This window comes from Brachypodium distachyon, chromosome 3, assembly GCF_000005505.3.
Source record: "Brachypodium distachyon strain Bd21 chromosome 3, Brachypodium_distachyon_v3.0, whole genome shotgun sequence".
Classification (NCBI taxonomy): domain Eukaryota; kingdom Viridiplantae; phylum Streptophyta; class Magnoliopsida; order Poales; family Poaceae; genus Brachypodium; species Brachypodium distachyon.
The window spans coordinates 55,409,567-55,622,713 of record NC_016133.3 but is presented as its reverse complement, the minus strand read 5'-3'; the positions used below and the strand labels follow the sequence as shown (position 1 = coordinate 55,622,713).

The window sequence follows — 213,147 nt, the reverse complement described above, 5'->3', positions numbered from 1 at the left end:
TAATTGCACCCATTGGTAATTGCCTTTAGTTGTTAACTAATCGTGTGACTAAACGACTCGCTGACCGCAAGTCTTAAATTTCACAAAAGCACTTCAACTCTATACGATACAGCTGAATTATTCCTTCGATTTGGGTTTGTCCCCGAAGACACAGGGCACGTGTCGACTTCACAGCCACCCAAACAAAGAACTGAAACCAAACCCCAAAATAACCGAACTGGAGACATTTTATAGCAGTAGTAAGCCTTCCAAGCACACAAGCTAGCGCTAGTTACTAGTATCATACATATAGCATGAGTGCATGACATTGAGATTGACAACAGAGTTGACTCCATGTTCTGTAATTACATCAACAGGCAAAAAGAAGGCAAGTAAGGCAAGGGTTGTAATCCATACACAGTGCAGAATTAGCAACAACCAGATCAGCATAGTTTGCTTTACGTCTTGCGAGATTAAGTATATACAACAATGTGGATAGACCGGCGTGACCATTGCTGCATGTTCTTGAGTACCCCCACTCCACATATATAGCTCTAGGACAGAATCCAAACCCAGGGATCACCTTGTCAGGTAGTATACTAGCATAAAAAGCGCGACGAAAGATGCTATGAGGGTTCCCATCCTCCTGCTTGATTTGGTCTCGAACACCTATGTCATGCAGACATGAATTGTCTCAGGAGAATGCGAGGAGAAGATACACATCAAATTGTTAATCCGGCTGCTTACCGTCTTGAATTTGTCCACTGTTCCTGAGAGAAAACCCCTGGATGTATCCATGTCATTCCCCTGAATGAGGCATGATGATAAGATAACAGAATAGTAGATTCAGGTCGTTGAAGAAGAAAGGTTAACATCATGAATATAAAATACCATTCTGTCCAGCATACGGTTATGAGCTTCCACCTCTTCATTGATATCACCTGACAACTGCAAACCAGTAAACAACTTCAGTAGTCATCACTACAAAATTATTCGGAGATCCCTCCAAATTGATAAGCAGGGCAAAAGATTCCCACAGCTGGAACATGCACATCAAAATAGTTGGAGCCTTGGAGGGGCTGCTGGCAGCCCGAAGATACATAAATTTTAGCAAAATTACGTGAACAATCGAAGCAACTGCTATTGACCTCTAGTATTTAAACTTAGTGAGGCCTAAATGCCTACAGAAAGTCTCACAAACAAAACTCAGCCTGAGAAGGCCAGTTAGACAAGAATCATCTTATGTTCTGGGCATTCCTAACACCGTCTATTTTGCAGGCTACCCCCAATGCCCAAGCTCATCGAACTCAAAAGGGTCCTTCACGGCTCACTTATTCACTGTCAAGTACTATGAACTTTAGAACCAAATGTATTCCCACATGCAAAAGGAGTTGATACAATCGATATTACATGAAAAAACCAGTCAAATGCCATGAGTTCAACCAAATAGTATATGGAGTATCATATTTCACAGGGCCCGTAAGATTAGTCAGATTCCTTCTCATCTAGCAAATTAAATGGGAAAATTCATGCCAACAACCTATGGTTAAATCCTCACCGATTTTTCAAACTATGGTCCAGGAAATCACATGGTTAACAGAGATCCCATCTCTAGATTAGTACCGTCGATAAAGTTGCAATCCCTAAAGTTGTTTTTTCTTTTTTGCAAGAGTAAGAAGTTTCCTTTTAGAAACCATACAAGCACAACTACAAAAATACCTCCTCACGAATCACAATCTTACCAAAGTGTTACAGCTTAAAGATAACCAATATATGTTAGTACACTAAGTATTTACATAAACAAATAAACAAAGATAGAAAATTCAGATGTTCAATCATTCATGGCACTTACTCGCTTGAGAATGCTGACTCGATCTTGCAATCCATCAATAGCTCGCTCATTCTCATGCTCATCTATCTCATGTGAAGAATAAGCTGATGCTCGGATTCCACCTTCTTCAATGCCATCGAAGAGAGCGGTCCTAGTGCTTCGGTAGCTGGAGAAGTACAGAAAATAGTCATATAAGAATCCATACAGAGTTCGAAAAGTGCATAGAGAAACATATAACATGCAAAAAAAAGGCACAGAAAATACATGTGCAAACTAAATTACCATGCATACGAAAGGACTATTATCTATAAATTTCCAAGTTTACAAATGAATAATTATAAATACACCCTCATCTACACACATGTATCGAAGGGGTGGAGAGGGGAAATGTACATTTTGCATCAGATAAAGAAACTGAGCATACTCTGTTCTTAAAATCAACCCACTACGTCAAACTTTGACAGTCTACAAATATATGTACACACTATCGGCATCACAATGAGCCACACTCCTATTTATGAAGTATAGATCTACTCACAAAGCTGGCTCACGGTAGAGATGTTGCTATATACCAGCACAATGACCGTGTGTTGCTACAAACTAAAAAATATACATACACACTACATAATTAAAGAGAATGTTGTAGTTGTACTACTATCTTAGATCATATATAATCCATATTTGTTCTCATTTGTGCCAAATCAACAAGAAGTGGTGAACCTAAAGGTGTGACGGATTGCCGCCAGCAATTGAGTCTTTTATAAGAGTAAAGATACTTGGCATTGACACAACTTGTTATGTCAGCAGAGTCTTACTTGTTAGGGCATCCGCAATATATGGTGCCACGTCAGGCTGGACGCAGATTTACTCCGTCGCACAATGTTTAGCACCTAGTTCATGCTTCACAGCTAAATAAAATATCGCCCACCCTAATTTCGCTCCCGTCGTCTGCATTTGTTTTCAGCCATTCACTACTTCGTGTCATTCAGTCAATCAAGATGTGGGCCTCCTTGGTACCCACTTTGGACCAACACTAGGATACCCTCAACATGTGTAGAAAAATGCAACAGTTTTTGGCAGAGAGTTACTGGCACCATTCACCATGTCAGTAAGAATCACTTCAACATAGGAGCATATAGATGTTGCTGGTTGTTGTACATGTCATCTACAAAACCTAATGTCAGCATTAAATGGAAGTAAGCTTTTCTTTCAATAGGTCTTTTGCTCCTTTATGTTTCTCAGCTTCCTTGTACATGTCCATGTCCAGTGTTTAACACAACTAAAATGAAGAGCTTGAGCAACAATAACAAGATTTTTGTGATTGCGATCATGCATAAGGTTGAGTGTACCATGCCTTTTGTTCTCCACATATTCATTTCTACAAGGAGATGCCATTTAAAATATCTTCCGTTTTTCCAACAAGACTAAGTGAGTAATGGCATGTTATCTTCATACAGTATCGTAACAGTTTGCAGTAAGTATGCAATGCAAGAATGTACACGATACAAAAATTCTACCACTTGCGTCACAGGCTTTATGTTGCTATAACCTATAAGTATCATTTTACTCAGTAGGCGAAATGGAAATTGAAATAATGTTAGTCTTAGTTCACTGATCTGATGGGAGGGTTTGTAACTAATCCCATGTCAGTATGTCACCAATGTCTACTAATTCTAATTGCAGATTTAGTGGAACTGTCCTCTGTGCTCCTCTCATGCAAAATGGTTTCAAAATCTTCAACAGGAGCTCATTTGCAAAGCTACCTTCAGCATATCAATCTTTTAACTCAAAGAAATATTTGAAGACATGGACCAAAGCTGGTTAGCGAAAACACATAGATCTGGTTCCAACAATTCAACAAAAGTTGTCGCCTATGGATGCATTTCAGATCAAAATAAATACAGGCACAACTAGGACATTGAGCTGCTAGTGGTAACTAGTCAGTCGGCAAGAGTATCACCAGGAACCCCATCGAATTCACGCCGTACCACCGTATCCAGTGATCTAACAAATTACCGGAACCTAAACCCTCAAACAGCACGAGGCTCAATAACAACGAATCACCATAATCCTAAGCTCCCAACGAACATTATGTATCGCTGAAACAATTCCACAAACTGCATGGGAATTCTATCTCACGGCACAGCATTAACACAAGTGATCACCAGCTTTTTTTTTCTTCTAAAGTCAAGTGATCACCGGAGTTAGTCAAATCAAGTCAGAAACGGCCTCACCCCAACAACACATCTCGCACGCACCCGTGAACCCTAACCCCCCTTCACCAGCGCCCAAATTGCAGAGCTCAGTACATGCAGCAAAGCAGTGCACAGAATCTTACCCCCTCGCGTTCATGGCGGTCGCCGTCGCGACTCAAATCCACGGCCGCCCTGCCCTGCACGAACCCCGATCAGAAACCAAGCAACACAGACGTCAAAAACACCAGGACAAATCACACACGCACAAAAAAGGAACAGAGAGATGCGGATTGATCCGCGGTGGATCTGGGGGCGATTCTACCTTTCGATTTCTCGTCGGATCCGCGGGAATTTGTGGTGGTGGGGGTGGCTCGCTTCGCTTCGCGCTGGCTTGTGCGGGATTCTTCGCGAGAGGGGGAAGAATGGCAGGGAGGAGAAGCAGATTTACAAGCAGCAGTAGTATGCAACTGCCACGTAGGCCCAGGCCCTCGGTCAGGGCCCACTGACAGTGAGAGTCAGTAACTCTCTTCCTCTGGATCTGGAGACATGGAGAGGAGCGTGACGTGTCTTTCCCGGATCGGACGGCTGAGATTGCGCGGGAACCGTGATGTGGCGTCGAGTTAACGCGCACTTCCTTTTCTTCTCCTTCTCTTCACAGCCGCCGCCGGGAGCAGCAGCGCGAGCATCGCCATGCCATCCGATTCGACGGAGTCGCCGGCGGCGATGGAGGCAGCTCCTGGCGCGTTCCAGTCGTCCCCGGAGATGGAGCGGTTCCTCTGCGAGCGGCTGCTGGACGCAGCGCAGCCCATCGCCGAGCGATTCCGCACGCTCTTCTCCCTCCGCAACCTCCGCGGGGACGCCCCTCGCTGCGCCCTCCTCCAAGGTATCATCGATTCGCCCCCTGTTTATTGACGGTTGCTACGCTCCTGTGGTTAGTGGCTTTCTTCCTTAGGTTCTGCTGCAGGGAAGTAGTAAAGTTTCAGTAGCTTTCATGCTTAGTTTCAGCGAGAAAAAATTCGGGATCTCCAGTATCGCCTGGAACTAATTAAGTACAGATCGTGGCTATAATTCTGTAGTTCACTAATTTTATGCTAGAAGTACTGACACTTGCTCAACATGGTTGCCTTGTTTTTTTTTTGTTTTTTTTTTACAAGAGTTGCCTTGTTTTTTGCCCAGTTGAGTGCTATTTAGTTTTGGACCTCAGCTGTTGGTTGTGCTGAACTTCAATCTTTTAGTTGCTTGCTTAGTATTGAACTTAATCTGTTAGTAGCTCCATAGTGAACTTTATCTGTTCATAGCTTCTTCCCGCCGATTGGTTATAGATGTGGTGAGCCTGTGTTAGTTGATTCTGTGCTAATATAGGTTGTTTTGGATCATCCTCCATGAAATTTGGTACTCCAGTTCATTTGACTAGTTGATATTTTTTTTGAAAGAATTCATGTTTCCATTAATTTAGTTATATGAAGCTTCTGACAATGTTGTGTGGTGCTAATTTTGGTTGGCCCTATTTATTAAGTTTAGACCTGGGAGGTTCTGCTTGTTAATTTCCTGGGGCTAGCACATGCCTTTTTAATGAATCACTGATCCTAGGCTGTTGCCTGTCCTTAGATTTTGTCTAGCTTTCTATCTCTAGGTTATTTATCTATTGCCATGTATACATGATGATTTGCTCAAGGTTCCATGTAGTACGTTGGGGTTTACTCGATCATTTTGCTTAATTGTTAGATTATTATAATTTACTTCAGGTTTCTTTTAGAACCAGCTGGTCCGACGAAGCTCCTAGCTCTAATCGTGTATTAATGTTTTGTTAATCTATTACTGACAAATCTGTACTGGAAAAAAGGGCTTAAGAAAATCTGACTTATTTTCCTCAATGCTCAGCTGCAAGGGATTCTTCTAACTTGCTTGCCCATGAGGCTGCATTTGCACTTGGACAAATGCAGGATGCTGAGGCTATCCCTGCACTAGAGGCAGTTCTCAAAGATCTTTCACTGCATCCAATTGTTCGCCATGAGGTAGTTACGGTCGCATAATTTAATGTTACCTGTTGTCTCTATTGGTTTACTATCTATTTGAGAAGCTGTATATGTTTATTAATCAGGCTGCTGAAGCCCTTGGAGCTATTGGCCTGGAGAAGAGCATTTCCCTGTTGAAAGAGAGTCTAGCATCTGATCCTGCTGTTGAGGTGCAAGAAACATGCGAATTGGCTCTTAGACGGATTAAAGAGCAGACAAGTGCTAGTGGCGCCGAAAGCACAACAATTTCGCCTTATCTATCAGTTGATCCAGCAATGCCTGCCAAGGAAGGACTTTCAGTAGAACAACTAAGGTATGTCTTGCAAGACAGTTCTCTATGTGTTCATTGCCTTCAGTATGGATCGTCTTAATATTACTGGCATGGTGGATTTTTCAGGGAGCTTCTCCTCAACGAGCAAGAAAACATGTATGAACGTTATGCAGCTCTTTTTGCGCTTAGGAATGATGGTGGTGATTATGCTGTTTCTACTATTGTTGAAGCTTTAGGTGTCAAAAGTGCTCTTCTACGCCATGAGGTTTGATTGAACTTTAACCAACGAATATATGTTTTGCGGTTTTCCCACAAGCATATATTATGTTAAGATGGAATCTTATAAATTAATAATGCCTATCTTGCTAAAGTACAGAGATGAATAGAGCAAAACTATTCCTGTGCATCTTCTCAATTTTGTAGTAACAATGATCACAAAGAAATTCTTTTCTGTAACATAACCATTTAATGTCTTTGGTGCCCATGGTTTTCTCCAGTATAATACAATTTTTTCTTCTATTGTATTGCAGGTCGCTTATGTGCTTGGTCAGCTGCAAAAGAAAGCTGCGTCAGATGCACTTTCAGGAGTTCTGAAGAATGTTGACGAGCACCCAATGGTCAGGCATGAAGCTGCCGAGGCCCTTGGTTCAATTGCAGGTAACTAATACCACATGTTCTGCCAGAATGTATTTAATTCTCCAGTCCATGGACATATATGGTTCAGTGTCCCCTGAGATTATGGTCTCTTGCTGTAGATCAAGAAAGCATTGCACTTCTGGAGGAATTTGCCAAGGACCCCGAGCCCATAGTCTCCCAGAGCTGTGAAGTAGCTCTTAGCATGCTTGAGTACGAGAGATCAGGGAAGTCATTCGAGGTAACGCACCTGGCCCGGATAAACAAAAGTAAATTTTATGAAGATCGTTCATTTTCAAGAAAATATTAACCTGTGTAGTTTTGCAATGCAGTTTCTTTTCCTCCAGACTCCTCAGGTGCACCAGGAATCCTGAGCCCAGCTAAAGATTGGCAACATCTACTGCCAAACTGACCTACACACACTGTCATTCATTTTGTTAGAGAATGTTACTGTTCCATGCTGTCATTTTATTAACACATCTCAGACCAGCATGAAGAACTCATCTATCTATCCCTAATCCCTATCCCTAATAATAAAAATAGGAAGGTTTCCTTCGTCGTCGTCCGCCATGCATCAATTTCCATGCCTATCCTGATTTTCGTGTCTCCTTGCACTCCATCGAATCTTTTCTTTGCCTAAAAGCCAGAAGATTTTCTTCGTCGTCGTCCGTCATGCATCAATTTCCATGTCTGTCCTGATTTTCCGTGTCTCCTTACACTCCATCGAATCTTCCTTTTTCTATTCCCACAACGCTGCATTCCCGGGCCGCCACCGCTGACTCAACTGCCCGTGCAGCACCTCCCTGCGGTGACCGCTCTGGATAAGCGTCGGCGCTGGATTAGATTCCCGTGCAAGAGACGAGCAAAGGGGTCCAGGGCTGACCGGCGCTATCCACCGCCGCGCGGTTTCTCGTGCACTGCGCCACCATGTGCTCCGTGATCTTCTTCTGACGCCAGCCACAGCCGGCGGGCGGCTTGGACTGGGTGCCATGTTCGTGGCCACGGCTGCTAGGCCCCGAGATCATTTTGATTGAATGTCCAATTATATTGTCATGTTTTGTATAAACATGAATTTTCGCGTACACATGTTTAAGAGGTCGTGGCAACGCACGGTCACTGTACTAGTAAATTACATATAGCGATGAGTTGCTCTGCTCCATTTTACAGTGGAGTGGAAATGTATGAACGGATGAAACCTGAAGTGGCGAAGGACTTAAATTATCGGCTGAGCTGTAACCAGTGTGATGGTGATGCCTCTTTCCATTAATGATTGTACTAAACTGCCCTTTCCTATATATGCAATTTTCTGATCGTCATTACAACCTCTTTTTTTTTTAAACAGTTCTGTCAAACCACAGAAATTCAAGCTTAGTTTCCTAGCCAGATTAAAGGGAAATATGTAAATAGGAGTATTATTATTTTCGCAAGTTTCTTATCCAACTAATAGTAATGTAGTAGCATGCTGGGTTCAAATTAGTGTTCACTGGTTGACCGTGTAGCTACGGAGAGTGGAGATGCAACGAGAAAAATGTTCAGTTTGGACAATCTAGGAGCAAAGGATACTAGAATTGTAATTGAGAAAGCAATTGCAGTCAGTTTCAAGCTAAGCATCCGCCATTAACAAAAAAAGGCTTCGATTACTTTAAGAAAGAAAACTGAAACCAAAAGTGGGACTATATCTGTTTCAAGTTTAAAAATGGTGCTACGTACGTAAAGAAAATTTTATTATTTTGAGCATAAAAAATGTTTTAAATTATTTTAGAACAAAAAATGTTTTAAAATGATAACAAGTTTTTTTCCTCCTGGAAATCTATCCTCCATGAGTCCATGCAATGGTTTGTGGGCTCACACATCTGCTACCTGCTGGGCCGGGCTACAATTCGCAAATTCGTTCCCTGCCGAGTTTTTATCTTATTTAACGGCCCAAAAAAAGCCGAAGAATCAAATTGAGAAGACCATCCCCCTCGAGAGAGAAAAGACAATTCCATGGCGTCCAACGACCTCTTCGAAGGCCTGCCTCCGCCAGCCACCGCCGCGGCGGCGGCCGCCGGCGAAGACCGTGCGGCCTCCCCAACGTCGCCTCCGCCTCCTCCTGCGCCGCCGGTGCCCAGGCCTTCCGCGCTGAAGAGCGCCCTCAAGCGTGACAAGCCCTCTTCCTCGTCGGACGCTACCTCCTCACCCGCCGTCACAGCCGCACCCGCCGATGCCGCAGACGAAGGCCGCGGTGAGATCTCTATCTCCGCCGCCTGCTCTCCTTTCCACTTGCTTGCTTGCTTCCACCTGCTTGGGAGTCTGGGGCCCTGCTCGAGATGCGAGTTTTGTCAATAGGAGGCGATTTCTAGGTCGGGACTAGGGTTTCCTGTTTCTAATTTACCACAGTACCAGAATGAGTTCAGGAGAGAAAAAAATGTGTTTGAATTAGTGACCGCACCGGCTAGAACAGATTAGTTCAGCAAATTTCTTGAACCTGTCGCAGAGCTAGACTGAAAACCGATGCAACTACTGTAGGAATTATGGGAGACTCAGATGGTTGTAGTAGCTTGTTTTGCCAGGCTAATAACCTGACGTCTTATGTACGCTGTAGGTTTAACAGTAGAGGCAAACTTGGAACACACCGCAAGCTGGCATGTAAGAGATGCTTAATTAGTTCACTGGCAAAAAAGGATAGGAATCTGAACATGATTTAGAACTTTAGATGAGTTGTGGAGGTCCGAGTCTTTTAAGCATGATTTAGCTTCTTTTTTTTTTGCTTGCTTCCAGTATTTGCTATTTCTTGAAGTAACTCAATTGGGGCTATTGTGGATCTTGGTAAAGATAATGCCATGTACCAATTGCGAACCTTGTTCACTGGATTTTTCTGTGTGTTGTTTGCTAGACTTATGGAGTAGTAAAGGTCCATTTTTCACTAGGTTAGTTAAAGCTGATATATTCTGAATTGGATGACACTTCTAACCAGTGATTCCAATGTCTAGCAGCTACAAAAAGTGAAACCGTAAGAACTTGGCCTTCTTATATTCTTGTCTTACATCAAAGTTGTGCAGCAGTGCTAGCATTGAATGTCTAGCTCTGTGCCTGTGGCAAGATACCACTTGCCTGAAAGTTCTAGTCCATCCAGCTGTTTTCCACATGTTTTGTTGATAGTTTACAAGTAACCTGTCCTTTTGTTATGGTCTTTTCTATCCGAATTTGCCAGAAACAACAGTTACTTGCTACGTTGTCATGTGCTAGCATCTATATTTTCTTGCAGTTCCTGAGAAACGCCTACGATTCAGAACTACTGTGGATGCATCAGAAATGCAAATCATTGAAGCTATGCAGAAGATAACTTCACACATTGGGAATCCTTCAAAATTCAGCAAGGCATCAAAGCTAGCTCTACAGCTTATTGAGGCTGGAAGTGTCAAGCCAGAGACAATCGGACACTTCTTTGCTATATTAGAGGCCGCAATGTCAAAACCGGGAGCCTGTAATGAACCTTCTGTACGTGCTGATTACCAGGCATTGTTTAATGCTGCTCAGGGTGTAAGGGAGGTGAAGTTTCTACTATTTTTTAAACAAATTGTGGCAAAGTCATAGCTTTCGGCCTTTCTGTGTAGTTCTGTTCAGCCATTATAGAATGTACTTACAACTTGTTAATGTGCAGTGTTTCAACCAACAGCAGAAGAATCACTTTGATATATGGGTGTTTCACGCGGTGGTGGCTAATGATCTTTGTACTGATGACAGTTTTGTTGTAAGTGTGCTGTGTGAGACGACGATATTGCTTATTTTGTCAACTCAAGTATCAAATATGTATATGTTCATATCCTGATTGTTCCTTGAGAAATCTCATTTACCAGAAGGTCTTATGCAATGCTGACTAATGTACTTGTGGTTTTCTGTAGTTCTCAAAGGCTGTAGGAAAGATCAAGGATGCCATCTCAGCCCTGCCAGTAGCGACAATGGATGACGATACTGATGAAGCAGCAGCACTTTCAGTTGCTGAAAGCCAATCCGGCACCATGGAGAATAAAGCAGATGATAATAAGGTGCAAAGTGTGGTTTCAACCTCTCTGCCAGATGATAGCAGCACACATGCTGCAGCGTTCAACTCAGTAGAAGAATCATCTGATCCTTTTGGTCTAGATGATCTCCTTGAGCACAAGTCGAAGAAATCCGAGAGGGCTCGAGAGAAGGCGGTTGAAGCTCTGAACAGGAAAGCAGACGAGGAGTCAAAGAGTTTTCTGAGGTCACAGCGGGAAGCCCTCTTGAAATGTCTAGAAATAGCTGCACGGCGCTACAGGATACCATGGTGAGCTCTTTGACATATGCCACATCCATGCACTAATCGTTTCATTCGCTTTTCTAACTTCTCTCTGGCTTGTCAGGACGCAGACCACCATCGACATCCTTGGCAGGCACGCGTACGACAACACGGGCCGGTTCACGAGGCGTCAGAGGGACGCCGTGGAGAAGCTGTGGAACTCGATCAAGGAGCAGCAGATCCGGCGGAAGCAGGGCAAGTCGGCAAGCGGGAAGCTGGACGTGAACGCCTTCGAGCGCCTCCAGGAGAAGTACTCCCATGAGAAGATCAGCATCCGCCGCGCCGTTGGTGGCGCGGGCGACCGTCGAGCGACGCAGTGGCTCGGGTAAGTTGGCATGCCACCCCCACGAACCACGGTATGACGGCGACGACTCATTGTTCGTCCACCTGGAGAGATAGAGAAAACCGGACTGTTCTGCCACCTTCCTGGAGAGGACAACTTATTTTCCACAACGACGGCATTCACCTGAAGTCTTCTTGGCTGGCGTCCACGCATTCATGTGAGTGGTTGACTGATGAAGACGATGCAACGGCAAGCGTGTGGTTTATACGTTGACATTGGCATTCCTGTATGATCTCCATTCGTGTGATCTCACCTGGCTCGCAATCTTTTGCACGGAGTTCTTGGGTGCCCGTGCGTGCGTGCGTGCGTGCGTGCGACTTTGCTGTGTGAATGCGGTTGGTGTTTTTGGTTGCTGCTGACTGAGATAATACTAGTAATAAATGTTGCGTGTTCTCGTCTCATCGGTGTCTCGTTCTCAGAGAAGATGACCAGGATGGACTGGAGGAAGCCAAGGTGTCCATTGCAGAAAACGAGATGGCTGATCGGCCTCTGAGTCTGAAACCGAAGGACAGGAAACAGAGCAATGCAATGCAAGAGACAAACGAAAAGAAGCGTGACCCAATGTTGTTTCGTTATCTTTTTTTAACGCATTTACACATGAATAAAACTCTTCTGTTAAGAGCTTATAATTAGTTGGTACTACTAGTACAAGTTGTTTAGCATCAGTCTGGGACATTTTTTGATCTACCGGATAAATCCATACATATATAGAGGTGTGGAGGAGGACAGAGGGAGGCGATTGTGGAGTATAGTGGCGTTCACGGATGGACCATGCAAAGTGCGGCCGTTGGTTCGTTCGGCGCGAAATGCTTTGTTTAAGCCACCCCAGTCCAACACAACACGTAGGTACGTGCCACAAACACTCCCCTGAATTTACAAATACGAAAGTGCTTTTTTTTCAAATGCAAGATTGACCAGAGATAGATCGATGACCCCTTTGTTGTTCCACCGTGCATTTCATATTAGCCTTCAACTGACAAACCAGATATGAAAAACATTATACAGAAGCACATCACATGGACGGACATGGCAAGCATGCACATTTTACCCATTTCATAAGCTAATTAGTTTAAGGTAATTTGACACAATCCGGCTGGCCGGCCGTGTCCCTGTACTATTCAACACAGCACTAACACGTTTGCTCCCTTCTTCTTCTTTTTTGCCACCATCCTTTGCATATGCTCCCTTTGAACCAGACAAACCCTGCCCTACTTGTCCATCATAACTCTCCTCCCTTCTTCTTCCTCATCTTCTCCTCCTTCACCATCATATCCCTCTATAAATACCCATTCCATCTCACCCCGCACCCGCCCTGCACACACAAGCTAGCTACGCAATCAGAGCTAGTGCAGCAGAGCAACACAGCTTCTTCTTCCTCGTCAGTGTGCAAGCAGCTAGCTAGCTCGATATCATGGCTGCGGGTGCCGGCGGCGTGGGGGCGGCGGGAGCGGGGTCGCCGTGTGGGGCGTGCAAGTTCCTGCGGCGGCGGTGCGTGGCGGAGTGTGTCTTCGCGCCCTACTTCAGCTCGGAGCACGGCGCGTCGCGGTTCGCGGCGATCCACAAGGTGTTCGGCGCCAGCAACGCCGCCAAGCTCCTGGCGCACCTCCCCGCCGCCGAGCGCTGCGAGGCCGTCGTCACCATCACCTTCGAGGCCCAGTCCCGCCTCCGCGACCCCGTATACGGCTGCGTCGCCCAGATCTTCGCCCTCCAGCAACAGGTACATACATGATACAACCAATTCTTCTTCATCATCATCGATCAAGATCAATCCGACATTGACACGCGCATGCGTGCTCTCTTGTTGATTTCTTTTGCTGATTTTGCTTTGTGCCTTATCGTGCAGGTGGCGATCCTGCAGGCGCAGCTGATGCAGGCCAAGGCGCAGCTGGCGTGCGGCATCCAGAGCACCTCACCGGCCGCGAGCCTGATCAGCCAGCAGCACCACCACCACCACCAGTGGCCGGACAGCGCCAGCAGCATCAGCGCGCTGCTCCGGCAGCAGGAAGGCAGCGGCTTCGGAGGTGCCGCAACTCTGCCGGAGCTCATGGGCGGCGACGGCGTCACACCCATGTCGTCCATGCAGCAGCATTGCAGCAAGGTCGATGGTGGGGAGCTCCAGTACCTGGCCCAGGCCATGATGAGAAGCCCGAACTACTCCGGCTTCTAGAAGGACGGATCAAACTGGCATGCTTCGATGAGCGATCGACCGATCTCGGGGCTCGGGCTACTAGCTGCTAATGGAATCGATCAATCGCCGCGAGATATCAGGCTAGAATGGAAATGAAGGGGATGGAATTAATTAACTTGTACTGAAAGTTTTTATCAGTGTTAATTCTGATCCTACAAGTTATATATATGTTAGAGTATGTACTAGTGCTAAATAATAATATTACTAGTAGCAGGTTTCGAGCAATAGAACTCTATCCTCTAAGTGTAATCTTGATGCTGACCAGCCTAGTGGACTCAATCTTGTGGAATGATCAATTGATCAGGCACAAAGTCTGAGAGATTTAGGTTGCAGCAAGACGTACGTCTGAAAGAAACTGAGTTTTCAGATGGAGTAAAAAGTGTAAACCACACTAGAAACTTCTGTACTGTTGCCGAGCTGCTCTTGCGAACAGATTATTATATCCTAATCTTCTGTGCAAGCATGTCTTCGATGAAGATCATGCGATTTGAATTTCTCCTCATTTGATGCATAAGTTAATTAATGGTGGCCTTGTCCCTCACAGGGTAGCAGGATAAATAGTTCTATCTGAATCTGTCATGATTTGGGGAATATTGTCAGCAGTCAGCACACATTTGAAAATAGTTTGGATTTCTGTTGGAGTACAAGTTGATAATGCATCCCAAAAAGCTGAAGGAAGAGTTATTACCAGTAATAGGATTAGTACACAACTTTGTGTTGCCAACAAGTTTCCCCTCTCTAGAGACCCTAAAATCACTTGTATATATTCATAGCTAGGCTTCTATAAATTCATAGACTAGCTGCTGATAATCCTAGTTTTTCATGCTATGAACAAGACTGTCCCCCTGTTGAAGGACAGGTTTGAACTCCTCAGCCGCTCAGCAACACGTTTACTTTTGGTCCCATTCACTTGATGTTCTGCACAAATGTTGACCTTAACCACTCATGCATGCAGGAATGCACACAAACAGAAACACGGTGTGAGAGGTCACTGATCCCAATGCACGGTTGATTAATTTCTTGGTAGAATTGACTGTAGCTGGGTGATTGACCAAGTTAACCACTGATAGTAATTAATTTGCTCCTGCTAGTAGCAGTAGCAGTACAGTTTTGTTGTTATCCCAAAGGAAACTAAGTAGTGTAGATAGCACTCCAAATAGAACAATGCTACCACATTGAGCTAGAGCACTAAAGAAATAGTACAGTTACTAGTTAGTACAACTCCATGGGAATGGTTAGACATTCTACTGGCAATAATTGAGATAGATATGCCAAATACGACTGACATCTGCAATAATTTAGTTTAGTCATCAGATAAGAACAGTGCTACTGCTACAAATAGGTTCTGCAGAACTAGCATCTTGGGATTATGCAAATTCATCTCCATCCATTACAAAAGGCTAATTAACTATTACATGTTCGAAGCTAATAGCTACTAAGGGCATCTTCAGCAAGGGGTACTGAGCCATTACTAGTCCTATATGGAGGAGAGATGGATAGAAAAAGACAGTACTAGTTGCTTGCGGAAGTAACAGCTCATGCACGGGTACCAAAAATGAAAAAAAAATGACATGTGGTCCCATTAGTAAAAAGAAGAGAATAAAAAAAATGAGAGAAATGAGAATTAGTATCAGCTTGCCATTGAAAATGGCCTAAGAGCAAAACTTCTAGCCAATGAGCAGCTAACTACTGTTGCAGGTCATCAAAAGCTGCTGCAGTCAAGCAAGCAAGAACCTGCACATGAGCTCACTGTTTACTTAATTCAGAAGCAGAGGTTGCTACAAAATCTGGAGTCTGCTTGCAAGCAAGCCGAAGCACAGCTGATTTAACAATCTGCATAGGGCAGTGACTTTTGTGATCCCTCCTCTTTATCGATTGGAGCAAAGCTGTAGATTTAACGCGTGATTAATGTGGGTTAGAGTAAGGTGATACACTACACACATGGTTAGGTGGCCTAGGAGGCTAGGATGCTTAGTCACTAGTGATTAGGTGGTCCTAATTAACAGTACTGGCTGAAGTTTTGTCCTTACCAGTATCTGAAGATGAAGAGGTAACTAGCAACTTCTATTTTTGTGGACCTGAAGAAGAAAGTTAAGGAGAGTTTCCAGTGTGTTAGCCACCTTCAAGAAGTTTATATCAGTCAATGTACTGAATAACAAAAATTGAAGAATACAAAGGGATTGTCTCTTAAAGTTGAAGCCAATTTCATTAGTTTTGTTTGCTTTGTCCCTTTGTGTTTTGTAAGTACTAGTAGTATTATCAAATAATAGGGAATATGTTTGGATTCAACTGGTCAAGAAGCTGGTCATTGGTCAAACAATGGTATGCACGAAAGGCATACCTATTATGGCACTTGAGAGTAATTAGACCCCACTAATCACAGACAACTTTAGCACTAATCCCTAACCATACAGAAGTGATGGGAAAAGGAAATTGAAACTGGCACCTTTTTCTGTGAGTGTGCAGTTGCTTTGGTGCAGTCTTGGACCAAAAGAAGCTAAGAAGGCTTTTCCAAGAGTTATAATTGGAGGAAATGATAATAAAAACAATACTATTGTTCCAAGCAGAAAAGGTTGGAAGAAAAGATGACAAGTGAGAAGGGATATGATGAACAGATGCCTTGGAAATTGTGCATGTGGCCCCTCACCATCATTTCAGCTCAAGAGCTTGCTTGGTCACTGCTGTAGTGTTGCTTACCATATTGTTGATATCAAATCATTTTTATAAGAAAAATCATATAGCATAAAGAAAAAGAACCTTATTTCTTGAACATATTTTTTGAACATATTTTTAAAAATAAAGACATACTATTTGGTCCATGGAACTAAGTACATTTACTTTGTTTATAAATCTCTGTAAATTGGTGTCTGTTTATTGAAAACACGACGCTCCTAGGAATCCCCGGCTCCCCTAGCCTCTATCCACCCCCTTGGCGCCTGGAGGTGGGGGAGTCCTATGTCTTGTAGCTGTGTTTAGAATTCTGTAGTAGCATGTTCTTTTAAGAAAAGGATTGTGCTATGTGGCAGCCGTATGGCCGTTAGCGTAGCAGCGGTACGCTCCGTCCAGATTGATCCCGCGAGCCGAGTGCGCGGAAGCGCATGAGGCGAGCCCATTCCGTTTCTAGCGATCCATTTAAAATGTTCTGGTTTCGACGTGAGCCCGAGCGAGCCGCACAACAGAAACCCCTTGCATGCATGCAAGAAAACAACAAGAATGAGATGCTCCTGTCAGTCAAGATTCTTTCTATATCCGAAAATTTAAAATGTGTTATCTCTCAGATGGCACAACGGATTTACGATCCATTTTCACCGTTGAGTTCGTCATAACGAGGGCTTCAAAATTAGATCTCACTTGGGTATGTTTCGACAACTTTTTTTCGAACTCAAAAGCTACCAAGGACCAACACGTGAGTTACCAAACCTTGGCACAAGTAGTTACCCCGCTTCAAAAACTATATCACTTGAACACCAAGGTAACTTGGATATCTTGATAATTACAACAGTGCCATGGTCATGAACAGTAACATGAACATCATATTAACTACAGGAGTGCCATAGTGAGTAACTACATGAATACCACATTAGTAACAATCCATTAGTAATTGTAACACAAAACCTAGTTAACTATATCAGTGCATGATGCAAGCGGTAACTTTCACCCAAGAACCTGGATAACTATTTTAGTGATATGGTGGTAACTGAAACCTAGATAGCTGGATAGCTATATCACCGACAAGATGATAACTATAAGCTAAGCGGCTAGATAACCACATGAGTGTCACGATGGTAAAATGTAACCTAAACGACTGGATAACTAATGTGTATCATGATGATAACTGTAACCTAAACGACTAGATAACTACATGAGTGTCAAGATGGTAACTCTAACCTAAGCGACTGGTTAACTACATGAAAGTCATGATGATAAATGTAACTTAAACGACTGGATAATTACCTGAGTGTCGTGATGGTAACTGTAACCTAAACGGTTCGATAACTAAATGAGTGTCGTGATGGTAATTGTAACTTAAACGGTTGGATGACTACATGAGTTTCATGATGGTAACTGTAACCTAAATGAATGGAGAATTCATTTTGATATGGTTGCACGCCACTTTATTCAAGTTCAAATATTATCGACCCATAAGTGATCGAGTTAACTAACCATTCACACTTATTCATTGGCTGAAAATTGGATGATTCGGCGAATTCATTTGAGATCATAAATTACCAACTGATAACCAGATTATTCACAAGTACATACAATATGTTTGGCTCAATTTTTTCAAACCCAGAAGTTACCAACAGGCAAATATAGCAGTTACCAAGCTTTTTCAAGTGTAGTTACTGGGTTCAAAACACTAGATCTCTCACTTGGTAACTACATCGGTGCAATAGTGATAACTGTAACATGAACAATTTTGTGGTAACTGTATAGGTACCACGCTGGTAACTATAATGTTTGGCAACTAAATCATTTTTGTGATGATAGGTGGTAACTTTGAACCAAACAACGGGTAACTTCATAAGTAATATGACTACTGTACCCTTAAATGTTGGGTAACTACATTTGCGAAATGATGGTAGCTCTATCATGGACACTGGATAACTACATACATACCATGCTGATAACTATAATGTTTGGCAAATATATCATTTTTATGATGGCAGGTGGTAACTTTGACACAAACACCTGGTACCTCCATAAGTAATATGATGGTAACTATACCTTTAAGTGTTGGGTAACTACATTAGCGAAATGGTGGTTACTCTAATCTGGAGAGCTGGGTAACTGTATATGCTTTAATGCGGTAACTGCATAAGCCGCCAAGAAGCTAGCTACACCCATCCCACACGCGATGTAGCAGTTGCCGATGTTGTGCCGGTCCCTAGAGTGTGTGGATGAAGAGTTGTTGCTTGACACAGAGCTACATGCCTACCCAGGGAACTTCTGTTGGTGCATCCGGCTGTGGCACCTCTCCGTCGATGTTGCGCCGGACGCCACGGCGTGCGGCGTTGTATGGCGAGTCACTGATCGATCATTAAGGAAAGAATGGATGATCGATGATCATGGGCACTAGAAACCTCCGGGGACACTCTTGCCGCAGTAGTTGACTAGGAGAGAGAGGTCGACGGGCATGTGGAGAACTTGAGATTGATGCACAGGATGTATGCGCGTAGCACCGGATGGATGCCCAGGATGTGTGCGCGCAACGCCGTGCAGAGGCACATGACGGCCTCCATGTCCAGCAGGCCCTGTATGAGCGCGCAACAGGTCTTCTTGGTCGGCGTCTCCAGCTCTAGGTTTATCAGCCCGTTCACCACGCGCGCGCACACCCCCAACTTCAGCGCGTCGATCGGGCACTGACCTCCTCTGCCTCCTCCTCCTAGCCGGCCGTCGTCGCTGGATCCTCCTCTGCCCGATCCGCCGTTTTGCTGCCGCCGCAACCTCCGCTTGGCCCGCCGCCGCAACCTCCTCCTCCTCCGCCACCGGGCCTAGGGCAGGAGCCATCACAGTGGCAGCCACATGCGTCGGAGAAGGTGAAGAAGAAGACAACGTTCAGGACCAACGCGTGGCGATCCCCGCACGGCTGCGCCTCTCCTCGCCATGGCGCCTGGGGAGGTTAAGGCGAGAGGAGGTGTGGGGAAGGTGGCTGTAGAGACGGGAGAAAGGAAGAAACTCGCGAGCGAGATTTGAGATAGAAGGAGATGAAGGAAAAAAGAAACAGGAAAGTGGATATTCGTCCGCTGCGGATCGGACGTCACGGAGCGCGTCCGCGCGCAAGGCAGTTCTCCAGCCTGCTGGAAAATAGATTTCCCGTTAAGAAAAATCTGCAAGGTATTTTGTTAACAGATCAAATATTGAGCAGGCCCTTTTATTGAGGAGAGGGAAGGCCCTTGTTCAGAGAAAGAGAAAAGGAGGAATAAAGTTTTGTGGCGGAATAAAGGCCTTATGGCGCAGGAAGGCCCGAAAACTGGAAAAAGGCAACACATGGGCTTCCAAAGGGTAGCCCATATAGAAAGCCCATCTCAACTCTGCAGCCAAACGAGAGCTGCGACATGGTCGAAGGCTGGAGGTCTCTTCTCCGGCACCGGGAAGGCCCTCCTCGCCTCTTCCGTCTGGCGCTCCTGCTCTCCACGCGGCACCAGAGAACGCTAAGCCCTCACCGCACACTCCCTCCACCCGGAGCTCGATCGCCGGCCCCATTTCAGTGGCGAGGTCTCCCCCCGTCTCGACGCGAGTCCAATTCAGAACCCAATCCTCTGCTTGCCTCCATGATCCATCCTGGTGATCTCCCGCTAATTTGTTTCCGTGATCTTCCGACATGTACTCCTTGTGATTCGTCCCGATTTGCTTCGCTCATGTGAACAGTCACTATTTTTGCAGTAACCGGACGCAGTTATCCTCTGCTTCCAACCTGCTAATCTATGCCCTTTATTTTTTGCAGTAACTGAAATATCGCTATTACTGACTGATGATGGCATTTTGCATGTGGAAAGTTCTCTGATATTACCGGAAGCGAAGTGCTCTCCTGTGAACAGTGATGATAACTAGATTTAAAGCGCTTACAGCCCTTTCCTAACCAAAAAAGAGGTATCACAGGCCCAATTTAGTTTGAAATGAAACCACCAGTACAAGTGTTCTGGGTTGATATCAACATAAATCATAAATGAAGCTTGGTATGGGCTTGGAGTTCTGTGCGTAGCTGTTTACTGACTTCTGAATTTTATGCCTGATTTCTGTTATTCTGAATATCGTTTTAGATGAAATAGTTCTGAATATCATATTGTATATAGTTCTGAATATTCTGATGATTTTGTATGTCAGGTTACAGTTTTTTATTTAGTGCCAACAAATACAGCTTTATGTTAGGTTAATTATCTTGGCTCAGAAACTAAAATTTTGTAGTTTCATAAAATTTCCAGTTACAGGTGAGGGAAATCACTAGGAAGAAGGTAAGCCTTTTTTTTGTTTGCTGTTGTTTTTCTTGAATGGTTTCTCTGTTGTTGTAAAGCGGTGAGATACGTCCTTGCAATCTGAGCTTTGATTTGAGACAGTAGTGCTACAGTTGTCTTTGTTTTAGAGAACTTCCGGTTAGTCAGTTGCCTATTTCCATGAACGAAGTCCTGGAAATGTAAGAGACAAGACTCAGTGCCAGCTATCCTCTATCTAATGCAGGATGAAAAATCAGTATTTTGAGGTTATTGGCATATTATCTCTGCTTTAACCTTTTGCCATCCTGATCTGCTACGAATTTTCTATCGAGCAGTTATTGACTAACTGTTGCATACTTGCATCTTCTCAATTACAGTACCACCTCCTACAATTAAATTAAACAAGCATTTCACCCATTTTTTTCCTTTCTCTGTCCTCTTAAATCAGATAGCTGCTGGCTGGTAGTTCATCTCTTCCCATCAAAGCAACTTCCTTTTTGTTGCTGGACAGTGATACAACCAACTGAGTGTGGTACTAGCACTAGCAGCACTGCATTTGGTGCATCTGAAAGCCCTATTTCCTTAACCAATCCTCTTTTTCAGTTGCTAAAGTCACTGTGGTGGTCCTGAATCTCTCAAGGTGTGGCTTGTGTTAAATGATGTGATTGCCAGATGAAGTGAAGTGCATGATCTAGATGAGAGAATCAAACCTGAAAGTCAAACACAACCTCCTTGATGGTAACCTGCAGTAACTCAAACATATTATCAATTTTTTGAGGGGTATTTTATCAACTTTTTTAACAAGAGCACGGATCTAGCCCTGAACAGGTTAATTGACAATGTTGTCATTGATTGCCAGATGCCAAACTGTATATATCCATCTGATGAGCTCAACACAAACACTACAGTCTGTCTGTTTACTGCTGTGCTGTACTTGCTGCTGCGTGTGGTGTCTGTTTATTCTCTGTGCAGAAGTTTCTCTACTGCTACTGCAACAGTCCGACAACCTCTTCTCTTCTCCTTGGACTAGGAGGAACCTTCTTCACCTTCTCAGAAAGCAGAGAAGGCCAGCCAAAGCCATCAGCAGCCATGACAGCAATAAAGAATGGAAACAGACACACACAAGAGGGAAGAGAGAGGGAGACAGTGACATAGTGGGAGAGAGAGAGAAAGTTGGAGAATTCGGGCACATTGCCAACCACCAGCAATCAGCTAGAAGTTCGGTATAGTGCTTGTGTTCGGTGGATCTGAATCTCTTTTTTCTTTCCCTCCCCATTAGAAGAAGCACGGCAAGGGGAAGCAGGTCAGGGATCTCGATCGAGCTCGAGTTCGAGTTCTCAGATCATGGCCACCACCAGGGTCCTCGACAGGCTCGCGGTGTCGGCGGCGGAGCACGGCGGCGGCGCGCTCCCGCTGACCTTCTTCGACGTGCCATGGGTCTTCACGGGCCCGGTGGAGCGCGTCTTCTTCTACGCCTACCCGCACCCCGTCGAGCACTTCAAGGCCACCCTCCTCCCCTCCCTCGTCTCCTCCCTCTCCGCCGCGCTCGCCGCCTTCTACCCCCTTCTCGGCCGCGTCCGCCCCTGCCCGGGCGGCGGCGGAGGGTTCGAGTTCTGGTCCGAGGCCGGGGACAGCGTGGAGTTCACCGTCGCCGAGAGCGACGACGACTTCGACGAGCTCTCCGGGGACGCGCCCAGGGACGTCGGCCGGCTCTACTCGCTGGTGCCGCGGCTCCCGGCGCGGAACACGGAGGATGGGGGATTCTCTCTGGCAGCGGTGCAGGTGACGGTGTTCCCCGGGCAAGGGCTCGCCGTCGGCGTGTCGATCCACCACGTGGCCTGCGACGACTCCAGCTACATGCACTTCATGAAGACCTGGGCCGGCCACTGCCGCGCGGCCGCCGGAGGGGAGGAAGACGCGGTGCCGCCGCCGCCGTTCCTGGACCGTGCCGTCGTCAAGGACCCCGATGGCCTTGCCGCCAGGACGCTCGACGAAATGCGTCAACTGGCTTCCTCCAACGGGCCACCTCCGCCCGCGCCGCCACCGCTACCGAAGCTGGTCATCGCGTCGTTCACGCTCGGCCGGGACAGCATCGACAAGCTCAAGCAGCGCGTGGCCGGCGCCGCCAATGGCGCCGGCGCCGTCCACTGCTCGGCGTTCACGGTGGCGTGCGCGTTCGCGTGGGCATGCCTTGCTCGCTCCTCCGCCCCCAACGGCTGCTCCTCCGACCGCGCGCACCTGCTATTCTCGGTGGAGTGCCGCCGGCGCCTGGCCCCGCCGATCCCGCACGAGTACCTCGGCAACTGCCTCCGGCCCTGCTTCGTGGATGTCCCCACGGCGGACCTGCTGCTCCCGTCCGCCTCCCCCGACGGCGTGGCGTCCGCGGCGGCGGCCATCGGCGCGGCCATCAGGGCGCTGGACGGCGGGGTGCTGGCCGGCGCGGAGGGCTGGTTCCACAGGATCCTGTCGCTGGTGCCGCGGCGGCCCATGTCCGTGGGCGGCTCGCCGCGGTACGGGGTTTACGAGACGGACTTCGGGCCCGGGATGGGCCGGCCCAGGAAGGTGGAGCTGGTGTCCATCGTCAAGACCCCGGGGACCGTGTCCATGTCCGAGGCCGGCGACGGGCTCGGCGGGATCGAGGTCGGCGTCGTGCTGCCGGAGCCCGACATGGCCCGCTTCGCCTCCTGCTTCTCCCAAGGCCTCGACCAGCTATGAGATGAGGATGACGAAGAAGAAGATCGAGAGTGTTGATGTCGTTGTTCATATTGCAAAATTGCAATTGTTATTGTTGTTGGTATACAAGATCGAGAGCGTGTGTATATCTCGGAGATGAATATACTGAATAAATTGTCAGACGCGAGCGTTGTGAATGGGTTCCCGTGGCATGAGTGAATATATAATGAGTGGTCATAAGAGCGCGAATTAGCGATGAGATCGACCATTAACCACAAGGGCATACTATACGATCGTGTGCATGTTTCATATTTGTATGTTAGTCATGCTATAAGCTCAGCTGGCACATCATTTTCTAGGGTACGAAATGAAGTGGCAAAACTGACAGGAATTAGTTGGAAAAAGAGGTTTCCCAATCATGTTCGTTGCGTGTATCACGAAATGAGCTTTCAGCGGTGCACCCCAGCTAAGCAATCTTCTACGGATATGCTCTCTTGTCGGCAGCAAAAGCCAAATAGTGTCTCTCGAAACAAAGAAAAATTAAAGAAGAGAAAGCAAATGGGCTTGCTGGTGAAATGCCCAGCGAACGGCCCACACTAACATGCGGACCAGTCCAGACCGCACGCAGTTCCGAGTTAGGAGCAATGGAAGCTTACAAGCCCAAGCCCATTCCCCCACTTTCGAGAGTTCCACCCTTCCCCCATTCACCGCCGGCTACCAGCCGCCGCCGGGAACCCGATCGCCGTTCGCCATGGCGCTACGGAGAGCAGTCTCCCTCCTCCTGAGACAACGCCCGCGGACCACCATCGTCCCGACCTTGGTGCCCAAAGCCCTAAACCCCCCGCTGCTCCCCTACCCACGCCGCCACTTCTCCCCGCGTCCGCCGCCGCCCCTCCCGGCTTCGGCCGCGGCCGTCGCGGACGCCGCAGAGGAGGCGTTCGAGGCGGCCTCCTCCACCAACGACCTCTTCGCCGCCTTCTCCCGCCTCGAGGCCGCGGTCCCGCCGTCCGACAAGCGCCTCGCGCTCGCCTGCCTCAAGCTCGGCCAGCACCTCGACTCCTCCGCATCCGGTGACCCCTCCCGCGTCCTCAAGCTCGCCCTCCGCTCCGTCGGGATCCTCGAGTCCGGCTCCAGGTCCTCCGACTCCGACGCCGTCTCGCTCGCCATGGCGCTCCACCTCGCCGGCTCCGCTTCCCTTGACCTCACCCGCTTCCACGACGCGCTCTCCTTCCTCTCCCGCTCCCTCCGCCTCCTCTCCCCGCTCCTCCCTTCTAAAGTAGAAGAAGGCTCCTCCTCCGCCTCTGGGGACGACTCCCAAGGGTTCGACGTGAGGCCCGTGGCGCACGCGGTGCGGCTGCAGCTGGCCAACGTGAAGACGGCGCTGGGGAGGCGGGAGGAGGCGCTCGTGGACCTGAGGGCCAGCCTGGACCTCAAGGAGGCCATCCTACCGCCGGGCAGCCGGGAGCTCGGTGCCGCGTACCGGGACCTGGCCGAGGCGCATGCCGGCGTGCTCGACTTCAAGCAGGCGCTGCCGCTGTGCCAGAGGGCGATGGAGCTACACGAGTCCACGCTGGGCAAGAACTCTGTGGAGCTCGCGCACGACAGGCGGCTGCTCGGCGTGATATACACCGGTCTGGAGCAGCACGAGCAGGCGCTGGAGCAGAATGAGATGTCGCGCAAGGTGATGAAGAATTGGGGCGTGGCTGACGCGGAGCTCCTGCATGCCGAGATCGATGCGGCCAACATCAAGATTGCGTTGGGGAAGTTTGACGAGGCTGTAAGCGTGTTGAAAGATGTCGCCAAGAAGGTGGAGAAGGATAGCGAGGTGCGAGCTTTAGTTTTCATATCGATGGCAAAGGCACTTGCCAACCAGGAGAAGGTCGGGGACACGAAGAGGTGCTTGGAGATTGCTTGTGACATTCTAGAGAAGAAGGAATTGTCTGCACCCGACATGGTGGCCGAAGGGTATGTGGAGGTATCCTCGCTATACGAGATGGTGAATGAATTTGACAAGGCAATATCTTTGATGAAGAGGAGCTTGGGGATGCTCGAGAGGAGCCCTCAGGCACAACACTTGGAGGGGAATGTTGCCGCTAGGATTGGGTGGCTATTGCTTCTGACAGGGAAGGTGACTGAGGCCGTCCCATATTTGGAGGATGCAGTGGAGAGGATGAAAGAAAACTTTGGGCCGAAGCATTATGGGGTAGGGTATGTGTATAACAACCTCGGGGCCGCGTATATGGAGATGGACCGTCCCCAGTCTGCTGCACAGATGTTTGCACTCGCAAAAGAAGTCATGGATGTTTCCTTAGGGCCTCACCATTCAGATACAATTGAGACCTGCCAGAGCCTCGCTAATGCATACAATGCAATGGAAAGGTACAATTTCTGTTTTCTTTCAAAGGCTTATTCATCCAGATAGATACAAACATGATTTCTGTCCATCCCAAATCTGATATAACCTTGCAGAAAGTTGATGTGCTAAGATAATTTGCATCTTAGTCTGCGAGCCAGTTTGTTTTTGCAAATTCTTGCTCTTTAGCTAGTTTAGATGGGTAATGATAGATATATGATTCATGTTACGATTGCAAAACATTCTAAGATAGAAGATGGTCATCAGAGAAGTTGCCAGTGTCTTATAATCAAGGTGCTCAAGCACTCAAGCAGCATAGTTTCCGGCGCATCTTATAAGTATGCATATCATATTTGCTTCGCCAAAGTATATTGGATTCTTAACTTCTAATGTGGTCAACTACAGAAACAAAGCGGACCTGTTTTGTCCTTGTTGCTGTGATATGTGAAGTCTTGTTTCTCGCTTGCTGGAACATAGACGCTAATTGAGCAATGATGCTCCACTTTAATTACAGGAAACCTTTTTGTCTTTGAACGCTGGTTTGACCATTAACATCCCTTTGTAATGCAGCTATGCCCTAGCTATGGAGTTCCAAAAGCGAGTGGTTGATTCATGGCGAAGTCATGGTCCCAGTGCTAGGGATGAGCTCAAGGAAGCTGTTCGCCTCTATGAGCAGATCAAGATGAAGGCTCTAGCATTCCTATCACCTGAGGATTCAGCAATTGCGTTGCCCGAACCTCGAGAGCAGGAAGTCAGTTCTGATTCGGCCAAAGTTGCACAACAGTAATTTCAAATTTTCATGCCTTGTACTCTTACTTTTTTTCTACTTCTATCTCATTTTGGTGTTCGGTGGTAGAAGAAACTTTGAGACTATAATGTAGCTACTTTATGATCCTGGCTGCCCAGTAAGTAGCATTTTGTACCATCTAGAAGCCTTAACATTCTATCAAAAGTAGTCAAAACTTTAGTACATACATCATGACAAAGAGTAGGAACTCCATGGAACTATTTACTGTGGGTTATCATTCTACATAAAGCAGTACAAAGATCTTTGGTTAACATGAATCAATGTTTGGTTTCTTCCCAAAAAAAGAATCAATGTTTGGTGGACTAACAATTTCCTGCAACAAGGGAAACCCTGATGGGTCAAACTATGATGTAATCTAAGACAGGAATTTCAACTTAATTGGTGTTGTAGGGTGGTTTTGGTGAGACTTTCTGATTTGTGTTAAGATTAGGAGAACACATTAAATTCAAAAGGGCTACTACCTTTTCCTGTTGCACTCCACGTCTTTCCTTTGGTTTGCCTAGTTTCAGCTTTTGTATGCTGAGGGCCTGAGGCGCCACTGTTCTTTACTTCTGCCATCAGCTGACTTTATTTATGTTGTACTTTTCACCAAATACACATGACTCTTCATGTTACAACAAAGAAAATAGCATCACTCTCTTAAATTTGAAAATAGGTTTTCATCTTCTTTTTTGAACAGAAAATAGGTTTTCATCTTTGTTCCATTTTTGTTAGTACCATAGGAAGCAGAAGCTCATATTTATCTGAAAGAACGTCCCAGAGAAAAGAAGAAAGCTTGCCGTATTGGAGCAAGAACTGGGTACACGTCAGAACCAACCATCGTTAACAAATAGGGGTAACGATTTCCATATATTCTGCTGCTTACATATCTTGCAATCTGCAAAAGGAAAATAAGTAAATGGAAAACAATGCCATATAACGATGTTCACTAGAATGTGTGAGCAGCCTGCCAAGTTATCAAACTAAAACCACTTCCTTCCTACAATGTGCCTACACCGCCGCCGCTGTCATCTAGCTGCTGTGCCTTCGTCTACAGCACTGTCTGTGGCGACCTGCATCTGAATAACTACCTCCTCTGGTCTCTGGAGCCGATCGACACCCACCGACGGAAGCTGGTTGGCAATGGCGGCCCTGCAGAGCGGGCAGTTTGCGTTGCCCTGGAGCCAGGTGTCGATGCAATCCACATGGAAGACATGTAGGCAATTCGGCAGCAGCCTCACCGTCTCTTCCTCCATGAACTCACCAAGGCACACCGCGCACTCGCTAGCGTCGTTGCTTTTGGTGGCCTTGTTGTACCTGAACACCGGCAGTGCCTGGATGACCTGCTCGCGGAGCCCACAAGGCGGAGGCGCCACCACCACTGGAAGGTGACCGTTGTCGCTGCCTCTGCTGCGGCGGCGGCGAGAGATGGAGATGGAGATGAGTCCACCGGAGCTGGAGCCTGAGTCGGAGTCAGAGGTGGCGTGGAAGGTGAGGCAGCAGCGGATGACGAAGACGTAGTAGGTGAGGAGGAGGGCGGAGGTGGTGAGGATGCCAAGCACCGTCAGCACCAGGATCGGCAAGCTCGTCGTGACCATCGACGATGCGTGCCGAGATGACACCGACGGCAAAGATGATGATGCGAGAGAAGAGGAGTACGGTGTCAATGGTGACGGGAAGACGGAGTCCCTGCCTCTGCCTCCTGCATCCATGGACGAAGCTACTCCAGGGTCCAAAGTTGTACACTAGCTAGCGAGCTGTACCATTATGCCTTCATCAGCTCTTGGAAAGTTTTTACAGATGAACGAATGGAAGGGCTTGATATGATGTCGATGCAACATATGTAGACTAATGAGGAGGATTGGTGCTGAGGTGGGCAGGCAGGTGGCTAGAAAGGAAGAACAGGCAGGAAAAATAAAATTGGAGTGAAGTGGTGAAAGAGACAAGGGTTGATTTGACCCAACAACTAGTCTAGAAGCAATTGCTCCTTGATCGAAAGCAACCATTAATCGGAAGGGCTTCTATTCTTGTCCTTGCCCCAATTTCCTTTTGGTCTTTTCTGTTGTCTGCCTCACGGTCGGTCAGCACATTTCGTCGCTAGTCTGATGCTTCCTTGTGGTCTTTTCTTTTCTCATTTTTCTTCTCTTTTCTGAAACTATTTTCTTTACAGAAGAGAAACAAGCAGGAAATCATACAGTTAAATTTTTTAACTGTATCCAATAGAGGTCCTTATAACTTATAAGTACTACTATTGCACGAGCACAAAGGAAAAATAGTACACTTGCAAGAAAATATTGAGTAGATCATGTATGATTTACATAAGACTTCAGTTAGGACCGGAAGTGAATCGCAGCAGGACGAGAAGCCTTGGCCAACCCCAACCCTTGGGTAATCTTCTCCCTCGACGAATCCTTCTCCTCGTTCGTCCCTGGATATCTGGACGGACGAACCTTGTTGCCGTCCTTGGCGCAAAGCCTGCACGCTTTCCTGTCATGCAGAGACACTTCCTTGAGGTTCACGGCGGCTCGCATGACGCATCTGATGTATCCGGTGAAGTTGTCGTTGGACTGGAAGCCATAGATCGTCAGCTTGGCCAGACTCTTGTGCTTCAACTCAGCAGCTGGTTCCCACTCCACATTCGTTTTCTGGCTGTAGCCCTGGCGCCGCACCCTTCCGCACCAATGATCCCATACTGTGATGCAAAGCTCCTCCAGGGATGGTGCAGCTTCGAGCAAGAACAATGTCCAAGCGATGTCTCATTCTTCCGGAAGATTGTCCAGATTCACAAGCCGCAGTCTGCCGAGCAATGGCGCAGCCGCGAGCACTTTCGGGCGTTCAGGTAGAACCCGAATCTGCCACAGAAAACAACAAGTTATTCATGAGTGCAGAATTTCTACACCTTCCTTGATTGGAGTGAGTGATGAGTACCTTTTCACTTGCAAAATCCAGATGCAGATCGCTCATGGAGGGGGCATTAGCAAGCAGCTGGCTAAGCTTGAACGTGGCATGCCGCCCGGAGTGCTTATGAGGCTTAGGCTTAGCCTGGAAAGCTTGGGGACAAGCCAAGAAACAAGGGGTTCCTGGCATAGAGCAAGCTACTATAGGTCATCCGTTGGAGCTTGGGCAGGCAGTTGAGCTCCACCTTCATGAACCTCCCAAGGGCGATCCGGAGGTCGACGAGTTCAGCATGTTCTACCCGCAGCACCGAAAGGATCCTGCAGGTGTCGCACTGGATGAGACTCAACGACTAGAGCCGCTTGCAGGTGCCAAGGATGTTGGGGATGTCCGATTCCTGGCGAAACCACAGGTTCTGAAGTCTAAGCCGTGTCAGGCCAGCGAACGCATCCGGACAGCTGCAGAGGAACTTGTTGAACTGCTTCGCGAAGTAGAGGAGATCGGCGCGGGTGTGCCTGGTGATGTTCTCTGTCAGGATCTCAAACTCGACGATGGCGCTTCCGGGTCACCATGGCGTCTTCGATGGCTTTGCCGATGAAGAGGCCATAGAAGCCGGGATCGCGGGTCGGTGCCGCGTCCCGCGACCCGGAGTCGGTCGATCCAATTTGGGATCGGGGTCGCACAGGTCAATCCACCAAGGTAGTTCTTCTTCAGTTTGTCCCAGAGGTAGCGAACCCCGACCCGCGACCTCGTTCCTCGACCCGAGCGATCCGGGTTCTTGGCAACTATGGGAGAGGCACCAGTGCAGCTTCAGTAGGAACCTGAGCTTGACTTGCCGAACGGCGATCACGGTGTGCGGAGGCGGAGGCCTCGAGCAAAGGATCTTGTTCGCCGCGTCTGCCACGGCGTTGTTGGCTCGGAGCAGTCCGATGTGCGTGGTCAGAGCATTGCGAGGGGATGGCGATAATGGGGAGAGGCCGATGTCGATCCGGGTGAGCATGGCCGGGAGGTGCAGCATTTGCTTGGAGAGGATGCAGGTTCTGATGGCGTCCAGCGTGCCCAGCCTCTCCAGGATGTTGAGCAGCACGTCGTCGGGGAGGTTGCTTAGCCTGTCCCGGTTTGCTTCTGCTTCTGCCGCTGCTTTCAGCAACTGCATTTTCCAAGGCGATACATTGAGCTAACTGAACTGAATTTTCAGAGGAACGAAGGACATAGGAAGAAGAAGAGGAGGAGGATGACTTAACGTCACGCCGGCGCCGGCGAACCCTGTTGAGCTTCATGGTGATCGGAGCTCTGAGAAAATTGATCGATCTCTCTGTAGAGTTGTGTTGGGAAATACGCCAGTAATGTTCCAAGGCGGCCGGGTAATTAATCCAGGAGGAGAGACCGAGAGGCCGAGTTGGAATAGTACTACAACAGAATACCAAGTTCATCACCGATCGAGTAGTTGTAATGAGTTACATCCATGCATGTTTAAGCTTAGTCACGTCTCCAATCAAGCTCTTCAACTTCAAGCCCACGCGTCGGTTTAGACACAAACTATGAGTAGTACCGAGTAGTATTAATTAGGTAGTCTTGAGGTTGTGTATATAGATAGGAGTATATGCGCACACGCGAATATACGTTGGCCTTACCTTGTATAATTAGTCGTGTTGTGAGAAGTAATTAAGAGTCTTTTGCTGTCAAAAAAAGTAATTAAGAGTCTTTCACTTTTTATTCTCACTGAGAAAGTTTATATGACATATTTTACTCCTTTTAGCCAAAAATTCATACACTTTATCCTGCTTAAGAAACTTTTGACAGGAGCGTATCTCCTCGATACACTTCTGGCCAAGGTTAAAATTTCGGCAATCCTGAAATTTTGAAGGTCACCGAATTTCCAAAAATCATTTTGTTATTATTTGGATGAAAAATCACTGAATTTAGATGAATTTTGACCAAACTTTAATTTCAGAATTTAAATACAGAGTGACCCCAAATGTACGTGGTGGCGTGGTGCCACCTAGTAAACATTGGTTTATTAAAAGACACCCAAAAAGTTTGCAACATTTTAGACATGCTCGTGCAGCAAACAACTATGCGAAACATCCATCTAGAAAAAAGATCGCAACATATGCCGAATAAAAACCAAAGTTTTCTACTTTTACTCATAATAATGTATAAAGCAACCAAGAGAATGTACATTTGTAACATCGAAAGGATCCCTCCCAACACATGCAGAATCATCAATAATATGTCTGCATGTAGGTATCGAAACACCATTTGCAGCATCAGAAATTCCAATTTCACCGACCTTCCATTAGCACGCGTCAAGACTTTAGTTAGGACCGGAAGTGAATCGCAACAGGACGAGAAGCCTTCGCCGACCCCAACCCTTGGGTAATCTTCACCCTCGACAAATCCTTCTCCTCATTCGTCCCTGGATATCTCGACGGACGACGAACCTTGTCGCCATCCTCGGCGCAATGCTCGCACGCCTTCCTGTCGTGCAGAGAAACCTCCTCGATGTTCGCCGCGGCTCGCATGACGCGCCTGACGTACCCGGTGAAGTTGTCGTCGGACTGGAAGCCATAGATCGTCAGCTTGGCCAGACTCTTGTGCTTCAAATCGGCAGCCGGTTCCCACTCCACATTCGTTTTCTCGCTGTAGCCCTGGCGTTTCGCCCTTCCACACCAATGGTCAGGAGGAACCTGAGCTTGAGCTGGCGGACGGCGATCATGGTGTGAGGCTGAGGCATCGTGCTTAGGATCTTGTTGGCGGCGTCGGCCATGGCGTTGTTGGCTAGGAACAGACGGCCGCGCGTGGTCGGAGACGACGGTGGAGGCCAGATGTCGATGTCGATCCGGGTGAGCATGGCCGGGAGGTGCAGCATTTGCTTGGATAGGAAGCAGGTTCTGAGGGCGTCCAGCGTGTCCAGCCTCTCCAGGATGTTGAGAAGCACGTCGCCGGGGAGGTTAGAAGAAGAAGACTTAACGTCACGGCGGCGGCGGCGAACCCTGTTGAGCTTCATGGTGATCGGAGCTCTCAGAAAATCGGTCGACCTCTCTGTGTTGGGAAATAGTAATGTCCCAAGGCGGCTGGGTAAATAATCCAGGAGTAGAGATCGAGTTGGAATAGTAGGAATACAAGTTCATCACCCGAGTAGTTGTAATGATCATGAGTTCCATCCATGCATGCATGTTAAAGGTTTAGTCACGTTTCCAATCTCTTCCAACTTCAAGCCCGCCCCGCCCGGTTTAGACACAAACTCTGAGCAGTATTAATTAGGTATACTAGTATTGAGCTTGTGTATATAGGAGCATATACTCCCTCCGTACAACAAAAGATGTCTCAAGTTTGACTAAATTTAAATGCATCTATACACAAAGTAATGTCTGCATACATCCAAATTTTGATAAACTTGAGACATCTTTTGTTGGACGGACAGAGTATGACATACGCGAATATACATACGTTGCGTTGTATGATTAGGTCGTGTTATGATAAGTATTCATGAGTGAATTTTCACTTTTTACCATCACTAAGAAAGTTTATGATAGATTTTATTCCATTTAGCGAAAAATTCATACTCTATCCTATTTAAGAAACTTTTGACATGTGCCAACCAGGGTTCAAAATTTCAGGGTTGCTGAAATTTTGAAGGTCACCGAAATTTTCCAAAATTGGCATGCTTGTTGTCCTTTATTTAGCATTTTATTTCTAATTACATGCTCAAAGGTGTGCTCTCCAAGATGATGGCGATGGTGCCATCAATGATTCATCATTCCCCGCAAAAAAAAAGACTCATTATTGGTTTGCATAAAACTTTTATTAGGACCGGAAGTGAATCACAGGAGGAGAACCCATCACAATCCCCTCCAAAATCTTCTTCCTGGACGAATCCTTCTCCTCGCTGGTTCGTGGATAACTCGACGGACGAACCTTGATTCCATCTTCAGCACAAAACTCGCACTGCTTCCTGTCATGGAGACACACCTCCTTGATGTTCACCGCTGCTGCCATGATACGCTTCACATATCCGGTGAAGTTGTTGTCAGGCTGGAAGCCATAGATCGTTAGCGTGGCCAGCTTCTTGTGCTTTAAATCAGCAGCAGATGGCTCCCACTTAACATCCCTTTTCTTGTAGAAACTGTCTTGTGACTCCATTTGGCACTTATGATCCCACACTGTGATGCAAAGCTCCTCTAGGGATGGTGCAGCTTCAAGGAAGAACATTGTCCAAGTGATGTCGCATTCTTCCGGAAGATTGTCCAGATTCACATGCCGTAGTTTGTCTAGCACAGGAGCAAGCACTTTTGGGCATTCTAGTTGAACCCAAATCTGCGACAAATAAAGCAAATTAGTAACGAAACTCACTTATACAAGTTACTAATGTTACACAGACCATCAATTAGTGATGAGTACCTTTTCACTTTCAAAATTCAGATGCAGATCGTTTATGGAAAGGGGCATTGGCAAGCAACTGGCTTAGCTTGAGGGTCTTGTCCGAACCACTTGTATTAATGAGGCTTAGCTTGGAAAGCTGAGGGACAAAACCAAGAACCAAGTGATTTTCATCACAGGGCCAATAATCATAGGTCATCCGTTGGAGATTTGGTAGACAGCTGAGCTCTACTATTTTGAATTCCCCCAAGGTAATCTCGAGCTCAACTAGTCCAGCATGTTCTACTTGGAGCGTCGAATGGATCCCTGCGTCACACTCATACAAACACAACGACTCCAGCCGGTTGCAAGTGCTAAGGATGTTGGGTATGTCGAATTCACAAAACCGCATATTTTGCAGATACAACCGTGTGAGACCAGCAAATGCATCTGGACAATCACTAAGAAAAGCATTGAACTGCTTTGCATAGAGCAGGAGATCGGCAGTAGTGCAGTCTTTGGATTCCTTCTCCGTCAAGATCTTGAACTCGGCACCGTCCAACTTCTGGGTTGACATGGCACGTGCAACGGATTTGCCAATGGAGAGACAGTCGTGCCGTCTCAGAATGAATCTGAGCTTCAGTTCGCGGATGGTGATCTGTGGAGACCTTGTACCCAGGATCTTCTCTGTCACATCAACCACACAACTATTCATTCGAACATTACCGCACGAGGTGTTGAGAACAAGGTATTCGTTGTCGATGACTATCCTCGAGAGCTTGGCAGGAAGGTTCAACATTTGCTTCGAGAGGATGCATGTTCTTACAGCATCAAGCGTATCCACCCTCTCCAGGATGTTGAGTAACACGTCATTGGGCAGCTTGCTTAGCCTGTCTCCATTGCCAGCTGCTGCTTTCTGCATTTAGCCAGGGTGGGGTTAGTATGTCTTATTCCATGATACATTGACTTGCATCAGAGAATAACAAGAAATACTCCGATTGAACACAAGCAACGACTTACAGCGCGGCTGCGGCGACGCCTATTGAACTTCATTGTGTGACACGATCTCAAACAAGACCAAATTCAGTCGACAAATTGCGCCGATAACAAAAGTTGCAATCAAAATTTATTCTTCTGGAAAAGAAGCTCCTTCCTTGGTGCGACAATTGTCGACGACTGGCTGAGCTTATTATAGCCTCCTATAGTCTCCTCCGACTCGATCTCCGAAAAGCAAAAGGAGTAGAAGGCTTCCAAATCCGAATCAAGCTCGTGTACAATTCGTAAATCGCCTGATTTACTATTATTTCACGAGATGCGGAGATATAAAAATTGCTCCTTTTTTAAATACAAACCGAAATTGAGCCTTTTCTTCTACTAATCCGAGTACAGAACGAAATCGGGGCCTCTCTTGGGCTTCCTTCTCTTGAGATCCCTTCACCTACACCCGGACCGGACGTGGTTCAAACGAATAGAACGGGGAGGGGGGGGGGGGCGGGTGACGGCGGCCGCCGGGGGGGGCAGGTGGGGTGGGGACTGGGGGTTGGGAAGGAGGGAGGGACGACTTTTAGGGCAGACGACGCACGAAGTAGGAGTATACCTTTTTTTTGGAGAGAGTAACCTGTAATTTTATTCAAACTCGAAAATCATTACAGGTATAATGCTTTGGATCATAGACATTAGAAACTACAAGGTAACTCTTATAATTAAGAATTACAATGAAAACTCTAAAAGCCATCTTCTCCTTGGTATCATTCTTTGCACCATGAAAAGCTGCCGAGGCTTCAACATGAAGACTGCAATTAAACTGAAATAGCAACCTTGCCACTCGTATCCCTGCACGATCTTGACTACCTTCGAAGGTTTCGAAAAGCCCCTTGAGTCGCTCATCCAAAAAGATGAGAAGCCGTGAGCGTTGAACGTACTTGGGCCGGGGATGATCCCCTAAAAGTACAGATCGTTGAACTGCAAGATCTTCACCAGAACACCATAAGAGGATCCCAGAGATACAAAAGATAAACCAACAAAATCACCATGACACGCTAAGAAAAACTCAACAGATACGTATAAACGGATTTGCGAGTACACAAACCCAAGATCTGCAAGATCAGGTACACTGAATCTATGATGACTAAAACTCTCTGGCTTCGTGGCAACGCCCTTTGAGACAACACCACAACAAAAAAAAAACCAGAGTACCTTTATTTGCGATGGCATCGCAACCTCCGCCATTACGTTGCCGATCAGAACCAAACAATTGCTATAAGCAAATACTTCTGAACACTCTTATGAAAAATCGAGATTTTTTTCACCTCGCAGCGTCAAGATGGCGGCCGAAAGCAAGGAGAACCGTGAGCCTTTGACGACCACGGCTAGGGCAGTGCGCTCAAGTAGGAGTATACCTCTGTCCTGTTGTAGTGGACCTAGACCTAGTAAGATTTGGGTTTGGGCTGATCTATGAATTTGGGCCCAGTAGTTTAACACGAGCATGGAAGAGGGAAATACTGCACCACGCCAAAGGTGGCAGTCAGGTTTAGTCGAGTGCATCACTACTGTATCCATATAGAACATGTGTATTATCCATTCACGACCTTGTCCACGGCTTTATAATTGTACTCGTGACCATACCCACAAAAGTGATTGTGCATTAACATGAGAGCATAATACACACAAAGGAATTGACATATTATAGTGATTATGCATCAATAGAAGATTATAATTTACATGAAAAATGATTATGCATTTCCATAATCATTTCTTGCCCACGAGTAATTTGCTAACGAGGGGCATCAACCGTGGGAAATTATGTTTTCTGAAATTGTATAATTTTTAAACCGAAAATTGGAAAAAAAAATCAAAAGCTCGAACAAAGCAAATGTTAATGTTAAAGCCCAAAAGTTAGAAAAGTGAAAGCGGAGATAATGAAAAAAGAGCAGGACAAACAAGCCAGACAAAAATTGAAAAATTCTTCAGACAGCCTAAAAATGGTTGTCAGAATCGACCGTGCGAAGCTTATCTTATGGTGCTCTGTCAACTAGGTGTCCCCAAAAAACTCTTCCTATAGTCTTTGTTTCGGCGTTTAATTTCTATTTACTTTCTGTAACTATTGATATATTATTTGGAGAAAAGGATATTTCATCGATCAAACAAAGGTTACATCAGTTTTTGTTAAGAAAAAAAAACAAAGGTTACATCAGCGGAATCCATGTCCGGCCAAGGCACTACTCCTCAAACTGCATATGCCGTGTGCTGGCTAGACCTTGCATAAAGTGCCAAGTCGTGACTGATCTTGTTTTTTTTGACGAGTTTTTAATCTCCCTCTCTGTGGCGCGAGCAAACACTTGTCTCCTCAATAATACCTCGATCTACCCCGTCCCTCGGCTAGGATCATTTTCCCTAAAGAGCAAGGGCCAGACGCTCCGTGCGGACAAAAATCCTATGTGACACTAACAACAAACTAGTTGCTCATTCCGATCAGGAATCCCATCGGGTACCTAGCTTTTCTTCTTCGCGGAGCAACGTGGATTGGTCCCTTCTGCGAATAAGAGCCAGAAACCATTAACCACCTGCTCCTCGGTTGTTCTTTTGCTAGGGAGCTTTGGTATCTTATTTTTGTTACCTGGGGGAAAGAAGAATGGATGCCAACAGCGGCCTCGTCCATGACAGAATGGTGGTCTCTCATTCAGCTTGAAGGCAGAGCAAGGAAAGATCTGGCCACCATTGTTACCCTCTTCAGCTGGACGCTCTGGAAACACAGAAACGGCATTGTTTTCGACAAGAAAGTTCCTAATCATGCTAGGGGTCTTGCGGAGGTGGTTGCTGAATGGAAGATTTTGGCCCTAGCTAAACTGTTTAGTGAGAACAATGTTTTCAATCTTCCATTAGATGTTGTTAGTGGGGAAATGTGGAGAGATATGGGATAATCAACCTTGTAAACATCTAATACTGCTTCTTTGCAGCTTCTTTCTATAAACAATGATACGTCATTCTCGACGAATTCTAGAAAAAAAAGATTTTGTTAAAATTCTATTGAGCTACCCAGTGCATGCTAGAAAGCTACAGGTAGTACTGGTGTTGCGACATACATCCTGAATCCTATTTTTTCAGATTAAAGAAACATAGCCGTATTTGTAAAGAATCAACTCAGATTCAAACCATCAACTGAAAATTACTAAAGAACTCAACTTGTGCATTAGGATATCATCAATACACAATTAAGAATGCTAGCTAGGTAGTGGCGAAGAGATTCAGTAAGTGAATACTATGGTCTGTCAGAATTCAAGTAGAAAAGAATGGTACATGGACAGCTTAATTACAACAAGAATATCTGGTGAACTTATGTCGTATTACCCAGTCTAAACTACAAACATATAATTAAGTTATTTGCTACCCCAAGTTATCCTCCCCACAAAACATAAAGAGAAGAGCTATATTCTCTAGCTCTGTTAATCTGCATATTGATTGACACCTTCACCGTGCAGATTTCTTTACCCTTTCTATATATACAGCAATATCCAAAGGTCCATCCACAATAATATTTGGTGCAAAAGAGTAACCATTTCAAATAAAACAAATGAGAGAGTTACAATTCCAAATGCAGAAAAAGAGCGTAATATGAATATTTATCAATGGAAAGCAAATTGCACGCCCAAGACTTGCATGAAAATGGCCTAAACAGTTAGCACATATGGAAGCAAATAGATTAACTGACTGACCGGGTTCATCTAATTCGTGTATAACTGATCAAACAAGTTCCTTACAAATTCTCCACAGCTAACTAGCATTGTTCACAGCCACAGAAAGGTATGTACACAAACACCAACAGATAGGAGAAGTGGACAATACATAAGAGTAGTGACATATCAAAGCCAGTGTATCGAAACCAGGAGATTAAGCCCATACCCAAGAACTGATTTTCATAGAGGCACCACTGACTCTATATGAAGCTGCGCTGACTTTTAGTTACAACCACCTGATGACCATTCTGCAAAACAAGGAGTATACGGTACACCCCACCAGAGTTCTTCAGCCGTGCACATCACCTGCACTTCTTGACTATCCATAATCAGTAATGTAAATCAAATTACGGTCTGGATGAATTGCAAACGCCCTAAAGGACTCTTCATCGTTGTAACACTCCCTCCCAAACAGTTCCAGAATGTTGGTAGCAGTATGCTTTAGGGTCCACCTCCGACTTGCAATATCCTCAAGGACCCAAACATAGAGTTGGACTTGGGAGGAACCATTGTCCTTATATGTTAGCCAAGCATGCAAGATGCCCAGAGACTGCCCAATGGTAACAATCTCAGTTCTGTGCGCCATGTCCACTAACCACTCGATTTCCCTCCAAGTCTTCCTCTCGATATCGACCATGATTATCCGACAATCAAGGCTACTCAAATACATGATGCCATTCAGGAATACACACGGTGGCTCACGAAGAAGAACAATCTCCTGCGCCAACTTGTTCTGCATTGCAGTCCATCGTCCGGTTTCCAGGTGGAATCTTCTGCAAGACGAGACAATACACCACTTGTTTTTTGAGTGTCCGATGGCGCGTTTAGTTTGGAGAACTGTCTTTGTGACTTTTAATCTCCCACCCCCCTCTTGTATCGCGAACATGTTTGGACGCTGGCTTAATGGGATGGGAAAATCCTTAAATCGCTCATACTTGTCGGTTCTTGTGCGACTTGTTGGTCCATTTGGAATTGTCGTAATGATTTGGTGTTTAACAAAAAGAAAGCTTCCAATTTCTTGCAGGTTATTTTTCGGGCAACACACTGGCTCCGTATCTGGTCCCTACTGCTTCCGATGGTGGCCAGAGAGTCTATGAAATTTGGGTGCAGCCGTATGGAGATGGTAGCACGGGAGTTTTATAGCCAGTTTGGGTGGCGCGCCAGGCTTAGACTTGAGGCTGGCTGATTTCTTGGTCTCTTGTTTTATTTTTGAGATGTAACTTTGGATGATGATTTTGTATTGAACTTTAATAATATGATGGCTGTGTGCATCGATTGATGCAGAGGCCGGGGGTTTTCCTCCTTTTCCGAAAAGAAAAAAAAACACGTCCTCCAGCAGAATTCCTCAGGCATGCAAACACCGCGAATCGGGAAGGAGTGGCCATGTCGAAACGCAAGAACAGATCGTACTCAAGGACGTCCGGTGACAATACGAGAGGCAGCACCCTCCACTCCTCGGTGGCAGGGTTGCACACGACGTACTGGTATTCGTGCCTACGATTCCCAGCATTTCAGGAGGTGGATACGACGCGTGAAAGGGAGCGCCGGGTCAATCAGAGGGGCGCCGCCTCTGGACAGGTTGCGGAAGCTGAGGCCGCGGTGGTCGTTGAAGAAGAAGCCCGACAGGGTCTGCGGCGACAGCTTGCGGATGGCAGGGTCGGAGCAGAGGGCCAGCCATGGCTTGGACACGCACCTGAAGCGGCAGAGCGACTTGTAGGGCACCCGCGACAGGATCTCGAATAGGGCATTCTCTGGGAGGTACTCCTCCTCCTCCTCCAGCTTCTTCTTCTTCGAAATCTACGAAGGGAAGAGAGGGTTCGTTGATTTGGGCTCCCTTGATTGTTGGATTTTAGGTTCGGGTGAAGAAGGAGAAGAAGAGGGGAAAAAAATTTACCTCGAACGCTTCCTCGGTAGGGGCGGGGAACAACGGCTGGGGGTGGGGCGGGGCGTCATCGTCGCGGCCGCTCGCCGGCGGGTGGTGGTGCTCCGTGCGGCCATGGTCGCCTCCTCCTGGCGGCATTGTCTCCTCGGGGCGGCTCGCTGGGAGTCTGGGACGAGCTAGGGGTTTCGGAAGGGGAACGAAGAGGGCGGCGGTTCGGTTGCTTTCCTCGCCAACGGCCCAATGCGTTCGCTACTTCGCTGGCCTCACTCACACAGTCACACAGCTGCATCTGCCAAGTTTTTTTATTTTTATTTTATTTTATTTAGAAAAGGCTGCATCTGCCAAGTATGTAGCTCAAAGTGTTCAGGTATTGATATATGGTTCAGTGTGTCACCATGTCACAAATACAAGGTTCAGACCGAAAAGAAATCTTATTATTACTTCTATTTTATTGTTCGTATGATCTAAGAATTTCTAATGTTCATGCGTGCCGCATGCAATATAGACATTGCTTAAACTAGTGTTAGCTTAGAGTCCTATAGACTAATGGCACATCTAACATCTCTCGCTGATACCATCAACCGTACATTCCAAGCAAAGACTGACAGATAGGTAGCCGACGACTTAATTTCTCACGACCTGGTTTAAGCTCTCAATTAATTCGATGACGGATGTCGATCATGTGCCACAACACACAAATCTATCTCAGAGCACCAATGATAAGTGCGCCGGCCATTTCGGACGGAAGATCTTTTTTTCCACGGCATGGATCATCCTCGTGTCCAAAGATTCAAAGCGCATATGTATAGCTAGGATGACCAAGATGGAGGGAGGAAAACCACTCACCACCCATTCCCATGAACCAAATCATCAAAAGTTTGCATCCATGCACAATCTCCCCCTCTCTCTTTTTTCTCTGTCCCGTCACATTCTTTTTTTAAAGCACAGTACAAACGAAGATGCTCACAACACGCGCACAATCTTTCTTCCATCTCTTATCTTCTATTCTACCCTATTGTTAGTGTGCTAGTGGTTGTGAAATGCTTGCATTCTAGGCAGTCATGGCGAGACGTTGACCATAAGGTTTAAGAGTGGCCAGAGGATTTTACTTGGTAAAATTCAGTAGTAGGATAAGTCCTCACAAATTAGTAGTCAAAATATTTAACTGGTTGTGCATGCATTTCTTAATACAAAGTCGATACATCAATCATGTAGTCTCTTTTAAGCATACATTCGAATTGTCATCTTGGATACACCGTCTGATGCATGTTTTCACGTCGTTTGCTCTATTAAAGACGAGAAAAACATTCAGCAACATCGATGCTCTAAGAAGTGTAATATATAATTTTCTACTTTTGCTAAAAAATCATAAATGCGACAAATGTGAAAGAGAAATATTTTATGTGACTTACTAAAAATGAAAGAAAACTCATGCGGCAAACTCTACAACTTTTTTTACACTAACACTGTCAGACTAGCATAATCTTAACAGTTAGTTCAGGGCAAAACGTTGGCTTGCTCCACCATGCGGTTGAGGGAGCACGTGCAGTCACCTAGACCGGCATGTCTATGATGAACCGTTCCTCGTGCAGACATTGCCGCCGGGCATATGGGATCCCCCATGTCTCGCCGGTTCACAGTTGCGGAAAACACCTTTTCATCTGCGGGAAAAAGAAAACGTCTTTTCCGAGCGAAAATGTGTGTGACGTGGCCTCTTATGTATTGGCTTTGTTGAGACACGAAAGATCACAATCTTGTTGATCCGAATACTCTGGTATGTCTTTTCATCTAGAAATGAAACACAAGACGTGTAACCGAATAAATCATGTGCCTTATTCAGAACAAAAACAGTTTTTAATCACTTATCGGCAAATAAAAAAGCTAACTCTGTTGACCAGAGTCTCCAGGGTCAGTTCAGGACGAGGTGTTGTACAGGCAGCAACTAACTCATTTAGCAGAAAATATTGCGCCTTATTTAGTCCATACAGTTGCACTCACAATTGAATGCCAAATGTGGGGTTATGGGATACAAAGGAAAAATACAAAAGGAGAAGAAAAGGTCTTGCTCGGCTCATAAATAATTGCAGCCATTTTTGTACAAACATCAGCATTACACCGACTCTGGCCGTCTTCCATCCTTCCAAAAACATCACTCGCATAGTTGCATGCAAACCAACAAAAACCTGGCTAGGAAATGTCAAATGAAAAGGAGACGGGGACAAAAGAAAGAGCAAAAATAACCCCCCCAAAATATTCTTGTAATCTCCAACCAAGCACCTAAACAGAATAAGAAATTACCCAGGGGGCTTAACCGCAAAGGCTAGAAGCTTTTATTCCAAAGTCCAACACTGGTCTTTGGGGAATCGGCACAGGAGAGAGAGAAAGGGAGAGTTAGAGAGAGAAGGGAGGGGGAGAGGAGAGGGAGACCCAATATCCATGCAAAGAACAAGAAATCAGAGAGGCAAGGCAAAATTCCAGTCCAAATCCCCTCCAAAAACCCACCAAACCAGCTCCCCCATCTCCAAGAACAAGAACAAGAAAGCATCCTTGAGCACAAGGGAATAAAGGAGCCCGGAAAGGCGAAGACAAAAGGTACTATCTTTGAACCATTTCAATATACTGATCGCAAGCCAGGAGCCGCCTCCTCCCCAAATCCCTCAAAAGAGCAAAGCAAACAAGATTTATCCGATCTGTGCTTTCAGTTTTTTGACCGCAAAGTTCTCGTTTCCTTTTCTGTAACCGTTGCTGCTCTTGCGTTCTTGAGAAGTTTCAAGGAGAGCTCGGAGAAGGGGATGGATCCGGCGCTGCTCGACAACATCATTGGGAGGCTGCTCGAGGTAAAGAGCCTGAAGCCCGGGAAGAACGCGCAGCTGTCGGAGTCGGAGATTAAGCACCTATGCGCCGCCTCCAAGGAGATCTTCCTCTCGCAGCCCAACCTCCTGGAGCTCGAGGCCCCCATCAAAATCTGCGGTAATCTTTCTGATTTCTGTGACGCCTGAGCCATTTCTTGATGTCGGCCGCCTCGAAATGCCATATTGGGGATCGGTTTCGTTGGTCAACGGGTAGCAGCTGAGTGGTTTGTGCTTTTTGAGCGGTTCCAAATCTGATCTTTTGATTTATTGTCATCCATTGCCCTGTTTATTGAGGTGTTCCATCGTTTGATGGACCAATTCTCGACTGTAATGGAGATTTATCATGTGCAGTAGCTGTTCCTAGTGATTTGGTATAATTGGATTATATATTCCCTTTGCTATTATTCACTGGTAGGTAGTGGCTAGTTCTCAAAGGGATGGTACTAATTTGGAAGTTAATGGATGTGTACTGGGTGATTTTTTGGTCAATCATTGTAGCATAGATGTCCTTTACGATGAATCAACCATACCTGTTATGTTTTTAGGCACTCCAAATTTCCAAAATCTGGCATTTTGTCAGATCTCTTAGGGTTCTGTACTTCTATTGATAATGGAAAGTTGTCATTGTTTTTGTTGAGGAATGATGACTCCATTCCATTCAGCCATTCGGTACACTTCAGGCAAGGTTGAATGGTTAGTCTCTCACCTAGCTTATTATCAAAGTGTGCAGTTTAAAATAAACAACCGATAATTGGAATGTTCTGATTTACGGACAAAGAACCAGCATTTTAGTTCTCTTAATGTTTTTCCCATGTTTGTACACTTCAGGCAAATGATATATAGTACAGGTCTATATGTCATTCTAGCTAGCTTTGTTGAGTGCTATGTTTACTGAAAATAGCTCTGAGCGCCTGAGCTAATGCTAGCTGGGAATCACGCCCGCCGATTGTGCATGGGGATCGCGGTCAATTGGCCCCAACGCGTTTGTATTTCTGCGGCCCAGTTGGTATTCTGCCATATTTCCGGTCGCAGCTACAGCTCTCTGGCCCATCAATCGGCTGGGCGGCACACCTCTGTACATTTTCATCAAACGCGTCCTGCTCGGCGACCCCTCATAAGATTGATTTTCATCTCAGCCTGTGTACATTTCTTTGGACTGCTCGCATTTTATTTGGCCCAATTTTTTAACCTTGGAGTACTGCTCGGCACAACATCAAATCGGCCCATGATTAAAATCCCGGGCCATTTCAAACGCGACGACCTGTGCCAACTCGGAGCCATGTTGTTTTGGTCCATCTCCAGACGAGCAAAACGATTCGTCTGACTGGGGTCCTATACCGCATACCGGGCCAACATTTACATCGCCCGGGTCCATATTCCTCAATTAAATAGATTTCTCTCCCATGATTTGGCCCACCAAGATGCCAACCAACTGCCTGGATAATCGGGCCTGATAACAGGACCGAAGTAGCTCGAGACTCAAAAATCTGCGTCCTATGTTTACTCTATTTTATATTGGACTACAATCTTCCAGTTAGTACATGTTTTGTGATAAATTATTATATCAACAACTTATGTAAGTTATGTTTTGGAAAACCCTTCTGAATTTGAGTATTAATTTAGAGAAGCTTGAGTAACCTTCACAACACTAAAATGTTAATTTTGCATAAATTATTCTTGTCAGGTGATGTCCATGGTCAATATTCTGATCTCCTGAGGCTCTTTGATTATGGTGGATATCCTCCTGAATCCAACTATCTTTTCTTGGGGGATTATGTGGACCGGGGAAAACAAAGCCTTGAGACAATATGCCTTCTTTTGGCTTATAAAGTCAAGTACCCTGAGAACTTTTTTCTTCTAAGAGGCAATCATGAATGTGCATCAGTAAACCGCATCTATGGGTTTTATGATGAGTGCAAGCGCAGATTCAGTGTAAAACTCTGGAAAACATTTACAGACTGTTTTAACTGCTTGCCAGTATCAGCATTGATAGATGAAAAGATTCTATGCATGCATGGTGGTCTTTCTCCTGAATTGAACAAGCTGGATCAAATACTCAACCTCAATCGCCCCACAGATGTACCAGATACTGGATTACTGTGTGACCTTCTTTGGTCAGATCCTTCCAATGAAGCGCAAGGGTGGGCTATGAATGATCGAGGTGTTTCATATACATTTGGTCCTGATAAAGTGGCTGAGTTTCTTGAGAAGCATGATTTAGACCTCATCTGCCGAGCTCATCAGGTGCGCTATGCTCAGAAAGTACCCATCATATTTATTTTTTCCCTTGTCGAGTGGCTTGATTGGTAATTTATTTTCTTGTTGGATTGTAGGTTGTTGAAGATGGATATGAGTTCTTTGCTGATCGTCAGCTTGTAACAATATTTTCTGCGCCTAATTACTGTGGAGAATTCGATAATGCTGGTGCCATGATGAGTGTTGATGAGACGCTAATGTGCTCCTTCCAAATACTGAAACCTGCGAGGAAAGTGTTGAGTGGTTCAACTAATACCAAGTCTGGCTTCAAGGTATGCATAACTAACATGAGAACACTTACATACATACAGCAGGGTGCAATAAAACTGCAAGACTGTTAGAGCCTCCTGCTAAATTGACGTCACTTCTGTACAGTTATTTCATTTGGTTGTCTCTTAACCTCGAAAAGGGATCTGAATTGTTAACATGAACTGCTAATGGAGCCATTCACTACATAATTTTGCACCTATTTTCTGTATGTGATTAGTTGAACACTTCGTTTACAACCAGAAGCCAGAACTTCAACTACAACTGATAGGCTACTTCTTCCAGTTTACGTGATTGTATCAATGCATTCCTGAAATTCCTCTTGCAGTTCCCCAGAACACTTGTTTTTTTTTTCTTGTGCACTTGAATTTGAATACTGCTCTAGTTCTCATATTAAGTATTTTTTTATTGAGACTGTCAAGGTGGCTCAACTCAACCAAATGTATTACTTAAGCTTATCTCCTGTAGGCAGCAGCCATCTACTTTATCAACAAAATACATTGACTTACCGATTACAATTAGTTCTTAGCTTTGACTACGAAATTCATCCACACAACATTCTGCTATGACACAGTAATGTATTATTTACTTCTTTTTTTATGTATTGATTGTGGCCATGTGAATAGACGTGCTGAGGTGCATAATCCCTCAAATTGCTTTAGAATACGTACGTGCAGATTTCAGTTTCTAGTTCTATGGCATGACAGTGCATGTCATAATCATGGAGAGCATAGTTGGTGTTAGACATTGACCTTGCATGATGGTTCCACCTGTATCTTTTATTATAACACTGTTGCCTTTTTTTACCATGACATTATTGCCTTTGACGTACCTTGATTTGGTCCCCACTAAGTTTGTGTGGTAGTATCAGAATAATGATAGGGCAGATGGTTAGGTTAAGCAGAGAGCTAGTTAATTACCTGATGTCCGATGATAAAGGACATATAATTCTTTATGTGCTTGAATGAAGAACGCTTCCATATGTACAGGATTTTGACATAAGAACAAGAAACATCCCTGCCATGCCCCGGGCCTGTACTAGATTAAACACCATACTAACTGGAAAATTAATTTTTATTTGCCGCTGATTGTACCAAAATAATCCTCGTTGGTAACCAAATAATCATGAATGATCACGAGTTCCTTCTTGATACATGAACAATGCAGATGCTGAAATGCAACTAACCTTCAATTTTCTGTTGTCCTTGTTTGATTAGTCATTGAGAGGCTGGTGATGGCGGTACGGTGCTTGGTGAAAGGTGAGCAAGCTGTGACCAGATCTGCAGGTAGGCACATACCTTGAGGAGCGGCTGCAACTAACTGGCATTTTCGCCTACACCTCAGGGCCCGAAACAAGAACCACAGAAATGTACAACTCTCGTCGATGGAACCGTACATTGTTCGTGTCGGATTAACACTCTTGTAATGTATTATTGTTTTTCTGCCGTGTGGATCTCTTATCGCGCAAGAGGATATGCTGTGAACTCTTACTGTTCTTCCCCCTCTCCCCTTTCCCCTATAAAAAATTCTAAGGATTCAGGATTCCAACAGGCGTACGGCAGTAAAACGGCTGGGAATCCTGAGTACTCTTTGGACCCAAATTTTCATCCCAGCGAACAAGGGCGTTGCAGCCTTGCTGGGCACAATATCATAGCAGGCGGCAACACTATACCTGTGGTTTTTAAACCCGTTCGACCGAATTCGAGCTCGTTTGAATCTGCTTTTTGCATGATTTGAGCTTTGTCTCGGTCTTCTGTTCGTTGAGTTTCCAGGCAATGTTAACTACCCTGCTCTGAATTTCCAACCAAAAAAACCTTACGTTGCTTGAAAGTCTGAATGTATATACCAGGTTAATGTTTTATGTGAGCATTTGTTTTCGTTCTTCAAGAGTCAAGATCGACAGATGAGAGATGAAAAGATGACATGACGCATCGGAATAGGTTCTGTCGTAAAAAAGGAAGATGAGGTTGAGAGTGGATTTGAGCTGTACGAAGGATCTGTGCGTCAGTCCTTTCTTGCTTTTTTGCTAGCGGCAGAGAAATCTCGGAAAAGAAAAATAGGGATTCTCGGCCATTGTTACGACAGACCGCACTCAGATAAGAGTCAAGAGACTACACATGAGATGCGGTGACTTTATTAGCCGGAAGATGAACTGCCAAATGGAAAAAAGAGGAGACACATCCACATCAAAGGAAGGAGAAACAGGAACGGTTTTCCACTCACATCCGAGAACCGAGATCCACAATTTCTTCAACAGAGACAGAAGAATTCTTGGTGCTCTTTGATCCCCGAGATTCCAAAGACCCAGAAATACTGTACAATGGTACGATTACAATGCCGTGCCATCTCAAAAAAAAAAATCTCTGTTTCAGCATGGGAACAGCACAATCATGGATGAGCCCGGACATCCATTGATGTTTTGTCAACGATGTCTGAATCATTTTCAGACTTTCTCCATTGCCGACCCAAAGCTGGATCTGTTTATCCTAGCAGTAGCACTCCTGTGCACATCAGCAGTAGGAACAAGAACAAAGAGACAAGGCCTAGAGTGATTTTATCTATCTGTGCGACCGCACGTGTCCAAATTACATTAGCAATAACACTCATCCGTTGTCAGTTAGGCAAAGCACAAATCAACTGCACGGATTCTTCTCCGATTCATCTGCCCGGCGACGGCGAGCGAGCGAGCAATCCATGGCGATCGGCCGCAGCAGCTAGCCAGCTTGAATGGATTCGTCTTGTTCATCACCGGGGAGCAATGGAGACGGAGATGCCGGTGGGGACGAGGAACTTATCGGCCCAGTCCTGCGCCTCGAGGAAGAGCTTGGAGACCTTGGCGGCGACCCAGGGCATCTCCGGCCGCGCCGCGGGGTCCCTGGCGACGCACCGGAGCGCGACGCCCGCCAGCGCCTCCGCCGCCTCCACGGGGAACGAGTCCCCAAGCCGCCGGTCCACCCACCGCCGCATCCTCGTCCCCGGGTCCCCCATGGCCTCCTCCGCCGTTTCGATGAGCGACGTCCGCTCGTACTCCCCCGTGGCCTCGTTGAGCTCGTACCGCGCGGGCTCCTGCCCGGAGACCAGCTCCAGCAGCAGCACCCCGACCGCGAACACGTCGGAGCGGCGCGTCGGCGGGGACGTCCCCGCCGTCAGCTCCGGCGCCATGTACCCGCGCTTGCCCTCGATCCGCCGTGAGCGGTGCCTGGTGGTGACGCCGTCGTCGTCCTCCGGGGGTAGCTCGCCGGCGAGGTCGGCGGCGCCGAAGTGGGCGATCTTGGCGCGGACGGCCGTGGGCCCGTCGGCGACGACGAGGACGGAGGAGGCCGCGAGGCGGTTGTGGACGGTGCCCGCCTGGCCGTGCACGTAGCTGATGGCGTCGCAGACGTCGGCGGCCACGCGGAGCCGCGCCCGCCACGTCCCCAGCGGCGTGTACCCCGCCGCCGGGTTGCCGGGGCGGAGGAGCGCGGAGAGCGGCGCGGCGGAGGGGACGAGCTCGTAGGCGAGGAAGAGGGACCCCCCGCCCCCGCCCCCGGCCCCGGAGGAGTCGTCGGCGGAGCAGCCGTAGAGGCGGGCGATGGCGGCGTGGTGGCAGTGGCCGAGGGCGGCGAGGCGGGAGGCCACCTCCCTTGGGTCCCGCCGCAGCGCGCGGCGGAAGACGGCGGAGGGGCGGCCGCGGAGCGTGCAGCGGAAGGAGTTGGAGCTTGTGGGGACGAGGCGGTGGGCGGCGGAGAAGGAGGCCGTGGCGGCGGCGAGCTCGTGGAAGGTCAGGAGGAGCGGGAGGTCCGGGAGGAGCGAGTCCTTGAGGGCCTGGAGAGAGGAGGCGGCGGAGGAGGAGGTTGTGGAGTGGCCGGAGGTGGTCGAGTAGGAGGTAGGGTTTGTGACGGCGGTGGGGGAAGTGCGGCGGCGGGTTGTGGTGGTGTTTGTGGTGGCGGAGCGGGCCATGGAAGAAGATGGGTCGGAGACGGCGGTGGAGGACTTGGACTTGCACATGGGCGCCCTCGTCGTCCGGCGCACGCCAACCATCGGCGACCGAGAAGAAGAAGGAAGAATCCAACAGCTTAACCTCGACCCCTTTTCACAAAGAGAACTGCGGGCGGCTTTTCTTCTTCTTCTCTTTACCCTTTTTGCTTGCCGACGGGAGAGTGATTTACCTGGAGAAGAAGAAGAAGAAGAAGAATATGGTCAAAGAAGTCAAACATCCGCCAAACACGGTTCGTTTCATTCATGCAAACAAAACCCGTACTGAAAAACCGAGCCATTTCATACAAAATTCGTGTGAATCAAAATATTTGCACGCGCAGCAACCAAGCTATATTTTCTCCACATTTCCTACCGTTTTTTTTTCTTCCAAAAGAAAGGATCGTTCTGCGTACCCAGTCATCGCATTATATGCAGAGTGACGAAATCGGTTGCCTTATTAAGTTGCATGTTGAGCAGGTAAACGAGGAGAAGGAAGAACGGGCGGATGGACAGAGGAGTTTGCTTGCACGCGTGCACGGGGTGTGTGTGTGTGTGTGACCTGTGAAGGAGGAGAAATGCCGGGATTTGGTTGACACGATCGGTACGTGAGTGTGAATGCTTAAACGGAACGGAACGGAAGGAGACGAGAGAGAGAGAGCGACGTGACTGCACAACGGACCCCCCGACAACTGCCACGGGAAACAAATTTGACGACGCCAAACAAACACAAACAAACATCATTTTTGTGTACTCCCTCCCGCCCATAAACTCTCAAATTTATCCAAATATGGATGTATGTTTGTTTTAGAAGTGTCTAGCTGCATGTAATATTTTGACACATAATATGAGTCGGAGGGAGTAGTATAATAGCGCTTAATTTGACTCGCACACGGATGTGTGGTGTACACTCTTTATCTCGCTCTCGGTTAAATTTGATCTCGTCTCCTGTATTTGACATGTTTGCTCGACGCAACTTAAAGGACCTGGTCCCGGCCAGAGTATAAAGGTGTGTTTGGTGGCCTGAATCCATCCAGAAAATCTCTTATCGTCCCACTTTTCCAACTCAGACTGTGTTTGTTAGCTCGGATAGGAGGACATGTAGAGTTTAGCCCACCTCATACGAAAAATGCCCCTCATCGAGCTTCACAACCCCGCCAAGCTGAGTCCATCCCGCAATCGATCTCGGGGGCCCACCATTTGTGTCCCAAGACTTTCTTCCGTGCCCCTCGTTTGCTCCCGAACGAGAACTTGTTCCCCCTCCTGGCCGTCATCGCCCCCTCCCCTGGCCGCCCTGGGACGCCGCCGCCCTCCTGGCCTCCGACCGCCGTCGCACCCGCCCCGGGACGCCGCTGGCCGCCCGCCGCCGCCGTCGCCCCCTCCCCTGGCTGCCCCGGGACGCTGCCGCCCCCGCCGCGGGCCACGTGGCTAGGCGGCGCCGCGTTGGTCCTGCGGCTCGTGGGCCAGGCTGTGGCCGCCGCCGCCAGCCGCTGCTTCTGCTGCGGCGCCGCTCTCCGCCCCAGCGGCACCCGTGGCTGCGCCCTCATGCTCTTCCTCTCCTCCTGGTTCATTTCCAAATCCGATCCCCACATCTCTCCTTCCCCAGCAGAGCTCGCCGCGCCGCCGCCCTCCTAGCCTTCGGCCGCCATCGCCCTCCCCTGGACGCCGCCCACTGCCGTCATCCTGGCCTCCGGTTGCCGTCGCCCCCTCTCCTCCCCATGGCTGAAGGTCGCCGTCCCTCCCCATGGTTGAAGCTTGGACCCGATTGTTTTTTTTAGAGACCTTTGTGTAAACGTTTTGGACTCCTCCAATCTCAACCCATTATGCTACCAAACAAAGTATTAGTCCAACTTCTCTCAACACATACGGGCTATCAAACACCACAAAAACTCTCAGACCAGCTTGTATGAGGTCATCATATCTCAAATGGAAGAGTGAATCTGGGTTCACCGGACCACCAAACACACCCTGAGTATTGTTGAATGTTGATAACCAAAGAACGACAATAATTCTGGCTTTTCCCGACACAGTCACACGGCACAGCAGTACAGCACTCGCTCGGCTCAGTCGTGTACAACTCGATCGGCTCTCATCAGCAAACTTGGAGTTTGACTCAGGAACAGCTGCCAAGTCAGACAAGATCATGTCAGCCGCGACGAGGGAGAAATCATCCATGTCCTTTTCGTAAGAAAAAATTAAAAAATAATTGAGGCAGGCGGGCGGCGGGCCTGCTTAAATTATCAAATGAATGGTGTTTCCTGTTTGCACGTTGATGCTGCCTAAATTTCAAATATACATTGTGCAATTTAAACAGCAGCATGAGTGCAATTGACTTTATTTTTATTTTAAGAATCTGCAATTGATACTCCCTCCGTCCCATATTAAGTGATTCAAATTTCTCTAAATATAGATGTGTGTACACACACTAAAATACATCTAGATACATATAATAGAAAGTCACTTAATATGGGACGGATGGAGTATTTAACTTTATTACAAACGAGCTTCATTTTTTTTAAAGGAACGGGGAAACTTTATTGAATCACAGAACGGGGAATTCAAATATGATGCGGAGGATCAAAAAACCAAGTATGCCTCCCAATATCTAAATAGATAGCTACTTTAGCTAGCATATCAGCCTGCCTATTAGCTTCCCGACGTTCATGGCCGAAGATGGCCTTCTGCAGCAGGTTCCGTTTCAAATCAATCTCTCTCAACACCACACCAAAGGGTCCTTTAAAGTTCTTCTCGTTCATCTCCTTTACACACAAACGAGCTTCATTAGCCTCGATCAAAAGAAAAAGGCTAGTACAACCCAATTACCCAACATTGAGCACACAGGAGAACAAATGAAAAAGACCGGAGATAAAAGTAAAAATCAGCCCGCAAATCTGTATTTGTTTTTAGGGGAACGCCCGCAAATCTGTAAAGGAAAGGAATTTTTTGAATTTTTTTAGCACAAAAGGAAAGGAAATACTAAGATACAGGAAAAGGGCTCCATGCACCAGCCCACCAGCACCTGATACACACGGCCCGTTCAGACACTAAATGGCCCGTTACATGCAGCCCAGGTCTCCCCTCAAAACAAAATAGTCACAAAGGAAAAAGTGCTCGAATCTCCGCGAGCGTGTCAACGGCTTAAGGCGACTTTGCATTATCAAAACCGTTTAAAAAATCGATCAATGATTCATCATTCTTCTACACACCCTCTCTCTAAAAGATCCATCAAACTTCATCGATTTTTTTGAATATCCATAAAAAATCATCTATGAATCCCGGGGGAGGAGTGATGGTGCGGCGGGCCTTTTCCCTGTCGCAGATCGGCCATGGACAACAACTTGCAGTTGCGAATAATTAGGACAATGTACCAAACGTTCCATCAGTTGACAGACTTTTACGCACAACTAGATTCTTTGGCTCATGCATGCTCGAACGCATGCGGCGGCAGCGAGGAGCAAAATTTTGAGTGCTTGCTAATTAAACGGAAGTGAAAGTGGATAATTTATTTTTTCTTTGCCTTATTTTTTTTGAAGAGATCGTCTCTTAGCTAATGGAATGGTCATGTCTTTCTTAACTACTCTGTCCTCCACATCTAATAAAAGGCTGACGTCATTTCATTGTACACGTCCTAATAATAACAAAACAAAAATAGATGTTTGGTTTGGTTTACTTGCCGAGGAGGAGATTGTTTGTTTTTGCAGTCTTATTGTTGTCCATTAGCACCGCTTCATGTATTGTCAGAGCTTGTCAAGTCTAAGTCTTCAGATTTAGATATGATCGATCTATGCCGTGGTAGCTGGATCTCACCCTGTTTAGTTTCTTAACACTGTCATTCATATTAAATCTGAAGCCACACTTCTGATGCACATGCACCGATACAGACTTGACTTACGGTAATGGGGACTATATAACACTTTTTTTTTACGGGTGGCAGGTGCTCTGCCGATTCATTAAAGCAAGGAGAGAAAGAGTTACAGCGAACAGGAGCGGGAGGAGAAAAAACCTCCAGCAACAACCCAGAAAAAAGAAAATGAAAACACCGATGTTGTACAAAGCTCAAATTATCGACCTCTCGCAAACCTAAACAACCCCACCTCCCCTCGGACAAGCTCCAACAGCTGAGAAGCGGGCAACTCCTTTCCCTGGAAAATTCTTCGATTTCGTTCCTTCCATATATTCCAAGCCAAGTAAGTCCCAAAAGTCACCGCCTCGTCACGTTCCTTCGATCTTGCCCCTGCCGCTAAGCAATGCCACCAGCTTGAAATCGAAACGCTCTTATGACCTGCTGCGAACCGGGCAGGAGGCTGTCCCTGGCGCGAAACCAACAATCTTTTGCATAGGGACATCTCAAAAATAGATGATCAGCACTCTCCAGAATCTGATCGCAAAAACAGCAGCGATCCTCGTGCGTCCACCCCTTGGCCCTCAGCCTGGAGGCCGTCCACAGCCGATTTTGGAGCAACAGCCAGAGAAAAACTTTTATTTTGCCTTCAGCGTTGGCCTCCCAAACTTGATTCAAAGCCGGCACCGGGATACGCCCCAAGAACTGACACTTGTACGCCGACTTCGCCGAGTACTTTCCATTTCCATTTAATTTCCACCTCACCGAATCAGGCTCCTGAGAAAAGGTGACACTCTGAAGCTGCTGCCAAAGAGAAAAGAACTGCTCAAGCTGCCCCGCCGTGTGCATTCGATGCAGCCCCTTCATCCACCTTCCTCCCTCAATTGACGATTTAACATTTGCCCTCTTCGCTGAGCCAGCGGGAACAAATCAGGAGCGATGTCCCTCGGAGCTGCCCCATCGATCCACCGATCAGACCAGAAAGAAACAAGCGCCCCATCCCCCAAAGTAATGTCAGTACAGGCAGAGAAAAGGTCGATGTCCGCCTCTCCACAGGGCAGCGCCATCTCCTTCCAAGGTCTCTCCTCTGGTTGCCATCTAAGCCAGATCCATCTGAGTCAAAGAGCCGCCGAGAAAAACTCCAGATTTTTGATTCCCAAGCCTCCAAATTTCTTCGGCGCGCAAACATTTCTCCAGGCAACCGCGCATTTCCCCCCAGCCGCCTCCTCTTCCCCATTCCACAAGAAGTTTCTTCGCAGCTTATCGATTCTTTTGATTGCCCAAGAGCTAGCCGAAAACAGAGAGAGGAAAAAGGTAGTAGTCGAAGTCAGCACTGAATTCTCCAAGACTAGTCTCCCGGCTTTAGAGAGCAATTTTCCTTTCCATTTCTGCAGCTTAGCCGCCACCTTATCAATCAACGGCTGGATCGCCACACGCCTTGGCTTCCTGACATTCAGTGGCAGACCCAGGTACTTGCAAGGCAGTGCCCCAATCGCACCTCCAAACGGCTCCAAAATCAGCTCCATATCCAGCTCCTCACATCTGATCGGCACGGCCAAACATTTATCGATATTGACCCGCAGCCCAGAAGCATCCCCGAAACACTTTAAAATCTCCCGCGCAACCACGAAGTCTTCCCTGGCCGGGTTCACAAAGAGCGCGGCATCATCAGCATACAGGCTCACCCTCATCCGACGAGCCACATGTTGGAGAGGAGAGAGAGTGCCCCTGTCCGTCGCCAACTCAAACATTTTCTGAAGTGGCTCCATCACCAAAATGAAAAGCAGAGGGGAGAGCGGGTCTCCCTGCCGAAGCCCCCGCCTGTGCAAGAAGGGCAGACCCGAGATTCCATTGAGAAGCACTCGAGAAGAAGAGGAAGCCAGAGAAATGGCCACTAAATCTCTCCACTTCTGCCCAAAACCGATCCACTGCATAAGCTCCAAAAGAAAGCCCCAATGCACCGAGTCAAAAGCCTTCGCAATATCCAACTTCAAAAAAACCAAAGGCCACTTCCTTCTGAAAGTGTCCTGAATTGCATTTTGGACGAAGAGAAAGTTCCTGAATACTCCGACCCTTTAAGAAAGCGCTCTTATCCAAGCTTGCGCTCTTCGCAATATCCAAGCTTGTTGACGTCGTCCATCCACACCCACACAGTATAGACCGCCGTTTCCTGCACGGAATTCGTAGAGGAATCCAGGCCGTCGATGATGGAGCCGTCGTCGAAGAGCTTGCGAACAGAAGCGATGTCCCCTCCACACAGACCCGCACCTTGTAGCACAGCTGCGCCGCTGTCGCCCTGCGAAAACGAGACCAAGGCGAGAGCATGAACGAGAGGTCACCTATGACCATCGGTCCATCCACTCGCAGAGCTTCATTCCTGAGCGCCAGGTTGGAGAAGACGATGAGAAACTCCCCCGGTGTGAAGTGAGACACCTCCACCTCCGCCTCGCTGATCCGGAAGAAACCAGCCACACCCCACCACAGCGAGGAAAGCAGCAGGTTTGGCTGGAAACCAACCAACACCGCCAGGGGCGATTTCACCAGGTGGGCTTCGTCAGGCTCTAGCCTACCCTCCATTTTTGCAAAAAAAAAAAGTCAAATATAGGTGCAGGGATGCAGGATCGTTTCAACAAAGGAGTTCATCAGCCAGGGAAGAAGAGAACTCCCGTAAAAAAAACAATACCGACTAATATACTTAACTGGGCCTTGTGGAGGTTAACTTGAGGCCTTATAGTGGCCCAAGAGGGGGGGTTACGGGAGGAATCGTGGTCAGATCGATCAATTCCCAATTTACGAGCCGCAGATGAACAACAGATTCGATCGATTTCTCTGGTCTCGCTCGCGCAGCCGCCGCCGCACACACCAGCCAGGATCGCTAATTCGCCACTTCGCCGGTCAGATCGTGAGCCTGAACGGAAGTTGAAGGCAGAGGCGGCCGACGGCCAGCTTCCAGGAAAAGTCGTGGTACAAAAAGCATGCAAACGCTAGTAAACTAGCGACTACTGCTGTCTGCTGGTGACCTGGTGTATGTAATTACAGTTTATTTCGTACTAGCTTGTTTGATCAATGATGTAGTATATTTTTTATTTTTTGAAATAGATTTTCAAATGAAGAAACGTTCTGTGTCATCCGGTGATCGCAGTACAGGCGATTTGCGTCGGTATTTGACGAAAAAATCAAGTGCTCCACCAACTGATGATGGCGCCGATGAGACTGAGAGAACAATTCCAAATCCCCCGAGAAATGAGAGCGGTCCAATTCCACCAATCAGCGAGAGCACAAATCCTGCAACCAATGTGAGCACAAATTCCACAGTTGATGAGAGCACACATCGACCTAAGAGGCTTCGGCTAGAATTTGATCCTAATCACATTATTCCTGACCCCGCTCTTCGGATACCCATCGAAGATTATGCTAATGAAATTAGAGATGAAGTGAGGAGGGCATATTTATTGAAGGGTCGAACAGAAGCAAATGGGCTTGTCTTTGAGCAGACACTTGATGGTAAAGTATGGAGATCGTTTCAAAGATCATGGCTTGGTAAGTATGATTGGTTGGAATATAGTGTGAAAGAGAATGCCGCCTTTTGCTTCTACTGCTTTCTTTTCAAGAAAACAGCACAACCCAACACATTTGGAAATGATGTGTTCTCAAGAGATGGGTATAGTCGTTGGAAGACCGCTACTGCTGCTTTTAAAAAACATGTTGGTGGTCCAAATAGTTTCCATAACATTGCAAGGGGTAAATGTGAAGATTTCATAAATCAACGATCAAGTGTGTCTAGTAAAATACATGCTTACTCTAAAGAGTCTGAAATAGCGTACAAAATCCGTTTGACGGCTTCTTTAGATTGTGCAAGATATCTCATAGCACAGGGGGAAGCTTTTCGTGGACATGACGAATCTTCTACTTCCATCAACAAGGGAAATTTCAAAGAGTTGTTAGAGTGGTACAAAGATAAGAATAGTGAAGTGAAGGAAGCATTTGAGAAGGGGCCAGGAAATGCACTTATGGTTTGTTCAGATATTCAAAAGCAACTTGCAAAATGTTGCGCTCAAGAAGTCACATCTGTAATTAAGAGTGAAATTGGAGATAGGAACTTTGCAGTGCTTATTGACGAGGCTAGAGATTCATCAATAAAAGAGCAAATGGCTGTGATTGTGAGGTTAGCTTCACATATTTTGTCTATCTTTTATAAAATTATTATGCCATGAGTTCTCCTAACACTAAAATTTTGTGGCACATGTAGGTTCGTGAACAATCAAGGGAAGGTCATGGAAAGGTTTCTTGCAATGAAGCATATTTCAGATTGTACATCTGCCGCATTAAAGGAAGCTCTGCTACACCTTCTTGCATTACATGATTTACCTATTTCTAGGCTACGTGGACAGGGATATGACGGAGCTTCAAATATGAGGGGGGAATTTAATGGTTTGCAGAAATTGATTCGAGACGATAGTCCACATGCCTTCTATGTCCATTGCTTTGCTCATCAATTACAACTGGTGGTTGTAACCATTGCTAAGTGCAGTAAGTGTATTTCTGATTTCTTCAACCACGTTCCATTGATAGTTACTCAAGTGAGTGCATCTTGCAAGAGAAAAGATACACTAATTGCAAAGCACCAAGATGTCTTGTTGGAAAAGTTAGAAAATGGTAAGATCTCATCTGGAAAAGGGCTGCATCAGGAATCTGGCCTAGCAAGACCTGGAGATACTCGATGGGGCTCACACCTAAAAACCTTGCTCCGTATATATCAGATGTGGGAGTCGGTAGTAGATGTGCTAACAATTGTAAGTACCGATGCTCGTGAACACTCTAGTGTAGGTGGAGCTGGTGGTTTGGTAAAGAAGATGGAATGCTATGAATTTGTTTTCATCCTGAACTTTTTAATAGGCCTGTTGACCATCACAAATGATCTCTCACAAGCTTTGCAGAGGAAGGATCAAGATATTGTTGAAGCTATGGGTTTAATCTCAGATGTGAAAACACGCTTGCAAGATGTCAGGGACAATGGGTGGGAACCATTACTTGACCAAGTGAAAAGTTTTTGTGAGGAGTATGGCATAAATGTGCCAAATATGGATGATCTTACTGTACCAATGGGTGAATCTGTTCGACCGAAGAATAAAGTGACTCTACGCCATTATTACAAGGTCGATATATTCAATGTTGCTATTGATGCGACTATGACTGAGATAAATCATCGCTTCAATGAAGTTTCCTCAGAGTTATTGGTATGCATGTCTTGTCTTAATCCAAGCAACTCCTTCGCTATGTTTAATGTTGATAAACTTGTTCGACTTGCTGAGATCTATGAAGCGGATTTCACCATCTCCGATCGGTTAATGTTAAGAAGTCAGCTACAAATCTTCATTCTTAATATCAGGAGAAGTGAGAAATTCCATGGGTGTTCTGATATTTCCAAACTTTCTCAATTGATGGTTGAAACAAAAAAAGATAAAACATTCCCATTGGTTTATCGGCTTATTGAGCTTACATTGATCCTTCCTGTGGCTACGGCATCTGTTGAGCGAATATTTTCAGCAATGAGTATCATCAAGACAGATTTGCGAAACAAGCTATCAGATGGGTGGCTCAATGACTTGATGGTGTGCTACACCGAACGGGAGATATTCAAAAGTATTGATGATGCTAAAATTACGAAGCGATTCCAATCGATGAAAGATCGCAGAGGACATTTGCCGAAAGAAAGAAACGTAATAACTTAGAGATATACATAATTATTTTGAATTTACTATAATTTTGAGCCTAGCTAGTATTCACTGATTTTGCTTATTTTGATGTGCAGGTCACTTGATAGCCGATGCATACTGTTATGTGGGGACTAATTCTCGTTATATTAGCAACTTAGCAAGGTATCTAATTGTATTTTTGTGTTTTTCAATACTATCACACATTGATGTATGAATTTGAATCACATTAGACGATAGTCCCTTTTTTAAAGTCAATTTAGTATAGTGTTTTGTCATTTTGAGCCCACCCTCATTTGAGGTTCTAGAATCGCCACTGAACACCGCCACCACAGCACGCCGCCCCAAATCCTGATCACGAGCAGCCACATCCGCCGACCTGGCAGCGGTAGCACGGACGAACTCCCGCCGACAAGCTGGGTCACCACCAGGCGAGTTCATCGCAGCAGGGGCCTCTCGGGGGGGTGGCGGAGGTTGCGAACTTGAAGCAGAAACCGGCACAACGCGGCCGACGCAACGGGCAGCCGACGGAGGAGGCAGCAAGCCTGAAGAAGACGAGCCGAAACAAGGGGCAGCCGACGGAGGAAGGAGCGGGCCTGGCGAAGACGGCAGCTCAACACGAGGCAGCGAACTTGAAGGACGAGCCCGGCGCGGCTCGGCCGACGCGAGGTGCAGGACCAGCACCAGCGGCACGGGACGGAAGCGGCGGAGGCAGATCAGCACCCCGGCACCACCGAGCCCTATGACCCACCTTCCCGCAAAGCAGGCACACCGCCGGATTCCTACACTCCGCCACACGGTGGTTTGAGGCAAGACAACGAAAGCATCTGCCCCATGCTCTCTTAAGTAGCAGAGCACGGAAACGAGATGGCACCAACGGTCCGCTCCTCGCACCCCCAGCCGGCCCATCGATCCTGCGCCTGGACCTATCCACCAACGTCCACCCACCGCCATCAATGCGCTCTTGTCTACCATCCTCAGAAACCTGGCGGGAGCCATTACCACCGGACCCAGCAAGAAAGCCAGCAGGAGCAATAATGGCGGAGTTCAGACGCTGGCGAGGGACCTCAACCGCCTGCGGCGCCACGGCAGGGGACGGGGCGAGGAGCGCCTGCAGAAAGGAACCAGGGCTGGCAGGGGAATCCAAAGGTGCCATCTCCAGCCCAATAATGCATGATGGCTATATAACACTGATTAACCTTGTTTTGAGCTGCAGCTGATCTAGATCTGGTGCTAGCCCCTTCAAGCTGCGTTCGCTGAAGCGCGTTGACCTCCTCTAGCTAGCAACACCAACAGGTATGAAGTCTCTCTCCCCCGACGCTTCTATCCTCATTTCTCGAATGAATTCGAACTTACATGTAGATGCATAAATTCGAATAGGCACTAGCGTGCACTGCCTCCTCTCTTTCTATGTAGTACCAGTATGTAGCAGTATAAACATAACATTCAGCTGTATTATTTTTTTGCGCAAAAGGGAGATATATTAATCAAATAGAGGTTACATCAAGGTGTAAAAGATTGCCCCCAGGCCAACACAAAGTTCGTTGGCTAGATCTACCTATATGTATGGAACCGTTGATGCAAATTTGACACTGATAAAAAATTCGAATGAATTTAATCTCGGAATGTAAGAATAGGTGGACTATTCGCTGGTCAAAGTAAAATTTTCGGAAATGTGAGCGTGCTATAGTATTTTGGTAAAGGATGGAGCTCAATTTGGGCTAACATTACACAAGAAAATTAACCAGCGTCGCTGATATTTGTTGCATTCAGAGATTCAGAGAACATGTCGGGAGATTCGTCGCAGCAGCAGCAGCAAGAGATCATTACTGTTGCCCATGAAGGTCCTCACATGTCGATCGATGAGTTGCTCAAGGTATTAAGAGAAGCCAATGGCATGCCGGTGCTGTTTGTCCCTTCCGGCGACGGTCGGCTGGCGGCGGTTGCTGTCGACGGCCTTCAGAATCTGGTGCCCGCCGCCAAGGAATCCGATGAAAACAAGCAGCAGGATTACCGTGGCTGGTTGTTGCTCGTTAGTTCACTGGTTGCCACCGTCACCTTCACCGCGGGGCTCACCCCACCCGGTGGTTTCTGGGCCGACGACGACGAGGCAAAAGGACGAGTCGCTGGTAAGTCGGTTATGCACGACAAATTCCGTGATAGGTACACGTGGTTTTACTTCTTCAACACGATGGCCTTCTTCACGGCCTTGGCAATCATCGGAATGCTGGCCGCAAACATAAATAACAAGAAAATCGCTATCGTGGGACATAATGGTCTCATCTGTCTTGTAATTGTTTGTTTTTTCGGCCTGGGGGGTAGCTACGTTGTCGGTACGTGGGCCGGACCTCGTTCAGTGGCCGGGGTCTTTATGGTGCTTGCCATGGACATGGTTTACATGTTGTTTCCTTTGGGGACGCGTGTTATCCAAGCTATCCTCTTAAAGTGGTCGGCTTATTGCTGCTAGGAAGAATTTAATGGCTAGGAAGGAGTACGGTTTTACAGGAAGCCTTCATCTGCCTGATGCAACAAACTTGTGTTCTAGCAGTAACTATGATAATTTGTGTTATTGGATCCTGGTTTTTTTTTGTGTGTTATTGGATCCTGGTTTGTATCTCTAAATGCGTGAGAACCCTGTTTTTGGTACTCATTTGTAACTTCTACTGGACACATATTTAAAGGCCGCAATTTGATTCCGTATACTCGTTGGGGTCCACCGCTACGGCCAAGTATAGTTTTTTTTGTCAGCACTGGTGTGATCGCATACAAGTGAGTAAAAAACTCAAAAATTAAGTACGCAAGACTAGGCTGTGCTACTGCTGGCTGCAAATTACTGCTCCGTATTTGAATTGCTGTATGATTTTAAGATGATGATGCAATCCATTTTCTTCGCATATCCACGGGTACGTGCATGTCCTATGATATCGCTCGCTTAAATTGATCCCGTCTGTATGGATCAAACAAGGAGGACCTGGCCCTGTGCAAGCGCCAAGCGGCAGCGTGCACATATATAGATGACTCCTCCTGAACATGGGACTTGACTCGCAAAGTCGGAACAGATCGCAATTAAATCAGATCAGCCGCCAAGAGAAATGATGGTGCATCCCTTTGTTTTTTGCCTCTTGGACATGGTACGTTCTCCTTTTTTATCTAAAAAAAATGGTACGTACGTTCTCCTTTTTTGTTATTGCTTTTGTTTTGCCTATTCGGAACATAAATAAATCTTTTTTTTTTTGCGGGTGCGGAACATAAATAAATCATCTGCGGGAAAACCAGGGAGAGCGTGATGGTGTGGATGCTGCAAAGGCGGAATCGACGACTCATCGCCGGCGTTGCCTCTAGCCCGAGTGTATGTGTTCTCCGATAACACCCCGAAACGAGGAGGCGGAAGGCAAGGGAATGAGAAGAGGCGGAAAAATGAAGAATAAGCGTATGCAACATGGATGTCAGGAGGAAGATTATGACCATGGCTTCGGCTGAGGGTACGAATTAACTTCAACATGATTCCGTGAACGAAGGTTAGGAGGCGGGGGAGAAGCTCATGATTCGTCCTTCTCCGAGGATGGCGTCGTGCTCCCGCTTCGTCCACGGCTCATTGCGGCCCTCCGCACGAGTGTTCGTCGCCCGCAACCAGACGCCCACGACGTGCGCTTCGTCTCTTCTGGCGCCCGCCCCTCCGCCGGGGTCCTCTACGGCCTGCTCCACCCCCGCGGGCCTGATCTCCCGCTCTCCGACCCCAACTGGCTTAACTTGGCCCCCAAAAAGGTTCAAGTCTTCTTCTGGATCGGGCGCCACGGCAACACGCGCACGTGTGCCTTCGTCCACCGCCTCGGCTGCCTGGATTCCCCCGCCTGCCCGTTCTGCGCACCAAGACCTGCTCCACCTCTTCTTCGGTTGTGGACGCCTCGCGCCGCTCGCCTCCCCCGCGCGGGGTCCTTCGACTCGTTGTGCGGCTCGGTGCTCTACTCGCTTCGGCTGCTCCCGCCCATGGCCGCGCGTACAGCCCTACTCCTTCTGCCGTGGAGCATTTGGAAAAGCAGGAATCGGCGCGTGTTCGATGCAGCCCCCCACTCTGACGCCGCCCTCGCCCGGCTCCTCCGAGACCTTGCCGCTCCTCCTGCGCCCCCGCTAGCTCTGCCCTCAGTTCTTGGTGTTATGATGTTTGTTCTAAGCTTGTCTCCCCCGTGTAAATCCCCCGCTTGTATCTACCCCATTCCTTTCCGTTGCCCCTTGGGGCTTAATAAAAGGTTGCTGTTTCAGGTGGGGGCCGCCCCGCCCCCACCGTTGACGTTTCAAAAAAAATAAAATTGAAACGATCTTCATCGTGATACTTTGACCATCAATTTATTAGAAAAAAAATCTTTTATGAAGCTATGTTTCGTGATAAATATAAGTAGCAATAGCAATTTGTGGTTTGCGAAGTCGATAGTCCTTTCCGAGTTGAATTAAAAAACAAAAATATGTTCGACCAACACACACAAAAAGCAGATAGTTTGTAACTGCTGGAGTTTTCTGGGTTAACTTACACGATTTTGGGGAGTAATTTAGAAAATAATATTCCAGGCAGTTCTTTTAGGGGCCTGTCGAAAGCCCATAACTTCGTAAGACCCATATAAAGCCCGGACCACTGCTAGAACTAGGCAAACTTGGTTCTCTGCTTGCTTTGTGCCTGCTCGTTTCTTTCTTCCCAAGAAGACACGCTCTCCCTCTGCGGCTCTGCGGCTGCTGTCCTCCGCCGAACGCCATGTCCGCCGCCCGATTGCTGCCGCTGCTGCGCCGCCGCCTTGCGGGCGTCCTGGCTCAACCGCCCGCTCCCTCCTCCCGAGGTCTGCCCCCAGGTTGCTACCCACTTGTCTCCTGCTTAAATCCTAGCACCTCTCCCTTGGGGATTGAAGGTTAAAAATCCTCTTTCTTTTCTTAAGACACTGAATCCTGAAAATTTCGGAGCCTTGCTGATTAGGTTTTGTAGATCCTCCATGTTCTTTCTTAGATTATGCGCAGGCGCGCCCGCTGTGAATGATTTTGCTGCGGGCTTTGATTTGGTTGGGGTTTGTTTAGGTCATGTGGCGCAGGTGTAGGTTGAAATCTCTGTGATCCTAGGACTGTGTGTTTAGCAATCTAGTCTAATTAGGACAGGAGCGTGGTTCCTTTCTGCTGTGTTAAAATGATGGTTTAAGATTGCGTCCAAAGGTAGGACGCCTGACAACCAACCATTAGGTTTGGTGGTGTTCATGTTCCTTTGTGGGAAGTTCCTAGTTCCTGAAAGATTGGCAAATAACTGAATCATGTACCATTTCATTATATATGTATGTCAGTTATTTGCGCTTCTGCAACGCAAGTGAGTTAACTGCCAGTTGGAAACCATTGTCCTCGCAGGATTTGTATTTCCTTCTCCGGCCACTGCAGGGTTAAGATCCCTCCAAACAATCATCGAAGCGACCAACAATGCGACCAACGAGCCTCGACAGGACCTAGACGATTCCAAAACCGCTACCCCACCAGCTTCAGCCCCTGCAGCAGAGTCGAGCTTCAAAGTTAGGGACGCCTCGAGCTTGAAGATCTCACCGAGGCACGACCTCGCCATGATCTTTACTTGCAAGGTATGCGAGACCAGGTCCATGAAGATGGCCAGCCGGGAGTCTTATGAAAACGGAGTGGTGGTCGCCCGTTGTGGTGGCTGCAATAACCTCCACCTGATGGCAGATAGGCTTGGCTGGTTTGGGCAGCCCGGGAGCATCGAGGACTTCCTAGCGGAGCAAGGAGAGGAGGTGAAGAAAGGCCCAACAGATACTCTCAGCTTCACTCTGGAGGACTTGGCTGGGTCTCAGGTCAATGCCAAGGACACTTCTGACCAGAATTAGGCTTTTCTGTAATACACTGGCTTCTGGTCCTGCAGCTATAGAATTCTTAGGGAACCTCATGTGGCTTTTCAGCTCAGTTTCTTCATGGCTTATCGAGTGGAATAGAGGCTGTCAAGTTCTCTTGTAAAGCAGCAATAGCAAGTTTCTTGTAGTGGAGTAACCACATTTTGTAGTAGGTTGTGTTTCAACATTTCTTGTTCAATCACGTACTGACAAAGCAAGATGTTGAAATATTGCCTTCTCAACATCTGGTCATGAAAACTGTCATTTATTCTGAAGTATGAAATGTTGCTGCTGAAAGGAACTACAGATCTGACAATGAACAGCCACAAATAATTGGACATTTCATTTCGAATTTACACCGGGGCAATAAGTGAACTAGTGATCTTAGATATGTACTATCAGCTGATCTGAAATGGATGACGCTTCTAAAATATAGGGCATTCCTGACCAGCTGCCTGCTACTCAACAACACATTCTTACATCTCAAAAGAAAAAACAACCTGTTCTTATCTACACCTCATGCTGAAAAGACAGAAAGTTCTAATTGTACATTTCTGTTACGCAGAGAAAGAATCAATGAATGGATCAGCTGTATCTATTGACAGAGGGAAGGGTGCCTCAGTGCTTCTGGAACACTACCATGCAGAAGAAGGCTACGCAGCGGAAGGCCACCCCATTGGCCATGAGGACCCATATGCAGAGACTCCTATTGCTGATGTCGTAGCCGCTCTTGACCAGCGACCCGCACCGTGTTATCAGCCACACCCCGGAGTAGCTGCAACCATGAACCAGTGTTTTGTTACAGAGATAAATTTAAGCTCGGATGGAAATTTTGAGTTCATGTATGTCAGATACTAATAAGATGGGACAGTACTTGTGAGCGTTGGCAATCACAAACGCCTCCAGGGCCCACTTTGTGTAGCACAGATCAGCAATTATGGTGTTCTTCTGCTGAGTTGCTATCAGGGTCAGAACGACCGGGAGTAGTGCAGACCACTGCAAGCGAAGTATGTGTCAGGAACAGCAATCCACAGAGTATCAAGAGGAACTGAGGAAATGAAGTATGTATGTATACCAGCTGCGCGGAGCCTGGCTGGAAGAAGATGGCGAAGGTGTATCCCATGCCCGTGACACAGTAGACAAGTGCGACGAGGACTTGGTAGTTCTCCCAGATGGATGACCTGGGGTTGTTGAAGAAGTAGAACATGGAGAGGTAGACAATGGGCTTGACAATGGTGTTGAAGTGGTCGATGGTGTCCTTGGCCATGAAGTAGGCCAACGAGCTCATGCCTGAGGCCCTCTCCCTCCAGTAGTATATCTTGTCCAGTGCGAACGACCTCAGGGCTCCAATCTTGCAGAGCAGGGCTGCATCACACATTGCACATGCAGCTTGACATGAGTGAACCTCTAGAGCAGCTGCACCTGTAGGGCTTGCTCGAAATAGAAGGCAAGCCAGACTTACAGACAGCGATGACAGTGTAAGTGTACCCAAGCGCGCCAAACGTCTCGTCGCTCACTTTAGCCAGTGTCCCCAGGCATATCCCGGCAAGGCAGAGTATCAGGTAGTCAACACCCAGTATCCTTGCTTCCCGGAGCCTCTGCTTGCCAACCCTGAAGAAAAAGACGAAGAAGAGATAGATAGAATGTCATTATCGATAACAACTTGAGAAGAATTCCCCAGGAAGTGAAATCTCTAACACACAGATGAGAGAGACCTTACCTTCCTAGGAAGTACCTGTACTGCCTAAGAATGCCAGGGGTGCAACGGTTTGACAAATCTTCAGTTGACTTGTTATAGTCAAACTCATCCTTCTTTTGCATGATGGTGTCCTTGATATTGGCCCACAGTTCTGCAGCGAAGGATGGTCCTGACTCGGAACTGGGGGAGGAAGGGTCTGCACTTCTTCCGACCGAAGATTCAGATCCCGAGGAGCTCTGCAGCATGTCCCGTGGAACATCGTAGCTGTTGTGCAGCATCCATCTGAGTGGCAAGTCCTTCACAGCTACTCCTGCACTCATGCTTGGCTTCACTATGCCCTCCAAGATGTCAATGTAGTAGTCGGGCGGGTTCACGCGCTCCGGCACGACAATGCCCAGCCCTGAGAAGTACTCTTCCACCTTCTTCACTGGCCCGTGGTAAACGGTCATGCCCCCTTTAGCCAGAAGTATCAAGTCATCGAACATTCTGTACAGCGTATAGCTGAGACAGCAAAGGAGTTGTTAGCCTGGGATATTTGGAAATCAGGCAAACATATACTGTTTCTTATTTGAGTTTGAGAGCAAACCTGGGCTGATGAACAACCATGGAGATGTTGACGCCTTCGAGAGCTTCCCGGCGAAGGGCGCGGAGAAGAAGCAAGGAGGATGCGCTGTCCAAACCGGAAGTTGGCTCATCTAAGATCAACAACGAGGGTTCCATGACCATTTCTAGACCGACGTTGACTCTCTTGCGTTGGCCACCTGAGATGCCACGCTGCTCCACCGTCCCAACCAGAGAATCTCGAACTGCCTGCAGGCCCAAAGACTCGATGACCCTCTCCACGACGAGGACCTTATCGGCTTTAGACATGTCTGCTGAAAGCCTGGCATGCAACAACATGCGGTAAGTTCAGTGGTACTAGCTCAAAAAGGTAAACAGCTAGCTCTACTTGAGCAAATAATACCTGCATCTTGCATTGAACCAGAGATTTTCTTCAACGGTTAGGTTGCCATGAACAATGTCATCTTGGGGCACAAAGCCAATAATCCTCTTGTACGCACGAATAGGCTCAACTTTACCATTGATGAGTACCAAGCCTGATGTGTCACAACCAGTTGCCTTGCCAGCGATAGCACTCAGAAATGTGGTCTTGCCCGCACCAGATGGGCCCATGACAGCAGCTACACGGCCAGGCATGAGCTTTCCTGTCACGGACCTCAAGAGCTTCTTCTTACTCCCCTTCAATGTCAGAGTTAGGTCCTTGAAGGCGACCTCAATGGCCAATCTTGAACCGCCTTCATGATCTTTGGCCATATTTACCACACCCGACAAAGTCATGTTGTTGTCGTTCTCCTGTAATTCCTGTTGCAATGCCTTTTCCTTCTCGATTTGACCGTATGCATACTTGAAAATCTGGCTCCGGCTGTGCATCTGCTTCCCTTTTGGCATGTTCTTTCTCCCGCCCTTGTCTCCTGTTTCCAGATTGAATCCTTCACCTTCCGGGTAATCATCAAGCGAGTTCATGTCGGTGAGGTCCTTCTTTCCACCCCCGTCTCCTCCAAGTGAAGGTAGACCTTTGGATGACATCCCCCCTGCCTGGCCAGGTTTCTGCTTGCGGGAGAAGGTGCGAGACAATTGCGACTGCAGGCCAGAGCTAGCCTTCTTGGCGACATCTCTAGCCGATTTCCACCTTTCACGAGCCTGTGCAGTCTCTCTCGCATACTTTGCAGCAGCCTCTCGAGATTTTGCTTGCTTTTTCTCACGGTTGGTCAGGAGTTGACCGGAGAAATTGTAGATGATCAAAAGGACTAAACAGGAGGCAAACTACAGAACCGTGGAAAAACAGAAGACAAGTGTTAGTTTGACCTTAATAGCTGCAACTTCCAAGGGGTATTATGTTACTGATTTGCCAGCACATTACCACTAGCAATGCACCAAAAATTGTAATGTCTTGATTATCAGAGTTCGGTGGACAAGAGCTCTTCTTGTAGCATCCTGCAGTTAAGAAGAAACTACATTCAGGATGTGCACAAATCAAGAAGACTCCAGAGGTCTGGATTCTAACTTTGCAAAGAGAAGTTGAGCTTACTGGTTTGTGAAGTTGATCCCTTCCTGCAATAAAACCTGCAAAACACATCTGATACTCTCAGAGTCTGGACAGAATACCACCAATCACGCGAAGAATGTGCACAATAATATTAACTGGCGTGGGTATTATCATCAACAAGTCTAATGGAACTACAATTTGAAACATCAGATAGATAGGATTACCCACTACTACAAGGGAGTTTCTTCGTCGTGCTCGGGCAGTAGAATCCAGCCGGGCAGAAAATATCATCAGTGCTGACCACATCTGCCCAGTTATCAGCACTGCCACAAGTGTGATTGGGGTTTCCAGGGGGTGGTTGATAGTTGTATCTGGAATGCATCTTCAGTTTTAAAAAGTGAACCTTTTATGTTATTGTGGATTTAGGAGTTATAAAGACAGCCAACTTACGGGTCACAGATGCCAGTAGTTTTGTTTAAGGTGGACACGGGACAGTATGCTCCAAGAGGGCAAGCTGCACATAACAGCAAAAAAGACAAATTAGGAGATTTTCTTGCTGTTACATCAAGGGGATGTTAAACTTAGCACAAATTCCCCTAATCCTGTATCTGTAATGAAAAAGTGCGCTCTTTACATCATAATTGTGGGAGCTTACGCATCATGCAGGTGAGACCATGGGGGCAAAAGAAGCCAGGGCAGCAAGCTTGGCAATCCTGGGATCTCAAGGGGATATCCTTGGCATCCTGCAGGTTGACCTTCTGCTCTCCGGCGCTGCATGCCCATCCGGGCTCGCAGCCATCGCTCCACGATGTCAGGTTACAGTTCTTGTTGGGACTGACGTAGTTCTTCTCCCCCCTCGTGTCCTCGTCGCTGCCGAGCAAGCTGTTGAAGTAGAACTTCATCTCTGCAGCTGTGCAGACGCGCTGGTGCAGGTCTCCTGTTGCATGAATTCGTAGCCAAAAAAAAAAAACGGTCACTACATGTTGGCAAGGCAAAGACAAAGCCATCGATCTAGATTGCAAATGCAGCATCGATAAAACAACAGAGCGAGTCTAATAAACGGTTGTGGAAAGAATGGTGCTGATTTCCTTAACATGCAGGTTTGAAATAGCAGTTCAGTTAACATAGAGCGCAATGATGACAGAAATGCTCCATCGAAAATTCAAAATGCTAGTAGTAAACATGAACAAAGACAAACAAATGAATCCTCATCATAATCTCTGCCTCGAAAAAAAAAAGCATCATAGTCACCAACAAAGTGCATTGTGATGTTACTACTGATGTATATGTAGCATGGATGCACGCACCATTGGTCTGCTTCATGCAGTTGTTGAGGAAGGTGGTGTCCCTGGAGAAATTGAAGGCCGCATCCCACTCCGAATCCCTGCAAATCCAAATCCAAATCAGTCGAGATATAGCAAAAAATCCCAGCCGCCGCCCCGTCGGCGATCAGAACTCGCATTTGCGATGAATTACGCACGCACGTACGTGTCCTTGATGCAGTATCCGAGCTCGGCGCGGATGGCCCTGGCGAAGGTGGAGGTGAGCGACTTGAGGCGCTTGTTGACGACCTCGGCGACGATGGGGTTGCCCGCGAGGCCCTTGGCGCCGGACCCCCCCGCCGCCGCGCCTCCCCCGACCCCGTCGCCGCCGAACCCGTCGTCGAAGCCTTCGACGGCGGCCGCCGCCTCCTCCTCCGCCAGGGAGACCCGCGGGACGGCGTCGACGGCGGCGACGATGGGGAAGGGGGCGCCGGTGGCGATGGCGCGCGCGGCGGCGGCGGCGTTCAGGAGGAGCAGCACGGCCGCGAGCTGCTGCGCCGCCACCCAGGCCATGTCGGGAACGACGAGCGGAGAGAGAGCTCGAGTCGAATCTATGGCTGGGAATAGTGTCCGTGGCTAGGTTTGTGGTGGGCATTGGGGGAGGGAGAGAGCTCGCGGGGGCGGTGGTGGTAGGGAGGAGAAATAGGCGGAGTGGGCGCGCGCGACACAGGGAGGAAGGCAAGGGATGGTCGGGAAGGAAACCGGACTATGGTCCACGACGCGGGGTTCATCGGACGGTGCACGTGGTGTTGGGACACGTGGCTCTCTGGATGGGCCTTCGGTGTTGTGGAACAGGTGTGGCTACTGGCTACTGTCCGGTACGGGGCTGGGAGGGAGATAGGAGGAATGGGTGCTCTTCCCGGGGTTGGGCCTGGCCTTAGCTACTGGGCTTTCTGGGCCCAGGTTTAATGGGCCTGATCCCATTAAGTACTGTTAATGAATGGGCTTGCTAAGCATTGAGTCCTTTTTACCGCACGAGGTGCCTTGTGTTGTGTTTCCCCGTCTGATTCTAAATTCTTGAATCAAATTTTTTCAGATGTGGATGTATTTATTCATAAAAAATGTTTAGATACATGTAATATTTCGACAATAATTTAGTATCGGAGGGAGTACATTCTTTTGAAAAATTTATAGCCACCATTGTTCTTGTCCTCTTTACTGTCTGTTTATTCCTATAGAAAAATTACTGTCTGTTTATTATTTGATCATTGTTTTCACTGAAAATTATCTTCAGCCATCGCTACTTCACCATGGGAGCTATGTATATGTAACATTCAGGCATTTGCTCAGCTGGGCAGTTGGAGTTTCTTTGCAGGTTGCAAGAACTAGGCTCCTAATGCACAATTGCTAAAACACAACCAATAAATGAAGTAATGGTATAATTAACAACATTTGAGAATCTCTCATGGATGACCGGATTATGGGTATAGAAATCAGTGGTCCTTCTGCATGGTTGATTGTTTAGTGCATGAAACCTTTGATGCATGCGGCCTAACAGTCGTTTGGTACTAGTAACATTCCTGGGTTGGGACTTTATAACTATTTAGGTTGGGACTGGTCAAATTAATGTTTTCTTGGGTGATCAGAAAGATGTGGAAGACCTTTAGCTGGTCAGGAAGCTAGCAGCCCACCTGGCTTTGTTTCCCTTGAGGACCTGTAGACTCTAGTTGCTCTTGTAGCCTTCTTTCCTTTGAGGACCAGAATGTTGTGTTTCTTTCTTACTTTGATTCTTGGCTCTTTTAGTATATATTATTCTAGATTTCTGGAGCCGGTTTCTTTCTCGCACCCAACCACTGATGACAGAATGACAGTGCATAGTAGTCATTCCCGTTGCCAAGTGCTACTTACCTCTGTACCTCAATTTGGTTTTTCCTTGACACCATCTCTTTCAGGTAATATGCAGTGAACACAATATGCATTCATGTTTATGTCATCTCGAATAATAACAGCACGGTATAGATATACAGTAGCCTTTAAAATCATAATTCCTGTACCTGACGTCGTACAGCTTTTAGGGCGTGTACAATGGGATGAAATCAGTCTTCTCTTAGCGATGCCACATAGAATAAAATCTGATGTGGAAGAGAGAGAAACGAAGAGAAGTCGCAAGCCTCCTCTTAATTAAGAGATGATCTCTTCACAAGAATAATAAGGCAAAAATAAGACAAATTTACCATTGTACTAGATTTCACCTTTCCTTAGCATTTATTTAGTTAATTTTATTCATCTAAACATTAATTTTAAGATAGAACACTAAGAAATAACCCATTGTGCAATATGTTTTGTTGTCTTTTTCAATTGACGTGGAATGCTTCAGATAAAACAGTCTTATCAACCATTGTGCATGTCCTGGTTTGCAAACTGGAAGAATTCTAGAATAACGATCGTTCTCAATAACGAGGCTACCATATCAGGTGCAATGAGTTTTACACTTGCGCCTTGAGATAATTCAGTTACACGAGGAAAATGCTGAATTAATTATCTTCGGTGGAAAAAAAATCAAGTACAATTTTTTTATTGTTTCTTTAGTACAGTATAAAGTGCGTCTTAATCCACACCATGTGCTTGCTCCGTCAGATAAATAGTATCGATCTGCATGGCATTTTCGCAGAGAATATAGTCAGAAATTTTTATTCATTTGCAGGTGTGAGTGAGTTCTTGCTTGGTCCTGCCAAGTTTAAATTTTCAGTATGACTTGGCCCTGTCAAGGGTCAACTGCTGTTGCCAAGTTCACCGTCGCCCACTTATGGGACGTCGACACAACCAGACAGTTTCCCCGTCAAACTAATCGGCCACCTGGCTTGGAATCACGGGTCTCGCTGTAGTCGTCTTCACAACGATACAGCCACCGTTGCTTGCTTTACGCGTGGCTCACAGACACGTGGGAACGGCCACGTGTAGTAGCCACCAGCTCTCCTGTTTCCACAGCCAAAATTAGCCACACTCGTGACTGCCATACACTGACGTGGACGTCCATGTATGACGAGTCCACGACACGTGACAGCTTTCATGGCCGATCGGGCTTTGTTTGCCACGTACGCACATATCAGCTCCCAACCCGAATTGATCCGTGCTCTTCTTCTTCTCGTGCTCGACCCTTTACTCCTTTAGCTTTTGCTACGGCAGGGTTAATTTGTGCTTTTTCTTTATCGTCTTTCAGAGATTGTAGTGAAAGAAGTCCTTACAGTCTGGTCCATGGGGTTGAATTGAAATGATTAAAGGTTCGAGATAGTCGGGGCAGTTGATAGACCGGTGAGCCGAACTCTCCTATCCTCCTCGATTCCCACCAACAAAAGGTAAAAGAGTAACCTGAAGAAAGAAAAGGGCTAGTTCATACGTACGGTGAGCGTTAGCAGACTCCTACAAAGCTAGAATGCCTTTTTATTTTTGGCCCAAACTATCCCATCATTAAGCACCAACTTTGCAGAACTGTCCACACTTGACAAGTGTGCTTTGATAAGGTTTAGTCATTGAGCATAGATCCGCGGGGAATGTTACAAAGTGGGGTCCTGTAGGCTGTAGCTAATATATGCTTTATAAAATACAAGACACATTTACTTTGTTGAGTCAATGGGGGGTACCCACACCTGCATCCCTGTCATAAAAATAAACTCTTCGCCAATTTTAATTATGACTGACGTGCACACATGCATAACTTAACCGCCGCTCGCTACAAGAGAAAATCTCGCGTTTTCGATAACTAAACCGAAAGTCCAAAAACTATAAGCACCAAGTGCTACTCACAAGAATGTCTTCTTTGTTTCCAAAATTCTCCAAATGGCATTGTATTTCCACGAGGACGGGAGGATTATTCTTTACTTAAAATCATTCTTGATACATCCATTTTTCTTAACGCGGCTAAGATGTGAAAATGGAGGAAAAAACAAGGTACTCAGGTGTCCGCTAACGTTTTTTTTGTCCGGGAACAGTTTGCGTGTCGGTGATGATACTGTGTAAAGACATCTTCGCGGTGTGTTTCGGCGAGGCCAGCAGATTTCCCCGTGATTATATTAGCGTTCCGATGATCCATTTCGGGACAAATAAAAAAAGAGGACTAGGGTAGGCAACCATTCCCCCCTCGTCAGTCTCCGATTGGTCGTCTCCCTCACAGCCCCGACGACCAAGACCACCGACGACGACGGCGGCGGCGGCGGCCAGGAATTCCTCTCCACTCGCCGCCGGAATTCCCCCCCTTTGCCTGCGGTCCCTCTCCCCAGTAGGTGAGGCCACCGACGAGGAAGAAAATATCAGCGGTTCCCCAAAGCGCCCTCCCTCCCTCCCTCCGTCCGTCCCAAGGTTGGCTGCCGCTTCTCCGCCTCGGCCACCGAAGTCCAGTCCACCAATCCCTTTCACTCCCCCCCCCCCCCCCCCGCCTTCCGTGCGCGCTCGCTCGCTTGCATATCACCACCACCACCACCACCTTCCTGACCCCTTCCTTTCCTTGCCGGATCGGACCTCAGCTCCAGGAGGCCAGGGCTCCTGCTCCTGTTGCTGCTGCCCTGGGATCTGCTCGGCCTCCGCAAGCAACGCACGCAAGGTAATCGATCGACCTTCTCCTCCCCTACCAGCTGGTCTCGTCCTAGGTCTCCACCGCTGTTTCGTGCACAGTAGAGGTTTGGATTGGTCGGATCACGGCTGGTTGCAGGCTAAGTTTGCGGCTCCAGTTCATGCAGGACATGATGCTAATTTTTGGTCTTCTTCCCACGCATGGGCTTGTTTGTTTCTTGCCTAGTGCTTAGGTTAGTTTGTTCAGTCAGTGTGAAGGCCTCCTAGGTGGTGTATTGGGCTATGGAGTAGTAGAAATTTCATCTTTTATAGCAACAGCAATTGAGAATTCTTGGTCGATTTGTTATACTTGTCATTTATGGGAATTCTATGTCGGTTTCCCACCTGGAGCGTTTGCTAAATTTCCCGTGGCTCGGAGCGCTTGTTAATTGTGATGCCAAAATACTGCCTGAAAAAGTAGCAAAATTCAGAATTTTGTATCTGTTCTTATACCTTGCAACAATTGGTTCCAAAACAGTAATTTCCCCAAACCTGAATTCAGTACTTTGAACTATTTGTTCATTTCTGTTTGTGATGTTTAGAGGAAGGATGGAGGTTTCCTCATAAATGATTCCCTGATTAACTCCGAACTGCATTGCAGAGATGGGGTGCTTGGCTTTCTTGCATGGGGAGAGCAAAGAGGAGCGTCCTGCCCCAAAATCGGCCTCCGTGCGCTCCTTCAGCACGACATCCACGGAACGCGAAGTCCCATCTGGCTCTGACCTCACCTCCATGAACATCTCTGACATGAGTGCGGAGTCAATAAGGAGGACGCAGTACCCCAGCTTCACTGACCGGCCCAGCAACCTCAGGGTGTTCACCTTTTCTGAGCTCAAGAATGCCACCCGCAACTTCAGCCGGTCGCTCATGGTTGGTGAGGGTGGGTTTGGGTGCGTGTACAGGGGAATCATCAAGAATTCTGATGAACCGAATGAGCGGATTGAGATCGCTGTGAAGCAGTTGAATCGCAAAGGAGTTCAGGCAAGTTTTTTCACCATCTTGTACTGCTCAACAGTAGTTTGGCAGTATTGTTTTCAGGGCTTGCTTTTAAAATTGTTAGATAGCAAGTAAATACAGTGCAATTCTTACAATATAGTTTTCTGTGATATGAAGAGGAGTCATAACTTATAACAACAAATGTGATTTGGACTTAGTTCTGAATCTTCAAGCTCTGCAACTTGAAACTAAAACAGGATTCCTAATTCATCATTTCTTCATTAAACAAAGTATTCAGTAGGCCCAGCTGCTTTGGGAAATGCACAATAATCTATACTTGTTAATTTTCCTGCATGTACAGTTCATATATAGATTTATGTGTTGTTCTAGCCTAGGTATCACGAGTCAACTAATGACAGGCTGGCAGCATATAAAAAGCTGGTATACTAAAGTTGAAAACCAAGCATACTGTGAAAGCATGTAATCCCACTTGCCTGATGAGCCCTTTTTAAGTTACTTCCACTGGAATCTAACTCAAGCCTCTTTAGGTCGTCTGCATGTATTATGTTACTTGGCGTATATGAATACATGCCTCGTCTTTAATTCCTAATATATTATCATCTTTCTTCAGGGGCAGAAGGAATGGTTAACAGAAATGAATGTGCTTGGGATTGTCGAGCATCCAAACCTCGTCAAACTAATAGGTTACTGCGCTGACGATGATGAGCGGGGAATGCAACGGCTTCTAGTATACGAGTACATGCCTAATGGAAGCGTGGATGACCACTTGGCAAGTAGGTCAACTTCAACTCTATCATGGCCAATGAGACTAAAGGTAGCTCTCGATGCTGCTCGGGGGCTGAAGTATCTGCACGAAGAGATGGATTTTCAGGTAATTCATTTGCTTTCTGGTGATCAATCTAAAACCAATTGATCCAAAACAATTGTGTGAAATTAACATCACTGCTCATTTACATTCAGCAAAAACAAACAAATGCATTATGGTTTATGCACAGTTGCACTGTTTTAGCTATTTTAATATGCTATATCTATATGCATGCAGGTTATTTTCCGAGACCTGAAAACATCTAACATTCTATTAGATGAGAACTGGGATGCAAAATTGTCAGACTTTGGATTGGCTAGGCATGGACCACAGGAAGGTCTAAGCCATGTCTCCACAGCGGTACGCACATCTGCAAACCAAGAACCATTTTATGTTAGCTAGCATGGTGGCCCTCACAAATGCGAGGGATCGTCTTTATTGTGATGGAAGTGTTTGAGAAACAAATTTATTATATTGTCTGATCATAAATAGTTTGGTTCTATACCACCTCAAATTTATACAATATGAAATATCGCAAGCAGGATTAACATCTTTTTTGAAGGAGAGAAATTAAACAGCATCTGTCATTTGTGGACTAGTGATTTTATCTTTGTGCATGCCATTGCAAAAATATATATCTAAATTAATGATTTGGGGCTCATTAAAGTTCGTGAAACTAGATGAGCACGTGGAGTTAAATTCGATATTAAGGCTCAAGGTTTGTGTGCTATCAGTGTCCACATATGAGTATATGTTGTTGTCCATTGGTAGTTAGGGTAGTTAATTCTCATTCAGTCATTGAACACTCTGTGTCTCACCCCCGAAATCATTTCCACTTGACCATGGCCACAGCAAATTCTTCCCTACCTGGTCATCAAAGCTGTGCATAAGGCATTATACTACAGATTCCAGGGCGATGTCTCAAGGGAAAATATATGCATGATCATTTTTCCCCACCCTTAAATCATAGCCACAAGTTGCAGATCCAACTATTCAAATAACAGCATATTAAAGCAAACACTGCAGTTGAAATAGCTAAAACACATTCATCCAGGTTAACTAACATATTTCATACGTATGGTTTGGCAGGTCGTTGGAACGCTAGGATATGCAGCGCCGGAGTACATGCAGACTGGACGCCTCACTGCAAAAAGCGACATGTGGAGCTATGGCGTACTCCTCTATGAGCTCATCACTGGCCGCCGTCCTATCGACAAGAACCGCCCAAAGGGCGAGCAGAAGCTCCTGGATTGGGTGAAACCATACATCTCTGATGTCAAAAGGTTTCCCATCATTGTAGACCCACGGCTTGAGGGACACTACAACCTCAAGTCCGTGACAAAGTTGGCCGCTGTGGCGAACCGCTGCCTCGTCCGGCTACCAAAGTCACGGCCAAAGATGAGCGAGGTGTACGAGATGGTTCAGAAGATCGTTGACAGCATTGAGACTGGCCCACCACAACCTCCTCTGCACTACCATGGCTCTGTTTCTGAACCTGGCGCGAAGCGAACAAAGAAAGGATCTCTGAAGAGAAGGTTCCAAGAATTCAAATTTGGTTGCCGCCAGATTGTATGGCGTGGCTGGAAGCCTGAGATTATAAAGACTTGCTGAAAGGACAGTAATACCTGCCTGTAATTATAGTTGTCCATATGGGTGCACCATTTAGTTGCAGCGTGCGACTTTTTGTCCTCTAGTTTTCTGTGTAATCCATCTTGTTTTGTGTATGACAATCTGAGCTACAAGCAAGATGGTGGTCAATAGGTTGTTTGTATTTTTGATGCAACATCAGTCTTCCTGTCTTACAAACTCTTCGATAGCCAAATACCGACTTTATTTATGCAAACCCTGATACTGTCATTTTCCTTCTGGAAAAGGGTTGGATACAGGGAATGATTCTGATTCAGTTGAGGTGTGACATGAACCCAGTGGATTGCCACAGACCAATCGGAAAATGTGCCTTATCTCATGGTCAGATGCACTTATTATTGCAGAATGGTCTGAATATCTCATGGTGTCGACAACCAGGCTCGGTTCTACGTCAAATAAGACCCAGCCGATGCCAGCCACCCTTTTGATCAGATAAGACTCAGCTGATCATATCAGAAAGAGACACTTATTCCAATTGCTAGAATTTTTCGGCAATGATTCTTAAGTCAGCTTGATTTTTTAATCTGACGGTCCGTGTGTGTGACCATTTGTTACCTGAGACGATAAAATTTCCATTGTAGACCCTGTGCAAATCATTTCGTAAAAGGTTGCATCAGTGGCAGAGTTTCTCTGATCTGAAGAAAAGTTACTTCCTTCTGGTGGTGGTCTCAATCTGCTGTTCCCATGTAGATATCCACGGTGACTGTAACCAAGGAATTCTGCACACTTTACATTCCACCATGTAAACATCGCCTTCTCCCCCTTTTTGTAATGACATGATATATACGCGCTGAACTAATTTTCGGCAGATTTCTGTGTGGTGGGCATGATTGAAATGTACGTATGGTTCCTCTTATATGGTGGGCAGGAACTGTGAGGCTCCTTTCGGTTTTGACGAGTCAGACCGGTGCCCGATTCGCCTGTCGAAAAATCTTGGCGGCAGCACTTGGCCCCCAAGGGCTCTGAATTCTGCCCTTCCTCCTCCTGGATGCAAAGAAAAGGGTTTAGGGCCTCTCTCATCTCATCTGACATCTCATATGACATGCCAAGCTATGTATCACCATATGCATCTCTACCTGCCTGATGTGTGTGTGTGTGAAGCTATCATCATCTTGAGAAATTGGACACAGAGTGTCAGGGAACTTGCGACTGAAGAGAGATGGAGATCGGCCAAACCTGTCACATGGTTTGCCATTCCCAGCCATTGCTTTGCCAGTTGCAACTGATTGCGAAGGCTGCCTGCCTCGTGAAACAAGCCAATAAGAAGTAGGAAAAAAGAAGAAGATGCGGCAACATTCATGCAAGTTTTTTCTTTCTTCAGTTTCAAAAAGCTTTTTTTTTGTTGTTGTTGTTGTGACAGGAAAGTGAAAACCGTCCAGAGGTCACCAAATTTGTTAGGTTTCTGGGAAAGGTGGAATTTCGGTTCTCAATCCTATCGCCGCCGTCATGGATCACTTGGATGCTTCCTCATTCTTTTCTTTTCCACAGGAAATCTTTTTCTTGACATGAACAATGATATGTACTGGTGCAATTTTTCTAGGTTTTCTGCCTGCATCCAGCTTTTTGGAGGTGAGTCATCAATGGCAGCTGCGTCTTGAAACGAGACGGTGATGCCGTGTCGGATCCAAGTCATCCTGATTAAGATCCCTGGTCCTACCTTTTGTTTCTTCTCCTGAAGATCGAAATCATGTCCCTTAATTTCTTTATATCATTTTTTTTCCAACGAAGGGATCGATCTCTCCATTGTTTTCCCTGTCAAGAAATAGTATAAGTACACTTCTGACAGGTCATGGAAGAACAGCAAGAACAGTGTAGCTGAAGCAACAGTAGGGGTGGTACATATATAGTCGGCAAGAAAGAACAAAAAAAGATGTGACTCTAGAGTAAAAAGGTATGAAGCGATCATGGAGGTTTCGTTTTCTGATCCAGAACCAGAGCAGCACACGCAAAATCGTGGAGTGTTGCTTGGGTATCTGTCTCCCATGACTGGTGACGAACATGGAAAGGGATGGCCAAATGATGAAGGGAAGTGGAAATATATAAAATTAAGGAAGACGGCGGTATATCCTTAGAAAGAAAGTAAGACGGCGGTATAACCTTAAAAAAACAAAGGGATTATGTTATAAGCGGACTTGTGGATGGTGCCGTATGACAATTTGAACACCATTCACATTCTAGGTGGAAACCTACGATCTGGTTTTCACTAATTTGCACACACATACATATAAGTTGTCTTCTTATTGAAGGGAGTAAATCACAAAAAACCATCAGATTTGGGTCGACGTTTTAAGAAACCATTTCGTATAATCTTTTTACAAATCACCACAATTTTTGGGGGATATTGGTCGCTCTGACCACTAATCTCTCGGTTGAGCGTGTTTGCATGGGATACCCGACCGTGTGGTCCACCTGTCGGTTGTCATATTGGACTCTTGGTGGGTGATCTGGCCTCCATTGGTCGGACTCATCACCCGATATGAAAATTCATGACCTAAGCTTCAGTGGCTGGGTATGACAATGCCATTTTTTGTGTGATCTACTTCTTGAAAGCGTTGATTTCGAACAATTGCAAGCTAATCGTATTTATCAGTTAGTATTGTTTTGGCCATGTTGTCAAGCATCTTTGTTAATAAAATTGGAGATGTTATGGGCAAGTCTTGACTCTACTTTCCGGGGAAAACAAATCTAGTTTAGGTGACAAGAGCGTCCGAGTCTTTTAAGTGTGCATGCGTGCGTTTGACCTCTTCAAAGCAGTGGTGGCATCACTTGACATCACAACTTTCCGTAAATCACCTTCATTTTTTGAAATCTTATACTTTCGTCCTTCGAATTTTCAGGCATATAAGATACATTGACATTTGGATGTTGGCAAAGCCACCTGCTTGAAAGTGAGGATCGCTTTCTCTTAATCAAGAGATAATCTTTAATTTAGCGTACAAGACAAGAAAATTTTCTTCATTTCAATGGTTGCCATATCTTGTAACTCATTAAATGCTGTAAATAACACGAAGTATAGTTATTTCTCATTGCCATCTTGAGATGATACTGAGGGCTAGCTAACTACTCGCTCCGTCTCATATTAAGTGAGGTTTTTATTACATGTATGTAGACGCTTTTTAGACATAGATACATCCATATCTGAACAAATTTGGGTCATTTAATATGGGACGGAGGAAGTAACTGTTTTTTGGAACACGGAATATACTGGGAGCTCCATGTGGATGGATGCCAAGCCGATGCTAAAAGAAAGAGACTTTGATCAGAAAAAAAAGAGAGAGAATCTAATCAAGCATTATAATGCTGAAGGACGTGTATGTATATGCAACAAAAAACACTGCACCGACAACTAAGGTTAATCTGCAATCGACGCAGACCTTTTTCTCCATCTTTCCTGCTGCCATGTATATGATAAACAATGATTATACTATTCGTGCATAAGTACCAGTTACTCTGTCCCATATTAACTGAACCGACGAAATATTACATGCATTTAGACATTTTTTTGACGTACTTAAACAAATTTGAGTCACTTAACATGTGACCGATGGATTACTTTACATAACAACATTTCGCAACACGTGAACCAATCCTTCAGCATCTTTTTTTTTTAAGCTAACCAATCCTTCAGCATCTCATGGCATAGCAGTAGCACGGCCGCTAGTTTTCGAAACCCATCTTTGCAATCTGTTTTTCCACACCAATCTGAGCAGTATCACGGTGCAGCGGATGCCGCCAGAAGCACAAGGTTAGCATATCAGAAAAACAACCGAGTCACCCTTCGCCTGAAAAACCGAATCCCTCTCACATCCCTCCGTAAAAACAAATAAATCGACGACGGTGAAGCCACGAATTAAAAAAAAAACAGAACTATCAGCGGGACTAGTACTAAAATTTGACCTTAGGTGCATGCATCCGCTCGAGGACAAGGCAGAAACAGAATTGGCGGGGGGGCGTTTGGCCTTTGGCACCCGGCGGGCGCCAGCAGCGTACATGAAGCTCAAGAAGAAGAATCCAAAAGACTCCTCCGGGTTTGGGACGCATCTGTCCGTCCAGGGTACGATCCGCGCGCGGCTGACGAGCCGTCAGATGCCTGAACAGAGCGCCCAGATTCCCCTCGGGACTCGCGCGCGCTATGCCAGTGACGTCAACGCTCCCTGGCTCGCTGGTCAAGTGGGCCCCGCAGCCCCCTGCTGAGCGCTGACGACGTGATTCCACTGGTCGACGACGGGACGGCGGGGCTCCTTCGGACTGTCTCTCTTTTGCGCTTGGAACCTCGTGGTTTCTTAGAATTGTTTTTTACTACTCCCGGTGTGGCGCTCTCTCTCTCTATTCTTCCTTATTGTGTAACTGCTTGAGCCGCCGATGTGTACGTTCTTTATATATGCAGTTTAGATCAATGTGCACACGTGTTAAACATCAAACATGGGGTCTTCAAAAACAAGTGGCTTTGCTTTTTGGCAAGTAGAGTTGGGAAAAGTTTTTTTTTTCCCTTTTTAAGTGTTCTCTCCCTCTCTTTGCCTATGAAGCCTAGTGGAAAAAAAATTGAATAAATCGAACTTATGTTTATTTTCTCCGTCGGCTATAAGTAGTGATGTAATTCTTGTAATATGCCCACAATGAAAAAACGACCGCCGCGCCCATTCTAACGTTGCTTCTGTGTCCACATCAGGCCCCGAAACTACCTCGCCATCTATACAGTAATGTTTTTATTACTCGCAAAAAAAGTAATTTCTTTATCAACACTGTATATTACAAACAAAAAAATCCATCCATGCTGTTGTCTCAATCCTCCGATACCTTCTCCCCTCCACAATTCTCATGTTGCTGTCTATCTCCTCTCTATTGGCGGTATCATCATATTTCCACCAATCCTTCCGCCCGTCCAAGTTGACGGTACACAAAGAGACCACAACTCCAATGTTGTTATCTTCCTCTTATCTATCTGGTCCAAACATAGTCATAGCAGCCACGTATTCAATTCCAAATGTCGCCACCAAGTTTTCTTCCTTAAAAAAGAAAAGACAAGTCTTAAGAGAGCCGTCCTCTTGCCGCCACAAGATGAGAGATCATCTTGCTCACTCCCAAGGACGTGCCACGGCCACACGAAACAACTCCAAGGGTCTTTCCGAAAAAAAACACCAGAGTCACAGCTATAAACACAAGAGCCGCGTGCCAGCCCAAAGCGAAAAAAATAAAAAATATTAATTGTAAAAAAAAAAACAAGTTCTCTCCTCTTCTTCTCCTCCCTCCTTCGCCTCTCGCGCTTGTTTCGCACCGCAGCTCGACACCTCCTTCCATATCCTCCTCAGCCGCCGCACGGATTCCGCGGCCTCGATCCATGCCCCGGACCCCGCTGGACTCCCGGATGAGCCCCGCGTCGACCCGCGGTTCCCTCGCCTGGACGCTGGATCCGCCCGGACCCGCCGCCGCCGCCGCCTAGTTCTCTCTGCCGGAGGTGGGAGAAGATCCGATTCTGTTCTGCCCACCGCCTGCCTAGCTATCCCGTGGTGGAGCTCGCGGTTAGTGCTTTTTTCTTTCAATCTTACTTTCTTATTTTGATTCCTCCTTTTTTTGATGGGGAGCGGTAGCTTTTGGTGATGATGCGGTCGGTTTTGAGGAGTAAATTCAGTCGCGATCCTGAGATGCTCTCACGTACTGAAACTTTTCTTATTGCCTGTTTTAATTGTTACTGCTTTTCTTTTGTTATCGTTGCTGTTGACGATGCTGTGGTGGATTATCGCGCGGCTGTGATCCATAAACTGGTGACGATGCTTCCTTGTGTCTGGATATATATTTTGTTATTGTTGCTGTTGACGATTCTGTGGTGGATTATCGCGCCGTTGTGATCCATGAACTGGTGACGATTCTTCGTTGAGTCTGGATATGTGCGAACAAAAGAAAGGAGGCAGCAATCTCGTGATAAATTGTGCGTGATGGCTTATGGAGTACTACTTCATATAGCAACAAAAATGGAGCACCTTTTTTCTGTTTGCTTCTTCTTCTTCTTTCCAGGAGATGATCTGGACCGTGAACCGGAAGCAACAAAGCTGCAACCTTACCTGCTAAGGTTGCTGCTATTTGGTTTCATTCATGATCGTTGAGGCTGCCTTTTGGTGACAAGACTGCGAGTTTGTTTTCTCCCCTTCGATTGAACGAGGCTTGCCGGATTATTATTTTATTATTACAATCTTGCAACTTTTCCACCATATTTTTCCCATTGAGAAAGAAAGCCGCAGGAGAATAGTCTACCTAAATACAGTTGTGCGTATTTATCACTGATAGTTTACTATTTTTGAACGAAAAGAAAAAATAGTAGTAGGAAGTCGTCCATACTGTAGCAATTTATAATTATTGCCTTAGTCGTTCGTATGACCGTATCAAAAAAGTAAGATATCAGTTGTAGTTAGCTCGCTCTGTTAACGACCTTTCAAGGATAATCTACAGTTAACAAGCAATCTACTATTTTAAGGCTGTGGGAAAGGTGTTTGATTGGGAGACCGTTGCAGCTTTTTAGTTTGCTAACGTGTGATTGGAGTAATAATATTGGGCTGCTTCATCAGTGTGCAGCAAAACAAAAGGGATTTGCTCTTGCATGTTATTAGGTTGTTGATTTGGTTGCTTAGATTGGTAAGAAGGCATGTTAGCATCTGATAATATGGTAGTGGTCCCTGGAGGATAGCGTAATGATTCGTTAGTTGTCTGCTCTGTCCTTCTTATACATCACACGTTATTGTGATGGTTCAAATCATTCATTCATGTCAAGTCCAATCGGTGCTTGACTTTGTTGCATCTGAGCACAATTAGCTATATCAGCCATTTCTTTTCTTATTTTAGTGTGAACGCCCTGATGCTAAAATCACTGTATCTGCTTGGTAGGACCGTGCTTTTGACAGAGAGTATATGTCCAACGGATGATCATGTGTGAGAGAGATCAAAATTTCCATTGGGCTTACGACCTTTTCCATGACCCTTTTGCTCAGACTGGATATTATGGACCTCCCAATGGTTACAACAATGGTACCTATTGTGACCACCATTATGCTAGAGGTAGGTAGTTTTGTGAAATGTCGTGCAAGTTTTTGTGTAAAAAGGAGACAATATTGCTCATGTATACATTTTTGGTTCTGCAGATGCATCACACCCAGATGAGACACATTTGCATTCTTCTGCACTTACGTATGATTTGTACAACCCATCAGTAGGCCTCTACCATCCTGGTAGTGAAAATATCCATAATCTGGTTCAACATTTAACTTTCACATTTTTGCTTCCCCACTTATTGTTTCTCATTTGTTCCAGAAAATGTTGGTGGTCATGAGCACGAGGCGGTCTATGTAGATCCATATAGTTCTTCTTCATGCCCTAGCAGCGATGACTGTCCTGAAATGGAGGAAGAAGTAGGAAAGAGATTTTACCCCATGGTCCCAGTTCCGGTGAGTCTTTTAATCCTTTAAGTCAGTTTATTAAGAAATACTAGTATTGTTTAGCTATGTTTGATTTTGCGTCCTTAGTAACCATAATAATTAAGTTTTGCCTCCAAGGAAGCTTGGAAAAATCCAATCATTTGTTGCATTCACTGAAGTAGGTAAGATGATTGATAGAATATCCATATATGATTAACATTCAGCTAACATCTCGTCAAAAAATCACACCAAATCTCTGTCAATTGGACCATTGACCTTAAATGCCATTTTACTTCAATAAACGATGGGATGGAAAATTCTTTTGGAAGTCTTTAGATATAATGTGAGATAAATTACATGTGGAATTTCGGTTAGTCTGAATCTTTGTTTTTCTTGAATAGTTTCTTTACTCTTCGCTAGTTCTTCTCTTTTTTCTTTTTTTTGTAATATCAGATTGAAACTTTGGCTACCAAGTCTCATTCGTAGGGTTTTGCTTACAGAGCTGTGATTACCGCCTTCACCATACCATCATAGGCATACATTAGTACTCTTACCTTCAGTATTATCTGCACCATTGATCTTAGAGTGTTTGCTTCTTTTTCCAATTTCTCTTTTGTTCAGAAGGAAAGAACCCACTCGAAATGGCTGCTACATCTGGTATTGGCTTCCATTCCACTACATTTGCATCTCTGATGAAAGAGTTTCTTTTTTCTTCCCCAGCATGTCCCTAAAATCAATGGAGAAATTCCATCGATGGACGAAGCCACCATGGACCATGAAAGGCTGTCAGACAGGTCTGTCTTTAGTTCCAGTTTTTAATATGTTATATGCAAGTCTCGTGCAGGATGTTGTTTGTAAATGTTTGTGGAAGCATTGCATTTTTATGATGGATCAGATTACTAGCACAAGTGTGATAATTTTTGTTCATAACTTTGTTAATAAAAAATGTGTCCAGGTGGTGTTCATTAATTTTACATTTGTGTACTCATGTAGGTTGAGGTTGTATGAACTAGTTGAGCACAAGGTAAAAGGTGATGGCAACTGCCAGGTTAGCACTTACTACCATCTTCCGGAATACTTGTTTTATTTCTTCGAAATAAGCATAGTAGTATTAGGAACTTACCTTGAAAATATAGCACTCTAGTTCACCAAGTTATTCCATTATTACTCGTTTGCTGTTATACATTGTGGTATGCGCGTGACAACCAGTTGATGCTAATCTGATCTTCTCAATTCCCAGTTCCGTGCACTATCGGATCAGCTCTACCAAACTCCCGACCACCATGAGTTTGTGAGGGAGCAGATAATTAATCAGGTAATCAACATCATTAATATTGGTTCTGTCATCCCTAGTTTCATGTTTTGTCTTACATTCTTCCACGTTTCATCTAATAAATAATTGCTTCCAGCTTAAGAGTAACCGTGTTGCATATGATGGATATGTCCCCATGGCATATGATGAGTATTTGGAGAAAGTATCACGGTATGCTCCACAGTTCAACAACCCCTCATCACAAGTACAAATTAAGCACATGTGAATGCTCTCCAAACTAACATTTTAACGCATAAACTGACAGAAATGGTGAGTGGGGTGACCATGTGACTTTACAAGCTGCTGCTGACAAGGTACCCTTCTTCATGTCGTCTTACTCAAGGCATAACATATCAGTTCTGAGAAAGGTTGTACTTCTTAAAAGTCATGCTAATGTAATTTGATAACTTGATGCAGTATGGGGTGAAGATTTTTGTCATGACATCGTTCAAGGACACATGCTACATCGAGATCCAGCCTAAGGTTCAGAAGTCCAACAAAGGTGTTGTTATGTTTCTCTTTCTGCTTCCCTGTGAGTGATCTTGGCCATTGCTCCAACTGATACTGAACTTTAAATCCCACTGTTCTTTTTCTGGATTGCAGTGGTGCTGTTGAGCTTTTGGGCGGAGGTTCACTACAACTCGATTTTTCCACAGAACGGTGAGTAGCATGCCTGCCTGCAATTGGCATACATGCAATGCGTGTCCCGTCCCCGTCGCCAACGTATGCAACCAATATTCACACTGACACTGCAGTCTCTGCTTGATAATAACTGCTGAAAACCTCTATTTCCCGTGGTTTTCAAACAGATGCTCCGAGATCGCATACAGCGAAGAAGAGGAGATGGTGGCCGTTCTCATCACACCATTGATGATGCTTTCTTCCTGGATCTCGGCTTGCAAAGCCTTTTTTCTTTCTTGATGAAGATGATCCGGAGGCGCTCTCCCTGGGATGGGTCATCAGTCATGATGATATCCTGCTGGTATCCGTCTGATAGAAGGGGAATGGAGTTATGCTCATCCAGCTAATATATAGATACATGGAAGCGAATAAAACATGCAATCTGTCCCGTATATAGTTTTGAGTTGCAGGGCCTACCGTTTGTATTTACAAAATTTTGCCAGAATGAGGCTACAGTTAATTGTTAATTCGGGAAACAAGAGGTAAATGCACCGTCGGTCTATTAACTTGGCGCGTATGTGCAGATTAGTCACCGTACTTGTAAAATGCTAAATTCAAGTGTTATAACTTGGCACGTATGAGCACGACAATTCGACTTATTTAAACAATTGGACGTATTTACAAAAAACATCTTGAATTAATATGCGGGGGGTTAATGGCAAAATCACGACGAATGAAAAAAAGAGGTTTCATTTTCTTCCTCCTCCAAATCCATAGCCTGAGGCCGTCCTAGGCCCGAGGCGGCTGACCACCTGCAGGCTGCAGTGCGTGACCACAGTCTTCACCAGCCCTGGCGGCGCCTCCGTTCCTCCTGCGCCTCCTGAAGCTCCTCCGCCGCATCGCGTCGACCTGCATCTCCTGTCGCAAGTACTGCAAGGGCGGGCAGATCCCATCGGAGTTGTGCGTGCTGGGGGAGGCAGCTGAGCCTGACGAACAAGCTCCTCTTTGGCATGATACTTGCCCGCACCGGGCTCCTACCGGAGCTCTACTACCTCGACCTCTCCGCCAACCGCCTACCGGCGGCATCCCGGTGATGCTCTTCTACAACTGCTCCGCCTTGCAGTACATGGACCTCGCCAACAACTCCTTCATCGGCGACATACCCTGCGCCGACAAGTGCCACCTCCTTAGCCTTTGGTATCTCCTCCTTTGGTCGAACTACCTCTCCGGCCCGATCTCGCCGGCGATTCCCAACTCTGCGGCACTTGAGTGGGTCGACCTCGAGTTCGGCTAACTCCACAGCATCGTGTCCACGTAGTTACATGGCGGCATGTCCACGTAGTTGTCCACGTCAGCGTCGAAACCTACAGATTCGTATTTTTGACCTCGCGTTCTCATACGTGCCAAGTTATAACACTCAGATTTAACATTTTGTAAGTACGGTGACTAATCTGCACATACGCGCCAAGTTAATAGACTGATGGTGCATTTACCTCGGGAAACAATGATATGATGGCGATCGTAATAATTTCTGGGTGGAGGGTCAGTGTAAATTAAGCCTTTGATCCCTTTTTTTCGTGGCTTGTGGTTTGATCTTTTTTGGGCGGGATGGGGGAGCCGGGAGAAGGTCGGTCCCTTTAAGATTGTGTTTGTTTGAGCTGGAGTTCCACAGCTGCAGATTCTACAGCTGCAGATTCTAGAATCAGCTGTGGCTGTTAGCTGCAGCTGGAAGATTAGAGCTGTCTGATGCATGTTTGTTTGGGCGGCTGGTCCGGCTACAGTTGCAACTGAAATGTGCTGAAATGACCTAAATGACCTTGTAGTTCTGTAGATTTAGTATTAGTGCTAACTGTACTGTTTTACATGTAACTGTGGCTGGTCTCCTGGGCAGGAGCCCATCTTAGCGGTCGTTGCAGCACTGACGACGTGGAGGCACGCGCTAGCTCGCTGGAGAGGGGTGGTTCAAAGCCGAACTCAGAGGAGAGGGGCGGGACCATGGGGTGGCTCCGTGCCGTCGGCCAGAGGGCGCGGCGGCGGGACCTCGGGGGCCACCATCGAGGTGGGCAAGTATGGGGGAGCAGGGACCGCGGTGGCCTGAGATCGAGCAGCGGAAGCGGCACTGTAGGTCGGGGGAGCTCCAAGTCGATCTCCGGCCATCACCGCGCTGAGCTGGAGCAGGAGCGTGCGAGGTCTATGGCAGAGGGTGGGGGTGGCGCCGTGGCGTCTACGGCCATAGGACGAGGCGGCGTTGATAGCAAAGGAGAGGAGAGGACCTCAGGGCGGCTCCGTTCCACAGGACAGCGGAGGGCATCGGCGCTGGCGATGGGAGATCGAGATGCGGCGACGATGGCGGCGGGGTACTTTTCCGCTCGGGATGGGGAAAGGGAAGAGCCCGTCGGCTGGGTGAGCGGGGAAGAAAAGAAACGAAACGTTTTGTGGCATTTTTGCCGTTGTATGGGAGTTGGTGGGAGGGTATTCATGTAGAAGCGAAGTTTAGAAGGCTGCACGAAGCACCCCAATCGCAAATTCTCACCCGTAGTGCGTTTTGGTGGAGTGCTCCATGCCAGCAGCTGCTACAAGTCGGCCCAAAAATTAGCGTTTGTTTGGGCTCCAGCTTCCACAGCCCAGAAGCTGTTGGAGCAACTGTTGGGAGCCCAAACAAACAGAACCTAAAACATCTTCAGCAGAGTGTGCGCTTTGGGCAAAAAAAAAATGCTCCAGAGAGAGCACCCTTTCCATGTGGCTGAGAAGTGAGAATGAGATAGGAGGCCCTTTTCGGCCGTTGGGCTCTCGCCTCGCTTGGGCCACTGCTCTTCCCCTTCAAGTCGCCATCCGCTGTTGCACCGCCGTTCTTTTGCCCTCCGTCTCTAGCCGTTGGGGCCTCTCGACGGCTGCCCACCTGCCTCGATCTACCGAGGTCTACGGTGGCCCCTCCCGCCAATGATCCCTAGGGCCTAGTCCCTCACGAACGCCTATCCGCCGCCCACTTCTTGTCAACATGAGCAAGGTGAGTATTATCTTTTCCCATTTTTGGTCGAATTTGATTGTGCAATATGTGAATGAATCATGTGCTATACTTTGTGATGTGAATTTTGACAAAATTGGGTGCCGTGAAATAGGAACCCCTAGTGCTAGTGGAGTTGGTTGCAATTTTGACAAAGGGTTCAGCCCCCTTTTGATGTACAGGGGTCCTGTTTTAGAGGCTAGTGCCGGATTGTAAGTTGATTGATCGAATAAAATTGATGACACATTTTTCCCGACCGTCAGGCAGTACAATTGTAGACGAGATACATCACTTAATATGGGACGGAGGGAGTACTAGATACACGTGAAGCGAACAAAACATGCTTTTTTTTTGCCTTATATAGTTTTGAGTTGCAGGGGCTGGCCCCAACTGTATCAATTTTTAATTACCGTTTGTATTTACAAAATTTTGCCAGAATGAGGCTACAATTAGTTGTTGATTCGGGAAACAATTATATGACGACAATCATAATAATTCTAATAATTTCTGGGTGGAGAGGGAGTGTTAAATTAAGCCTTTTATTTTCACATGAGTGTTGATTAAGCTTTTGATGTTGTGCTCCCTCTGTCCAATATTAAATGATTTTCTATTACATGTATCTAAAAGCCTTTTAGTCATAGATACGTCCATATTTGGATAAATTTGAATTACTTAATATGCGACAGAGGGAGTATATGTTTCCTTGCTATATGACTATTGATTTGATCTCTGTTCGTTTTTCAATGGAAACATCGGTCACTATAAATTACACGCACGGCTAGGTTACAATGTTAACAGTCTAGGGCCCTCCGGAGTAGGACACCGGCTGATCCTAGGTAGAGTTCCTTACCACTGCACTGAACCGTCCACATTAATCTTCACAAACACGAAAGCCTTCCGCTTTGGCTGCCCAGTGTAGACCTGATCGAGTTCACTCGCTCAGAAAGTTTAGTGATAAAACTTAATCGCCTTCCGGCGATAGTCTCTACTGCCAGTAGTGAACTTTGACTGACATTCATGGCATGCATTCTTCAGTCTCCACTCAGGTCTCGTGGAGGCCTATAAAAGGCCCTTTGTTTTACCCAAAAAATTAGGCAATGGTGATAATTTAGCGAGGTCCAAAATGCTGACTAATTCCAGTGGAGGTAGTAGCCCACGGCACAACTTATCAGAGCTTTGTGATCATTTGCGTAGATGGAGGCCCATAACGCAAGCAGGAAAATATCCTTCTGATTTTTCTTTTTCATTAATAAAAAAACAAGGAACTGGTAGCAGTTGAATTGAGACAGATATGACAGCGAGGGCCAGTAAATCTGCAAATTGACCTTGAAACGGTCAGTCGGTCAGTCAGCCCATACTTGGCCCGGTCGATCTTCTAGACTTTGACTCGGGCTTGAGGCTTTTATCAGACAGCGAAAGCCATTTGTTCTTTTTTGTTCTTCTCTCCGGAGAGAGGGAGAAAAAAAAACTAGTATTCCTTTTTTTTAGGGAAAAAAACTATTATTCCTTTTTTTGAGGAAAAAAAAACTATTATTCCTTGATTCCGTTCCGGTGCTGGTTTGGAAGGCTGGGCTTCTGACTTTGGGCGCCGGGCATCCAGTCCTTGTCATCCACCGTCCGAATCCATCTGGTCCTCATCCACCGTCCAACCAAGTTTCCCAATTCGCAATACAAGAGATTCTTCCTTTTCTTTTCGTTTTTGAGAAAAAAATGTAAAAGGGATTCTGGAACAATGGAGGGCCAACGAGAAAAGCGTAAAGTAAAAGGGCCGTAGCCATGCTCGCTGCGGAGGAGGTCGAGTGGTTTCGGTCCACGTGTCAGCCGCATGACGGCATGCGGATCGCAGAACCATAGAGAGCATCCATCGCCTTCCCAAAAGAAAAAAAAGAAAAAAAAAGAAAAAGAGAAAGAGAAGAATACGAGGTCAGGTCACTGAGGGCAAAATGCAGTGGAGACAGGCGCCTGCGTGCGGCGCACGTGGATGTCTTTGTCCCGGTTTTTTTTTTGGCGGTCCACGAAAACCGGACGCGGTTTCGTACTCTTGCTTGCTACAGCGTTGTGTCCCGTCGCGCAAATGAGATCCCTGGTTTTGTTTTCTATCCTTTTCTTAACACGTCTTAGGACATGTACAATGGTTAATAGAACTTTCTTATCTTAAACATTTCACGTCAATTAGAAAAGACAACAAAACATGTTGTATAATGGGTTATCTCTTAGTGTTCTATCTTAAAATTAATATTTAGATGAATAAAATTAACTAAATAAATGCTAAGAAAATGTGAAATCTAGTACAATAGTAAATTTGCCTTATCTTTGCCTTATCATTCTTGTGAAGAGATCATATCTTAATTAAGAGAAGACTTGTGCCTTTTCTTCGTTTCTCTCTCTTCCACACCAGATTTTATCCTATGTGGCATCGTTAAGAGAAGGCTGACATCATCCCATTGTACATGCCCTTAGTTCTTGTGGAGGGAGAGTATATTGTGTGTTTTTCTTGCGCGAAGAGGACGACTGGTTGTGTATTGAAATAAGTTGGGAACGATTTTTATATTGATATACATTTGGTTTTGTTTCATGTAATATTTGCTAAATATTCGTGGTCGAGAACGTATGTGTTTGAATTTTTTTTTGTCATAACTGATTTTTTCCGTGTTTGTATTTGTATCCGGTTCTATCTGTATCCGATTCGGACTAGGAGAGAAAAATATAGTCAATAATATATATAAACTCAACATTTTTCGGCTCAGTTGGCACTCAAGATTCGTATCTAGGTTGTTGCACGCATAATTATTTACTACATTAACCGTTCATAGTCGTTTCATCCGGCGGGAGGTTTAGTCCTCCTAACGGCTATCCAAACAAGTTTTACATGGAGTAAGATGCATATCGCCCTCACCACATTTCAGAATGTCACCACTACCATTGATATCTAGCTGACCCGCCGCTAGAAATAGAAAAACAAATTATGCTAATGACAATGAATCGAGGTGTCCACAAAGGTAAAGTCACCATTCATTCTCCACGTCACACGTAACAATTAGAAAAAAAAAACTAACTTGTACAATGAGCTTACTCAACACAATTTTTTTAGCATTAATGTGGACGGTACTCTTTGTCGACCGACCTCTAAGCGTGTGTACGTCGGTGTTAGCATTTAGGTTGACGGACGAAACTCTTCGCCGACTTGTCCTGTTTCTCTATTAGCGTGTGTACGTGGGTGGCTCGGAGTGTGACAATAGGACGTACGTGCTCAGCTCATCGTGTATTTTTTTTCATAAGAGTGTGCTCTCTTGTTAATAAATAAACCCTGACATGCGAGCAAGAACAAGGATCGGATCAAGCAATTGACCATCCAAGGCAGTAAATTACTGCCGCCAGGTGTCGACACAAAACAGGTGCAACCATTGACAATCTGACACCAAATTAAGTTACTCCTTAATTACTAGTACGTCCCTTAACACGTCCCGAGATCGGGTCCTCGGCAGCATCAATTTTTTTTTTGACAAGCTAGTACAGAGCTGAGGATCGTAGCTTAGCCAGTAGGATGTTCACATTGTAACTTGGCGATATGGATCCAAAAGCTGGTAGAGAATCACGTCTAGCTCCAAAGTGCATGTATAATTCTTTTTTTCTTCAGTCCGTAACACAGCGCACCGTCGATTCATGATCTCAATATTATGCGAGATCAAGACAGGAATATATATATATAGTGGAGTCGTTAAAAACGATAAAGAAGAAGAAGAAGAATAGTTGTACTGGAAGAACCCTAGATAAAGATGATAATCTTATAATGGACCACCTCCGGCCGTCCGGGGCGGCAACAAAACCAGATGCTCTTCCTCGTCGTTAAGACTTGTTAATTTCATTTCAGCTGTAGATATGCTTTTTTAGCCAGAATTGAATTTATTTACTTTAGAGAAGGAAAAAAAAAAGGAAGAAAGGAAGGAGGGGCAGCGACACAATAAAAGCGGAAGGAGAAAACCAGGGGAGGTAGGGGAAGGAAGAGACACAAATCCAAAAAAACTTGGACACCCAAGGCCAAGACGGAGAGAGACAAGGCGGGCCATGTGGAAGCCATGGGCGGTCGCCGCTCGGGCGTCGTGACACCTGCTCCCCTCGCGTCGCCATGCCCACGCCCACGCCCACGCCCCCTTGCCTGCCGATGACGCCCGTGCCGTGCCGCCGCCGCAATGCGCCTCAAAAACCCTCATCCTCATCTTCTTGATCCGTGAGGCGACCGCGGGCTTCCTCGTTTCTTGATCCGAGGGCGCGGGGAGGCCATGGCGGAGGCGGCGGCCTCGCCGGCGCAGCCGAAGCTGCTCTACATTGCCGTGGCCGACGGCGGCGGGCGGCGGGCGTTCCGCTACACGCGCCCCGTGCTGCAGAGCACCCTCCAGCTCATGGGCTGCAAGGCTCGCCACGCCTTCAAGGTCCGGCCCCCCCACCCCCTCTTTCCTTCCCCTCTCCATTTCTCATGCCGTTTTCGATCTCGATCCGGAACGAACAATGGTCTGTCTGCCCCGTCCGATCTCGCCGTTATGCTTCCGTCGCGATTAGACCGAGGAGGATGACGAACCCCGCCTGCTTCCGTTTCGTTTCTGATGCGGTAGATCCTTTCATGGACAACGTATGTCTGTCTTATTGTCTAGTACCGTATTGTTCTTGGTTCTGATCCTGTGATGCTGATGCTTGGATTGCTTGGACCTTGGTTCGAATGATAAAAGAGTCAGTACATGTCTAGCATATTGTTTTGCTCAAGTGTGGTTTACGATGTACGATTTTGTCATGGGAAGGTGACAGCTTTTTTCTTTTTTTACTAATCGATAGATAAGCATATAGCGTTCTTGGCTCAATCCAAACTCCCTGGTGTCATTAGATCGAAAAACTCTCCTGTCCTGGCTGGCCGTGTACGTTATTTCCAAGGAAAGGTCGGATCAGATTCGCCGTGTTTCGGATGCCCCCAAACCCACCACTCTTTCCAAGCTATTGCTCTTGTTGCAAACTGAAATTTGTCTTTTCGCGATACTTTGCTTGCCGGTCATTATCATCTATTATACTGCCATGCAACTGTTGCCCCTTTGTTGCAGCTAGTGTGGACTAGCTATTCCTTTCTTCAGTTATTGTGCTCTAGTGACAAAGACAGCACCATGTTACATGATGTAGACATTTTTGCTTTTGCCCTGCATGACCTTCGTGCTAGGGAACTGTAGTTTGATGGGCTACCATTCTAGTCAGTATCTTGGGATTGACGTGGCTACCCAGTGGGTTCTCACTTGATATACTCTGCTTTACTCTGATTTGGTCATGGCTGTTTGACATATTCAATTCTCTGACGGTCAATTATAATGGCTGCAAAAGTAATTAACTGTTGATGCATACTGTTCTGCAAACTACACCAGTGCATTTTGTTTCTTAAAAGTGTGGAGTTAAGAAAGTTTTTAATCCCTTTTTGGCATCATCAGATTAGCAAGAGAGTATTCAATATGATGAAGGGTGAATTCTTGGACACATCGAAGTTGGATAGGGCTGTTAAAGAAGGAAATTCCCCTGGCCTTGACATCGGGGAAGATGCCAAGATGTTGAACCCAGAAACTTCAGACGCAAGTAGTAATAGCGTTCCCTTTGAATTGTACAAGACCCAGACAACGATTATTGTTTCAAGAGAAAAGTTTCTAAATGTTGTGTGTGATGCGCTCTCTTCGTACAAATATGTTGGACCAAACCAGAAGGCTGACTTGCTTCTTGCTTGCAGGTAACTTTACCCTGTCTCTGCCTAACTCAGTTCATGTGAATTATAAGCAATGTGACTAATATATTTATTCGTCTATTTAATTGAAGTCCTTACTATCCTCTAATCTCCATGAAATAACAGGCTTAGGACAGATGTTCATGCTTAACATGCTTTTTAAAGTCAAATGATTCCCTTGGAAAAAGACAAATTATTCTTATGAGCAAATTGCATTTGTCATGCTCCAATAAAATATGCATCTATAAGGTAGTTATCTTAATGAATTGTACAACACTTAATTTGTGGAATTGTGTCTTTTCCAATTGTTCTGATCAGAATTAAGGAGAGAAAGGAATCAGTGACAGTACTCTTATGTGGGACCAGCGGGTGCGGCAAGTCCACTCTATCATCTTTGTTGGTATGTTTGTTATGTAACCTAAGAGCCTCGTCCATTTGTGGATGGGTGGTAGCTAATTACTATGTAATATGTCAGTCACATAATAGTTTGTGACATGCAGTGTCTGCAAAGCATAAACCAATTTAAGGTGCTTTAATTCCTTTCCAGCTTTAATTGTGCGCTGTGTTGCTTTTAGGAGATTGCATCATAAATCAAAGAGATGAGTGATGCTGACTTCTTGCTGAATGCTTCCATGGTCTGTTTGTTTTCCCCAGGGTAGTAGATTGGGCATCACAACAGTAGTTTCTACTGATTCCATACGTCATATGATGAGAAGCTTTGCAGATGAAAAGCAAAATCCTCTTCTTTATGCGTCAACCTACCATGCTGGTGAATACTTGGACCCTATTGCAGTTTCTCAGTCAAAGGCAAAACGCCAGGCAAAGAAGCTCGATATGGTTTCTCGTCCTAGTACCCTTGAAGGCAAAGATGACATTTCAGATGTTCAATCCCGTCATGGAGCCTCAGAATTACCTCCTAGAACTGAGTTGATTGGCAACAAGCAAATGGCAATAGAAGGGTTCAAGGCGCAAAGTGAGATGGTTATTGACAGCCTGGACAGATTAATTACATCTTGGGAAGAGCGGAAAGAATCTGTTATTGTAGAAGGAGTTCACTTGAGCCTGAATTTTGTGGTGCGTGCCAATCAAGGAACAACTTGTATCTTTTATTACTGCATTTCTTTGTTATCTGATTTCTTTGTTATCTGATACTGGCATGGTTTACATTTAATGTTCTATTGCACTCCAAAGAACTGAATAAGTTATTTTATTCTCAATGTCTAATTAGATGGGCCTGATGAAGAAACATCCTTCCATAATACCATTTATGGTATACATTGCAAATGAGGAGAAACACATGGAGCGATTCGCTGTACGTGCAAAGTACATGACATTGGATCCAGCAAAGAACAGATACATCAAATACATCCGAAATATCAGGGCTATTCAGGAATATCTTTGCAACCGAGCGGACAAGCATCTGGTGCCCAAGATTAACAATACTAATGTTGACCAGAGTGTGGCGGCTATACATGCCACGGTCTTCAGCTGTCTTCGCCGGCGAGAAGCTGGGGAGCAGTTGTATGATTCCAACACAAACACTGTTTCTGTAGTGGATGAGGAATACAGGAACCAGCGTGCAGCTAACTCCTTGGGTTCAAAGGGCATGTTTCAGTTCATTCAAAGGAAGGGGTCTTCGAGGAATCTGATGGCTCTCCTTAACCCTGATGGTTCCGTCACTAAGGCTTGGCATGTAGATACAAGCGATGCCAATGGAAATGGTAGTACAAGTAGTGAGAAATCAGTCAGAAATCATATGGTTAACCCATCACAAATTGGGAAGGCAGAGTCGGTTAATCTCCAATTTGGTTCTTTCGGAATCAGTGCATGGTTGAGTGATATAGGTGGCACCAGTCATGCTGGAAGTGTAGATGACCTAAGGGCTGATGGCATCGAGACGGCCAGTAGATACTTCTCGTCATGCTGCAGTTCCCCAAAGACGTCAGATTGTGCTTCCAAAGAGGTATTTGTTGTGCATCAACAGTATGATTGCAGAAGCATAGATCTTCGTTTTCACTCCCTTTGATACTTCCATATGATCTTTCTATCATTATTAATGTGGCAGTAATGGGTTCATATTTTGGTTACTAGATTGCTGATGCTATACATTCCAATCTAACAAACAGTATAACCTTTTCAGCATATGGAAGATTATTCAGTCTATGGTAGTGAAGAAGAAGCTGATGATCCACCTGATGCTGAAACTGATGATGATCTGACTGACGAAGAGAGAGACGTTCATGAGGTAGTGATTAAGTTATCCAGCAAGTTTACTAATGGGATTTGTTTCTACTCCCTCCGATCCTAACTTTGTACTAAATCCAAGACACTTATTATGGATCGGAGGGAGTAGTTATTTACTGTTGTTTCCTAATACAGTAATACTGCTGCAAGTATATTGTGTCATATAGGAGCCCTGAATACCAGTTGATCGTGTGCCATTTCAAAGCCTGTACAGCTTTATTCCGAGTACTAGATTTATATGCTACTAAATGTTTTCTGCTTAAATAAAATGCATGCAGATTGAAGCTGGCTCCGTAGACGAACATTCCACCAAGTCTGACGAGGAATACGACGATCTAGCCATGCAGGATGTGATGGAGAACGGTAACAGCTCTGATGATGAGCAAGCTGCGGGCTCTGGCAACAGGAGCTCAGCCCTTGAGGAGAGCATCCTTGGAGCAGCCGATGGAGATGATGCCATGGCGGGAAGGTACCACCACAACCTGGAGCTCTTCTTCAAGATGTCCAAGGAAGTAGCCGCCACAGAGATGCCGTGTGCGTAACGCCGCTGCTCTCCGCCAACTATGTGAAGTTCAGTGGACATTACCACGGTGCATTGTTCACCGGCGGTGGTGCTCTCCGCCAACTATGTGAAGTTCTGTTTGCAGAATTGCAGTAGGAGTCTACTCGTTTGCTGTACCCAAATGAGTTTATATTGGTGGTGTGTGACTGTTAGAGATGAGGATCTGATGCTTCTCAAAGATTACATATTATATATAGGGAATCTGGGGCTTGCCCTTACATGAAACTGGAAATAATGAAAAGTGTTTTTTTCTTTCGAGGAGGTAATAATGAGAAGTTGAAAATAGCATAAGGAGTGTGTTAAGATTTCCATCCATTCTGTGTGCATCAGTTGGTAAGCTTATCTCAGTTAAGTAGTCCTAATTTTACCTTCCTATTATATCATGCATAAATTCATCGAACTTGGAGATTTGCCATCCAAGAAATTCATGTAATGAAACAGAACAAACGAAGTGAACTGCACCTGAAAAACAAAGGCGAATTTCAGTATGTTTTGGATAGTAGTCCCTCCATTCCAAAATATAATTAATATGTTTTGGATAGTAGTCCCTTCATTACAAAATATAAGATGCTCTAAATCTGTCCTAAGTCAAACACTTCAAAATCTGATAAGTTTATAGAACACTGCAAAAATCTACAATATCACATTATTATAATGGAGCATAAAAATATATATAATGACGGTTTAATAAAACTAATTTAGAGTTGTTGTATGTGTTGGTAGATTTTTTTAATAATTTTAACAAATTTAACTTAAACTAATTTAGAGTTGTATATGTTAGTAAAGTTTTTTAGTCTTAATCAATTTTAAGAAATTTGACGTAAGGATGGAGATTTTTTTAAGAAGTTTGACTTATCTGTTGTGCATATTATTTCATGGATTCAGTCACTGGAGGACGGTATGCAGCGTCATGAAAAGTGCAGCAATTTGCCAAAATAACACAAAGACAATTATTTTGACGGTTAGCTAGTTTGCAAAAGAGTAAGACATATGGCATATAATCCAGACGAATGACAAATAAATTTTGATGTATTGGTACTCTCAGGGCTGCATGCAGGCATTTGACGAACAGAGACATGCATTTAATTTCTGTGAAACGTCAGTAAAGTAAAAGTCTTTACAGAGATGGAACCTTGTACACTGATGAAACCCAAGGCAAAAGGATCTACAGGTGTCCTTGCTTCCCATCATCTACCCTAAATATTTCAGCTAATTGCTTCCATGCTTTGCCTTTATATCTTACTTGAAGAGGGAAAAAACGGTACAAATATACAACTTCTCTCCTTTAGAACAAGCAAAATCTCTTCTTTTTATTCCCAGAGGCCCCCTCCTTTATTTACATCAAAGGCTTCTTCGCAAGCTTTAACTTCTCCGATGGCACTGGACAAGACTACTGGTAAGGCTAGCCTCGCTATCTGTCTGTACAGGTGTTATTCTGTCAAACTAACCATTCAATCTCTGCAAGACGACGATGAGACCCCGATACGCCTTTCTGAAATGCCAAAAGTTTAAAGCAATAAGCAAACACATCTGCAACCAGGAAATATACAGAAGGGAGAACGATGAATTGCCATCAGCAGGACCAGGGGCTTGGAATTTAGTACCTCCTGCTGCAATAAGTTTCTCAACCCGGGCAACTATATGTTTCCCGTAGGTGTATCTCTTCAGTGCATTCAGGTGAACCTTGATACGTGAAAGAATCAGTTCACGGTTGTGGTCATCGCAAGTCTCCAGAACCTTTTGCACTACATAGTTAGCAAACTGGTCTTTCATCATTGCCTGGAGAAAAATAGTTGCACATCAGAAAACTGCGAGAATGCCAAAGTTCAAGCACGAGTAAGACAGACCTATGGTATCCCCACTTTGCATGTCAAAACAGAAAATGAGGTAATGAAAACATATTTTCACGCACATAGTATAATAAAGTAATAAACAAAACTCAAGTTCCCCAAGACATCATAAGCAGCCATACAACTGCTAAATAAATACATAACTCATGTACTCCCACATTTTCGTCCAGGTTTACAAGACCCACATAAAATTTTGTGCCAAACTTTGACCAAAAATTGCATTAGTAATACGAGTTTATTGTGGCACAAAAATGATATTGTTGAATTCATATCGGAAAACACTTTCTAATGACGTAACTTTTATATACATATATTAAATATTATTTGTTATAATTATTGGTCAAAGTTTGGCATAAAATTCTGTGTGGGCCTTCTAAACCCGGACGGAGGTAGTATATTACGTAAATATCATTTTACTTCCTGTCTACAGAGTATGTTATGAACAAAGAGAAAGTACAATTTGATAGCTGGTCAGAAAACACACCTGCAATGGCTCATTCTCATCAGTAGTGCCAAGCATTTCATTAATTAGAATCTGACGTTCCTCATGAGAACCAAAGGAAAGGCATTTCTCAACAACATTGGAGGCAAACTTCTGTTGGCTCATCTTCACGATCTGTCCGGCAAGTTGTGTAATTATAGAAGTACGTTCTTCTGGTTTCCCGTATTGCAAGACATGCTACAAAATAAGAAACAGGAAGCTTGTTGTGTATATTGATGCAAGAAATTTGAAGTAGAAGCTAAATGCTAGTTAATACAGCAATACAAGCGAAAAGTAAACAGAAAAAACTGTCCATGATCATAGAAGAGCACGCTCAACAACAAAAAAGAAACCGACTAAAAGTATGTACAAAACAGGAACAGCATATTAGATTAGATGATTCAAAACTAAAACTACTTCTAATTAGATATACAAACAAGAGTAAGCACATGCACATGGTGAGTTACTGCCAACTTTTAAGACAAGTTCAACATAGTGCATCCTCTCTCATTGCTATAAGTGAAACTAATGTTTCAACCACAAATATTTAACAAGCAAATGAATAAGCAGTTACCTGGATAACATAATTGCCATACTGGTCTTGTGTCAAAGGAACCACAGACTGCATGATCTCTTCCATCATGGCATTTTGTGTGCTTTCATCATCACAGTGCTCCAAGACTCTCTGGTTGTATACAATTACAGGTGGGTGAATTTAGCAAGTTTTAAATGGAACACATCCACTAAAACCAGATATGAGTTGACACAGTACCTGAATAACACGGCAACCATATGGATGGGTGGAAAGGTCAACCACATGTCCATAAAAAGCAGAAATAATAAACTGTATCCTTTCTTGAGGGATGCATTCTATGCACTTTTGGATAACATGATTGCCATTCTGATCACGAACACATTTCATGATACTTCCATCTAGCTCCAAAGCCATTTGTGTTTGATGTTCCACACCAACCACTTCTAAAGCCTACAGCAGAATAGAATGCTCATAAGACTCCAGAGCTAAGTGGTTGATAAATCAAGACCTAGTCTTTAGAACTGGTTTGGAGAGGGAAATATTCAGTTTTAGCAATACCCACCTTCTGAATCACCCGGCAACCATACATTTGAAGACTCAGCTGTAATACATAACCCTTCAGTAGGCTTGCCAGTTGCTTCTTTTGTGCTTCAGTCCCGTATTCGAAGAACTGTCAAGTGCAAGCAAGGTTGAGAAGTCTTAACTAATAAGATACATTCACAAATTGTTGATAGAATAAATCAAATTTGTTTCAATAGAGTTGCATAAAATGGTTGCCCACCTTCTGTATAACATAATTTCCAAAAACATCAGTCATCAATGTTCGTGCTTGGGGAAGGATTTCTGGAAAAATGGTGTTTTTCTCTTCAGTAGAAGCTGTTTCAAGTTTCTGCTGTATAAATCGACTTCCGTACTGATCCGAGCTGCAGAGAGAGAGAGAGAGAGAGAGAGAGAGAGCATATTAGAATCCCATGTTTCCTAAAAAAAAAGAATCCCATGTAAAATAGCAATTTTAATCTGTTTAAAGTCCAGGAAGTAATACCTGAACTCAACCACATGACCAACAATATCTAGTAGCTCAAAAGATCTGGTCTTATTGGTCTTGAATTCCTCCAGCAGAGAAGACCCATAACCATTATCTATTAGACCATTTTCTGAACTCCATGATCCCACAGTTCCTCCAGTGGTGCTCCTTGCCATGGATGGAATACGCGTTAGCCTATCTCCTTGCCTGACATGGCCCTGAGGAGATGAGATAAAAGGGCTAGATGTTGGACTTGATAAATATGCCATTTCCATGCCATATGCTGGTTCACTGCCATAAAGAGTTGGGCTAAGACCACCAGATTTGCCCAAGTATGGCATACCATACTGTAGCTTCTGCTGAGCAAGCAACGATCCAAGATAAGCTTTTGAAAATCCAGGACCACCCAGGTGGCCTGAACCAGGAAAGTTACTCCCACGGAAAGGACTCATGTTTGCAGCTGCACCAAGGGGAGAGTCAGAGTTCGCCTGCAAGTAATGCGCATACACTGTGTCCATTGGTTGGCCCTGAAAACCAGGCCCCCCTTGATTTGAATGAAGGTTGACATATTCATCATCTGGACAGGAAAACACAAGTCAGGAAACGATGGAAGCGAAAATAACGGGGGACAGAGAGATTGAGAGAGTACCAGTATTCAGGTGATTGTTCAGCATGGATGAACCAGAATTTCGTGCACTGGCCTTTGGATGTCGTCCAGACACATCAACGTTTGAGCTATTACCATTCAGGTTCTGGTATAGATACGCAGAACCAGTTGGGCTCAGAAAAGATCCCTTCTTGTGGGCATTGCCATGATTTGATTGTGTAGGAAACTTGCTCTTACTTTCAGCTGCCAGTTTATTCATATTTGAATTACTGAAGTTACTGCTACCATTTGGAAACACTGCATATTCTGGGGTGTTTAGTGACTCTACATCAGCACTTTGAACTAATTTCTGCTGAGGAAATTGTATATGTTCATTTGGAACATTAAACAGCACGTCTCTTTGATCACCAAAGTTCTGGTAAATGTGATTTTGCACTTCAGTTTCTAAATTGGCCATCTTGTTGTTCCCAGAGAGGTTTAAGTTGGACATAGCAGATAGAACTGTTGCAGTATCAGAACCATCATGATTATGATGAGAAGCAACACCTGCGCCTTCAACCTTCTTATCAGCTTTTGCCATCCTAACTCCAACTGGAGGAAGGCATGGGCTTGGAGCCCTCTGAATCAACTGAGGGTCAGGGGTGGTGCTTCTTGAGATCGAGGAGCCTACTGCAGAAGCAAATGTCTGGGACATTGAAGAACCTAAACTTTGGACCCTCACAAGACTAGGTGAAGTGGCACCAGATCGAAAGCCATTAATGGATTCAGACCTACTCTGCAGTTGTGCTTTTGATGAACCAGATGATCTAGTTGGGTTTGGGCCCTCAAAAGCATTCCGGCTATTAGAGCGTGAAAGATGACCAGCTTTAGCAGCAGGACTGCTCATATTTTCCTGTCATGGAAACCATTCTAAATCAGAAAACAAACAAACAGAAACTTGCATGCTACTGTAGACATGAATGTGATCCGTTGTAGTGGTAGTGGCCTATAAGCATGTGTGCGAAGTACCAACATTGTATTATTAGGTACAAAAAAAAAGTCACCTCTTCCATGCATCAAATTAAGGTATGAACATATATTTTGCTGGGTCAGAAGGCTAAGTGTTGCTTGTGACCAATCAAAATAACACAACATCAATCTCAAAATAAGAACACGACATCAATCGACCAACAGCTATAACTAGACGAGCAATAAATTTCCGTTCATATAAAGCATTTACTATTGAAGGTAAAAGCATGATCATAGCAAAAGCAAAACCAATAAGTAGAGATTTTCAACCTGCAAGGCATCCGCAAAGCTCTTGCGACGGGATCCAAGTCCATTTACATCAGACAACCCAATGAGCCCATCAGTGCCTTGCCCAAGCCACTCAGATGATTGCTGACGTGCGAGCCCATTCCTTTCACCTCTGCTCATTCCATCATTCACAAGAAACTCCATACCATTACCTTCATGTGCTCCTGGCTGCACAGAGAACAGAGAACCTCCACTCGCCACCTCCGAGGGCCTCCTCCTTCTATCCCCAATGCCGCCAGAAACAGCCTGAAATCTCTGTGCTGTACGCCAGTCCTCCTTCGACACCATCGGTGCCGGCAGCCTCGGATTGAGGTGCTCATTGCTGTAGTAGTACTGCAAGTATGCTGGGTGAGAGAGTATCTCCTCCTCAGATAGCATGTCACCGACACCACCGCTGCTGCTGCCCCCGCCATATCTGTCAACATGAGCTGGGGGCGCAGCAGAGAAGAGCGTACCAACGGCAGCACGGGCGCCCTGAACAGTAGGGGGAGCGCTGCCGCTGCGGTACATGTTGAGCTCCTCAGCAGAGGAGCCATGGTTCTGGTCCATCAGCACAGCCTGTAGGTCACGCTCAAGGTCCTCAAAGGTGGGGCCAGCAGCTCCGGCCGGAGACGGCGCCATCGCTGCCTTGATCACAGCCTGCTCTGCCTGCCTTCCTTTCCACACAAGAGCCTGAAACCAACAACAAGATGGCGATCAAAATCCAAACTCCGCACGCGATTGTCAACAAACACACGAAGCTTCTGCAGAGAACTCGATGAACAGAACGATCAGAAGCAGAACCTCAGCCAAAGAAAACAGGCAGACACACAGACGCAAAGGAAATCGACCCAATCCCAAGTTAATCCCATCAATTATGTCCCCAGACAGTAAAAAGAACCAGAAAAGCCCCCACCTATGGCGGCGGACTTGACGAGGGTTGAACAGAAGCCCCCAATTTTCCCGGAAAAAATAAAATAAACCCACTGCTATCTAGTATCCACACGACTACTCCACCAAGCAGCCAACAAATCGGCAACAAACAAACAAACAAACAGATTGGAGAACAAGAACATGGATATCTCGATTAGCAAACGGGGGGCTCCGATCGAGAGTAACTGTGGTGTCGGGGCGAGTTAGGGTTCGTCACCTGTGACAGACGGGAGGGAGGAGGGAAGGAATCAATCCGAGTCCGGGTGGATGGATGGATCTCCGCTCCACGCCAGGTCCAGCGGGGCGGCGCGGAGGGGGGCGAGGACGGCTACGAGAGGAGGATTCGTTGGAGGTGGCGGGCGCTCATGGGTGGGGGTGGGGTGGGGTGGAAGGAGGGTTCGGCGGAGGGAGAGGGGAAGAAAGGAAGGAAGAGGAAAAGGAAGCTGTGTCCTCTGTGCATTCTCCTCTCTTGTTGTATTGGCCGATCGGCCCTCTCCCTTAGCTAGGAAGTGGACCCAGAGAACCATACCTTATTTTTTTCTGTTATATATACTGTATTATTTTCTCAGGAAAATAAACCCAGAAACAATATATGTGTGTGTCGATCTGAAAATTTAAAGTATTGATAGAACAAGTGTTTGACGATAACACATGGTATAAATATCCAGGAGCCATGACATCAAGCGAATCCATGGTGTCACTTCCTTTTTGTCTCAGCGGAGTCACTGACACTCGACCTCCGACTCACTCCACTGACGTAAGATTACCGTGGTTTCTTCTATCTTTGCTGCATGAGAGCTTGACTCTGGTTTTCTATTTTACAGTTTTATATGGTTGAATTGGTTTAGGATTTTTGAAACATTTAGGATAAGGGCATTGATTTCCTCCTATTTTCAACCTTTGTAGTCCTTGTCAGTCTTGGTGGTTAGAGGGACCGAAAGCGATGGCTATCATTTGCACAGAGGATCAAAGCGCTTTTGTAGTATCAATCAATATTTTGTGGTGGAATTTTCAGCCGATATCTAATTTCACAATCGGATCACAAAAAGTAACCGTATTTTATTTTATATGGTGCAAGTCACCAAGCCAAATGTCCTCACAATGTTGTCGTATGAGTGCAAAGACGAATATCGATTCTCTCATTGAATATAAATTGTGTATAGTGGATTCAATGCATTTTTAGACTCGGTTTGCGGTTGATGAGCAACGTCACTTTGAAATATTTCATGGTCTCTCGGTATTACGAAAAAAATGGCCGGAATAAAATTAGTTAGTTAGCGAAATGATAAAGCTGATGAGAGCTGGGGGAGTTTTTTTTTCATAATATAAATAGAGAATCTAGTCTTAAAAATAGCGATTTGGTTAGGATTTTGGTATCGGGAAATTCATAGGAGTGGCTGCCGCCCGGGAGAGAGACCAAGCACAAAACGTAAAAAGAATGCACAAGAGGCGGAAGTAGAAAGCAACGTGTGCTCTTTTTTTAATTTTCGTTCCCGAGAGAGACCCATCCTTTGTCTGGCTGCCCCTATGGATCCACCGTCCATCAGAACCCCACACGAATCTTACAGCATCACCATCCCATGTCACTGCTCAGCTAGGATAGGACTGGCGGGTGGGCTCTACCGCCTGTCACAGTGGGTCCAAGAGGGATAAAGAAAACATGGTCTTCTTTGAAATTTTGATAAGTCAAACAAACAGACAACTCTTTTTTGGTTGTTATTTTATTATCCTGAATTGCAGGGTGCAAACATAGTGCGTTTTTTTTATTACTCCTACTTTTATTTTTGGCAGACACAAGGAAGTGCTGAAGTTGCAATCATATTGAAAGAAAAAAAATCAGGCAGAGAAAAGCATTGGATCTTGTTTACAGTTGGGAAAAATATAATACAAATAAAGCATGCATGCAATGCAAGGACTAATTGAGCATTATTGGAATATACAAGGGAGCCTGTTTGCCGCTGCTGCAGATTAAATACTCAGTTAGCACACTCTTGGGTTTTGATCCAAGTCAACATCCATCCCAAGTGACATAGTATTCCTGAACACACCAGCATAGTTCTTACCTCTCTAATATATACCGTTAAGTTTCATGTATACTCTTTGTATTCATATACTTGTACCCAAGGCAAGGATCATCTGAGTAGTGGATTGGTACCATAGCACTCAAACATGAATTCTGATTTCTGGAAGGTCGTTGACTCAGTATCTTATACTACTGACTGATGTAAAAAGCCTTTAATCCCACTAACTAAAGATAATAGACACATCATGAACATCGTAGGAATGAAGCCACCAGTAGCTACATAGTACTTCATACCAATCCTCTAAATTCTAAAGAGGACTTACAACAAGTGAAGCCCCTCTTTCTTTAAGAACCCTAGGTGTTTATGCATGATCATTATACAACACTAAACATATAGCTCAGTCTTCAGAGTACGTGTTGATGACTTGATGGTTGCCTCGTGTTATTTTCTCCGTTTTACACGTGTTGAAAGGCATGTCTTGTCGCGAAAAATCATCGTCGCACCAAAACACACATTGGATTATTCCTCCTGCTCGATCATACTCCGAACATCGTTGATCACCAGCCAAGATTTGTGGCCGCCAATCACCTCAGCCTGCTTCAGGGAGTCACTCCACATCTTTTCAGGACAAAAAGCAGCAGCATCAGGATATACAATGCCAAGATGGAGACCATAAAGAAAGAAACAAGATCAACTTGTACCTGTATAGCAGGCATCTTCTGCTCGAGTTCCGCACAACAGATCACATGCATTAGACAAAAGAAGGCATTAGTGTTTGATTAATATATATGTACGTGGAGATCCCAACATATATTTAGTTGCTGCAGGACAAGATAATGATGAATCCAAATACATGATGGCGAGATCTTTGGTATGCTCTCTGTTACCAAAGCTAAAGGATAGAGCAAACAACACTTGGGTACAGGTTGCAGAAAGCCGGCAACATACAATAAATTTCCCAGGAGGCAACCATTTCCTCCAAAATAGGGAAAGAAGAACAAGAAAGGAAGCCGAGAACTTCTAAACATGAAAAGGACGGAAGGAAGAAATGCAGCATAGCAGTGTCTTTGGATTATTATTACTTAGGAAGCACACTTGGGAGTTGGAAATCAATAAAATGTTTCTCTATCATTATTCAGTATTCACCGATGAGAGAGCACTGAAGAGCCAATCAAGTTCATGTCAAGACTTACTGTTACTCCTGCACGATTCACAAACTTCTGCGGGACAGCATTGACATCGACACAGTAGAACTGAATTCTGCATAACAGGTTCGGACAGAGATCATCAGTTTGCCAGCGACTCCTGTGACACGGTGCTTTATAAAAGTGGCAAACAAGCTCTAACCTTGGATAGTACTCTGCTGCCAACTTCTCCAGCTTCGGCTTCAGATATATACATTTTCTGCACCAACTCGCCGTCCTACATATTGCTAGTATGAAGTCAAATCTCAGACTGGAAGACACTATGAAAGAATTTCGACAGTTACTACCATGACAAACGACTACTCAAAGTACAACTGGGAAATGGTAATCCCTTCACAGATCATGTGGCATCTAAGAGTATTGGAGTGCCTATGTTCAGGAATATATGCAAGGTAAACATGCTCACCTTGTACAATGGCACTACTTTCTAAGTAGTAAAGATAATACAGATAAGCAACATGGTGATTACTGAACAGATCAAGCAGAACCAGAAGCAAAGAATCTAACTGGCTACAATGAAAAAGCAGAAACCTGCAAGAAGAGCTCCATATCTTTGTTTTTAAGGAGAACTAGACTTGAAACCTACATCCATAGCCACCGAAATACTGAGCTCTATTACAGTCACAGCCAAGATTTGAGTTCTCAGGCATGGTTGAAATGCCAATGCAGAAGCAAGCTACTCCCTCCATTCCAAAATACACCTCATATAGATTTGTGCACTTGGACCAATGCAGCTCTCGTTTCTAGTGCCTGACCACTCATATTGGGTGAATATAAATGGATATGAGTAATTGGACGGATGCGGGTACCAAGAGAAAAATGAGGTGTATTGTGGAACAAATGAGAAAAATCTATACACGTTGTATTGTGGAATGGAGGGAGTATAAGAAAAACACAAACTGTCACACCCTGTGTTTATTGTCCAAGAGAACCTATGAAAAAAAAATTATTTGCTTCTCAAATTTACCCCGAAGGCTTATTATTTCATGTAATTTCCTTTTTTTTTCCTTAATGGATCTATTTGGAATTTATTTTGCTTTTTCCTTATTCCTGAAATTGGTCAAACCTAGAATTTTTACTATTTTGTCCGCACATGATCATCGTTATTATGTTACATTAATGTATTTATTACTAGTTAGTTTAAATGCTCATTTTACTATTTTGGCAACTTACTTATGATATTAATCCCTGTCGGTTGCCTGTGGGCTTGGCAATAACGATGGGTGCATGAGTTATCTTAATAAAAAATTTATGTTGCAGACTTCATTTTCTATTCGGCCCCTTGAGGCAATGTGCAAGGCTTCGACCATAATGGTCTTTTTTGTGTAAAACTAAGTTTCGGCAATGCACAGATGCTATGCTATTCAGTTCGTTGAGCACACTGATCACGGATTCACGGGATCACTGTCTGTAAGCACAAAAGTGTGTCCCCACACAAACTCACATAATTAGAAGTAAATCGCCAAGCACATGCGAAGACATATCAATTACGTGTTTTCTAGGTAAGCGAAGGTGAACTCTTCAATTGCCACTCAGACCGACCCTTTCGCGGAAGATACCGGCAAAGAATGCTTCGTCTGACGCCAGATGAACAACGATGCACAAGCTACCAAGAGCCCCTAACCCCTAAATATGACCAATAAATGAACCCTCTTTCATTCAAGACAGAAGATTTACACTCCGATAAGGGCAATGCCTATTTACTCGTAAGGCCTAAACCAAGACGCTGAAGCTGCATGATCCATAGTAAACATTCCATCCTATGTGACCACTGTTGTGAATCCTAAATTCCTAAGAAACCTAGTTAGTTAGTTCGTTACCAGAGCACGACGAGGGGGACGCCGCGCTTCTGAGCCTCGGCGAGGACGCGGTCGAACTGCTGCTCGCTGCCGACCGGCTCCAGCTCCACCCACGCCGGCCCCTCTTCCTCCCTCGCCTCGGCTGCCGCCGCCGCCAGGTGAAGCCCCCGGCGCAGCGAGATCGAGGAGACCCACCGAGCGGGGGGCGATCTGGAGAGCAACGCGAGGCGAGGTGGCGGAGGCCGTGCTCTGGCACGGGCACGGGAGAGCCCCGCCGCCGCTGCCGCTGCCGCTGCTTCCCCACCGGCGCCGGTGGCTGCCGCGTAGGCGGAGACGGAGGCGGTGGCCATCTTGGGCTCGTCCGGTTATCAGTCCCGGTGGCATCGCACCATAAAGTCCCCTATCGACCCAAGGTCAAACTCCAAACTGACTGGACTAGTTCCGCCTCACTGACTCACTGGGCCACCCTGGTGCCAAAAAGGAAAAGAAATGTAAGAACTCTCGGCCATCCCCAAGTAACCGCTGCGGCGCGCCTAGCGAGGGGAGCAAAGTAGTGGTGGCATGGCACTGAGGAGTTCGCTCCCAGTTCTCCTCCGGGGCAAGCACGCGGCGGCAGTCTTTGGGTCGCTGAAGCCGTTATCCGCGCTCGCCTCGGCGGCTCGGCTGGAGGATGACTGCGCCGACACCTGCAACGCTCCCGGCGCGCGCCAGGCGCTCGACGGAATGCCCAGCCGGGACGCCGCAGCGGGATCGAGCTCCAACCCCGTCGCCATCGTCGACTACGGGCGACGCGGGAAGGGACGCGGGGAGGCGCTGGACCATTTCGTGGATGTGCACCGGTGCGGGCGCGTCCAAGGCGCCGCGGTGTCCCGCGTTCTCAAGGTGTGCGGGTTGATCCCGGACAGGGTTTCCGGGGAGCAGCTGCATTGTTTGTGCGTCAAGTGCGGGTTCGATCGGGCGGAGGTCGGCGTCGGCACGGCGCTCGTCGACATGTACATGAAGTGCGGCGGCGTTGAGGACGGGAGGGTGGTGTTCGAGGGGATGCCCAAGAGGAATGTCGTCACGTGGACTTCGCTGCTTACAGGGTATGTCCAGGGCCGGGCGTGTTCGGATGTCATGGCGCTCTTCTTTAGGATGCGCGCCGAGGGGGTATGGCCGAATCCGTTCACGTTCACGAGTGTTCTCTCTGCGGTGGCGAGCCAGGGCGCGGTCGATCTTGGACGGCGTGTGCATGCTCAGTCGGTTAAGTTTGGATGCCGCTCGACTGTGTTTGTCTGTAATTCTCTGATCAACATGTACTCCAAGTGTGGGTTGGTTGAAGAAGCCAAGGCTGTGTTTCGTCAGATGGAGACCAGGGACATGGTGTCATGGAACACGTTGATGGCAGGACTTTTGTTGAATGAGCATCAACTGGAAGCCCTGCAGCTGTTCCATGACTCACGAGCAAGTATGGCGAAGCTGTCACAGTCGACCTACTCCACGGTGATCAAGTTATGTGCTAACCTCAAACAGCTGGCCCTGGCACGGCAGCTCCACAGCTGTGTGTTAAAACACGGGTTCCATTCAGATGGCAATGTAATGACAGCCATTATGGATGCCTACAGCAAATGTGGTGAACTGGATGATGCCTTCAACATATTTTTACTGATGCCAGGATCTCAGAATGTCGTTTCATGGACTGCTATGATAGGTGGGTGCATTCAGAATGCTGATATTCCTCTTGCTGCTGCTCTTTTTAGCCGGATGAGGGAAGACAATGTCAAGCCAAATGAGTTCACCTACTCGACAGTGCTCACAGCATCAATACCCATCTTGCTGCCCCAAATTCATGCCCAGATTATCAAGACCAACTACCAGCATGCACCATCTGTTGGAACTGCACTTCTTGCCTCGTACTCAAAGCTTGGCAACACTGAAGAAGCCCTCTCTATATTTAAAATGATTGACCACAAGGATGTTGTTGCATGGTCTGCAATGTTGTCTTGCTATTCCCAAGCTGGCGACTGCGATGGTGCCACAAATGTTTTCATCAAGATGTCCATGCAAGGCATGAAGCCAAATGAGTTCACTATCTCTAGTGCCATCGATGCCTGTGCTAGTCCAACCGCTGGGATTGACCAGGGTAGGCAGTTCCACGCTATTTCGATTAAGTACAGATACCAGGATGCAATCTGTGTAGGCAGTGCGCTTGTCACCATGTATGCAAGAAAAGGCAGCATTGACAGTGCTCGAATTGTCTTTGAGAGGCAAACAGATAGAGACTTGGTGTCATGGAACTCGATGATATCAGGGTATGCGCAGCACGGTTATAGTAAGGAGGCCCTTGATACATTTCGACAGATGGAAACTGTGGGCATCGAGATGGATGGTGCCACATTCCTCGCAGTTATTGTAGGATGCACCCATGCTGGCCTTGTAAAAGAAGGCCAGCAGTACTTTGATTCTATGGTCATGGACCATAATATCAGTCCCACCATGGAGCATTATTCGTGCATGGTGGATCTCTATAGCCGTGCTGGTAAGCTAGACGAAACAATGAACCTTATAGAAGGCATGCCATTCCCAGCAGGTGCAATGGTATGGCGCACATTGCTAGGTGCTTGCAGAGTTCACAAGAATGTTGAGCTTGGGAAGCTTGCTGCACAGAAGCTTCTATTACTTGAGCCGGATGATTCAGCTACATATGTGCTGCTCTCCAATATTTATGCGGCTGCAGGGAGGTGGAAAGAGAGGGATGAAGTGAGGAAGCTCATGGATTCTAAAAAGGTGAAGAAAGAAGCTGGATGCAGCTGGATTCAGATCAAGAACAAAGTCCATTCCTTTATAGCCTGTGACAAATCACATCCTTTGTCTGAGCAGATATATGCAAAGCTCAAGGCAATGACAACCAGGTTGAAACAAGAAGGTTATTGTCCTAACACTAGCGTTGTGCTTCATGACATAGCAGAAGAGCAGAAGGAAACCATGTTGGTTATGCACAGTGAGCGTCTAGCTCTTGCCTTTGGCCTGATAGCTACACCACCAAGGACACCCCTTCAGATTGTCAAAAATCTGCGGGTGTGTGGGGACTGCCATATGGTAATGAAGATGGTTTCATTGATTGAGGATAGGGAGATCATCATGCGAGACTGCAGCAGGTTCCACCACTTCAATGCTGGGGCCTGCTCCTGTGGTGATTTCTGGTGAATGGAGCACAAAACATAAGGACGATGGATACAGTACACTGGCAATGCCATGCTCAAACAATATCACTTGCAATCTGACTCTGGGGTAAACGGATATGGGTTGTCTTAAGCTGATGTCAGCTACAAGCCTACAAGTAGTCGTTCTGCTCGCCTGTTTGCAGGTAAAGCATGAGCAACATATACTGCACTATGTCTCCTCTACTTGACATTGGTCTTGAAGGACCAACAAAAAATGTATGGAATATGAATATCAAACCGAGTGCTTAGCTAGCATTCCTATATACCTGCCTCTTTGTGATAATTATGAGGGTCATAAGAAGTATCATCTTTGGGGTCTGGTTAGTATGAAAAAAGAATACAATGGGTTGGGGATACCCAACTTAAGGGAACCGAACCTTTGCCTGCTAGACTCCTGGATTAGGAGATACTCCCTCCGTTCCATAATATAAGGCGCCCACGCATTTCGAGGTCCAACTTTGACCATCAATTAGACTAACAAAATGTGAATGATGTGTTATACAAATTATACCACTAGATTCATATCTGAAAGAAGTTTCCGACGGTATAATTTTTATAATACATAATTCACATTTTGCTGGTCTAATTGGTGGTCAAAACAAAATCTTGAAATGCGTGCTTGCCTTATATTATGAAACGGAGGAGTATAAGTTAGATAATCATAAGCTTTGGAAACAGATCACTGATTACAAGTATGATACTAGCAACCCAAACCTCTTTTACTGTTCTGAAAAGAATATCATGTGGGCTAGTAAGGCTGCCAAACTTGGCTACCATTGGAAGTAGGTAATGGTCGATCAATTAGAGTTTTGGTAGGACTTGTGGCTTGGAAATGTCTACCTGGCAGTTATGTTCTGGGAAGTTTATGTTATCTGCAATGAGCAACATAAGACAATATTTGAAATCTGGGATGGAAAGACTTGTTGACCTTTAGGAGGAATTTTGATAGAAAACTGATGGAACAATAGAGAGAGCTGCAACAGATTCCTGTTGCTATCTCTTTGACTGAAGTGGCAGATTCCTTAATCTGGCGCCTTCATAATTCCGGTCTGTATGAGGTTCATTCTCTTAAAGGATTTTCAATTTTCGTGGGATTACCAAGTCTACATCCCTGCACTGTGGCAGTTAACCATTCCCCCTAGAGTGCATGTTTTTCTGTGGTTACTTTGCCATAATAGAGTGCTCACTAGAGATAATGTGGCAAAATGACATGTACCTGACAATACCTGTTTTGTAATAATCCAAACACACCTGTTGTTCCCACCTGATAGATTACAGTAACTATTACTTTGATCATGTGAACCATGTAAAAGGTCACTGGAATCTACCCTGCTATTTACATGGCACTGCACATGTCAATAACATGGTATCTCCGTTCAGGTCAGCATAACTGCGATTTCAGCTGGAACGCCAGCAAGGTGAAGGACAATCTGTGCAGGTGCATACTCTTGCAGTATTTGTCTATGTTCTGCTCATTTATGTTCTTTATTCTGATGTAAGTTATGCATGCTCAGGCTGGAGATAATAACCATGGTGCAGCGTTGCAGATTCCAGAGTTACTGCTGAGTTCACCAGGGGCTTGAAATTTCAGCAGTTTAGCTCAGTTTCTCTGGCAGGAATCTTTTTATTTCTTGTAGCCTCTTATCTTATGTCTTCCTGTTCTCTTTCGTTGCCGCTAGTATTTGAATACATGTGTCTGATTGATATCGTCTTGTTGCCATTCTATGTAGTCTGAAATTGCATTAAGTATATGCAGATTCTGAATAGCGATCTAATGTAGTGGAGCAGAATTTTATTGATTCTATGTATATTGAGCAGAGTTGGGGTGTGTTTGGTTTGCTTCCAATGTGTGCCATGCCAAATTTTTGGTCATCGACCAAAATTTGGTGGTTGTTTGGATCATTGCCAACTATTTGGCAAGCCAACTTTCTTTAGCCAACTCTAGTTCAATATTTTGGCAAAAGTTGGCCAATTCAAGGGCAACCAAAACTACAACCAATTATTTGGCTTGCCAAATTTTGGTAGGGCAAGTGTGGGCTCAAACCAAACACACCTTTGATCTTTTCTTATGGACTATGGTGCGTTCAAATGAAACCAGATGGAAATTTCAGCTTTGGAGGGCAAATTGTAAGGTGCCATGTTGTAGATCTCTGGGCAATGTTCAGCATTTGTATTGGAGCTATCTCATTTGCTATCCTCAAGATGCCTGAGATCCTACTCACAGGTGTGCCATGCGTAATGTGTGAATGTTGTTTTAGACAATCCATGCTTAATATCTGAATCTTTGTTCACAATGTATGGAAGTATTGTTTCTGATGTATCAATATATCTTTATCTTAGCCAGCCTTTTGGCTACCAGAAATTTGTACAAAGATGAGCTAGAGCAAAGCGGTAATCACAAGAATTTAAAGACTTGTTCATCACAGAAATCACAAGGAAATTGATAGTTAAATTTTCATCTTAGAAACTCCCTTGTTCCATCTGTAACACAAGAAAGCCATTCCTGTTACCATGGTCAACGACCTGGAAATGTGAGATAAAAACTAAAATGTAAACAAAGTGAAAATATATTTGACGTCTAATGGTAGCCTCCCTGGTTCCCTGGCAGTACAAGATTTGGAACTGCACAAGCCAAGAAAACAAATAATAGATGTTGTGATGTAATGGTACTTAGATAATAGACAAAGTTTGATTGTCATTTTTTAGGCTTCGTATGCCTTTTGATTTTGGCCGTGACATGTACTGCAGATGGGTTCAGAATTTAAACAATGAAGAATATCAAACAAAGCTTTGACATTTCCATACCCATGATGTGCCATTTCAAAGGCCAATTTGTGATATACACATTCTGGTTACATTTGCAATCGAACAATTCTGTATAAATATGAACACATAAAAGAATGCTTAAACTCAAGCCACTCTACACACGTGTATAAAGTTGAACTTTACATGCTGTTACAATATCGTGGACAGTTTCCAAGCTCTCTACATCTGCCTAGTGATAACAAGCCAATGTCACAACTCATAAGTGATCAATTTGGTCACCAAATAAAATTGTACATCTGCATATTGTGTATATGTGGCAATGCTGTTCTTCATCTTGATCAGTTGTTCGTGTTTTGGAACTCGGTGCCGTCCTTTAGGTGTCCTGTTGCAGTGGGACAAAGCCAGCAGAGAATGTTTGGACCCATGATCTGCACAAATGAATCAAAGGTTCAGCTAACTGAAGCACCAAAAGAAAACAGGTGATGAGATTGAAGTATGTAACATTGATAAATTTTCAACACCAAATTCGAATGCTTGGACACTGAAGTCATGAATGTCACACGTTTTTATATATTGAAGCAGTACCATTTGAATATTCTTCATTGTGCCTTGATCAAACCGGTGGCGATACTTCTGTCCACTCTTCTCCGCGAGCCACTTCGCTCTAAATGCTTCTCGGTACTGATGTAAAGGCCGTCATAAAAAAATCAAACACGGTGTACACCCACCAAGTAACTATGAGGTACAAGTCTGGAATCCAAAACCAGCAACTTACCTCTATGGTAGTCATGTTATGACATATAAGATAGATGTGCCAGCATAATAGAGAACCTATTATCAAGCACAAGGAGAATAAGATAACACCGGCCAAGATCTGCATTTTTGTTACAACACCAGACAATGTTACAGCTCAGTTAAAGAATCATACAAAAAATTACCATCACAATGAACATCAATTGTAACTAGCATATTTATGCCAGTGGCCATCCTGCTTTTGCTAAACCAGGATAGAAGAAAAGCAGCAGACCATTAATTTTCATTATTATCACATGATTTCTACAAGCCTAAAAGGCTCTTCTGCAAGTTATCCATCCTGCAACTAAGTTACCACCAGAGTTTTCCTTTTCTGGCTTCTGAAGTTACCGATCAGTTTCAGTTGAGTTAAAATCCATGACAAACTCGCAACTTGCAAGACCGGTGACAGAAAAATATCCACTCTCTCAAGTGTTATAGCAAAGGAGTATATAATCATTTCCCTTTGTACGGGCAGGTCAAAGTACATCTACATGCACCAATAACCTCCAGTACAAGACTGATGTGATGGTCCATGTCCTGCTGACACCACAATCAACCCTTGGGTTTGGCTACTGTATTATCGTAGAATATAACTGGACAGAAATGTCCTTTGAGCTTCATGACAAAAAGGTATGAAGTATAATATTTCTGGCATTAAGCATACTAGTGCCGATATCGATGTAAACTGAAAAAACAAATAGCATGGCAATCCATAATAGAATGGTAAATCAGCTAGGAGTAAGTATAACTAATATTCTATACAACAGGAAAGAGATTGCTTTCTGTGTATAGTGAACATCTAATTCAAAACAATGGACAATTCCTTACGTGGATGGCCTTCACATAAAGAATACCAAAGTCATGCTCTGTTTGGAAGAGATCACATAGAAATATCACCTGCAACATATTTTTACGCGATTAATAAATGCTTTGTAAAATGTCCCAACATTGGTACACATAGAAGCTTACCGATGCATAAAGAGACCCTATAGTTGCATTCAGGATGCAGATGATGAAGGGTTTGTAGTTTGCATAGCCCACACAGTTGTTAATCCAGACACAATGGTGATCCTGCAATTGAAACCATAACCAAACATTTTTTTTAACACAGCTTCATTTAGCAATTAACAGAATCACTACAAACATAGATAACCATACCTACCATTTTCAGAACACACCTTTTGCAGGCCTTACAATGGTGGGTTCGAACAGGCTTGTGCATGCAACACTTGTCGCAGTACCTTGATTTCAGCCCCTGTTGCCACCAAATCATGAGCTTTATGAGGGAACTCTCCAATAATTTTTTTTATGCTCCTAGATTTAAAGTTGCGGGCCTTGTGGCAACCCAACAATTACTAGTGAACGACGAGACGAAATCAAGACAAACGCAACAGATTCACATTGCAGTGATACGTGGACCGTGTAAGATCGAATCAAACATGGAAATTTGACCTCAGTTTACGCTTGGAGATGCAAGGGAGTGGAACAGGACCCAGGAGAAGGGGCGAGAGATCTGGGACCTGTACCTGCGGGTCCTCGGCGTCGGGGGAGAAGGCGGCGGGCACGGAGCCTGGGTCCGCGGCCGCGGCGCAGAGGAAGGAGAAGAAGCAGGCGGCGACGACGAGGGAGAAAGCCGCCGCGTGGGCGGCGCCGGCCGTCGTGCCGAGGCCGAGCCAGTGGTCCAGGAAGACGAACACCGTGGAGTAGTACCCCAGACCCATCGCGGATACCGCCGCCAGAACGGCCGGCGAGGCCGCCGCCGCCGCGACGCCCCTCCTGCGCGCCATCTCCGGCCGGCGAGGTCGCTCGTCCGTCGTCGTCCCCTTCCTTCTCGGGGCCCCTTCCCGAGCTTCCGCCAAGGCCCTTCCCTTCTTCACACTTCGTTGGGCCTGGGCTCCAGTATGAACTACTAATGGGCTTCAGTATCAACCACTAGTCATGGGCTTTACGGTAGGCCATAATCCCGTGATGGATGTAGCCCTACGGAACGAATTATTTCCATGAAAAAACCAAATCATATTATTTCCATGATAAATGAAAGTGAAATTACGATAAATAAAAATAAAAATAATGCTTTTTATAATACTACCGTATATTTATTATGTTGACGTGTGCATTGGTGGGTGCATCATAATTAAGCTGTCTTGACTAGGCAGTCATTGCATATTGGTTGGAGAAGCTAGTGGTAGTACTTTAGCATCATTATGGACTACACTAAACTACGACTTGGCATGGCTAACTAGAGCAAGGCACGTAAAAAATAAGTTGGATTGAACAACTCTTGCCAAAGTTTTTTATATGCCAGTATTCATTTAGTCAATGGAAACTTTCTTGGGAACTAAAGACCCTTTTGAATCAAAAAGGAAAGATCGATCCACGAAAACTACTGGAGTAATTGTCTTTCTACGTCTCAGATCAACGGAGTTTGGTTTGGTATTATGTCGGATTCTTGTATAATCCTGTTTCATACATTAGATTTTTTTTATATTATTATTTGGCTAATCAACTTTTATCTGTTTCCATGTCTATTTTTTCAAAACAGGTCAAGATATTTCTTTTAGCATAACACGGTTGTTCACTTTGCGGTTGCTGAACTGTGTTGGATCGATGCGGAGACTGGGTGTTCTCCTTCTGAAACGGTATAATTTTTAGAGGAAGGAAGTTTATATCATGCGTGGCAGACCCGGCATGACATGACATTGTACGTACCTGGAGATTAATTACGAGTTACGATTGGTCGATGGACCGTACACCCGCGGTACAATAATCATCGGTCGACGCATGGCAAAATAAATACGAAACCAAAGATGCGTGTGGCCGGGGGCAGTGGCATGGATGGATCCAGGACACTGAACAGTGGGTTTCCCCTGGGCTGCACCAAATGGAGCACCACGCCGCCTCCCTCAAAATGATAACCCCAGTACGACACCACCAGATCCCATCTTGTATCCCGCATTCAATCAATCCTGCATCCATTCGTTCATTTTGGTGCTCGTGGCAGTACACTGTACGTACGCACGCACGCCGGCCATTTCTCGCGCGAAGAGAGAAGGCTCCATACAGGCATGGCATGTACCCAGCGGAGCAAGAGAAGGGATGGATGAAGAAGGTGACTGGGACGTGGGGCCGGGTGGGGAGAGAGAGCAGGTTTGTTGAAGACTAGTCCGGCTCGTGAGTGGTGGGCCCCCACCTGCGCTGGGCTCAATTGGATCGGGTACTAGGTTGTTGCCCACAACGCGGGCACCAGGGCCCACCCCCACCCACCATCCACCTTCACGCCCCACTTTTCCCCTTCTCTTCCTCCGACTCCCCTCCTTGTCATGCAGGTTTTTCAACCCCTCCCTCCCTCTCCCCTGTCTTCTTTCTTCCGATGAGATAGCTCGACTGGGTTTTGTCGACAACAACAAACTAAATCAGCGATCTGATTTGGTAGCTAAAACAACAACCTCGTGCATTGGTTTTCTCACAAGGGGATAATACTTAGCAACACACGGGGCATGTCCTGAAAGGCCTCTTCTAAATTCCGTCAACCTGCGTGGGGCTGCTTAGTGACCGATGGTTGTTGCGTATGCATCATGTTGTCTTAGAAAAACATGCATCTTATATAGTCGTGGGTCGTGACGTATGAGACGAAAACCGGTTGCAGGGCGGCGCCCCTGGTATTGCCTGTGTAATCAAACTTCGATGGAAAGAGAGAGAGAGTTAAACTGCAAGCAATGGATGCATACACTGCAGGCATATGAAACTTTTAAAACGGAGGGACGTTGTCCCTGCATGATGACGGGCCGTTAATGTTCAAAACCTCGGGTATCCAGCTGGCAAAGCATCCCATCGAAAATGATGTTTGATTGCATACGTGATTTTGTTTCAACCCACGTCAATTCATATGGCTATGTGTCGACCTTTCCACGGGTTACCGTCCTCCGCTATTTAGTACACACAGATCCGTGACTCACATGGAACTATATATATGCAGTAACACGTCACCCCACGTGCTGCTGTCCTCTGTTATCTCGTACGACTGGATCTACAAATTTCCGCCCGGTCACAAATTCTAAGTAAGATAACTAATTAATGTTTCGATTAAAAAAAGTCTCCGGAGCTCGAGATCCTCTTATTTAGCCACGGGTGGAGCGCTCTATCGTCCTATGCTGCAACGACCTCCTCGTTTTTACTCTTTTTGTGAGGTAGCTAGAGAGAAGTAGAGAGGTGCAGTGCAATCATGCATGTGTACTGCTGCTGGCTGCTGCCTTTCCTTCTTTCTCCTCGTACTACTGTCCTTTGTTTCATTGCAATCAACAATTCTTTGTATATACATGAGCTAGTGGTGATTCCCGGTGGGTGTAGGAACCAAGGATAAGTTGATTGGTTACCTAGTACGGAGTAGTTCTTATTTTTAGGATCAAGTCCATCGAATCCAGGAACGACCTTAAACATTTGCAACTTTTAAGGTTTCCTATATATATATATATCTGCTCTCAAGCTAGCACCAATTAAAGGGGAACTGTTGACATATATTTTTGCCCTTATCTTTGATCTAGAAAAATGTTGCTTTTGGTACAACTAAACCTATGCATTCTCTCTCTTTGGCACTTTAATTTGCACTCTATTAGTTACTCAACTCATGTTTTGGGACACCAGCCTTTTTTATATAGCCATGGAGTTTGCTTTCTGTTTGCACCTTAATTTTCCATCTGACTAAAGCTAAGTTAACACCTTTATTCCCTGTCCATCTGATGTCCCCGAACATTTGACTATGTTTGGAAGAACATCTACATATTAGACTACAAGCTAGGTTACCTTTCAGGTGGAGCTCACCCTTCCTTTTCATTAGGATAATATAATCTCGTATAATTTTACAATAAAGAGTAGGTGCAATATTTGCAAGGCTAAGTAACTATATATACACTATCAGTTATTCATCCGTGCATGAAGTTACAAGAGTACCCCATGTATATATAGCTAGCTGGAATCAAATCATATCCAATGTGTACATTATAAATAATAACAGCTTCAAAGCGATGTGTCAAACACAACACCTCTGTAATTACGACTTTCCTTTCTTCTAAATGAAAAGGCAGTGCTCCTGCCCGTTCCCAAAAAGAAAAAGCGATGTGTCATGCACATGTATATATGCCTTCAACTCCAAGCTAGGTTTCACCTTTGAATTGCTCGAAGAACACTAATCCATATACGACACATGCCAACAACTAGCTAGAAAATGTATAGTCCTAAATTTGCAAGGGTTTTAGTATTTGAAAGATGAAATGAATCTATGTTGTTTTTGCAGTGCAATTCTTAGCTTACTTTGGAATTGTGTATACAACACTGTAGGCTTGTAGCCTCCATTATTGGGCATATTAATCAATTTAGAAGTTTCACAAGGAACATTATTTTAGTATTCCTTAACTACAAACCAGTACGTACCTACCTGAGATGGAGTCTAGGAATCTTTGGGGACAGGAGGCAGACTAGATGCTAGATTTATAAGTTTTCGTCGTGGGCGTGATCAATAAACTAACGAGCTAGTCTACTCATGATCGATTCCTGCAACAAATAAAAATCACATTCGATCCGTACAGCTCTTTACATAGTCTAGCTTTAGTGTCCAATGTTGTATCATCGAGAGCATCAACTTTTGATGTCATCCATGTGGCTGCACTTATCTGCCAAATCAGCAAATGAGACTGATTGAACATATATGAAAGACTATTTTGTGTGTCTTAGCTAGCTAGCCTCTTTAAATTTTAATCAATCAATTATATGCCTTTTTGGCTTTCTTTTTAGCAGAGAGGGATGTTCATTTATCTCCACAGATGAGCAACTAGAGTTCCCTTTATAAAGGGAATTATTGTAATTGGCCGCGATAAAAGCAACGATTTCTCCCATTTCTCATAATTAAGAAAAGGAGAGCCGCTAATCCTTAGACTTGACACAGATGTTCATGTTAGTCCACTCGACTTTTAAATGTTTTAATTGGTCCAACTAACTTGGCACTTGGGCCTAGGTTAGTACAAATCCTCGTTTGGAGCGAGTGCACCTTTTGCCAGTAGACCCTCTTCAAACAACTTATTTTTCCAAAACCCCTTCAAAAATATTTATAATTTGTCAAATAGGTCCTCAATTCCCCATACCTCACTTAAATCCCACCCCTGCACCCCAATAGCCAAATTCCTATAGGTTAAAAAACAAACCGTTCTTGAACCTTGGTGCCCAAACCCATCTTGTGCTCATCTACAACTAGCAGCAACCCTCATCAACGTCGTCGCTGCTCGCAAGACCCCGTGACGGCCCATGTTCGTGACCCACCGCCACCATCCTTCAACGGCGAGTACATGATGGAGGTGCTAGTGTTTTATGATGGGTATTTTCTTAAACATGTATAGGAAGGTGTAAAGAGAGGAATTAAATTGATTTGGCAAACTATCTACGCTTTAGAGGGTTGTTTTCACAAAAATACATTGTTGGAACAGGGCCCGCTGGCAAACACGACGCTCCAAACAAGGATTTGGACTAAGTTTACAGACTAGCGACGATGCATTTAACTTGTTAAAGATGTTAGGACATGATGTGTGAGAAGAATATTGGCAAACTATAGATTACCTGTAAACTAGTACTGTAGTTATCTCCTGATGCTTTGATGGTCTACGGCAATTAAGTTGTACTGACAGAGCAAGAAGATAAGTTGACTTGAGGAGTGTGAAGATGTCGGCATGATCCATGGGTCTGAACCCAAAGAAAACCAGGAGGTGTAGCTGTGTAGCGTGCTCAACACATACCGGGCCACGCATGGCTTTAATTAGTCCTAAGCATCCTGCTTAGATTACTAATTAATCACCGCTCCCATAATGTGAACGCCAGCTATGCCACGTCCTCCGAGATTCGAGCCACGATCGGTTTGCTCAAACAAGTGACCGTCGAGCAGACAATAATTTTTAAGTAAAATGTATAGTACGTAGTTACCAATTAACCAGCAGAAGAAGAGTACGAGTCAATATTACACAAAAATTACACGGATAAGTTGTCAATTAAATTCTCTGCGTGCACATGAAATTTTCTGAATCTTACAGGTAGTAGTAATTTTTGCGAAGTCCTAGAGAAGTCAATTCTTATGTAACCTGATTAATCACGAATAGCTAGATCTGTAAGAGCACCACGTTGCTTGGTTGGATGACCCTACCTAGGAGTGAAGGAACAAATCAAGGACATTAGATAATTAGTGGTGGAGTATTTATATATACGTTTTGTTTTAGGAGAAGGAGATCGAATTAAGGTGTTGTTATAATTTGTGGTGTGTAGAGAGGAGTAGCCGTACTTAGGCATGTTGTTCCGGGCTGGGCAGCAGGGGACCGTGCATGGTGGCCATGGCAGCAAGCAGTACAGTGCCACCGAACAAACAGCTCAGGCTGCTCTGCAGAGCAAATGGCCTGCCCTTGCTGTTGCACCTGCACCTGCACACCGCACCCCGGCCCAATTCATTTTCCTTTTCCTTCATCTCTAGTTGTACCTTTAAAAAAAAAAGTAAAGGAAGAACAAATCCATATGTCTAGATCATTGCTTCCATGAGGGAAATAATAGGGGCCGGTTTCATTGTTTTTTCTGTTAACCTCCCTCCTCCTGCTGCTGATGCTGCTGCTTCTTCTTGGAAATCTCTATGTTTTGATACAATAATTTGGATGTGGGGTTCATGTATGCATGTAGAGATAATGTAATATATATCTTAGCTAGTAGTTGATAATTAGGAGGAAACAAAATCTAGCTGGATTAACTATTTCTCTCCGGGGTGGTAGCCCCAGGTGAGGCGCACGCACGCAAACCCATACATGTCACACATCACTGAGGAAATGACTGGGACCTTAACTTTAGACACGGACTGACCTGCTGCATGCTTGTGCATTGCCAGTCACCCTCATGTGTGTGTGAGTCCTCATGACTGCCACACATTTTGCCATTGCCATCATGTAATTGATACTTGCACATGCAAAACATCCCCCCACCCACGATTATTGCTAGCTCTTCCTAATTAAGATTGTTGAACATCTTAGATGCCAATTTGATCCCCTAGGTGGTGCATCAGCTGATGCACATATACTCGTATAGTGTACAACCAATTGGGCGACATAGATCTCGTAGTTAAAATGATAGTGGCTACAGATATCCTAGGTCTTGTTGATAGTGGGTGTGTCTAGGAGGATGGCTAGATACCTAACTGTTTCTTTGGAATGGTTAGTTACCAACTAACTATTTCTGTACGGCCATGATGTATGATAATTTTAGCTTTTTCATGAATTATGTGTTGTTAAAAGGATTACATATGTATCCATTTGAATACGGTCGACACAAAGTGCATATTCATAAAATTATATTATGTATTGTACTATAACTTTGTTTACGAATTGGCCAGGATCTTGAGGGGGGCTAGTAACTCTGATACCCATCGTCACCAAAATTTTCCAAATTACAAACGAAGTTTGACATAATTTGTTGATTTTGCCCGAGATGGGTTTGTCCCCGTTGAGTAAGCCTTCTCGGAGCCGGGGTAGAAGTAAATTTGGTTACTGTAATTTTCCTATCAGTAAAAATAACACCGTGACTTTTGGAGTGCACACGGTCCCACTATTTAAGCCTCTTTAGTACTCTTTTTTTTCTCAATACATGACAATATTAAGTTTATTTCAGGCAATGCTTTGATAAAAATAATACTTTGTCAATATGTGGTTTTCATGACATTAAATTTATATCACTAGATTATTCTTAAAAATGCTTATTGATAATCATGGTTTCGTATAACATAATCACATATTAATGCATTTATTCTTAATCAAAACCTAATTAAGGACTCTACGATTCATTATATCTCATGTGTTTTCTCTTGGTCAATGGTATATAAATGTTTAAAACACAATCTCCCCAGTGTGGTGTTTCTTGGTGTTTGTATGTAGTGTCCATAAAACAATTTATATAGATTTGTGCACTTTAATCAAGACAGCTCTCATTGCTAGTGCCTGTCCACCCACATTGGTTTAAGAGTAAATGAGTCTAATCAGTTCCGGCTAGGTGCTAGAGCCAAGAGAACAATGAACTATGTTCAGGAATAAAAAAAATATGGACCATATATATAAGCGAACGGAAGGAGTTATATAATTAATATTTAGTAGATTTGTGAGGGAGATTGAATGAGTTGTGTTGATTTGTGTGAAGATGCGGTATTTAACACTAGCTAAATACCCATGCGTCACTACAGATAAACAAATTTAAATACTCATTATAGATAAAGTAGACTAATAAATCTCCCTCAAAAATTATATTAAAGTATCACTATTATATATTACCGGCATTTTCTACTCCCTCAACTTTACTATGGCAAGCATCGCCATCCAATAGATTCAACGTTTGCATTAGAAAGAGTTGAGGAGTTTATTTTTGACAATAAAAGAGTGATGAGCATGCAAGTGACGGATTGTCGCCACCGATTGCCTCTTTTATAGGAGTAAAGATAAGAGACGGTTCACCTTTTCTCCTCATTGACTATATGTGCCACATAGAAATTAAAAACAGTGAATTACAGCTAAGAGACGGTGCCATGTAGTTAGGAGCATCGGGAGAGGTCTAATATGCCATGCATGTATTGAGAGAAGGAGGGGATAGTGCAATTTTTCTAGCATTTATGTGTATATACCATCATAATGCCCATGCATTGCTACGGACCAAAAAACACACCGCATAATCATAAAGAATGTTGTAATATCATCTATTATCTCAGGTCGCTTTTTTGTTTTGTTTTGTTTTTTTGAAAAAGAAAGGTCTCGTCATCTCCGATTTCTACTATCTTAGGTCATATAATTCATATTTGTTCTTGTCTCATTGGTTCGAGTCAAGCCAACAAGTGAAGCACGCAGTCTCAAGGAGCGACGGACCGCCGCCACCAACTGAGTCTAATTTTAATGGAGTAAAGATATCGCATTAATGCGTGAATGCCTCTCGCTAGCAGACTTGAAAGTAAAGATTCCGGTGTATATTCTATGAAGTCATTATGATTACCATTATACTATGACTAATTAAGGAAGAAGAAGCGAAGAAAGAGACAGAGTGTGTGTGTGTGTGGTTGTGGGTGGCGCTGTCATATGTGCCCCTGTGAAAACGACTGTATATTAGAGCTAACGGACCAATCCAATTAACGCGCACCCCGTTGGTCTCGTCTGAACCAGCAATCCAACTGCTCCCCCACCCCCTTCTCTCTTCTTCTCCATAAGCCAGGCTTTCACATTCTCCGGCCATGGGAGAGCTTGACAGAAGCTCTAGCTCTCTACCTAGTACACAGCTACCTAGCTCGATCTACTATACAAGCAGGCTGTCATAAGCTTTTAATTAACTCTCTGCTGCTCGTTCTCTCCATCGATCGATCTCTACCTATGCTCACTCCTCTGCAAGATCCAGCCGGCCAGCTAGCAATACTACTGTTCAGCCTTTCCTCTCCAGCTACCTATCTATCTAGGGTTTCTTGGGTGTTGCTTCCCCCCTCCTCTCTTGTTCTTAGGGCGCCCGGCCGCGCCCCTTGCTGTTATATATATAGCTAGCTAGAGTAGCACGCTCCCTTTGCTTTTGTTGAGGTGTATGTCCATGCCAACCAATGGTCTTAACCTACCTAGAAATTTAGCTGCCTTCCTCTCCCCTCCTTGATCTAGCTGCTCGATCCAACACTCTACATATGTATGTTGAGAATTTGCCCCCCCTCCCTTCCATCCTTAATTAGCCCTTCTTCTTCTCTGGCTCCGGCTGCAAGAGGGAGATAGTTAGGTAGATAGACAGATCGATCTGGCTGCTAAGCTAGCAGCTGATTCTTTTAGTTTCTTGTACATGTTCGATCCCCACCTCTCACGTTGCATCTCCTATGTTTAATTAGGTGAGCTTGTCTTTAATTATTATGTCTCCCGGTCTTCTTGATATACTCCAGTCTGTATAGCCATACATCCATAGATCGATGTGGAATCGATCCCCTTGCTCTTCTCCAACCCACACACACACACCCATAGTACTCCTCCTGTATAATATCGCCATGGCTGTCTGAAATATATGAAGAGCAGATCAACCGACCAGGCGGCACGCACAGTCGGCGCTTGCAGGTGCAGCACCACCAAGATTCACATCGGGTTCTCCAGTCGTAATTAATTAACGAGGAGTACAACCATGATGAGAATCTTGATGATGCTGCATCGGCAACCGCTCGACTACTCATCATATCGTCAATTGAGAGAATCATGCAGCATCTGGCCGGCCGGTCGATCGGTGTGCGCGTGGTAAGTACGTTCGATCTCGCCTTAATTAATCCAATTCCTTGACTCCATGATCTCAATTTGGCTCTTCTTCTGATGATGATGACCGCTAGAATTCCTTAATTTCTCTGTCTTGCAAAATTTTGGTAAATCTGAAAAAAGCTCGTTTGACCCAAAAAGAAAGTCATCACTGGTCAAATTTTCTCTTTTGTATCTAGCAAGAAGTTTTAATTTATTTTCGGTTGAGGTTTTACAGTATGAGGTAATTAAGTATATCGACACACGCATTTATGTGCTAACTTGGTCTGGTGTGTCTGCTCCTCCTCTTATTAATCTCCGGTGTCTTTTACTACTTGGGATCTCCTCTTTTTTCTCTCCTCTGATCTGATATATATGGTACACAATATGGATTTTACTATGATGCATGATTTAAGCTTGGTCGACTATGCATGCATGCCCGTGATTTTATGATGTATTGGAGTAGAGCGAATATGTTTGGAAGTTTCCTCTGTGGCGAGTAAGCTCATCAGTCCATTAATTGGCACCATGTGTACACTTGTGCAATGTACCGTAGCTTGCTAGCTCATGCTTGTGACAACTAAGCTCACCGGCCAGTTTGCGGTTTTGTTTGCTCACGATGACGAATCGTCGACGCTAGCCAGCTGATTTTTCATTCTTTCAGATGCATGCTTGCATAAAATTAACAATAAGTTAATTTGAGTTTGCAGGGAGGAGACAAATTAAGCTAATTGAGTTACACATCCATGGTCAATTAGACAGGTAAATTAATGCTTTCTAATCAGTACTTCCTGCAGACACATACACGTACTTTAATTGTTTCCTAACTGTACCCAGCTAGCTTTCAAGTGTGCTTATCTGCACTAACCGCATCGATCCTTGAGAATGGCCGGTGTTATGCTAGTCCATCACATACATATATATTCCTTAGTAGTATATATGTATACATGTGTACATCAGACAACAAGCATGTACGTACACCTTGCATTCTATTTCCTTGCTAATTAAAGGGGAGACATGTCCAAGAAAGACACACATGCATGCACTTTGAGCTATGGCCAGCCCGAGTATATGCTTGCTGTTTCAATATTCTGCTGCGGCCAGCCAGTGCTACCACCGGTATTTTCTTTGGCATTTCAGAAGCTTTAATTTTTTAGAAAATGGAAGATCTCAAAACTTCGTTAACCCCCGGCCCTGCATCATAGATGCGTATAGCCAAACTTATGACATATATACTCCCGATCCATAATTTTTTTTAACGGAGGCAAAAGCTTTGCCTCAACAGTACTACCACCTGTATTTTCTTTGGCATTTCAGAAGCTTTATTTTTTTAGAAAATGGAAGATCAAAACTGTGATGAAAAGGGAAAAAAAATCAGCGTCGCTGATTTATGGATAGGAAGGAGTAGTTTATTGTACGCGGCAAAACTGCGACCAAATCAAGAAAGTATGCTGACAGGGCCACACTGACTCTGAGCAACACCTTTCAAGCTAATTAAGGATTGAACATGTATTTGGCTATTTGCTATCATGCATGCACTGCTAGCTAGTCGAAGATGCACTCTTGGTGATTGATAGTTCAGCAATATGTGTCTGATCTGTCCCTTATAGGCTGTTATATATAGTTTTCCCTCTTACCAACAAGAAATATTACTGTACATATTTTAATTTGTGCCTGATGGCTGGTGCCGGCGTCATCGACCTGTAAGCATATATAAGCAGTGGATCAGTATTAAAATTCAGCACATCTAGTTGATGGATTGCTGGCCGGCCTGTGTGATGAAAATCATAAAGCCCTGTTGAACATAGATTTTTCAGGCCAGGCCGTACAAGACTGCATCATGGATGCAAGAACCTACAGTGTCTAGCTGGGATCGATCGAGATCGATCAGGGACGCCGGTCGATCACTGGCTGGATGTATGGTCGATCGAATCAATTTAGTGGACCATTGCAGATCGAGGAGCTAGGCTAGCCAGAGGGTGTATACTCACGTAGTACATTGCTATTATTGTGGCCATGGAAGGGGACCAATATAGTGCAGTGAGCAGATGCAGCAGAGGGCCGCCCGGCAAGCCTCGCAGGATGGTGGTACAACTGTCTCATCATCGATCCGTCCATCAAAGGTGGTGAATTTTTCTCCACCTTTTCATCTCTGAAATGACGGTCGCTTTAGTAAATCGATTTTACCTGTGGGTTTGCTGCTTTGCATTCCTTCTCTCTGCATGAAGGCTGCAACCGGCCGGCCAAGTGGCCAGCTAGCTGCAGATCAGTGCACCTAGACCGGCCGGCCATCCTCTCACTCTTTAGCTGATTTCATCCATGTCAGTTTAGACTTTTCTCATCTGATGTACTCGGTTTCTAAATACTGCACTAAAACAGCGACAAGTATTTAGAAACCGAGGGAATAGTACAGTAAGATGCATACTTGCTAGAACTGTTTGTTTTCAGGAGTACTAACTGTACTGAATCCATATACATGTATGCACGCAGTTGCTGCTTAATCCACCCTCTTGTATATACAAGATGCAAGCTCGCGAAAATCGATGTGATACTTGCTACACTAAAAGCCTAGAACAGTAGTTTTCAGGAGTAAAACGTGGGATCATTAAACTAACTGTCCAGATATGCAGTTTAATTCTGCTTGCTTGCAATTTTGTCTAATCAGAAGTCGCTGCTGGACATGATGAACAGGCCGGATCCGGAGTAGCAGTACTAGTTAACAAGGTTCAAACCAGCAGTGCCAAAAAGGTACGCTAACATAAGTTATAAGTAGAAAGAAAAACAGCGGTGAACACTTAGTTAGGATTACAGTCTTGGTCTATACCACTACTATAAAACAGTTTATATCCAACGGCACATCAATAACGGGTCCGGCGCGACCGACACTGATGAACAACATCAATGTCGGTCGTGGCAGCGACCGTTACTGATGAACATAGCGGGCTCCGCCCGTCCCCGCCCAGCCACATATCTGTGGCAGTCGCGCGAGGCGACCACCACCGATGAATAATCATAGCTCGCGAGTTACATCAGTGACGGTCGGTTAAGAGGCGACCGCCACTGATGAACCATGCATCAGTAACGGTTGCGCTAGGCCGACCGTTACATATAAACGGTTGTGCCCACGATTATCAGTAACGGTCGTGCAAACAACGACCAACACTGATACTCTTCGCGGTTTAAATATGCTGGGCAGAGCCACAGCTGGTCGCGTCGCGCGTCGTAACGGACCAGCTGCGGCACCTCCACTTCTGGCGACGGCAAGGTGCTGCCCGATGATGCCATGGCCGCCGGCGAGCCCCACAGGTAGCCCCTCCTAGCTCCCTCCCCCTTCCTCCTCTCTCCCCCCCCCCCCACCGGCGGCGGCACCTCCATGGCCGGCGGGCGGCCATGGCTGCCGAGCTCCATTTTTGGAGCTCCGGTGGCCGGCGAGCTCCGATTCTCGACCCCGAAGCTTCTCTCTACCTTCCGATCTCTCTCTCCCTCCCGATCTCTCTCGCCGGCCTCCAATTTCTCTCCGAAGTTCCCCAATTTTAAATTTTTGAGCTCTGCGGCCGCCGGCCAAAATGCGGCCTCCTCGTCGTCGCCCGGAGCTTCCCTCTCGCTTGCGAGCTCTCTCTCCCTCCCGATCTTTCTCGCCGGCCTCCAATTTCTCTCTGAATGTCTCTAATTTCAAATTTTTAGTTAGCTCCGGTTAATTAACACATTAATCTCCTTGTCAATGATTAGGCTAACTATTTTGCTTTGTTTGTTTTCTTGTGTATTGTGTTGTAGATCGAAGGACCGTTCTTGGATGTACGCCAAGGAAAGAATCAATGCTCGATGGATAACCGAATGGACGGTCTTTTTTGGAGTCGCGAAAAGTGATATGGAACGAAAAGGACTTTTGATGATGCGTTGTCCATGTCGCAAATGTGGAAACACATGCATGATGAAGCCTGAAGATGTTCAGATGCACGTGCTGGCATCGGGTTTTGTGGAAGGTTATTCTCGCTGGACTTGTCACGGGGAGGATGCGGTTGATGTCGATAGCGATAGCGAAGATGACGATGTCCTGCGGTATGATCTGGCGAATGATTTCGAGGAAGAAACAAGGGTCGATGAGGAGGCTAATGTGGAAGGTGAAGGAGCTCCACGTGGCAGGATTGCCGAAATGCTAGATGACCCGTACCTACGGGACCAGCTGGAGGACCCCGAAGATGAGGCAGAGTCTGCTCAGTTCAAAAAATTGTTGGAGAACGCAAACACACCCTTGTATGATGGAGCTGGCGAAAAAAACAACGTGTTCGAAGTGACGCTCGAACTTTTGAGGCTGAAGGCAGCATCATGCTGGTCAGACAAGGGCTTCACGAACTTGTTGAGTTACCTTGCTTCGGTTTTTCCACAGCCAAACAAGTTGCCCAAGAGCACATACGAGGCGAAGAAGATTACATGCCCGCTCGGATTAGATTGCGTGAAACATCATTCATGTCCAAACGACTGCATGGTATACATTGGAGAGTACGAGAACCATGAGAGCTGCCACATATGCGGTCCATCGAGATACAAGAAGAAAAACGCTAGAGCTGGTGAAGACGATGGGGAAGAAGTGATGAAGGGCAGGCCGGCAAAGACTGTCTGGTATCTTACGACAGGTGGCCGAGTTGAGCCTTGGATGCAGAACGTTAAGGACGCGAGGTATCTCGTCTATCACGATCCGGCGCAGGCTGCATTCCATCCTGACGGGCACTACCGTGTGTAGGAAGCTGGGGTCCTAAGACACCCTGCCGATGGGACTCAGTGGAGGAACTTCGACACGGCATTTCCAGATTTCGGGGCAGAGCCCAGAAACCTAAGGCTCGGTCTCAGCACTGACGGGATAAATCCTTTCGTAAACATGAACAACAAGCACAACACATGGCCAGTGATCTTGTCTGTCTACAACCTTCCTCCATGGTTAATCATGAAAAGAAAGTACATCCACATGTGCATGCTCATACAGGGTCCAAAGAAGCCGGGAGCTGACCTAAATGTGTGTCTGCAGTTAGTTAAGGATGAGCTGAAGCAGCTTTGGAACCCTGGCAGAGTGGTTTAGGACGCAAACAGAAGGGAGTACTTCACGATGAGAGCAGCGCTTCTGACCTGCGTGCATGACTACCCCGCGAATGGAAATACTTCATGCCAGGTGACACATGGGTACAAGGCATGTACAAAGTGCGGGGAAAACACGACATCGGAGAAGTTGCCCGCTTCATCCAAAATTGTTTACATGGGCCACCGAAAGTGGTTGGATGCTAAAGACCCTTGGAGGGATGACAAGGAAAAGTTTAATGGGAAGACGGAGCACGGGACAGCGCCGAAGGAGAAGTCTAGTATGCAAATCCTCGATATTGTGAACGATCTTGAGGTTGTCCCGGAAAGATTGCTGCGAAAAAATATAAGGAACCTGAAGGCATCGTGTGGAAAAGGAGGTCCGTATTCTGGGACCTGGAGTACTGGGCACATTTGGAATGCCACCATAGCATAGATGTCATGCACGTGGAGAAAAATGTATGCGACAGCGTGCTGGGGTTGCTGATGAACATTCCAGAGAAGACGAAAGATGGACCCAATGCACGGAAGAACCTGGAACTCATGTCTATCAGGAAAGAATTGTGGGGCAAAGATCAAGTGTCGGCAGCCGACAAGAATGGTTTCGTGACGGTGACCACGCGGTGTCGTCTTGCATGTTACAACCTGTACAAAGACGAGTTGCATAGGATGTGCCAGTGCCTGCAGGGCATTAAAGTCACATCGAACTACTCGTCGAGCATCAAGCATGTAGTTGACATGAAGAGTCACAAGCTATCTGGCATGAAGTCTCACGACAACCATGTCATACTCACTCAGTTACTTCCAGTCGCAATCAAAGGTATCATGGAGCCGCACGTAAGGGAGACAATCATGAAGCTTTCTGACTTCTTTGACAGCATCTTGCAGAAGTTAATCACCGTTAGACGATGCCAGATACTGAAGGATAGTATGATACAGATTCTGTGCGAGCTCGAGATGTTCTTCCCTCCATCATTCTTCGATATCATGATCCATCTAATGATCCACATATGCGATGAGATCTTGTCCCTAGGGCCCTCGTTCCTGCATAACATGTATGGCCCTGAACGATACAACGGGGTTCTGAAGTGGTATGTTCGTAACAGATCGCGTCCGGAAGGTAGCATCGTGGAAGGCTTTAGGGCAGAAGAGTGCATCGAGTTCTGCACGGATTGGTTGGCCGATCAGAAATCAATAGGTGTTCCCGAATCACGGCACAAGGGCAAGCTCGATGGCGAAGGTGGCCTTGGACATACATACCTTAATGTCTATGGAAGAGGAAGGGAAGCTGACTTTGAAAGAGCACATTTGGTTGTGTTGTAAACTATCGATTGCTGCCGGCCTTATCAGGAAATGCACATGAAACAACTGCGAAATGAAAACCCTAAAAGAGGAGAAGTCTGGATCCACTGGGAGCACAATAAAACATTCGCAGCGTGGCTGAAGAATTATTGGTAAGGCAGGGAGACGACCAATGTATCAGAAGAGACGGTTGCATGTTTGTCACGGGAACCTGCTTACCACGTCTCTACTTGGCAATCATATGCGATCAAAGGTTATAACTTCTACACTACGTCTCAGGACCGTAAAAGCACGTATCAAAATAGTGGTGTAATCATGACTTCTGAGACCGCGACCGACGACAACAGCAAAACCAAAGCGTTCTTCGGCGTTATCGAGGAGATCTGGGAATTGGAGTACTCGATCACAAAGATCCCAATGTTCCGTGTAAGATGGACCAAAGGTGACAAAGAAGAAAATCACAGGTTCATGACGATGGTGCTACCTCCTGAGATCCCTCGTGAACAAGTTGACGTGAGAAAAATCTCGGCAAGAGAGAAACCATGGGTCTTTGCTAAACAATGCAAGCAGGTATTCTACATAGACGACCCGGCAAATAAACGCCGCGTCGTACTTCACAAGAAGACTACGAAGGTTTCCATGATCTAACGACCGCCGCAAATGTCGAAGAAGCGGAACGCACGATATTAACGAGGAAAAGGAGAGAGAAAAGAAGAAGTGATGGGAGCGAGAGCGAGAAAATACCACAAAAACCCTACCTCAGAAGCAGTTCTGCGAGGAGTCAAGTTATGACTTACCGAAGGAAGGAGAAGCACTAGTAGTCACATTGTAAAAATGTACTCGTACTGAATCTTAATGCAAACTTTGTACTAAGTGAAATTATGTGTGAAATTTTTATGCATGTGATGAATTTTTTGAAATTTGTATGCATGTGATGAAATTATGTGTGAAATTTGTACTAGAGAAATGCATGAATTGATTCCTCAAACATAATTTCAAAGGGACAGGTTTTCTAAATTTAAATTGGTACAACTGCCCCAAAACAAGCATAGTAGCACATCAGTAACGGTCAACTACTGAGCGACCGTTACTGATGTATAGGAGCACATCAGTAACGGTCGGTCGCTCTGCCGTCCGTTACTGATGTGAGCACATCAGTAACGGTTACGGAGCATCCCGCCCGTTACTGATGTGTGGGTGATCATCAGTAACGGTCGCGAGGTTACGCGACCGCCACTGATGTGCTTCGGCATATAAAAGCGAGCGGCCGAACCCTAGCCCGTCACTTTCCTCGCCTGCGCGTCGCTTTCCTAGCAGACCAGCACTGGGCGCTCCTCCTCCCCCGGGCGAAGCTCTGCCCAATTTTCACACCGCCGCCGCCGTCGTCCCCAAGCGCCGCCGTCGACCCCGAGCGCCGCCGCCCCGCGTCCTCGCCTCGTCTTCGCCGTCGACCCCAAGCCCGCCAATGGTTTAGTAAAAATGTCTGCCAATTCACGTTCAGTATCTATAAAGTGTGGCACAACATTTTCTTTTTCAACATGATCTCTAAGAAAATGATATCTTATATCTATGTGCTTATTTCTAGAATGTTGCACAGGGTTTTTAGCAATACAAATAGCACTAGTGTTATCACAATAAAGTGGTACACTTTCTAAAGTAACCCCATAATCTTTCATTGTAGCTATCATCCATAAAATCTGTGAGCAACAACAAGCAGCAGTTACATATTCACTTTCAGCAGTAGATTGTGTAACAGAACTTTGTTTCTTAGAAGACCAAAGTACTAAAGAATCACACAAAACTAAGCATGTACCAGATGTACTTTTCCTATCAATTCTACAACCTCCAAAATCAGCACTCGAAAATGCACGCGATGTAATACTAGAGGAAGCAGAAAGCCAAATGCTAAAAGATTGTGTGCCATGTGGATACCTGAAAATCCTTTTGGCAGCTTGTAGATGTGATTCGCGTGGGGAAGCTTGAAACCGTGCACACAAGTAAACAGGGAATTGTATATCCGTTCTAGATGAGGCAAGATAAAGAAGTGAACCAATCATACTCATGTACATTTTTTGGTCAACAGGTTCACCATCCTCATCAAGATCAAGAGACATCGTAGATCCCATTTGTGTCATAATAGGCTTGCAGTTTTCCATCCCAAAATGTCATAGAAGATCCTTCGTATACTTACTTTGATGTACAAATGTGCCATCCTTTGTTTGCTTGATTTGCAGCCCCAAAAAGTAAGTAAGTTCGCCTATCATGCTCATCTCAAATTCCCTACTCATAGTTTCTAAAAATTCTGACACCAAAACATGATAGGCACACCCAAAGATAATATCATAAACATAAACTTGTACGAAAAGTTGATCATTGCCATGTTTGAGTACAAAGAGTGTTTTATCAACATTTCCCACGGTAAACCCCTTTTCAAGTAAAAAGCTTTTGTTGTAGTAGGTTCGCTCTTCACAACTTCTTCTTCTTCATTCTTTGGGAGTTGATTCTTCCGGCGTTGACGTCTTATCTTGGAGCAACTCTTCTTTGGCTGTTCATAAGTTGTATAACTATTGAAATAACATCGTACCTTCTCTCCTCGGAATTGGAAGTGGATTTCGCCTGATCCGACGTAGAAGATAGCGTTGGTGGTGTTGAGGAACGGTCTTCCAAGGATGATAGGTACATCTTCTTCTTCCTCTCCCGTGTCAAGAACCATGAGTCGGCAGGGATGCAGTGATCTTGTATTTTGACCATGATGTCTTTTGTTATTCCCTCCGGAAATCAGATTGTTTGGTCCGTCGGCTGCAATTGCATGTATGTAGGGAACAAAGATTCATTACCAAACAAGTACTCATACGTTACCTTGGACATTATGTTGACACCCGATCCAATGTCGCCGAAGGTGTTGTGGAAGATTCTTTGTCCAATTGTACACTCGATCGTTGGTACGCCAGGATCTTCCTTCTTGGTAAGGAATGGAGAAGCGATGAGGTGGTCGTACTCCAATCGCAGTGTGTTGATCATGTTGACTGACTCTTCTTGTGGCTATCTGGCCCTGTTCTTCCTTCTTCTTCGATTGTTCTTCTTCTTGTTCGCTGTTGTGTCTTCGGGCAGGTTCGGCGTTTGTGGATGGCCAGGAGAATGATGTATACGATTCTTGAAAGTGAATTTCTCCTTTTTATCCTTGATGGTGAAACAAATCTTGGCACTGTCCGTGTAGATGATGGCTTTAGCGGTGCTCAGAAAGGGTCGGCCCAAGATAATGGGTGCCCTTAAATCTCCACTTGTCACCAAAACCACAAAGTCTGCGGGTACATACGAGCTTCCAACTCGTACACAGACATCTTCAAGAACTCCCTTGGGATAACAGAGTGACTGATCTGCAAGCTGCAAACGTATGTTTGTGTACAACAAAGTATCTCCATTAATAATTATCATAGATTACCTTTGGCATGATGTTGACACTTGCTCTGAAGTCACAGACGGCTTCTTGGAACACATGCGGTCCAATGGCTTTGGGGATGACAGGTCTTTCTGGATCACCTTTCTTGATGGGTAAGGAATCATCCTCCCATCCTCCTGCTAATGGTTGTATGCAGTAGTACCCTGCATTGTGAAAATCGACAAGATTTGCAGTTTTGGGTTCTTCCGGTTGCCCCGGAATCTTACCTTTGTCGGTCGGAGGAACAGCGGCTGCCAGTTGAGCTATTTGTGATTCTATCATTTTATTAAAGCTATGCTGGTTTTTAATGGCGGAAGAGAAGCTATCCATTCTATTGTTTATGTTTTTCTAAGATTTAATCATCGGAAGCTAACTTTCTAGATAGGCCTTCCATAAGTTTAGCTTGTCTAGAAACTAAATCTCTCAAGGGTGGTTGATTAAAATTATTGAAATTATTACCTTGATAGTTACCTTGGTAATTTGGCCTTTGTTGCTGATTCCATCCTTGATTCTGTTGAGGACGATAATAGTTGTTGTTGATGAAGTTCACATCCTTGTGGATTCCAGGACAGTTGTTTTCTGAGTGCCCAGTGTTTCCGCATTCTTCACACGTCATGTGGGAATCATAAATGTGCATGACTTCTTGCTTTTCATTGGCTCGATCTTCGAGCTTCTTCATAAGCAGATCCTACTAGACCTATACTCGGGGAGTGGACTACAAAGACTCAACGTGAGTGTCACATCCGCGATCTACCACATGGTCCGGAATATAGGGTGTATCCGCTGGTAGACAACGTATAAGCACGACGCTTACACAATGTCGACCACTTACCCCATGTTCTTTAGAGCGAGCGCTATACGAACTTATGCTTGAATATAATGATAATCTAGCTATACTAAATATATAATCAAAGTAGACGATGAGCATGATAACTAGGGACATGAATAATATAGAGAATAATGTCATCTCAGCTGTAGCGAATGCAGGAAATATAAAAGATACAAGAGAGGTTACAAGGATTATACCAAGCCACGCTCTTGACCAGATCGGGAATCCAAGCAAAGCTTGCCTCTCTCTAGATCTACTCTAGCTAGCTATGCCCTAGAATATGGTGGAGCTCTGGGGATGACCAGGGTTGGATCTCTGACTTCTTCAAATGACTTATGCCCCAGGGAGGGGGTAGGGGCTGGTATATATAGCCCGGAGCATGAATCCTGAGTCCTCGGATCAAACCGACTTAAAAGGATGGCGGAGATGCAACCTAGGAGGCGGTGGAGGAACCGATGTCGAAGCGGAGGTTGACCAGGTGGGCCCACAGACCGGCCGGCCTGCAGGTGGGACCGGCTGGCCCCACCTAGCGGCCACTCTGGGTCTGCTTTGGTGGGTTGGCTTCTGGAACCTTCTGGAGTTGTTTTGCGGCGGATAAGCCCGACTAATTCTGACATATAGGTACACCTTGCCGGTTTTTTGGATAAACCCTGCAGAAAATATAGATTCACCAAAACTCGTGGAATTTGTTAATTTAAACCCCTAAACCTATGTTGGTGATTATTTTCATGCATTATTCAAGTTTCATTTGACGGTTTATAATGGTTGTTAACCACCGTCAACACCTGCAATCTTAGATATGCCTCTGTCCGGACAGTTAATTGTTGTTGCCTGCCATGTTTTTACCAGGTGGGTACAACAGGATATCCTACAGACCATCTGAGGACTATCCTTGATGTTATTGCTAAGAAATTCCATAAAACAGAGGTGTATGTTATGACTAGGACAAAGGCGGATGGAAACTTATGTACAACTATTGAGGGAAGTACTTTCCATCGTAGGTATAGGCCTGCTAAACCGATGGTGCTCTTCGAGGCGGAGGCCGTTGCCATCTGCCGCTTCGTAAGGCCCGCAACACATGTGTTGGGTTATAACATAGTCGACGCAAACTACCCTGTTCTTGCAAGGCTGGTGTCTGAAATAAATACCTACGGTGAGCAGATGGCGGAGCTGCAAGCCTGTGCAGACAACTCAGTAAAGATGGTGCGCAGGGCCCATGAAAACATAAAGGGCGTGCACGAGCTGCTTATCCTACAGGTGCCTCCTGAAGATATAGAGCAGCTAAACACCTTGGTTAGTGGTTTGCTTACATCCATGCAAAACCACTGCACAACCGTGGATCAGGCATTACAGGCCTTTAAACAGAACGAGGTATGTACGACGTCAGTTTATCTTCCATATAGGCGCATAAATGTGTATGTGCCAAGCTAATACCGCACTCACTTGCCTTGCCAGCAAGCATACGAGTCTGTGAGGCTAGAGACACGGCATGTAGATCCATCTAGGCCGGCTTCGGTAAACAGGTGCGTCCCAGTTTTGTTCTGTGTCACAATCATGATTTCTAGAAAACTTACATTGCAGTTAGGACTTGATAGAGCAAAACTGTGTAGCAGGATGGATTCGATTGCTCGTCCTTGTTTGTGCCTAAGTTAGTTGGCCATGGAATATTTTCCTAGGTGCTTTCAGAGATGCTACTTGACATAGACTGCTTTCTAACAGCGCCCATGCTTCCAGGCCCGCGGCTGAAAGCTCTAGTTTGGTTTTGGTGAATTGATGAAACCCTAGGTGCTAACCCTTTGCTCTAAGTGAATTTGAGATAGGGTAGCACATTCACACGTGCACAAGGTGATACACTTGGTGGTTAGCAAATTTGAGCAAGGGTGGCGAAGTTGGAGAAGTGGAGGCACTGTTTTTCAATTACCGGACGCTGCTCTGGCAGCGACCGGACTCTGTCCCTGCGTCCGGCCTTGATTGCGTAGTGAGGGTTGCAGTCGGTCCTGTGACCGGACGCCGAAGGAGGAGAGGACCGGACGCACAGGGGTGCGTCCGGTCATGTGGTGATGTACGCTGACGCAAGCGAGTATTTGTGGCCACCAAAAAGAAAAAAGCGTAGCCGTCCCCCATATGACAGTTTTATGGGAACAGGTGAAGGCATTGGGAACTGCTGGAGATGCTCTCAGGTGAAGCACCTGACCCTTGCCCTCCTGAGCCAGCAAGCAAAGACAGCTGACATGCATGTCGGAGCAACACAACCATAATTAGGCTAATTGTTGGGCATGACTTGTATTAAGTCACAGTGCGTGAGACTTGTAGATGTACTTGCTTGTAGTGCCAAAAGCAGTTTTCTCAAGGACGATTGACGGGCAACATGTGACATGACTTAAAATGGATTATGATGGAACTAAATGCTTTAGTAGGACAAACTATATACAACGTCTGTCATACGTTGTCCAATTAATAGCATAAAGATGTATTGGTGTAGCAAGCAAAATGATGTTCCAAAGCTTAACCTATTCAAGTTGGTTAGACACATAAAAAACTTCAAATCCACAAGCATAGGTCCTCTAGCCTTGAAACTCAAAATACATTTCACAGTGACATGATGAGATCACTATAAAACATCACAAAATATTATTAAATCGTCCATGGCAAGCAGTGGGAGAGCATCGGCCTCACTAAGATTCGCCTCTGATTGCAGCACAACAGGCATCACTCCACAGCACCAGCTTGATAGTTGGATTCTTGTTTGTCCACAGAAGCTCTTATCCTCCTATATTTCACTGGGTACAAGGGAAACAACTATTAGGACACACACATATGGACCTATGGCTGGGGCCCGCCTTTTCTGCTGATACACACATGACCATGCCCATCTGTCCACTACGAATATCTAGTTGTTCAACAATTTGCAACATTACTAACTGAAAGTGTAAAATAAATTATTAGTGTACATCCACTATTATATTTCTAACATCTAATAGTTCAAGCATTTGTGATATTACTAACAGAGCAGTGCAAATACTAAAATGATAGTATGTCCGATTCCAGGCATAGGCAGTTCCAGGAAAATTTACTCAACGCATGCATGCAGTGCAAGCATGCACAAAACCTGAGAAGCCAAATCAAATGCACTAAATAGAAGAACAAGCAGATTGCAAAAGCATTTGGCAAGCACATGTCAGGACAGTGATGGCTAGCTAGTGGATAAAAAAGAAGAAGCTAAGAATCATGAGTATATAAAAAGATCACAAGAGTAGGCATCAATTTAATTTGCAGATAATATACAATACAAGAAGCCAATTAGTTACCTGGTTCAGTAGCTATTAACCTCATCTTGGGATTGGTATACTTGGAGATTCTACTAAGACAGAAGATGCGATGACAAAAGGGATGACCTTGATTGCCAATGTATGCCACATGTTTCAGTGTACCTTGATTCTTCATGTCAACAGCAAGACACCATGCTTTGGGGTGCAGATACTTCTCCCTGGCCAATAAGTAAACCACGTCGTCTTCACCATTTGGACAGAGAGCGGGCTGACACATGCTGAGGTTGTGGAATTCTAGCTGTTGTTGTGCTTGTGCTGCGGCCTCGTCGTTGCTGTGATCTCGTGGTGGTGGTCTACACGGCAACCCAGATACCTCCAGCATCCGTGCGTCAATGGTGATGTTGGAAGCTCGGACACAGCGTTCCTCGTGCCAATCCTCCAGGGAGTGGCTCATCTTGCTGTTGCTCCACGTGGTGACCTCCCAATCAAGAACCTGTAAATCCTGCCCACAAAGACCCCTGGAAGCAGCATGAATAGGATGAGGGGACTCATTCCGTTCCAAGTGCACAAGCATGAGGCACCCCTTGTGTCTGTTGAAGGAGATGGCACGGCTGTGCGCTGCGAAGTCTAGCTTGACTCCCAACCCGTCGTTGAGGCTCATCTGCGTCAACGGCAGCGGGATGGGCACTCCGCGGAGGGACGGGTCGGGGCGGAGCACGTCGCAGAGCAAGATGCTTCGCCAGAGATCGACCCAGGCCATGGTGCCACCCTCGCCTCCGATGGTGACCACGGCGGATGAATAATGGCGTAGGAGCGAGCCGCAGTACTTGGGAATCCTCTTGGGTAACGGATCCCACTGTTGCGGCTCCACAGACACCTGGCGGGTGGTCCAGGTTTGGGTGTCGGAGTGGTAGAGCTGGAGCTCGTACACGTCATCGCGGCCTATATCCATCAGCGACGCGACGGTGTAAAGGCCGTACGGACGAGGGAGGAGGCCGACGTCTTCCCTGTGGAAGACGGGGGTGGGGGGGCTCTCCAGCTGATCAAGCGACGGCCAGTCGGAGTCAGCGCGGTAGACGTAGTACTCGTGGTAGTACTTGAGATTGAGGTGGCACCCTTTGCGCCCCACGTTGACCCTGGAGGAGGAGGAGGTCATCCACCGAGCAGAGGATGACCGGGGGCACGAACGGATTCAGATCGTCGGAGGCCACGTACAGAATGGAGGGCTGCGTCGGGCGTTTCAGCAGAAAGGATACCTGGATCTTCGCCCCGTTCCTGTTGAAGATTGTGGTGGTGGTGCGGTTCCGGTGGATGCCGACGACGTCTTCGACGTTGAGCAGGACATGGGAGGGACGTCGTGACCCAGGACGCGGACGTCGCCGGGAGCACGACGACGGCTTCTCCTCCAAGCCACCGGTGGAGGACCAAGTTAAGGTTCGAACTAGCTCCACGATCCCCTTCATCCTCCCCTCCCCTCGGAGGAGCTACGAACGCGGCAGATTAAGAAGAGGCGGCGCCGGAAGCTAGGGTTAGGTATTAGTTGTTCCTCCAAGAGGACGAGGCCGAGAGCATGATGAGAATACGGGCCGAGAGGAAAGGCCGGGCCGAACACCAGAGGCCCATCCGTCCCCGTCCTCTCCAAGTCTAACAACGAGCCCACGTTTTTTGGGTTGCAAATACAATTCGGGGACTCCCAGCGATGATGACCAGGGCCTTTTATTTGTCAATAACATGAGCGGAGATGGCACGGCTGTGCGCTGCCAAGTCTAGCTTGACTCCCAACCCGTCGTTGAGGCTCATCTGCGTCAACGGCAGCCGCGGAGGGACGGGTCGGGGCGGATGTTGCGCCCGCCTTCGTCATTTTGTTTCCCACGTACGTTCTCGTCCTCTTTCTCCTTCGGCAGTACATCGTCGTTCGTTGATTCCTCCATGGCATGGGGCTGCCGGCCTGGGAGGTCGGGTGTGGAGGACTGGAAGAGACGAGGAGTAATTCTCATGATGGATGCTCGACGATGGAGACGAATTTGTGCAGTGAAGGAGACGAGGAGGCGCGGCTGAATTAACTGCCCAGATAACCCAGTGAATTTTTCACCCTGATAATCATGCCATTTAGCCAAGATCGCTGTATAAGTTTCGAAGGAGAGAAAGAAAGCCAACACACATGTTCAGTAGCTTACTATGTGAAATTGTTCTTGTGTTGCTTAGCAGTTAGCACAACCCCCGGCCTAATATGCACGATTTCCATGCCATATACTCGTCGCTAAAATGCTTTTGTTAATGGTTTATAGTGAGGCCATAATGTTCAGTATTCGTATCGTCCAGGTTATATTTTAGGGTCTGTCTATGCAATAGGCGTCTGGTTTAAGATTTCAAAACAGGCGCCTGGTTTCAGAGAAAAAAGCAGTCACCTGGTATTTGAGAATAAAACAGGCGCCTGGAAAGACAAAAACAAAAAGGCGCCTGCTCATTTGATAGAAACCAGGCACATAAAAGAACCCAAAATTTAAGACCTCATAAGCAGAATTATGATCTCTGGATAAGCTACAGCAACGGAAAATCATAAGCAAAAATACGCTCTATGAATAAGCTACAGCAAGGGGAACAGAATAGACTAACTGAGTTAAAAATTAAACCAATATAACTCAGATTAGAAAAAATAAATAATGGTGTGCAATTTCAGTAATCATAAAATGCAATTGCATTTGATTAGACAGCAAATTGCACATATAGAGCTACATGCAAACTCAGAGGTACAGAAATGCAATTGCAATTCGAAAATTTAGACTGATTCAGCCTTTTGGGCATGTGGCTGAACAAAAAAACTCAAAATCAACAATCAGAATTTCTACTGTGCAAACACAAGGACATAGGAATGCAATTGCAATTAATAAGAACCCTGATTGCGACTGATTCATGTCGCTTGACAAAAAAATATCAAAATCGACAATGAGAATTGCTAGTGTGCAAAAACAAAGACACACAAATGCAATTGCAATTCATAAGGATCCCGATTGCGAAAAGATACCTGTTCATTGCCCGATTCAAGGAATACTATGCCTTCTCTCACCAAGCTGTCCATGCATCATAAGTAGATCAATCTATGCAACAAAACAAAAGTCAAAATCAGTGAAACAAGAAATGTATTGGGCTGCAATTCAAGTAATAAACAACTGCAAACGCATATGATACTATGCTTGATTGCGATAAGTCAAGGTACATGCGATTTTCGGTTAAAAAAATGACAGCAGGAAACAAATCAGATCACATCAAGGCAGGGAAGAAAGAAGATGATTACCTGTTTCATTGCTAATTTGAGGAAAATTGTACCTTCCATCGCCAAACTGACCATAAAGCATAAGTGGATCCATTAAAGAAAAATATATAGAGGTAGATAAGGATTAGATAAAACCAACCAACAAATCCAGTGATTGTAATGATTACACATCAAGGTTCCGTGCACGTATGCATCGATCAAAACTTCAACCTGGACACACAAAATGTAGTAGACTGCATATGCCCCTACGTATAATGCTGAATCGCTCCATCAGAGCTTCGACAATCACAAACGGGCACCGAGCCTGAATGCCATGAAATCGAAACAAAACCCTCAGGGGTGCATTTTCTTGTAAAAATCTGGAAGAAGGAAGAAAGTGGATACAAAATAATACCCCAAAAGATCTGAATAGAGCCAATGCAGCAATAATAATTATGATATGTGCAAATCCACAAGGATATAGAATAACAAAACCATATTAAGTAACTATTTAGCAAAAGGAGATCGGTGTTATAGCTACTCTACTTACAGGCCTTAACTATATTGATGTTGAAGTGGATTTTTGAATGCAAATGTTCACACGTAGTAAAATAGCTATTAGTAAAGAGAAGAAACGGAAGGGGGCAATTTCTTGAACCAGCGAAAACCAAAACTGAACTATTAAGAGAGTATTGGTATTACAGAAGTGAGAGCTTGCTTCTTGGAACCGAAGTAAAGGATACAAGTCTTATTAAGAGAAATCAGTTCACATGCATGTATAGGCTATACAAAATTACTAGACTAAATGAATAGGTGCTCCTTTGATCTGTAGCTTATCTGAAAGCTGTACAGCACGCAAAAATTGAAATGAACGGATTAAAGCTGTAAGCACACATTAAACCACTTAATCAGCTTATGGATCGAAAACCCCTCTTGTCTCTGTCGTCTTCGCCTCGCCACATCTGAGCCGGGAGAGAAAACAAAAGCAAAAAAATCAGCGGCAGAAAAGTGCGAGCAAACAAGCCACAAAAATCACCACTCGTTGCGGTAAAAACGCCGGCAAACTCACGGAATACAGCTGAAGCAGACTCCATCGTCGACAAGCAAAAAAAAACTCATCTTGTTCTCCTATCCCCTGACCCTCTCGAGACCTCTGTGGTCAACATCAGAGCAAGCGGACAAAAGTGTCCGAGTCAAAGTGCAATTGCATCTTGATTACATTATGTTTGCAATAGTAGAACAGTGCAAAATATATACTAGGAAGTGCACTTTGCTGAATGCAAAGTTCATAGAAAAATGCACTGTCGTTAATCATTAGAACCGAGAAAATCAAAGTGCAATTCCATCTTGATTATATTATGTTTGCATTTCTAGTACAGTGCAAATATATATATGAAGTAAAGTTCATAAAAATGCACGGTCATTAATCATGTATTTCTGAATGCAAATGCAAAGTTTCGGTTGAAGGAAGTTCATCTGCATCGAAACAAACATTTTGGATTGAATTTAAAAATTGCAAAAGCTTGCTGAACTGTGCAATTTGCATTTCCTGTAGTTTTGTTACTAACAGTCAGAAAACTTTGTATTTGAGTACATCACTGGAGGCTATTGGTGATAAGCATACGGTGCAATATAACTGAACAAATTATAAACTGAAATCAACAAAGAAACAAATCTTGAAGTGAAGCAATGCCAAAATAAGAGATAAATTATTTTTAAAACATAACTGTTACTATTCTGAAAAAAACTAACTCAAAAACCACCGGGTTATCAATTACAGCCAAGTTCTGTACCAACTGAATAACACACACATACATCACCTGCAGTGGAGGGAGAGGGGAGATAGATAGATACAGAGGAGTAACTCCTTTTTGAAGAAGCTAACACCATAGCCTGCGACTAAGGGTCTGTCATAGTAATCTGAAACTAAAGAGCACTAAAAGCCACTCAAAAAAGCCTAATTCAGTAACAAACTTACCCTGGACTTCTCATTCTCAAACGAGCGTCATGATTGTGTGGGTGTTGCCTTTCTTCACAATGAGCTTTATTTGTTATCCATACGTGAAAAGGTACATTCTGTGTGTAAAGTGAATGAACAGGTTGCCGCGTCAGAGAAAGTACAAAAGAAAAGAAAGAGGACTAATGAATCATCGAAATTATGGCACTGTCGTTTAGGCCATATTTCGAGGTGGAGAATAGAAAGACTTGTTAAAACAGAAATTCTTCCTCCATTAGAGTTCTCAGAAATAGAGCAATGCGTAGATTGCATCAAAGGAAAGTATGTAAAACAAATTAAAAAGGGTGCAATACGTAGCACCAGCACACTCGAAATTATTCACACTGACATTTGTGGACCATTTCCTGTGAAAAATGTGGATGGTTATGATTCGTTCATAACATTCACAGATGACCACTCCCGTTATGGTTATATTTATCCAATAAAAGAAAGGTCAGAAGCATTGGATAAATTTAAAATATTCAAGGGTGAAGTTGAAAATCAGCATGATAAAAAGATAAAAATAGTAAGATCCGACCGTGTGGGGGGGGGGAGTACTACGGTCGGCACACCCCATATGGCCAAGTCCCTGGACCTTTTGCAAGGTTTCTACAGGAGACTGGAATAGTTGCCCAGTATTCAATGCCGGGCGAGCCTCAGCAAAATGGAGTAGCTGAAAGGCGTAACCGTACCCTTATGGATATGGTGTGCAGTATGATGAGTTATTCCACATTACCATTGGGATTGTGGATGGAGACATTAAAAACCGCCAGTTACATTCTAAATAGAGTGTCAAACAAGTCGGTGCCCAAAACACCGTACGAGCTGTGGACAGGAAGAGTGCCCTCTCTACAACACCTGCGGGTGTGGGGGAGCCCAGCTGAGGCCAAAATGTTTAACCCAAATATTGCAAAGTTGGATACCAAGACAGTAAGTTGCCATTTCATTGGCTACCCTGAAAGATCAAAAGGTTTTCGTTTCTACTGTCCAGACAGATACACAAAGTTTGTGAAAACGAGACACGCCGTCTTCTTAGAGGACAAAATGATGAGGGGGAGCACGGTAGCTCGGAAAGTTGATCTTGAGGAGAAGAGAGTGCATGCACCTAATCCGATGACTCAAGAGACATTCTTTTCACTACCTGTTGTTGCTGCACCAACAATCCCCGAGATTATGGTGCCGACACTTGATGCGACTCCACACATGGCAACAATGAGTGAAGGTCCGGAACCTGTCCTTCAGGAGCTGACTCAACCTATTGTTGCACATGAAAGGGAGCTGCAGCAGCCTAAACATGCGCCACATGAAGAGACACAGAACGTTCCAGAAAATGAGGCTCCTAGAAGGTCTCAAGGAGTTAAAAAGTTAGCCATTCTAAAAGATTATAAAGTTTATAATACAGAAAGAGTTCATATGGAGAATGATCCCACTTCATATGAAGAAGCCATGAGTAGTTCTCACTCATCGAAGTGGCTGGAGGCCATGGAAGATGAGATGAGATCGATGAGTTCCAACGAAGTTTGGGACTTAGAGGAAATTCCTAAAGGAGCCAAAACGGTAGTCTGTAAATGGGTTTACAAAACCAAATATGACTCTAGAGGGAATATAAAAAAGTACAAAGCACGACTCGTGGCTAAAGGATTTACACAAAGAGAAGGAATAGATTACAATGAGACATTTTCACCAGTCTCATGCAAAGATTTCTTCAAAATAGTAATGGCACTAGCGGCGCACTTTGACTTAGAGCTACATCAGATGGATGTAAAGACGGCATTTCTAAACGGGGATTTAGAAGAAAAGGTTTTCATGAAACAGCCCAAGGGTTTTATCATGGAAGGCAAGGAAAACATGGGATGCCGCCTAAAGAAATCCATTTATGGATTAAAGCAAGCCTCTAGACAGTGGTATCTAAAGTTTAATGAGACTATTAAGAAATTTGGGTTTAAAGAGAATGTTGAGGACAACTGCGTTTATGCAAAGTTTAAAAGTGGGAAATATATTGTCCTAATTCTGTATGTGGATGATATCATGCTTGCTAGCAGCGATGTCAGTCTACTACTAGAAACAAAAAAGTTTTTGTCCTCAAACTTTGATATGAAAGACCTTCGTGAAGCTTCATATGTCTTGGGCATAGAAATTCACCGAGATAGGAAAAATGGGGTGCTAGGACTATCGCAAAAGGCATATTTAGAAAAGATTCTAAAGAAATACAATATGCATGCGAGCAATGCCACACCTGCTCCTATAGTCAAGGGCGACAGTTTCGGGAAATTTCAATGTCCCAAAAGTCAATACGAGATCGATCAAATGAAAGCGGTTCCATATGCTTCGGCCGTTGGAAGCCTACAGTATGCACAAGTGTGCACTCGCCCTGACTTAGCTTTTATCACCGGAGTACTCGGTAGATATCAAGAAAATCCAGGCAAAGAGCACTGGAAAATGGTAAAGAAAGCATTGCGTTATGCGCAAGGCACAAAAGGCCTCATGCTAACATATAGAAGATCTGATTCCCTAGAGATAAAAGGGTATTCAGATGCAGATTTTGCGGGAGAAAAAGATGATAGAAAATCCACGTCAGGATATGTGTTCACTCTCGCAGGCGGGGCTATTTTGTGGAGAAGCTCCAAACAGTCAATAGTTGCGTCATCCACGATGTATGCAGAATTTATAGCATGTTATGAGGCCATGGGGTAGGCGATATGGTTAAAGAAATTTATACCCGACTTGAAAGTAGTGGATTGTATCGTCAAACCACTAAAGATGTACTGCGACAATCATCCCGCAGTGTTGTACACTCACAACAACAAGTCGAGTAATGTTACTAAACCAATAGAGATAAAGTATTATGTTGTGAAAGATAAAATCCAGGATCACACTATAAGTCTCGAGCATATAAAGACAAAGGATATGCTTGCGGATCCGCTCACGAAAGGCCTACCACCCAGTGTGTTCAAGGAACACTTAGCCGGCTTGGGTTTAAGGGAAAGCCTATGATTTCTGGATAAAGAATGGCCCGAAAAGAACGGAATTTGTTTCAACATGGAAAGGTATGCCGTAGCTGTCTGATTCTATCGGCAATTGAGCTGAGACGATGAAACATGCTCTCCGTACTAATCGATGGTGAAACGAGTAAAGTAAAAAGTATACAGTTAAAAGAAAAGATGAGATCAAGGGGGTGAATGTTAGGATGATCTCCACCGTGTGGGCCCAACGGCCCACCGGGCCCTAGATCCAACGTGCCCTGATCGGGGGCGCCCAACCCAATATGGTTGGCGGGCCCCTGTCGCGCTGCGCTATATAAAGAGGTAGGGGCCGGGGCATGGAGTACGAGGTTGAACTGCGTTGCCATCCACCCCACCGAACACGTCCCTACCGATCTAGGGTTGCGCAGACAGCGACGGGAAGCTCCGCTGCCGCCGTCGCTCCCCGCCATCGTCAGCACCTCGCCCTCGCCGCCGCTCAACTCCGACGACATGGCTGCACCGTCGAGCTCTTCGTCCAGCCAAGGAGAAGGTAATCCCCTCCTTCTATTCTCTCTCTCTCTCGATCCCCAATTCCCGTACCATGTTTATTCACAGAGAACACTCCTACCGGCTAGATCTACTCCTAGAGATAACTAGGATCCTAACAGTACGTTACTTACCTACGGAGTATTTTCCAGAGCGTGCTGGGGCATGTTGATGTGTAATGTGCTACATACGTACGTACGATCCGATCAGCCCCGTACGTACGTGCAGCACTGTAGCTCGATCGATGGGCTGATAGGGTTGATTAATAGGATTACGTGTCACGTGTCAGAATAATATATATGCCTAAATCATAAGGAGCTGACATTCTTTATTTTGTTGTTCTGCGCGCACTCTTTTCATTGGCCCGCGTAGTCCAGAGTGGCACGTGTCTTCGGCTGCATGAACGTTCGGAGCTTGGTCTCCACGCGCGTACGGTTTTAACTAAAGAGATGTCACTGTCGACTTTGTTCATGCATGCAGAAAAGTAGGAGTGTGTACTGCTCTAGCATGGAGTTCGGCAGAACAAGATGCAAAGGAGGCAAGCATGCATGCACGAGCTAAGTTTATTGAATCATTTTCTTATACTAGTTGCTTTTGGAAATTCAAAACTTTTTGTAACTCAAACCGTCTGCCTGATTCATAATCCGTTTTCACCATTGGCTTCGTACCGACAAGTGCTTCAAATCTAGATCTTACTTAGGTATGTTTCGGTAAAAAAAAAATTAGACTATGTTATCAAGCGATAATGCACATGTTACCAATGTACTTGAATAGAAGTTGCCATGTGACAACTATTGCTGATAAATAATGGTAACTCATGTACTCATATATTAGAAGATGGTAATTTCAGTTCACAAGTTACCATCCTACCTTGTATTAGGTTCTCACATGGCAACTTGTTATGAACAGGGTGGCTCATATCTATTGAGTGGTAACTTCAATTCACAAGTTATCGCCATATTTCATATGAAGGTTTCATATGGTAACTTACTACTAGCAAGGTGGTAGCTGCATCAATCGATGGGTGGTATCTTTGAAAACATAATCAAACTATTCCACTATAGGATCTAGTTTCGAAGATCTCGTGTATACAAGGTTTAGAAGTTAAAACATTTTAAAGTTACCAAATTTTGCCAAAAGAGTATGCATGCATGCACATATATCATTCTCTTACACACATGCTTGCCTCAATTCCTCACATCACATGGCTTATCAATAGTGTATTAATTATTCAAACTTTTTTCAAACTCTTTTATTACGATGAGTCAATACACAAGTTACTGTCCTAATCTGTAAGAAGTTGCCATATGATACTTTTGTTGTTATTAATGTGATAGTTTCTTATATTATTGGATGACAATTTTATTACTAATAGGGTGGCAATTCATATATTGGATGGCAAGTTATCATCATACTTTGTATGACGTTACCATGTGGTAACTTATTGCTAATAGGATGGCAACTTCCTATATTCGTGGGTGGTAACTTATAAGATAGAAAAAAAGTTTTCAAAACATACTAATATGGGATCTAGTTTTGAAGATCTCGTCAAGACAAATCTAACCGTGAATACGGATCATGAATTGAGTAGACGGTTTAAGAGTTATAACATTTTGAAATTTAATTTTGCAAAAGCTAGCCTGCATGCACACTCTACTCAATCTGTGCGCGGTCGTGAGTTAACAATATCCACGTGTTTTTGTTTTGGATTGCATGCATGGCGTGAGATCGTACGCGCGCCCCGGACTCCAGGGCGACCAATTGCGCCATAGCACAGTCCATATATATGTGCATATACGCAGTGTAATTTTTCATGGCTGGCTATTATTCCTTCCCCAATTAATTTAGGTACTCTTATTATGCGACGGCCTTTCCTCGTAAAAGCAACTGCACTTAAGATCCCGCTAGCTAGCTCTACCGTTGACAGTTGACACCGGCGCTGAGATAGCGGGTGTAAGATTGTGATAATTAAGATTAGGAAAGAGGATCATTTTATTAAAAAAACAGCGTGTATATAAAGTGCAGTGCGGCTGGTACGTTGTACATTACTGTTGATGATTGAAGGGCGTGTTGCGCACGTTGTGATCTTCAATTACGAAGCTGGTACGTGGTACTAGTACGCATGTTGTGATCTCGCTGGGTTATCAATGAACCAACGCGCAATTAATGAATGCATGTGTCCGACACTCTCTGCCTAACAAAAGATGTCTCAATTTGTACAGATGCATTCAAATTTAGTAAAAATCAAGACAATCTTTTATTGGACGGAATTATGGGATGCAAATTCATTTGTACACACGGCCAAAGACATAGCCTATGAAAGCAAGAAAGTCTTATTCGTTCCGAGAGCCCAACAGCATTTAGCATATGAACTCTCCAGCCTATTCAGCCCACTAGATAAGCCCAATTAGAAAGAGAGGCCCACATGCGATTAGAGTGCATGCACCATCGTTTCTGGTTCGTTTGTTTCCAATGCACGGACTCCCTGGTTGTTTGCAAGTTAAAAAAAGTTTCCCCACTTTAAAAAAGAGTTTCCCTTTAAAGTACAAAAATAATAATTTCTCTTGACAAGGTAAATAAATTTTATCCTGATTTAAAAAAAAATCGCCTTGTTAACTCTAAACGAGCAAAAAGTTCAGACGAGGAAGGTCATCAGCTCCGATAATCGTAACTCACAAGTCGGACAGAATGAGACGACCTTCCCATGATTGCAGTGGTGTTCATTCAAAGGAGTCCAATTCGACTCGACTCATGTCAGAGTTTTGAAGATGGTGCCAAAAAAGTTAGCAAGTCTTTGCAGCAGCCTTCTCTTGATTCCTGGTGGTACATCTGCACAGCCACCACCAGGAGCAGCAGCAGCAGTTTTTCTCTTTGCCATCTTTTGTTTGCTTTTCTGCTCCTTTCGAGCTTTCCCACAGTCCAGAGCCACAAGAAGCAGCAGCAAAAGGCAAGCTGTTTTCCTTTCTCTGACCCAAAACCAACACACACAACACTACTCCTGTGTGCACTGCAAGCTCGGACTAGTCGATCGTACGCACAACAGGCAGAGCACATGATTTCTTTTCTCAGAAAATGAAATAAATAAAGTGCAACCTTCAAGTTTTGTCACAGGAGCTGATCGAGCGAGCATTCTCTGATCCTCCTTTCTTTCTTTCTTTTTTTGGCAGCAACAGAACCCACATGAGACGACAACACACAAATCTTGAGACCAAAACCATGACCATGGTCATCGAGATGGAAGCAGCTGGAATACTAGTGCTAGTATGCATGCTGCAGCCTCCTGTTTCGTCACATCACCGCACCAGCTGATGGAACAAGCCTCCCCTCTCACATGCAACATAACAACAAGCACACACATGCATGCTACTGGCCACTTACCGATGAACCTCGAACCGAACAGAAACACAATCTTGAGTTCAGAATCTTGGTGCTATATGAACAAGCCATGCAAGTCGACCAGCCTGAGTAGTAAGCAACCACTAGCGCATCAAGACATTCAGAAATTCCTGTCTCCAGGAAGTAACAAAGCATCATAGACGAACCACAACAGTAACAAGCATGAAAAGAAATTAAGAACAGCCAAACACACATAGAACAACCATGTAGAAGCTGTTTCAAAGGAACTTTCATGCAGATGCAGTTCAACAACCCCTCTCAAAAAATTTGCAGCAAATTTAGCCAACACAGGCTGGAGCAAAAATCGCTTCATTTCTGCTGCCCATCTGTCTATACCATCTCCTCAATCTGCCATGTCCTATCTGGCAGTAGTACTCCAGTATCTATCTGTCCCACTCACTCACTGTCTGTCAGTTGTCCTGTTCTACCCTGAACGAGCTCGAGCCATCGAATTATGTCCTTCACATGACGGCGCAGGCGTTGGGGTTCTCGTCGCTGAGCATGAACTCCGTGGCAAGCAGCGACTGCTGGTCGTAGAAGGCGGTCTTCCACAGCTCCACCTCCGCCGCCAGCGCCTTCTCCGCCGCCTCCTTGCCCTGCTGCTGCTGCTTCCCGTCCTTGTTCCCGCCGCCGCCTTCCCCTTGCTGCTGCTGCTTTCCGTCCTTACCATCCTTGTCCTGCTGCTTGTTGTTGTTGTTGGGCTGCACGACGTCGACGGGGCGGCGCAGCTTCTTGCGGAGCTTCTCCGGCAGGGCCTTGGCGTCCATGGTGCCCGTCACCGTCACCTGGTTCTTCGCCATGTCCATGTGCACCTGCTCCACGCCTGCACCCATCCATACATTACGCATGTACACGAAATCGCAAACGAAGATGAACAATTCGGTGAAAAAACGAAGATGAACAATGGTGGACACAGAGGACGAATTCGATCGAGCAGGTTGCATGCGTGCGGGGATGGGGGTGGTCTCGTACCTTTGATCTTGAAGAGCTTGTTGCGGATGCGGTGCATGCAGCCGTCGCAGTGCAAGCCCATGGAGCCGATCTTGAGCACCACCGTCACAATCACCGGCTGTTTGTGCGTCAAAATCAAACATTCAGTCAGAACAACGTAATTAGTAAAACAATCGGCGGCAAATTGCAGGATGCACAGCAGCATTCGCGATTGGGACTAGGTAGCATTGCATACGCACCACCGCTGGCTTCTTGTTGTCCTTGCCGCCACCCTTCCCCTTGCCGGCATTGCCGCCGCCCTTGTTGTCGTCCTTCTCCTTCCCTTGCTCTTCATCGTCATCCTTCTTGTCCGGCTTGGCCTCGCCGTCGTCGCCCTTCTGGTCGCCGCCTCCTCCCTTGTCGCCCTTGTTGTTGTTGTTGTTGACGAGGTCGACCTTCTTGCGGGTCTTGTGGGCGACGCGGTCGCGGAGCTTCTTGGCGTCGAAGCGGCCGACGACGGTCATGGAGCCCTTGTCCACCTCCATGGCCACGCCATCCACGCCTGGCGACGACAAGGGAGGAAAGATCGATCATCGGGAGCGCACTCGAGAGACACGGAGAAGAAGAAGAAGAAGGGCGAGAGAGCGGAACGCACCTGGGAAGCGGCGGACGGAGGCGCGGATGCGGCGCGCGCAGCCGTCGCAGTGCATGTCGACCTTGAGCACGGCGGTGACCACAGGGAGCGGCTTCTTCTCCTTGCCGTCCTTCTTCTCCGGGCCCTTGTCCCCGGCGCCCTTGTCCTTGTCCCTGTCTTTCTCCTCCTCCGCGTCCGGCGCGGCCGCCTTGGCCTGCCCGTCGCCACCGGCGTCGGCCTTGTCGTCGCGCTCTTCGGCGGGCGCCGCAGCTTTCTGCTCCTGCTGCTGCCCGCCGCCTCCACCTCCGCCGCCGCCGCTCTTCTTCTTCTTCTGAAGCAAAAAAAAGCAAGGAGACGATCGTGAGAGGGTTAAGCTGACTGAAACAGTCGGAGGGGAGAAGCGATGGTTAATCTGCGTACCTTGGCCATGGCCGCACCCCGCGCGCGCGTTTCGTCCCCAACTCCCCGGAGCCGGAGCCGGAGCGGAGAGGCCGAGAATTCGAGAACCTTCGGCTGCCCAAGGCTGTTGGGGTTTTAGGACCGGTGGGCAAAGCCAGATGGCACGGCAAGGCAAAGGAAGGAGAGCATCGCTCGAGCCGCTCTTGTGGCCTTGGCCCAACAAGCCGGGATTCTGCTGCTCGTGGGCCCAGCAACCGGTGGCAGGACAGTGAGAGAGAGAGAGAGAAAAGAAGTGGTAGTACCACGAGCGGATCATCACTCCCAGAGTCCCAGCCCCCCAGCAGTAGCACGGCGTGAGAGGGATCGCAGTTATTTTACGGCCTGGCAGGCTTCATTACGTGCGGGTGCGATGGGACGTGATACCGTGGCCGTGGTACGCGGTGGAGCAAGAAGAAACACGGCCGATCTCCGTGCGTCAGTGCTTGTGTGGTACTGCTACGCGGCCACGCGCGCGCCCGGCCCGGTTTCTGGTCTCGTCTGGTTTGGTCCGGTCTGGTCCAGACGTCCAGTGATCCAGTCCGGTCCGAGTAGGCGGGTGTTGCCGTCTGGCACGTGTTGGCAGCACGTAGCAGCTATGCTACAGAAGGCGCGCGCGGCGCAAGAGACCGACTCAGAGGAGGGCAGGAGAGGGGGCGCAAAAGCAGGGCAGCGGGAGAGTACGTGCGTACGCGCCGGCGGCTACGGTCCGGCCCTGGGCTCCAGACACGTCTCACAGCCACACTGTTGTGTGCTGCATCTCGATCTGATCTAATGCATGCGCCCGTACGTACGCCCATCGGTCTGTCTCCTCCTCCGGTCCGTGCGACTCTGCCTGCGCTGCGCTGCGCAGAGGCAAAGCTGCGGCGGCGCATGCATGGTGTTTGGCTGGTGGTTGCTTGGATTCGATGCGGGATACTACTATGCAGGATGCAGCTACCGCCATGCATGGAGACGGAACGAGGCCGGTAGCAGCAGTGTAGCACCAACCCGTCATCAAAATCGGTGGCAACATCAAACATTACATTCCCCAAATTCCCCCTTTGATCGACCAACTCTGTTTAGATCGATCGACGCCGAATCGACTCGTTCCACACAGGTTTTATTGATCAAGAAAACGAACCCGCTACTTTGATGTACGTACATGAAAGCAAAGCGACCAGAGTACTCTAGTAGATGGAGTTCATTTGCGTAAACAACAGCACGGACCTTTCCGTGCCTCTGCTGCCGCCTCCTCCTCCTTTATCGCCTTGGCTTCTTTTGCCTACTAGTCCCCCTCCTCCTCTCTGTCTCTTCTCTCTATCAAAGGAAGAAAAGCGAGTTCAGCTTAACTGGTCGACACCGTGCCTGAAACGAAGGTGGGGGCACTCCTGTCAGTCCGGCCTTTTCCCTGTATACTGTTAACCATCACCGACCCGCACGGACGATGATGTTCATAGCTAGCATTGCATTAGCTGCTGCTACCGTCAGGAGCGCTCGTGTCAGTGACTTTCGGAGATCAGGACAGCACTTTTGTGAATTTGGTGGAGACAAAACGTTTTTAGTTAGCAGAGCAACTCTGTTACTAGTCGTAGAAATGGACGTCTATCTTTGATCAAGAGACGGGCAGAGTTCAGATGCGAGGCGCTGTCAACCTTTGAAGTCGTACGTGAAAGCGAAGCAGAGCGGCAGGTCGATGGGGTGGGTTTGCAAAGCGAAAAAGAAACAGAGCTTTCCTTTCCTGCCTTGGCTTCTTGTGCATGCCCTTCTGCCTCCTCTACCAGTCTCTCGTCAAAAGAACTGAACTGAGCTGAACTCAAATGATAATGGCCCCCGGCTGGCAGGTACGTGGGGCTACAGCTGTCAGTCCACACTGTTCCTGTACTACTCCTACCCGGTTCGGGCAGCGCAGAGCAGAGCTGCCACCTTCACCGGCTGGCCGTCCGGTACGTTTGTTTTACTAGCCAGCATTGCATTTGCAGCTTTGCAATGCATTGCTGGAGTACTTGCCAAAGGAATTTTTGAAAAAAGAGCAAGGACTTTTGAAAAACAGAGCTTGGATCCATGAAGTAGCAGTACTAGTAGCCCCACAGCAACTCATCGATAAAGCCATGAAATTATTAGCTTACTAGTGTTGACATAATATTACTACTGATTAACAGCCGAGTGCTAACTTATACTCCAGTTCTAACTTAAATACATCCAAAAGAGCGTTACTACTAATTCAAAAGAGATAAATCCTTCTATATGGAGTAATACGGAGTAACATCCGATCCACGCAGCGCGGCCGCAAGAGTGATCGACCGAGATCGTCGTCTCCAGCTCCGGTTCGTCGCGGCGCGCGCATTCATGCCCTGATCGATCAGGAGCCGTTCCCGTGCCACGGCGCCGGCGCGCCGCCGCCGTAGTAGGCCGGAGCCGAAGGAGGAGGGTACGCGGCATACGCCCCTCCCCACGAAGCAGCGGACGGCGCGGCACCAGCCGGGTAGTACCCCGCCGGTGACGCCCACGGGTACGACGACGCCGGCGCCGCTTCCCAACCCCCGCCGCTCAGCCCCAGCCCGGGCCACGCGCCGCCCTGGCCCAAGCCCTGGCCGTAGTACCTCTCCTGCGCCTGGGCCTGCGCTTGTGCCTGGGCCTGGGCCTGGGCCTGCTGCTGCTGCTGGAGCCCGGCGAGCAGCGCGGCGAACTGGGCCGCCTCCTCCTGCTGCTCCTTCTTCTTGTCGCCTCCGGCCGCCGGCTTGCTGGTGGTGGGGAAGAGGAGGTCGACCTTCTTTCCCGTGGCCTTGTGGAGGCGGCGCCGGAGCCGCTCGGGGTCCGCCGCCGCGTCGGCCAGCACGCGCACCTCGCCGCCGCCGGCGTCCACCGCCGCCTCCACCGCCTGCAGCAGCGCCAGGTCCCTCACCGCGGCCCGCACCTTGTCGATGCACCCCTTGCACTCGCAGTGCATCGCCACCTTGAGCACGAACGACGCCTTCGCATTCGCCGCCGCACCCCCGCCGCCGCTGCCGCTCTTCTTCCCCATCTCCGACCGATCGAAGATGACTCGCTTCTCTGTGTGTGTGTGTGTGTGTGTGTGCTGTCTTTTCAGCGATGGCTGCGGGAGCTTGACGAGGAAGGAAGCGGGTGGACTGAAGTGGATAAAAGAGGGGCGGCCATGACGGGCTATATAAAGAAGCGGGACGAGACGTTACGAGCTCGAGAGGGGGACACGTGGGGAGGGAGAGAAGAACAGAGTGTGGAGAGAGACGACGGGTCAAGGTCTTGGTCAGTCAATGGGCAAACTGAGGTGAGAGGCGGAAGAAGAGAAGCGACGGGGGCTTTTCGTGTTGGTTTTGTGCTGTTCCCGATGTGTGATTGGATGGACAAGTGACAATTCACGTCCCTGTGCTGCCTGCCGCCCTTGCCCTGCCTAGCTCAGCTCGGCTCGCAGTGGGCAGTGGGAGGAGCCAGCCGCTTTGACCGTCGTGTGCTCGTGTAATCGTGGTGTTCCGTGGATCTTTTGTTTCTTCCGGTGGATCCTTGGCTTGCAAGGAAAGTCCCAATTCCCAGTAGCTGGCTGTGTCTGATCGAACAATGTCTGGATCAATCCGTTTCGCGGATCACTTGGACGTTCGCTTGCCGATCCATGGTTTTGGGTTTTGCAGCCTTGCCACAGAGATGGGCAAATGTTTCTGCGAGGCACCGACCAGACGTGCCCGTTGCTTGTTACTCTGGGTCTGGGTCGCCAACTTGGGGTAGGAAGGGTGAGAGAGAGAGAGAGAGGAGAGCCGCAGCCCATTGACCGGACCGGAGTCGACTCGAGTGGAGCCAAGCCATGTGCGTTGATGTGGGGATCAATGAACCCAAATTAAGGCATGAGATACTGCTCCTTCGTAGCTCTTTCCCGGCGGCGATAGATAGATTATCGAGTCGCCGGCCCAACCCCAACGCGGGGTTGACGCGCACCGCACGACTTGCAAACGGCTAAACAAGGGACCAATCTCATCCACAGCTTGTCCTGATTTTACTGTCCCGACCTTAAAACTGCTTGGCACATCGGAAATGGCTATGTACTACTACTTACCCTAATCGGGATCACACCTTCTTCGTTATCTGTTTTCAACACAGCCATCGATCACACTGTTGATATGCAGTAATAGGTGGATTTCAGTAGTTAGTTTCGTGCATCTCAGAACAGCAAAATATAAGACTTACCTAGGAGCGTGACTAATTTTTTCAAAAAGGACGTTAAAATCCCCGGCCTCTCCATCAAAATAATGCACACGCCACACCATCGTGACCAATTGTCCACTCAAATTTGCAACACGGTAAGATATGCTTTAACTCGAGATGAGCATCAGCACGTGAGATTTGATTGTTTTCCGACTCACTTTTAGTCGGCTAGTTACCTAATAATAGAATCAATTTGTTTTAGTCTTGTGTGACTAAAGAAAAATCGTGTTAGTTCGGACAAAGGTCGATAAAACCTCGTTAAACTTGATATCCACCGTCAGAGAAATAGATAAACCTCATTACCCTTGCACTCGAGGAGTCTAGATCCTAAACAATATGCCAGGCATGACGAGTTAACATAGAGAGATTAAAGAGCCCCATGCATAACCCTAAACCCTAAACCTTCCATGTTTTTCGATTGGGTCTTTTTTCTTCTTCTGAACTTGTTGTCCGCCAACCTAATTCGAATGTTCTATCCATCCTTGAACATGCTTCCATATATGGATGGCAATGGGTACCCGATACCTGCACACCCGGGTATTTACCCGTTTACGGGTATGGTAAGAAAAAAAAACCGCGGGTATGTAAATGGTAAAATCCTGTACCCAAACAGGTTTGGCGGGTACGGGTATGGTAATGGAGTACTCGAACCCGTGTATCCGCACCTAGACCATTACAAGAGGCCCATTAAATCTTGCCTAAGGCCCAACCCAACATCTTTCCTACATAACTTGGCCCGGCCCAACATTTTTCGTATATAACTTGGTTTCAGCGGATCGGATAAAATACCCGCGGATAATCCGTACCCGTGGGGGGGGGGGTATGGTAAAATTTCATAGCCGTCCGTGGGTACAAATAGCGGTTGAGTGTCTGGTCGTCGGGTACAAGTATGGTTGAGTTGTACCCGTACTATACCTGGGCAAACCCTGGGTCGGCTATGAAGGCCGGCCCGGCCCGGCCCAAAACCCAAAAATAGGCCATTTAAACATTAAAATAATTATTTTTGGAATAAATAAATGATTTTTATATCTATTTTTCCAAAAAAGCACCCGTTTTTAGTCATTTCAGGCTCTTTTCGGGCTTTCGGGCCGAGCTTGAGACTGGAAAGTAAGGCCTGAACCCGGCCGGCCCGTCCATGCCCAGATATAACCCGTACCCGAACCCAACAGGTGCCATCCGCACGCACTTTCGTGCTCGGTACTTCAAATACTCGGAGGCTCCATTACTTGAACGCAACATCCAAAGGCATACTAAGGTATTTTCCGTTGAGGGACGCATTGTGGACATCCAAATTTTTCTTATCTGACAAATATGTGCTGAACTGAATGGAAGACTATGACGCACAATGCTCCAGCTTGACATCGTCCTTACTTGTTAGGTTTTCACTTACGTGACACATTATTAATGACGGTTATATGCTGCCCGTAATCCAATACAGAGCATCGATTAGTCTCGACTCTGCCTTGGCCCGCGTTGGCAGCATGCGGGCAAATCACAGCACACGGGAAGCTGCTGCTGCAGCAGTGAGAGAAGAGCAGCCGTACAGCCCGTAGGACAGGACAGGACAAAGGAGGAGAATCATCGGCCCGCTCATTGATGTCTTTGTTGCAACTTGCACCGCGTGAAGGAGCGAACCAGCACAAACAGTACTGGGGATCTGGGAGGGCCCCTGGACTCTAACTTCACCGTGGGAGGACACAAGGTGTGGGGATCAGATCGGATCCAAGTAAGTATCCAACGCATGTTCCAAAGTTTTAACGACTTCGTTTTCTACTCCTCCGGGACGTACGGTACCGGCGACCCAGCAACGCGTGGTTGACGCGCAGGGGCAGGTCTTCTGTACATGTGAACTTAATTTTGCAGGTGCTCATTTTCTGTATTCCCCATGTCTCAATTTTGATCAATTTAAATACATCTACACTAAGTCATGTCCAGATACATACAAATTTTAACAAACTTGAGATATCTTTTGTTGGACGGAAGAATACATATGAACTTGTACAAAAAGTTTCGAAGTCATTGGACCAATTTAAAAGTGGGTTGGTTCAAGCATGTTTAAAACAGAGTTTAGCGGGGGCTAGTAAGTTTTAAACCGATGCAAACACTCAATACATATAAACGACGACACAATGCATGGTTAATCCTCTCTTCTTGAGTTTACCCAAGCACATATGTGATTCTAGAGTCTGGTTCGTTCTCTGTATCCAACTCGTTATGCATGCAGACTCGGTCGTGCATTCATTTGGGTGACTGTATGCGCGTGTTTTGAAACGTTTGCGTCTGTACTGTGTTTCTGCATGCATATGTTTCTTTTAAATCACTTAAATTAAGTCCTAGCCGTTCTAATACAGATCAAACAGAGCATATATTTCAGCCCATGGTCATAAACGTGATGACTTCTGCCTTTTTTTTAATTATACAATAGATACTACTTGATATTTTCAGGTGAGTAGATATCGAGATGTCTCCAGAAATAAAAGAAATGTAACCACATAGACAATATACTATGAGATATATTGTTTGCGAAAAAGATAAACTATGAGCTATACGATGACTTGAAATAGCATTATTCAAGTTAAATGAACTATATAACACAAATGATTTATAGATGATGATACTCATATTCAGCTATCTTCAAGATTTATTAAAAAACATTTATATGTATATGTATAATAATCCAAATAAATTGAAATATATATCTACGACCATAGGAAAGAAATATATCTTCATGTGAATTCTTCGATATAAAATAAATTCATTATGTGCTACTGTTTTTTCTCCAAACATGGTTGTTTCCTTTTTAGTTTTGAAATAGGAAAAACTGGGATTGCATTAGAACGAATCTTCAAATCGGATGATTTTCTATAAAAATTTTGTTCTCTATTGGATCAAAAAACTAAGTTATCCAATGACGAAAAAGGCTCTCAAAACATTGCCGACAACTGAAAGTAATAGAACCGAAAAACACATGGAGTAACGAAGCAGATAAACCAAGTTTTTATTTAAAAGACCCACTACTGAACCAAGCCCACCGACCTACCCACACACCTCCAAGCAGCATCGGCATCGGGACGGGTTCTGGCCTTTCTTCCTTTAGTCGTTTTCGAGACTGACGAAATAGATCTCTACCGTCCATATATATACTAATCTGAACGGGGTCCACACAACTATACCTCAATTGAGTTTTTGGTGAAGTAGCGGCGCTAAAAGCAGAGTAAAAAAAGTTCATGAAGGAACAAACCAAACTCTGGATTTATTTATACGGCTACCGCAACACGCTTCGATGTAAGTGTCAAATTTACGTGTATCTTACAATTTACAAATGCGACTTAGTATTCTGAAGTCGATCGATTGACGCATTTTTTACAGAAAGTTGACTTCCATCATGTTTACGTGAATTTACGCTAAAAGCAGAGTAGTTATCTTCGTTTTGTCCTGTGCGAACCATCGATGGACTGAGGATATAATCGTGAAGATGGAGTGGCAACTCGTTGCCACCGGCCAACCTATACAGGCGACAAGTTATGTTGTTTGTCATTGCTGGTGTTCTAGAACCGAAGCTTTAACATACAAGAAACAAACTTGACATTTAGCATGGCCACAGAGAGTAAATTCGCTCAGTATTAATAAACTTATACTACATAAAAAAAGTCAGTTAGATTAAATTATCATATATTTAAAATTGTAAATGACTCTTACTGCAGTTGCCAATTTATTCAACCGAGTTCGCCAATTTTTTGTCATGTCCACCGCCGGCCACCTCTCTGTCGTCGTTGTTCCCTCTCCTCCACCAATGGTCACCCCTTAATCTAACACCATGAGTTTCGCCACAGTGCCGTGCCCTTGTCGAACATAGCCGCCCGTCATATTCGCTAGCGCCGAGTTCACCTCTTTCTTCTCCAAGTACGGCAGTCGGTGCGACCAAGGTCTCCAACGAAGCAATAACCGGGACCCGCACGATGCCTCCCCGAAGCCACCTTTGCCCATTCCTACTTTGCCCTGAAGCCTCATACTCTTTGGTTGTATCGATCGATATAATGTTGAGATCAACATAAGCTTCCATTTTCATCGAAGTTGTGGCAATCTGAAAGCAACTGAATGATTTTATCTTTGATTACATCTCTCCCAAATTCAGAAGATGGAAGAATGGTTTCAAGGAAGATTTGGCCCTGCTTATGCATAGGGTCAAGCCCACGGTGGCAGCTGCACTTAAATCTTGGATGAGCAATCTGCTTTAGCTTGTAACCTTGTATATTCCCTGTAGTTCTTTGTAGCCCTTTGTATATACTTATACAGTTCTTTTATTAATCGAATGATGTGTACTACTATATACTCCATTCTTTTTATAAAGTTTGACGTATTTTGTTTCGTTAAGACAAGGCTTTGACCAATGAAAACTCTATTAATATGTGTTTTTTCAACATGAAATTTATATCAATGGATTCATCTTTAAAAGTTTTTGCTAATAATCATGGTTTCGTATCATAATTTGTATATTAATAGAGTAATTCTTGGTTAAAAACTTGTCTTAACCAAATCAAATACGCCAAACCTTTGTGAAAAGGAGGCAGTAAAGCCTCCAGCTTCCTGATAGAAAATATATGCCACCAGGGCTACATATCTAGAAAAAGAAGAAGAAACATCTAAAGGGCACCCAAATACAGATACATCATATTTCCACTGCTGTAAGAGTATAATTGTTCCAGTGGTGTCGTCGTCTTCTACTGTTGTACTACCAAGAGAACCCATGCTATTTCTACGGTCCTTATCTTCTCCAAAGACAACAGCAGATCCTCGTCAAGTTGCATTGATCTATTTATCTAGTGATGATGACGGAGTATGTCACGCAGCATCAGCTGACACGGTGCTGTTTAAGCCTTCAGAGTTCATAGACCGCCAATATCCCCGCGACGTCAGATGCGGTCCACACGCAAAGCGCACCGGCAGAAGGTGCCGACCAGCGGTATGCACATCGCTCCGAAGGCACGGCTTGGCCCCTCCATGTCTCCGGTAGCGGCGGGGCGCTTGGCATTACGGGGGAGGCACTGAGGCTGTTTCGCAGTCTTCCGGTAGTCTCTCGGGCAAATGAGTCGGGAGGGGCCTGGAAGATTCAGTTCAGAATATGCGATGATCATGGAGTGTATTGTACATCAGAATCAGATAGCTGGTGACCTACTAGCTTCCTACTTATGCCTTTAGCGTTTGGACACAAAAAACCTTGATTACACAAAATGAGAAGTCCTCAACAACCCATCTAACTAATTCACATTCAGTGTCCTATACTCCAATGAACCTGTTGATTCCCCGGCTAAAAATGATCATGACGGAATAACTGCATGGATAGGACCCAAACAATGCTTCACTGATATAACAGCAGCCAGCTTTGTACGTTTTGCAATTATCATTAGATCTATAGTATAGTACTTTTGATAGGCAGTACCTGACCATCTCGATTATTGGTCTCTTGAGATGGTGTAGTACCTCCTCCAGACATGTTTCTTCGGGTTTCTATCTTCACATCCTTCCGTGTCAGTTCATGAAACAAACAGCAGAGATTTTCTGGGTCCATTGTCCCGACCACTGTTACCTCTGATTTCTCCACCACCAGATCAGCACTGTCCACCCCTTCATAATAACGAAGTAACATTAAGTTCAGAATTAAGATCACTGTCAATGCAGGGCAACAGATGACATGTACTGTTACACATAGAAACAAATAACTACTGTAAGTCTATCACAAAGAGATGCTGGATTGAGTGACTTGCATGTACCTTCTGAAAGGATGATCTCTTTTACCCCATCCTTGATCTTCTTGATGCAACCATTACAGCAGCAGTGCATGTTCACCTTCAGAACATAAGTCTTCAATGCATTGTCCTTGTGCCGTTCCTGCCGAAGAATCATAAGAACCGCCCATCAAGAACATATATGAGGAACCAATTGTACCATGGATGTGTGCATAGGTCTAGATTCACGAGTCAACATTACCTTTCCCATTATCACTTATTCACTTGGACCCTGCATTACGTGGTCTTGATACTTATATTCTCCAGGAACAGTGTGATCATATGTTATAGTACCGAGCAAAAGGTGGAGGAACAAAGGATGTTGCTGTGGTTGGCCACTGGCCATCACCTTCTTGACATTCTTATGGATGAAAAGGAGAGCTTCCAATAAAAAATTAGTTCAAACTCACTCAATCTGACATTAGATAATCAGTAGTAAAAAAACGAGATACAATATTGAAACAAAGCAACATAAAGGCGGTTTTAGGATTACAGAAATAATCTGACAATATGGGTCTTTATTTGGCAACATATTTTAAATAAAACTAGTAAGATGAAGAAAATACAATATGGAAGAACATACAGTGGTTTGCCGTTGCCATTAGCAATTGTGAGATTCCTTTTGCGCTCTTTAATTTTTCTTTCTGAAGTTTAACAGCACATTGACTGTGGAGCGTTCATATGTAATCTCGACAGAGTTAGGTGAGCTGTCCTATCTGTGCTCTAACTGTGAGTTGTTGGTTTTATCAACTATCTTAGGTTTAGATCTTAAAGAATAGTGGGGAAAAGTTTTAGATCTCCAACCTTCAGAACAAAAACTTAGTTTAGCATGCTAAGTATGCACCCAAAAAGAACAAAAAGAAGGGATACCCACAATTTGTGAACATCACCGCTATAGTTTTCTCCAGAAGATTTGTATAAGGATCACCAGTAGTCCATGCAAGAGCAAGACCCCCGCTTCATTTCATGGAGCTTGGTGCCATCATTCACATAAATATCTCTGTTGTAAATCTTTGACAGACACTTAAATGAAAAATGACAGCTTGCATCCATCCTAAGATTACTGACAATTTTGATTGGAGTTTCAGGGTCTTGGACTAAATTTACCAAGCCAAATGCTAGAGCAACCATCTCACTACGGCAGACAGTCTTCTCCTTGCTCATATCGTGTCCTGAAAAGCTCAACTGTCTAGACATATCTTCAAGCATCAAACCAATCACCTTGGCCTGAGGGTGGGAAGTACCAGTAGTAGTAGCAAATTGATGAACATTACCATTCCACTCTATATAGCTATATTTAGTATGCCTGTGCTCAGGTCTGTGCTTTATAGCCTTTCTCACCCTTGTGGCCATCTCTTTTCTCTTGCCATCTGAAAATGAGTCAGAGAGGAGGAGCTTTTCAGGCTTGTAACTAGGATCAAACTGGAGAAGTTGCTCCTCTGCAAGTTTTCCAATCTTAAGATTTCGATGGATCCTACATGCTCTCAGAAGAGATGACCACACCACACTATTTGCTTTGAAAGGCATGTTTTGGATAAAATGGTAAGCATCACCAAGCCGTCCATCTCTTGCAAGAAGATCAGCCATGCAAGCATAATGCTTCATATCTTTTTCAACACCATACTTGCCCACCATAGAATCAAATATCTCAAACCCTCGTGACACCAAGCCACTGCGGCTGCATGCGCATAAGACTGCCGTAAACGTGATCTTATCAGGGTGGAGCCCGAGTGACCCCATGCTATCAAAAAGTGCAATAGCTTTCTCGCCAAGACTGCGATGAGCAAGTCCATTTATCATAGCATTGAACAAATGCACGGTCTTAAACTCGTCGCCGACGCTACAAAACACATCCATAGCTGTCTGTATGCACCCATGCTTTGCATACATGTCCACAAAGGAAGTAGCCAGCCTTGCATTTCTGCTAATGAGCCCATGATGCCTCGCACGGTGATGAAGCCTCTTTGCCACATCGATCTTACCATAGTGAACACACGCTGAAAGCAATGTAACTACCGTTACTTCATCTGCCTCAAACCCTGCTTCCTCCATCTCCTCAAACAACACCAGTGCGTCCTTATACCTGCCTGCCTGCACAAATCCACCAATCAAAACCGTCCATGCAACCAAGTCCTTTTCGGGCATCCCATCAAATAAATCTCTAGCCGTTCTAACCTCCCCAGACCTTGCATACCCTGACAACATCGCGCTCCATAACTTTACATCCCTTGCCTTCTCCCCTGCCAAATCAAACACCTGCCTTGCAAGCGCCAACCCCCTGCACTTCACATACATGTCCACCAACCCGATCACCACCTGTCCTGAATCAAACTCTTCAGGCGGCAACGCCCTCTTGGCAACCCCATGCATCGCTTTTGCAGCCCTCAAGTCTCCCAATCCGGCGCACGCGCCAAATAACGCCTTGATGCTCCACCAATCGAACCGGAACCCTCTCTCCACCATAACCCTGAATATGCCAAAAGCGTCATCGACACAGCACGACCTCACATACGATTTGATCAGAGTGTTGAATGACACGGCGTCCCTCGCCAGCATTTCATCGAATAGCTTGCGTGAGAGGGAAGGTTGACCGAAGGATGCATAGAAATGGAGCAGGGAGTTGGCGGCAAAGAGGTCGGAGGCGTAGCCTGATTTGAGGAGGAAGGCGTGGATGGAGAGTCCTGGGGAGGGGGACGCGTAGCGGGAGCAGGCGGCGAGGGCGGCGGAGAGGGAATGGGAGTTGGGGACGGTCTCCGTCTCCGTCTCCTGTGGGGCGTTTAACGACGGTTGGTGGTCGCGAAGGAGCCTGAGGAAGAGACGGAGAGACGCGAGGTGGTTCCCGGAGCGGAGGTGTGGGCGGAGGAGGCGGGAGGCGGCGTGGCCGGGGAGCGGGAGGCCGTGGAGGAGCAGCTGTGCGTGCGCCTGGAGCGAGGGGCAGCGGCGGAGGGAGGCGAGGAGCGAGAGGTGGAGAAACCCTCCCGGTGCGGCGGCGGCGGCGCTTCCGGTGCGGCGAAACCTCGACAGGCGGCACATGGCGGGAGGCCTCGTCGAGGTGAACGCCGGAGAGGTGGAGGGACGCGCTCTTGCTGATCTCGCGTTTGAATAATCGGGCACGTAAACGTGGGCGAAAGACGGTTCTTGAGAATCCGTGAGTTATTGCGGAAGGCGTAAACGAGGGAATACGCTTTAGGGTAATTGTTGTACAGGGCAAAGCCCAGGTAGCCCATGTTCTCCAACCAGAACAAACTTATGGGCCAACCCAAGTACCCAACTAGACGTACGCCCCTGCGGTTCTCCCTGAAACCCTCACCGGCGCAGCCTCGACGCCGCCGGAGCTCCGGCCGGGCAGCTCACCGGTCTCCATGGACTACGACAGGCAAGCATGCGACACCCTGACACTCTCCGCAAGCATCTCTTCTCCAGCTTCATCTAGTTAAGAGTATTTCGCTCCACTGATTTATACGTATTTTTGGTCTCATATACGGTGGAATCTGATTGAAGGCTGAACTCCCCGAGCACGTCGGCCATCACGCTGGAACTGATGGGCCATCGCCTGCATATTTCTCAGGTCGTGCTCCGTGATGCGATGTGGTTTCTTAGCTTTTGTGCTAGTACTCGCATACAGTCTGAATTTCCGTCTGTTTTTGTGACATTTCTGTTTTTGTGACATTTCTGTTTTTGTGACATTTCTTATTTGCAGGACCCTAACTCGAAGCACCTCGGGACCACAGTATGGGATGCATCCATGGTGTTTGCCAAATTCTTGGTAGTGGCTTCTAGTTCTAACCTCTTCTTTACGAGTCGAAGCTGATAAATATCATCATTTAAACAACTGTAATTATTCATCAGTGCAAGTATAAATCCAATGTACCTGCGGTCAGCACTGATATCAGTATCGTACTTTGATTTTCAGTAATTCTACTAATTGGATCATATGCTATATAATTCACATTCGCAGGAAAAGAATAGCAGGAAAGGTAGGTTTTGTCCGTCTAAACTGAAAGGAAAAAGAGTGATTGAGTTAGGAGCTGGTTGTGGTCTAGCTGGGCTTGGTAAGCCGAATCTAATTGTCCTTTCGGAGATATCTGCATCTTGATGGCGCTCTCTCAATATTAATACTATATGCTTCTTAGGAATGGCATTGCTGGGTTGTGACGTTGTTACAACCGACCAAGTTGAGGTGCTCCCACTGCTTATGAGGAATGTTGAACGCAACAAATCTTGGATTTCACAGTCCAATTCTGACTCAGGTTTTGCTATCAAAGAGAACCAACAAAAGTACCATTCGTAGCCGTAGTTATTGCTCCCTCCGATCCATAATACGTGTTGGGCATTTAGTACAAAGTTAGTACAACTTTGTGTTGGGCATTTAGTACAAAGTTAGTACAACTTTGTAATAAATCTCCGACACTTAGTATGGATCGGAGGGGGTACAATTATTCTTGTAAATGTGTAGTCCTTACTGCTTAGTGGTGTTAGCTAGTTTTAGTATAGCACGTGTTCTTTCGATGGAATACTCTCACCAAACTTGGGCATTCCTAGTTCTTACATTGTGTGTATGTGTGGCAAACAGACTCCTTCGGCACAGTTACCGTTGCAGAATTGGATTGGGGGAACAAAGATCATATCAGAGCCGTTGATCCGCCATTTGATTACATCATTGGAACTGATGTTGTAAGCTTTCTAATGCAGCATTTATGTTTGGTGCAAGTTTTTCCCGCGTAGCATATCCTACTTCTGATGATGGAAGTTTTTATGCTGAATCATAATCATGAAAGAGTTTAATGTAACTACCTAATAGTATATACAAATGCATCGCATTACCGCTTCGTAATTAAGTTACCATTCTGTTACATTGGGAATCTCTCAATTATTTACCTAAAATTAGATATATTTTATTCTTCTTGTTCATCCACTGACTCTTGAGAACAATTATCCCTCTAGATGACATACATTAGACACCCCTATGGATTGAAATTCAGAAGCAGCTAACATATTGGAAAGGCAGATCTAATATGATACCATATAATATAGGTAACAACAACTTCATAGGCAACACGGAGACTTACCACTTCATTTGTGTGTGTTTTCAAGGTTTATTCAGAACATCTATTGCAGCCTCTAATGGAGACAATCATTGCACTATCTGGTCCTAAGACAAAAGTGATGGTGTGTGTGGTTTTCCCTCTTCAAATAGTTCTAATTTTTTCCCGTGAAAGTCCTGTGAAAGGGCACAACTGAATAGTTGTTTGATAACCAGCTGGGGTACGAGATCCGTTCTACCACCGTCCATGAACAGATGATGGAGATGTGGAAAAGCAACTTCAACGTGAAAACTATATCTAAATCAAAGGTGTGTTTTTTGTAGTTGAGCTCATCATGTTACTATTTTCCCTCCACATATTTGCGTCAGTTTAAAGATGCTATTGACCCTCACGCTTATTCTGAATCCTGCACAGATGGATGCTAAATATCAACATCCTAGCATACATCTTTACATGATGGACCTCAAGGCTTCTTTGGTCCCTGAGGCCGGGTCCAACGATAATGGGAACACTGAGGAGGAAGATGACGATGTTTCTAATCCGGGAGAAGATGAAGATCCTGGAGCGAAAGCTGTACCTTGTACAGGCTCAGCAGAAGCGGGAGCTGAGAACTTGGACGATTGGGAAATCAGGAGATCTGGGGCTATGGCTGCAAGACTTCTTAAGGATGTCAAACTAACATGAGATTGGGAAATGACGAACTCCTTTCCAGCCGATGATGTTGTACCTTTTCTTTTCTTTTTGGGTGTGTGCGCGTGGGGACATGGTGATGTTGTATTTGGAGATTTATTCTCGAGTTACATTGTTGTAGTTTAATCCATTTGCCTTATCCAATTTGCTATAGGATGCAGAGTTGATGTCTAATATTCCATTGCCATGTTCCTTTTTGAAAAGGAAACTCATGTAATCATTATTGCATTGCTATATTCTGTTCAAATTTGAATTGAAGATGGAGGGGGGATTATCTTTAATCTCAACAGTGTGCCCTGTTGCGCTCACTGTCTCACTGTCGGAATAATCCGTCAGGACAGTATTACGTAATACGTACCCACACGTCGTCAGGATAGGCTTTCAGTTGGCTTAGATTACCACCAAGTGGTTTGTTTTCTTGTGCTACCTTGCAATCGCCTTCTGTTTATTTGTCCAACCTGCAAATTTAAAATCGATTGCCAAGCCTTTACTCTTTTGGAATTTGTGAAGGAACAAAAACTCACTACTACATGTAGCTATTGTTAATTAGCATGCATGATAATTTCCATGATAACACAAGTGTCACTTGTGAGTCGTATAGCTGTGTTAAGTTTGCTATTACTACAGTAGTATATCTGCGGTGGAGAAAACGGAGGACGTATCTGCAGGTACTCGCACGCAGCATGGGGTACTCTCGGTGTTCCCAAAGGCAGAGAAAACTCATCTTAAAAATCATTACATTTATCATGTTGCAAAATTCAGTTTTGGACTAGAGACATTGCTAGCAGGCAACAGAAAATGACTAGTCTCCTGCAGATAAGGGCATGTACAGTAGGATTATATTAGTCTATTCTTATCAGAAATACGCGGAATAACGACGGATGTAGAAGAGAGAAAAATAAAATAAAATAAAAATGTTTTTTTTAATTTGCAAGTTAGGTCGAATGATGTGAAATTCATCTGATGCATACGGAGTACTATACGGCCCGTCCATGGTTTCAGTAGTGGTTTTTTTTGTTTTTTTTGGGGCGTGGTAGTACTGGACACGTCGTGTTCGGAGAAGACGATGACCTGGACACGGTGGAAAGATACCTGTAAGGCCGGACGGCAGATTCCGTTGAGGCAGCTTCCAAAGCCCGGTGGTGAGTCGTCCGTCCGGTTTAAGCAACAAACGGAGCACCAAATCCCACGTCTTCCCTTCCCCCACCCCAGTGCCCGCGCGCGCCTCATCCTCTCTCTCCAGACATCATCATCGTCCACCCATGTCACTGCACCACTGCTGCCCCGGGGCGACGCCTGCCGTGAGTAGCATGGCCACCGCCGCCGCCGGCGGCGGCAGCGGCAGCGGCATCTCATCCACCGTCCAGCCATTCGGATTGCGCGGCTCCGGCCAGGGCCGGCTCCGCCTCGCCTCTCGCCGCAGCCGCAGCCTGCTCCTCCGCTGCTCGGCGTCTGGCGGTGGTGACGGCGGCGGCAGGCCGGACCCGGTCCTCGAGGAGCAGAGGCGGCGCCGCGCGGAGCTCACCGCCCGCATTTCCTCCGGCGAGTTCACCGCGCAAGGCCCCGCGTTAGTAGTGTCTCTCTCCCCGGCTCATCCATTCCGCAAAATTCTTCCGCGTTTTCCCTATCTCTGTATCTCCTGTGGTGATCGGATTGGGATCGATTGGGTTTGAACTTTTTTTATTTCTATTTCAGATGGGTTGCTCCCCTCGCGGCGAGGCTGGGCAAGCTCGGCCCGCCGGGGGAGCTGGCCGCCGCGCTGCTCACCAAGGCCGCGGGCGGTGGCGCCGGCGCGCGGAAGGGGCCGGAGCTGCCGCAGGCGGTTGGGTCGCTGGCGGCCGTCACTGGGGAGGCCTTCTTCCTGCCGCTCTACGACCTCTTCCTCACCTACGGCGGCGTCTTTCGCCTCAACTTTGGGCCCAAGGTGACGCGCCCTTCAGCCAAAACTGCTCCCAGTATTGTGATCCTCTCAACGCTACCGTGCTGCTAACGGTCTGCGGTTTGCTTTCTCTTTGCAGTCTTTTCTTATTGTCTCTGATCCGGTTATAGCCAAGCATATTCTCAGGGACAACTCCAAAGCTTATTCCAAGGTTTGGATGTCATTTCGATGTAGTACTCGTTTTCCAAACAGTGATAAATGTTTGCTCTGCGTAAATAACTGAGCACTAGCATTCTGCTTGATTGTGGTGGGTGTAGGGTATTCTTGCAGAAATATTGGAGTTTGTGATGGGCACAGGTTTGATCCCAGCTGATGGGGAGGTTTGGCGGGTCCGGCGCCGTGCCATTGTGCCCGCATTGCATCAGAAGGTTTGGGCTCTCTATTACTACTTACTGTAAATGTTTTGTGCATTGGTGTCTTTCTAGTGTACTTTTATTTACTTGAATTCTGCTCTGCAGTACGTGACAGCGATGATAGGTCTCTTTGGTAAAGCTTCAGACCGGCTCTGCCAGAAGTTGGACAAGGCGGCATCAGATGGGGAAGACGTGGAGATGGAATCTTTGTTTTCTCGACTAACGTTGGATGTCATTGGGAAGGCAGTGTTCAATTATGATTTCGATTCATTATCTTATGATAATGGAATAGTTGAGGTTACTACTGTTCAGATTTTTGTTGTATTCTTATGCATTGCAGTTGCTTATGTTTCTTTCTTTTAAAAGTTTTACCTTCTTGGTTTGATCAGGCTGTGTATGTAACACTAAGAGAAGCTGAAATGCGGAGCACTTCTCCTATACCAACTTGGGAAATACCCATATGGAAAGACATCTCTCCGCGTCAGAGGAAAGTCAATGAAGCTCTTTCACTGATTAACACTATTCTCGACGAACTAATTGATACATGCAAGGTAAACTTTTCTTATACTTGGACCTTAGTTCTCATCATAAATTATTATATTTAGAAGCAGGACATTAGGACTTCTGGTTGTTACTATTGCAGAGGTTGGTAGATGAAGAAGATCTACAGTTTCATGAGGAATACATGAATGAACAAGATCCTAGTATTCTCCACTTCCTGCTGGCATCCGGAGATGATGTACGATATACCTGCACTTGTAAAGTGCTTTTAGATATTTTGATTTTCTTATCTTCATGTTGCTTCAATGTTCAATCCATGTACCTTAGGTGTCCAGCAAGCAGCTCCGTGATGATCTGATGACAATGCTTATAGCTGGCCATGAGACCTCTGCAGCAGTCTTGACATGGACGTTTTATCTTCTATCTAAGGTTAATATGCTCAATAACTCAAAGCTCAATGTTCTTAGTGATATAGCCATATCAAATGCTATTGCATCATTGATCATCTTCAGATGCATTAAACAACTAATTTTGTTACTTATTTTCATTGTGTTCACCCACAGTATCCGAAAGTAATGGCGAAGCTCCAAGATGAGGTAGACTCACTTTTTATTTTTTAAGATGGTTTCTCCATGGAGGTTCACACTTGTGAATTCTTACAAATTACAACTGATGTTTTCCACTCAATCATTCGCAGGCTGATACTGTTCTAGGAGACGGTTTACCAACCATTGAGGATGTGAAGAAACTGAAGTACACCACTCGAGTTATTAATGAAGTAAGAGAACGGTGATACCTCACTGAATATTAAGTTTTGTCATTGAATAAGAACATTACCCTTTTTTGCAGTCTTTGAGGCTGTACCCACAGCCGCCAGTTTTGATTCGTCGATCTCTTGAGGATGATATGCTGGGGGAGTACCCAATCGGCAGGTAAACATTTTGCAGCATAACTCCATGTTTAAGTCACTAAAGAAATGCCAGTTTAGTCTTCAGTTAAGTGTAGGGATCGATTATCTGCTTGTCACGAAAGCACCTTGGCTCCCATAGAGTTCTGCTCCTTTTTTTTTTCTAATTTTGGGGCTTTCTGCATCTTTTTCCATTAGATACTCCTGGGAATAATAAATTGGTATACAGTATTACAGCCTCTTCCCAGTCTTTGCAGCCAAAAATGTATATTTGTTTTCTGATTTTCTTAATACCATTGCTAGTACCAAAGTTTGTTCAACTGTTGCTGTCAGATAATTGATGCTTGATTTTTTTTTACATTTCCATGAAAACTAAATTTCCTACCACAATTCTTAATTTTTTAGAGGAGAAGACATTTTTATATCCATCTGGAACCTTCATCGCTGCCCAAAGCATTGGGATGATGCAGATGTTTTTAATCCAGAAAGGTGGCCTTTGGACGGACCAAATCCAAATGAGACAAACCAAAAATTCAGGTTCCATCTCTGCTACGTATTGTCACTCTGGTTATCAAGTTTATTAGTTGTTTGTACTTTCTGTTGCAGTGGCCAAAAGGCCACAACCTTATGAACTGCAGAAGGTATTTGATTAATAATTTAAAAGATAGTCTGATGAATCCATTTTGGGGGATGAAACAGTAATGCAGAGATGAATAAGATGATCAAGCTCGAAATAGAAATTTATGGTTCATGGAATAAAATTTCCAATTCATGATAATCAAGATAAAATGCTGCTCCTATAAGTAACTAGCGACCACACTTCTGATTGAACAAAGAAGGGGCGATTTTTCATCTTAAGTTTCTGGAAAAGCAGCAAGCACCATCTCACTGAACCAATAGTCCATCAAATACCAAATATTGAACATCCTCTGTTGCATTTTTTTAGAATACTTTGTTGCTTTGCGATTGTCCCAAAAAAGATTTGACACCTGGGTCTTTCTGATATCTACTAGATATAGGGAAAAGGCTATACACTTATACAAAAAATATATTATAATGCTCATGTGATGCATTTCTGATATCTACCTTTGTATCGTGTCCAAAAAAAGAATCACACCTGCGTCTTTCTGATATACTCTGTATCTACCTTTGTATCAACTGAGGTTTATGTGTCATATGTTTAGTACCTAGCCTGTAATATCAGTAAATAATTCAACAGGAGATCCCTTTTTCTGACCAAGAAAGGTCAAATGTCTAGATTACCCTTGCGTTATGGAAGACTAGTACTGAACCTTGAAGGTTCTTTCAAGTGTTATGAACGATAAATCATAATGCTCGATGCACTTCTAAAGGAGTACAGACTATTCATTATCTTCAATTGTGTTATTCGCATTCAACAATTTGAACCATGATTGCGGAGGGACAATTTGAATCATACTTTATGAGCTCTCTGCAACAAGAGTTAACTGGAGTGTGAATTCTCGTTAAGAGTTGATGCAAGGGCATGTAAGTTGATAAAGAACCAGGAGTCACCAGTTAATAGATGCAAGGTGTCTCCTAAGCATCCCACCAGAACTCGAAATTAGTAAAATCGACAGGTGATACAGTTATGTTTCTGTGTATTCTTGACTTGTGGATTCTGGACTTGACCGCCATTTTCAATGACAATGTTGAATGTGTATGTCTTGTAACAGCACATCTTTCAAATAAAAAAAAAGAAAGAAAGATTGCAATCTTTAGTTTCAATGCGTGGTTATGGTAGCTTTCATTCTGATGAATTGTGCTGGCATCTTTTTTTTATCATTGGTTAACTAATGCCTGATGAAGTTGTTATAACTCAGTTGTATCGTTGCTCAATTTTCAGTTACTTGCCATTTGGTGGTGGACCAAGGAAATGTGTAGGCGACATGTTTGCCACTTTCGAGGTAATCCATTTTGGTTATTTGAGGTTTGCAGCTGTCAATATCAAAATTGAATTTTGAAATTTCATAAAATCTTACTGAATTTTCAGTATTTTGGTATAAACACGTTATGTCCTTCTTTCTCTCTCCAGAATTTACCTCTGCTTCTATGGATATGTGATTTCATGTGTAACAAAATATATAATATAGAGGATCACTACTGAGCGTGCAACAGTTCAAACTCTACTAACAGATGATCTGCAACTTCTATGCAGACTGTGGTGGCAACGGCAATGCTTGTCAAGCGGTTTGATTTCCAGATGGCTCCAGGAGCACCTCCGGTATGTTTCTCACCAGCTTTCTGATTCACCGTAGAAGTTAAATACATTTTCACATGTATGAGTATTATGATAGGTTGAGATGACAACTGGAGCAACGATTCACACAACTAAGGGATTGAACATGACTGTTACTCGGAGGACAAAGCCACCTGTAATTCCAAACTTACAGATGAGAATCATTTCTGATTCAGAAGAACGCACATGCTCAACTGCATCAATGGTTGTTTCTACTGGAGAAGATCAACAAGGGGAGGTCTCGACAACTCGAGTGTGATTTATCATTTTTGACAGCGTCAAATGCAATGGCATACACAATGGGTATGTTCTATTTTTCAGATCTACCTGAAACTTGACATGGTTATAGTTCCTTCACCTTTGGGTTGGTTACATATTTCTCTAAATCTTCTTTTCTCTAGTATATGTGCATCCATTGGCATTTTCTCACCTTTCTCTTGCATTGTCCTGCTATTGTTTTGGTCTGGCATACTTTCACGTACCTGAAGTGCTCAAAGGCTGCTGTACATGGTAGACTTTGATGAATGAAATGTGCCGTTTTTTCTGCAAAAAAAAGATTAACTCACAGGCAAGAAAGGGAAGAGCATACAGTTCTAGGCCGTTGAGTGACTGCAGCGAGAAGCTTCATTTCTGTTCCTCATTATTGATCATAAATTCATCTTTGTATTTTGTAATTCTATCGTGTTATCCATCCTTTTGGGGTAAAACTGATGTCTAGCCCTAGAAGCCCTATCCTACTATCATGAATGTGTATGAACCTGCACCTAATGCAGTTTCATATTAAGTTAGGCATAGGCCTTTTTTTAAGACATATTAATCCTTTTCTTTTGAATGTCTACCGCTACTTTAGGCATATCCATCTTTTGTTGCTGTGGAAGTCACCGCTAATGGGTGCATTTGATCTGCAGACACCAGACAGTACAACGCAGAGCAGAAGTTTCCCGGCATGTTTCTTTTACAAGCAAAAACTCTCCTACATCCAGGCTTATTTTGGTTCATGCTACAACATTACAGATTACAGATCTGCCTGCTACTCAAAAGTACCATAGACACATATTTACAAATCCACAAGAAGGGTCGAGCATGGACTCCTGTGCCTCTAAATCTTCAGCATGGCCTCCAACCCGCGAAGAACATCATCACGAGTAACTATACCTGTTAATAGTGTTTAGAATCCCATTAAGCTTGCAACATGCTCTGAATAATGAATGTTAAGGGGGATAATACAGATCTAGTATTATGCAGTCCTCTGCTTCTGGTTTGTCACATTTCTGATACTCACCTATTACTTGATTGTCCTTATTTACTATTGGTAGTCTGTGGATCTTCTTCTTGAGCATCACAGCTGCAGCATCTGTTGCCATCACATGTGTGTATTGTTAGATTAACTAAAGACAAATTGGGAAAAAGAAATATAAGTGAAAACAACAATTACCCGTCACTGTTTTATCAGATGCTAGCGTGATTGCCGGGGAGGTCATCACTTCTGCAATCTTTGTCTTTGACTGTTACAATTAGCAAATAGGTCAGCAAGCAGCATGGCTTTTGTTCTCTCGTCTGATATTGAGGCAACAACTTGTGTACGTGTGTATGATATCCCTTTCATGTTTGCTTTCCTTGTAAATTAGACTGTGTGTGTCTCATGTAAATTAGACTAGCAGTAATTGTGTGTGTATGGAGAGAAGGAGGAGCTAACCCCATGAGAAGCTCTTGCCCGGTCACTCTTGACGACCACTCCGATACATCGGAGAGTGCTGTCTACAACTGGGAGGCCTGACACTGCCTCAAAGTGACATGCAACGTCCTCCAGCGTCTGCTCTGCTGTGGCTACCAGCACAGGCGTCGACATGGTCTCACGCAAGAGCGCCACCCGCTGCTGTCACCAAGTCAACCCGTTCAAAGTCGAGCAAGATCTTAAAGAAGAAGCTCAGGAGGAGAGATCAAGAATGGTGACAACTGACAAGAAGAAGAATCCCAGGACAAGCACCTGATCGTTAATTTGGGCAGGCTGCTGTGACTCGAGGTAGGCGCGGAGATCATCGTAGCTCAAGAGGGAGAAGTTCTCAGGCCACTCGCCAGAGATGATCGCATCGGGGTTCTCGTCGAGCCCGAGCCGGAGTCCGTTGCCGTCCATGAACGTCGACGCCCGGCACCCGAAGGTCGGTGATCCCTTCCCGCCGCTGGCTTTACCTCTCCTGCCTGCGCCTTTGAACATAGAGCAGCTTTGCAAGGTATTGATGCAAGCCATGGATGGATGGAACAAGTGTCTGTCTACTCTTCTTTTCTTTTCTTTTGTGGATGTTTCACTGGTTTCTGAATCTTCTTCTCTGCAGATCCTAGCAGGAGGGCTGCATTTATAACGAACTTGGCGTTGCTCGCTCCACTGTCAGTGAGCTGAGGTGGATATGCATGCAAGTGAAGGGCTGGCCCACCAGTGACTGGTACTGCTGAGATCCTATTACTGGACTTTGACTTCATGAATGATGATGTGCTGATTAATCTTAAAAATTATTCTGATGCTAGTGCAAACATGTAGTTTCATGGCAACCTTAAAGATCAAAGAATCTGACAGGACTGTTACCAAGTGAGTTCTACCTGGACTGAACCTACAGTGAGCTCAGTTAAGGTATAATTATGGGAGTTTTTCTGTGAAGCAATGGCAGGATTAGAATTACCATGATGTTTTAACAAGAGGTAACAAAGCATTGGATCTGGATATATGCCTAACTCTGACCAGCAAGCCGCTTTGCTTGCCGCTGGTTTTGAGCAGCTTGTCCCGGCTCTCTGCATCCGGATGTGGACTGACGTGGAATTCTGGACACGCGGTGCTTCCTCTCCTATGATGGCCTTGCTTACGGGGACCCGACGACTGACGTGGCGTGCCGTGATTGGCAGCGGGGATTCTCTTGGGCCCCGGTCACGTGGCAGCGGATAAGGAAGGGTGGAGCCGACGAGACGGAACCGAGCCCATCCAACCGTTCTGGTACGGTTGGTAGAGAGCTTGAGATTGACGTTGCGTTCTTATTTTGTCAGCTCGTTTTGTTTTTTTACTGGGATTTTTCAGTTTTTCTGGAATCGCATTGTGAGACCGATTATTCATGCTATTGTAGCTGTATGCTCTTTTAGCTTACTGGCTTGTCAATGACGCTGAAACGTTGGATGGTTCTGGAGGAAACACACAGGTAAAATAGGTTCAGTGTTGCAAACAAGGTCTAAAGCATGCTACGCCGACTAAGCGATTCGCAAGCGTGTCCATGTTTTTAGGGTGTCCTCATCGAGCAGGGTACCCATTCTGCAAGAAAACATTTGATCATGTTTTCCCCGCAAAGCACCTCTGGTTCTGTGGCACATAAATTAAATTGGACGGTCAATAGGGGGCCATTTAGCATTTTAGCGAAATTTAAAGTTTATTATCTCACTAACCTCAATAAGCAAGCATATGTCTTCCAATCAATTGTTTTTACAAAGAACATGTTTTTTCTAGTTTTGAGAAGCTTCAAGAATGAATAACTTACAAACATTGAAACTCAATTTATGGATTTATTTTTAATATATAATGCATCGATACTCATCAAAGATTTTTTTTTAAGCCAATATGTAGTGCAATAAATTTTCAGGTTTAGAATAAATACTATACACCATTCATAATTCTTTTGATAATTTCCAGTGATTGATTTAAAGAATCTGGACTCTCTCATCCTCGACATCAACTCGATTAGAATGGGAACATTTTTGTCCACTAGGAGTAATACCATGAGTCTCTTGTGTAGTTTAATTTGATATCTTCTATGTTAGGTTTGTGTGTGCTTGTTAGCGGTTGCTTACAAAATTGGTGCCTTGCCTTCATCCCATTCATGGCATGGTCATTGTGGCCTACTCCATGGAACCAATAGCCCACATGGTTCTCATTGGTTCATTGATGTATCAACGCTTTGACATCATGGCTTGCCAGGGGTTCACTCCGGCCATAGCACACACAACGATATTAGGTTCTTATGTTTTTAGGTGGGTTACTTGTATGGCTTATCAAAATCCGTGAGATTAGTCTAGTTTGTGCATGCTTGTTAGTCTGCAATTTCGCACCGGCTACATGGAGGACCATCAAGATGCAAATGCGAATTAAGATATGTTAACTTCAAAGAAAATTGATGGAGCTTTTAGTTTTAGCGAGGATCTTTGTGTTGGTATTAGTTTAAGTTGTTTTGATCTATTGTATTTTCTGTATGAATGAAATTAAGCAAGGTTGTTGTGTCCAGCAAAAATGTACCAAGATTTTCAAGGTTTATTATCTCACCGAAGTCGATGGACAAGCATATACGAGTCTTCCAAATGTTTTTATTTTATAAAATTAGCATATATTATTCTAGTTTTTAGAAACTTGAAGAATTCACAAACAATGGAACCTAATTTAAGGATTAATTTTGAACGCATGAAGAAACTTCTCAAAGAATTCAAATTTACTTTAATTAAGCCAATTTACGGTATAAAAGACAACATATCTGATGAAAACCCTCATTCAATTCAAACTTGCAAACTATCATCATAGGCCATGGGATTAAAACGCACGGCTTAGATCAAATGTGGAAGAGTTCTCCACTGCGAAATTCTCATCTTTCGAGTTTTCACTAGATATGTCACCAGTATAAAAATCACCATAAAAGTTTAAAAAAACCCTGAAAAATTGCATGTGTTGAGGAAGCAATGTTCCACATACTTGTAGGTTGTAGCATGAACATTTTTTCACCGTTTGATACTAGTACAATTAATTAACATATATATCCTTTTTCATTTCTTTTTATTAATTGAGTCTGGGCTTCAAATTTTGCATGTCTATAGAACATCTCTTGTCAAAAAATCTTTAGCTTCTGCACACATTGTCACAGAGTTTGCACCGTGAAAGTATTTTCACCTGATACTTTACCTTACTATTTCAATAGAGTCCCAGCGAATTTACAGTGTATTTTTATCTGTAGGATTTAACAAGAAACCCGACACCGCTACGGGCGGGATCAAATCGGAGCTCCTCTCCCAGATCCATAGCTGCTACGGGCGGGTGAATCTCGCGGGGTCTTGGACAGGCGGGCTTACGCAAGGGTGGAAGGAACAAAGGGATAAACAAGTTCTGGAACCAGAATGCTTGTAGAGGTAGACTCGTCAGAAAGGTGAAATCTGCAATAGACATAGACGTATACAGCCAGCAACCATGGGGTTTGGTTTGCTTTCTTCTCTTTCAGACTTAATCGCTCTAGAGCGCATATATAAACGGAAGGATCATCCGCACAAATTACTCAAGACAATAGATACAAGTTCAAGAAACTACCAAAAGACGAGGATTCTGACCGAAAGTTGCAAAATGACGGAACCTCTAGAGGCTTAATAAAACAGAGAAAACCAAATGAGGGACGGAATAGCTAACGCTCAGTTCAGCTGTCAAGTTCAGTACTAGTACCAGATAAATAAGAAGGTGAAAACCAAGTTTAGCACCCTGAGCCATTGGTGGTCCTATTTTGGCGAATATCCATACCATGAATGTGGTCATGTTGGGATTTTCAAGACAACACACACTGAAAAAATCCTTCAGTTTTCTTTCTTTCTTTCCGAAGTCGGACCGACTGTACCGCGCCCTGTGTGAACTGGGCTTCTAGAAAGATTGCTTCACATTCGCCCCTCCTTTAACAAGGAAGGCCATGGTTCACTGTATTTTGAGGTACCAATGGGCGACGCGCTGATTGCTGAAGCATATATAAATCCAGTTAATTAGCTCAAGTCATCATACACATGAAGCAGTGTTATGTGTGACACCACATGTTTTAGCTCATCCAGTTAGAGCTGGAAGAGGCCAGGCAAGCTCTGGAATACCCCTGCCTGTAACAAAGTGTTGAATAGACTCTGCAAGTGAACGCTACTGCTGAGCGGAGAAGGGCTGCACTCAGAATGGTGTGCACCACGCAGGCATTGCTGTGGATTGCGTGCGCACTCTCGCACGTTGACATCTCCTAAGGGCAAATTAAGCGTGGGTGCACAGGCACCCGGCTCAAGATTTTTTTTACTGCTGTAGCAATTAGCATAAATGAAAATTAACCAATGCTCCTCCCAAATGCATGTAAGGTGCACCATGGTGGCTCGGATTAAAATCTCCAGATAAAAATGAAGCTTCTGCACTTTCGTGACCTCTTAGTCTACCCCGTCCTTGGCAGTCGCAGACTATTATGATTGACAAGGTCAGCGTGTGGGCCTAGTTGTTGGCAAGGGCTTGATGTACCGTAGAAAGAATAGAATATTTCGTCTTTTTTCCCCGAGAACATAAAATTCGTCTTCAGAAACACATCGACGCCAAAAATTAACATGGAGTTTGATTCTTGATGGGCTGCAGTTTCTCCAGCCTCTCGAATTTGTTTCGTACGATCAACCTATTCTGTCATGCACAGAAAAAGATATGTAGCGTGTTTTATATAGCGTTTAATTAAGATTAAATTTCACACAACCACATGTTTTGAGGCAGATTTCTCAACAAGCACTGATAGATGCTAATTTGTCCGCAAAACCACACGTTTTGTGTCCAACTGTCTCACTCCACCCAAACACTGGTTTAAGCGTTGTTGACGGTATTTTTTACAGTTGAGACCCACATGTCAGGTGTCATGTCTTTTTCATTAGACCCCTTGTCTTTTTCGTTTTTTTCTCAAAGTCTTTTTCATTACACCCATTGTCTTTTTCGGGTTTTTTCTCGAAGTGTAGTGAGATCGAACAATGGAAACGTGCCGCCCTGCCGCGTGCGCTGCTGCACTGCCGCCGGCCCCTGTCACACTGCCGTGTGCGCTGCTGCACTGACGTCCGCCCCTGTCGCGTGCGTTGCTCCTCGCCCGCGCCGCCCGTCGCGTGCGCCCTGCTGGCCGCAGCTCGCCCGTGTCGCCCTGCCGCCCGCCGCGTGCGTGGTAGCTCGCCCGTGCCGCCCTGCCGCCCGCCGCGTGTGCCCTGCCGCCCGCCTCGTGCGTGACCGCTCGCCTGCGCCGCCCGCCGCGTGCACGGCTGCTCGCCCGTGCTGCCCTGCCGCCCTGCGCGCCACCGCGTGCGCCCCCCGGGGGTCCATGGCCAGGAAGCTCCGCGCCATCAGCGGCACCCCTTCACGCCGCCCACGGCACGCGCCATGAAGACCACGGCCCAGGAGCGGAAGTATCCCAGCTCAAGGTAGAAGAAGATAAGGGGATGCGAAAAAAAAAGAAAAAAACGAGGGGTCTAATGAAAAAAACGTGACACCAGACGGGACCCACATGTAAGAAATACCGTCAAATGCGCTTAAACCATTGTTTTGCGTGGAGTGAGACGGTTGGTCACAAGACGTGTGGTTTTGCAAACAAATTAGCATATGTCAATGCTTGTTGAAAAGTCTGCCTCAAAACATGTGGCTGTGTGAAATTTACTCTTTAATTAATCGCATGTGCATCGGTAATTTTTTCCTAACAGTGTAGATTAAGCAAAAACCACAACAAACGTGGGCAACTGTCAAATGGAACCATGTGTGTGAGATCTGATCTCCTACCCAACCTCCCGTTTGGAAGTAGATACTAACGCACATAATTGGGAATTGGCATTTGATGGGCCACCGTTTGGACGTCCATGGAATCGACCGACTGAAATAGGGCCGTATTCTGAATTGTTTTTCGCAGCGCACGCTAAGCCTGCCCGTCCCACAATTCCGTCACCGGTGTTGCCCAGAATTCGACTGGTGTCCTTTCCCCATGCCCGGAAAAATAGGGCAAGCGAAAGGGAGGTGACCAGCGGTTGACGGCGGCAGGAGGCGCATGTAAGATCTCTATCCTGCCCGTCCTTTTTCCAACACCTCCGGCCCGTTCTCCATCCCCTCTGGCATGTCGTCTCTCCCCCGCCACCTCGGCCCCATCTTTTTGGGTTTTAAGGTAACCCGGTGCATCTGACCACCGTAGCAATTTTGATCGGATGAGTGGTCATGTGGTCTTCTTCTTTTGCAAATCATACATTATGCTTTTATATGAATTTATAAAACATCGGACATGTATATAATTATTAAGAGCCACCGATGCTTTCTTTTTTGACTTTTGTTTTGTTAGACAATCTTTACTATTTTTTAATTTGCAGTTGCGTCCGTGCTAGGCTGTAAGCTCGTACGTCGTCTCACCCTCCGCCCACGCAAAAAAAACCAGCGAAAAAAAACCGGAGCCCTCCGTCCGTGGTGGCGGCTGACCCCGGTGCCCCTAACGCGCCTCCCGAATCCGCCGCCTGCCTCATCTCGCCGAAGCCGAAGCCGGATCGACCTAGCCATCGCCGCTCTCCTAACACGCCCCGCCACGCTGATCCGCGCACCTCTGGTCCATCACTGCCGATCCCTCCGTCCACTCTCCCAGCCATGTCGCCGTTGGCGTGGTGGACGCCGTGTTCTCAGACGTGTCGGCATGGTCCCGACCAGATCCCGTTGACGTGGTGGACACCGTCTGCCTCCACACCTCCTCGCCGCCTCTCCCTCCACGTCCTCCCGGGCTCCTATGCAGCGACTTCCCCTTCCAATCCCAACCCCATTTCCAATGGGGCGCGTGGCTTATGATGCTCTGCTTCAGGTTCAAGAGGCACCAGGCGCGGATGGCGGAGGCGATATGCCTGCTGCGATGCGGTGGCCGTGGCCGCCGTGGTACCCGCCCACCCGCCTGTGGCGCGTAGGCTTTTGGTCGCCGACGGCGGCGTGGATCTCCGCTCCGAAGGTAGGCTGTCGATTGGATTTTGGAAGGTATGTTGTTTTTCCCCCAATCGATTTTAGTCTGTTGCTTTGCTTGCTTCGTGTTGTCTTTGTGGAGTTCATCTGTCGGTCACCAATATCAGATCTGCTATTGTTGAAGATTGTCTTTATATAGGATGATTACAACACGAAGCACTTGGTCAACAGGATGCTAACTAGATGCTCGAGAAAATGCTTTAATCATGTAGCAAGAGGTTGGCAAGAACTAAGAACGTCTGAGCATTTCTTGATGTAATATCATATTTTGTCAACTCTGAGTCTTATGTATATGAACTACATCCTACACGTTTGTGCCCATTTTGATATGTTCGCATACAGTACACGACATGTGTCTCTTCCTCCTGATGCTTATGATTCACTCCACAATTTGAATTAGTGGTAACATACAGGCTACAATGTTGCCCTTTGCGATTCAAATTTAGTTGGGAAGCAGCCCACGTCGATCACAGAAGGTACACGTGTAATTCTTTTTTAGAAAATGTAGGTACACACATATGGTAATTTACTTGTGTTACATTAGTTAGAACTTCTTTTTCATCGTATTTAGTTTGGGATCATCAGTGTATAGTTTAGTCAAATCCCTTGTGGAGTTTGCAGGAAAGGAGTGAGTGATATATGCTTTCAGCACAGGCTCCAACATGGTGAAGTCAGCGGTGTTCTCTTCCAGTCTTGCGCTGAATGGCATTATCACCCTGCATAGTACTTTGATTTTACATTCCTTATAATTTGCTGTGATTTCCGTTGCTCTATTCAGTCAGGTGGTAGATGAGCCAAATATATCATAATTTCTCACGTTGCTACCTTTGCTCCGAAGTTTATGGTGGAACTCAATACACATCATCGGTAATTAAATATTCAGCTGGTTGTCTTTCTCGTAGAATTGTTTCTTGTTCAGGTTGGTTCCTTTTATTTGTTCATAGGTTTTGCAAGATCTTAGGATCCAATGTTTAACCCATATAACCAAATTTCAGTTATACATCAACCATTTTTCTCATATCATGGCTTCAAAAAAAATATGTCCTTCAACCTCAGGCACGCCATCTTTTTATTCTGCTCAGTGAACTAGGATGGGGTTTCAAGTCCTTTTCAACTGCAGGTTTCTGGGACCAGTTTTATGAGGATTACTTTTGAAGTTTTTGGGTGAAGTATAGCAAAAGCAGTCTAAAACAATCAGTTTCACTATTAATGTACTGTGTATTAGCAATTGTTTTTCGTTTCAGTGAGTAAGTAATACACTCATACATTTTCTCTTTGTTTCTCTCCACTGTTCACTGCAAAAAGGCCTCTATTATGCTTCATGTTTTAGTTGTAGATGTAGATCCAAAAATTTCTTGCACTCGAAATGTTATAGGTATGTGTTCCTCATCTTATAATATTTAATGGTTTCCTGAAACCTTTTTAGCTCTCAAGTATAGAGTATTTATAGGTGGTTATTTACATTGGTTAATGCTGGAATCACGCTGCCTTCAAGTGAATCTGCTATTCCATTCTACTTATCTTAATGTATCTTTGCCATATTCTTGCCACCAAACTAATCTACTATATTTATTAAGATATTATTGACTAGGTATGAATAGTAGGTGCAAATGTATTGAATGTCAAATTTGTTCTATATTGCTCTTAGCACTGTAATTAGGTGTTATAAATTCGGTTCATTTAAGATATTTCTTGAAGCTAGAGGGGCATTACCTTGCCCTCTGTGCACCGTCGTTGCAGGAAATGGTGGTATGTCTACAATCAACCATTTTTTAAAGGGTCTACAAGATCATTGGAAGAACATGTTAATTCAGTTTGATGCTTGGACGTGAAGAGTTTCACATCATGAACATGAACATGCACATGCACATGTGAATAATATAAGCAATGCAAGATAACCGCACAACCATATGTTAAAGCTAAGATTAGTTGTTGTACAAGGAGTAGTGGACATAGCAAATTGCAATAGGAGTTAATTAAGAAGATGTGAACTGTGATATAAATTCCTGTAAATTTTCTATAGAGGACTGATCTCTTCTTGTATCTCTCTAAGGATAGGAAACTAAAGGTTGTGGTTGTGCCAGCTGTGGAAGCATGATTTTTGCTGGCACACTTGGTGTTTCTCGGCTACTTTCCTAAGAACATGGATCCATTGTGTTTTGTCAGGACATCGTCCGTTTATCTCCGGTTCTCATAAATATACTTCTTTTTATTTTCTAAGAAAATGAACCTCTGCTCCACCTCCATTAACAACACATGGGGTTCCATTAACTGCATCAAACACTCACATCTAAATGGTGTCGGTTGCATATCAAGGTTGCAGCTGATCCAGTGTTTTCCGTAGCAACGCACGGACACTCCACTAATAGTCATTGAGGTGGAGTTTACAAAATCCCTCATTAAAAAAAGTCAAGAGATAGTAAAAGAATAGATGTTGAATGCTAATTTAATGTTAGAAAATATACTAAAAACAAATCGAAATGCTTATATTAGACCCGTTCGATTAGTCCTTTTGTTCGAGTTTTGGAAGCAAATAAAGATCTTGTAATCTTGATCCGACGAATTATCTTATAAACCCGAACAAAGGAAATACATGTGTGTTCTCGATTTTTTTTTCTTTTAGGGTTTTACTTAGGTGTCCATCGAACGAGATATCAAACTCTCGCACACGTAGGTTTTTACCCTTACTCTGCTTTTCTCTCCTCCTCCTTCGTCCCGCGTGCCCCGGCGAGGTTCAGGCGAAGCATCCACGACCTTCCTCCTCCCCAAAGGTCAGATCAGATCAGAGCCAACCCCCCTCCTCCGCGCTACAGGTTCTAGCCATACAGTGGAATTTGCCTTCCTTTCCCTCAATTTCGTATCTCATGTTTGCAATTCCATTACAGGAACCGATGTGAAGATTCCTCCTTCAGGTTTGCGCAATCTCCGCTTACAGGAACTGGATGCTCCTTCACCAGGTGACCTTCCCCCTACTTCAAATCTCGATCATTTCGGTTGTACTGCCTCGATCCAACCATCTGCCCGTATGGTTTCAATGATTTTAGTTTGGTGGTGGGATTATCTCCTACGGAGGACCTCTTCCCATTTCAGCATTTCAGGAGCATGGGTGAAGGACTAAAATATTTTGAGGTAGGGCGAATTTGTATAACAGACATATAACATTCAATGTTATTTCATTCAAAAATCCATTTTAATGTGTTTGTTTGTATTTTTGTAATAATTCTTATAATGTTGTTTTTAAACAATTAATATTTCAGTACATAGATTTGTTTTGTTTTTGGGGATCCGCTTGATATTTCAAATGTGTTCTCTTATACTGTCTACGTCTCATGCAAGTATAATGCCGCATCACATACAAGTATAAACTGTGTAATAATCCTGGTGACATGTACCTTTTAAAGAACCGAATGTTTCACACAAGAATAAAACACGTAAAGGTGGATTATGAAGTCAGAACTTTATAAGAGTAACTATGTAGTTATATTTTTGCTTTTAGAAATATCTACATACTTACATACTTAACAAATCAAATAGATATTCGGGTTTGTTAAATCTAAGTCGCTGATTTTTATTTAGGGATAAGTAGATTGTTTAGCCGTTGGTTCTAGATCGTGCTTTAAGATTCAGAGCGAACATTGTAGAGAAAGGAGTAGGGATGACATCCAAATACTGATCCAATGGCTTTTATACTATCAACTCAGATTTAAACCTTTTGTTTAAAAAACTTGACGTGTGAGATATAAACACACCCGTAGATATTTAGCATAATAAACAGATTTTTTTTCAACATAAACATTGTTACATTAATAACGGTACAAGAATTATCAAATAATACATCTAGTAAGTATGCAATTTTTTCTCGGGTGTAAAGCCACAAATACAAATACGCATGAGTTAATTATAGTAGCCACTCCGCTGCTAATTTTTATGAAATGGTTTTGTATAGGAGAAAAAAATGGTAATAACTTATGCGAAGGGATACACAAAAATATATAAACGAAACATCACTCACTTAATATTTTGGAAAAGTACTTTTGTCATCAATCAGAGTAGTCATCGCCATCGTAGGTGATATTTAAAATTAGCTTGCTTATCATAAACACGGATAAAAATCCAAAGGCACGAACAAATGAACATCTAACAATGATGTATTAACTTGTGTTAGAACTAATCTGAATAACAAACAATTTATACACAATAATTGCGACATCTCATGCAGGGTTTGTACTTTTTGCATCAGTGTATTTTCTGATCAAATTGGTGCTTATGTGAGACGCGATTAAAAATATGTCGAAATTAAATTCGAAGAAATCAGATGTGTCATGAGTATGTGTATATCAAATAGTCAGTCATAACCGACCTTATCAACTGCAACACTATTATACTAGTTTGCAGGAAAATCAAGAGTTGCATCTGGCCTGAATGGGAACTGTAGACAACTATCACCACGAGACTGGTCTGTTTGGTTGAATTGCTCAGCTGGGCCATAGATGAGCTAGTCCAGGTAGCTCAGCCCGGCTTTGCTAGCCTTTTGCTCGCTGGCCACAAGAATCGGGGAAGGTGGAGGCAGTTAGGACTTGGATTTTTTTCGTGCGATCGGTTTTGCCGAGCTGGCTCCCAAAAGGTAGATTTTTTTACGAAACCAAAGACATATCCTCGTGCAGCGAGGCTACGAGCCTGTTTGGTTTGAACCCAAAGTTGCCCTACCAAAAATTTGGCTAGGCAAATAATTGGTGATGGTTTTGCTAGCCCATGAGTCGACCAATTTTGACAAAAAAAAATTGAACTAAGATTGGCTAGCCAAATATGTGGTCACCCTATAAACAAACACCAAATTTTGGTCAAACACCAAAAAATTGGCTCGGCATGTTTCGTTGCTTTTGCCAAGACACCAAACGCACCTCCGGCAACCTCCCCTCCCTCGGCCCTGGCCCATCTCGCTGCCGAGCGCCCCAACCCCGTCGCTCCGTCGCTCGTCTTCCTCCTCGAGCGAGCGCCGCCACCCCTCCCTCTCCGTCCCGATGCCGAGCGCCCCAGCCCCGTAGCTCGTCTCCCTCCTCGAGCTAGCGCCGCCACCCCTCCCTCTCCATCCCACTGCCGAGCGCCCCAGCTCCGTCGCTCGTCTTCCTCCTCGCGCAAGCGCCCGCCACCAGGTTGATCTCTCGGATTCTCTCGTTCCCGGCCGTTTCTCCTCCCATCACCTCACGAATGAATTACGCCCTTTAGCCCCCCGTTTCATCTCCTTAATCACCCCCAATTCGTAACTGAGGCAAAAAGGTAGGGCGACCGCCCTACCTTGCCCTACCGGGTCCTCCGCCCGTGTTGAGGAGTAGAGGATTAAGAATTCCTTCTAGTTGTGGTAGAATGGCTGTTCATTGTTCCAGTAATCAACAATGCTGTATGTTCATTGAATCTCAGCTAATTTTATTGCAGATAGAGACGAGGATGTGGCATTCCTTCACTGTGAATGAGCACTCTTCCTTGCTTTGAGGTCAAGATATGGTGTTCCGGAAGATGCCGGGTAGAGGATCCTGCGGGCGCGGGCGTGGGCGCGGCCGCGGCAGCGGTCAAGTTCGTGCTACACCATGTGCTACAACTTTGGCTCCGGTGCATATTTGATTCCATGTTAAACTATCTTAAACTACTTCAATCCGCATATTGGGTCTGTATTAATGGTCAATTGTAATCCAGGTCAAACGCTCTGCACGACTAAAGAAAAAACAGATGTATGCACTTGATTTGCTTGCTACAGTTGCAGAAACGCTGTCATCAGATCAGGAGGGTTCATCTAGTGGAACGGACACAGATGGAGCAGTTGCAAGTTATAATTCAAATGGGACATCTGTTAAATCAGAACAATTTGATGAAGTCCCACCGTTCAATAGCACAGCTTTGGGGCAAAATTGCTGCGAAGAATATACAGTGAGCTGTGCTGGTACCTGTGCCTCTCTTAGACAAACTAACATATGCAAGATGGAGAGCTTATTGACCCAAAATGTGGCTGATACAGTATCGGAGTCACTAACAGAAAAGTCAGATGTGTTTGTTAAGGGCTCACCAGTTAGTTGTACAAAACCACGTCGATTGGATTGTGGTCTTGGCACAATCCCAGAGTATGGAACAATTGGAGTGTGCCCTCGTTGTCCGACAAGATCAGTAGAGGTTAAACAAGAGGATGGAGACAGACCAGAAGTGATCAAAAGTCAAGTAGATGGTAGTGCGGCAACTCTGCATAGTTCAGTTGACACCATGGATCTGGATATAAAACCTCCATTCGTGATTAGCTCTGAGAGTACCTCAGGAGTGCACTTGGATGTCCATGAAAAGGGTCATAATTCTTCTCCATTCTGTTTCAGTAAAGTGCAGCATGCTGCAGGTAGAAACGATGACGAAAATCTCCCCCGATGCGTGCATCCAAACACCTCTGGAATTAAGGGTGGTTATTTGCCACATTATTTAGGTGACTGTAGGACAAGGAGATTGTTTGCCACCAGGATAAGGAAGGCTGCTCGTAATAAGATATGTGGAAAGATGTCCAATAAAGGTATTTGGAGTTGATCTTCATTTCCTCCACAGCTCCATATACTTTCCTTAAGAAAAAATAATCTTTCTTTTGCCACTCTATATCATCTGCAGTAGTGATAGCAGGAATTTTACTGAATAGTGTTGTATTATTTGTAGGTAGCAAGCTGAATTTCCGTGGAAAGAAGATATCCACTGCACGCCGAAGGGTGCAAATGCATCGAACAATGCTCAAGACAAAAAAAGTAGCTGAATTTTACTCTGCACAACCATCCGATGAAGAGACCCTAACTGAAAGTATGCAGCCTTCCATTTTACCTTTTTTTAGGGAATCCTACCATTTTACCTTTTTAGTAATTCAAGTATGCACTTTACTTAGGATGATTAATTGTAGCATTGCACATAGTTGGTACAACTTAGCATTTTATATTTCACTGTATTGGATAACCTTGGTCCCTGTTTTGGTAAACTTGCTAAACTAAAATGCTGGTTGCCATTTCCAGCCAGCGGGACATCATTCTCTATGGGAGGTCAGGATCCACCATGTGCTTCTGAGGGCTGTCATGGTATCTGGATATTTCTTTTTGTAGTTTGCAGATATATGGAACCAATTACTTAATTCATGAACATGATGACTTGCTATTGTTTTTGTTGATTTCTAGTCAAGTTCGTCATCAAGTCATTCAACATCCCTGAGCTATTAATTGAGGTCCCTGAAAATGCAACAGTTGGTTCATTGAAGGTAAAACACTGTATGGACGTCTACTTTATAAAAGTTATTGGCTAAGGAACAATCATGCACTCAATGTATCTAGCATGATATTCTCTTTCTCTTTGCTTTAAATAGCTTAGTATATGTAACAGTTGTTTGCTGTAATTCATTGAGTAGATCTGGTACTCCCTGTTCCACGTCGGTGTCACATGTACAGAATTAAGGAATACATAACTGCTAATGTCCAGCTGATTGGTCTTGTTAGGTTTCTAATTCCAGGAACCTAAAATATTATTTCACTGAAAGGATTCACAATAACTTTTATCTTATCCAACATGACAAAATTAAGCATTTTCTTTGTCTTCACATGTTACGGTAATTGCTTTGCACTTTCCCTAAAAAAAATTTGATTTGCATTTGTAATATTTTTTGGTGCAGAAACATCAGCTTCTTATGAATAACTCATTTCAATTTGTCTTTAGAGAATTGTAAGAGATGCTGTTACTAAAACAATTGAAGGCAGCCTCCGTGTCAGTGTACTTCTTCAAGGACAGATCATTCAAGATGACAATAAGACGCTTCATCAGGCTGGGATTTGCCATGGGGCAAAACTAGATAGCATGGGCTTTACGCTGGAGTGTGAAGCTGAGCGAGGTTCTCACCCTTCAGCAATACCACCAGAAGAAATGGAACCTGTTGGTGTATCTGATGTGAAACCATTATCTACGTAGGTTACGATAAAGCCGTTTCTTCTTGCACCATTATACAGGATTATTTTTATTAGGTGTACTGATCAGAAAGAAGGAAAACATTGTCATGATCCATATAATCATTTATGTTCATCTAAGGATTTCCTATATTGCATTTCCAGGGTGAAGTGGGAAGAACCTTCCCCAAGCTGCAGTCTGAGCAATCCTGGGGATTATCCTTTTGAAGGGACTGTACAAGATACATCAGAAAGCTCCCAAGCCATTGGCACTGCTCCAACTCTGAATGTAACTGAGCTAGCCATCGTGCCATTCTCCAAGTCAAAGCAGAGGGATTTTGGGCAAAGACGTAAAAGAAGGCCCTTCTCTGTTGCTGAGGTTGAGTTATTAGTGGAAGCAGTCGAACAGCTTGGATTTGGAAGGTTTGTGACCAGTAATATCCTCCCAATTGGCACAAGGTCACTGCAGATCGCATGTTGTCTGATCTGGGCCTATTTATCTGTTTGTCCAGGTGGAAAGACGTTAAATTCCATGCCTTTGGCAGCAATAACGAGAGGACCTATGTTGACTGCAAGGTAATTTGCTCGAAAACGGCTCGATGGAATTTCCTCAAGTTGGTAGCCATCAGTATCACTAGATCCTGGCACTCTTCCATTTCACAGTTCATCTCACTGACTAACGCACCTCTGTAGCTACTTGTCATCATCATGTTTCTGGTAGTATGGAGCACTAGATTGGATTCCGCGGCAGTCTCTTTATATCAGATGAGAATGTGGTACCTCAAACCGACGGTTTTCTAACGGCTGTGAAATGTTTGATGAACTAGGACAAGTGGAAGAACCTGGTGCACACCGCCAGCATACCCCTGCAACTAAGGAGAGGCCAAGCGATCCCTCCGCAAGAACTACTCGACCGCGTGCTCGCGGCGCAAACCTACTGGTCTGTGCAGCAGCCAAAGCCTGAGCCTCGTTGATGTCAACAAACTTTGGTTTGCCTCAGGAAGAAGGCAAAACTGATCCTTGTGTAAAAAGAAACTGTATCCAGTAGGCTGGAGATGGTATGTAATGTAGGGGGGGGGGGGGGGCAGAGGTGAGGGGTGTGTGTTGGGGGTCCAAAGAGGGTATGAGTTTTTTTACTGCTCCAACTGTGTACGGTTTCTCAGTCTAGGGTTTTGAGTCTGAGTTTGTAAAATGATTCGGACAAAGGGAACTATTTATATGTAATGGCGGGCCGTCGTTGGATGGGCCGTGAAGAGGCCCAGCTAACTGTTGTTGGTTGCCAATTCGGCGGCGTCAGGCCTGACGTCAACTTAATCCTTGAGCCGTTCTCACTGAAGGAGAAAAAAAAAACCTTAATCCCGGAACGCGACGAATCCTGTAATCACCTCCCGTTTGGTGCCCATGCGGAAACAGTTTACGGACATCTATCGGAATATCCTTGAAATTTGATGTTCAGACAAATCCTGGGCCCGAACGCGCCGTGCCCGCAATCCTACGCAGAGCTCCGTTGCGTGACGTTACCTGCAACAATAAAACTCCAGCCTCTTTCACTTCCGTTCCGTTCCGTTCCCCTCTTTCTGATAAGAAGGACGACCAAAGAGGCCTTCGCACGCATCCACCAACAAACTCCTCCTTCCTTCCACCGATCTCTACCATCAACGAGCGATCCATCATCCATCCATGGAGAAGGCGATCGACCGCCAGCGCGTCCTCCTCGCGCACCTCGCCCCCTCCGCCTCCTCCTCCGCCCAGGGCCAGCAGCTCTCCGTGAGTCGTCTCTTCTCTTCCCGCGAGCCGTGATCTCTTCTTCTTCTTCCCCTCGTCTCTGGAGCTTGACACGCTGACTGACTGGTTTTTTCTGCTGTCCGCTTGCCCGTGGTGTGCAGGCGTCGGCGTGCGCGGCCGGGGACAGCGCCGCCTACCAGAGGAGCTCCTGCTTCGGGGATGACGTCGTCATCGTCGCGTAAGCATCATCCCCCTTCCACCCCTGCCCGCTGCTGATCCACTCATTCGGTCGCTGCTAGCAAATCTGCGTCTCGCGTAGTACCCTAGTGCCGAATTAAGAGTTCCAGTTTGTATCATGTAGAGATTAAACCATGGGGGTTGATTAGTTCTTACTAGCTGGTACAGAGCAGAGCTCCCCGATTGTAGTATCTGACTGAGTTCAGTGGTTGTGAAGGGGGCAGATATTTTTTTTGTCTACAGCCTAACTAGCCTGATATATACTTAGTACTTTGCAAGTACAGCAAGCATGCTAAAATCGTGATCGACGTATGCTAATACGATTTGGATGTTCTGCTTCACCGCCAGCTAGGTCGTAATCACAGTCGCTATCCAAATGAGTCTGGAAATGCAAATTAACAGTAATGAATATGCGGCGCATGTAAATGTGCTGATGGATGCGATGTTCTTTATAATCGCTTTATCCTTTGCTGTGTCACCTGCAGTGCCTACAGGACACCGATTTGCAAGGCAAAGCGAGGAGGCTTCAAGGACACGTACCCTGAGGACCTTCTTACTCCTGTTCTCAAGGTTTGCACTTGTAGTGTTGCCTCCCTGAGTCCCTGTGACAGTTATAACTGGTCTGATCAAATCGGAAGGACACCCGTACTCAGTTTGTTGCTTGCTTCGTATTTCCATGTATAGGCTGTTCTGGACAACACTGGAATCAACCCAGGTGAAATTGGGGACATTGTAGTTGGGACCGTGCTAGGTCCAGGTTCTCAGCGTGCAATCGAATGCAGGACAGCATCACTTTTAGCTGGATTTCCTGGTAAATACTATATTTTCAATCATGTCACCCTCAGATGAAGGAAAGGCTGCTTTCTTATGGACATGATTTATATTTCCTTAATTTCCTCTTCGTTGATGTAGAAACCGTTCCTGTGAGAACTGTGAACCGACAATGCTCATCTGGGCTACAGGCAGTCGCTGATGTTGCTGCTGCCATAAAAGCTGGCTTCTATGACATAGGTGGTTATGATATGCTTTATTGTAAAATTCTAATTTTGCTGCAGAGCACGTTTTGAGTTTGAGGCGCTGAACTACTCTTTTTTGTCCAAAACAGGGATTGGTGCAGGTCTGGAATCCATGTCGGTAAATGCAATGGGTTGGGAAGGCCAAGTAAACCCGAGAGTATGGATTCTGTACGAACTATTTATTTTGCTGCACGTACTCTGTTTGTGCCTTGATAACACATTCTTTCTTGCAGGTAATTGAATTGCAAAAAGCACAGGATTGTCTTCTGCCTATGGGAATAACATCTGAAAATGTTGCTCACCGATACGGTGTAACCAGACAGGAGCAAGATCAGGCTGCTGTAAGTTCCTCATGTATGCATTACATTTTATTTCCATTGCTTCTCTTTGGATTAAAAATTTGATTGAAGTTTTGCCCTTTAACAGGCTGAGTCTCATATGAGAGCTGCCGCAGCCACAGCTTCTGGAAAGTTCAAGGATGAGATCATACCAGTGCCTACAAAGGTAAGTGTCATTTATCCTATTTCCCCCTTATATTCATGTTAGCTGGTAACTATAGCTAATCTGTTTTCTTATTAGGATGCATTTAGCTGTCTCAAAATTAGTCTTGTTAATGTGTTTTTATCTGACCACCACGACTAGTTCTGCAGATAAAGAACACTAAATTTCTTACTTAACAGAAAGTATCTGATAGGAATATTCGCTAATATTATTCATTCTACAGATCATTGACCCCAAAACTGGAGAGGAAAAGAAAGTTGTCATATCAGTTGATGATGGAATTAGGCCAGGGACCACAGCATCTGGATTGGCGAAGCTTAAAACAGTTTTTAAGAAGGATGGGACTACAACTGCAGGTATTGCACAGCTCTTTAACACCTTCAGTTACACTACTGTTGCAACTAGAGGTTTTTTTGGGGTCTTCGTCTGAAATTTATTAAACCCATGTAGGTAACTCTAGTCAAGTGAGTGATGGTGCTGGAGCCGTTCTTCTCATGAGGAGAGCTGTAGCAATGAGCAAGGGACTTCCTATACTTGGTGTTTTTAGGTGCTCCTTTTGCTTTCCCTTATACACAGACATAGCATTTGTCCCATTGTTAACAACTTTACTGGATGCTATCTGAGACACAGTTACTCATCTTGTGTTTGTTATTGCTTAGGCGCATACATGTTCATTTACTGATGTGTTTCTTTATATCATCATTTTAGGAGCTTCGCTGCTGTTGGAGTGGATCCAGCTGTTATGGGCGTTGGTCCTGCGGTAGCAATACCTGCTGCTGTGAAATCTGCTGGCCTCGAGATTGACGATATTGATCTCTTTGAATTGAACGAGGTCTGTTCAGTTCTTAGTTTGTTACGGTCTCAGCCTTTTCTCTTGTGTACGTAGCAATTATTGATACCTGATCCATCTGTGTGTAGGCCTTTGCCTCTCAATTTGTCTATTGCTGCAAGACGTTGGGACTAGACCGGTCAAAAGTAAACGTGAACGGAGGCGCGATTGCTATGGGACATCCTCTTGGTGCAACAGGTAATCAAATATGAAATATCTACCCACTCGGATGCGAGATTATTCAAATAAACATTAGGATGTCATGGTGTCAACAGAAGTGCTACTGCTGCAAATAAACTGCTGCCCATCATCTGATCTGAACAAGACACAATGTAACTGGTGAACCTGTTTGTTCATTCAGGTGCCCGGTGCATCGCTACTCTTCTGAATGAAATGAAGCGCAGGGGTAGAGACTGCAGATTCGGTGTCGTGACCATGTGCATCGGTTAGTTCTCTTCTCTACGATTAGTGATGCACATTCACACAGGTGCTTGGGCAATAGGCGAATACTAACACATTTCAGTGGTAACTAACCATGTTGTATGTGCGTCCACTGCAGGATCTGGTATGGGCGCAGCGGCTGTCTTCGAGCGGGGAGACTCGGTGGATGAACTCTCCAATGTGCGCCACGTCCCGTCGCAAAATTTCCTATCCAGGGATGCGAAGTAGAGGCTCAGAACCCTAGAGTATAGATCCTCAGGCAGTATGAGAGCCACGCGTGTGACAATAACTGTATGAAAAAAGAAGATTGTAACTTGATGAGATAAAAAAATGATGTCGAATACAAAAGTTTATGTACCGTCACACTTTACGAATAAAATAGACTATTTGTTAAGTTAGCCCAGTTGGAATCGTGAGAAGACAACATGGGAAATAAATCAGTTTTTTTTTTTGGTTCACAACTTCGAATGAGCTTTGCTGATCTTGTTGCGGTGTTGCCTGATCTTGGAGCAACAGGTATATACATTTTGTTTCCCCCTGGGATTTTGCTTGTATATTTCCAGTTTAATGCGAATTTTTCCACCAGTTTTGAGAAGGTCTAAACTAGAAATATCTTTAGCGCGGTAGCGGAAGCCTTTTCTAGTTGAAGCAGTTACAATTCCTATTCCTATACCTTTTGTCCGTCCAATTTCCGCCGTTTGGTTCACAGGAATTCAAAACATAGGGATAGGAGAAAACACAGAAATAGGAAAGTAATGCACGTGAAAAACAGAGGAATCTAAAACTCATGAAAAAATTCCAACAAACTGTTTGGAACACAGGAAAGCAAAAGATTACGGGACTTTGTCTATACAAGCTTACGTATTTTTCTAAAACATTAACCAACGTATTACTTGTACTCCATAACAAATCAGTCTAATGCAATTTAGGACGGATTAGTGGGACTGTTGTACGGATACGTAGTACCGACTATGGAAGGGCTGACCAGTGGGCCTAGCAACGTGTTTTCTCCATCTTTCTACCACCACGGGGGAAGTACCATCGTTAGCACAGCTTCCTTGGTGATTACAACGAACACAGAGCTTCAGCGCCTCGGGCCTCCGCAAAGGAAAAGAAAAAAAGAGGTTGGAGTGGATGTTATGAATCCTGTAAAACCAAAGGATCTCCATTCCTATCCTGTAGAATTCCCGTAGCTTTTCCTGTGTTCCAAACGGTAGAAAGGAAACATTTCCCCTGTGAACAGTGTTCCTCCACCTTTCCTGTGGTTTTCCCGTGAACCAAATGGGGCCTGAATTTTCTTTTTTTATACGTATCTTTTTTCCTTGTCTTTTGCGTACACCCAGCAAAGCAACTCCGTGCCCCGCCGCTCTCCACGGGCAACCATCATCCAGGAACACCAAAGAAAAGGAAAATACTGGCAACTGTGCCCACTCGAATGGAAATTATGAAGGAAAAAAAATAGCATTCCTCTTCTTTTCGTCTTAAACCATGGGACAATACTTTGTTTTTCTTGTGTCGCATCCAAATGTTATCTCTCGCGCATGTTATCTTTCAATGTATTCATTGTGTTTCGGTTTTGAACATTGCTGTAATGGAACTGGCAACTGTGCCCACTTGAATGGAAATTATGAAGAAAAAAAATAGCGTTTCTCTTCTTTTCGTCTTAAACCATGGGACAGCACTTTGTTTTTCATGTGTCACATCCAAATGTTTTCTCTTGCGCATGCTATCTTTCAATGTATTCATTGTGTTTCGGTTTTGGACATTGCTGTAATGGAAAGTGCACATGATCGTCTATGTCTTTTTGTACTCAAGTGGAGCGTTAGGGAGGTTTTTATCTATAATCCGTGTTGGTTGTAATAAGACACTTGTAATTTTCTTTTCTTTTGGTTTTGTTGGGCTCTATGCATTTTGTTATCCAAATGTTTGGTGTGATTTTGTTATCTTCTTGATATGACTTTTAGGTTCAACAAAAAATGTTTTATCAAAAAAAAAACTTCTAGCAACCATGTTATGTACGCACAAGTTAGGAGCATTCTCATGTTTCTCCTAAATCCAAAATTATTAGTTTTTCTGGAATTCAACATTGTCGCGAGTCGTGACATTCAACTAGAGTCAAACTTGAGTCAAACTTTTAAAATTTTGATTAAGTTTATTGAAATAAACTTTATCACCGTCTACGACTCTAGATTAGTTTTATTACATTTACCATGATATATATCTTGGTCCTCTAATCCATATTATTTGTCGCAGGTTTGTCTAGATACGCATGTACCTATACAATAAATTTGTCTAGATACACGCGTATCTAAATGTATCTAGACAAATCTCCGACAAGTAATATGGATTGGAGGGAGTAATATACTTATTTGATACTGTACATATTATTGCATTTTTTAATAAAATTGGTCAAACCTTTAGACTTATAATAAAAAATAAAGCATCTTATAAAAACTAGCTGATGTAGTGTTAAACATTTATTGATGATCACGTCAAGATCCCACAAGCATTTTACAAAGAGAATAAGAGATGCACCATATAGTAAGCTTCACGTTTTGCTTTAGTGGCAGTACTGGTATTATATATGAAAAAAAATTGTTTTTCTTGGAGACAGTCGAGAGGCGTTCCCTAGCAATTAAGTCCAACAACCCGGCAATCCATGGCCCACATGTCGGGAAAGAGGTACTCGAGAGCAACGTACACGCACGCACACCCATAACTCATCTAGCTATAGCTGGAGTTGGAGTAGCTGCTCAGATAATCATTCGTAGCCTCCTCTCTCGGAGCGCAGCCTCCTCTTTCCACTTTCCTCCCTCTCGAGGTGTCTCCTCTCACAATCTCACTCTCTCCTCTCCCTCTCAAACCCGTAGCAGCAGCAGCCGCTCGATGAGAGGAGGACCCACCCTGGCGGCGTCCGGCCCCGGCGAGCCACCTCCGGCTCCGGCTGCGGCGGCGGAGGTGGTGGAAGAGAACTCCGGCGGGGAAGAGGAGCTCGAGCTGGGGCTCAGCCTCGGGTCCAAGAAGCAGCCGCCTCCGCCGACGCCGTGCCGCATCCTGACGGCCAGGGACCTTCACCCGGCGGCGGCGCTGTCCCCGGACTCCTCCGTGTCGTCCTCCTCCCCGGCGGCGGCGAGCAGGAGGGCCAAAGCGGAAGAGGAGGGCCCCACCGCCGCCGCCTCGCCCGGGACGATAGCTGCCGGGCACCCACAAAGGTGAGTGACAGAGTGAGCGGCAAGAACAGCTCCAATTTAGCTTCTTGCTCTTCTCTCTTCGATGCCTTCAGTGCCAAAGTAAAAAAAGTTTGTTTCGTTCAGCAAAAAGTTTGCATCGATCAATTCATTAACCCCCGATACATACTAACATCATAATTCCTGCAAAGCCCTTAGAAAAATCTGCAAAAACGTGTTCACTATTTTGATCTGAAACTCTGAACTGCACGCTGTACTGGCTAGTTTACACTGCTCCCCAGAAGAGTGTTAGCAGGAACAAAATGAAAATCTCTGGTGGTTGATTTACTATTTTGATCTGCAGATACCGACACTTTTTCTTGCCTAAGATAGTAAGACTCTGTGCGAAACAAGGAACATAATGACCTTGATTCGCTGGGCTATCCATATCTACTTGATCCCAACTAATCCAAACTGCTATTCTTCCCTTTGCCCGCAGCTTTGGAGTGGTGGGATGGCCACCCATAAGAGCCTTCAGGATGAACAGCCTGTTCGGCCAGGCTAAAGACAATGCTTCAGAGGCCGAAACCAAGAAGACTGTCGCCGATGAATCTGACTTGCACAAAGACAAGGAGGAAGGCGAGAAGAAGGGACGGGCTCCCGGATGGGTGAAGGTGAACATGGATGGAGAGGTCATTGGAAGGAAGGTGGACCTCAATGCCCATCGCTCATACAAGACCCTCGCCTTAGCCCTTGAGATCATGTTCACGAAGCCGTCTGCCGGTCTTTGCGCTTCTAGTAAGCATTGATCACAGCTTCTACCTTGCGTAGTTCGTAATACACAAATATTAAGCTCACATAATCAATCTAAATGGCATACAGCTTATATACATTTGAATCAGTACCCGTCTGTTGATGTGTCAATTAAATGATACTGCATTATTTATAGTGCAATAGCTATGGCAGCGGAGTTGCATTGGTACAGTTCAATATCCCTAGACATGCATACTACTTAAGTCGATTGCAACTTTGCAAAAGTACAAAATTTCAAGATTTTGATGAATCTTTTATTCATATATTCGTTATATTGATCTTGGCATTGTCAGATAGTACAAAGTCTCTGAAGCTGTTAGATAACTCGTCTGAATATCAGCTCACATACGAAGACAGGGATGGGGACTGGATGCTTGTTGGAGATGTTCCTTGGGAGTAAGCCCTCTTTTCTACACTAGGCATCTATTAGAATCTCTTCACAAATAAATTATGTACTTAAAAGTTTCCCCAAGTTCTTATAGTTTTGCTTACCTGTGTGTGTGCAGAATGTTTGTTGGCTCTGTGAAGAGGCTTAGGATCATGAGGGCATCAGACGCCAACGGTCTTGGTTAGATTCCTTCCCTCCCTCGTACAGTCAAGGGGTAGTCGATATCTTGATTAGAATTTACCATTGTTTGTCTCTGCATCCCATTAAACTGAATCTAGAAACTTCAAGTTTGGTATTTTTCCACTATCAGGCTTTCAGCATTGCTATCAACTAAGATGTATAGTATCTACTTTGGTTCTACCTTGATTGACGCCCATTTTGGCAACATTCTACCGCAGGGGCACGATGTCAAGCTATTCACAGAACCGCAGCCGCGACAAGAGGCAGACCATGAGATCGCACAACGAGCTCGCAAAATAGCTATTGCCGCTGGCGATGCTCCGGTTGCCTTCAGCCCATGTCTCTGGCATAGTCGTGTGATTACTTGTGCCTAGTTAAGATAGCAGAAGCCACGATAGTTGCGTGACCACTAGCATCTGTTCTTAATTCTGTTTTTGCCTCATTGTGCCTTCCACTGAGCTCTTCGCCCACGTTTCTGCTGCTCAAGTGTTGATCAGCGGGGGCACGTGTTAATTGTGTGTGAGTGAGTGTGGCAGAAGTACGAATCCTCCTATCGTTTGGATCCTTTGCTGTACACACTGCTCTGTTCTTAGCTGTAGGATTATGTTCTGGAGAGGATACAGTTTGGCAATTTTGTGTGTAGAACCGACCGTGCTGCAATTGTGGTGTGATGGATGAGCTGATGCGACCACACGCCAGCCGTACCAAACGGCAACATTTGCTTTGCCGGCCAAGCTGAAAGCACACACCAACGGCATGATATGGGAGATCACACATGAATTTCGCAGTAGACAGCTCGTCGTCCCACGAATTCTGGAAGAATCTTGATTGGGAACGGGCCCTTGTTTCCTTCGCTCCAGAAAGAACACTGAGCACAAGGTTCCTTGCAAGCGACAGCACACTCACTCATCCCAGTTTTTCTGCCCCCCAAAAAAAGCTTAGAGTAGGTAACATTATGATAGTACTTACTGTGGCTTGCCTGCCATTGAAATCTTGCATCTGGACCAAGGGGGACACGCTCCAGATGCGTGGTCCTTGCCACATCTTTGGTGCTCCCAAACAATGGCAGGAGAATAATATGTCATCGCAACACCAACAGCAACGGCCCAAGCAGAACATTCCAGGAATCACACGAGATGCTGGTACACTTGAGAAATGTTTCAGGACCAGGCATGCTTGGCTTTCCGAGCATAGGCAAATCAACCACTATTTACTACTAGGGCGGACGATAACACAATAGATCCTGGTTCGACCATGATTTACACAGAATTATTCAACATGACTGGTACGGAAGAACTAAATGCCACAACGTAAAACATAACCACCGCCTACGCCGAGAGCGAAGCCCAGTGCACAAAACTTGAATTGCAAGTTCTTGGCCGCTTCCGTTTCCCACTTTCTTTTGGCCGCCTCGATCAGTTTCCCTTGCCGACGCTCTGCAGCCATCCGGGCCTCACGTGAACCAGGACTTGTTCCATAACCCTGCAGACCCATGCATAATTCAAACATTAAAATTAGAAAATTGCGTGAGATGTTATTTCAGTGAACAATTTCAATTAGGTGAAAGATTTGGGACACAACAAAATAGTACAACGGCAGCATCAGCCAAAGTAAACATAAGAACGAAAGGCATCACACACCATGACACACCAAAGGACATATGAAGCACCATTTCAATTAAGTGAAAAAATTGGGACATAACAAATACAACGGCAGCATCAGCCAAAGTAAAACATAAGAACGAGAGGCATCACACACCATCACAAACGAAAGGACATACTCCCTCCATTTCACAAAGGTTGGCGTATTTTGTTTCGTTAAGACAAGGTTTTGATTAATGAAAATTCTATTGATATGTATTTTTTCATACATGAAATTTATATCAATGGATTCGTTTTTAAAAGTTCTTGCTAATTATCATGGTTTCGTATCATATAACTTATATATTAATAGAGTAATTTTTGGTCAAAGGCTTGTCTTAACGAAACGAAATATGCCAACCTTTATGAAATGGAGAGAGTATGAAGCAACCCCTCATTGTGCGTAATTCGACAACCTTGGCAAAACAAGAAAGAAGGAACCACTCAAATACCAACTAACCAGGCAACCAGCTACCCAAGACGGAACGCTACACCTTCAACAAAACAAGACACCAGATGACACCAAAAGTCTGGGTGTCTAAAGCAACTCATTGTCACCGAATCCAATAATAACCAAATCTTGGTTTTCACCTAGAGAAGGACCGGAGTAGCTGCAAGTTTTCACCCAGAGTTTACGCCGTGCACACAAATTGAAAAGCCAAACAAAAGATTGGGCGCCCTACACAGGAACCCAAGGCGCTTGCAATATGATCCAAAGGCTAAACAATACCTGCTGAACAATAAGAGCTCATGCTGCGCAAAATGCATGATCCAAGGCTAAACAAGAGCAGAGCAAGCAGCAGCAGCAGCATCAACGAGCATGCTTAGAAGACGAACTGGAAGCAGAATTTCCTATGGTCCATTTCTATGAACTGAATGCATGAACAGTACCATCAAAGGAAAAAATCCTATCCCTGCATTTTTCCTCCATCTTTCTTACGAAACGAACAGGCTCTAATACGGAGTAGTTTTTTAACATCATCATGGACAGGGATCAGACCCCTATCCACCTGGAACGTGCCGACCGGGATAATAATCTGACTGTTTGTTTGGTGAGTTGACACCGGATGAGAGATAATTCCCGGCTCAAACCACGTCAATCCACCGGTGTTCGTGTCTCCTCGTCTCACCCTCCCAGGCTTCGCGATCAGCAGCAGCAGCAGCTCGATGAGAGGAGAAGGGCCCGTGTTTTCTTTGCTCCGGAAAGAACACTGAGCAGTGAGCACAAAGTTCCTTCTCAAGCGACAGCAGACTCATCCCAGTTTTTCTGGCCCCAAAGAAAAAGAAAGCTTCAGCACAGAAAAAACTTGGGTAACATTATGATGGTACTGTGGCTTGTCTGCCATTAAAATCTTGCAGCTGGACCAAGGGGACACGCTCCAGATGCGTGGTCCATAACACACCTTTGGTGCTCGCAAACAATGGCAGGACAACATGTCATTGCAACAGCGCCAGCAACCGCCCAAGCAGAACATTCCAGGAATCACATAAGATGCTATCAAGAAATGCAGAATACACACGGAGCAGACAGACTGGTGTCTGTGACTTGAGAAATGTTTCAGGACAGAGTACACACTGGAAGACTACACAGCAGAACCAGGCATATAGTTTCGGTACTGGAGATAAAGTTGGCTAAAAAATTCCACCAGGTGAATGCCAAACCCCTGGCACACGACACACTCTGCACACAGGTAAAACCGCTTCATCTGTACGACTCGGTGCGTTTTGGCTTGCTCTGGACAACCGCCTCGATCTTGTCCAGAACCTCTGGGGTCAGCAGGGGGATGACATCAAGAGCCTTCATGTTCTCGACGATCTGTTAACACGGTCAACATATTATGTGCTAGCATTGCTAATACCGAAACATTGGTTTGACGAGAAGTGAACTTCTGCAGAAGAAAGGTGGGTGTTATGTACCTGGCTTTCTTTAGTGGCTCCGGTAATCACAGAGGAGACATTGGGGTTCGATGCACACCAGGCAATGCCAAGTTGAGCTAATGAAACACCAAGTTCAGAAGCAATAGGCTTTAGCCCATTCACTTTTTTAAGTGTGTCATCAACCAGAGATCTGTTAGCCAGGTTCTGGAAAGAGAAGCAAAGCTCTTATCTTAGGACCATTTTATAAATATACACGTGAGATAGGTAAAATTGGTTTAGAATCGATGCATTTGTTAGAGGCAGGTTTCATAAGCCTACTCGGAATGGATACTCTATTACAAACACTTGAGTTAGATTAAATAAGCAAGTGGAACGAAAAGGCAGAACTTGTCCTAGTAGCTGCTTCACAAGTCAAATCAGCATATGGAACAAATATCTACTATGACCGAGAGCATTGGGTTTTTTGGCCTTCAACGAGGGGACATAAATATTCTAATTCCAGTTAAGAAGAAAATCAGGACTTTGGATCTGTAATACCGGGACAAAGTTTCCAAAATACCTTGTAATTGTCCAGGGCAAACCTACTTTCAGCAGGTATATTTCCTTTGCTATATTTTCCAGTGAGAACTCCTGAAGCTAGAGGACTCCATGTAGTCAATCCAATGCCATAAGTACTGTAAAGAGGTACAAACTCCGTTTCAACCTGCATAAATACAAAAGGTTGCTTAGTTCTTGCAACACAATCACACAAAGAACTGTATACATCAATAGATTATTCCGACAAATGTTCCGGCAAACATTCTGTGGCATATTTGTGATAAAGCAGGGATCATACTTGCTCAGTTGAACACCAAAGATAGTTCAGTACAAACAAACACCGAAGAGACACAAATAGGCGCATGCAACAGTATGATCTGACCATTCCATAGATTAGAGTAAGTCAGTGGACCACTATGTTTACAATATTGAGTGGCAAAACAGTAGCTGGTTTGCAACTCAAAATCTTCCAAGCACACACAGGTTCCCATTAGACTCCCTGGATTTAGGAAATAGCTCGACATACTAAGACCTGGAAAGTAGTGCTTACAGAAATCTGTATGACACATGACAAATTGACACACGAGGTTGCTAAATAGTGGTTACTTATCTAACATGAAAATGAAGGAAAGAGAGTGTTACAAGTCAAAAGCACATATCGTATGAATTGCAATAATATACTCCGTACAACCTTAGATCACATACACACTCAAAAGATCAATATTAGGCAAGTAAAACAAAATATAAAATTGTCTAATTTATTAAGACTACATATCAAACAACCATTCCATCTATGATCACGTAAGCATCTTCCGTCTGGTCGAAGTTGTATGTACTTATACTTAAGCTTTCGTTATCAGCATTGTGCTGTTGTTTGCCTGTTTAACGTCATGATGCAAAGGTATAACAATGCACACCCGGCATCATTATTGAGCTGAAGAGGAAGCATGCACCAGCCGAATGAATAGGTAGGACAGCAATGACAAGGGTAGGTAGTGTCTTTTTCCTGGTTTTGGTCAAGACCAATATCAAATTGCATATTTGATTAAGATCAATCGATGATTCCAACTAGTATCATGTAAGCATCCTCCTTCTGATCTAACCTGTCTTTACCTACCTAAGCTTTCGTTATCAGAATTGTGCTGCTGTTTGCAAGGCAAACTTTGTGATGCAAGCAAGAGTATAAGAATGCACCCAGCATCGCTATTGAGCTGAACAGGAAGCATGCACCAGCCAATTGAATAGGTAGATCAACAATGACAAGGACAGGTAGTGTCTTTTTCCTGGTTGGTCAAGACCAATATCAAATTGTATATTTGATTAAGACTAAATATCAAACGATGATTCCAACTAGTATCATGTAAGCATCTTCCTTCAGATCTAACTTGTCTTTACCATACTGTTACACCTAAGCTTTCTTTATCAGCATTGTGCTGTTGCCGGCTGGCAAAGTTGGTCACGCAAAAACTATGTACAACAATGCACAGCCAGGATCACTGCCTAATTTCAGAGATATCCCTGAATGCCAACTTTCATAAGTTTTAGTGGCAAAGAAAGGAGTTGTCCTCATCACCGTAGTAAACCAATCTACCGTATTAAAAAGTTAAACCAATTCTCCCTTGTACCCCCTTCAGTGTAGTCGATTGCGCTCCTACCATCAAGTCTGCCTTATCATCAGAGAGGCAACCAATTAAATGTCATGAAGAGGGGATATATTAATATTCCCCCCTCACCATGCCATGAGGACATGAGGTACAGCGGCAACAGTTGTATAGCATTAAAAACACAAATTATCCCCTTCATCACAATATATAATAAAAAACAAGGCACATTTTGGGATTTGAATGCATCGGAGAGGACAACCACCGGCGATCAAAGATCTACACATCGATCCACATATCTAACGAACCATTGGCAGCACAGTACCATTAGAGGGATCAGATTAAAGACTAGAAGAAGCAGAAATGGAAGCAATCAAGTCGGATTTACCTTGTGTCGGGAGAAGAGGTTGTACTCGGGCTGCTCGACGATGGGTCCGACGAGGTCGAGGCGGTTGGCGACGCCCCATGCCTCGGTGATCTGCTGCGCGGACCACTCGGAGGTGCCCCAGTAGAAGGCCCAACCCTGGTCAATGACCCAGTTCATGGCGCGCACGGTCTCCTCGATGGGGGTACTAGCGTCAGGGCGGTGGCAGTAGACGATATCAACATACTCCATGTCGAGCCGCTTGAGGGAGGCCTTGAGCCCCTCGACGATGTGCTTGCGTGAGAGGCCCTTGTCGTTGGGTCCCTGGCCGCCCCAGAAGAGCTTGGTGGAGATGACGACGTCGGCGCGGCGCCAGCCCAGGTCCCGGATGGCCTGGCCCATGATCTCCTCGGCGCGGCCGTTAGCGTAGACCTCGGCGTTGTCGAAGAAGTTGACCCCGGCGTCGCGGCAGGCCTGGAGGAGCGCCTTGGCCTCCTTGACGTCCAGCTGGTTCCCGAAGGTGACCCACGCGCCGTAGGACAGCTGGCTCACCCGGAGCCCCGACCGGCCCAGGTTCTTGTACTGCATCTTCGCCGCCGGGCGAGCGGTCTCTTCGGGATTCCTCCGGCTCCGGTCGATCGAGGGTTTTAGATCTGTGCGTGTGTGCGGGCTGGTGTGTGTGTGTGTTTTGGATGGAGAAGAAGAAGAAGAAAAGGAGGAAGCGGCGGCGAGGTGTGGATGCCGATTTGGCTATTTCAACCCCCCACTGCTGGCGTGTGGCGGCCCCGAGCAACGGACAGGTGGACCAAGGATCGTGGGGCCCAATGTCAGTGGCGTGGACAGGTGCCGATGCTCTTGTAGGCGGATGGCATGTGGGGTCACGTGGGCTGTGGGCACGACGACAGATCAGATCACGCACTCCTCCTTGGGGTGGGGAATCAAACATGCTGCAGACTGGTGACAGGTGGGGCTGGAGAGACGAGGGCATCTCACCGCGGTAGAGACAGACAGGTGGGGGGATCTGTCAGGAGGAGAGCTGGAGATGACGGAAGAAAAAAAGCGTATTTGGCTTTCCGTTTGGGCAGGGCCCTCCCGGAAAAGCAACAGCGCACCTCGAGAGCGACCGTGCGCTGCTCTGCGATCCTCGGCCCGATCCTGACGTGTGGGGTCTTTTTCTTCTTCGTGTAGTGTAGCCTAGCAACCCCATCCTGAACTGCGTGATGAGACAAGGAAGAAATCTTGGCACATGCATGCACGGGCGGCCGATGCTGCCAAAAGCTATGCGTTGCGATGTCGCTGGTCGGTACTAGCGAACAAGCCGAATGGAGGGTTCGATGGTCGGTTCGAATTCCGGAGGAGTATAGCAAGCAACTCGATCTTGAGCGACTTGAACTGCTGGGAAGAGACAAGAGAGAAACCCTTAGCACATGCATGCACGGGCTGATGCTGCCAAAAGCAAGCGACGTGATCCAAGGATCCGATGATCAATCAGAGCAACTTCAACGTGATTCCTGAATTTTGCTCCTAAACGTACTTTTTTTATCACTGGAAATCAGGTGGACACGTTTTCGTCCCATGTCCACTGGATTTTATCATCCAACTACACCCCCTAAATTTCTATGTCGAATTAGATTTTACTTCCCTTTATCATTTCTCCCCTCATTTTTATTTTTCTCTCTCTTTTACTCATCTCTTGTTGTGGGACCGGGACAGACAAAAGAGAGCATCGGACAATGTCCAGACACTTCAAACCTTTTCCAAATTTGAAGCCAATTTGGAAGAACTGGCCGGACAAAAAGGACAAAATATTCATTTGGGGGACACGGTTGGGCTGACAAAATGTACATATCCTCCGAAGGGACATTTTGGATAGTTTTGGGAGATGAGATCAAGGCCTATACTCGTCAAGTGCTATCCCGATCGTTTCCTCGCTCTCCGGATCTCCTGGCGGCAGGACAATAAATTTTATGAAGGAAAAAAAACTGTTTGGCGACCAAAAGCTCAAAGCTGTGCGTTTCTACATTTGAAGATGATCGGAGTCGTGCAAGCACCAGCTGCGCTCAGCAATTCGCGTCGACATTGATCTTTGCACACTCTGTGGGCGGCTGAAGACAGCGATGCTCCCCGGCCTGTTTAATCCGTACCGTCGTTTTCTTGTTCCCTCGATCGAACAGGTACGCATTGATGAAACCCCCCTATACTGCACAACCACTCTGGTTTCTTTAATAAATGAACCGGGGGGGCTGATTGGCCTACTGTCGATCTAAAAAAGTCCAATGGCTCCACAAAGAAGAATCCATTTCTTCGGGGCTTCGGGCCATGGATGTCGTTGGTCTCACACAATTTCCTCGTCAATGGCTAAATAGATGCTGCCAGTGCAAAGGAGAATTGCAAGGGAAGGAACAGCCTGCACGCGCTGGCCAGGCTTGCCTGAGGTAGCTAGACTGGCCCCGTAGTTCCGTAGATATGTTTCTATGGGCCACTTTACCATGATTTGCCAATACGCAAAAAAGCACCCGCAGAGGATGATAGGCGTCGTGATGAAAGAATAGCTTTACCATTATTATCAGTAGCAGCAGTACTCC

The 213,147-nt window shown here is 45.3% G+C and overlaps 33 protein-coding genes, 3 long non-coding RNA genes, 1 other non-coding gene and 1 pseudogene across 51 annotated transcripts; 22 read left to right on the top strand and 16 right to left on the bottom strand.

Annotated features, from left to right (window-relative positions):
• Positions 1-209: 209 nt before the first annotated feature.
• Positions 210-4,482, bottom strand: LOC100839307 (bet1-like SNARE 1-1). 2 transcript variants are annotated; one of them, XM_003570370.3, is made up of 6 exons: positions 4,328-4,482; positions 4,149-4,202; positions 1,832-1,976; positions 871-927; positions 727-786; positions 210-648 (listed from the first exon to the last, which is right to left on the bottom strand). In XM_003570370.3, the coding sequence occupies exons 2-6, from the start codon at positions 4,160-4,162 to the stop codon at positions 559-561; spliced, it is 366 nt and encodes a 121-aa protein (XP_003570418.1). In that variant the 5' UTR covers positions 4,163-4,202; positions 4,328-4,482; the 3' UTR covers positions 210-558. The 2 variants fall into 2 exon arrangements, with proteins under 2 accessions (XP_003570418.1, XP_010235986.1); XM_010237684.3 differs by having other exon boundaries at positions 4,149-4,197; positions 4,328-4,439.
• A 163-nt stretch (positions 4,483-4,645) lies between these two features.
• On the top strand, positions 4,646-8,240 carry LOC100823998 (deoxyhypusine hydroxylase-B). The gene is made up of 7 exons (XM_003572912.4): positions 4,646-4,888; positions 5,887-6,020; positions 6,107-6,333; positions 6,418-6,556; positions 6,822-6,948; positions 7,047-7,165; positions 7,257-8,240. Exons 1-7 carry the CDS (start codon positions 4,696-4,698, stop codon positions 7,296-7,298), a joined length of 981 nt encoding a protein of 326 aa, XP_003572960.2. The 5' UTR covers positions 4,646-4,695; the 3' UTR covers positions 7,299-8,240.
• Positions 8,241-8,872: 632 nt separating this feature from the next.
• On the top strand, positions 8,873-11,969 carry LOC100839001. Its single transcript, XM_003570369.4, has 5 exons — positions 8,873-9,148; positions 10,172-10,455; positions 10,568-10,657; positions 10,809-11,215; positions 11,292-11,969. The coding sequence occupies exons 1-5, from the start codon at positions 8,911-8,913 to the stop codon at positions 11,554-11,556; spliced, it is 1,284 nt and encodes a 427-aa protein (XP_003570417.1). The 5' UTR covers positions 8,873-8,910; the 3' UTR covers positions 11,557-11,969.
• A 155-nt stretch (positions 11,970-12,124) lies between these two features.
• LOC100823689 (LOB domain-containing protein 16) lies at positions 12,125-14,218 on the top strand. Its single transcript, XM_003572911.4, has 2 exons — positions 12,125-13,287; positions 13,414-14,218. The coding sequence occupies exons 1-2, from the start codon at positions 12,982-12,984 to the stop codon at positions 13,735-13,737; spliced, it is 630 nt and encodes a 209-aa protein (XP_003572959.1). The 5' UTR covers positions 12,125-12,981; the 3' UTR covers positions 13,738-14,218.
• A 7,340-nt stretch (positions 14,219-21,558) lies between these two features.
• On the top strand, positions 21,559-23,606 carry LOC100838697 (coumaroyl-CoA:anthocyanidin 3-O-glucoside-6''-O-coumaroyltransferase 2). Its single transcript, XM_014901148.2, has one exon. The coding sequence runs from the start codon at positions 22,038-22,040 to the stop codon at positions 23,406-23,408; it is 1,371 nt and encodes a 456-aa protein (XP_014756634.1). The 5' UTR covers positions 21,559-22,037; the 3' UTR covers positions 23,409-23,606.
• A 380-nt stretch (positions 23,607-23,986) lies between these two features.
• Positions 23,987-26,778, top strand: LOC100838393 (protein KINESIN LIGHT CHAIN-RELATED 2). The gene is made up of 2 exons (XM_003570367.4): positions 23,987-25,745; positions 26,290-26,778. Exons 1-2 carry the CDS (start codon positions 24,118-24,120, stop codon positions 26,504-26,506), a joined length of 1,845 nt encoding a protein of 614 aa, XP_003570415.1. The 5' UTR covers positions 23,987-24,117; the 3' UTR covers positions 26,507-26,778.
• A 555-nt stretch (positions 26,779-27,333) lies between these two features.
• Positions 27,334-28,357, bottom strand: LOC104583847 (RING-H2 finger protein ATL1). Its single transcript, XM_010237681.3, has one exon. The coding sequence runs from the start codon at positions 28,216-28,218 to the stop codon at positions 27,535-27,537; it is 684 nt and encodes a 227-aa protein (XP_010235983.1). The 5' UTR covers positions 28,219-28,357; the 3' UTR covers positions 27,334-27,534.
• A 330-nt stretch (positions 28,358-28,687) lies between these two features.
• Positions 28,688-31,079, bottom strand: LOC100823079 (annotated as a pseudogene).
• A 5,798-nt stretch (positions 31,080-36,877) lies between these two features.
• On the bottom strand, positions 36,878-40,752 carry LOC104584309. Its single transcript, XM_010238571.3, has 4 exons — positions 40,391-40,752; positions 40,190-40,293; positions 37,380-39,269; positions 36,878-37,295 (listed from the first exon to the last, which is right to left on the bottom strand). Exons 1-3 carry the CDS (start codon positions 40,514-40,516, stop codon positions 38,816-38,818), a joined length of 684 nt encoding a protein of 227 aa, XP_010236873.2. The 5' UTR covers positions 40,517-40,752; the 3' UTR covers positions 36,878-37,295; positions 37,380-38,815.
• Positions 40,753-42,716: 1,964 nt separating this feature from the next.
• LOC100838096 (serine/threonine-protein phosphatase PP1) lies at positions 42,717-47,301 on the top strand. 3 transcript variants are annotated; one of them, XM_010237680.3, is made up of 5 exons: positions 42,717-42,970; positions 43,153-43,348; positions 44,915-45,474; positions 45,564-45,758; positions 46,971-47,301. In XM_010237680.3, the coding sequence occupies exons 2-5, from the start codon at positions 43,171-43,173 to the stop codon at positions 46,986-46,988; spliced, it is 951 nt and encodes a 316-aa protein (XP_010235982.1). In that variant the 5' UTR covers positions 42,717-42,970; positions 43,153-43,170; the 3' UTR covers positions 46,989-47,301. The 3 variants fall into 3 exon arrangements, with proteins under 3 accessions (XP_010235982.1, XP_010235981.1, XP_003570414.1); XM_010237679.3 differs by having other exon boundaries at positions 43,143-43,348; XM_003570366.4 differs by having other exon boundaries at positions 42,718-42,970; positions 43,146-43,348.
• A 647-nt stretch (positions 47,302-47,948) lies between these two features.
• On the bottom strand, positions 47,949-49,807 carry LOC100837790 (protein LYK5-like). Its single transcript, XM_014900161.2, has one exon. The coding sequence runs from the start codon at positions 49,771-49,773 to the stop codon at positions 48,499-48,501; it is 1,275 nt and encodes a 424-aa protein (XP_014755647.1). The 5' UTR covers positions 49,774-49,807; the 3' UTR covers positions 47,949-48,498.
• A 12-nt stretch (positions 49,808-49,819) lies between these two features.
• Positions 49,820-50,660, top strand: LOC112271611. The gene is made up of 2 exons (XR_002964896.1): positions 49,820-49,961; positions 50,188-50,660. It is a non-coding gene; the product is annotated as an uncharacterized LOC112271611 (long non-coding RNA).
• Positions 50,661-56,655: 5,995 nt separating this feature from the next.
• Positions 56,656-59,469, top strand: LOC112271707 (zinc finger MYM-type protein 1-like). Its single transcript, XM_024461477.1, has 2 exons — positions 56,656-57,713; positions 57,798-59,469. Exons 1-2 carry the CDS (start codon positions 56,656-56,658, stop codon positions 59,278-59,280), a joined length of 2,541 nt encoding a protein of 846 aa, XP_024317245.1. The 3' UTR covers positions 59,281-59,469.
• Positions 59,470-59,562: 93 nt separating this feature from the next.
• On the top strand, positions 59,563-63,061 carry LOC112271750. 3 transcript variants are annotated; one of them, XR_002965075.1, is made up of 4 exons: positions 59,563-60,411; positions 60,479-60,558; positions 61,036-62,424; positions 62,539-63,061. XR_002965075.1 is itself a non-coding variant. In XM_024461702.1 (2 exons), the coding sequence occupies exon 2, from the start codon at positions 61,049-61,051 to the stop codon at positions 61,727-61,729; it is 681 nt and encodes a 226-aa protein (XP_024317470.1). In that variant the 5' UTR covers positions 59,575-60,558; positions 61,036-61,048; the 3' UTR covers positions 61,730-61,978. The 3 variants fall into 3 exon arrangements, 1 of the variants encoding a protein (XP_024317470.1); XR_002965074.1 differs by having other exon boundaries at positions 59,564-60,411; positions 61,036-62,393; XM_024461702.1 differs by lacking the exon at positions 62,539-63,061 and having other exon boundaries at positions 59,575-60,558; positions 61,036-61,978.
• Positions 63,062-63,894: 833 nt separating this feature from the next.
• Positions 63,895-65,401, top strand: LOC100837487. Of its 2 annotated transcripts, none has more exons than XM_003570365.4 (2): positions 63,895-64,088; positions 64,639-65,401. In XM_003570365.4, the coding sequence occupies exons 1-2, from the start codon at positions 64,007-64,009 to the stop codon at positions 65,121-65,123; spliced, it is 567 nt and encodes a 188-aa protein (XP_003570413.1). In that variant the 5' UTR covers positions 63,895-64,006; the 3' UTR covers positions 65,124-65,401. The 2 variants fall into 2 exon arrangements, with proteins under 2 accessions (XP_003570413.1, XP_010235979.1); XM_010237677.3 differs by having other exon boundaries at positions 63,896-64,100; positions 64,639-65,370.
• A 47-nt stretch (positions 65,402-65,448) lies between these two features.
• On the bottom strand, positions 65,449-70,835 carry LOC100821219 (ABC transporter G family member 28). Its single transcript, XM_003572905.4, has 14 exons — positions 70,361-70,835; positions 70,180-70,256; positions 69,528-69,809; positions 69,323-69,386; positions 69,097-69,243; positions 68,915-68,949; positions 68,747-68,820; positions 67,790-68,649; positions 67,412-67,708; positions 66,847-67,326; positions 66,589-66,737; positions 66,202-66,491; positions 66,001-66,122; positions 65,449-65,901 (listed from the first exon to the last, which is right to left on the bottom strand). Exons 1-14 carry the CDS (start codon positions 70,705-70,707, stop codon positions 65,745-65,747), a joined length of 3,381 nt encoding a protein of 1,126 aa, XP_003572953.1. The 5' UTR covers positions 70,708-70,835; the 3' UTR covers positions 65,449-65,744.
• A 3,405-nt stretch (positions 70,836-74,240) lies between these two features.
• On the top strand, positions 74,241-78,404 carry LOC100820924 (serine/threonine-protein kinase PCRK1). Its single transcript, XM_014900900.2, has 5 exons — positions 74,241-74,731; positions 75,341-75,720; positions 76,307-76,567; positions 76,739-76,861; positions 77,591-78,404. The coding sequence occupies exons 2-5, from the start codon at positions 75,343-75,345 to the stop codon at positions 78,110-78,112; spliced, it is 1,284 nt and encodes a 427-aa protein (XP_014756386.1). The 5' UTR covers positions 74,241-74,731; positions 75,341-75,342; the 3' UTR covers positions 78,113-78,404.
• A 4,924-nt stretch (positions 78,405-83,328) lies between these two features.
• On the top strand, positions 83,329-88,106 carry LOC100835946 (OTU domain-containing protein 5-A). 3 transcript variants are annotated; one of them, XR_731905.3, is made up of 12 exons: positions 83,329-83,667; positions 85,025-85,195; positions 85,279-85,365; positions 85,448-85,581; positions 86,272-86,345; positions 86,545-86,599; positions 86,792-86,866; positions 86,961-87,034; positions 87,129-87,177; positions 87,281-87,365; positions 87,467-87,586; positions 87,673-88,106. XR_731905.3 is itself a non-coding variant. In XM_003570360.4 (12 exons), exons 2-12 carry the CDS (start codon positions 85,060-85,062, stop codon positions 87,732-87,734), a joined length of 888 nt encoding a protein of 295 aa, XP_003570408.1. In that variant the 5' UTR covers positions 83,329-83,667; positions 85,025-85,059; the 3' UTR covers positions 87,735-88,106. The 3 variants fall into 3 exon arrangements, 2 of the variants coding, with proteins under 2 accessions (XP_003570408.1, XP_010235977.1); XM_003570360.4 differs by having other exon boundaries at positions 87,467-87,523; XM_010237675.3 differs by lacking the exon at positions 83,329-83,667 and adding an exon at positions 83,693-84,276 and having other exon boundaries at positions 87,467-87,523; positions 87,673-87,932.
• A 6,366-nt stretch (positions 88,107-94,472) lies between these two features.
• Positions 94,473-99,353, top strand: LOC100836254 (P-loop NTPase domain-containing protein LPA1). 2 transcript variants are annotated; one of them, XM_003570361.4, is made up of 7 exons: positions 94,473-94,918; positions 95,951-96,240; positions 96,553-96,634; positions 96,889-97,308; positions 97,463-98,197; positions 98,375-98,479; positions 98,757-99,353. In XM_003570361.4, the coding sequence occupies exons 1-7, from the start codon at positions 94,769-94,771 to the stop codon at positions 99,018-99,020; spliced, it is 2,046 nt and encodes a 681-aa protein (XP_003570409.1). In that variant the 5' UTR covers positions 94,473-94,768; the 3' UTR covers positions 99,021-99,353. The 2 variants fall into 2 exon arrangements, with proteins under 2 accessions (XP_003570409.1, XP_024318053.1); XM_024462285.1 differs by lacking the exons at positions 94,473-94,918; positions 96,553-96,634 and having other exon boundaries at positions 96,102-96,240.
• Positions 99,354-100,100: 747 nt separating this feature from the next.
• LOC100846732 (pumilio homolog 3) lies at positions 100,101-106,185 on the bottom strand. Its single transcript, XM_003572903.4, has 11 exons — positions 105,963-106,185; positions 104,816-105,505; positions 103,580-104,429; positions 102,949-103,507; positions 102,688-102,829; positions 102,469-102,576; positions 102,144-102,356; positions 101,946-102,056; positions 101,375-101,569; positions 100,645-100,819; positions 100,101-100,532 (listed from the first exon to the last, which is right to left on the bottom strand). Exons 2-11 carry the CDS (start codon positions 105,452-105,454, stop codon positions 100,492-100,494), a joined length of 3,033 nt encoding a protein of 1,010 aa, XP_003572951.1. The 5' UTR covers positions 105,455-105,505; positions 105,963-106,185; the 3' UTR covers positions 100,101-100,491.
• A 1,704-nt stretch (positions 106,186-107,889) lies between these two features.
• On the bottom strand, positions 107,890-111,169 carry LOC100836870 (thioredoxin-like 3-2, chloroplastic). Its single transcript, XM_003570363.4, has 5 exons — positions 110,795-111,169; positions 109,117-109,191; positions 108,963-109,029; positions 108,471-108,488; positions 107,890-108,387 (listed from the first exon to the last, which is right to left on the bottom strand). The coding sequence occupies exons 1-5, from the start codon at positions 111,121-111,123 to the stop codon at positions 108,289-108,291; spliced, it is 588 nt and encodes a 195-aa protein (XP_003570411.1). The 5' UTR covers positions 111,124-111,169; the 3' UTR covers positions 107,890-108,288.
• Positions 111,170-111,206: 37 nt separating this feature from the next.
• LOC100846118 (pentatricopeptide repeat-containing protein At2g27610) lies at positions 111,207-115,795 on the top strand. The gene is made up of 3 exons (XM_010238569.3): positions 111,207-114,119; positions 115,357-115,414; positions 115,491-115,795. The coding sequence occupies exon 1, from the start codon at positions 111,335-111,337 to the stop codon at positions 113,957-113,959; it is 2,625 nt and encodes an 874-aa protein (XP_010236871.1). The 5' UTR covers positions 111,207-111,334; the 3' UTR covers positions 113,960-114,119; positions 115,357-115,414; positions 115,491-115,795.
• Positions 115,796-116,752: 957 nt separating this feature from the next.
• On the bottom strand, positions 116,753-119,402 carry LOC100836559 (probable protein S-acyltransferase 15). The gene is made up of 7 exons (XM_010237673.3): positions 119,064-119,402; positions 118,700-118,792; positions 118,507-118,608; positions 118,366-118,434; positions 117,518-117,616; positions 117,328-117,423; positions 116,753-117,170 (listed from the first exon to the last, which is right to left on the bottom strand). Exons 1-7 carry the CDS (start codon positions 119,322-119,324, stop codon positions 117,081-117,083), a joined length of 810 nt encoding a protein of 269 aa, XP_010235975.1. The 5' UTR covers positions 119,325-119,402; the 3' UTR covers positions 116,753-117,080.
• A 9,230-nt stretch (positions 119,403-128,632) lies between these two features.
• On the top strand, positions 128,633-128,785 carry MIR172A (microRNA MIR172a). The gene has a single exon (NR_126885.1). It is a non-coding gene; the product is annotated as a microRNA MIR172a (primary transcript).
• A 13,156-nt stretch (positions 128,786-141,941) lies between these two features.
• LOC104583846 lies at positions 141,942-144,271 on the bottom strand. The gene is made up of 3 exons (XM_010237672.3): positions 143,994-144,271; positions 142,777-143,873; positions 141,942-142,248 (listed from the first exon to the last, which is right to left on the bottom strand). Exons 1-3 carry the CDS (start codon positions 144,080-144,082, stop codon positions 142,178-142,180), a joined length of 1,257 nt encoding a protein of 418 aa, XP_010235974.1. The 5' UTR covers positions 144,083-144,271; the 3' UTR covers positions 141,942-142,177.
• A 10,774-nt stretch (positions 144,272-155,045) lies between these two features.
• On the bottom strand, positions 155,046-157,068 carry LOC100845816 (heavy metal-associated isoprenylated plant protein 3). The gene is made up of 5 exons (XM_014900655.2): positions 156,876-157,068; positions 156,477-156,786; positions 156,082-156,383; positions 155,864-155,960; positions 155,046-155,714 (listed from the first exon to the last, which is right to left on the bottom strand). The coding sequence occupies exons 1-5, from the start codon at positions 156,882-156,884 to the stop codon at positions 155,353-155,355; spliced, it is 1,080 nt and encodes a 359-aa protein (XP_014756141.1). The 5' UTR covers positions 156,885-157,068; the 3' UTR covers positions 155,046-155,352.
• Positions 157,069-158,966: 1,898 nt separating this feature from the next.
• Positions 158,967-160,135, bottom strand: LOC106866434 (RNA polymerase II degradation factor 1). Its single transcript, XM_014900625.2, has one exon. It carries the CDS (start codon positions 159,892-159,894, stop codon positions 159,232-159,234), a length of 663 nt encoding a protein of 220 aa, XP_014756111.1. The 5' UTR covers positions 159,895-160,135; the 3' UTR covers positions 158,967-159,231.
• A 5,502-nt stretch (positions 160,136-165,637) lies between these two features.
• Positions 165,638-167,215, bottom strand: LOC100845509. 2 transcript variants are annotated; one of them, XM_014900876.2, is made up of 4 exons: positions 167,073-167,215; positions 166,856-166,973; positions 166,525-166,709; positions 165,638-166,185 (listed from the first exon to the last, which is right to left on the bottom strand). In XM_014900876.2, exons 1-4 carry the CDS (start codon positions 167,079-167,081, stop codon positions 165,964-165,966), a joined length of 534 nt encoding a protein of 177 aa, XP_014756362.1. In that variant the 5' UTR covers positions 167,082-167,215; the 3' UTR covers positions 165,638-165,963. The 2 variants fall into 2 exon arrangements, with proteins under 2 accessions (XP_014756362.1, XP_024316439.1); XM_024460671.1 differs by having other exon boundaries at positions 166,530-166,709.
• LOC104583845 (putative pentatricopeptide repeat-containing protein At5g40405) lies at positions 167,092-169,982 on the bottom strand. 3 transcript variants are annotated; one of them, XM_024460670.1, is made up of 2 exons: positions 167,745-169,982; positions 167,092-167,231 (listed from the first exon to the last, which is right to left on the bottom strand). In XM_024460670.1, exon 1 carries the CDS (start codon positions 169,901-169,903, stop codon positions 167,795-167,797), a length of 2,109 nt encoding a protein of 702 aa, XP_024316438.1. In that variant the 5' UTR covers positions 169,904-169,982; the 3' UTR covers positions 167,092-167,231; positions 167,745-167,794. The 3 variants fall into 3 exon arrangements, with proteins under 3 accessions (XP_024316438.1, XP_024316436.1, XP_024316437.1); XM_024460668.1 differs by having other exon boundaries at positions 167,112-167,251; XM_024460669.1 differs by having other exon boundaries at positions 167,151-167,285.
• A 112-nt stretch (positions 169,983-170,094) lies between these two features.
• LOC100835415 (protein N-lysine methyltransferase METTL21A) lies at positions 170,095-172,886 on the top strand. The gene is made up of 9 exons (XM_003570358.4): positions 170,095-170,246; positions 170,372-170,438; positions 170,571-170,636; positions 170,829-170,922; positions 171,004-171,120; positions 171,444-171,544; positions 171,965-172,039; positions 172,131-172,223; positions 172,330-172,886. Exons 1-9 carry the CDS (start codon positions 170,233-170,235, stop codon positions 172,597-172,599), a joined length of 897 nt encoding a protein of 298 aa, XP_003570406.1. The 5' UTR covers positions 170,095-170,232; the 3' UTR covers positions 172,600-172,886.
• An 869-nt stretch (positions 172,887-173,755) lies between these two features.
• On the top strand, positions 173,756-179,602 carry LOC100834203 (protein LUTEIN DEFICIENT 5, chloroplastic). The gene is made up of 16 exons (XM_003570354.4): positions 173,756-174,172; positions 174,301-174,529; positions 174,624-174,695; positions 174,802-174,912; positions 175,003-175,194; positions 175,287-175,448; positions 175,541-175,636; positions 175,726-175,827; positions 175,962-175,994; positions 176,096-176,176; positions 176,248-176,330; positions 176,711-176,842; positions 178,170-178,230; positions 178,482-178,547; positions 178,621-178,865; positions 179,471-179,602. Exons 1-15 carry the CDS (start codon positions 173,868-173,870, stop codon positions 178,819-178,821), a joined length of 1,926 nt encoding a protein of 641 aa, XP_003570402.1. The 5' UTR covers positions 173,756-173,867; the 3' UTR covers positions 178,822-178,865; positions 179,471-179,602.
• Positions 179,481-180,906, bottom strand: LOC100834804 (magnesium transporter MgtE). 2 transcript variants are annotated; one of them, XM_003570356.4, is made up of 5 exons: positions 180,550-180,906; positions 180,259-180,438; positions 179,998-180,067; positions 179,845-179,916; positions 179,481-179,717 (listed from the first exon to the last, which is right to left on the bottom strand). In XM_003570356.4, the coding sequence occupies exons 1-5, from the start codon at positions 180,808-180,810 to the stop codon at positions 179,662-179,664; spliced, it is 639 nt and encodes a 212-aa protein (XP_003570404.1). In that variant the 5' UTR covers positions 180,811-180,906; the 3' UTR covers positions 179,481-179,661. The 2 variants fall into 2 exon arrangements, with proteins under 2 accessions (XP_003570404.1, XP_010235970.1); XM_010237668.3 differs by having other exon boundaries at positions 180,259-180,435.
• Positions 180,907-181,061: 155 nt separating this feature from the next.
• LOC112271490 lies at positions 181,062-181,890 on the top strand. Its single transcript, XR_002964563.1, has 2 exons — positions 181,062-181,188; positions 181,333-181,890. It is a non-coding gene; the product is annotated as an uncharacterized LOC112271490 (long non-coding RNA).
• Positions 181,891-189,744: 7,854 nt separating this feature from the next.
• On the top strand, positions 189,745-190,583 carry LOC112271516. Its single transcript, XR_002964604.1, has 2 exons — positions 189,745-190,262; positions 190,350-190,583. It is a non-coding gene; the product is annotated as an uncharacterized LOC112271516 (long non-coding RNA).
• Positions 190,584-192,383: 1,800 nt separating this feature from the next.
• LOC100845207 (telomere-binding protein 1) lies at positions 192,384-196,559 on the top strand. Of its 2 annotated transcripts, none has more exons than XM_014901717.2 (10): positions 192,384-192,458; positions 192,739-192,912; positions 192,997-193,849; positions 193,987-194,124; positions 194,331-194,393; positions 194,490-194,569; positions 195,022-195,266; positions 195,411-195,668; positions 195,758-195,821; positions 196,073-196,559. In XM_014901717.2, exons 2-10 carry the CDS (start codon positions 192,805-192,807, stop codon positions 196,217-196,219), a joined length of 1,956 nt encoding a protein of 651 aa, XP_014757203.1. In that variant the 5' UTR covers positions 192,384-192,458; positions 192,739-192,804; the 3' UTR covers positions 196,220-196,559. The 2 variants fall into 2 exon arrangements, with proteins under 2 accessions (XP_014757203.1, XP_024316500.1); XM_024460732.1 differs by lacking the exon at positions 192,384-192,458 and having other exon boundaries at positions 192,997-193,681; positions 193,766-193,849.
• Positions 196,560-196,721: 162 nt separating this feature from the next.
• On the top strand, positions 196,722-200,446 carry LOC100834503 (3-ketoacyl-CoA thiolase 2, peroxisomal). Its single transcript, XM_003570355.4, has 14 exons — positions 196,722-197,012; positions 197,132-197,208; positions 197,693-197,777; positions 197,892-198,018; positions 198,120-198,218; positions 198,313-198,380; positions 198,457-198,564; positions 198,650-198,727; positions 198,948-199,080; positions 199,175-199,271; positions 199,433-199,556; positions 199,643-199,751; positions 199,915-199,998; positions 200,113-200,446. The coding sequence occupies exons 1-14, from the start codon at positions 196,926-196,928 to the stop codon at positions 200,220-200,222; spliced, it is 1,386 nt and encodes a 461-aa protein (XP_003570403.1). The 5' UTR covers positions 196,722-196,925; the 3' UTR covers positions 200,223-200,446.
• A 2,290-nt stretch (positions 200,447-202,736) lies between these two features.
• Positions 202,737-205,184, top strand: LOC100833893 (auxin-responsive protein IAA10). The gene is made up of 5 exons (XM_003570353.4): positions 202,737-203,206; positions 203,661-203,959; positions 204,268-204,370; positions 204,481-204,542; positions 204,761-205,184. Exons 1-5 carry the CDS (start codon positions 202,881-202,883, stop codon positions 204,814-204,816), a joined length of 846 nt encoding a protein of 281 aa, XP_003570401.1. The 5' UTR covers positions 202,737-202,880; the 3' UTR covers positions 204,817-205,184.
• A 2,454-nt stretch (positions 205,185-207,638) lies between these two features.
• On the bottom strand, positions 207,639-211,300 carry LOC100833393 (probable voltage-gated potassium channel subunit beta). Its single transcript, XM_003570352.4, has 4 exons — positions 210,587-211,300; positions 208,620-208,763; positions 208,100-208,264; positions 207,639-207,998 (listed from the first exon to the last, which is right to left on the bottom strand). Exons 1-4 carry the CDS (start codon positions 211,148-211,150, stop codon positions 207,885-207,887), a joined length of 987 nt encoding a protein of 328 aa, XP_003570400.1. The 5' UTR covers positions 211,151-211,300; the 3' UTR covers positions 207,639-207,884.
• Between the last annotated feature and the right edge of the window lie 1,847 nt (positions 211,301-213,147).

What these genes read in the sequence shown, in the direction of transcription:
- LOC100839307 (XM_003570370.3), bottom strand. An exon ending in GAGTCAGCATTCTCAAGCGA is followed by an intron (nt 928 to 1,831) that starts GTAAGTGCCATG and finishes ACTGGTTTGCAG; the next exon opens with TTGTCAGGTGATATCAATGA. An exon ending in CAGTGGACAAATTCAAGACG is followed by an intron (nt 649 to 726) that starts GTAAGCAGCCGG and finishes TGCATGACATAG; the next exon opens with GTGTTCGAGACCAAATCAAG.
- LOC100823998 (XM_003572912.4), top strand. Translation starts at nt 4,696, where the DNA reads ATGCCATCCGATTCGACGGAGTCGCCGGCGGCGATGGAGGCAGCTCCT. An exon ending in TCGCTGCGCCCTCCTCCAAG is followed by an intron (nt 4,889 to 5,886) that starts GTATCATCGATT and finishes CTCAATGCTCAG; the next exon opens with CTGCAAGGGATTCTTCTAAC. An exon ending in GATCAGGGAAGTCATTCGAG is followed by an intron (nt 7,166 to 7,256) that starts GTAACGCACCTG and finishes TTTGCAATGCAG; the next exon opens with TTTCTTTTCCTCCAGACTCC.
- LOC100839001 (XM_003570369.4), top strand. Translation starts at nt 8,911, where the DNA reads ATGGCGTCCAACGACCTCTTCGAAGGCCTGCCTCCGCCAGCCACCGCC. An exon ending in CTGCTCAGGGTGTAAGGGAG is followed by an intron (nt 10,456 to 10,567) that starts GTGAAGTTTCTA and finishes GTTAATGTGCAG; the next exon opens with TGTTTCAACCAACAGCAGAA. An exon ending in GTACTGATGACAGTTTTGTT is followed by an intron (nt 10,658 to 10,808) that starts GTAAGTGTGCTG and finishes GGTTTTCTGTAG; the next exon opens with TTCTCAAAGGCTGTAGGAAA.
- LOC100823689 (XM_003572911.4), top strand. Translation starts at nt 12,982, where the DNA reads ATGGCTGCGGGTGCCGGCGGCGTGGGGGCGGCGGGAGCGGGGTCGCCG. An exon ending in TCTTCGCCCTCCAGCAACAG is followed by an intron (nt 13,288 to 13,413) that starts GTACATACATGA and finishes CTTATCGTGCAG; the next exon opens with GTGGCGATCCTGCAGGCGCA.
- LOC100838697 (XM_014901148.2), top strand. Translation starts at nt 22,038, where the DNA reads ATGGCCACCACCAGGGTCCTCGACAGGCTCGCGGTGTCGGCGGCGGAG.
- LOC100838393 (XM_003570367.4), top strand. Translation starts at nt 24,118, where the DNA reads ATGGCGCTACGGAGAGCAGTCTCCCTCCTCCTGAGACAACGCCCGCGG. An exon ending in GCATACAATGCAATGGAAAG is followed by an intron (nt 25,746 to 26,289) that starts GTACAATTTCTG and finishes TTTGTAATGCAG; the next exon opens with CTATGCCCTAGCTATGGAGT.
- LOC104583847 (XM_010237681.3), bottom strand. Translation starts at nt 28,218, where the DNA reads ATGGATGCAGGAGGCAGAGGCAGGGACTCCGTCTTCCCGTCACCATTG.
- LOC104584309 (XM_010238571.3), bottom strand. Translation starts at nt 40,516, where the DNA reads ATGCCGCCAGGAGGAGGCGACCATGGCCGCACGGAGCACCACCACCCG. An exon ending in CTACCGAGGAAGCGTTCGAG is followed by an intron (nt 40,294 to 40,390) that starts GTAAATTTTTTT and finishes TTCCCTTCGTAG; the next exon opens with ATTTCGAAGAAGAAGAAGCT. An exon ending in AAGTCGCTCTGCCGCTTCAG is followed by an intron (nt 39,270 to 40,189) that starts GTGCGTGTCCAA and finishes CTCGTCTTGCAG; the next exon opens with AAGATTCCACCTGGAAACCG.
- LOC100838096 (XM_010237680.3), top strand. Translation starts at nt 43,171, where the DNA reads ATGGATCCGGCGCTGCTCGACAACATCATTGGGAGGCTGCTCGAGGTA. An exon ending in GGCCCCCATCAAAATCTGCG is followed by an intron (nt 43,349 to 44,914) that starts GTAATCTTTCTG and finishes TATTCTTGTCAG; the next exon opens with GTGATGTCCATGGTCAATAT. An exon ending in TCATCTGCCGAGCTCATCAG is followed by an intron (nt 45,475 to 45,563) that starts GTGCGCTATGCT and finishes GTTGGATTGTAG; the next exon opens with GTTGTTGAAGATGGATATGA.
- LOC100837790 (XM_014900161.2), bottom strand. Translation starts at nt 49,773, where the DNA reads ATGGTTGGCGTGCGCCGGACGACGAGGGCGCCCATGTGCAAGTCCAAG.
- LOC112271707 (XM_024461477.1), top strand. Translation starts at nt 56,656, where the DNA reads ATGAAGAAACGTTCTGTGTCATCCGGTGATCGCAGTACAGGCGATTTG. An exon ending in CAAATGGCTGTGATTGTGAG is followed by an intron (nt 57,714 to 57,797) that starts GTTAGCTTCACA and finishes TGGCACATGTAG; the next exon opens with GTTCGTGAACAATCAAGGGA.
- LOC112271750 (XM_024461702.1), top strand. Translation starts at nt 61,049, where the DNA reads ATGTCGGGAGATTCGTCGCAGCAGCAGCAGCAAGAGATCATTACTGTT.
- LOC100837487 (XM_010237677.3), top strand. Translation starts at nt 64,007, where the DNA reads ATGTCCGCCGCCCGATTGCTGCCGCTGCTGCGCCGCCGCCTTGCGGGC. An exon ending in CTCCCGAGGTCTGCCCCCAG is followed by an intron (nt 64,101 to 64,638) that starts GTTGCTACCCAC and finishes TTGTCCTCGCAG; the next exon opens with GATTTGTATTTCCTTCTCCG.
- LOC100821219 (XM_003572905.4), bottom strand. Translation starts at nt 70,707, where the DNA reads ATGGCCTGGGTGGCGGCGCAGCAGCTCGCGGCCGTGCTGCTCCTCCTG. An exon ending in GGATACTGCATCAAGGACAC is followed by an intron (nt 70,257 to 70,360) that starts GTACGTGCGTGC and finishes TTGGATTTGCAG; the next exon opens with GGATTCGGAGTGGGATGCGG. An exon ending in TGGTTCAATGCAAGATGCAG is followed by an intron (nt 67,709 to 67,789) that starts GTATTATTTGCT and finishes GTTGCATGCCAG; the next exon opens with GCTTTCAGCAGACATGTCTA.
- LOC100820924 (XM_014900900.2), top strand. Translation starts at nt 75,343, where the DNA reads ATGGGGTGCTTGGCTTTCTTGCATGGGGAGAGCAAAGAGGAGCGTCCT. An exon ending in ACGAAGAGATGGATTTTCAG is followed by an intron (nt 76,568 to 76,738) that starts GTAATTCATTTG and finishes ATATGCATGCAG; the next exon opens with GTTATTTTCCGAGACCTGAA. An exon ending in TAAGCCATGTCTCCACAGCG is followed by an intron (nt 76,862 to 77,590) that starts GTACGCACATCT and finishes ATGGTTTGGCAG; the next exon opens with GTCGTTGGAACGCTAGGATA.
- LOC100835946 (XM_003570360.4), top strand. Translation starts at nt 85,060, where the DNA reads ATGATCATGTGTGAGAGAGATCAAAATTTCCATTGGGCTTACGACCTT. An exon ending in TGACCACCATTATGCTAGAG is followed by an intron (nt 85,196 to 85,278) that starts GTAGGTAGTTTT and finishes TTGGTTCTGCAG; the next exon opens with ATGCATCACACCCAGATGAG. An exon ending in AGTAGGCCTCTACCATCCTG is followed by an intron (nt 85,366 to 85,447) that starts GTAGTGAAAATA and finishes CATTTGTTCCAG; the next exon opens with AAAATGTTGGTGGTCATGAG.
- LOC100836254 (XM_003570361.4), top strand. Translation starts at nt 94,769, where the DNA reads ATGGCGGAGGCGGCGGCCTCGCCGGCGCAGCCGAAGCTGCTCTACATT. An exon ending in AGGCTCGCCACGCCTTCAAG is followed by an intron (nt 94,919 to 95,950) that starts GTCCGGCCCCCC and finishes TGGCATCATCAG; the next exon opens with ATTAGCAAGAGAGTATTCAA. An exon ending in AAGAGAGAGACGTTCATGAG is followed by an intron (nt 98,480 to 98,756) that starts GTAGTGATTAAG and finishes AAATGCATGCAG; the next exon opens with ATTGAAGCTGGCTCCGTAGA.
- LOC100846732 (XM_003572903.4), bottom strand. Translation starts at nt 105,454, where the DNA reads ATGGCGCCGTCTCCGGCCGGAGCTGCTGGCCCCACCTTTGAGGACCTT. An exon ending in GAACAATCACCTGAATACTG is followed by an intron (nt 103,508 to 103,579) that starts GTACTCTCTCAA and finishes TTTCCTGTCCAG; the next exon opens with ATGATGAATATGTCAACCTT. An exon ending in GTTGCCGGGTGATTCAGAAG is followed by an intron (nt 102,357 to 102,468) that starts GTGGGTATTGCT and finishes ATTCTGCTGTAG; the next exon opens with GCTTTAGAAGTGGTTGGTGT.
- LOC100836870 (XM_003570363.4), bottom strand. Translation starts at nt 111,123, where the DNA reads ATGGCCACCGCCTCCGTCTCCGCCTACGCGGCAGCCACCGGCGCCGGT. An exon ending in GTCCCCCTCGTCGTGCTCTG is followed by an intron (nt 109,192 to 110,794) that starts GTAACGAACTAA and finishes AGCAATATGTAG; the next exon opens with GACGGCGAGTTGGTGCAGAA. An exon ending in GCAGCAGAGTACTATCCAAG is followed by an intron (nt 109,030 to 109,116) that starts GTTAGAGCTTGT and finishes CCTGTTATGCAG; the next exon opens with AATTCAGTTCTACTGTGTCG.
- LOC100846118 (XM_010238569.3), top strand. Translation starts at nt 111,335, where the DNA reads ATGGCACTGAGGAGTTCGCTCCCAGTTCTCCTCCGGGGCAAGCACGCG.
- LOC100836559 (XM_010237673.3), bottom strand. Translation starts at nt 119,324, where the DNA reads ATGGCGCGCAGGAGGGGCGTCGCGGCGGCGGCGGCCTCGCCGGCCGTT. An exon ending in AAAGGTGTGTTCTGAAAATG is followed by an intron (nt 118,609 to 118,699) that starts GTAGGTATGGTT and finishes TTTCAATTGCAG; the next exon opens with GATCACCATTGTGTCTGGAT. An exon ending in TTTATGTGAAGGCCATCCAC is followed by an intron (nt 117,617 to 118,365) that starts GTAAGGAATTGT and finishes ACAAAAATGCAG; the next exon opens with ATCTTGGCCGGTGTTATCTT.
- LOC104583846 (XM_010237672.3), bottom strand. Translation starts at nt 144,082, where the DNA reads ATGTCCTGCTCAACGTCGAAGACGTCGTCGGCATCCACCGGAACCGCA. An exon ending in GGAACGGGGCGAAGATCCAG is followed by an intron (nt 143,874 to 143,993) that starts GTATCCTTTCTG and finishes CTCCTCCTCCAG; the next exon opens with GGTCAACGTGGGGCGCAAAG. An exon ending in GTTAATAGCTACTGAACCAG is followed by an intron (nt 142,249 to 142,776) that starts GTAACTAATTGG and finishes CCTTGTACCCAG; the next exon opens with TGAAATATAGGAGGATAAGA.
- LOC100845816 (XM_014900655.2), bottom strand. An exon ending in CTCCGTCCGCCGCTTCCCAG is followed by an intron (nt 156,384 to 156,476) that starts GTGCGTTCCGCT and finishes TGTCGTCGCCAG; the next exon opens with GCGTGGATGGCGTGGCCATG. An exon ending in ACAACAAGAAGCCAGCGGTG is followed by an intron (nt 155,961 to 156,081) that starts GTGCGTATGCAA and finishes ACGCACAAACAG; the next exon opens with CCGGTGATTGTGACGGTGGT.
- LOC106866434 (XM_014900625.2), bottom strand. Translation starts at nt 159,894, where the DNA reads ATGGGGAAGAAGAGCGGCAGCGGCGGCGGGGGTGCGGCGGCGAATGCG.
- LOC100845509 (XM_014900876.2), bottom strand. An exon ending in AGAGATCATCCTTTCAGAAG is followed by an intron (nt 166,710 to 166,855) that starts GTACATGCAAGT and finishes GTTATTATGAAG; the next exon opens with GGGTGGACAGTGCTGATCTG. An exon ending in CCAATAATCGAGATGGTCAG is followed by an intron (nt 166,186 to 166,524) that starts GTACTGCCTATC and finishes TGAATCTTCCAG; the next exon opens with GCCCCTCCCGACTCATTTGC.
- LOC104583845 (XM_024460670.1), bottom strand. Translation starts at nt 169,903, where the DNA reads ATGTGCCGCCTGTCGAGGTTTCGCCGCACCGGAAGCGCCGCCGCCGCC.
- LOC100835415 (XM_003570358.4), top strand. An exon ending in TGGTGTTTGCCAAATTCTTG is followed by an intron (nt 170,637 to 170,828) that starts GTAGTGGCTTCT and finishes TCACATTCGCAG; the next exon opens with GAAAAGAATAGCAGGAAAGG. An exon ending in GTCCTAAGACAAAAGTGATG is followed by an intron (nt 172,040 to 172,130) that starts GTGTGTGTGGTT and finishes TTTGATAACCAG; the next exon opens with CTGGGGTACGAGATCCGTTC.
- LOC100834203 (XM_003570354.4), top strand. Translation starts at nt 173,868, where the DNA reads ATGTCACTGCACCACTGCTGCCCCGGGGCGACGCCTGCCGTGAGTAGC. An exon ending in ACTCCAAAGCTTATTCCAAG is followed by an intron (nt 174,696 to 174,801) that starts GTTTGGATGTCA and finishes TGGTGGGTGTAG; the next exon opens with GGTATTCTTGCAGAAATATT. An exon ending in GAGACAAACCAAAAATTCAG is followed by an intron (nt 176,843 to 178,169) that starts GTTCCATCTCTG and finishes CTCAATTTTCAG; the next exon opens with TTACTTGCCATTTGGTGGTG.
- LOC100834804 (XM_003570356.4), bottom strand. Translation starts at nt 180,810, where the DNA reads ATGGCTTGCATCAATACCTTGCAAAGCTGCTCTATGTTCAAAGGCGCA. An exon ending in ATCTGATAAAACAGTGACGG is followed by an intron (nt 179,917 to 179,997) that starts GTAATTGTTGTT and finishes TGATGGCAACAG; the next exon opens with ATGCTGCAGCTGTGATGCTC. An exon ending in TAAGGACAATCAAGTAATAG is followed by an intron (nt 179,718 to 179,844) that starts GTGAGTATCAGA and finishes CACTATTAACAG; the next exon opens with GTATAGTTACTCGTGATGAT.
- LOC100845207 (XM_014901717.2), top strand. Translation starts at nt 192,805, where the DNA reads ATGGTGTTCCGGAAGATGCCGGGTAGAGGATCCTGCGGGCGCGGGCGT. An exon ending in GTGCTACAACTTTGGCTCCG is followed by an intron (nt 192,913 to 192,996) that starts GTGCATATTTGA and finishes ATTGTAATCCAG; the next exon opens with GTCAAACGCTCTGCACGACT. An exon ending in GAACAGCTTGGATTTGGAAG is followed by an intron (nt 195,669 to 195,757) that starts GTTTGTGACCAG and finishes CTGTTTGTCCAG; the next exon opens with GTGGAAAGACGTTAAATTCC.
- LOC100834503 (XM_003570355.4), top strand. Translation starts at nt 196,926, where the DNA reads ATGGAGAAGGCGATCGACCGCCAGCGCGTCCTCCTCGCGCACCTCGCC. An exon ending in AGGAGCAAGATCAGGCTGCT is followed by an intron (nt 198,565 to 198,649) that starts GTAAGTTCCTCA and finishes GCCCTTTAACAG; the next exon opens with GCTGAGTCTCATATGAGAGC. An exon ending in ACATCCTCTTGGTGCAACAG is followed by an intron (nt 199,752 to 199,914) that starts GTAATCAAATAT and finishes TTGTTCATTCAG; the next exon opens with GTGCCCGGTGCATCGCTACT.
- LOC100833893 (XM_003570353.4), top strand. Translation starts at nt 202,881, where the DNA reads ATGAGAGGAGGACCCACCCTGGCGGCGTCCGGCCCCGGCGAGCCACCT. An exon ending in GCTGCCGGGCACCCACAAAG is followed by an intron (nt 203,207 to 203,660) that starts GTGAGTGACAGA and finishes CTTTGCCCGCAG; the next exon opens with CTTTGGAGTGGTGGGATGGC. An exon ending in GTTGGAGATGTTCCTTGGGA is followed by an intron (nt 204,371 to 204,480) that starts GTAAGCCCTCTT and finishes GTGTGTGTGCAG; the next exon opens with AATGTTTGTTGGCTCTGTGA.
- LOC100833393 (XM_003570352.4), bottom strand. Translation starts at nt 211,150, where the DNA reads ATGCAGTACAAGAACCTGGGCCGGTCGGGGCTCCGGGTGAGCCAGCTG. An exon ending in ACCTCTTCTCCCGACACAAG is followed by an intron (nt 208,764 to 210,586) that starts GTAAATCCGACT and finishes GTATTTATGCAG; the next exon opens with GTTGAAACGGAGTTTGTACC. An exon ending in GAGCCACTAAAGAAAGCCAG is followed by an intron (nt 207,999 to 208,099) that starts GTACATAACACC and finishes CCGTGTTAACAG; the next exon opens with ATCGTCGAGAACATGAAGGC.